Source organism: Schistocerca americana, chromosome 2 (genome assembly GCF_021461395.2).
Source record: "Schistocerca americana isolate TAMUIC-IGC-003095 chromosome 2, iqSchAmer2.1, whole genome shotgun sequence".
Lineage (NCBI taxonomy): Eukaryota > Metazoa > Arthropoda > Insecta > Orthoptera > Acrididae > Schistocerca > Schistocerca americana.
Window position 1 is genome coordinate 54,389,386 of NC_060120.1, and position 288,358 is coordinate 54,677,743.

Genomic DNA, 288,358 nt, shown 5'->3' on the forward strand with positions numbered 1-288,358 from the left:
TCGGGCCTTTGGGATGCAGAATGGCACACTCTTTCTTCGGCGAACAAGCTCAGGGCGATTAAGGATTCTACAACTCTGTGGCGGTCCTCCTTACGGGTCTCTCATAAGGCCTCTGTCATCCTATGCTGGCTCCGCATCGGCCATACTTGGCTGACTCACAGTTACCAATGTTGACTGTGGCTCACATCTTATTAGACTGACCCAAGTTAGCCGCCCTGCCACGGACTTGTAGCTTTCCAGACTCACTAGCCCTGGTGTTGGCTGGCACGGCCTCAGGGGCGGATCTCGTTTCACTTTTTATTAGTGATGGGGTTTTTATCGCTTTATTTAAGGGAGGGACCTTCCACCTTATTGGTGAGTGAATGGAATGGCAGGCCCTCTTGCTCTCCCCTTCACCCAGACTGGATTGGCTTCAACTGGACTCTGCCTTCCCACTCCTTACCTTATGGGGTCTGTTATGTCTTGAGCATCCCTATTGTCTCCTGTGCTTCTTCCTTCATGCCCCTGTCATTAGCCACTTTCTTTCCCTCACCTCTTCTTCTGCCCTTTTCCTTCCTTCCCTGTCAATAGTTTATCATTTTATGGACATTGTAGTTCCCTCTTCTAATGTGGGATTTTATAGGTTTTAGTTAATCCAAGGTCGGAGGGACTAATGACCACATAGTTGGTCCCTTCTGCACCCAACCAACCATTCTCCAGTACCCTGGCAATCTTTGCCATCGGCGGCTCCCTTATGGGAGAAACGCCAGACCTTTGTTGTTCTCTTCTTCCTGGAGGTCCTCCTTCTTCTTCTTGCTCATTTTGAGAGCACGTCTCATCTGCGTTTCGGTATAGCCATTCTGCTGGAACGTTTTCTTCAGGTGCTGAATCTTAATAGATAAACTGTCCTTGTCGCATATGTTGTGAGCTCTGTGTACAAGGTTAGTGAGCACAGATTTCCGTTGTGATGGGAGATGGCAGCTGTTGGTGTTGAGGTACAGGTCTGGGGGACGGGGGGCAGGCAAGTTTTACCTACAGGTGGATAGAGTCACTATGCGATCTCACTGTCACCATGTATCGTAAATCTATACATGGAATATTTCTACATCTGCATCTACATGATTACTCTGCTATTCACAATAAAATGCCTGTGGAGGGTTCAGTTCTCGAACGGCGCACGGGACGAACAAGCACTTAAATTTTTCTGTGCGAGCCCTGATTTATCTTATTTTATCGTGATCATTTCTCCCTCTGCAGGTGGGTGCCAACAGAATGTTTTCGCAATCAAAGGAGAAAATTGGTGATTGAAATTTCATGAGAAGATCCCGTCGCAAAGAAAAACGCCTTTGTTTTAATGATTGCCACTCCAGTTCACGTATCATGTCTCTGGCACTATCTCCGCTATTTCGCGATAATACAAAACGAGCTGCCCTTCTTAGTACTTTTTTCACGCCATCCGTCAGTCCCCCCTGATGCGGATCCCACACCACACAGCAATACTCCAGAATAGGGCAGACAAGCATGGTGTAAGCAGTCTCTTTAGTAGACCTGTTGCACCTTCTAAGAGCTCTGCCAATGAATCGCAGTCTTCGGTTGGCTCAACCCACAACTTTATCTGAGTGATCGTTCCAATTTAGGGTATTTGTAATTGTAATCCCTAAGTATTTAGTTGAATTTACAGCCTTCAGATTTGTGCGACTTCCTGCGTAATCGAAATTTAGCGGATTTCCTTTAGTACTCATGTGAATAACTTCACACTTTTCTTTATTCAGGGCCAATTGCCACTTTTCGCACCATACGCATATCTAAATCATTTTGCAATTCGTTTTGGTCATCTTGATGACTTTACAAGACGGTAAATGACAGCATCATCTTCTAACAATCTAAGACGGCTACTCAGATTGTCTCCTATGTTGTTAATATAGATCAGGAAGAATAGAGGGCCTGTAGCACTTCCTTGAGGAACGGCGGATATTACTTCTGCTTTACTCGATGACTTTCTGTCTATTACTATGAACTGTGACCTTTCTGACAGGAAATCACGAATCCAGTTGCACAGCTGAGGCGATATTCCATGGGCACGCAGTTTGGTTAGAAGACGCTTGTGAGGAATGGTGTCGAAAGCCTTCTGGAAATCTAAAAATATGAAACCAATTTGACATCCCCTGTCGATAGCACTCATTACTTCATGAGTATGAAGAGCTAGATGTGTTTCACAAGAAGGATATTTTCTGAAGCCGTGTGACTATGTGTCAATAAATCGTTTTCTTCGAGGTACTTCATAATGTTCGAATACAGTATACGTTCCAAAATCCTACTGCAAATCGACGTTAGTGATATGGGCCTGTAATTCAACGGATTGTTCCTACTTCCCTTTTTGGGTATTGGTGTGACTTGAGCAATTTTCCAGTCTACAGGTATGGATCTTTCTGTGAGCGAGCGGTTGTATATAATTGCTAAATATGGAGGTTTTGTATCAGCATACTCTGAGAGGAACCTGACTGGTGTACATTCTGGACCGGAAGCCTTGTTTTTATTAAACTGATTTAAGCTGCTTTGAGAAACCGAGGATATCTATTTCTACATTTCTCATCTTGGCAGTTGTTTTTGATTGGAGTTCAGGAATATTTACTTCGTCGTCTTTGGTGAAGGAGTTTCGGAAAACCGTGTTTAATAACTCTGCTTTAGTGGCACTGCCATCAATGACTTCACCATTGTTATCACGCAGTGAAGGTATTGATTGCGTCTTGCCACTGGTGTGCTTTATGTATGAACAGACTATCTTTGGGTTTTCTGTCAGATTTCGACACAGAGTTTCGTTGTGGAAATTACTGAAAGCATCTCGCATTGAAGTACGCGCTGTATTTCGAACTTCTGCAAAACTTTGCCAGTCTTGGGGATTTTGCGTTCTTTAATTTTGGCATGCTTTTTTCGCTGCTTCTGGAACAGCGACCTGACCTGTTTTGTGGACCATCGGGGATCAGTACCATCACTTATTAATTTATGTAGTATACAGGGTGGTCCATTGATTGTGACCGGGCCAAATATCTCACGAAATAAGTGCCAACGAAAAACCTACAAAGAACAAAACCTGTCTAGCTTGAAGGGGAAAACCAGATGGTGCTATGGTTGGCCTGCTCAATGGCGTTGCCATAGCTCAAACAGATACCAACTGCTTTTTTTTAAAAGTAGGAACCCCCATTTTTTATTACATGTTCGTGTAGTACGTAAAGAAATATGGATGTATTAGTTGGACCACTTTTTTCGCTTTGTGATAGATGGCGCTGTAATAGTCACAAACATACAGCTCACAATTTTAGACGAACTGTTGGTAACAGGTACGTTTTTTGAATCAAAACACTTTATTTCTGTTGTTCCAATGTGATTCACGTACCTTTGTGAACTTATCATTTCTGAGAATGCATGCTGTTACTGCGTGATTACCTGTAAATAGGACATTAATGCAATAAATGATCAAAATGATGTAGGTCAGCCTCAGTGCATTTGGCAATACGTGTAACGACATTCCTCTCAACAGCGAGTAGTTCGTCTTCCATAATGTTCGCACATGCATTGACAATGCGCTGACGCATGTTGTCGGTGGATCACGATACCAAATATTCTTCAACTTTCCCCACAGAAAGCAATCCGGGGACGTCAGATTTGGTGAACGTGCGGGCCACGGTATGGTGCTTTGATGACCAATCCACCTGTCATGAAATATGCTATTCAGTACTGCTTCAACCGCACGCGAGCTATGTGCCGGACATCCATCATGTTGGAAGTACATCGCCATTCTGTCATGCTATGAAACATCTTGTAGTAACATCGGTAGAACATTACGTAGGAAATCAGCATACATTGCACCATTTAGGTTGCCATCGATAAAATGGAGGCCAATTACCCTTCTTCCCATAATGCTACACCATACATTAACCCGCCAAGTTCGCTGATGTTCCACTTGTCGCAGCCATCGTGGATTTTCCGTTGCCCAATAGTGCATATTATGCCGGTTTCGTTACCGCTGTTGGTGAATGACGCTTCGTCGCTAAATAGAACGCATGCAAAAAATCTGTCATCGTCCCGTAATTTCTCTTGTGCCCAGTGGCAGAACTGTACACGAAGTTCAAAGTCGTCGCCATGCAATTCCTGGTGCGTAGAAATATGGTACGGGTGCAGTCGATGTTGATGTAGCATTCTCAACACGGACATTTTTGAGATTCCCAATTCTCGCGCAGTTTGTCTGCTACTGATGTGCGGATTAGCCGCGACAGCAGCTAAAACACCTACTTGGGCATCATCATTTGTTGCAGGTCATGGTTGACGTTTCGCATGTGGGTGAACACTTCCTGTTTACTTAAATAACTATGCAGCGAACGGTCCGGACACTTGGACGATGTCGTCCAGGATACCGAGCAGCATACATAGCACACACCCGTTGGGCTTTTTGATCACAATTGCCATACATCAGCGTGATATCGACCTTTTCCGCTATTGGTAAACGGTCCATTTTAACACGGGTAATGTATCACGAAGCAAATACCTTCCGCACTGGCGGAATGTTACGTGATACCACGTACTCATGTGTTTGTGATTACTACAGCGCCATCTATCATAAAGCGAAAAATGTGGTCCAACGAAAACATTCATATTTCATACGTAATACATGAATATGTAATAAAAAATGGCAGCACCATCTAGTGGGCCAACCATAGCGCCATCTGGTTTCCCCCTTCAAGCTAGACGAGTTTCGTTCTTTTTAGTTTTTTCGTTTGATGCTTATTTCATGAGCTATTTGTCCCGGTCACTATCAATGGACACCCTGTATGTCTCTCAATTGCTTTTGATACTATCTCTTTGAAATCATTCCACAACTTTTCTATGCTTACTTGATCAGATCGGAATGAGTGCAGACTGTCTCTTAAAAAGGCGTTAAGAGCATTTTTATCAGCTTTTTAAAATAGATATACTGCGTGGTTTTTTTTGGTGATTCTAGGAGTTACGGTATTCAGCCTAGTAGCTACTGCCTTGTGGTCGCTAATCCCTGTATTTGTCACGATACTCACTATTTGTCCAGAATTATTTGTTGCTCAGAGGTCAAGTATGTTTTCGCAACCAACTACGCTTCGATTCGGCTCATGAACTAATTGTTCAAAATAATTTTCTGAGAAAGCATTCAGTAAAATTTCGGATGACAGTTTATGCCTGACGCCAGCCATAAACGTATAATTTTTCCAGCATGTCGAGGGTAGATTAAACTCACCACCGACTATAACTGTATGAGTGGGGTACCTATTTGAAATGACTCATGTTTTCTTTGAACTGTTCAGCAACTATATCTTCTGAGTCGGGGTCGGTAAAACGACCAAATTAATAGTTTAGTACGATTGTCAAGTATAACCTCTACCCATACTATTTTGCAGGAACTATCTACTTCAATTTCACTACAAGGCAAACTACCTCTGACAGCAATAAATACTCGACCACCAATTGTATTTAATCTATCGTTTCTGAACACTGTTAGATCGTTACAAAAAATTTCTGCTGAACTTATTTCCGGCTTTAGCCAGCTTTCTGTACCTGTAACTATTTGAGCCTCAGTGGTTTCTATTAGGGCTTGGAGCTCTGGTTCTTTCGCAACACATCTACGACAATTAGCAACTACAATACCGATCATTTCTACAACTAACTTACTGTGTTTTACCTGCCCCCTTTCAGAAGGACGCCCTTTCTGTGGTTCCCTGGGGCCCTCTAACCTAAAAAACCGCCAAGTCCCTTCCACACAGCCCCCACAACCCATGTAGCTGCTTCCTATGTGTAGTAGACTCCTGACCTACACTCCTGGCAATGGAAAAAAGAACACATTGACACCGGTGTGTCAGACCCACCATACTTGCTCCGGACACTGCGAGAGGGCTGTACAAGCAATGATCACACGCACGGCACAGCGGACACACCAGGAACCGCGGTGTTGGCCGTCGAATGGCGCTAGCTGCGCAGCATTTGTGCACCGCCGCCGTCAGTGTCAGCCAGTTTGCCGTGGCATACGGAGCTCCATCGCAGTCTTTAACACTGGTAGCATGCCGCGACAGCGTGGACGTGAACCGTATGTGCAGTTGACGGACTTTGAGCGAGGGCGTATAGTGGGCATGCGGGAGGCCGGGTGGACGTACCGCCGAATTGCTCAACACGTGGGGCGTGAGGTCTCCACAGTACATCGTTGTTGTCGCCAGTGGTCGGCGGAAGGTGCACGTGCCCGTCGACCTGGGACCAGACCGCAGCGACGCACGGATGCACGCCAAGACCGTAGGATCCTACGCAGTGCCGTAGGGGACCGCACCGCCACTTCCCAGCAAATTAGGGACACTGTTGCTCCTGGGGTATCGGCGAGGACCATTCGCAACCGTCTCCATGAAGCTGGGCTACGGTCCCGCACACCGTTAGGCCGTCTTCCGCTCACGCCCCAACATCGTGCAGCCCGCCTCCAGTGGTGTCGCGACAGGCGTGAATGGAGGGACGAATGGAGACGTGTCGTCTTCAGTGATGAGAGTCGCCTTGGTGCCAATGATGGTCGTATGCGTGTTTGGCGCCGTGCAGGTGAGCGCCACAATCAGGACTGCATACGACCGAGGCACACAGGGCCAACACCCGGCATCATGGTGTGGGGAGCGATCTCCTACACTGGCTGTACACCACTGGTGATCGTCGAGGGGACACTGAATAGTGCACGGTACATCCAAACCGTCATTGAACCCATCGTTCTACCATTCCTAGACCGGCAAGGGAACTTGGTGTTCCAACAGGACAATGCACGTGCGCATGTATCCCGTGCCACCCAACGTGCTCTAGAAGGTGTAAGTCAACTACCCTGGCCAGCAAGATCTCCGGATCTGTCCCCCATTGAGCATGTTTGGGACTGGATGAAGCGTCGTCTCACGCGGTCTGCACGTCCAGGACGAACGCTGGTCCAACTGAGGCGCCAGGTGGAAATGGCATGGCAAGCCGTTCCACAGGACTACATCCAGCATCTCTACGATCGTCTCCATGGGAGAATAGCAGCCTGCATTGCTGCGAAAGGTGGATATACACTGTACTAGTGCCGACATTGTGCATGCTCTGTTGCCTGTGTCTATGTGCCTGTGGTTCTGTCAGTGTGATCATGTGATGTATCTGACCCCAGGAATGTGTCAATAAAGTTTCCCCTTCCTGGGACAATGAATTCACGGTGTTCTTATTTCAATTTCCAGGAGTGTATTAAGCAGAACCTGGAAACCCACCAGCCAATGGCGCAAGTCAAGGAATCTGCAGCCTACATGGTGACAGAACCACCTGAATCTCTAATTCAAACCCTTCACTTTGCTCTTCACCAAGGAACCACAGTTGGTTCTATCAACGATGCTGCATATGGTGAGCTCCACTTAAATCTCACAAACAAGACTGGCAGTCTTGACCATTTCCGCTAGCTGCCCAAAACCAGAAAGAATCTCCTCTGATCCAAAATGACGTACGTCATTGGTACCAACATGAGCCACTACCTACAGTTGGCTGCACCCTGTACTGTACTCTTCATGGCATCCGGAAGCAGACTTTCCACACCTGGAATGTTCCCCCCCCCCCCCCCCCCCCACCGGTATGCACATGGAGTGGACACTGGCTTCCTTCCCGTCCTTGGCAGCCATGTTCCTAAGGAGCCCCATTACGTACCTAACATTGGAGCTCCCAACTACCAGCAAACCCACCCTCTGTGAACACCCAGACCTTGTGGGCCGAGACGCTTCCTCTGTAACAGGTTGGAGGACTGCATACGGCTCAGAGACATCGTCAGCGACAGATAACACCCGAAACCTGTTTGTCAAACAAACCAGGGAGGCCCTACGATCGGCCACTTGGGAAGTTTTGCGCTGTCTGCCAGACTTTGGAATTATCTCCCACTCGGCCATAGGTGAGGAGTCAACCTCAGTGCAGGCAGTCCCAGGGTGGCCACAGCACTGAACCAACCAGGGGACATGTGGCATGTACTCGACATGTCTTGCATCCCAGCAGCCGACCCCTAATCGTTGTGCCCCTTGGCAGCAGCCTCAAGCTATGTGACAGAAGCCAACACAGCCTGGAGCTGTGAGCGAAGGGTCGCCCACTCAGCTCACATCTGTACACAGCAGTCTCAGTTCCTATCCAATACTGCAATCATTCCCATTTGAAGCTCGTAAAAATATACAACAAACGAATGGTATACTCGGCTTATTAGCAGCAGGAATTTGAGGTGCTCTCTCACTAACGGTCTAAACAACACTGAGCTACACTAACAAAAAACAAACAAAAGCCTGTACGATTTGAGGGTCGATACAATGGTCGATAGCAACAGCTGTACAGTACACTACACTGTTGTTAAAATAAATGTTTCTGCGTAGTAAGCACACAAACACACAAGAAATTACAAAAATAATCTAGTAACTACACAAGTGTCTGTAAATAAGTAAGTCGCTCCTGCTGGAAGATCGTAAAAATATACAACAAATGAATGGTGTACTCGCTTCCTTAGCAGCAGGTGCTCTGTCACTGACGGTCTATCTGACTTCAAGGTTATCGCCTTGGAAACAGCACAACTTAAACCCAAGATCTTTTATAGGTACATCGACAATACTTTTGTGGTCTGGCCACCCACCAAGGACACTCTAATGGAATTTCTCGACCATGTGAACAGCATACACGAGAACATCAAGTTCACACTGGAATTAGAAGAAAATGGGTGCCTACCCTTCCTCGATGTCCTAATAAAGAAGGAAACGTACGGCACACTGGGACGCTCTGTCTACCAAAGGAAAACACACACACACACACACACACACAGAACTGTGTGTTGATAATCCTGGCCAGTTTGGGCATAGCCTTTTATTTTCGGCCATTGGAGTTATCCTGAATGGTTATCAGTTTATATAGGCATGTCAGCTTCTTTTAACGCCTACATAGATAAGTTTTCTCTCCTAACAAAGTTCTCACCGTCACCGCATAGCCCCATTGTTGTCAGTCAGCATCTGCACAATATTTAGCTTGCGAAGCATGTGCGTGCAGCACAACGTCTGTTATCGTCCCAGTCTGCGCTCACATGTTCAATACAAGGCCATATTGTCCGTGCATGCGTTTACAGTAGCTTTCACTGCACAGATTCGTGAAGCTTGTGTTTAGCGGCGTGATCCTTTGTGAAATCTTCGATGCGGTGGCAAACTGATTTACATATCAGCGTCCCAAGGAGATGTAAGAATGTTTTGTTCTTTGGCAGACAATACACTTCCTTGCCACCTGTAGAACTCTTCGTCTAAGGTTGGAGAAATAACAGTTTTTACCTATTTTGTCAGTGCACTTTCAGTTCATAATGGCGCCAACTATTGTGTGTGTACAAGATAAAATCTGGCAAACACGTGCACCATTGTTCTTGTTCAGGACTGTTCCTATGGAACAGAACATCTTTGTGAATAGTGAAAACCCTTTTAAACTTTTCATCACCGTTTTGCATAAATTTCGCTCTTACCTTACTCCAGCGTGTCTCTTCCTGCTGTATTTGCTCCTTCTGTTTACACTTGTGGACATACTATAGCCGGAGAGTTTTTTCTTTCATCAACACAGCTGTTTTCACCTTCCTGCTCTAAAAGATCGTTTAATTCCTCTATGTCTTGTGGTAATCGAGAAAGAGCATCAGCTATTAGGTTCTGGTTTCCTTTTATATACACTATTTCAAAATCGAATTCTTGAAGATAGATAAACCACTTAGCTATCTGTCGGTGTGGCAATTTACAAGTTAACAAAAACAATAGGGACTGATGGTCACGATAGGGACTGATGGGTACTTTTGTGTATTTGCCCCAAAGGAAATATTCAGACTTTTTAAAAGACCAAATTACAGCCAAACCCTCCTATTCCGTAACTGAGCCGGCCGATGTGGCCGAGCGGTTCTAGGCGCTACAGTCTGGAACCGTGCGACTGCTACAGTCGCAGGTTCGAATCCTGCCTCGGGCATGGATGTTTGTGATGTCCTTAGGTTAGTTAGGTTTAATTAGTTCTAAGTTCTAGGGACTGATGACAGAAGATAAGTCCCATAGTGCTCAGAGCCATTTGAACCATTTTGAGCCGTAACTGAATATGAACATTCAGATTCGGATAAGGTGCGGCTTGCAAAGCTAATTAATGAAACGTGGACACCAAGTGATACCTTCCAGGCACTAGATGCAAGGACAATACAAGATATGTATCCTGTGCTGAATTTGAAAGAATTTAACAGCTTGTTTTAAGCGAAGTGGATTGCGCAAACGCTTACATGAAAATTCCAGCAGCAGCAGAGGAGGTAGCGAACAGTGTCATATGCCTTTTGGTCTTTTTAAACATGGTCGCACGTCTTTTGGACTTAGAAAGAAATTATTGATAATTTTTTTTACGAGCTTCATTTCTGTTTTGTTTGCATTCACAATCTATTGATTTTTTGCGAAGCAGCAACTGAACATGCATCGAAATTGAGGCAAGTTTTCCAGCATCTCAGTGCCTATTGTGCAACCATCAATAATAAGAAGTGTTTGCTAGGACAAAAACTGAAAAGTGAAACTCCGTGCTACTTACGAAGAATTAAGAAGATTTTTGAAAACGGTAAATTTTTACTGTTGACACCTACCCAGGACAGAAGAACTACAAGAAGCTCTCACAGCAGCACTCACAGCCACCACGAATGATACGGACAAACACTATCTCATTTGGTCGCCATAAATGCAATAGGCTGTCAAGGCAGTGAAGGAAAGCATAGTCAATGAGACACTTTTAGCACATTCTGTTCCCTCAGCATCTTTGGCTAAATTGTGGTAGATGCCAGTCAGACAGCAATACGTGCAGTCTTGCAACAATATGTTAACTTTGCTGGGCACCCCTTGTATTCTTTCCAGGAAACTGAGTGCACAGTGGAAAGAAAAAAGGAGTGCATGTGAAAGAGTTTCTGGCAGTTGTCGAAGCTATCAGGCTCTTCTGGGCATGAGGCTAATGATTTCACTATACCCACTAACCATAAACCACTAATATTTGTTTTCAAGTAGTGCAGTGAATGCAATTCTTTGAGACAGCACAGGCAAATAAAATGTATAGCACAAATCATGATTGTCGTATGGCAGCCATCAGGTGCTGGTGGCGGTCATTGTTGAGTATTGTCGTTGCTGTGGAGCTGTGAAAAGTCTTTACCCAGTATAACTTGTTTCACCCTCATATTGTATTCATGTGAAATCATCGATGACTGCGTCTGAAGCCGTAATTTAAGTAACCTGAGCATCTGAAATATGCTGGCACGCATGAGAAACAAGAGGATTGATTCATGGAGAGGTCTTCACAGCTGGCATGGTGTCCTGCTGCCCAATCTTTCATGGTAAATTACTTGGCATAGTTGTTACTCTGGCGTCTTGGTGCATTGGTGGAGCAACGCTGCCTTTGCGGTGGTGGATTTGCCTTCAGCTGGAGGTGGTTATATGACTTTATGAATACTGCTATGTCGCTTAGTAAGAACATGAAATGGAAGTATTAATGGTGATTCCAGAACTGTACAGTGTGAACTCGATGATCGTGAACATTGTTGTTGGGTGTTCTGGTTGGAAGTTTGGTAGCTGAGGTTGAGAATGTGATTGTATACGTGCTGTACAGAAGTTCTGTTGATGATGTGTTGGAATGCTCAGTCTGAGATCAATGGTGGACAAAATTTCATGGACCATATACAGTCCAGATCGAAAACCAAGAATTTTCTCATGTGATGCAGCTGGCTGGGCCCTGCAAATGTCACTTTCGTCCTTCACACAAATTGTAGGTTGGTTTGGGTGAAAGAGAACATTTTGCAAGTCACTTTTTTAAAGTCACCATCCTGTCCAAATCGTGGAATGACTTCATTGTCAATGCTAATACTATATCAGACGGTATACTTGTTACTTTGAAATAGATGCTGCTGGTCGTTGTGGGATTACCACTGTAGGAATTCCATTGTGGGTTGTTTGTCGAATGAAGCAGTATACAATTGATTGAGGTTAACATGAATTTTATTGACGAGAAGGGCATGTACAGAATGATCAGATGTACACAGTATATGGTGATATACCTCCATGACCAGTAGAATCATTTACAGAAAACTCAGGAAGGCTGGAGTGACAAAGATATGGCCCACTGCAGGAGTGATAACTAATATCACTGCCAAAGTGTTATATTTGTGTGATACCTCACGTTAGTGATTTTTATGTGCCCATATATGTTATGAAGAGTGCTTTTGTAATTAATAAACTTTATTGTTGTTAGTTCCTCAGTTCCAATAGTATGTTACAACTTTTTGTATACAGATGGTATGTCATATCACTTTCACCATTTGGTACTGGGCTTAAGGGAATAGTTTGGTAAATAAACGAAACTTTTCCATATTTAATTAATTGGTCTCAAATTTTGAATGTACAATTTGTGCATATAACTACAGAGTTACTGGTTGGTATATCAAACAGTTTCTGAGAAATTATTATTTTATTTCATCTTTAAGGTTTTTCTGAAAATCTCTTTTGTGTAGTAAATTTACTTTAATGTGCTTCGAAAATTGAAGACTGTATTTAATAATATAGACAAACATTTTTGTGTAAGCTTTTTTGTATGTCTTTTATGATGATCTTAAAATCAATTTCAAAGTTCTGAATGATTTTATTGAAATAATCAAAACTTTCACGTATCAATGTTTTCTTTTCTAAATTATTTTTTCTAAATTATGCTCAAGAATGTTAATACTGATAGTAAGAGTTTTCTCTAAAAATTTCATCCAATTTAGTGAATTTTTACTATAATAACGTTGTATTTGGATGTCTAGTTTCACAAATTAGTGATAAATGCACCCAGTGATAGACAACACAATCACTCCCCAGCCCTTGCTCTGAAATCGACCTGGGCTGTAAGTTGTTTTTTCTACTCTGTTCTGAGCTTCTTTAGCTTGTGTGGCCATCAGTCTGGATGCATAGCTCTTCTTTTTTCAAATTCTGTGCACTGTTTGGCCTTTTACTTACTTCTTCACTTGTCTCCAACTTTGCCCCTTCACGTCCTTCTTGCTGATAGTGGAGTGGTCTTTGTTGTTCTTGTTGCTTCTGTCAGACAGCACCTTTGGTTGGTTGATTGATTTGTGGGAGGGAACCAGTCAGCTAGGCCATCAGTCCCATCGAATTAGGGAAGGATGGGGAAGGAAGTCGGCTATGCCCATTCAAAGGAACCGTCCCGGCATTTGCCTGAAGCTATTTAGGGAAATCATGGAAAACCTAAATCAGGATGGCTGGATGTGGATTTGAACCATCATTCTCCTGAATGTAGCAGCTTTGACTGAACTGTGAAACAGCTTCTGTTACAGTTGGTTCTAGTGTTCCTTTGAATACAATACATCCTATGGGCACTCTGATCAGGTTAACTGTTTAATCATTGATCTGCATTTTGAGTCTTTCCAGCGCTGCATATGGAGAGAAATGTATCAGATGCCATCCTCTGATAAAGAGAGATCATTCTAACAACAACAGATGGACTCGATGCAGAATGGATAGCAGTTTTATGTAATTCTGCTTGGCGTGTGCTTTCCCACTGAGAGTCACTTTCCTTCACCACACTTCTTAATCCTATCCCAAGCTGTTTCACAATGTGATTCACTCTCTCTTCCTTGACAATTTCTGCATTTCCATAGATATTCACTTGAACTACTTATATTTCTCTTTCGAATTTCACGAAGTCCTTTCGTATTATAACAATGCGTATACAAATAAACACAATTGAGAAAAAATACAAAAATTCAGTATTTTCTTACCGGAGCAGTCGCAGTGGCAAGAAGCAACATCTACAAAGCGGAGTTAAAAATCGAACAGTGCATACATTGATACATAAGCAGTAACAAATATATGTGAGTTCACAGCAAACCGTGCGACAAAGCTAAGTTCTGTTTTATATAAAACAAAAGCAAATAAGGTATCATTTACTCCACCTAGTATTGCGGCCGCTAGCAAAAATTTTAGCACAGTAGGAGCAACATATTTACAGTGCAATTCAAACAGTACAATACATATATGAATACCATGAACACAACCAGCATCTGTCTTAAACGAAACCTTAATAAATATGGAAGATTTTGAAGCACCAAATAAGGAACCGAGATGATGGATTGATAATCTGGAAATGCTCCAGTAGGCTTAGTAGTGAACCAAGGAAATGTATCCGGAAGTCCCGATATGAGTTTCACCCCCATGTTGGCTGTCGGTAGTATAACTTACGCGGTGAAGTTAGATATCTTTCTGTTTACATGAAGTGCAATGATTGTCCTGGACGCGGTTGTTGTGAAAATATAGTGTTTACGAAGTTCTTGCGAGTAGTAATGTGGTTTATTCATTAACCATTGTTGTTAATATTGTTGTTAGTACGGTTATGCTAATTATAGCCCAGTGACTTGCGCGCTGTAACAATGGTACTGTCAAGATGTTAGCGTGTTAACTTTTTTGTGTATTGAATGTTTGTTTCTTAGCATGACACAGTGTAATGAAATTATTACCATACTTCCTGATGTGATCGTCGCAGAGATGGATCTCAGAATTATTGTTGGTTGCATTTTCACTTTTTATATGCGCTTTTTGCTTTGAATAAATGTGTGCCATCATAGAGGAAGCATCCGCGTATTGTTAACCCAGTTAAATTTTGTTGCATTTGTGTAAGCAAGTGTAATAGTGACGAAGTAGCAAATATTTCTGTTTGTTTTGTTCATTTATTCATCCAGGGAAAGTGACAACGAAATAGCTTTTGTCATTTTGGCACCACAATACAGTGAAAATAAATTGCTAAAATGTGTTTCACATATATGAGTGTGTTTTCGCGGGGGTACGACAGGCTGTCGACCGAGTCCTTCAGTAAGGAAGTTTCCCAATATTCGCCTGAAATCATTTTAGGAGAACCACAAAACCGGGTTGCTGGGCACAGCGAGCAAAATCCTCCCGTGTATGACCTGTCTCATTTGGTTGGTGAGATTCCGAATAAGTGTGATGATTGTATTTCGTGTAATTTTACGTGTTTGTTAAAACAGGAGTTCATATTTTAGAGTTAAGTAAGCATTGTAATTGAATGATTGTTTGCTCAACCCTTACATATATGATAAGGATTGTATTTAATTAATTAGGTAGATAGCATATTTAATACCAAAAGAGGTCCGGAGAACGTTTTTAGTTGTGACGTTTTAAGTTCCTTGTTGATAATTGCATACCGCCAATTATGCCACTATGTGGCAGTTGTCTTTCTTGTGCCGTAGTAACCACAATTTTCTGTTTTACCGCCACCACCATTTGCCATGTACAGATGAGTAACGGTCTCTTTAGGCATTTTCATGGATTTTGCCCAGTTTGTTCAAGTGGCTCATTAAACAGTAATGTCGTTTCTGTGCAATTTTTGATACTAGTTAATAAGATTATACTTAATTTCTTGTCTGTCTCGTTTGTTGTTAAGTAGAATAATTTGTACATTGTTTCAGTTGGTGAAATTGTATCCATTTTCCTGCAGCTGTTATGTTTTCTATTGAAACCGAAAAATGTATAGGTTCCATTTTATGATTTTTACCATATCTCGAAAGGCTTGATGTGGCTCGTCGGATGTCAAGTTACTTCTAGGCTGTCATTACTTCCATTGTGTACTCCCTGTGTCTGTCATTCAGCTCTTTTGACCTCTACAAATAGTTTATAAAATCTTGGAAAGCTTGCACAATTTTCCTCATCTGCTGCCTTCTTGACTGGTGAAATGGGGTATCTGTACAACATAAACCCTCTCATGGTGTTTCTTATTTATTGGTTGCAACTCTCACTTTCTCTTTCTTCATACCTGGAACATGTTTTGGAATTTTCATAAATATTTTTGTTAAATAATAACACATATTTCTATTGCTAATATTGTTGATAAACAAAAAAATTAATATATTATATGAATCAAAAATTTTGCTGTATGTATGGATCTGAGAAATCTCTTACTTCTAGTATTGCTGCTGAATGATATTAGGTACTGGTAACGTGAAAACATTCGAAGCTTTCCATACAAGTTAATAAGGGAAAAAAGGGTTTCTATTTGATCCCATGTATCTGAAAGCTGTTCGGTGGGATGTTGATGAGCCCAGACAACCAATCTGTATCCCAGGTGACAGTATTACTATAGTAGATTTAAGCTAATGTGACAGGCTACATTAAGAAATATACAAAAACTTGAGGTTTGAAAAGTTATGAACAATTCAAATATGAAAAAGTAATTAAGTGCAGCCAATGGTACGGGGAAAAGTACAAAATGTTAACAGTTGTCGAATCAAGATTTATCTCTGATATTCTATATTTATTTAGTTTTAATTTTTTGAAGCATGACACTTTTTTCAAATGTCATGTTTAAGTGTACACTGTACATAAAGAACTAAATAATAAAAAATTACACTGTTTTACGAGGGTAGTGAATAATGTGATAACTGTGCTGATAGACCAATAGTCATTAACATGACAGAGATTTGAGCCCCAAGAAATAATTCTGAAGAAATAATCACCGGATGGTTTCACTAACAACACGAAACAGTTAACAAAGCAAAAACCAAAAAACTGAGATGACGTGACAGGTCTAATCAGAATAATGCTATTGCAACATTCTGTACACTTGCCATCTCACTTAGTATAGAGGGTAAGTTAAGCCACGTAGCCTAAACCAAAATCACCAGTAAAAAAAAAATTATTTTGTAAACCTAACAAAAGAAGGAGGTCTACAAGAGAAACATACAAATAAAAACATCGAAGACACCTTGTACATGACATATGAAGCCACATTTCAAGGAATATACTGTTGGCTTGTGTTATTCACTGGACGTGGTATGACAGTGTTGTTGGGTTTGTGTATTTAATGCAATGATGCTGGTGATAGTAGTAACTGATAATATAAAAGTTTTTTGGAGACTACTATAATGTTACCACCCCATGGACCTTGCCGTTGGTGGGGAGGCTTGCATGCCTCAGCAATACAGACAACCGTACTGTAGGTGCAACCACAACAGAGGGGTATCTGTTGAGAGGCCAGACAAACGTGTGGTTCCTGAAGAGGGGCAGCAGCCTTTTCAGTAGTTGTAGGGGCAACAGTCTGGATGATTGACTGATCCGGCCTGTAACACTGTCCAAAACGGCCTTGCTGTGCCGATAGTGCGAGTGGCTGAAAGCAATGGGAAACTACAGCCGTAATTTTTCCCGAGAGCATGCATCTTTACTGTATGGTTAGATGATGATGGCATCCTCCTGGGTAAAATATTCCAGAGGTAATATAGTCCTCTATTCGGATTTCCGAGCGGGGATTACTCAGGAGGACATTGTTACCAGGAGAACGAAAACTGGCATTCTACGGGTCGGAGCGCAGAATGTCGGATCCCTTAATCGGGCAGGTAGGTTAGAAAATTTAAAAAGGGTAATGTATAGATTAAAATTGGATATAGTGGAAGTTAGTGAAGTTCTGTGGCGGTAGGAACAAGACTTATGGTGAGGTGAATACAGGCTTATAAATACAAGAGCAAATAGGGGTAATGCAGGAGTGGGTTTAGTTATGAATAAAAAAATAGGAATGCGGGTAAGCTACTACACACAGTATAGTGAACGCATTATTGTGGCCAAGATAGATACGAAGCCCACACCTACCACAGTAGTAAAAGTTTATGTGCCAGCTAGCTCCGCAGATGATGAAGAGATTGATGAAATGTATGATGAGATAAAAGAAATTATTCAGATAGTGAACGGAGATGAAAATTTAATAGTCATGGGTGACTGGAATTATCTAGCAGGAAAAGGAAGAGAAGGAAACGTAGTAGGTGAATATGGACTGGGGGTAAGAAATGAAAGAGTAGGCCACCTGGTAGAATTTTGAACAGAGCATAACTTAATCATAGCTAACACTTGGTTCAAGAATTCATGAAAGATGGTTGTATGCATGGAAGAATCCTGGAGATACTGGAAGGTTTTACAGATAGATTATATAATGGTAAGACAGAGATTTAGGAACCAGGTTTTAAAATGTAAGACATTTCCAGGGGCAGACGTGGACTCTGACCACAATCTGTTGGCTATGAACTGTAGATTAAAACTGAACGAACTGCAAAAAAGTGGGATAAACTGACAAAACCAGAGCTGTAGAGAGTTTCAGGGAGAGCATTAGGGAATGATTGATATTAATGGGGGAAAGAAATACAGTAGAAGAAGAATGGGTAACTTTGAGAGATCAAAGCGTGAAGGCAGCAGAGGATAAAGTAAGTAAAAAGACGAGGGCTAATAGAAATCCTTGGGTAACACAAGAGATATTGAATTTATTTTATGAAAGGAGAAAATGCGGTAAATGAAGCAGGCAAAAAGGAATACAAATGTCTCAAAAATGAGATCGAGAGGAAGTGCAAAATAGCAAGCAGGGATGGCTAGAGGACAAATGTAATGATGTAGAGGAGTATATCCCTAGGGGTAAGATAGATACTGCCTACAGGAAAATTAAGGAGACCTTTGGAGAAAAGAGAACCACTTGCATGAATATCAGGAGCTCAGATGGAAACCCAGTTCAAAGCAAAGAAGGGAAAGCAGAAAGGTGGAAGGAGTACATAGAGGGTCTATACAAGGGTGATATTCTTCAGGACAATATTATGGAATTGGAAGAGGATGTAGATGAAGATGAAATGGGAGATATGATACTGCGTGAAGAGTTTGACAGAGCACTGAAAGACCTAAGTCGAAACTAGGCCCTGGGTGTAGACAACATTCCATTAGAACTACAGATAGCCTTGGGAGAGCCAGCCGTGATAAAACTCTACCGTCTGGTGAGCAAGATTTATGAGACAGGCTAAATACCCTCAGACTTCAAGAAGAATATAATAATTCCACTCCCAAGGAAACCAGGGGTTGACAGATGTGAAAAATACCGAACTATCAGTTTAATAATCCATGGCTGCAAAATACTAACACGAATTCTTTACAGAAGAATGGAAAAACTGGTAGAAGCCACCATTGGGGAAGATCAGTTTGGATTCCGTAGAAATGTTGGAACACGTGAGGCTATACTGACCCTATGACTTATCTTAGAAAATAGATTACTAAAGGCAAACCTATGTTTCTAGCATTTGTAGATGTAGAGAAAGCTTTTGCGAATGTTGACTGGAATACTAAATGATTAATGGAAAATCTCATATAAGATGTGAAACAAATACTAACAAAGAGATAGAGGGGCTGGCCAGTACTTACCTCAGCTCAGTACAGCCGATAGATACACATAAAACAGAACTGAAAATTTACATTCCTAGCTTTCGGAACTTTTTTCCTTCATCAGGGAGGAGAGAGGGGAAAAAAGGGAAGAAGGGAAAGTGGATTCAGTTACTCACAACCCAGGTTATGAAGCAACAGGGAAAGGTAAACAGGGAGGGTAGCAAGGATGGAGGCATGGTTGTCAGAGGGAAGCCAAAGATATTCTACTGTAAGTACTGTGCCAGCTTCAAACCAAAGAGGATGCATACAGAAGTAAAGAGGTATATAGTATAAAGATAAACACAACTATGTAGGATGAAAAGATGCGTGAATGGCTAAAGAGGAAAGGGAAAGAGGAGAAGACTGAAGAGTGAATGGGAGTGAGGTGGTTTAACGTAGGTTCAGTCCAGGGGGATGGCGGGATGAAAGGATGTGTTGGAGTGCAAGTTCCCATCTCCGCAGTTCAGAGGCACTGGTGTTGGGTGGGAGAAGCCAAATGGCACATACGGTGTAGCAGGTTCCTAGGTCCCTAGAATTATGCTGGAGGGCATGCTCCGCTACTGGGTATTGGGCATCTCCTAGGCGGACAGTTCGTCTGTGTCCGTTCATGCGCTCAGCCAGTTTGGTTGTTGTCATGCCGATGTAAAAGGCTGTGCAGTGCAGGCATGTCAGTTGATAAATGACATGTGTGGTTTCACACGTAGCCCTGCCTTGAATTGTGTATGTTTTACCAGTAGCGGGGCTGGAGTAGGTGGTTGTGGGGGGATGCATGGGGCAGGTTTTGCAGCGGGGTCGGTTACAGGGGTAGGAACCGCTGGGTAGAGAAGGTAGTCTGGGAATATTGTAGGTAACCCTACAATATTGTAGGTAACCCTACAATATTCCCAGACTACCTTCTCTACCCAGCGGTTCCTACCCCTGTAACCGACCCCGCTGCAAAACCTGCCCCATGCATCCCCCCACAACCACCTACTCCAGCCCCGCTACTGGTAAAACATACACAATTCAAGGCAGGGCTACGTGTGAAACCACACATGTCATTTATCAACTGACATGCCTGCACTGCACAGCCTTTTACATCGGCATGACAACAACCAAACTGGCTGAGCGCATGAACGGACACAGACGAACTGTCCGCCTAGGAGATGCCCAATACCCAGTAGCGGAGCATGCCCTCCAGCATAATTCTAGGGACCTAGGAACCTGCTACACCGTATGTGCCATTTGGCTTCTCCCACCCAACACCAGTGCCTCTGAACTGCGGAGATGGGAACTTGCACTCCAACACATCCTTTCATCCCGCCATCCCCCTGGACTGAACCTACGTTAAACCACCTCACTCCCATTCACTCTTCAGTCTTCTCCTCTTTCCCTTTCCTCTTTAGCCATTCACGCATCTTTTCATCCTACATAGTTGTGTTTATCTTTATACTATATACCTCTTTACTTCTGTATGCATCCTCTTTGGTTTGAAGCTGGCACAGTACTTACAGTAGAATATCTTTGGCTTCCCTCTGACAACCATGCCTCCATCCTTGCTACCCTCCCTGTTTACCTTTCCCTGTTGCTTCATAACCTGGGTTGTGAGTAACTGAATCCACTTTCCCTTCTTCCCTTTTTTCCCCTCTCTCCTCCCTGATGAAGGAAAAAAGTTCCGAAAGCTAGGAATGTAAATTTTCAGTTCTGTTTTATGTGTATCTATCGGCTGTACTGAGCTGAGGTAAGTACTGGCCAGCCCCTCTATCTCTTTGTTAGTATTTGACTGGAATACTCTCTTTCAAATTCTAAAGGTGGCAGGGGTAAAATACAGGGAGCGAAAGGCTATTTACAATTTGTAGAGAAACCAGATGGCAGTTGAAAGAGTCGAGGGGCATGACAGGGAAGCAGTGGTTGGGAAGGGAGTGAGATAGGGTTTAGCCTATCCTCGATGTTATTCAATCTGTATATTGAGCAAGGAGTAAAGGAAACAAAAGAAAAATTTGGAATAGGAATTAAAATCCATGGAGAAGAAATAAAAACTTTGAGGTTCACCGATGACATTGTAATTCTGCCAGAGACAGCAAAGGACCTGGAGAGCAGCTGAATGGAATGGTCAATGTCTTGATAGGAGGAAATAAGATGATCATCAACAAAAGCAAAATGAGCCTAATGGAATGTAGTTGAATTTAATCGCGTGATGCTGAGGGAATTAGATTAGGAAATGAGACGCTTAAAGTAGTAATTGAGTTTGCTATTTGGGGAGCAAAATAACTGATGATGGTCGAAGTAGAGAGGATATAAAATGTAGACTGGCAATGGCAAGGAAAGCGTTTCTGAAGAAGAGAAATTTGTTAATATCGAGTATTGATGTAGCCGTCGGGAATTTGTTTCTGAAAGTATTTGTATGGAGTGTAGCCGTTTATGGAAGTGAAACATGGGCGGTAAATAGTGTAGACAAGAAGAGAATAGAAGCTTTTGAAATACGGTGCTACAGAAGAATGCTGAAGATTAGATGGGTAGATCACTTAACTAATGAGGAGGTATTGACTAGAATTGGGGAGTAGAGAAATTTGTCGCACAACTTGACTAGAAGAAGGGATCGCTCGGTAGGACATATTCTGAGGCTTCAAGTTATCACCAATTTGGTATTGGAGGGCAGCATGGAGGGTAAAAATTGTAGAGGGAGACCGAGAGGTGAATACCCTGAACAGATTCAGAAGGATGTAGGTTGCAGTAAGTACTGGGAGATGAAGAAGCTTGCACAGGATAGAGTAGCATGGAGAGCTGCATCGAACCAGTCTCTGGACTGAAGACCACAACAACAACTATAATGTTAGTAATTATGAATGATTAGGGAATGAATTGACGGTCTTGCTGTTTAAAATTCAACAAACTAATGCAAACTGTTTTTTATGAGAAAGTAGGCCTATTTAAATTTTATGCTAGGTAAGTTTGATTCACGAGTTGTTATGGTGATGAGGAGCTTGTTAAGCTATATTTCACCATTCACACATGGACTTTGATCTTTTATTCTTAATTTAGCTATATTTCTGCTGTAGTTACCCTTACTTCTAATTTTGTTGTCATGAACATCATTAGGTATTGATGTTTTACAAATAGTTCATGGCAAAATTCTCTTTATTTTAATCCATGCATCAGTCCGCACTTCTTTGTGGTAACCTATTAGTAGTTTACTGAGGCATAAGTCACTATTAATTTCCATGTCTGTAAAGTTATTCAAATGGGTTTTTACTGTCTATGAGTCTGGGGCATACAATCAGACTTTCAGAACTATAGAATACACACAGTCCTAAAAATATAAGGGCAGGCAAGTGTGAGAATTATCACAGAATCAGTTTGAAAGCTCATGCATCCCAAGCTGCTGGTGAGGATAATATACGGATGGATGGAAAAGGAAATTGAGACTCTGTAAGATGGAAGCAAGATTTATGAAAAATCAAGATATATTCATTGGGTTTGTTGTCACAGAAAGTGTGTTTGACAATGTGAAATGATGTTAGATGTTTGAATTTTTCAGTTAAATAGATCTAACCTACCCCTAGTGAAAGTGAGCGAGAATTGCAGTAGCTATTACATCAAATGAACATTCTAATGAGAACACATTATGGAGTAAATCTGAGAAAGAAAAAAAGTAATGAGGATTGCAGAAATGAGATGGCCAATAATCTTAACATCAACATTGGGGACGTTGAACTGATGATGTGAAGTAATTCTGTTACCTTGTAAGGCAAGTAGCACAAGACAGAAGAAGCAAGGACATAAAAAGCAGGCACCACAAAGAATGTGCTCCTGGCCAAAAGAAGCCTACTAATATTAAACATCAATCTTAATTTGTTGAAGAAATTTCGAACAATGTTCATTTGAGTGCATTATTGTATGCAAGTGAGGCATGGACTGTCAGAAAACTGGAAAAGAAAAGAATCAAAACATTTTTATGATTTGACCTAATTTGACCTATAGAAAATTAGATAAAGTGATAAGTTAAGAAATGAGGAGGTTCTTTGTAGAGTTGGTGAGGAGAGGGACTTGGGGGAAACATTGACAAGAAGAAGGGGCAGCATGATAGGACATGTACCGGATGATCAAAAAGTCAGTATAAATTTGAAAACTGAATAAATCACAGAATAATGTAGATAGAGAAGTACAAATTAACACACATGCTTGGAATGACATGGTGTTTTATTAGAACCAAAAAAATACGTAAGTTCAAAAAATGTCCGACAGATGGCGCTTCATCTGATCAGAATAGCAATAATTAGCATAACAAAGTAAGAGAAAACAAAGATGAAGTTCTTTACAGGAAATACTCAATATGCCCACCATCATTCCTCAGCATTAGCTGTAGTCGAGGAATAATGTTGTGAACAGCACTGTAAAGCATGTCCGGAGTTATGGTGAGGCATTGGTGTCGGATGTTGTCTTTTAGCATCCCTAGAGATGTCGATCGATCACGATACACTTGCGACTTCAGGTAACCCCAAAGCCAATAATCGCACGGACTGAGATCTGGGGACCTGGGAGGCCAAGCATGACGAAAGTCGTGGCTAAGCACACAATCATCACCAAACGACGTGTGCAAGAGATCTTTCACGCGTCTGGCAATATGGGGTAGAGCTCCATCTTGCATAAACATCGTACGTTCCAGCAGGTGTTTATCAGCCAGGCTGGGGATGAACATATTGGCGTACCTCTCACCCGTCACGGTAGCAGTTACGAAACCAGAATAACGTATTTCTTCGAAGAAAAAAGGCTCGATAACTATAGATGTGGTTAATCCAACCCATAATGTGACTTTCTCGTCGTGCAATGGAGTTTCCACGGCAGTTCTAGGATTTTCGGTAGCCGAAATTCTGCAGTTGTGGGCGTTGACAGACCCTCAGAGTGTGTAATGAGCTTCGTCGGTCCACAACACATTACTCAACCAATCGTCATCTTCCGCCATCTTTTGAAATGCCCACACCGCAAATGCCCTCTGCTTCACTAAATCGTCAGGTAACAGTTCATGATGCCGATGGATTTTGTACGGATAGCATTGGAGAGTACGCCAAAGTGCCAAGCAAACAGTAGTGTATGGAATGCCGGTGCGACTGTGCGAGCGCTGACTTCCCCGTGCATAGACGAACCCACTACAGTCTCCATTTCTTCCTGAAATGTCTCAGCGGCATTACGCCTTGTGCTCGCTCGGCCACTACGGGGTCTATCGTCTAAACAACCCGTGGCTTCGAACTTCGAAATCATTCTCGCCACAGCTATATTTGCCAACGGACCTGTACCCGTTCGAATCCCCTTCCTATGGCGATAGGATCGTAACGCTGAACTAGCACATTCCCCATTCTGATAATACAGCTTCACTAAAAGCGCCTCTTCAGGTAACGTCAACATGCTGTGACTGCTGGTGCATCTGATTCTCTCTCTCATTACAGCTCCTTTTATACACAATTTTCATGCGCAGTCACTGATGTTTTTCTGTCCAGCGCCATCTGTCTGACATTTTGTGAACTTTTTTTTTTTTCCTAAGAAAACCCCATGTCATTCCAAGCATGTGTGTCAATTTTTACCTCTCTATATACATTATTCCGTGGTTTATTAAGTTTTCAAATTTATACTGACTTTTTGATCACCCGGTATTAAGATATCAAGGAATAACTTCTGTGGTACTGTAGAGGGTAAATAAGATAGGCGAAGACAGAATGGAATATGTCCATCAAAGAATTGAGGATTTTCAACATAAAACTCGGAACACCCTGAGGTATAGTTTCTTATGCAAGCCGATACATATGGATCTGTACCCACAAGGGGACAACTGTCATCATCCTGTGCTGACCAATGATGCCTCAAATCTCAAAAAAGTTTTTCAGTATAAAGGCTATCCACCAAAGAAGGCCCGCAGGGCTTTGCGATTCAAACTGAAGATGAGTATTTCACCTGAAGAAACTGAAGAGAGAAGTTTCAAGCCTGTCACCTTCCTACTATTTGTAGGTTGTATGCTCGCAAAGCATAAAGTGAATGTTATTTTTCTGCGATCACCAAAGGTACGTAGCCACATTCGTTGGCTTTGTGAAGGATAGTTGACTCTACAGGTTGACTCTACAGAAGTCAGGCCCGTGTGAGATTCCTTGTCTTTGTGGCGTGTCATATAATGGACATACATCTGCATCTATCACAATTCACCTTGTGGTGTGTGGCAGAGGGTACTTTGTGTACCACTGTTACTTCCCCCTTTCCTGTTCCAGTCACGAATAGTGCGAAGGAGAATGGGTGTTGGCTTGAATCTCTCTAATTTTATCTTCATGACTTTTTCACAAGATGTAGGAGGAAGCAATATATTTTTTGACCCTTTTAGAAGTGTATGCTCTTGTAAGTTCAACAATTACACAACACTGTGATGCAGGAGCCCTCTCTTGCAGCGTCTGCCACTGGAATTGGTTGACCATCTCTGTAATTCTTTTGTGCTTACTAAATGAACCAGTAACAAAAGGTGCCACTCTTCTTTGGATCTTTTCTATTTCCTCTTTTCAGTCCTATCTGATTGGGATCCCATTCTGACACGCAGTATATTGGTTGAATGAGTAATTTGTAAGCTACTTCCTTTGTCGATAGACTTCATTTGCTGAGGATTCTCCTAATGAATCAGTCTGGCATCCACCTAACTCGTGATTAATTTTGTGTGGTTGTTCCCTTTCAAATCACTCTATATGCATACTCCTAGATATTTTATGGAAGTAACTGGTTCCAGTGATTGTTCTCCTTTTTTACAATAAAATAATTTTGGGTCTTTCTGTGTATGTATTTGCAGTATGTCTAATTTTTTTATGTTGAGGGTCAGTTTCCACATCCTGTAGCATGCACTGGTCCTCTGCATACTTTACATGCTGTTCGAGAATGTTCAGTGGAACATTAATGCTATAACTGCCTGCTACAGCCTGCTAAATATGCAGTGACTTAGAACAGCAGTCAGTGAAGCTACACTATTGGCTACGTGAATGTCCTCATTTTAACATTTGTTTCATCCCTTTGGGATCTGGTTGTCAGGGAAGCCATTGAAATATGTTTTGATGAGCAATTTAATTGTCAATGGTTTTAACCTCGAAAAATGTGGTATCTGGCATTGGCAATAGTTAGCATTCATAGACAATAGTACTGTTCATGTAGGCCAGACTGTGTAACACAGCACTGTTACCAGGAGGCGTTGTCAAAGCTAGTTGTGATATTTCTCCCATTATGATTATTCGTGTATGCTTGCACAATTAACTAGCCCTACCGGTATTTGAGGTGGGCTGCACTGCTTTACTGTCAGTCTTTACAGCTTGCTCTAGAGATGGTTTAATGATTTACAGCTGAGATACTAGCAGAAACAGTCTGGTTGTGAATGGAGTTTGCATATGGGTGAATTCCCATAATTCAAAGGACCATCTGATTTATGGCACTGTAATTAAATTCATAAGATTTAAGACCATGTTCTGTTATTTTCCACAAGTGTGGCAGAAACTCTGTTATCAATACTTGTAATATGTCATGTTTATTTCTAAGATTTTGCTGGTTTGAGTGGATCATCTCCAAACATTTGGTCTGCTCCCTTTTTTGTTTATTGCTGTGTGGCTGTTGCAGTTTACTGCTATAAGGGATACAACATCAGCTACTTCATGACTTCTCTCTTCTGGTTGTTCAACATTAAACAATATTCCAGATTGTTATAACCAGGTCCAACAGGTGTCTGGCTTCCTCAGTGTTTAAACTTTCCCTCCTTTACAAATTGTTTTATTTGGACAGCCTAACTTGTTAACATTGAATATAAATTTAAAAGTTAGAAAGTTTTTTTGAAAATATTGTTTGGAATTTGGTCTAATTGTAATTGTTGCTGCTGTTGTTGTCTTCATTACGAAGACTGGTTTCAAACAGCTCTCCACACTAATCTGTCCAGTGAAAGTATTTTAACTCCGCATAACTACTCCAGCCTACATCCATATGAACCTGATTACTTATTTCGAGCCTTGGTCTTCACCTACAATTTTTACCCATCAGAATTCATTCCATTACCAAACTGACTACATCTTGATGCCTAACCTAACCTAACCTAATGATGTATTATATGAACCTCTCCATTCTTTTCATCAAATAGTGTCATAAATTTCTTTTTCCCGTAATTCAGTTAAGTGCAATGTCATTTGTTATTTAATCTACTCACCTGACTTTCAGCATTCATTCATAGCACATTTCAAAAGCTTTTGTTGCCTTAGCCATTTATTTCCTATGTTTAACTTCCTTACAAGGCTACTCTCCAGTCAAATACCTCAGAAAAGACCTTTTTTACATTTAAATTTATATTCATTGTTAACAGATTTCTCTTTTTGAGCAGTGCTCTTCTTGCTATTGCTAGTGTTATTTTATCTACATCTACATACTTACTACGCAAGTCACCATACAGTGCATGGCTGAGGGTACCCTGTGCCACTACTATTTGTTTCCTTTCGTGTCCCACTTACAGATAGAGTGATTGTCTGTATGCCTCCTAATGAGCCCTAAGCTCTCATATCTTATCTCTGTGGTCCTTAGATGAAATGTATGTTGGTGGCAGTATGATCGTTCTGTAGCCATTTTCAAATGTCTGTTCTCTAAATTTTCTCAGTACTAGTGATCCTTGAAAAGGATATTGTCTTTCCTCCGGAGATTTCCCTTTTCATTTCCTGAAGCAATTCCTGCATGTTGTTCAAACCTACTGGTAACAAATCTAGCAGCCCACCTCTGAATTTCTTCAATGTCTTACTGTAATCCAACCCAGTGTGGATCCTAAACGTTAGAGTGGTACTCAATAACAGGTTGCACTAATGTCCCATACGCAGTATCCTTTACAAATGTGCCACACTTTCCTAAAATTCACTCAATAAACGAAAGTCAAGCATTCACATTTCTTACCAAAATCCTCATATGCTCATATTCCACTTTATGTCGCTTTGCAGTGTTACACCCAGATATTTAAACTCCATGATTGTGTTGAGCAGGACACTACCAATGCTGTATCTGAACATTACAGGTTTGTTTGCTCTACTCATCCACATTAACTTACATTTTTCTACATTTTGAGCTATGTGCCATTCAACACATCAGTTAGAAATTTTGTCCAGGTCATCTTGTATCGTCCTACAATCACTTAATCGTTATAGGTACAGAAAGCTGGCTTAAGCCAGAGATAAATTCTGCCGAAATTTTTACAAAGGTACAGACGGTGTTTAGAAAGGATAGATTGCATGCAACCGGTGGTGGAGTGTTCATCGCTGTTAGTAGTAGTTTATCCTGTAGTGAAGTAGAAGTGGATAGTTCCTGTGAATTATTATGGGTGGAGGTTACACTAAACAACCGAACTAGGTTAATAATTGGCTCCTTTTACCGACCTCCCGACTCAGCAGCATTAGTGGCGGAACAACTGAGAGAAAATTTGGAATACATTTCACATAAATTTTCTCAGCATGTTCTAGTCTTAGGTGGAGATTTCAATTTACCAGATATAGACTGGGACACTCAGATGTTTAGGACGGGTGGTAGGGACAGAGCATCGAGTGACATTATACTGAGTGCACTATCCGAAAATTACCTCGAGCAATTAAACAGAGAACCGACTCGTGGAGATAACATATTGGACCTACTGATAACAAACAGACCCGAACTTTTCGAATCAGTATGTACAGAACAGGGAATCAGTGATCATAAGGCCGTTGCAGCATCCCTGAATATGGAAGTTAATAGGAATATAAAAAAAGGGAGGAAGGTTTATCTGTTTAGCAAGAGTAATAGAAGGCAGATTTCAGACTACCTAACAGATCAAAACGAAAATTTCTGTTCCGACACTGACAATGTTGAGTGTTTATGGAAAAAGTTCAAGGCAATCGTAAAATGCGTTTTAGACAGGTACGTGCCGAGTAAAACTGTGAGGGACGGGAAAAACCCACCGTGGTACAACAACAATGTTAGGAAACTACTGCGAAAGCAAAGAGAGCTCCACTCCAAGTTTAAACGCAGCCAAAACCTCTCAGACAAACAGAAGCTAAACGATGTCAAAGTTAGCGTAAGGAGGGCTATGCGTGAAGCGTTCATTGAATTCGAAAGTAAAATTCTATGTACCGACTTGACAGAAAATCCTAGGAAGTTCTGGTCGTACGTTAAATCAGTAAGTGGCTCGAAACAGCATATCCAGACACTACGGGATGATGATGGCATTGAAACAGAGGATGACACGCGTAAAGCTGAAATACTAAACACCTTTTTCCAAAGCTGTTTCACAGAGGAAGACCGCACTGCAGTTCCTTCTCTAAACCCTCGCACAAACGAAAAAATGGCTGACATCGAAATAAGTGTCCAAGGAATAGAAAAGCAACTGGAATCACTCAATAGAGGAAAGTCCACTGGACCTGACGGGATACCAATTCGATTCTACACAGAGTACGCGAAAGAACTTGCCCCCCTTCTAACAGCCGTGTACCGCAAGTCTCTAGAGGAACGGAGGGTTCCAAATGATTGGAAAAGAGCACAGATAGTCCCAGTCTTCAAGAAGGGTCGTCGAGCAGATGCGCAAAACTATAGACCTATATCTCTTACGTCAATCTCTTGTAGAATTTTAGAACATGTTTTTTGCTCGCGTATCATGTCATTTCTGGAAACCCAGAATCTACTATGTAGGAATCAACATGGATTCCGGAAACAGCGATCGTGTGAGACCCAACTCGCCTTATTTGTTCATGAGACCCAGAAAATATTAGATACAGGCTCCCAGGTAGATGCTATTTTTCTTGACTTCCGGAAGGCGTTCGATACAGTTCCGCACTGTCGCCTGATAAACAAAGTAAGAGCCTACGGAATATCAGACCAGCTGTGTGGCTGGATTGAAGAGTTTTTAGCAAACAGAACACAGCATGTTGTTATCAATGGAGAGACGTCTACAGACGTTAAAGTAACCTCTGGCGTGCCACAGGGGAGTGTTATGGGACCATTGCTTTTCACAATATATATAAATGACTTAGTAGATAGTGTCGGAAGTTCCATGCGGCTTTTCGCGGATGATGCTGTAGTATACAGAGAAGTTGCTGCATTAGAAAATTGTAGCGAAATACAGGAAGATCTGCAGCGGATAGGCACTTGGTGCAGGGAGTGGCAACTGACCCTTAACATAGACAAATGTAATGTATTGCGAATACATAGAAAGAAGGATCCTTTATTGTATGATTATATGATAGCGGAACAAACACTGGTAGCAGTTACTTCTGTAAAATATCTGGGAGTATGCGTACGGAACGATTTGAAGTGGAATGATCATATAAAACTAATTGTTGGTAAGGCGGGTACCAGGTTGAGATTCATTGGGAGAGTGCTTAGAAAATGTAGTCCATCAACAAAGGAGGTGGCTTACAAAACACTCGTTCGACCTATACTTGAGTATTGCTCATCAGTGTGGGATCCGTACCAGGTCGGGTTGACGGAGGAGATAGAGAAGATCCAAAGAAGAGCGGCGCGTTTCGTCACTGGGTTATTTGGTAACCGTGATAGCGTTACGGAGATGTTTAATAAACTCAAGTGGCAGACTCTGCAAGAGAGGCGCTCTGCATCGCGGTGTAGCTTGCTCGCCAGGTTTCGAGAGGGTGCGTTTCTGGATGAGGTATCGAATATATTGCTTCCCCCTACTTATACTTCCCGAGGAGATCACGAATGTAAAATTAGAGAGATTAGAGCGCGCACGGAGGCTTTCAGACAGTCGTTCTTCCCGCGAACCATACGCGACTGGAACAGGAAAGGGAGGTAATGACAGTGGCACGTAAAGTGCCCTCCGCCACACACCGTTGGGTGGCTTGCGGAGTATCAATGTAGATGTAGATGTAGATGTAGATCTTCAACACTTCCCCTTACACCACAGCATCATCAACAAACAACTGTGGACTGCTGCCCGCCCTGCCCACTAGATTATTTATGTATACAAAAAATAGTAGCGGTCCTATCACCCTTCCATTGGGCACTCCTGATGATACTCTTGTCTCTGATGAAAACTCATATCATGAAGGACAACATACTGTGTCCTGTTATGAAGTCTTCGAATCACTTACATATATGATAACCTATTTTGTATGCTCATAACTTTGTTAACAATCTGCAGTGTGGTATGGTGTCAAATGCTTTTCGGAAATCTGAAATGTGGAATCTGCCTGTTGCCCACCATCCATAGTTCAGAGTATATCACAAGAAGAAGGGCAAGCTGAGTTTCACACAAACAGTGCTTTCTAAAATTTTACTGATTCATAGATATAAGCATTTAGGGTAGATATTAGCATTTGGGGTATTCATAGATATAAGCATTTGGGTTTGGTCTCTAGGAAATTTATCATTTGAACTCAGAATAGAATTCTGTAGCAAACTGATGTTAAGGATGTTGGGCTGTAGTTTTGTGGGCCTGTTCTTCTAACCTTCTTATATACAAGAGTCACCGCCACTTATTTCCAGGTGCTTGGGACTTTGCATTGGGCGAGAGGGTCACAATAAATGCAAATTAGTAAGGAGTCAATGCTTTAGAATACTCTTTGTAAAACTGAATTGGGTTTCCATATGGACCTGGCGACTTATTTGTTTTCCGCTCTTTCAGATGTTTCTTCACACTATGAATGCTTATTACTATGTTGTCCATATGGGACTCTATGCATCAAACGACAGTATGTTTGTACAATTCTCCTGCCTGAACAACTTCTTAATTGTGGAATTAAAAACTTTAGCTTTCGTTTTGCTGTCTCAACTGTTACACCAGACTTGTCAATGAGTTACCGAGTGGAAACCTTAGACCCACAAAACAATTTTACGGACCAGAATTTTCTTGGATTCTCGGCCAGATCCTTTCCTATGGTATGGTGCTAGTTGTGTACTGTGTGCATAGATCTGTTCAGAGGCGTATGAATCTCTACTAACTTTTGCCTTTCATTATTTGTGCATTCTCTTTTGAACCAAGATTGCAACAGCCTTTGCTTCCTTATCATTTTCCGAATTTCGTTGCTAAACCACAGTGGGTCTTTTCTGTCGTTAATCTACAACTAGGCATACACTTGTCCAGAGCCTGATTTGCAGTCTATTTAAACTTTGCCCCTAATTCCTCTGTGTACATCATACTGGAACTAAATGATTGCAATTCACTGTTTAAGTGAGATGCTAACAACTGCTTACCTACTCTTTCTAGCAGAAAAACCCTCTCCTAGCCTTTTTGACTGATTTATCAACTTTGGAGCCATAATTGCTATGATACCTTGATCGCTAATCCCCATCTCTATACTAATGCCATCAATAAATACTAATGCCATCAATAAGGTCCTCTATATTTCGGCCATCATCATTTATTTTGCTATCCAAATAGCAGAAGTCTACTACTACTTTCATTGCCCCATTTCTTAATCTAGTTCCCTCAGCATCACCTGACGTAATTCCTTTGCCTTTGTTTTATGTTCATTGGTATTCATCTTGTAGAACTAACCTCTTTCCAAGACATTAGCCATTCCATTCCATTGCTGCAAATACTTTGCTGTCTCTGACAGAGTTACGTCATCAACAAACCTCAAAATTTTAAGATCTTCTCCCAGAACTTAAATTTACTTTCCGAATTTCTCGTTGGATTCCTTCACAGCTTACTCAGTATTCAGACTGAAGAACTTCTGGAATTGGCAATAATGATGTTTCACTCCGCTCTAAACTACTGCTTCCCCTTCTTGTTCTATGACACACAACTGCAATCTTGTTGCTGCTCAAGTTGTAGATAGCTTCTTGCTCCCTTGCTTTCTTTAATACTCCTATAGGCATCATCCATCTTTCCTGTAGTCATTCATGTTTCTACAGCTTTGCATTTGTCCTCTGGCCCTACACATTTAACCGTTTTGCACTTCCTTTTAATTTAGTTTTCAGATGTCTGTATTCCCTTTTGCCTGCTTCATTTTTATATTTGCTCCCTTGCTCAGCCAAATTCAGTACCTCATGTGTTATTCAGGGATTTCTTCGGGACCATGCTCTTTTTCTGCGATCCTTTACTGCCTTTGCTGTTTCATCTCTAAAAAATACCCATTTGTTTTCAGTCACATTTCTTTCTTCTTTTTCCATCAATCGTCGTATAATGCTTCCTTTGAAAGTCTGAACAACCCTTGATTTTTTTTTTGGCTAAGCAGGGATGGCTAGAGGACAACTTTCAGGATGTAGAGGCATATATCACTAGGGGTAAGATATATTCTGCCTACAGGAAGATTAAAGAGACCTTTGGAGAAATTCTGGGTGATGCGATTGTGACCCTTGTCAGAAAGACATCAAGAGAAGGGTTGAGGTATGGGTAAGAGGAGGTGTGATGTGTCCACAGTGGCATTGGGCAGAATTATGGTGAAATGTGGTGCCAACATGATAACATTAACCCACCTTCACCTGAAATGAGTTTCTGAACTGTGGCCTTTCTTTTTTTGCATGTGTCGACACTGCCTTATTGAAGCATCTCAGAACCTGAAGGTGACACAAGGTCTCATGCTTTTGCACCATTATAGAGGAAGGTTTTAGGAACTTTAAAAACCAAATTTTGAGCTTCTACATCACAATGGGAAAAATTGATGGGTTTCAAAAAAGTAACCCTTTAGTTTTGTTGCACAGTTTATTATGCTTATCATAATGTCAGATGGAAATAGATCCAGAGCATCTTGATTGATACGAGCTAATATTTTACTACTGTAGAACCATTGGAACTGTTTATGATAGTCAAGTTGATAAATATTGTGTTGAAAGCTGTGCCACAATAATGGATCACTATGTATTCAATCTTGTATTACTTGGCAGTTTACAAGCTACCAGGCAGTTTACAAGCTACAAGCAGAAATTATCTTAGGGTTCATAAAATAGCTAGGACCACTTGGAATAAAATTACATAGACTTAAATAGGAAATCATTTTGGAGACTGTAATGTTGAATTTCTGTCAGACAATAACGAGAAGAGCTGGAGTTGTTGATGTCCAGTTGTGGATCGTTTTCTACAGTGAAATTCCCTATGAGAAGGACATAGTGCAACAACCGTTCACAATTTGTACGATTTAGACGTGAAAGCAAACATTAAAAATAATGTATACCAAGCAGCCATGTTTAGATTACAGAAAAAAATATTGTATCACAGAATCATAAAAAATTAAAATTTAACTCTTTCTTGAACATATTTATATGTACAGGGTGGTGCACAAAATGTGTTACCATTTGAATATAAACTTTATTGTCAATACAATCTGAAAGGAACATATACTACAATGAAGAGCCGTCCATGGAGATTTCTTCTAACTCAGCACATGCTCAATATGTCCACCATTTCGTTTCCTAACTTCCTTCAACAAACACTGAAGTTGGTGATTACCCTAAGGCACATGTCTTCCGTAATTTCACTGCAAGCTTGAAGAATAAGTCTTCTGAGCTCCATTAAATCACGTGGATGTTTCGGGAAAATTTTTTCCTTTAGGTACCCCCAAACAAAAAAATCACATGGATTGAGGTCTGGACTATTGGGGGGCCAATTCTGTCCGTCATTGAAGCAACCTGGAAACCTGAGTGAAATGATCCGCATGTCGAAATGCTCGTGTAAAAACTCCAACACAGTGTTTGCAGTATGTGACCTTGCTCCATCTTGCATGAACCACTGCGTGTTGAAGGGCAAGGCAGTAGCAAGAAGCTGTGGAATGAAGCTATTGCGAAGCATGCTCAAATAACGCTCGCTGTTCGCAGTTTCTTCAGAGAAAAAGGGTCCAATAAGTCCGTGACTGGAAATTGCTGCCCACGCTGTAAGCCTCGGAGCATAATGTTGTCGTTCATGAAGCACTTGTGGGTTTTCAGTGGTCCAGATGTGTACATTTTGTTTGTTAACCACACCATCTAAATGAAAATGCGCCTCGTCTGAAAACCAAACGTTGTTCAGTGTTTCTTCCCTATCCTCCGCCCACTGAGCAAACAGCAGTCTCTGCTGCTTGTGTTCTTCAATGAGCTTCTGTGCACAGGTCATCTTGTATGGGTACATATGGAGGTCACTTTTAAGAATGCGTTGAACGGAGCGTCTGGATATTCCCAGTTGCACTGCTGCCTTTCTACACGATTTCCCGGGACTCCTCTGTACAGCGACTTGTACTGCTTCAGTATTCTTCAGCAAACAAACAGGCTTAGGCCGAGGTCGCTTCGCTTCCAATACTGTTCCTTCCTGTACAGATTTATTGTACAAACTGTGGATGGTCTTCTTGTAAGGGACCCGTTGTGTGTTAAACTGTTGTCGAAAATGCCTCTGAGTCACAACAAGGCTTTTCGTTTCACGTAACAGTTGCTGATCGTTGCTGTGTCGTCAGTCTTCCATTGTCAGCCATTGCTGCTTACTAGTCTCCTAGTGGCAGTATCTTGAATTACACGTCATTCGTAACTCATTTGTTTTTCCAAGCTCTGTTGATACTACTGTAGAAATCTCAGCAGGATATCTAATGTGCGCCATAAATTGTGAAAGAAACAATCGGTGACACATTTTGTGTGCCACCCTCTATTTTGTGTCTTGTTTTTCCCTAAAACAAATTTTTAAAAGTAGACAAGGAAGGACAGGGGATGAAGAACTCCTGAAATTAAGTATTTGTTCTAGGAAAAGAGAACTCTACTTAGTTCAGATGACAATCTGCAATCAAGAGTTGATACTCCAGTACCACAAACATTGTGAAATCCTCCAGTTTTTTTTTAAGGCAAAATGCATGTGCTGTACTCAAACAGCAAAAAACTTCTAAGAATAAAACAAAAACAAGTTGAAATTTTATTCTATCTGCTATATGGCAGGCTGAAGTGTTCATTATTGAGCTGTGTAACAAGTGGCATTACATCGTAAACAAGGCTCTGTTTTTACAAATGTAGATACAGTCAACTATTTTCTTTGAAAAATACAAATGTAATCAACTAAATACGTAGCTGTCAGTAGGAGATGAGCAGCAGCTATTTCATGTAACTAAGGAAGCACCAGCTCGTTTCAGAGCAGGAGTTTTCTTTCTGACTTGCTAGGTTAAATTTAGCTGGCATGAGCTCAAGTAGTACTAAGCAGTGTTGTAATAGTTTATTGTTAATGCAGTGTACAGTTAGGTTTCTAAGATATGCTTCCATGTAGCTCAATGAGCAGACAGTCACTGTTTCCTTTATCTTCCTTTTGTGATCAGTTATTTGTTGGATGTATTTCAGTCTTTGTCTTCCTTTAGAGTTTTTACCCTCTACAGCTCCCTCTAGTATCATGGAGCTTATTCCCTCCTGTCTCCACACATGTATCATCTGTCCCTCCTTCTTGACAGTGTTTTCCAGGTTTCCTTTCTTCGCTGATTCTGTGGAGAACCTCCTAATTCCTTATCTTATCAGCCCATATAATTTTCAACAATCTTATTTAGTACCACATTGCAAATGTTTCATTTCTCTTCTGTTCTCGTTTTTCTTGCGTCCACTATTCACTACTATACAACACTGTGCTCCTAATGTACATCCTCTGAAATTTCTTCCTCAAATTAACACCTATGTTTGATACTAGTTGACTTCTTTTGGCCAGGAACAGCCACTTCGCCTGTGGCGGTCTGCTTTTTATGTCCTCCTTGGTTTGTCCATCATGTGTTATTTTGCTTCCAAGATACCAGAATTCCTTAACTTTGTTTGTTTTGTGTTCATCAGTTTTGATGTTGACTTCCTTGCTCCTCTAATTTATGCTGCTTCTAATTACTTTTGCCTGTCTTTAATCTTGATCCATATTCTGTACTCATCACTTGTTCTTGCTGTAGTCCATTCAAAAGATCCTGTAATACTTCCTCATCTTCACTAAGTATAGAAATTCTATCAGTGAATCTTATCAGTGATTTCCATTCACCCTGAATTTTAATCCCTCTCTTTATCGTCCGCCCCTCCCCCACTCCTGCCCCTCCATTGAACAATCTGGATGAAAGAATGTGTATCTGCCTTGTATCCTTTTTAATCTGAGTACTCGGTCTCCCAGTCTTATTGGTCCCTCGTGACTCTTGTACATATTTTATGTTACTCATCTGTCACTATAGCTTACTTCCATTTTTCTCAGAATTTCAAACATCTTGCACTACTATTGTCAAATGCTTTTTACAGGTTGACAAATCCTGTGAACATGTCTTGATTTTTGATTTTTCATCAGTCTTGCTTCAATTACCAAGTGCAACATCAGGACTGCCTCTCTGGTGACATTATCTTTCCTTAAGCCACATTGACCATCATCTAACAGATCCTCAGTTTTCTTTGTCATGCTTCTGTATATTATTTTTTGCCAGCTACTTGGATGCATTAACTGTTAAGCTGGTAGTTCTCGTAATCACTTGTTCTTGCTGTCTTCTGAGTTCTGTGGATGATATTTTTCTGAAAGTCTGATTTTATGTTGCCAGTCTCGTAGATTCTACACAAAAGTTTGAATAGTCATTTGGTTGCCACTTCCCCTGATGATTTTAGAAATTCTGATGGAATGTTATCTATCCCTTCTGCCGTATTTGATCTCAAGTCTTCCAGAGCTCGTTTAATTCTATAGTGGATCCCCTATCACTTCCATATTGATCTGGTTTCTTCTTCTTGTCACATCATTACACAATTCCTTCCCCTCATAGTGGCCTTCAGTGTACTATTTCCATGTATCAGCTCTGCCTTCTGTGTTTAATAGTGGAATTCCCATTCTATTCTTAACGTTGCCACCCTTGTTTTTAATTTAACTGAAGGTTGTTTTGACTTTTTTATGTTCTGAGTTAGTCCTTCAGACAATTATTTCTTTTTCGATTTCTTCACATATTTCCTGCAACTGTTTGAGCTTGGCTTGCCTGCAATTTTTATTTATTTTGTTCCTTGTGATTTATGTCGCTGTATTCCTGTCTCTCCCTTAACATATTTGTACTCCCTTGTTTTGTCAGTCAGGTTTACTCGCAGTTACCTTTCTAGTATGTATGTTTGTGATTAACATCTGTGACTGCTCTTGTTAGAAATGTCCACTCTCTACAGCTGAACTGCTTGCCTCGATATTCCTTATCACAGTATGCACATCTTTAGCAAACTTCAAACATGTCTCATACTTCAATATCCCCCTTCTGTCCACACTGATTCTTCTGTACAATTCTCTTAAACTTCAGTCTATAATATATTGTTACTGAATTGTGATTTGAATTTATATCTGCTCTTGCATAAACCTTACAATCCAATATCTTATTTCAGAATCTCCGTCCGACTTTGATGTTATCCTTCTGGAATCTTCCCAAGCCTCAATGCCTTTTCCAATAAAACCACCTCCTCTTGCGATTCTTGAATGGAGTATTCCTATTACTAGGTGAAATTTATTGCAGAGATCTGTTAGTCTTTCTTCTCTCTCATTCCTGCTTCCAAGCCCATATTCTCCCATAACCCTTTTGTCTACTTCTTCCCTTACTATCATGATGATTATTAGATTTTCATTTTCCTTTGCGTACTGATTTGTCCTTGCACTATCCTTATATATTTTCTCTCTTCAGTTTCTGCTTGCTATGTTGCCGTGTATACCAGAGCTGTTGCTGCTGGTGTTGGTTTGCTGTTGATTCTGATGAGGAGAACTGTTCACACCAACCCACTCTCTGCCATGCCTTTCTATTCATAATGAATCCTTCTCCTGTTATACAATTTGTTTCCATTGTTGGTATTACCCTATATTTATCTGACCGCAAATCCGTGTATTCTTTCCAGTTCAGTTCACTGACCCCCCCCCCCCCCCCAATATCTAGAGCGACCCGTACCATTTCCCTTATTAGGTTTGCTAGCTCCCTATGGTGTTCAGACTTCTCACATTCCACTCGCCGATTCATAGAACATAATTCTTTTGTTGGTTATTTAAACTTTTTCTCAAGGTTACCTCTCCTATCGCAGTCCCCTCTTGGGAATTGGAATAGGGGGCTGATCTGGAGATTTGCCAATAGAGAGATCACTATGACACTTTTTCAGTTACTAGCCACATGTCCTGTGGGTAAACCTTAAGTGTCTTTAGTGCTGTGGTTTCCATTGATTTCTGCACCCTCATGGCATTGATCATTTCTGATTGCTCTATCTTTTAGGGGCAGAGTCCCACTTCAAGTGCAGGAGAGTGCCCTGAACCTCTGTCTGCTTCTCTGTCCTCTGATAAGGCCTTTGACAGAATGAGGGTAACTTCTTATGCTGGATGTCTTGGGCTGTCATTGCTGATGAGTTTTATTCAAAACTAGCTGACAAACCCAGCATTGTGTGGGTACTCGTTTTTCCAAATTTCTATTATAAACCAAACGTTATATGTACTCCTGCCGTAGATTCCGTGCGATATTATCCCTGACTCTTTCAGTACTCTGAGTGCAGCTGCTTTGGGTGTCTGCAACACGATCTTGTAAACGTCTCTATGGCAATGCCTCATCATAGCTCTACACATGGTAATTGGTTTTGGCCTACAGCTGTTTGCACTTCACAGTTGAAATCTATCAAAAGTGCTGCAAGGTGTCAGGGATTTCCTTGAGTTGACTTGACTGTACTAGTGACTTAGTATTAAAGAATGAATGTATGAAAACTTCATGCATGACGCAGCATTTTTTCATGCATCTCATTGTTTATGAAGACATAGCTCCTGAACTATGATAAATGGGTGCTTCTTACCCAGACAGTGATTTTTGCCTGACAGTTATGGATATTACACATTGAGTTTGGTTGAAAATGGCACTGTGGTTTAGGTGCAAATGTGACACGTATGTACATCCATCAATTTTCATAATAAGCATTGATTTAAGCAGTAGCTAGATTTGAACCCGGCACCTGGGATCTTTTGATTATTAACCAAAGACAGTATCCTGGACTACTTGGCTACTTATTAATGTACTGTCTTTGCCCTCCCACTTTCTCTCCTACACCTCCTCCTCCTCCCCCCCCCCCCCCCCCCCCCCCGCCCACTTTCCTCTTTGTCTCCCCTCACTGCCACAACAAGTGGGTCATCTCATCCCATAGTCTGAGAGACCTGCCCTTCCTTTTTAATCTTTCACAGTCTAACCTGCTATTAGTTCTGAAAGCTAGGGTTATGCATGTACTTTTATATGTATCTGTCTGCAGTGAAGATATTTCTTTTGAAGGAAAATAAAGGCCAGCAATTTTATCTTATAATTTTATAGTTATGTAAGTTTAATTTCCCTTTCGATATAATTGACACTATTTACTGTTGCATTATCTAAAAAAATATTCGTTGGTGCTAAGGTTGGTTTGAACACCTCTCACTAATTATGATACATTGGGTGATAGGTGGCCCTGATTCTCAACTGACTTGAGGAATAACTGACCCAGACAATTTAGTACAGATTCTTATTGATAATGCATTTTGTCATTTTTTTTTCCACATATAGGGAATTGTCAGAAGTAAAAGTGATGTTAAACCAGGAACTGAATCCCAAAACTTTGGATTTGTAGTTTGCCACTTTGTACATAAGTCATTAAAGCAGTACTACAGTATTAAACAGCTAACCCAGGGCATTGACTCCATTGCAGGTTCTCTCTCTAAAGGTTTCCAGATGCAACAAAAATTTGATTTTCAATATTTCATACAGTTATTGACTGAGTTTAAATATGTGAAACACTGTCGTAATCTGCCCAGTGAGAACTATAATCTCGTGTTAAACATCTAACACAGTTAGTGAAGTATTACAGTTAGAAACTGTGTATCTTTCTTAAGGCAGTGCAACTCACAGCACACAATTAGCTGGAATATATCTATCCAGCATTTGAGAATGAGAGTATTTAGTGACGTCCTTCAAACTTAACACATAATTTCAAACTGTGACAAAACTTTATCTCAATGACATTCCCCACTAAATGATGAAAGAAAAAAAAAAGTTTACCACTTACTACACTTTTGCTGTCCATGCAGTAAAACTGCAACATGAGGCTTGAAATTTTAATGTATTACTTCTTTACTACTAACTCAATCACACAATTTGAGAGATATCACATTGTGTTCATGGGAGTTCGATTCTTTAAAGAATCGGGGGTGGGAGGTTAATTACTTCTTATTAGTGCAGCATGGAGGAGCAATTTATCACAGTACTTTCTCCCACAAATGTGTTCCTGCACTTGTTGCGAATTACTCATTGTTCTCCTTAGTGCAATTTGCAATACATGACCCAGGATTAAATTAATGCAAAAGGGCTTCTAGATTGGGAACAACTGGATGTCCCTAGATGATACGAAGTCGGGCTTCCATTACATTTATTATTGGTTTAATTGCAGAGTACCGTGACTGAACCTGACCTAGAAGATATTGTAAACCCAAAGCTAGCACAATATTTGCGGGAGAAGAAGACAAGAAAACAAGTAGACTGTTCTGAGACAAAAACTGACATTGAAGAAACAGAGTCACAGGAGCCACTTTCTGAAGATGAAAATTTTATTCCAGAAGAAGAACATACGTGGTAAGCCAGTTTGCTTCAAAATTAAAATCAAACTTTCAGTTTGAGTATTATCTGTAATGACTAAAATTTTACAGTTGCCAGAAAATTCCATTGAAGGTATGCTTCCCAATGGACAGAACAGTTCAGAACACAATAAAATTGGTAAAACACCAAAGGAAAATTGAAGAAATGATAAGAGAGGTCAAAAAGGTAAGAAATGTTTATAATCTTGACAGTATGTGCTTTGTTCCTAACAAGAATGACCAGATCATTGTGCTGTATGACATTATGTATCACATGTGAAAGATGCACAATGAGTAATTAGTAGATATTGTATGTGGTCTTCTTCTGCTTCAGCGATCTCCCATTGAACGTTTTTAGATTGTATTGTGGAAATACGTTATATGATTTCACTAGGAAATTGAAAATTTTTATGACTGTATAATTTTCTGCTCATAGCCCCTCAGGAAGTCCACATTCTGCATAGCGGAGGTCAGTTTTTTTGTAATGTTAAATTTATGGTAATATTGTTACCAGATACTGATTGGTGGTTTATTAGACACACACGCGCACACACACACACACACACACACACACACACACACACACACACACACCTCCGTAAGCAACACTGTTAGTGGAATGATGTTCAAAGAGATTTTTGTCATAGGAGTTTGATTAGTAGAGAAGAGATGGTACCTTACAGTTCCTGATTGCTAAACTGTGCAAAACGTCATTGATTGAAACTCAAACATATTCTACAGCGTCTCATGAAGTAGGAGTAATTAACAACATTGATGGTGACCTTTAATTCTAATATACAATTAGTAGTGCCCGTGGTGCTATTCGAGACAAGATTACTATGTCCTGGTATTGATGTCACTCTGTCCACTGTCTTCTTTCTGTAATTGCTCCCCCCCCCCCCCCCCCGCCCCCCCCCCCCACACACACACACACACACACACACAAAAGGCGAAGTAGGGAGAGAGTACTGTGCATTGGGTTATGTGGCAGATGGTTTAAGGGCATGGGAACATGCCTACTAGCAGTGGCTGTATCATGCTTGAGTATGGAGTAGACAGCTGGGAATCGCATACTGAGTGTGGCGTGAAGTAGTACTATGGTGTTAGTTAATATTTATTGTGTGAGCACTGCTATGCTCCTCCAGCCATACCGTCGATGTTAGTTGCACCTATAGAAGGTTAACAATAATTTCATAAAGTCATTAACTAAAGTGAAAATGTAAATGAGAACACATCAACTTAGTCGTTATTGATGGCAGACAATGGACCAACCAGAAACACTCTGAATAAGAAGGTGTCAAACTGTTGCTGTAATTCACTAGGAGTCTTCTACCAGGTAGGAGTGAGGCAATGTGGTTCAGTATGATCAAGTGGAATATGAGACTGATAACTATTTATCGCAGTTAGTAGTGCCTCAGAAAACATTGTGCAACGCGCACTTTGGACAGTATAGTGTAACGAATTATTGAAAATCATTTGTCTCATTGAACAGTGCCTTGGTGAACGGTTATGTGAAGTTTTAACATCTTGTACTACTGTGAATTATTAGGTTGTGTCTTGTGGTGCTCTGATGTAGTTAGCTTCTGCGGAATATGATTTAATGAATGAACATAATCAGGCTTGTACTTGTGTTTCTTTATTACTGCTAAACACTAGTGAATAAAGATCAAGTGGAATCCTATGTTTTGATAACTTTATTTCATAGCACTGGATTTTTTCCCACACTGCCATTTCAATTTAGCACAGTTTGTCATTTGCATATCTAGCACAGTTTGTTGTTTCGATGTCAAATCCTGCACCTATATGGAGAAGAAGCCAGTCGGGATGAGATCTGTGAGACAGCTTTTTAAGATGTGAGGTAAGGAAACCAAAATCAGTGACGTTAGGAAAGTGAAAAAGACATACGCTCAGAAACTTTAGTATTTGATAGAACCAGTCATTTCCGCATTTTGTGAAATCCACTATTTAACAGATAGGTAGGTGAACATTATAATAGTAACCCACCCTTGCCATTATTGTGTGTGTGTGTGTGTGTGTGTGTGTGTGTGTGTGTGTGTGTGCGTCCAACCATTGCGCTTGGTATCCATAACGGGGAATGACCAGTAGACTGTGCTTAATGGGTGTGGCAGTAGTGCTAATGGACAGTGGACATTTTAAAATTTAAAATCATGTGTGACCTTTGCCAAACAGTGATGAAAGTGGGAGAAATTTAAACCAGTGCGTAAAAAGAACAGCGGCATTTAATGACGGTAAAATTTGAGGAACAGTGAGTATTTAGTGTTGGTAAGACTTTGAATAGTGGCAAGAAATATTTTTTGAACTGTCGTTATCGAAACAATGATGATTACTGGTCATTTTGAACATTTAGTTTTGATGACAAATGAACAGGGGAAATAGTGTAGAAATTGTTTGGTGAACTGGAGTGGCATTAGTTGATGTTTAGTTATACGGCATGTTAGAATTGTTATGCTGAAACAGTTGCCATTACAAACAGAACTGAAAGTATGAAGATGTGGACATTGACTGGCATATGCATTTTGAAGTATGGTGATCATGGAGGCATGATACCAATGGCTGACAACACAGATCGATGGTGGCATTGCTGTAATGTCAACTTCAGTGGTGTGCAGAGTGGCAGCTGAGACACCACATCTGACCATCAGTGGCAGTGGTTACCAGAGTCTGGCAGGTATCTCACAAGGGATGCTGTTTTCAGTGCGTGCGGACTCAACTGTGAGACGGCGCAGGGGTGGCAGGTGACTTTGCAGTTGTTAATGTAAGTTGTGCTTACATTATTATTAGAAAAAAGAGACTCTTATTATAATTTTATAAGGTAGTTTTGTAATTTAAAATTGTTTTGATTTGTGACTCAGTAAACATGGCTTCTGCTAATGTAAATGTGGATGATGAAGCAATCACTCAAGTGAATGTTAATAATAATGGAAAGAATAATAATGAATTAGTTAATGTCAGTGTGGGTGATGACACCAGGTGTTCATAGTGCTGAAAACAGTGACGAGTTATTCAGTAATGATGAAAGTAATTTACCACCATTGAGTAAATCTTGTGTCGTAGCGTATCATGAGACTGTTGGAGTAAATGGCAAACAAGAAATTGATGACAGTATAAGTCAAGTTGAAGCAACAGGATTATCAAGCAGTGATGGTGAGGTTAGTGTTGGAACATCAGAAGAGTGTAGTCTTTGGAATATTATATATACCTAAAGACAGCTTCAAAAACAAATCAAAGGAATAATGTGAGTTGACTACGAGATTTACTAAAATTGATGAGTGTAATAAAATTTTGTGTAGTAAAATTGACCAAACTAATAATGAACTAAAACGAACTAATGATAATTTGATTAAGGACATTAGACAAACTAATAATGAGTTAATATAATGGAAGGAAACATTCCACGTGGGAAAAATTATATATAAAAACAATGATGAGGTGACTTACCCAACAAAAGCGCTGGCAGGTCGATAGACACACAAACAATCACAAACATACACACAAAATTCAAGCTTTCGCAACAAACTGTTGCCTCATCAGGAAAGAGGGAAGGAGAGGGGAAGACGAAAGGAAGTGGGTTTTAAGGGAGAGGGTAAGGAGTCATTCCAATCCCGGGAGCGGAAAGACTTACCTTAGGGGGAAAAAAGGACAGGTATGCACTCGCACACACGCACATATCCATCCACACATACAGACACAAGCAGACATATTTGAAGACCAAATATGTCTGCTTGTGTCTGTATGTGTGGATGGATATGTGCGTGTGTGCGAGTGTATACCTGTCCTTTTTTCCCCCTAAGGTAAGTCTTTCCGCTCCCGGGATTGGAATGACTCCTTACCCTCTCCCTTAAAACCCACTTCCTTTCGTCTTCCCCTCTCCCTCCCTCTTTCCTGATGAGGCAACAGTTTATTGCGAAAGCTTGAATTTTGTGTGTATGTTTGTGTTTGTTTGTGTGTCTATCGACCTGCCAGCGCTTTTGTTTGGTAAGTCACCTCATCTTTGTTTTTATATATAATAATGAGTTAAGATGAACTGGAAAGGATCTAGCAAATAAAATTGAAGAGGAAATTGATTGGCTGACCAAAGCTTTTAAGGAATTAAAGAGGAAAGTTAGGGTTAAATTGTCTAAAATTAACGCTGAAATGAAAAGCATGAAGGAAATGTGTAGCATAGAAAATCAAAAGATGGACACCAGAATTGATCAGCTGAACAGTTTGTTGGAGAAAACAGAAGAGGAATTGTAAGCAAGGATTATCTCCAAAAATCAAGTAAAATGATAAGTTTAGCGAACTAACATATAGTGTTGATCAATTAAGGAAAAATAGGAGACAATATTGCTCAGTATTGTTGTAACAGTATAACACATTTCAATGCTGGAATTATCCAAATAAAGAAAAAAGTAGATGACAATATTGGTGAAATAATTTATATCTTAGTGTCATTATAGAAGAGGTGAAGCTATTAAAAAGACAAAAGAAATGGAAGAATCTGTAACTAAAAATATTGAGGTTAGTAAGCAGAAATTAAATCAATATGGTGCTCAAGTTGAAAATAGCATTAGAAAACTGTTAGAAGCTTGGTATTTGCAGGAAAGCAATCTGATTGGAATAGGAAGCTGTGATGCAGTTGATGACAGCTTTTTTGTGGGTATGTGAGTTCCATCAGTTTTCAACAAAGGTAAAGCATGGGATGACAAAGGAAAATGGCTGCGTCATTAGTAGGTTGGAAAGTCAAGCATTATCATGTGGAATGAGAATGGTTTCTTCCTGTAGAATATATGATGAATTTGCAAGTTCTGTCCTTTAACAGTATTGGTCAAACACTGTGCAAAGTAGCGTACACAGTGTCATTTTAATTGAAAGAAGTATTATTGAGAGTGGGTGTCAAAGTTATAAAGAATTCTTTCAAAATTATTGGTAGCGGACTTTACATTTCGGTGATCCTCTGAAGGAAAGGGATTCAATTTCTGTTGTGTGGGTCAACTAACCTAAGAAAAGAATATTAGAATTCTGAAACATTGTGTTTACGATATGTTGCATGCTCTTGAACAGCTGGTTTCATTGTCTGGCATAAGTCTATATGAAGGAGGGAGAGGTAATGGATGGAGATGGAATAACCAAGATAATAGACAAAGAGACTTCTGTAGGTAAAATTATAGGGACCCACCTGCTAGAGGCAGAGGTGGATGGAAACATGGAAGATTCCACAATAATAACAGACAATATCAAAGAGAGGCAAGAGATGGCATAGAAAGGATAAGGCCAGATTCGGAGAATGAAGTTTCTGTGATAAATGAAGAGCTGTATTTGAAGTTAATGGGGGAAGTGATATTCCAGAATTGCCAGTGAAAGGGATGAGAATTATTAGAGCCATTGGTGCTAAAAGTAAGTTAGTAAAGAGCCAAGTGATGTTTGCTAATTGAGATTAAAGGTAGGAGGATTAGTGTGAATGTAATGATCATCCCTGGATTGTGCGGCAAATTAATTTTGGGATAAATTGGTTAATGGAGACTTTTGCTGTGTTAGATTTAGCAAGAGGAATTGTTAAGATAGGTATAGGTAGAGAGGAAGATGAGTTGTTATTTATGGGATGAGGTTCGTATTAAAGAACTAAAAGTTAATGATTACTGTGAGGAAATTGGAAATGAAAAATAGAAGTTGTAGATGGCACAAATTGAGAAGCTGGGGAGGCAATGACTTGTACCCTGTTTAGTGAGGAAAAACTGTTGCAAAATAATATAGATGAGAATAGTGGACATGATGTTTGTAGGTTGATGAGATGTCTTAATGACGTCTTGAGAAAATATTGATGACATAATTAGTGACAGAGTAGTGCACGTGGAAAGTATGGGATTTGATAGAAGAGAATCACTAAGGAGGTTGTTGAGAAAACATGTAAAAATATTTTGAGATACTGGTCTAAGGAGGGACTATGTCGTCTGATTTAAAGTAAATAGCATAGTCCATTTAAATTGAGACCTATAGCAAAACAGGAAGTTATAGAAAAAGCACAAATTCAATATTTCAGCCCATTAGTTGTGGTCTTAAAGAAAGAATGATCTGTAAGAATAACCCTGGATGTGAAAGCATTAAACAAAACTCTTATTCCACAAATGAATAGTTTATAAATATTGGAGGAGCAGTTTCAAAGATCAAATAATATTTAGATTATTAGTAGTATTGATCTGATGGACAGTTTCTGGCAGATACTTTTGGCTGAAGATTGTTAAAATATACAGCTTTTGTTTACATGGCTCAGTGTTATGATTTTAATGTGGTGCCCTTTGGTCTAAATATTTCTGTATCAGCTTTTGTCAGAGTGTTAGATGGTGTACTATGAGAGGAATTACTGTCGAAGGTGACATGTTGCGTGGATGATGTACTGATTCCAGTGAATGGTTGGAAAGAACATAGTGGAGTTTGGGATCAGGTGTGGAGTAATAATATCAAAGTTAACATTAAAAAATTGGAATTTAGATGAAAAGAAATTAAATTTTTGGGACGTATCATTTCAGCAAATGGTATTAGGCTGAATTCTGAAAACATATAAGCAATTAAGAAGGTACTAGAACCCAGAAATAAAAAATAGGTTAAAACTTTTCCTTGGATTATGTAATTTTTATAGAAAATTTGCAAATAATCAGGCTACGAATGCACAGGCTTTCTATATCTACATCTACACTCTGCAAACCACCGTGAGTTGCATGGCGGAGGGTGCGTCCCGTTGTACCAGTTTTTAGGGTTTCTTCCTGTTCCATTCACATATGAAGTGCAGCAAGAATGATTGTTCGACGAGGTTTTGGTATTGCAGCTGGATCATGTTGACTTCTTACCACAATATTTTGGCTGGCAATCGTCAAGCCATCTTCAGGTAAATGTACGTCACTGGAGACTGCAAGTTTCCGGCAGTCTGCTTTGTAGCAAAAATTGGCCCAGAAACGCATGCGCATTGGCGACTGTCAAGGAGTGTCCTGTATCGAAATCCGTGCCCCCTGAAAATACTGTTCTATCTGTAGCGTGCAGGCACATGCGTAAAGGTGAAAACTGCATGTCCGTCCTGCTGGAATGCATGCTCGCGTCGCTAGAAACCAGACGTCAGATGTCACCAGGCATGTCATTATGAATAAACTGTCTTCTCTCAGAACAAGTTAGAGAGATCACCAGGTCCCAAGCCTCGTCCAGTTGAAAACTGCCGTCACAATTTATAAGATCCAGTGGATAAGGGGAATGACACAGTGCTGTTGCCACGTGAGGTTTATGAACAGAAGATTTATAACTTGCTGAGTGAACCAATGTGTTGGAAGATTGACAAAGACCCCACAGTGAAAGTGGAAAGGAAAATATCAGCACTGCTGAATTCTTCTTCTATTCCGCAAGAAGTGGCCAAAAGACTAAGACCTTGCCTCCCAGGTTATATGGTCTTCCGAAGATCCATAAAAAAGAGGTTCCGTCAGTAATATTGATGCCCACCGTATGATTTGGCGATGCGCTTCTACTTAGACCTTTTGTGAGGAAGTGTGTGCATCATGTTTGCAACTCAGCTGTCTTTATCAATAGACGGAAGTCACTTCGACTCGGTGAAACTGACTTTTTAGTGAGCTTCGATGTCATCTCACTTTTCACTAAGGTTCATCTTATGGACTCTTTGTCACTCATCAGCAGTAAATTCACAGCCGATATAACAGCACTTTTCCATGCTGTCCTTTCCTGAGCCTACTTTTTATTTAACGACGAATGTTTTGAGCAGACTGACAGTGTTGCCATGGGCAGTCCTCTCTCACCTTTGGTAGCAAACTTTTTTTATGGAAGACTTTGAGGAAAGAGCGCTTGACTCAGCAAACTTAAACTGAGAGTCTTCTGGCGATATGCAGATGACAATTTTATAGTGTGGTAAAGAAGAACTGTCATGTTTCTTGTAACATCTGAATGCAATCCACAAGAACATCCAGTTTACCATGGAAATAGAGAAGGATGGTTGCTTGCCGTTTTTGGACGTCTTGGTTACTAGGAGAGTGGATGTGTCATTAGGGCATTCTGCCTACTGTAAGCCTACACATACAGACCTTTCCCTGCAAGTGTCGAGTTTCCATCACCCTTCACAAACTACAGACGTCCTTAGAACGTTGGTCTACTGGGATCATGTTGTTTCTGATGGAGACAGCCTTACCGAGGAGCTAGAACATCTACAGTTGGTGTTCAGAGGTAATTGTTACTCTCCACATCAAATTATCACAGCACTAAGAAGGAAGAAACACGATCACCCACAATATCAAGGAAATAAGGAGCTATTCAAGTCAAGGGCGTTCCTTCCATACGTCGGCAACCTTTCTTCTAAAGTAGATGGGACCCTAAGAAAACATCAAGTTAAAGTAATGTTTCCGCTGCCGTTGAAGTCTAATTCCCTTCTCGGTTTGATAAAAGTTGATCTGGGTCTGTGGAAGGCTGGTTCAAAATGGTTCAAATGGCTCTGAGCACTATGGGACTTAACTTCTGAGGTCATCAGTCCCCTAGAACTTAAGAACTACTTAAACCTAACTAACCTAAGGACATCACACACATCCATGCCCGAGGCAGGATTCGAACCTGCGACCGTAGCGGTCGCGCAGTTCCAGACTGAAGTGCCTAGAACCGCTCGGCCACACCGGCTGACTGTGGAAGGCTGGGATCTACAAAATTCCTTGCCAGTGTGGCAAAGCTTACAGTGGTCAGGGGACACGCACAGTACATGAAAGTTGCGTTGAACCACACTCTCCTTTCGCAACCCAGTAAGTAGCTGAGCTTGTATTACCACAGGGCACGCTATGGATTTTTCTGCCACAAAAATCTTGGCCCCAGCGAGAACTTTTTGGCAGTAAGTAATTAAAGAATCTGTGCAAATACGCCTAGCACGAAATCTTATATATCGTGACGCCGGTTTTCAACTGGATGGGGCTTGGGACCAGGTGATCTCTCTAATTTTTTCTGAGAGAAGACAGTTTATTCATAATGAAACCTCTGGTGATATCTGACGTCAGGTTTTTAGTGATGTGAGCGTGCATTCTGACAGAGGGCAGAGATGTAGTTTTCGTCTTTATGCATGCACCTGCGCGCTATAGATAGAACAGTATTTGCAGAGGGCGCGAACTTTGATAGATGATGCTCCTATGACGGCTACCATTGCATATGTGTTTCCGCACAAATTTTTGCTAAAAACCGACACTGGGAACTTGCAGTCTCCGAAGATGGACACTCACCTGAAGATGGCTGGATGATTTGCCAGCTGAAAGATTGTGGCAAGAAGTCAGCATGATCCGGATGCAATCCCGAAACCTCATTGAACATCCAGTATGCCAGAATAACTTCAAGAATCACAGGAAGAATGATTGATTGAATGCCTTTGTGTGTGCAGTAATTATTCTAATCGTATCGCCACAATCCCTGTGTGAGCACTATGTAGGAGGTTGTAATTTATCCCTAGAGTAATCATTTAAAGCTGGTTCCTGAAACTTAGTTAATAGACTTTCTCGGGATAGTTTATGTCTGTCTTCAATAGTCTGGCATTTAATTTGCTTTATTATCTCTATGATATTTCCCCATTCATTAAACAAACATGACCATTCGTGCTACCCTTCTCTGTATACGTTCAATATCCCCTGTTAGTCTCATCTGGTATGGGTCCCAAGCACGTGAGCAATATTCTAGGATGGCTCATGTGAGTGATTTGTAAGCAATCTCTTTATTAGACTAATTACACTTCCCCAGTATTTTACCAATAAACCAAGTCTACCACCTGCACTACCCATGACTGAGCCTATGTGAGTATTCCTTTTCGTATCCGTACAGTGTGTTACACCCAGATATTTGTATGAGTTGACCAATTCCAATGATGACTCATTGGTATAGTCATAGGATACTGCATTTTTTCATTTTGTGAAGTGCAAAATTTTACATTTCTGAACATTTATAGGAAGTTTCCAATCTCTGCACCACGTTGAAATATTAGCAACATCTCACAACATTTAAGCAGCTTCTTTCAGATAGTACTTCATTATAGATAACTGCATCATCTGCAAAAAGCCTGACTTCACTATTAATATTGTCTGCAAGGTTATTAACCCTTAACTACTATCGACCGTCTCTCAGACCGCTACTAATTTATGTATTGAGATATTTCTCACACCCCTGCAAAGCCAAATTGACTCTTCCACGTACCTTCCTATTGGCTGTCAAGCTACACGTGCCAGCATCCTTGCATTGTTGCTGCTCTTTGTTTCGTAATAATTAGCCTTGAGAGGTCTCACAGATGTACCATAGTGTTTGCGTGCCGCGTTTTTATTGCATGCTACTGTTTCTCCATGGCGGGGAAAGCTGGGGCTTCTGTGCAACGTGTGTTATGTGAGACAGATGCCTTCACTTGCAAGTTGAGCCGAGCCTCAGACGCCGAAAGAAGAATTCGAAAATCGAAAAACGTGCACCTTTTGCCCTCCTCGTCTGAAGAGGAAAACAAGGTATCCATGTCAACAGCGTGGTGTTCCGATTTGTTTGGAGTGTTCCAGGAAGGTCTGCGTGAAGTGTTTGCAGGTGGAAACTGACTAATGTATGATTCAGTGGCACATGAGAACAAGTATGTAGTTTTTACTTGTAATTTTAGAAGTAAAGTGGTGGCAAAGTTTCTCCATTCATAGACTTATGGACTGAAATATTCGCTCTACATTGCAAAGTGAGTCGTAAACTGAAATCTGACTTCGCACACAATTTATCGTATGTCATGTCGGATTTTTCCACCTAGTTATTTTGCCAATTTGTAATATAATGCCTCTGATGAAAATCTGTGTGTGAGTAGAGAGCTAACTATTTGCTGTTACTTTCGTAACTCATAAAATAAAAATATACTGCAGATTTCGCTTTGTTTTAATTGTCGAAGTGTTTAAAATACCACAGTGTTAAAAAATTCTACAAAAGCCACCTCTAAGAAGTGTAATGAATGACTGGAATTCAAGAAACTATATATATTCAGCAAAATTCTGGTTTGATATATAAAATAGAAACATGCGGTCTGAGAGACCCCTCCATAGTAATTGTGTTCCTGTGAATGACCATCGTAGTTAAGGGTTAATATACAATATGAACAACAAGGGTCTCAACACACTTTCCTGGAGCCCATCTAGTGCGTATGATGAAATATCAACAAAGTTAATTAAAGAATGTGATTATGAGTTAAGTAACATATTAAGCTAACTGTGTAACCAGTCATTTCACAGTGGAATATTTCCTGAATGGTTGAAATATACTGAAGTTAAGCCACTGTTTAAGAAGGGAGATAAAGAAATAGCATCAAATTTCCGTCCAATTTCACTTTTGCCAGCATTCTCAAAAATTTTAGAAAAAGTAATGTACAATCGGCTTTATAACCATCTTATCTCAAATAACATACTGTCAAAGTCACAGTTCGGATTTCTAAAGGGTTCTGATATTGAGAAGGCTAGCTACACTTGAAAATGTGCTTAATCCATTTACAAAAAATTGCAGGCAACTGGTATATTTTGTGACCTGTCAAAGGCATTTGACTGTGTAAATCACAATATCCTTTTAAGTAAATTAGAATATTATAGTGTAACAGGAAACACTGCAAAATGGTTCAAATCTTACATCTATGGCAGGAAACAAAGGGTGTTATTAGGAAAGAGACATGTGTCAAGCTATCAGGCATCATCCAACTGGGAACTAATTACATGTGTGGTCCCACAAGGTTCCATTTTAGGGCCCTTACTTTTTCTGGTGTATATCAATGACCTTTCATCAGTAACATTACCAGAAGCCAAGTTCATTTTTTTTGCCAATGACAAAAGCATTGCAATAAATAGCAAATCAAGTGTAGTCTTAGAAAGGTCAGCTAATAAAATATTTGTGGACATTAATCACTGGTTCCTAGCCAATTCTTTGTCACTAAACTTTGAAAAAACGCACTACATGCAGTTTAGAACTTGTAATGGCTGTCACACAAGTATATGCCTAACATACGATGACAAACGGATAGAAGTAGTGGAGAGTGTTAAATTCTTGGGATTACAGCTTGATAATAAATTCAACTGGGAGGAGCACACCAGAGAACTGCTGAAGCGTCTTAGCAAATCCCTATTTGCAATGCGAGTTGTGTCGGACATAGGGGATATAAAAATGAAAAAGCTGGCATACTATGCTTACTTTCATTCCATAATGTCATATGGGATTATTTTTTGGGGCAATTGATCAAGCCAAGCTAAAGTTTTCTGGGCACAAAAACGTGCAGTGAGAGTTATATATGGTGTGAACTCAAGAACATCCTGCAGAAGCCTGTTTAGGTAACTAGGGATACTAACTACTGCTTCCCAATATATTTATTCCTTAATGAAATTTGTCATTAAAAATATATCACTTTTTCAAACCAACAGTTCAATTCATGGAATCAGTACTAAAAATAAGAATAATCTTCACAAGGATTTAAAGTCACTTAGTCTTGTACAAAAAAGGTGTGCATTATTCAGGAACACACATTTTCAATAACTTGCCAACAGCCATAAAAAGCTTATCAACCAATTAAGAGTAAGCCTAAAGGGTTTATTGGTAGCCAACTCCTTCTACTCCATTGATGAATTTCTCAGTAGAATCAACTGTGTGTGTGTGTGTGTGTGTGTGTGTGTGTTACAAAAAGGTACGGCCAAAATTTCAGGAAACATTCCTCACACACAAATAAAGAAAAGATGTTATGTGGACATGTGTCCGAAAACGCTTAATTTTCATGTTAGAGCTCATTTTAGTTTCGTCAGTATGTACTGTACTTCCTCGATTCACTGCCAGTTGGCCCAATTGAAGGAAGGTAATGTTGACTTCGGTGCTTGTGTCGACATGCGACTCATTGCTCTACAGTACTAGCATCAAGCACATCAGTACATAGCATCAACAGGTTAGTGTTCATTACGAATGTGGTTTTGCAGTCAGTGCAACAGATTTCCAGAACGAAGGTGTCCCGACAGGAAGACGTTCAAAGCAATTGATCGGCGTCTTAGGGAGCACGGAACATTCCAGCCTATGACTCGCAACTGAGGAAGACCTAGAACGACGCGGACACCTGCAATGGACGAGGCAATTCTTCGTGCAGTTGATGATAACCCTAATGTCCGTGTCAGAGAAGTTGCTGCTGTACAAGGTAACGTTGACCACGTCACTGTATGGAGAGTGCTACGGGAGAACCAGTTGTTTCTGTACCATGTACAGCATGTGCGGGCACTGTCAGCAGCTGATTGGCTTCCACGGGTACACTTCTGCGAATGGTTCATCCAACAATGTGTCAATCCTCATTTCAGTGCAAATGTTCTCTTTACGGATGAGGCTTCATTCCAACGTGATCAAATTGTAAATTTTCACAATCAACTTGTGTGGGCTGATGAGAATCCGCACGCAACTGTGCAATCATGTCATCAACACAGATTTTCTGTGAACGTTTGGGCAGGCATTGTTGGTGATGTCTTGATTGGGCCCCATGTTCTTCTACCTACACTCAATGGAGCACGTTATCATGATTTCATACGGGATACTCTACCTGTGCTGCTAGAACATGTGCCTTTACAAGTACAACACAACATGTGGTTCATGCACGATGGAGCTCCTGCACATTTCAGTCGAAGTGTTCCGTACGCTTCTCAACAACAGATTCGGTGACTGATGGATTGGTAGAGGCGGACCAATCCATGGCCTCCACGCTATCCTGACCTCAACCTTCTTGTCTTTCATTTATGGGGGCATTTGAAAGCTCTTGTCTACGCAACTCCGGTACCAAATGTAGAGACTCTTCGTGCTCGTATTGTGGATGGCTGTGATACAATACACCAATCTCCAGGGCTGCATCAGGGATTCCATGCGACAGAGGGTGGATGCATGTATCCTCGCTAACGGAGGACATTTTGAACATTTCCTGTAACAAAGTGTTTAAAGTCACGCTGGTACGTTCTGTTGATGTGTGTTTCCATTCCATGATTAATGTGATTTGAAGAGAAGTAATAAAATGAGCTCTAACATGGAAAGTAAGCGTTTCTGGATCCATGTCCACATAACCTATTTTCTTTCTTTGTGTGTGAGGAATGTTTCCTGAAAGTTTGGCCGTACCTTTTTGTAACACCCTGTATATAAGTACAATATAACTTCTCCACAATTTCAGTGCAGTAATGTGTTCATTGTAAATGAGTGTGTGTGTGTGTGTGTGTGTGTGTGTGTGTGTGTGTGTGTGTGTGAGTGAGTGAGTACAATCTAACTTCTGCACCAGTTCAGTGCAGTAATGTGTTCATTGTAAATAAGTATTTAGTAGTTGTATTACACGTTTATTACCTTATAAATAAATAAAAAACTTTTTTTATTTTAGATTCAGTGCACTAGTATTTGTAAAATGATTCTTTCATATAGCGTTCATTAAAAAATGACGACCATGCCACTTGGGACCTGTGGAATGGTACATTAGCTAATTTGTTTGAGTTGTAAATATTTTTCATGTATTGTTGTTTTTCTGACATTTTGTACATCCTGGAGGACCTCCGCACTACGGATCAATTGGAATGAAAGTAAATATAACCTAATCAAATTTAAGGGAACATGTATGTTTAATAGTATGGAAAAGAGTGTGAGGAAAGTATTGGAGAAATGTGAATTATGTCGGAAAACTAAAGATTCAAATCAACAGGTGAAATGTCTTATATTTAGTGTTATTCCAAGTTCTGTATTAGAAATAATTACTGCGGACTTGCGTGGATGTTTTCTGACAACAATGAGAGAACACAATTAAGGGTTAGTAGTGTTGGATGTTGTATCTAAGTATGTAAAACTGTATCCTTTGAGAAAGAGTACAGGGAAAGCCGTAGCAAGTTATGAGAAAGTAATACTCTAAAAATGTTGGAAAGATACAAAAGATCTTTAGTGATAATGGACCTCAATGTGTTTCAAAAATATGGCAGGATATGTTAGAGGGAGAACAGATAATGCACATATGTATGCCAGTTATCAAATATGACAGAGAGTGGTGAAGGAGATAGGTTATGGGATGAGAAGTCCCGCCTTATGCAAGACACCTTTTTTCTTTTGTTTCACCCATACATGTTTCAGCACTTTTGTGCTATTGTCAGTGGGTTCTGTTTTTATTTTTAACTTACAACAAGAAAACTGCACCACAAGATGAGATAGGTTATTTATCAGAGCTTATTGTGCTCTGACACAATCAAGCTGGAGAATATATGTAAAGGATTTCTAGCAAATGAGGAATGAACTGCCACATTTGACTACTGAACTATCACCTCATGAAGTCATGTTTGATGAAAGGTCATCAAGCACATTTGAACAAATCATTACATTTCTACCAAATAACACAAAGGTCATTATGTGATGAGACAGTTAGCTTTAAGTAGGTTAAATGCAAAAGCAGAGGAGAGACAGGAGAATTATAACAAGGGAAAAAGGCCAGAATCTTTAGGGAAGGAGATGATGTGTTGGTCAAGCAAATGGCAAAGTGTTCAAAAACAAATAACGAGATAAAGAAATATTATGAAATATACAAGCGGCTGTATAAAATTGATTGTGCAGCTCATCGTAATGTAATGGAACTAATGAATCTTGTAACAAATGTATTTGTAAATAGATCATTACTTGTTTTATTATTACAGTGGGAGATTGACTGAATCAGGAGTCAATATAAAAAAAAAAAAGGACAATAGGTAATGTATATAATGGAAAGCAATAATGTTAAGTTCATTTTTCAGTACTGAATTTATATAATATGATGTGATTCACACTTTGTATTTATCTTACGTTTAAGAATGAATGAAATGACTTAGTGTAAAAATGCAGCTTGGATTATCAAACTCAACCTAGCAGCTGATAGCAGTTCTGAGAAGCGCTTAATGTGCCTAGTGCCATTGAACTGGCAGCATGTTAACTGGTATAGCAATGCCATCTGTAGCACTGCTTAGTGTAATGTTGATGACACATCAATGTATGATGTACGTTGATTGGTAGGATGTTGTTATAACTTCAAGTTGAACACATATATTTCAAGGACGACACAATACATGAATGTCACAGATCAAGTTTACAGAGTAAGACGTGTGTCACTTTAACAGTCAAATCATAACTGAGCCCGAGTCTAGCGACCGCTGTCTGGCTGGCCGCTTAGGTGGCGCTGCTGCTGCACGGCTGGCACACAGCGCCACATGTAGAGGACGCACGTAACTGCACGGCGGCACTTTGAAAGATCGGCGAGTCACAACAGATGTCATTCAGTGTTGATAAACAAAATAACTGCCTGCCAGGAGGTCCAACTTCTGATGAAGTTTTGAAAGCCAGGTCCATCTAGGCAAGCTAGCACGGATTTAGTGAATACACTGAAAAGAACAGGAAGTGTTGCCTGTGAATACATTCTGGGAGAGCAGTAACATCACCAGAGGCCATAGATGCCATACAGAATGCTGACAAACACGGTCCAACTGCCTGAACACAATCCCTCAGAAGGGAGATAAATGTCCTGAAAACGAATGTGTGGTGGACACTGAGATTCATTTTGAATTTACTGTGCATACCTCATCCAGACTATGCACCAACTTGACCATGAAGACATGGCTGCTCACGTTGCAATGTGTACAGACCTGTGAAAAGTAATTGAGGATGAAAATCTACTGGAAAATGTTCTATTCAGTGATGAAATGTTGTATTCAGTGATGAACCCACATTTCACAAGTGTAGCAAGGTGAATAGGCACAACTGTTGCAGTTGGGCAAATGAACAACCAAATGCAGCTCAGGATTGGGAATGTGATACACCTAAAGTGAGTGTGTGGATGGGAGTGACCAAAGGTATATGGACCTTTAAGATTTGCTGAAAAGACAATAATGGAAACAATTTACCTAGACATGCTTCAACAGTATCTGGAACCACAACTGGAACAGGATGGTGTAAAAGGCAGTTGTTCTCCAACAAGATAGCACATCTCTGCACTTTGCAATCATTGTTCGGGATTACTTAGAGGAAACATTTTCTGTTAGGTGGATTGGCTGCCCATTACGTAGACGATGGGCTTGCCCTGCTGTCCTGACCTGACACCCTTGGACTTTTTTTTGAGTTCAGCAAGAGTGGTGGTGGAGGAGAGGATTCAACAATGTACGCAGAGAGAGAGATTGCCGTTTACCATAAAAATTACACATTAAGTTGCAGGCAGGCAGGCAAAATTAAATGACATTTCCACATAAGCTTTTGGCCGTAGCCTTCATCAGAAAAAGAAGAAGAAGAGAAACACACACAATTCATTCGCACAAGCAAGCACACCTCACCCACTCCGGCATCTTGGATCAGAATGCAGCTATTATGTGGAATGGAAGTGCCAATTTGGAGGAGGGGGGGGGGGACAGGAAAGAGGGAGGGATAGCAGTGTACAGATGAGAGGAGGGGAGGGGGGGAGGAGAGGCATGCTGTCTGACAGTGTGTGCAGGGATGAGAATACCAACAAGTGCAGCATAAGGAAGTTGTGGGGCAGGGAGGCGGGGAAAACAGAGCAAAAAACAAGGGGAGGAGTGTGGAAAAATGGGTGGGTGTGTTGGCAAAGGGTAGCAAACAGAGAGGGTGGAAGATGAGAATGGGGGGGGGGAGGTGATAGGACAGAGGTGGTGGAAACTGTTGAATGGAGGGTATGTGACAGTATGTTGCCATAGGTTGAGGGTAGGATAATTATGGGACCGGGGAATGAGTTGTAAGGATTACTCCAATCATCACGGTTCATGAAGGCTGGTGGTTAAGGATAAGATCCAGATGGCTCAGGTACTGTAACAACTATTGAAATCAAGCGTGTTATGTTCAGTTGTAAGTTGTGGCATAGGGTGGCCTACTTTGCTCTTGGCCACAGTTTGACATAGGCCGTTCATCCTGGTGGACAGTTGGTTGGTAGTCACACCAGTATAAAAAGCTGTGCAATAATTGCAGCAGAGCTTTTAAATGACATGGCTACTTTGACAGGTTGCCTGGCCCCTGATGGAGTAGGATAAACCTGTGGGAGAAGTGGAATAGCAAGTACTGGGTGGATGCAATGGGCAGGTCTTGCACCTGGGTGTTCCACAGGTATATGATCCTTGTGGTAAGGGGTTGAGATTGGGAGTGACATAAGGATGGACTAGGATGTTGTGGAGGTTGGGTGGGTGACAGAACACCTCTTTCCACTCATGGGGTCCACAACTCTCCTGTCGATATGTGCGTGGCGAGCATGGGACCCCGAGCTTGTACAGCTCTCTTTCCTTTCTGGGCAGCATACCTTCCCTTTCCAGTTCCCTCCCTGGGCTCCCTCCCCACCACCCTTTCCCTTCCCCTTCTCCCTCTCTTTGGGAGTATGTTTTGCACCTAGGTCCTGAGACGGACGCTTGTGAACAAAATAAAGTGGATGAAGTGGTTTCTCTTCCTTTCTCTCTACACTGTAAAGTATCTGTCCTTACTTTGTCCTTCTCTTTCCTTGATTCTTCTTATTACCTTCTTCTCCACTGCAGTTTTTGAGAATTTTTCTCCTTTCCTTTTCTTTGTTCCTCCTTTTTCCTTTCGTTCCTCGCTGGGCATGTCTGAAGGCCAACCCACCCGTAGCTGGTGACGGGGTAATGCGTAATTCCCCACCCTGGGTAGACAAGTAGGACACGTACGTACGGCCAGGTGCAGAGAGGGTTGATTACCCGAGCTGGTATCTTCCGAACATGCCGATTGGTCCCTCTGTCCATTTCTCGGGAGGTGTGACCTGAGGTGTGGATAATTATCTAAGGCGGGGGTGCCCTCAGAGAGGGCCCCCACTAGGAAGGAGTGCGCCATTGGAGATGCTGGTAATCATGGGGGATATTTTTGCAGTGGTTTCTTATTTCTACAGCTTCTGCCCGCAAGACAAAGATAGATGAGTCTCAGCCACGGAAAATTCTTCCTTCATTGCCAAAGTTCCTTGTTCTTTCTCGGTCTGACAAAGGTCAAGACTTCTCAACAGTAAAACCTTTCATTATTCAGAAAGGTGTCAATGCAATTGCAGGTCTTGTAAAGTCTTGTTCCAGGTTACGAAAAGGCACATTATTGTTAGGAACAGACAGTGCTCTCCAGGCACACACATTGTTTTGAACTAACACCTTCCCTGTCCGGGTGGAAGCACACTGTAATTTAAACTCATCACTTGGGGTGGTTTATACAAGATCACCTGACAGATTATCAAATGAGGGCATTCAAAATTACCTGTCTGATCAGGGAGTAATGGCCGTATATCGAGTAATGAAAAGGGTTGAAAAGGAATTGTTACCGACCCGCACTCTCTTCTTGATGTTTGACAGAGTTCAGTTTCCATCAAACATTAAAACAGGCTATGAGATAATTTCAGTTTGCCCTTACATCCCCAACCCTACGCATTGCTATCAGTGTCAGAGATTTAATCATACCTGCCAGTCGTGTTCCAGTCTGACCAAATGCGTTACTTGTGGCAGTGATGCCTATGAGGGTGATTGTCCTCCCCCATCCCCTCGTTGCATCAACTGTATGCGCGACCACATTGCTTCCTCTAAAGATTGCCCTATTTTTAAAGATGAATGAATTACTCAGGAAATCCGCATGAAGGAAAAGGTGTCTACCTTCACTGCTTGTAAGTTATTCACCAGTAGAAAGCCCACTGTGCTCCCAGGCAGGTAAATACAGCACTGTCCTCGCCTCTCCTCGACCTACTGAGAAGGTGGCCACGCAGACTTGCTGTCTCACCTTTAGCGCCACCGTCGTCAGATTGGCCAGCCCAAAGATCGCCCATTCAACCTCCCCACTTTCACCTGCTCACTCTAAGGCTCAACTTTCACCGGCTCCTGCTAAATCACAGGCCCAAAAATTGGATGCCCGGACTTCCAAAAGAGAGCCTACTCATGGAGATTTTTTACGCGACCAGACCTCACAACCCTCAACTCCTCCTTCACCTCAACGTCTTGCTTCCAAGAAAGCTCATAAGAAACCCAGTTCCTCTCCTTCTCCGCCATGGCGTGTCTCTTGTACAGCACCACCCAGCAGTAGCCGCCGTCTGCCGTGTTGCCAAGATGCACTGCTGGCAGCCAATCAACCAGCTGATCACTGGTGGCAGGTGCTGGCCCCAAACAACCTATGGTTCAGGTTCTTCTGCCTCTGGATGAATGCCATTCCACACTGTTGGCCACCCGCTCTCAGCAGTCACTGAGTTGACAGCAACCGTGGTGAGATTTTTCCCTTTTTTATCCACCCTATGTCAATTATTCATTGGAATATCTGCAGAATTCACTCCAATCAGGATGAGCTGTCGATCCTCTTAAGATTCTACTCCCCAGTCATCATTTGTCTTCAGGAAACAGAGCTACGTCCCCATGATCGCTTTGTCTTCCCTTATTTCCAGTCAGACTAGTTTGATACCCCCTCTGTTGATGGCGTTCTGGCACATGGGGGACTGAAGACTCTTCTTCATGATACTATCCATTGTCACCCAGACCCCTTATACAGTTCCTTTCAAGCTGTTGCTGTAGGTCTTTCCCTTTCTGGATACACCTCTCTTTGTACCATATACGTTCCGTCGTCCACACCAATGGCAAGAGCCGATCTCCTTCAGCACCTTGGTCATCTCCCACCCCTCTGTTTGCTGGTTGGGGACTCCAACACCCACCACTCGCTTTGGGGATATCCGAATTTTTGTCTGAGAGGCTCCCTATTGATTGACCTCTTCCACCAAGTGGATCGTGTTTGTCTCAGCACTGGGGAACCTACATTTTTGTCTGCCTCCATGTCAACCTACTCTCATTTGGACCTTTCGGTTGGTACTGTTCGGCTAGCTTGGCGCTTTGAGTGGTTCGCTCTTGCTGATACACACTTTAGTGACCATTTCCCGTGTGTCCTTCGGTTACAGCCTGCGGGCTTTCAAATAAAAACATGTGAGGTGGCCCTCAACTACGTTCCCTCAGACTCAGAGTTGAATTATTAAAGGTTTTGGATGGTTTCGTTGTCTGGGGGCTAGGATATGTAGTTGCCGCTTTACAAGCCAAATACTGCTGAGTCTACAGTATACAATATGAATGTATACATGAATCACAAGCCACAACTGCCATCTATGCGCCCAAGATGCTGGAAGTTTTCTCCTAGAGGATTGAACACTTTCCTCCTCTCTAGCAACATTTGATGACCGTCAATTTCCTAGCATCGATGATCAGGTCACTCAAGTTACAGAAGTTATTCTTACAGTCATGAAATGTTCCATACCTTGTACCTTCCCTTTGCCTCCCCCCCCTTTCCCTTTGGCCCCCCTCCCCCAAGTTCCTTGGTGGAACGAGGCGTGTCATGACGCAGTACGTAAGCGGAGCCGTGCTCTTCGTGCTTTCCACCATCATCCTTCGTTGGCCAATTGTATCCACTATAAGCAGTTATATGCGTGATGCCGTCGCGTTGTATGTGATAGCAAGAAGATAAGCTGGGATTTCTTTACCAGGTCCTTTAACACCTTCACCTCCTCATGTGTAGTTTGCAGTCGAATTCGACGGTTATCCAGCGTGTCTAGTTTTTCCCTGATCTCTGAGCTAACTGTCGCACAAGATACTGTAGTGGACCCAGTTGCAATTTCTAACTCATTGGGTCAACACTTGAGATTTTGAGCTGTTCAAATTACTCACCAGCCTTTCTCCTAAAGAAACAAGCAGCGGAAGTGTGACCTCTTGCTTTCTCCTCTCAAAATTGCGAAAACTATAATATCATTTTTTCTATGTGGGAATTCCAACATGCACTCTCTTCTTCTCGCTCTTCTGCCCTAGGATCAGATGGCATCCACTCCCAAGTGTTACTGCATTTATCATACCCTAGTCTGCGTTAACTTCTTCGTCTTTATAATCGAATTTTGAACCGACAGTACCTTTCCCAGAAGAAGCTGGGAAACTATTGTCATCCCTGTTTCGAAACCTGGAAAGGACAAACATGTTCCCTCTAGCTATCGCCCAATCTCTCTCATGAGTAGTGTATGTAAGGTTTTGGAGCATACAGTAAATTGCCGTTTAGGCTGGTGGCTGGAGTCCCGAAACCTTTTAACACCTGCCCAATGAGGTTTCCGAAAGCATTGTTCCGCAGTTGAGCATCTTGTTGCTCTCTCCACTTATACCATGAACAATTTTCTCAGGAAACTCCAAACAGTAGCTATATTTTTTGATATGGAGAGGGCCTACAATACCTATTCGAGGACAGGCATCCTCTACACACTGTTCTCATGGGGCTTTCGAGGTCGGCTACCTCTACTTTCTCCCAAGAAAATGGTGTGCCCCAGGGCTCCTTGCTCATTGTTGTACTGCCTGCTCATCTCACCCATGCCCCCTTTTTTTTTTACGTCTCCTTGGATTTAGGGTATGCAGACAGCCCTTCCTCTCTACTATCACTGGGAGTCCGCTTCCGTCAACTACTACATTCACTTTCCTTCCAATTTCCTAAAACTTGCTTGACAATGGGGGTTCAACGCCACCTTAGCTTCACCCCCGAACCTGCCTTCTCCATGATCTTTGTCAGATCCCTAAGGGTAGTACCCCCCCCCCCCCCCCCCCATAGTTTATTGTCAGGCATTTGTTGCTCTACATGCACAAATGGAGGATGCCACATTTATTTACACTGATGGCTCCAAGACCTTCTTTGGTGTCAGTAGTGCCTATATTATTGACAACAACCCTATTAGATTTTGGCTTCCCAACCAGTGTTCGGTTTTTTCTGTGGAGCTTTATGCTGTTCTCCAGGTTGCCCAATACATCCGTTGCCATTAGCGGATCCAGTATATTATATGCTTGGATTTGCTCAGCTCTCTTCTCAACCTGCAAGCTCTTTATACCATCCACCCTCTGGCCCACCGGATTCAGGACTGCCTCCACATGCTCCTCTTGGGGGGCATCTTTGTGGCATTCCTGTGGATCGCAGGGCATGTTGGTATATGTGGAAACAAGGCAGCAGATGTAGCAGCAGAGGCTACTGTATCTCTTCCTCAGCCCGTTGTTTGCATGGCTCCATTTGTTGATCTACAGAGCATTTTATTTTGTTGTGTTGCTCTTTTATGGCAAACACATTGGTCTCCCATTCTAATAGTTTCCGGGTATGCAGCCGGATCCCGTCGACATTCTGCCACGATATTTCGGCCCAGAGACCTCCGGCCATCATCAGGTGAGTACACAACTACTGAAGAGCCCAGGTGCAGTCGCGGCATTTATGCCGAATCTCGCGCATGCGAAATGTACTGGCATCCTACAGCGCATGCGTCAGGTGTTGACATGCGCAGCATAGCCGAGTTGTACGTGCTGCCCTCGGTGGTGAAAAGAAAAGGTTCATCTAGTCATTGAGTATCGAATGACACTGTCGATTCCGCTGTGATTGTATAATTTTAATAACAGGATTCCAATTTTTATCCAGCTGAAAGCCGTTGTCACGATTTATAAGATCATTGGCAATACGTATTTCCACTGATTCCTTGATTACGGAATCCTAAAAACAGGAAACCGGGGCTAAAATTTTTGTTCCATTGTATTCCATTGAATGTCCCAATGAAATACAGTGCTCTGGTACTGCCAATTTTGACGGTTGCCGCAGATGGGTGTATCTTTCATGTTCTATACATCGTTCATGGACAGTTCTTGTCGTCTGGCCAATATATGCAGAGCCACATTCACAGGGAATTTTTTAGACGCCTGCTTTCTTCAGTTGTAAATCGTCTTTCACGGATCCAGCCAGGGCCCGGTTCTTTGCTGGTGGACGGAAGATAACCTTGATTTTATTTTTCTTCAGTAATCGGCCTATTTTCGAAGACACATTCCCAGCGTATGGAAGGAACGCAGTTGATTTAAAGTCATCTGCGTCCTCAGTGCGTTGCTTCTTGTTATGATAGTTGCGCATGGCCTTCCTTATTTTGCGAGAAATGTAGCCATTCTCTTTGAAAACCTTCTCCAAGTGTTCTAATTCTGCGTGGAGGTTTTCATCATCCGATATTATATGCGCTCGATGAATTAAGGTACTGAGAACACCGGCTGTTTGTGCTGGGTGATGGCAGCTTGACGCCTGGAGATACAGATCTGTGTGAGTCGGTTTCCTGTACACAGAATGTCCTAATGACCCATCAATTTTACGGCGTACTAGCACGTCTAGAAATGGTCAAGTGCCCTCTTTTTCAATCTCCATCGTAAATTTGATGTTCTCATGTAATGAGTTTAAGTGATGAAGGAATTTCTCCAGTTCCTGTCTGCCATGAGGCCATACAGCAAAAGTATCATCTACGTACCGCCAGAAGACCGTCGGCTTTAAAACAGCAGACTCAAGTGCTTTCTCCTCAAAGTCCTCCATAAAGAGATTAGCTACCACAGGCGACAAAGGGCTCCCCATGGCGACGCCGTCTGTTTGTTCAAAGAATTCGTCATTGAATAAAAAGTACGTTGAGGAGAGTATATGTTCAAACAAGGCTGTCATTAGCTTGTATAATCAGTGCTATATTTGTGTTGTTTTATGTAATAGTTATTTTATGCTTGACTTGCTGGTATAGTGAAGATGCATTTGGTAAATATTTTATGAAATGAATGTTGAGATGACAATGACATGTACTGTAGTCTGTGGTCTAGGTTAGGCCAGTCTGTGGGCTAGGTTAGGTCGGAAGGTGACAGTTTAGTTGGAGATGAGATATCATAAAAGAATGTATCCTTCTGTGAACCGTAGGTATGTCTCACTGTTTCAGATCAGGTAAGTGTTTGTAGGATTTAAGCATGTGACTATGAATCACAAAGTGACTTTCAAGGACACCAAAATGTGTGCATTTACAAATGAATTGGTTGCCTTATATTGCTCCTCTCTATCACCTGTGTATCGGAAGAATGACTCGTGTATCCAGTGACAGATGGTCTGAAGCAGGGCCAGTACGTAGTTCTAACTTTCATCTGCTAGAGGACAGTAGGAGACAGGACTAAACAGAAAGAACTATAATGTAGTTAAGAATTTTGACCACCAGACTCCAGTAGTGCACAGAGACATTCAAGAAACAGGCCAAGAAAATGTTTTTGTGAATTATTTATTTCTTGAAGTTTTTTTTTGTTTATTTATGTTTGTACAGTTTTGTATATGCTTTTAGTAGTGTGAATGACCCGTGAATGTGGTCTAAAGTAAATGTGTTGATCATTGTCCTACTGATGAATGCTGTATGGACTAGTGTGAGAAAGTTTTAAGACAGTGTGAATGCAGCCAATGGGGAATTTTGTATCATAATATGTTAAGTAAGTTTATGGTAAAAGGAAAGCTAATTTGAGTGAAAATAAAAATAGTTGATAATGTAAAGTATAAACAAAATATCAGAATGTTAAATATTTATTTCGGGAAAAAGTACAGTTTGAAAGTGTGTTGTTTGTTGATTGGTTAGTCATGAAAAGCACGGACTAACATGAGAGAATGATGTTTTTCTATTGGCCTTAAAGAAAACTGACCAATCAGAACGGAGTATTCTTCGCGCATCTTTTCTTTTGGAGATATAGAATGCTTATAGCAGTCCAAGGGAGTCAGAGCGCAGCCTTTCAATGGTACGGTCGTGTGTAGTATGAGCTCCGAAGGAAGTTGTAAGTTGCCGGTTTTAGTTATGCTACATGTTTCAGAAGTGTTTAAAAGTGAAGGCATATTTATTCCGATGCGTTTTTTTTTTTTTTAGAAAGTACAGATTTTTTAAAGTAATTTTGTGAATGAGAAAAGACAGTAATCCCACGTGGCTTATTCAGCAGATCGGTGACTAAAAACTTGAGTGCGTGAGACACCAATAAACTTAATAGTATGGTGAGCATTTTCATTTAAGAACAATTTGTGCTTAGTATCTGTTACGATTTTTGGAAATACATTATCATAAACTAGCTAACATGAATGAAAGGGTTTGCGTACGACTGTGTTAAGATTAGCAAGGGCTTGGCAGTGAACGTGTACATCTCAAGATTCAGAATATACCAAGGTTTTGCCAGTATTTCCACCTTTCATTCAAAATTAAGACCTTTTTCTCGGTTCGTAGAATAGTTACGTTTTATGCAGCCTTGTGCAAGTTACACAATCTGCTGCAATGAGTTCACAGGTAGGTGCAGGTAATGGACGAACGAAACAGCGCCGCCGCTTAGTGAATATTAAAAGCGCAGTAGTGCGTGTTTATTCAATTTTAATTTTTTTGCTTTTTGGGACCGACATGGGCAGTTGCATCATTTCATGCTTAAGGAACGTTGTCCACCAGTTTGTGGAGGCGTAGCAGTGGCTGGCAAGTATGAGTTTCCAAGGTTAGTAAGTTAAAAGGGCAGTTGTCTGTGCAATGGCCCCTTTAACATGCGAGAGATGGCACGGTCGCGTGGCAGCATTGTCTGAATTGAGTTTGAGCAACAGCCATTCAATGAAATTCATGGTCACCGAGGCTCACGACTCTTCAATCGTAAAAGATTTTGCTCAGGGAAACTTGTGGTCAGCCTACTACATAAAACATAGAATTTCTGTGAAAATGTGGAAGAAGGCAAGATTTGTGCAGGTGAAATTTTCGATCTGGTATTTTTCTCATTTCATGTACAGATCTGACTCAAAAGCTGTTGTTGAAGCTCATGAATTCAGTTCAGAGGAAAAACACATCTTCATCCTCATCACGAAGACTCCCAGCGACCACATAATTTGTCTATCTACTAGTGCAGCATGCCTCACTGGTAAAATGTTGATAAACCCAAGAAAACTTAAAGATTAAAACACTCCTGGAGTACATCACCCAGAGGAAGCCAGAGAACTGTTTGAGGAAATCGCCTTCTGATGACCCACTTGAGATGGCCAACCATGTGAATACATTGATCAAACAACGATACTGTTTCTTGAATGGTTTTGTCTTGAGGTGTCTCTTTTACTTTTAAATGTATTTTTATTTAAGAAATATTTCATTTCACTTGAGAAATGTTGGTTTGTCATAAAAAATCCTTTGCTTTCTCATAATTCATCATAAAAACGAAAGACAATTGACTTGATTTCTACGTGGCATGTCAAAAGGACAGTAGTCCTCGACCTTTAAAAACATTTGTAAAATAGAGAGGTTGAGTTAAAATTATGTTTTCTCATCAAGTATCAATCTGATTGTTGATTCCACTGATATGTACTGCCCAATTGAAAAATTAGCCAATATTTTCAGAACGTGACAGTTTTGTTTGTTCTACTTAAAGTTGACCTCAGTGGACTACTGCGCCTTTAACATTTACTGATTCAGATTTATTGAAGGCACCCAGTCGCCAATAAGGAGATTGCTGCACCGTACTAGATAGTGTACAATTGTGTACAACAATTATTTGTTTGAGTATATGTGATGGGAATATGAAGTGAGAAGGGAGATTTGTTAATGCTCCTTATCAGATATGTGGCAACAATGTAAAGCTATAGCGTTATATATTTTCAATAACATCCTATTGTTATCATCATTTTTATGTTTTCTGACGAACGGAGAGAGCGCATCGCACGATCGCTACGATGTTGAGTCACTATGTAAATAGTCAACACACCAACTGGGATGTGTACTTGTAATTCATAACCAATGCATATAATAGTAAGGTACATACGTTGACAGGATTGTCGCCGTATGAAGTGGTGTATGGGCGGAAGATGCCATCACCTTATGACATGCTTCGTCCAAGGCTGGGAGCGCAAGGCGAGCATGTAAGGCAATTTGTGAAAACCATTAAGGAAGTATGGCAGAGAGTTAGACGAGCTAACACGAGAGGCAGTACATCACGCATTGCACGGGCAGGTGAATGTGACGTTGATGTCACCAGAAAAATTCAGATGGAGTCTGAAGCAGGTAGAGGGAGAGTTTCCAGAGGGGTAGAGCATGTAGTGGTGATAATTGAAGCGAGTATGTCACTTTTTTATCACATGTCTACGATTAAGGTAACAACGGATCTAGTTAAGATGTATATAGAGATCAGATTTCCAGTAACTAGTGTGGGGAGACAGTATCACTGTTACACAGTGCATCCTTATCCGGTCAGATGGGAGTGCATGGGAAAGGGCGTACAGTTCAGGACACAGGAGGTTTTATTAATTTCTAAGGAGGTTGATAGTCGTGCTACTATGTCGAGTTTAGAGTTGAGTAGATGTCTAACGTAGTCAGTTTCCATTTGTCCATCACGGGTTATTTTTACGGGCAAGAGGTCGTGTGGGATCCAGTTATTTAGGGCAGAAGCAGAAGCTCCGGAGTGTCTGAGAATAATAATGACGCCTACGCCACATTTTCAGCGAGTTAGGAGGCATTGGTTGTGTTCAGTATTCACTACGGAGAGGATATCAGCCAAGTGTTATGATAATGGGAATTGGACAGCAACCACGGAGATGGAATTACAGGACAGTGGTTTGCTAATCAACGAGACAAATTGTGATATAGTAGGGGATCGTTTCAGCTTACCAGCGACAGTCACGAGAGTCACCAAGGTTACAGATACTCATCTGATGTTGTACTGGCCAGATGCGTCATTCAGCATCACTCCAGGAGAAAATTTGAAGTATATTAACAACACCTTGGATGCTACACCATTGCAAACGATAGATAAACTAGTAGATTCGGAGAAAGGTCAAATTTCAATGCAGCAGTTATTAATGCATGTGGGGGAGTACGATACCAGGCGGAAACGTAGCATAGTGACCATTGGTATTTCAACCAGTACTATTACCGTGTTGATTGTATTTATCGGTGTGGTATATGTCTTATTAAAACGGAGGATTCAGCATGTTAACGTAAGACCGCTCCATGAGATTCCTGTAGAATGGATTACCAGTAGGGCATGAATCAGGGCAACCTGGATGTATATAGGCAAGAAGTAGAATATAGGATAGAACTAGAGTTAACATATAGGGTAAATTCAGGGACGAATTTAATTTTTAGGAGGAGGCAGTGTTGCGGCCACATGTAGTAAGCATTGCTTCACGCAGTGGAGAATGGCAAAACAGAGGCATGCCGGCGACCGAGCCGTTGCGAAGTAAGCAGGCACAGATATCCTTGCTGACAGCAGCAGTCTACAAACAGACTGACGCAAGGATGCACACAGACCGAGCGCCGAGCGAAGCCTGGAGAGTGCTGAGTAAGGGGAAGTGAGGCCAGCACGCTAAGTTACGCTGCAATATACTGCGGCAGTAATAACAAAAAGCTACCACTGAGGGTAAAAAACTTCCTCCTGCCTGATATAAATAGTGGAACGCAGGCAGCAACAGACAGAAGCCATTAGGAAGCAGTGTGGTTGGCACCATGGCTGACTAACTACAGCGAAAACTTCCAGCAGGACCGGCCGCAGTGCGGTCTTGGGCACAGGTGCCGCCAGGGACTGACGCCCGGACTCCACGGCAACCCGGCCCCACGGCGCGTGGTTCGTCCATGACGGGACCTTGCGGACATCGCGACTGACGGCTTCCCAGCTGCCGGTGCAGCAGGCGTCGGCAGCTGACCTCATGGCGACGCGGCTCCGTGGCGTGCTGTACTGGGATGCCGAGCGGCGACGAGTTCATCTCAACCATAGGGCATCCTGGCTTCAGCGGAGCACTGGTGGCCTGAGGCTCCCGAGTGCGATCAGCGGTATGCGTTGCACGCATTGTCGGAGAATCTACACAGCAGCAGCCAGGCGGAGGGATCTGCAGGGCTGGGCAACAACGATGAGGAAGAAATTGTAAAGAAAGTTCAATAAATAATTGTAAAACTCCATGCCGTCTCAGCCTTTGGCACAACCACTGTGTCTGCTGCTAACAAGTGGTGCAGAAGGCGTAACATAGCTCATCGATGTTCCCACTTTTTTATTCGTTATTAAACCTACTTCTGCATTACCCTTATTTGATTTTGTATTTATAACCCTGTAATCACCTGACCAGAAGTCCTGTCCCTCCTATCAACGAACTTTACTAATTTCCACTCTATCTAACTGTAACATATCCATTTCCCTTTTTAAGTTTTCTAACTTACCTGCGTGATTAAGGGATCTGACATTCCACGCTCCGATCTGTAGAACGCCAGTTTTCTTTCTCCAGATAATGACATGCTTCTGAGTAGTCCCTGCCCGAAGGTCTGAATGGTGGCTGTTTTACTTCTGGAATATTTTACCCAAGAGGACACCATCATCATTTAATCATAGAGCAAAGCTGCACGCCCTCTGGAAAAATTACAGCTGTAGTTTTCCCCTTGCTTTCAGCCTTTTGCAATACCAGCACAGCAGTGCTGTTTTGCTTGATGTTACATGGCTCATTCAATCAATCATCCAGACTGTTGCCCCTGCAACACAGCGACAATACAAAACAAAAATCATTAGCTTGCAATATCCCTAAACAAATCAGTTACAAACAGCAAATGGTGATGTGGTATAAAGGGTACCATAGCAAGGAAGTCAATTTTTCTAGTAGACAATGTAAAATATTTTGCATTGCTGAAAATCGTATTAGAAAGAAATCTCCAGCAGATTTGTTTTTCTTGAGGATGTTTACACTTTTTGGCCATTGAGTCCCACTGAATATTCTTTTGATGTGCACTATTCTAGATGATGTGATTTTAATTTGTGCAGCAAAACTGATGTGTAGCTTTGTTGTTTTGATGATGCCATCAGCAGTAGTCCAGAAGTAAGTAAAGTCCTTTTCATCCATTCTGAGTGTGTTTAATGGTAAAGATACATAACACTTTAACTACCATCTTGTGTTTTTCTGTCAAGACAAAATTTGTGCCACAAGATTGGAAACTGTGGTCTGAAACCAGATACTTACGTCATATGCAATCAGATAGGCCCCAGGGGCTCAGGACACTGTGAACACATACATGTAGGATGTGTGACCAAATAATAATGCAATCTTTTTAATTTTGCATACTTTGCACATCTGATTTTCAAACTTTATCTTGTTGGTACACTTGTTCATGATGTACATTTTCAGCAGTTTCGAATATTCAGTTTATTGTCAACAGCCGAAAAGGTTATAAGTGTTTTCGACTGCTCGGTGAATTTTTACTTTTGAAAAACATGGATCAAAGAATTTGCATTAAATTTTGTTTGAAAAGTGGAATAAAGTGCAGCACTTCATTAGAAATGTTGACTGGCTTTTGGTGCATCTCCTATGAGTAAGACTAGAGTTTACGAGTGGCATAAATGTATCAAAAAGGGTCGAGAAGATGTTGAAGACAATGATTGCCCTGGATGTCCTAGTACACCAATTACTGATGACAATGTGGGAGACATAAAGAAAATGGTTCTGGAAAATTGCCAGATCACCATCAGAGAGATTGCTGATGATGTTGGCATATCTGTCGGCTCATGCCAAGCAATTTTTTCAGATATTTTGGCATGAAATGTGTATCAGCAAAGTTTGGTCTGAAAGAGATCCATGAAAGGATGTTGTTTGGCCACCGTTGGTGAGACAGAATTGTTGAAGGAGCTGAACACCATAATGAAAAGTGAGTTCCAGAAAGGCTTGCAAGATCGGTAAAAGCACTGGCATAGGTGTGTAATATCTGAGAGGGATTACTTTGAAGGGGACAAAGTTGATGTTGAGAATAAATAAATATTCTTTAAGAAAAACAAAAATTTCCATTACATTTTGATCACACCTTGTGTATAAGTACGCAGTTTTTGTTTTGTCCGCAGCAGTTGTCACTCTAAATCACAAGTTTCCTTTTGTTACCAGATGCATTGACAGTATTTTTAGTGCAGTTCAGAACATGGAACAGACATGATACTAAGTTGATAAAGGTTTCTCAAGTCTCCAGCTGGGTGGTAGTGTTGCGAGATATCAACACTACCACCCATTTGGAGACCCGAGAAATCTTCATCAGTAGTTTACGCCGGGAAAGCCTACAGTCACATATGATACTAAGTTGTTGGTTCCACTGGCCCTTCTCCCTTATGCCACAATTACATTATTGCCTCACTGTTGTCATGAGCATGAACACAGAAGTTCTGATCTGAAAGCTGGTGTAAGACGAACATGACCTTGTGTGTAGGAGTAGGAACAAACAATACTTGTTGCAGATCAGCTGCTAATGTAGGCTATAAGTGTTACTTCCATAACATGACAAACTATGTGACAATTATTATGTTCACTTGTCAAACGGCTGTAATTCAATGCCGATTGCCAAGCACATTAAGAATGAAGGAGGCCGTGGAGCTGCCACCAGAGCTTTCTGTTTGTCATTATTATGATTCTTTGCCTTTGTCATATGATGAAACACTTTTAATATAATATACTCACATGATTGTAGCACCTTTAGAATGAATAAAATTGGTTTTGAAGAATATGGTACTTAGCACATTTAGAATGGTAGGTATTCATATAATGGCACGACCTGGTGGAAATTTACCTCAGTGCCACAGCTACCATGAGGAATAAAACATTGTCTTAATCAAGAAAATCAATTTAACCACAGAAAATTTTAATAATTGGGACATTTCAGGTGTGAAAGTTTACACTTTTTTGTGGTGTTTACATTTTCTGCCAGATTACTAAAGTTTAAGACCATGAGGCAATCTGCAAATTTTTGTTTCATATTAGGATGTGAATACTCAGCCTAAGGGGGAAAAAACTGGTCTCGCACCATGGTAGGCTCAGGTGCCTCAGTTGTAGAGGGGGCAAAATAGTGGGGGTGCACAGTTGCATAAACAGTAAACGTTGTTATTATTTTGTGGATGAACCACATGTTCTTCCATGAAGTGAATTCAGTCTCCAGTCCAACATATAAGAATTTATTACCTTTAGGCCCACCTTGTTGAAATCTTTTGCTTGGCGATAGGTAGGTGGTGTACAGATGTAATGTAGCAAATACTGTGTCAGTTTACCAAGTATCATCTTATTTATCTGTCATTTTAGGAAATTCGTGCACAGAAAGGAAGGAAAGCAGGAGTTGCAATGAGCATCAAAACTGAGAGCCTTCCAGGATCAGCAACTGCCCCAGAATTTCCACTTAATGAAGATTCTGATGATTCTTTATGGGTGGAAGCTGCAGAATATGGAGTTCAAGCAGTGTCTGATGCAGAAGAGTATGGAAATGAGGACCATGATGAAGATAACTCAGTAGATGAACTCACCTCAGAGGAGGATGAAAAAGCAAAGAGCAGAGACAGGAGTGTTACTGATGTGCATATGTGGCCACCATGTCCGCCACTCCCAAAGTTGAAGAAAGTTAAGATAAAGGCAAAGAGTTGTTACCCCTTTCAAGACGTTCCCAAATATGGAAGGTAGGTTAAACATAATTTTAGCAATGTGTGTGTGTGTGTGTGTGTGTGTGTGTGTGTGTGTGTGTGTGTGTGTGTGAAAGAAAAAAAAATTATCCAGTGGTCTTCTCACTAACAGGAAATATAAAAAAGATTGTCAATGTAAACTTAGCCTACAAATAACAGCTTCATCTTTGAGAAGTCCAGAAAGGTTGAACACATTGTTCTTGTCTGTTTTTGGTATTAGTTAAACAATGGGAACTCCAGGTAGGAGTATCAACATTGTAGGAAAAGACAGATTGCTACTTACTGTAAAGAAGGCTCATCAAGTTGCAGACAAGCAAATTAAAAGATACTTACATGAAGCCTTTGGCCACAGCCTTCATCAGTAAAAGAAAGTTTTCTTTCACTGATGAAGGCTGTGGCCAAAAGCTTTATGTAAGTGTCTTTTAATTGCGCCCGTCTGCAATGTGATGTGACTCCTTTACGGTAAGTAGCAATCTGTCTTTTCCTACCTTGTGGATTTTAGGATTATCTTTAACCTCTGAATTTTTCCCAAGTTCCAAAAAATATTGAACAGAGACACTAGTCTAAAAAGGGGCACCATCCTCTATGTTTTCAACACTGATTTCACCTGTTCCAGTTGCTTTATAGTTTTCAACATTGTGATCATCTGTAAGACTTCATCCATAGTGACTTGTTACGTTTACTGATGAGCCTAAACTACTAAGAATGTTGAGCATGTGTGAAATTATGAAAGCAGTGTAATATCAAGAAGAAATTAACCTTATGATGCTTAAGCCAACAGTGTCTTGTTGTTAGTTGCATTTCATAACATGAATTGATTTTTATGTTAGTGCATATCTTATATTGGCTATCTTGCTATTGTTACTGATGAGTCTTCTGGGCTGTATGACCTTGGTCAGAGAAACTTTTGAGTTCCGAATGTTTTGTCCAGAACTGCACTGGACTTCTTCAGAGGTGCTCCTGGCAACTCTTGAGTCTTCCGATTGATGAGTCGGACATCAGAGAGCAAAGTGGATGTGGTTGAGTTTACACATGATGAGCAGAGATAATCTCCATCAGAGATAAAACTTAACAATCAATTGTCACCTGTCAATAATAAAAACTTATCTATTGATTCTACAGAGCCACCGTCCATATAACATTGGGTTTCATGGCTTCTTCTTTTCTGTTACAGGTCTCTTTGTGCTTTATATATTTGGATGGCTTCTCTGTATAGTTATGGATAATAGTTTATAATAGTAGATAAAATTTTGGTTTTTGAAATCTTCACAAATTCCTGACTGGAGGTCATGCTCTGCTACTGCTGATTTTTCTGTTTTTCCTAGTCGACAAAAACTTTTATGTTCATTCAATCTTGTATTCACGATTCTCTTGGTAGTTCCAAAGTACACCTATCTTGTCATTGAGTCACTGAAGGGAAACATACCACACATTCCCCAGTCAAGAGAGTTCTGTGATATCAAATTTTGAAGAAAGATTTAAAACAGAAACTGGTTTCCCATTTGGAGCATGCTCCAGCATTAACAATTTGCAGGGGAGAATAGCTGAAGTATGTGGCATGAAGAGCATGAGACAAACAGCAAACAGGTAACATCACAAAATATTCTCTGCCTCTTGTTATGCAGAATTCATTAGGCACTCATCAAAATAAATGCACACTTTTATATTATGTTGAAGAATTCTGTGCTTTGCAAAGGATGAGTACAGTGGCGAGATGACGAGTTGCGCAAAACCCATCTTTGTAAATGACATCTCATATTTCCTGCTTGCTGTGCGTACAGGCAGTTGCCATTATTGTGCAGTCACTACACTTGGTGACAGTGTCTTGCTAGTACCTCCAATTTCAGAAATTCCATGTGGTACTTTTCTCAGGTTTGCAGCTGGCTCCTCAAGTCAAGTTGACACAGCATTTCAACAGTCCACTTGGCTCTAATCTTCAGGTGAGACACTACTGTTGCCAAGCTTTGTTGAGCTGACACCGTGCTGGAGCTGGCACCCCTATATAGGTCAGCAGAGAGTACGTATCGTGTCTGCCAAGTGTAGTGAATGCTGCCTCCTATGCAAAAAATAGTAGCAGTGTTGTTGGTGGTGAAGGCAAACAAAAATGAGATATCACTACTATAAGTAGTCATCACATTCTTCTGCCAACTGAGAATGTTGTATTTTAACGCAAATCAGCACAGTATGGTGTACTGGGATTCAATGCAAATGACTGCTCTAGGCTGTGACTTGGTTGTAACTGACTGCAGAGCCTGTTTATTGAATCACATAGGAAGGTATGTACAAAATTGCAAAATGCAAGGCAATTATACAATATTGCAGTACCTGTTAAAATTTTATGGTGCCGTTATTTTGATTAACTGTTGGCGCTATATCCTTTAAATTTATGTGACAGAATTGCTGCCAGTCTATAACTTCATGAGAAATGTCAGTACTGCCAATACACACACACAGTCCCATACATACACTGCTCTAGCTTTTGCAACTAACGGTCTCTTGGGCAGGAAAGGGTGGCTGATTGTAAGTAAATGCTCCCACTGACACCATGGTTAGTGTCCAGATACTCCTGGATGACACAAGAACTAAAAATTGAGTGTAGTAAACTGAAAGCAAAAATGCTGAACTCTATTTTGAAATGTTCCTTTACAAAGGAAGGTAGAAAGATACAGAAGTACTGCTTCAGTCTAATTTTCGCACCACTGTGAAGATGAGTGACATAGATGTTAGTGTCAATGGCTGAAATTACTAAAATTAATCAAGTCTGGAGGACTCAGTTGTCCCCGTGTCAGATTCAATACAGAATTTGCAGTAGAATTATCTCCCATTTTAACTATAATATATCATACATCCCTTGAATGGAAAACTGTGCCCAATGAGTGGAGAAAGCAGAAGTCACACCTGTTGACAATAATGGTAGCAGAAGTGATCTATAATACCGGGCGTATCAAAAAGAATCATCTGATTTGACACGTCTCGGCCACACAAACCGCAGTTGGTCTTTGGCCTCACCAATCAGCCTCCTCCAGCATCCTCGGTCCATGTGTACTTCTTCAGACAGCCCCAGTATACTAATATCCTCTCTGATGTGATCAATCCATTGGAGTTGTGGTCTTCCCCGTGGTCTTATACCTCTAATGTCTTCCTCCACTACCTGCCTGAGATCTGGCCTTCTCGACGCATTGTGTGTCCATACCACTTCAGTTTTCTTTCTTTGATCGCTGCCGTAATGTCCATCGACTTGTATAGCTCCTGCAATTCACAGTTCTTTCTTTTCTTCCATTCATCTCCATCCTTCACTGGTCCAAAAATCTGTCTGAGGATGGAATTCTCAAATGTCAGGAGTTTTCTTTCCATCTTTTGGGCGATGGCCCAGGTCCCTGCTCCGTATAAGACTGCAGGTCATATTATTGTCTTGTAGATCTTGGTATTTGAGGATCTCGATTGAAGCCGGGACTTAACGGCTTTCACAGAGCAAACCTTGACCTGTTTCCTGCTTGTATTCGTTCGGTAATTTCCTGGTCTATCTCGTTTCTTTCATTGAGTATAGCCCCAAGATATTCAAAGTCTTTTACCGTTTCAAAGACTTTGTCCTCCACCTTCAGGGGTCTGTCGTCATTTTCTCTGCTAACTACAAGGTATTTTGTCTTATCCATATTCAGCTTCAGGCCTCTCGTTTACTCTTCCATTAATGTTCTTGTCATCTGAACCAGGTATTGCTCTTTCTCTGCTATTAAAACTACATTATCCACAAGGGCCAGGGTGTTGATCCATCTTCCCAGCTGTATTCCTGTCTCCACACTTGCCACCTTTCTTATGGCTTGCTCCAGTACCAGGTTAAACAGAAGAGGGGAGAGGCAGTCTCCTTGTCGCACTCCAGTCCTCACCTTGAACTTCTTTGATATGTTTTCATTTACTTTCACCATGCATGTTGTCTCCTGGGCATACCTGTGTTGGTTTTATAAGTTTTCTGAGAACTTGAGCTCTTTCGAGTTTTTGCCATATTGCTTGTCTATTCACACTATCATTAAGGTTTTTGGAAATTCCACAAAAAGGTAGTGAACATTTTTGCAGAATTTCCAGCTCTTTGCTAGCACTTGCCATATTGTATGTAAATGGTCTACAGTCGCCTTTCCCCTTCTGAAACCGGCTTGTTGGAATCCCAGTACTTTCTCGACATGTGGTGTTAGTCACTTCAGTAACAACATACTCAGGATCTTATAAGTTGTACATAGTCAAGTGATTCCTCTATCGTTGCTACATCTCACTGGGTCTCCTTTCTTTAGTATAGGGCAGATGCAGACTCCTTCCATTCTTCTGGGATCCTTTCCTTCTTCCAAATTAAGCAGATTAAGTGGTACAGTCTCGCTTGTAGAGTAGCTCTTCCCTCCCTCAGCATCTCTGCAGGTATGCCATCTACTCCCAGTGCCTTCCCCCTCTTCAGCAGTTTTATGGTCGCTCTTACCTCTTCCATGCTTGGTAGTTCATACTTCCCCAGTGGTACAGTATCTCTGTTTTGTCTATATGATTCTTCTTCTTCATTTTCTGTTGTTGCACTTGTGGTGTTTATATCCACATTCAGGAGGTTTTCGATGTAATTTTTCCATTCCTCCATAGCTTTCATGTCATCTGTGATTATCTGTACTTCTTGATCCTTGATCACGTCAAGCCTTGGATTGTATTATTTCTTGAAGAACCTGACTGTCCTGTAAAAGTCTCTTGTATTTCCTACTGTCTGGTCTTCTTCTGCCAGTTTTATTTTACTGTTTATGAACGCTTGCTTTTCTGTTCGAAGGACTTGTCTTGTTTCTCTAACTGCTTCCATGTATCTCAACCTTGTTCTTTCATCCTGTTCGTTCGTCAGTAATAACAGTTTTGCTGCTTTTCTCTTGGTGACTGCATCTCTACACCCATCATTAAACCATCCTCTGCTCTTCCTTCTTTTTTCCATCGGTTTCAGCAACTCACATGCAGCATCTTTTAAACCTGTCTTGATTTTAGACCAAAACTTTGCAATATCATCTTCGTCTTCTTCTTCTATGGAAGCAAACCCGTTTCCAATTTCAAGTGCATATCTTTCCTTAGTGCGGTCCTCTTTCAGTAGGTCTGCATTTATTTTCTGGTCTGCTTCTCTTCTCCTGCTGTTACGGCTTTCTATCCTCTCCTGTATGGTTGTCACCACAAGGTAATGGTCTGATCCTATTTCTGCACCTCTTTGAGCTGTTACACTCTGGATAGCACTTCCATGTCTGGCATCCACAATATGTGGTCTATTTGGTTATGAATGTCTCGGTAAGGTGACTTGCATATTATCTTATGGTTGTCTTTGCGAGGAAGATTGACTAATCTCATTCCATTGTTGTTAGAGGGATCGTGCAGACTTTGAAGGCCAGCGTGTTGTTGTTGTTGTTGTTGTTGTCTTCAGTCCAGAGACTGGTTTGATGCAGCTCTCCATGCTACTCTATCCTGTGCAAGCATCTTCATCTCCCAGTACCTACTGCAACCTACATCCTTCTGAATCTGTTTAGTGAATTCATCTCTTGGTCTCCCTCTATGATTTTTACCCTCCGTGCTGCCCTCCAATACTAAATTGGTGATCCCTTGATGCCTCAGAACATGTCCTGCCAACTGATCCCTTCTTCTAGTCAAGTTGTGCCACAAATTTCTCTTCTCCCCTATTCTATTCAATACCTCCTCATTAGTTATGTGATCTACCCATCCAATCTTCAGCATTCTTCTGTAGCACCAAATTTCGAAAGCTTCTATTCTCTTTTTGTCTAAACTATTTATCGTCCATGTTTCACTTCCATACATGGCTACACTCCATACAAAGACTTTCAGAAACGACTTCCTGACACTTAAATCTATACTCGATGTTAACAAATTTCTCTTCTTCAGAAACGCATTCCTTGCCATTGCCAGTCTACATTTTATACCCTCTCTCCTTCAACCATCATCAGTTATTTTGCTCCCCAAATAGCAAAACTTATTTACTACTTTAAGCATCTCATTTCCAAATCTAATTTCCTTAGCATCACCCAATTTAATTCGACTACATTCCATTATCCTCGTTTTGCTTTTGTTGATGTTCATCTTATATCCTCCTTTCAAGACACTGTCCATTCCATTCAGCTGCTCTTCGAAGTCGTTTACTGTCTCTGACAGAATTACAATGTCATCGGCGAACCTCGAAGTTTTTATTTCTTCTCCATGGCTTTTAATTCCTACTCCGAATTTTTCTTTTGTTTCCTTTACTGCCTGCTCAATATACAGATTGAATAACATCGGGGATAGGCTACAACCCTGTCTCACTCCCTTCCCAACCACTGCTTCCCTTTCATGTCCCTCGACCCTTATAACTGCCATCTGGTTTCTGTACAAATTGTAAATAGCCTTTCACTCCCTGTATTTGACCCTTGCCAACTTCAGAATTTGAAAGAGAGTATTCCAGTCAACATTGTCAAAAGCTTTCTCTACGTCTACAAATGCTAGAAACGTAGATTTGCCTTTCCTTAATCTACCTTCTAAGATAAGTCGTAGGGTCAGTATTGCCTCATGTGTTCCAACGTTTCTACAGAATCCAAACTGATCTTCCCCTAGGTCGGCTTCTAACAGTTTTTCTATTCGTTTGTAAAGAATTCTTGTTGGCATTTTGCAGCCGTGGCTTATTAAACTTATAGTTCGGTAGTTTTCATATCTCCAACACCTGCTTTCTTTGGGATTGGAGTTATTATATTCTTTTTGAAGTCTGAGGGTATTTCACCTGTCTCATACATCTTGCTCACCAGATGGTAGAGTTTTGTCAGGACTGGCACTCCCAAGGCTATCAGTAGTTCTAATGGAATGTTGTCTACTCCCGGGGCCTTGTTTCGACTTACGTCATTCAGTGCTCTGTCAAACTCTTCACGCAGTATTATATTTCCCATTTCATCTTCATCTACATCCTCTTCCATTTCCATAATATTGTCCTCAAGTACATCACCCTTGTATAGACCCTCTGTATACTCTTTCCACCTTTCTGCTTTCTCTTCTGTGCTTAGAACTGGGTTTCCACCTGAGCTCCTGATATTCATACAAATGGTTCTCTTTTTTCCAAAGGTCGCTTTAATTTTCCTGTAGGCAGTATCTATCTTACCCCTCGTGAGATGAGCCTCTACATCCTTACATTTGTCCTCTAGCCATCCCTGCTTAGCCATTTTGCACTTCCTGTCGATCTCATTTTTGAGACGTTTGTATTCCTTTTTGCCTGCTTCATTTACTGCATTTTTATATTTTCTCCTTTCATCAATTAAATTCAATATATCTTCTGTTACCCAAGGATTTCTACTAGCCCTTGTCTTTTTACGTACTTGATCCTCTGCTGCCTTCACTACTCCATCCCTCAAAGCTACCCATTCTTCTTCTACTGTATTTCTTTCCCCCATTCTTGTCAATTATTCCCTAATGCTCTCTCTGAAACTGTCTACAACCTTGTTCTGTCAGTTTATCCAGGTCCCATTGCAACGGTACTTTCGCGTTCCCGTCAATAGTGTACCAGAACGTTTTAAGTTCTACCACTGTAAAGACGGAAGATTTGCGATTCGGAATGTCAGAACTGTGTAGTAAGTAGCGGTAGGAACACCACCACAAAATTACGCAGCACTGACACCTCAAAACCATCGACTCTCGGAGGGAGATTTTAATCGTGTTCAACTTAATGGTAAAGTACTGAACCACTTTTCTCCGAATCATACAGTTTGTGAGAAAAGCAGTGAGAATAATTACTTTTGGAAACCTTTTATCAGACAAAGTCTGTTATAACAATAAACTGTTTTGCTTCGTAAAAAGGCCGCCAGGCCAAATTGGGCACAGTGTCTACACAAAAAGATGAAGTCAGTTTTTGACACTGAATAAATAACTACTTTCACTTACTACGTAATTGAAACACAACCACTTAATTTTCATTTACTGCGGTCACTTGGCAGGAAGTACTATTAATCCCACTTTCTGTTACTTATGGAATTTATCACTATACTTCAGTAATTATTTAAAGAAGACACACACATGTTTCAACAAGTATATATATATATATATATATATATATATATATATATATATATATATATATATATATATATATATATATATATATATATATATATATATATATATATATATTTATTAAACTGATAGGTATCATTCATATGACCAAAACTATTATTTAACACGACTAAATTTCATTTCTTTACGACTGTTATTTGTTAATGTTTTACTAACACCAATATTTGTCTGGCTTTCTTTGACTTGGAGAAGCAACACGAAGAATTACTGTTAAGATTGTTGCAGTTAAACAATATATATATATATATATATATATTAAACTGATAGGTATCATTCATATGACCAAAACTATTATTTAACACGACTAAATTTCATTTCTTTACGACTGTTATTTGTTAATGTTTTACTAACACCAATATTTGTCTGGCTTTCTTTGACTTGGAGAAGCAACACGAAGAATTACTGTTAAGATTGTTGCAGTTAAACAATTATGTTACTTTACTTTCAGAAATGCTATTGAAAACTTATCCTCATGGTCATGTAAAGCGGTGGCTCTTAAACTGATTCGTGCAAACTTTAGTATTTAATAATGATTTTCAGAATTTACTACCAGAACAGTACTATTGCCAGTAATGTACTATTATTCAAGCTTCAATAAACATATGGATACTTGGAATAAATTCGTTTAGGAAAGGACCCTACTGAGGTAAATGAAATAGGAAAATTACAGTTAAACACAAAGGTACATTTAACACTTATATTCCACTGATTGAAGATGGATGGTTCATACTGTGATACACTTCTAAATAAAATACTTTGCCTGTTACTAATGTCGAAGGTGACGTGAGGCGGTGCTGCATAGTAACATTGCGCAGGTGGTGACAATAAAATTGCAAATTTCTGAGCTATTAATTTATTACCGTACTGCGCCAATCATGTAGAACACATCCGATGCCAAAACCCAGTCTTGCAAGTAAATTTGGGACCTCTAGTGCTTGACCAACGTAGTGCATGTTCACCACTTGCAGGGCAGCTGCCAACTGTGTTAGCCACTTGCGCGCCAATTTCACTCGCGCGCCGCACCACGTTTTCCATTCCACCACAGAACGGAGTTCCGTACTACCTATGATCCCTACATCTTTTCAATTTGCACTTCTGCTTACAAAAACGGTAAGTATGAACCATCTACAATTGCATGACAGCATATACATACAAAATTGACATAATTAATTATAGTTGTACTTGAAATATATGTAATTATTTACAAAATATGTTTTAATACATTTATTCCACCTACGTCAAAGAGGTTATTTTAAACAGATAAACTACACTTAACAAAAGCTTACTCTTGTTATAGTATTTGCTTAATTTTTCAAAATTATTATGGAACAAAAAAATTTTAAAATATACAGATTAATGGCAGTATTATATTTACAATAGCATTACATATGCCCCTGTTTTGGTAATGATTTCTATCAAGACAATCTTAGCAAAACATCTAAATGCTGTTGACTATAAAGGGGCCACTTCCTTAAAACTTATTACATTACATTTTATACATAAATATCTCAAAGCAATAGTGGACAAAATTATTTTTCTTCAGTTGCAATTAACGTTTTTCTTTTTTTTACACATTAAAAATTCTGATGTCCAACAGTAATGTTATAGAAAAATAATATTTACATGTGTACCAAGAAATCCTAAACCTCTACAAATTATTATACATACATTCCAACATAACAGCTACAAATGAAGTTTCATAACATAGCTTTACCACTAAATACACAAATTTCTACCTACAGCAACTTATCAGGTAATCGTTTTCCAAGAAATTTACTAACCTACTGTTTTTCTCGTAACTTGCAGTTATATACCAGATCTTTATGTATACCTTAGTTTCAGCTGTATTTCAGTAACCTTATTATATTTCATAAGAAAATTTGGCTGCAACATGAAAAAATTAAAGCAGTCCATTTACTATTCTCTTCATAAACAAATAACTACTTTACAAAATTTTCAACTTTATGCTGCACAGTGCAGTCCTTTTCAATTACACATACACAAGAAAAGCAAAACAATTTACTCTCAAAACCAATTACATTATACTGCGCAGTGCAGTCCACTTTCCATTACAAAGACACTTGGTACCACCTTTTCCTCCGCTTTGTGCAGTCTATTGGGTCCTTCACCATATGCATATTACTGCATTTAGTTACTTTGCTGCCTCTGGCAATCTTTGGTAGTCCATCCATATTTTACAATTCTGTGCTGTTTGTTTCATGTCATTAGGTCCAATTAGTAATGACTAATTCATTACATATTTAGCATTCAACCTGAAACTTATATACCAGTGTTAGAAATTTTGACATCATTAATTTTCTACACTAATATTTACAAAATCTAGATATCATATACTATTCATAGTAAGGATTACAGTCACATTAGGTTCTAGCCACATAGGGCTTATGGTCTACAATGTTTCTTAACCCTAATTGTCTTTTAGTTTCTGGGTACACCAGATAATAAGCATTGTTATGGCAAACATTTTCCACCAGAAAGGGACCGTGGTAAATGAACTTAAATTTGGCAATCTCATGATTAATTTCACAGGATTTTTCATGAGTTTTAACTATGACCAGGTCGCCTTTGTCAAATTTCACAAATTTAGCTTTTGCATTGTGCCTTTTGTTTCTGGCGTCCGCTTTCTTCCTCATTCTTTCTCTCACTAACTCTTTCTTTTCACCTATACTTAATTCATTGCCAGGAGGGTATTCTAACATCTCTTCTACCACACTCTTACTCTTTTTTACTGGAGCCTTCCTGCTCCTCCCACAACAGATCCTGTTCAACCATTAGGTCTTCCCAAGAAATGTTGCTTATTCGTTTTTGCTCAATATAGGGTGGTTTCTTCTCTGTGGGATTCGCAATGAATTTTGCGACGTGCCCCTGCACCTCTACTATATCAGGTGGTTCCTTGCTTTTACTGATCGCAAATTCCTTTGCGACCTGTTCATCACCTAATCTATCATGATTGAAATTGTCTTCCAATTCTTCTGTTTCGAAACCTGTTTCATTTTCAACATCTTTGTCTGACAATATAGCATCTGATTTATTTGCTTCAGCCAGGCTAGTTTCTTTCAAAGCTGTTTCTCTTACGTCATCCTCTGAATTACACGACCTATGAGCCTCTGCTTTCACTTCAAACTTTGTATAATCTTCCCTTATTTCGATGATCCGTATGTTCTCATTTTCTCCTGTTACATTATATGCATGAATTTCATTCACTTTCCGATCTTGAAGATATTGGGTGGCTTCCATATCGAGTTTAATCACGCTTAGCAAATTGTCATCTTCATCAAAAATATACTCAAATATCTCGTCTACCTTTTTCTTTTTATTTCTTTCCCTATCATTTATGTCGACTGCTCGCGATATTTGCACGGCAGCTATTATTTCCTCATTTATAACATTGTCTCCTTTTGGACGAAGTGCTTTTCGTCTTCCTTCTCTTCAACCTTCATTAACTCTTCCTTTGTCACCTCCTCGCATCCATATTGCTTTAATCCTGTGACTAAATTACTCATTTCTTCATGCCATTCCCATACCTGCTGATCGTGGAAACTATTCTGCGTATCTTTTGTTTCATATTTATTTGTTGTGCTGAGATGAGTACGATTTACTTGGTTGCAATTCTGTGTTGTTTTCACGCGTACCGGATCATTCCTGCTGGTTACGAGTTCATCGAACTCTCCTGTGTCGTCACGCACAGCTGTTAATTGCTCCGCCTCGTGACGCGGTATTGCGGTAGGTCGTTCTGTGACGTATCTCTGTACTGTTTCTCGCCCGGCCACTGTTGACAAGTGTCGGCTTGCCGGCCGAGTTCCACTGCCGGCGCCATATGGCGTATTGTGAGCGTTACATTGTATCGCTCTGCTCATCAGGCTGCGCTCTCCATTATTTTGTGTATGCAGCCTACCTAGCGGCTGAAACTTTTCTCTATCGGGTCTATATTGTCTTTCCATGTGGCGACGACCCTCCACCCACGCGGGTCTTAGTTTTCCTGTTCATTGAGTTCTTGTGTTCGCGGGCCATAATTTCTCCCGTGATCACTTTGTCCGCCCCGACCGCGACCTCTCCCATGCCCCCGCACTATGGCGTTGACACGGTACCGACCGTCGTGATCGTCCCTGTTATCATCGTCTACATTCCGATAATTCCTATTAGACTTATTCGGTCGATTGTCACAGTTATTTCTTCAGTGGCCATCGTTTTCAATGCACTCTAGGAAGACTGGACCGTGAAATTGCGATGGTTGCTTCCTATGTATCTTTTCGAGTCTTCTGGGAGCTTCTGCCAAAGCCCCCAGATAATTTCGGAGTAGGATTTGCGACCCGTTAAATGTATCAATTTCTTGTACCACGACTCACAGAAGTCTTTCATAGACATTCTGCCCCTGTTGTCATACATTTTAGCCATTATAAACTCACACCACAAGCAATCCTGCTTCTGTGCGGACCAGTATTCGTTGATGAATTGTTGTTTGAATTCGTCAAAAGACCTATGTTCAGTTTCTAGATTGAGACTCCATCTTTTGGCGTTGTAGCACTAATTACCAAATTTATTTTCTCCTGGTCACTCAGATTTCCGGAGAAAACTCTTTCACAAGTTTTCAGAAAGTCTAATGGGTGCCGTCCATTATGTTTCTTGGAAGGATCAAATTTTTCCTCCCCTTCCACTAAGTTATGATAGTCTACTCTAGTTACCACATGACTAGGTGTGACCTGTATTTTCTTTTCCGGCTCATTAATATGACCGAGAATATTGGAAGTGTTGCTATTACACTTCTGTTTACAATTGTCGACTTTCTCTGCTAGCAGCTTTTCAGACTTCCTGTGGTGTCACCGCCAGACACCACACTTGCTAGGTGGTAGCTTTAAATCGGCCGCGGTCCATTAGTACATGTCGGACCCGCGTGTCGCCACTGTCAGGGATCGCAGACCGAGCGCCACCACAAGGCAGGTCTCGAGATACGGACTAGCACTCGCCCCAGTTGTACGGACGACGTAGCTAGCGACTATACTGACGAAACCTCGCTCCTTTGCCGAGCCGATAGTTAGAATAGCCTTCAGCTAAGTCAATGGCTACGACCTAGCAAGGCGCCATTAGTAACATTGCATGTATGTAAAGAGTCCCACTTGTATCGCCACAATCTCCGGATGTACCAAAAGGATGGATTAAAGTTAAGTATTCCAGGAGCTACGTACTTTTCTTTATAGCATTCATTACGTATCCTGTTTCAGACCTCTCGCCATCCAGCTTTAGCTTAGCGCGTGCCTTTCGGCTTCCTCTCATTGTGTCTAGGCTGTCTTGTCTAGACACAACACTTCCAAACAGTTTCTCTCAAATTTGAGACTTCTGTTTGGCATTCGATATGTACTTCAGATTTAATTTCTTCAAACCGCTCGGTTATAGTCTCATTAATGAGGGGTTTTACATTCTCTTGAATCTGTTCAATTTCGAAGTCGAATCTTTCATTAATTCCCTTGACCTCACTTTCTACAGCTGTTACTCTATCCTCGACCCCTTGCATTCTGGTTTTCACTCCTTTAACTTCGCCTATAACTATATTTAATACTTCACCCATATCATCAATTCTCTTAATGATGTACTCTCCCTGTTTACTAATTTGGTTACTCTGTTCCTTAATTTGTTGATTTTGTGCTCTAATTTGTGTACCGATTTTCTTTTCTAGATTACTGATTTGTTGAATTAATATTCTCAATAAGTCGTGAATGTCCAGTACATTACTACTTTCAATTTTGGCTTTCTCAGTTACATAGCACGATTCTTCGACAGTTTGCTTGTCTACTCTTTCTTTCTGAATGGTGGTGGACTCCACATATCACAGAAGTCATCATCCCTTTCTTTGTCTCCTGCTATGTTTTTTTGTTGCTTTGTGTGTTTGTCTGTCTGCCTGTCCATTTAGGCCTACACCTCCCAGACTGCTGCAAAATCATGTCTCTGACCTTTGTTCTAGACTTTCGCCGCTTCAAAAGTCCTGTCACGTGGCGACATGTGGGACGGTACTAATGCGTTCCCGTCAATACGGTACCAGAACGTTTTAAGTTCTATCACTGTAAAGACGGAAGATCTGCGATTCGGAATGTCAGAACTGTGTAGTAAGTAGCGGTAGGAACACCACCACAAAATTATGCAGCACTGACACTCCAAAACCATCGACTTTCGGAAAGAGATTTTAACCGCGTTCAACCTAATGGTAAAGTATTGAACTATTTTTCTTCGAATCATACAGTTTGTGATAAAAGCAGTGAGAATAATTACTTTTGGAAACCTTTTATCAGGCAAAGCCTGTTATAACAATAAACTGTTTTGCTTAATAAAATGGCCGCCAGCCCAAATCGGGCAGTGTCTACACAAAAAGATGAAGTCAGTTTTCAACACTGAATAGATAACGACTTTCACTTACTATGTAATTGAAACACAACCACTTAATTTCCATTTACTGCAGTCACTTGGCAGGAAGTACTATTAATCCTACTTTCTGTTACTTATGGAATTTATCACTATACTTCAGTAATTATTTAAAGAAGACACACACGTTTCAACAAGGATACAAAATATATAAAACTTATAGGTATCATTCATATGACCAAAACTATTATTTAACACTACTAAATTTCATTTCTTTACGACTGTTATTTGTTAATGTTTTACTAACACCAATATTTGTCTGACTTTCTTTGACGTGGAGAAGCAACACGAAGAATTACTGTTAAGATTGTTGCAGTTACACAATTATGTTACTTTACTTTCAGAAATGCTATTGAAAACTTATCCTCATGGTCATGCAAAGCGGTGGCCCTTAAACTGATACATGCAAACTTTAGTATTCAATAACGATTTTCAGAATTTACTACCAGAACAGTACTATTGCCAGTAATTTACTATTATTCAAGCATCAATAAACATATGGATACTTGGAATAAATTCGTTTAGGAAAGGACCCTACTGAGGTAAATGAAATAGGAAAATTACAGTTAAACACAAAGGTACATTTAACACTTATATTCCACTGATTGAAGATAGATGGTTCATACTGTGATACACTTCTAAATAAAATACTTTGCCTGTTACTGATGTCGAAGGTGGCATGAGGCGGTGCTGCGTAGTAACATTGCGCAGGTATCGCTCTTAATGTACTTAGCTCTGTCTTCCGCTTGGTGGTGACGATAAAATTGCAAGTTTCTGAGCTATTAATTTATTGCCGTACTGCGCCAATCATGTAGAACACGTCTGAGGCCAAAACCAGTCTTGCAGGTAAATTCGGGACCTCTAGTGCTTGACCAACGTAATGCAAGTTCACCACTTGCAGGGCAGCTGCCAACTGTGTTAGCCACTTGCGCGCCAATTTCACTCGCGCGCCCCACCACCTTTTCCATTCCACCACAGAACGGAGTTCCGTTCTGCCAATGATCCCTACACCTTTTGAATTTACACTTCTGCTTACAAAAATGGTAAGTATGAACCATCTACAATTGCATGACAGCATATACATACAAAATTGACATAATTAATTATAGTTGTACTTGAAATATTACATAATTATTTACAAAATGTGTATCAATACATTTATTCCACCTACGTCAAAGAGGTTATTTTAAACAGATAAACTACACTTAACAAAAGCTTACTCTTGTTATAGTATTTGCTTAATTTTTCAAAATTATTATGGAACAAAAAAATTTTAAAATATACAGATTAATGGCAGTATTATATTTACAATATCATTACACCATCTCCTTAAATTCCCACCTTTTTGCAGTATCTTTAGTTTTAATCTACAGTTCATAACCAATAGATTGTGGTCAAAGTCCACGTCTGCCCCTGGAAATGTCATACAATTTAAAACCAGGTTCCTAAATCTCTGTCTTACCATTATATAATCTATCTGAAACCTGTCAGTATCTCCAGGCTTCTTCCATGTATACAACCTTCTTTTATGATTCTTGAACCAAGTGGTAGCTATGATTAAGTTATGCTCTGTGCAAAATTCTACCAGGCAGCTTCCTCTTTCATTCCTTACCCCCACTCCGTATTCAGCCAGTGTATGGTCCCAAAATATCTTCTCTTCCTAGTTTAGCATTGACATCACCAAGGAAAACCTTTGCATTGTATGATGGTGCTCCTTCATACACCGATTCTAGGTCTTTGTAGAAACTGTCTATCTCACTGTCATCTTTATCTTCTGCAGGTGCATGGAATGAAACCAGAGTTATGTTGTAGAATTTTCCTTTTATTCTTATCCAGCATATTCTTTCATTAACAGCCTTGAAGTCCATGATATTTCCCCTTACTCTGTTGGCTACTGCAAAGCCCACTCCAAACTGATGTTTACCTTCTTTATTTCTGCTGTGGAAGTAGCTATATAACTTTTCTTTATGCATTCCTTCTCCAGGCCATCTCATTCTTGCAGTGCCACTATGTCTAGCATGTATCTATTCAGTTCTTCATCAAGGACCTTCCCCTTTCCAGGTGAGAGTAGTGTTTTCATATTCCAAGTGCCACATTTCACTCTATGTTTGTTCCATGATCTCCTGGCATTAACCTTTAATTTCCTGGGGTCATTTCCATTGTTCCGGACCAAATCTGAGGCTATTTCTTGGTGCTTCATAACATTCATCTTTTTTACGGTGTGGGCATGTTGGCCCAACCTCTAACCTGGAGGACTGGGGTGTCCCATTTAGTCTGGATCATCACCTTTGACCTATCTGGCCACATACAATGAATTTTGTTTTTTGATGAACGGGAAAAGTAAAACGTTCTTTTTCATACCTTTTCATAGGTGTTCAGTATGCCCCCTATGAGATGCCCGGCATATGGCAATGCGGTATTTGGATTGTTCTCACTGTGCAGCAAGCATTCTTGAGTTACAGCTTCCACAGCTGCTGTTTTGCGATGTCTCAGTTCATTCACTGTTGTTGGTAATGGAGGCACATAAATAGTCTTTTATAAACCCTACAAGAAATAATCACATACCATCACGTCCGGTGACGCTGGAGGCCAGTAATGTAAGGCTGAATCATTTGTTCCAGTGTGATCGATCCATCATTCAGTAATCCTTTGATTTAAAAATTCCCGCACTTCCAGATGCCAGTGTGGCAGTGCCCCATCCTGTTGGCAAACAAAGGCATTTGACTCAGTCTCCAACTGTGAAAAAATAAAGTTATCAAGCATATCGAGATATGTGCTTCCTGTAACAGTGTTCTCGGCAAGGAAAAATACACCTTTTCCCATGAACCTGCACAAAACACATAGAATTTTGGAAAGTTCCTCTCATGTTGTACAACTTCATGTGGTTGTTCAGTATCCCATATTCTCACATTATGATGATTCACCTTTCTATTTAAATAGAATGTTGCCTTGTCACTAAACACTAAGCATGGAAGAAAACTGCCATCCTCCATGTTGCCAAAAACGAAATTGCAGAACTCAACATGTTGTTTATAATAATGGTGGAAGGTGAATAAATTAATTAAAATTTGTGCCGTGACCAGGACTTGAACCTAGGTCTCTTTGCTTACTAGGCAGGAATGCTAACCATTACATCACCGCAGCGCTATGGCTAACATTACTACATGGACTATGCAAGTCCAGTGCCCTGCAAAACACAAACTTCAATTCATATCCTCTGCTTATTTTCCCCCTAAATTGTCTCTATTACCAGGATGCTGTGGCATTGGAATAGCACCCCAGTGTTGGACGTAATGGGCAAATCCTGTACCTCAGGTGATCATATAGACTTATAATTAAATTTACTTGAGACATTATTTAGGGTTATGATTAAAAAAAAAAAAAACGGATGTGTCTTTTTGATATACTTTGTACTACCTCTGTTCTCACTGACATCTATCTGTTGTAGAATCATAGAACTGATTCTGAGCTCAAACATAATGTGGCGTCTCGAACAGAATGGGTCCCTCCATACCCACCAGCGAGGATTCTGGGGGAGGGGGGGACCCACCAGTCATGTGAACTCAAAACATGACGTTCTGAAAGCTGTGGATTTGATCTTGACTTCTGTACAGCATTTAAGTTGTTAAATGGCAACGTTTATTAACAAAGGTACGTTTGTGCTTTCAGTTGATAAAATAAAAAGTCAAACTGTTGCCAGGAGTTTACTTATTTAAAAATTGACCTAGGTTTTGATACTCTGTGCAAGTGCTGAAAAGTAATGATTCTGAAATTTTTATTCTGTTCTCAGTATCATTTGAGGTATTACATATCACGCTCATTACTCGGTCATCTTTCCCGTTTCACTGATGCAAGATGCAACCCTCTGCCACTAGAGGACTCCGAATTGTAGCTTGTAACATGATGGTGTGTAACATAACTACCAGGTGCGGAAGTGTGAAACTGGAATTTGGTTGCAATAACTACACATCTGTTGTTTGAAACTGATAAACAATATTTTATTCAAAACAATCTCCATTGCTATTTATACATTTCTCCCACCTCTCCGGCAGGCTGTGAATGCCAAGCCAAAAAAACAATTCTTCTTTTGAAGCGAACCAATCAATGAGCCATTTTTATACATTTTCAGCAAGAGCATGTACCAGTGATGCAAATAGATGATAATTGGATGTAGCCAAGTCTGGAGAATAAGCCACATTCCCAATTGAATGCCTCGATCATTTCCCTGATCCATTTTACTGTGTATGATGGGGTGTTATCATGGAGCAGTATAGATTAGTGTTGCCCTTATCCATATTCCAGTCATTTTTCATGTAATGCTCAATTTAAATTGATCATTTGCTGTAGGCAGCGATCAGTGTTAATGGTTTCATCAGGTTTTAGTAGCTCATAATGGATGACACTCCCCCATGAATCATGGACCTTGCCGTTGGTGGGGAGGCTTGCGTGCCTCAGCGATACAGGGGACTACTCAGGAGGATGTCATTATCAGGAGAAAAAAAACTGGCGGTCTACGGATCAGAGCATGGAATGTCAGATCCCTTAAGCGGGCAGGTAGGTTAGAAAATTTAAAAAGGGAAATGGATAGGTTAAAGTTAGATATAGTGGGAATTAGTGAAGTTCAGTGGCAGGAAAAACAAGACTTCTGGTCAGGTGAATACAGGGTTATAAATACAAAATCAAATAGGGGGGTAATGCATGAGTAGGCTTAATAATGAAAAAAAAAAAAAAAAAAATAGGAATGCGGATAAGCTACTACAAACAGCATAGTGAACGCATTATTGTAGCCAAGATAGATACGAAGCCCGCGCCTACCACAGTAGTACAAGTTTATATGCCAACTAGCTCTGCAGATGACGAAGAGATTGATGAAATGTATGATGGGATAAAAGAAATTATTCAGATAGTGAAGGGAGACGAAAATTTAATAGTCATGGGTGGCTGGAATTCGGTAGTAGGAAAAGGAAGAGAAGGAAATATAGGAGGTGAATATGAAACGGGGGTAAGGAATGAAAGAGGAAGCCGCCTAGTAGAATTTTGCACAGAGTGTAACTTAATCATAGCTAACACTTGGTTCAAGAATCATGAAAGAAGGTTGTATACATGGAAGAAGCCTGGAGATACTAAAAGGTATCAGACAGATTATGTAATGGTAAGACAGAGAATTAGGAACCAGGTTTTAAATTGTAAGACATTTCCAGGGGCAGATGTGGACTCTGACCACAATCTATTGGTCGTGAACTGCACATTAAAACTGAAGAAACTGCAAAAAGGTGGGAATTTACGGAGATAAGACCTGGTAAACTGACAGAACCAAAGGTTGTAGACAGTTTCAGAGAGAGCATTAGGGAACAATTGACAAGAATGGGGGCAAGAAATACAGTAGAAGAAGAATGGGAAGCTTTGAGGGGTGGAGTAGTGAAGGCAGCAGAGGATCAAGTACGTAAAAAGACAAGGGCTAGTAGAAATCCTTGGGTAACAGAAGATATATTGAATTTAATTGATGAAAGGAGAAAATATAAAAATGCAGTAAATGAAGCAGGCAAAAAGGAATACAAACGTCTCAAAAATGAGATCGACAGGAAGTGCAAAATGGCTAAGCAGGGATGGCTAGAGGACAAATGTAAGGATGTAGAGGCTCATCTCACGAGGGGTAAGATAGATACTGCCTACAGGAAAATTAAAGAGACCTTTGGAGAAAAGAGAACCACTTGCATGAATATCAAGAGCTCAGGTGAAAACCCAGTTCTAAGCAAAGACGGGAAAGCAGAAAGGTGGAAGGAGTATATAGAGGGTCTATACAAGGGCGATGTAATTGAGGACAATTATATGGAGATGGAAGAGAATGTATATGAAGATGAAATGGGAGATATGATACTGCGTGAAGAGTTTGACAGAGCACTGAAAGACCTAAGTCGAAACAAGGCCCCCCGAGTAGACAACATTCCATTAGAACTACTGATAGCCTTGGGAGAGCCAGGCCTGACAAAACTCTACAATCTCGTGAGCAAGATGTATGAGACAGGCGAAATACCCTCAGACTTCAAGAAGAATATAATAATTCCAATCCCAAAGAAAGCAGATGTTGACAGGTGTGACAATTATTGTACTATCAGTTTAATAAGTGATGGCTGCAAAATACTAACATGAATTCTTTACAGACGAATGGAAAAACTGGCAGAAGCCGACCTCGGGGAAGATCAGTTTGGATTCCGTAGAAATGTTGGAACGCATGAGGCAATACTGACCCTACGACTTATCTTAGAAGATAGATTAAGGAAAGGCAAACCTACATTTCTAGCATTTGTAGACATAGAGAAAGCTTTTGGGAATGTTGACTGGAATATTCTCTTTCAAATTCTGAATGTGGCAGGGATAAAATACAGGGATCTAAAGGCTATTTACAATTTGTACAGAAACCAGATGGCATTTATAAGGGTCGACGGTCATGAAAGGGAAGCAGTGGTTGGGAAGGGAGTGAGACAGGGTTGTAGCCTATCCCCGATGTTATTGAATCTGTGTATTGTGCTAGCAGTAAAGCAAACAAAAGAAAAATTTTGAGTTGGAATTAAAGTCCAGGGAGAAGAAATAAAAACCTTTAGTTTTGCCGATGACATTGTAATTCTGTCAGAGACAGCAAAGGACTTGGAAGAGCAGTTGAAAGGAATGGAAAGTTTCTTGAAAGGAGGATATAAGATGAACATCAACAAAAGCAAAATGAGGATAATTGAAAGTAGTTGAATTAAGTCGGGTGATGCTAAGGGAATTAGATTATAAAATTAGACACTTGAAGTAGTAAATGAGTTTTGCTATTTGGGGAGCAAAATAATTGATGATGGTCGAAGTAGAGAGGATATAAAATGTAGACTGGCAATGGCAAGGGAAGTGTTTCTGAAGAATATAAATATGTTAACATCGATTATAGATTTAAGTGTCAGGAAGTCATTTCTGAATGTATGTGTGTATGGAAGTGAAACATGGACAGTAATTAGTTTAGACAAGAAGAGAATAGAAGCTTTAGAAATGTGATGCTACGGAAGAATGCTGAAGATTAGATGGGTAGATCACATAACTAATGAGGAGGTATTGAATAGAATTAGGGAGAACAGAAATCTGTGGCACAACTTGACCAGAAGAGGGGATCGGTTGGTAGGACATGTTTTGAGGCATCAAGGGATCACCAATTTACCATTGGAGGACAGCGTGGAGGATAAAAATCGTAGAGGGAGACCAAGAGATGAATACACTAAGCAGATTCAGAAGGATGTAGGCTGCAGGAGGTACTGGGAGATGAAGAAGCTTGCATGGAGAACTGCATCAAACCAGTCTCTGGACTGAAGACCATAATAATAAAAGCAACAGTAAAGCAACAGTAGATGACACCTTTCTGATCCCATCAAACACAGGTAATTGTCTTCTTTCCAAAGCGATTAGGTCTTGCAGTGGATGTGAGTGGTTTGCCTGGATTCACCTATGATTTACGTGCCTAGGATTCTCAAAATATATCCATTTTTCATCACCTGTCACTATTCAACGGCGAAACGACTTTCATTTGTATTCGGCGAGCAGCATTTCACTAGTGATCTATCAAATTGCTCTCTGTCTTTCATTCAGTTCAGGCAGAACCCATTTTCCCACTTCCGGAACCTTTCCTGTAGCTTTCAACCGAAGAGAAACGGCTTTTATTTTATGTTATTTGCATGTCAAGGTCCGTAGGACCAAATTGAGGAGCAAATCTCCAAGGCCATGGAATATGTCAGTATGTGAAATTACAACATAAAAGTAATCACAGTGTACAGGATGGGCATATGGGCAGGCGGTGGGCATTATGGAATGAATAGGGTAATTTTTAGATAAAGTCCATTTGTTGGCAAAAGCATGTTGAAAGGGGTTACATAGACCAAGGGAGGTGAGGGTGAGCCAGAGCATAGAGTTCAGCGAGACATAGTTTGTGAAGCTAAAAAAAGTGGTTGTCTGCCAAAACTAAGTCCACAATGCCGCAGCACCGGGAGAAGCGGGAAGGTCTACACTGCTACATGGCGCGTGCATCCGACTCGCGGCTGAACAAGAATAGAAGAGAGCGGACCTGGCGATGGGCGGCCGGGTATATTTGATTCACCACGTGGCTTCCTCCTCCCTCATTGGTCAGGACCTAGCAAATCGTGCGGGCGGCATGGAACTTTCCAGAGCGTTGCCTGCTAAGCGACGCCTGGGGCGGCGTTACCTCGTAAGCACATGAGAGAGGCGCGTGGCCAATGTGCACTTTCTCGGTTCTGACTTCCTGTTACTAGACCATCGGACGAAAGAATTTACAGGCAGCTAACACTGCCGACCATGGCTTGGCCGCAATAAAAAAATGAAGTTACCATTTGAAAGCTCATATAATAAAGTAAAATCCCCTATTGTCTGGCTCACAGATAAAAATAAAATTTTTTATGAACCTGAAAAAAGTCCAGCCATAAGTTTAAGTAATCGCAATCAACAATATAACAAGAATCAGCTTAATTTTTCAAAGAACTCCTTGACAGAATAGAAGGAGTGACCTATGAGGAAACTCTTCAGTTTCATTTTGAAAGCGCGTGGATTACTGCTGATTTTTGAATTCTAGTGGTAGCTTATTGAAAATGGATGCAGCAGCATACTGCACACCTTTCTGCACAGGAGTTAAGGAAGTCCAATCCAAATGCAGGTTTGATTTCTGCCAAGTATTAACTTAGTGAAAGGTGCTTATTCTTGCGAATAAGCTAGTATTGTTAACAAGAAATGACAGTAAGGAATATATATATTGAGGGGACAATGTCAAAATACCCAGACTCATGAACAGGGGTCGACAAGAGGTTCGTGAACTCACACCAATTATTGCCTGAACCGCCTGTTTCTGAGCCAAAAATATCCTTTTGGAATGGGAAGAGTTACCCCAAAATATAAAACCATATGACATAAGTGAATGAAAATAAGCAAAGTAGACTAATTTTCGTGTCAAATGATCACTCACTTCAGATACTTTTCAAATAGTAAATATGGCAGCATTAAGTCTTTGAACAAGATCCTGATCATGGGCTTTCCATGACAGTTTACTATCTATCTGAACACCTAGAAATTTGAACTGTTCACTTTCACTAAACCTATACCCATTCTGTGAAATTAAAACATCGGGTTTTGTTGAACTGTGTGTTAGAAACTGCATAAAATGAATCTTACTGTGATTTAGCGTTATTTTATTTTCTACGAGCAGTGAACTTATGTCATGAACTGTACTATTTTAAACAGAGCCAGTGTAGTGTTGCACAGAGCGTCCTTTACTACCAAGATAGTGTCATCAGCAAACAGAAATATTTTAGAGTTACCTGTAATACTAGTGGGCATATCATTTATATAAATAAGGGCAGCAGTGGTCCCAACACTGATCGTTGCCGCCCCCCCCCCCCCCCCCCCCCCTTGACCGTACCCCACTCAGATTCCACATCACAGCCATTCTCAACATTGTGAGTAATGACCTTTTGCTGTCTGTTGCTAAAGTAAGAGGTGAACCAGTTGTGAGCTACTCCCCATATTGCGTAATGGTCCAACTTCTGAAGCAATATTTTGTGATCAACAGAATCAAATGCCTTAGTTAAATAAAAAAATGTGCCTAGCATTTGAAACCTTTTGCTTAACCCATCCAGTACCTCACAGAGAAAAGAGAATATAGCATTTTCATTTGTTAAACGACTTCTAAAGCCGAACTGTACATTTGATAGGAAATCGTGTGATATAAAAGGATCAATTATTCTTACATACATAGTCTTTTCAATAACTTTTGCAAACACTGTGGGCTTAGAAGTAGGTCTAAAATTGTATAAATTATCCTTTTCTCCCTTTTTATAAAGTGGCTTTACTTCTGAGTACTTTAATCGTTCAGGAAACTGATCATTCCCAAAGGAAAAATTACAAATATGTCTAAATACAGGGCTAACATGTATAGCACAGTACTTTAATATTCTGCTAGGAGCTCCATCATATCTTTGAGAGTCCTTAGTCTTCAGTGATTTAATTCTTGACTCAATCTCCCCCCCCCCCCCCCCCCCCCCCCTGTCTGTATCACAGAGTAGTATTTCAGATATAAATCTCAGAAAGGCTTTTGCCAAGAGAGTTATATGATTCCCTGTAGAAACTAAATTTTTAATTAATTCACCAGCAATACACAGAAAATGATTGTTAAATTCTGTACGTATATCTGATCTGTGAGCAACATAAATATTTCTACTATGAACGGACTTTATATTGTCGACCTGGTGCTGCTGATCAGACACTTCCTTCACAACTGACCATATAGTTTTAATTTTATCCTGCGAGTTAGCTATTCTATTTGCATACCACATACTCTTAGCCTTCCTAATAACATTTTAAGCACCTTACAGTAATGTTTGTACTGGGCTACTGTAGCTTGATTGTGACTACACTATGTGGTCAAAAGTATTCGGATACCTGCCTGAGAATGACTTACAAGTTCGTGGCGCCTTCCATTGGTAATGCTGGAATTCAATGTGGTGTTGACCCACCCTTAGCCTTGATGACAGCTTCCACTCTCGCTGGCATACATTCAATCAGATGCTGGAAGGGTTCTTGGGGAATGACAGCCCATTCTTCACAGAGTGCTGCACTAAGGAGAGGTATCGATGCCGAGGTGCTCCATCGTGTTGAAAGACGCAATCGCTATCCCCGAATTGCTCTTCAACAGTGGGATGCAAGAAGGTGCTTAAAACATCAATGTAGGCCTGTGCTGTGATAGTGCCATGCGAAACAACAATGGGTGCAAGTCCCCTCCATGAAAAACACGATCACACTACAACACCACCGCCTCCGAATTTTAGTGTTGGCACTACACACACTGTCAGATGACATTCACCGGGCATTCGCCGTACCCAGACCCTGCCATCGGATTGCCACATTGTGTATCATGATTCGTCACTCCACACAATGTTTTTCCACTGCTCAGTCATCCAATGATTATGCTCCTTACACCAAGCGAGACGTCATTTGGCATTTACTGGCATGATGTGTGGCTTATGAGCAGCTGCTTGACCATGAAATCCAAGTTTACTCACCTCCCACCTATCATAGTACTTGCAGTGGATCTTGACTCAGTTTGGAATTCCTGTGTGATGGTAGATGTCTGCCTATTACACTTTACGACACTCTTCGCAAGTGTCGGTGGTCTCTGTTAGTCAACAGATGAGGTCGCCCTGTACGCTTTTGTGCGTGTGGAAATCTCGTGTACAGACGTATGACACAAATGACACCCAATCACCTGATCGTGTTCGAAGTCCGTGAGTTCCACAGAGCACCCCATTCTGCTCTCTCACGATGTTTAATGACTACTGAGGTTGCTGATATGGAGTACCTGGCAGTAGTTGGCAGCACAATGCACCTAATACGAAAAACGTATGCTTTTGGGGGTGTCCGGATACTTTTGCCACATAGCGTATTTCTATCATTTTGATATAATTCCCACTTTGTTCTACATGATACCCTTCCCGCAAGTCAGCCACCCAGGCTGCATTTTACTGCTAGTGCCCTGTTTAGAACGTTCTAATGGAAAGCAACTCCCAAAGAGCATGAAAAATGTGTTAAGGGAAACATTATGTTCGTCATCTATGTTATTGGCAGTATAAACATCCTGCCACCTTGTTCCTTGTCGTTTGAGTACAAAAGCGATGCATTTGGAATAAGTATATCCATAATATAGTAGTGAGAAGGTATTGGAAAAGCTCCAAGTAGTGCACTTGTGTTAAGTACGAGTCATCCTTATAAGATGATTGCAATTGCTTTGTTTTATTTTTTGGTATTATTCTTTACATTAAGAAAGATCAAAGTTACTGTTAAAATGATCATGGTACAAATTCTGCAGATTGAAAAGACTTATGGGTTGCGAAAACCATGCAATGTGGAATTTTGCATTAGAAGCATATTCATGTTTGGACGACATACGGGATGTAGTGGATGGGACAATGAAATTCGCAGATCAGAATTATTCAAGTAAGGATAGGAAAGCAAAATCAAAGTTGATATTACAGAATGAATCAGTGAATTATGTTCACATTGAAAAAGCTGCGGCAGTGAAAGAAGTCTGGGACAAATTACAAGGTGCATTGGAGGATGGAGGTCTTACAAGGAAAGTAGGATTATTACGTGAGTTAATTACCAATCAGCTGGACAAATGCAAGAGCATAGACGAATACATCAACAAAATAAAAGCCACGTTGAACCGACTGAGAAACATTGGGTTTGAAATTGCTAACGAATAGATAGAGACACTACTATTGGCAAGACTGCCCGAAAGGTAAGCGCCTATGATTATGGGGCTGGAAAGCTCAGGTATAGCGGGTGACAGTGTTGAATTGAAAATCCTACAGGATGTAAAGAGTATTTCAAGCTGTCATGTATTGGAGTAGGTAGCTGCTCTTTATTCAAGAAACAAAAGGAGGAAATCAATGAGGTACTATAGATGTCAGAAGAAGGAGCATATTGCATCTCAGTGCAGAGGAAAAGTAAACCCAAGATCAGACACTCAGCAAATGAAGTATGTTGCAGGTAGCCCAGAGAGAGGGACTAATAGTAAAGATAAGGCATTCTCATGTTTTCATTCTTTTGGAGATGTGGCTAGTTGTCAACTGGAATGGATTTTAGTCTCGAGTGCATCTGTGCATATTGTTAATGACAAATCTTTTCTGTGTGATGTTAAAGATAAGACTTGTATGGGAATATCTACTACTGATGGCAGCAAGCTAGAATGTCATTTGGTTGGGGAAACTAGACGTAAATGTAAGTGTAAATGGTGAACCCGATATGGTTACAGCACATGATGTTCACTATGTAGAAAATGTTGCTACTAACCTATTGTCTGTAGTGGAAAATGTCAAGAAGGGAAATGCAGTCACTTTTATCATTGACAGAGCAAGAGTAATCAATAAAAATTGTGAAGTTATAACTACAGCAAGTAACAAAAGGAGTATTTTAAGTTGGATACCATTGACAGTAAACATAGACATGTTAGTCATTGAGTATACTCAGCGGAAGGTTTTTTATGGTACTGCAGACTTGGACATATAAATAGAAAGAGTATGTCTGTAATAAGGGATGTGATACAGGGAATACAGAATTATAGTGTATCCGAGGACCCTTGTGAGATATGCATAAAAGGAAAACAAACTAGGCTACCTTTTACGACTGTTGTAGTTGTTGTTGTTGTCTTCAGTCCTGAGACTGGTTTGATGCAGCTCTCCATGCTACTCTATCCTGTGCAAGCTTCTTCATCTCCCAGTACTTACTGCAACCTACATCCTTCAGAATCTGCTTAGTGTATTCATCTCTTGGTCTCCCTCTATGATTTTTATCCTCCACGCTGCCCTCCAATGCTAAATTTGTGATCCCCTGATGCCTCAGAACATGTCCTACCAACCGGTCCCTTTCTCTTGTCAAGTTGTGCCACAAACTCCTCCCAAATTCTGTTCAATACCTCCTCATTAGTTATGTGATCTACCCATCTAATCTTCAGCATTCTTCCGTAGCACCACATTTCGAAAGCTTCTATTCTCTTCTTGTCCTAACTATTTATTATCCATGTTTCACTCCCATACATGGCTAAACTCCATACAAATACTTTCAGAAAAGACTTCCTGACACTTAAATCTATACTCGATGTTAACAAACTTCTCTTCTTCAGAAATGCTTTTCTTGCCATTGCCAGTCTACGTTTTATATCCTCTCTACTTCGACCATAATAAGTTATTTTGCTCCTCAAATAGCAAAACTCCTTTACTACTTTAAGCATCTCATTTCCTAATCTAATTCCCTCAGCATCACCCGACTTTATTCGACTACGTTCCATTGTCCTTGTTTTGCTTTTGTTGATGTTCATCTTTTAAGACTAGTAAAAGTAAATCTGCAGAGGTCTTACAGATAATCCATACGGATGTATGTGACCTGATGGAGTGCAAATCCATAGGTGGGAGTTATTATTTGCTTACATTTATTGATGATTATTCACGTATACTGATGTTTATTTTTTTAGTTCCAAAGACCAAGGGAGTGACACTTTTGAGGAATACCATAATTAGTTGAAAGGTGGATGGGAAAGAAGATTAAGATTGTCAAGTCTGAAAACGGGAGAGAATATATTAATTAGAAATTGAAAACATTTCTGACAAAAATGGGTTTCAGGCATCAAATTACCACAAGGTACAGCTCATCTCAAAATAGGGTTGCTGAGAGGGCTAATAGGACCATTGTCGAAAAAGCAAGGATCATGATAACTGATGCTGGATTATCAAAAGATTTTTGGGCAGAGTTGGTATATATATTTGAACAATAAGTCACCTACAAAAGCTTTGAGGAATAGTCCCCCTATGAGATATGGGTAGGAAGGAAACCTGACCTAAGCAATATAAGGGTTTTTGGTGTGATGCAATGGTGCACATTCCAAAACAACTGAGAGGAAAATGGGACCCAAAAACTAAAGATTATATTTTTGTAGGCTAATGTGAGAATTCAAAGGGCTACCAATTAATGGATCCATTGAATAAAAGGATAGTTACAAGCAGAGATGTAGTTGTTGTTGTTGTGGTCTTCAGTCCTGAGACTGGTTTGATGTAGCTCTCCATGCTACTCTATCCTGTGCAAGCTTCTTCATCTCCCAGTACCTACTGCAACCTACATCCGTCTGAATCTGCTTAGTGTATTCATCTCTTGGTCTCCCCCTACGATTTTTACCCTCCACGCTGCCCTCCAATACTAAATTGATGATCCCTTGATGCCTCAGAATATGTACTACCAACCGATCCCTTCTTCTGGTCAAGTTGTGCCACAACCTTCTCTTCTCCCCAATCCTATTCAATACTTCCTCATTAGTTATGTGGTCTACCCATCTATTCTTCAGCATTCTTCTGTAGCACCACATTTCGAAAGCTTCTATTCTCTTCTTGTCCAAACTATTTACCGTCCATGTTTCACTTCCATACATGGCTACACTCCATACAAATACTTTCAGAAACGACTTCCTGACACTTAAATCTATACTCGATGTTAACAAATTTCTCTTCTTCAGAAACGCTTTCCTTGCCATTGCCGGGCTACATTTTATATCCTCTCTACTTCGGCCATAATAAGTTATTTTGCTCCTCAAATAGCAAAACTCCTTTACTACTTTAAGCATCTCATTTCCTAATCTAATTCCCTCAGCATCACCCGACTTAATTCGGCTACATTCCATTATCCTCATTTTGCTTTTGTTGATGTTCATCTTATATTCTCCCTTCAAGACACCATCCATTCCGTTCAACTGCTCTTCCAAGTCCTTTGCTGTCTCTGACAGAATTACAATGTCATCGGCGAACCTTAAAGTTTTTATTTCTTCTCCATGGATTTTAATACCTACTCCGAACTTTTCTTTTGTTTCCTTTATTGCTTGCTCAATATACAGATTGAATAACGTCGGGGATAGGCTACAACCCTGTCCCACTCCCTTCTCAACCACTGCTTCCCTTTCATGTCCCTCGACTCTTATAACTGCCATCTGCTTTCTGTACAAATTGTAAATAGCCTTTCGCTCCTTGTATTTTACCCCTGCCACCTTTAGAATTTGAAAGAGAGTATTCCAGTCAACATTGTCAAAAGCTTTCTCTAAGTCTACAAATGCTAGAAATGTAGGTTTGCCTTTCCTTAATCTTTCTTCTATGATAAGTCATAAGGTCAGTATTGCCTCAGGTGTTCCAGTATTTCTACGGCATCCAAACTGATCTTCCCCGAGGTCGGCTTCTACTAGTTTTTCCGTTCGTCTGTAAAGAATTCGTGTTAGTATTTTGCAGCTGTGGCTTGTTAAACTGATTGTTCGGTAATTTTCACATCTGTCAACACCTGCTTTCTTTGGGATTGGAATGATTATATTCTTCTTGAAGTCTGAGGGTATTTCGCCTGTTTCATACATCTTGCTCACCAGATGGTAGAGTTTTGTCAGGACTGGCTCTTCCAAGGCCGTCAGTAGTTCCAATGTAATGTTGTCTACTCGGGGGGCCTTGTTTCGACTCGGGTCTTCCAGTGCTCTGTCAAACTCTTCACGCAGTATCATATCTCCCATTTCATCTTCATCTACATCCTCTTCCATTTCCATAATATTATCCTCAAGTACATCGCCCTTGTATAGACCCTCTATATACTCCTTCCACCTTTCTGCTTTCCCGTCTTTGCTTAGAACTGGGTTTCCATCTGAGCTCTTGATGTTCATACAAGTGGTTCTCTTACCTCCAAAGGTCTCTTTAATTTTCCTGTAGGCAGTATCTATCTTACCCCTTGTGAGATAAGCCTCTACATCCTTACATTTGTCCTCTAGCCATCCCTGCTTAGGCATTTTGCACTTCCTGTCGATCTCATTTTTGAGACGTTTGTATTCCTTTTTGCCTGCTTCATTTACTGCATTTTTATATTTTCTCCTTTCATCAATTAAATTCAATATATCTTCTGTTACCCAAGGATTTCTACTAGCCCTCGTCTTTTTACCTACTTGATCCTCTGCTGCCTTCACTACTTCATCCCTCAAAGCTACCCATTCTTCTTCTACTGTATTTCTTTCCCCCATTCCTGCCATTTGTTCCCTTATGCTCTCCCTGAAACTCTGTACAACCTCTGGTTCTTTCAGTTTATCCAGGTCCCATCTCCTTAAATTCCCACCTTTTTGCAGTTTCTTCAGTTTTAATCTACAGGTCATAACCAATAGACTGTGGTCAGAGTCCACATCTGCCCCTGGAGATGTCTTACAATTTAAAACCTGGTTCCTAAATCTCTGTCTTACCATTATATAATCTATCTGATACCTTTTAGTATCTCCAGGGTTCTTCCATGTATACAACCTTCTATCATGATTCTTAAACCAAGTGTTAGCTATGATTAAGTTGTGCTCTGTGCAAAATTCTACAAGGCGGCCTCCTCTTTCATTTCTTAGCCCCAATCCATATTCACCTACTACGTTTCCTTCTCTCCCTTTTCGTACACTCGAATTCCAGTCACCCATGAGTATTAAATTTTCGTCTCCCTTCACTATCTGAATAATTTCTTTTATTTCATCATACATTTCTTCAATTTCTTCGTCATCTCCAGAGCTAGTTGACATATAAACTTGTACTACTGTAGTAGGTGTGAGCTTCGTATCTATCTTGGCCACAATAATGCGTTCACTATGCTGTTTGTAGTAGCTTACCCGCATTCCTATTTTCCTATTCATTATTAAACCTACTCCTGCATTACCCCTATTTGACTTTGTGTTTATAACCCTGTATTCACCTGACCAGAAGTCTTGTTCCTCCTGCCACCGAACTTCATTAATTCCCACTATATCTAACTTTAACCTATCCATTTCCCTTTTTAAATTTTCTAACCTACCTGCCCGATTACGGGGTCTGATATTCCACGCTCTGATCCGTAGAACGCCAGTTTTCTTTCTCCTGATAACGACATCTTCTTGAGTAGTCCCCGCCCGGAGATCCGAATGGGGGACTATTTTACCTCCGGAATATTTTACCCAAGAGGACGCCATCATCATTTAATGATACAATAAAGCTGCATGCCCTCGGGAAAAATTACGGCCGTAGTTTCCCCTTGCTTTCAGCCGTTCGCAGTACCGTCACAGCAAGGCCATTTTGGTTATTGTTACAAGGCCAGATCAGTCAATCATCCAGACTGTTGCCCTTCCAACTACTGAAAAGGCTGCTGCCCCTCTTCAGGAACCACACGTTTTTCTGGCCTCTCAAAGAGATGTAGTATTCTTTGGAAATAGAAAGGACTCTGAAGAGGGAAAGACTACTAAGTTAAATGTCCTTAGTTCCGAAAGTGAAACCGTATGTGAAGAAAGTGAAAGTGAAGAACAGAAAGAGGACAGTCAAATGCAAATGGAGACTATTTATGAGGACAGTGAGTTTGAAGACGAACAAAATGAAGAGAACAAAGTAAGGCATTCTTCTCGCATACCAAAACAGAAAGAATATCCGAATTTTGAGATGTATGCAGCCCAGTCTTTTAATGACGAACCAGCAACAGCAGAAGAAGCAATGAGCGGGCCGAACTCTCAAGAATGGAAAGAAGCAATGGAGAGGGAATTGGAATCTTTATCTGACAACGAAACCTTTGAATGGGTAAATACGCCTGCAGATATGAAACCATTTCAGGCAAGATGGGTATTCACTTTGAAGAAACCAGATCAGAAAGGAAAAAGGTTTGACGTTTGTGAAAAAAAAAGTTTGTTGCGAAAGCTTGAATTTTGTGTGTATGTTTGTGTTTGTTTGTGTGTCTATCGACCTGCCAGCGCTTTCGTTCGGTAAGTCACCTCATCTTTGTTTTTATATAGAAAAAAGTATTTATTGACTTAAACGGAGTGGACATTGCTGGAATCAATGTCTACATAAAACTAATAAATATGAAGTAATCTAAGGCAGATACCAGTATATAATATAAAAGGGGAAGAGAAGGGATGAGAATAATAATGGAAATATGGGTGGACAACTTCTTTAACTTGACTGAAAACTAAAGCCAAATGAGAATTTTTAAGAAACAGCTGCAGACCAAGTTTAAGGTGCATGATTTGGGAGAAGTATTTAAATATGTAGCCCACTAAGAATGAAGAGAGACAAGAATTGAGCATAAGTCAATCACCATATACAGAAAAAAATCTTAAAGAAATTTGGCATGAGTGATTGTAAACCCATAACTACTCCAATGGAAGTAGGAGTGAAGTTGAACATAAACGAGACAGATGTGGAATGTGATAAGAGTGTTCCATATTTAGAAGCAGTAGGGAGTCTGTTATATTTGTCTCAAACGTCATGACCTGACATTGCTTTTGTCACCAAGACAGTGAGCAGGTACTGCAGAGACCCAAAGGCAACGCACTGTAAAACTGTGAAAAGGATATTCCGATATTTAAGAGGAACTTCAGACCACGAATTAAGATACCATAGAGAAGGCAATGCAGAACTAGAAGGCTACAGTGATGCGGACTGGGGGAGTGAATTGGGAGATAGGCACTCTACTACTGACTGCTACTTTAAGTTAATGGGGGTTCTCATTTCATGGTCCTGTCAAAAAAAAAAAAAAAGTTGCATTGAGTACTGTATAAGCTGAGTATATAATGCTATCTTACACCACACAGAAAGCATTGTGGCTAAGAACATTAATATGTGAAATGGAACCCAATTTAATCATGGAACCTATAATGATCTTCTGTAACAGTGAAGCAGCCATTAACCTAGCTAGAAATGATGTCACTAGTCCTAGGACAAAACATAAGGCGCCGTTTTATTCAGGACCACATAGAGCGACAGAACATCGCTGTGGACTACCTGCGCACAGAAGACATGTTGGCTGACCTTCTCACAAAACAATATAGGAGCCATTAACCTAGCTAAAATGATGTCACTAGTGTTAGGACAAAACATATTGATATAAGGTGCCATTTTATTCGGGACCACATAGAGCGACAGAACATTGCCGTCGACTACCTGCGCACAGAAGACATGTTGGTTGACCTTTTCACAAAACCCTTGGACAAAGAGAAGTTTGAAAAGATTGTGGGGCTATTTGGTTTATCTTGTGAAGGCAAACCACAAAATATACAGGGTGGTTGGAAACTCCTGTTACAAACTTCTAGGACATGTAGAGGGTAGTGAGTACATAATATTTTGAATAGGAACCCATGTCCGGAATCGTATCGTTTCTGTTCTACGACAGTTTCAATTCAGATGTGTACCTTGTCAACGTCTGCTTAGGGCAAGTGAAATGTCTCAAGAGTTCCCTGTCCTGGTATGCAACAGGGTAGACACGAGGACATGTACTATGTCAAATGATCCACAGATGTCACTTATTGTGTGCTTTGCTGTGAGACCGAGTCAATACCTGTGCATCACTGATAGAGGTAACATGGTGCAGTACACGTTTGCGGAATACACAGACATGCTCCTTGTGTATGGCGAAGCTGGAGATAACAGAAGAGCTGCTAGTCGGCTGTATCACGAACGTTTGCCAAACCGTCCCACTCCATCACACAAACTGTTTGCCCAAGTTACACAATGGCTTCGAGAAATGGGTACCTTCACCGTGAGGAGGCAGGACTGTGGTGCTCCACAGCGATGCCGCACTCCCGAATTTGAAGGTGTACTGCGTTGCATTGAAGATAGTCCGTCAATGAGTTCGCGAACAATTGCATGTGCAATGGTTGTTAGTCACAGTACTGTCTTGGACGTTCTGCATGAGCAACAATTAACATCCGTACCACTTACAGAGGGTACGCACTATAGGTCCAGCAGACTTGCCACAATGCGTCACCTTCTGCACATGGTTCCTGCACCGTTGCATCGACATGCCCGTCTCCATGTCGAGTTCTCTTCACGGATGAATGTAGGTTCACAAGGGATTGTGTTCTGAATTCTCGAAATAGCCATGTCTGGGCGGACGAAAACCCTCATGCCACGAAAACCCTCATGCCATGCATGTTCAGGGATTTCAAGACAGGTTTGGAATTAATGTGTGGGTAGGTATTCTGGACGGTCATGTGATTGGATCATACCTCCTTCCATCCAAGCTCACGGGTCCTGCATACTTAGTCTTACTACGACACTTAATGGACCCATTCTTGGAAACTGTGCCATTGAATGTCCGTCAGGGAATGTGCTTTCAGCATGATGGAGCACCACCTCACTTTTCACTGGCTATCCGGAGACATCTCATCAGATGATATGGTGAAAGATGGATAGGCCATGGTGGTCAAACCGCGTGGCCGCCACGATTACCAGTTTTAACCCCTATGGACTACTTCTTGTGGGGTCGTATGAAGAGCCTAATTTATGAGACACCTGTAGAGACAGAGGAAGATCTGCTGGCATGAGTTCTGGCCGCTGCACAAGACACTGAAGAGACACTAGTTGGGATGGAGAGAGTGTGCCAGAACGTGCTTCGGAGGTACGATGTGTGTAACAACATTGGTGGTCGCCACATCGAGCCGCTGTTGTAATGCATCGGTACGTTGCGGCTGGTGCCGTAGATGCTGGGTTCTTGTTGTTGTCGACTAATGTAAGCTATAAGGTGTAAGTTGTAATGCAAATGCGTAAGTGATAATGGAACGAGTCAGTATTCTTTTCAAATGGATTGCAAAAATCGTACTGGGTTGCGCCTAAGTACATCCCTCATGTAGGTGTGGATGAGATAATCATCTGCATTGAAACTGTCGTATTCAAAATGTTATCTACTCATGACGCTCTACATGTCCTAGAAGTTTGTAACGGGAATTACCGACCCCCCTGTATGTTTAAAGGTGGGCGTTGGAATTGTGTGTACAATATATTTTGTGTGAGATGACAGCAAAGTGCATCATGTAAAATATAATAGACCTCTCTGGTGCTATTGTATGCTCTTGAGTTTTATGTGTGGTATATGATCCTTGGTTGTTGTGTTCGATGTATTTTACGTGGAAGTGCAAATATAGTTACTGGCACTAAATGTTTTTTACCCACTATTACTTATTCAACTGTGTCGACTCTAATATATACTATCAAAAACTATTTTCAAAGGAGAGAACATTGATTTCCAGCATACCTATGGCATATTTTGAAAAAATGTGGCTGAGATGTGTAAGTGGGTAGAATTAAGTGAGGCTTTTTGTTGTACTACCGTGATAATATTAGAATACACAACATTTACATTCTTTACATCTTTCTGGACAATCTGTATCATAGTACATGATGTGCATTGCTTAACATAGTATGTAACTAAATTTTCTTTTTTTCAGCCGGTTCTCGTTAGGAAGAGGCTACAAGTCCTTAAACTTGGGACATAAAAATGTAATAAAACTGTTAAGGAAAGGAATTGCAGTTCTGCTGTTGCATTATGGTTGGCATGGTAAGTTGGTTTTGCACTTCTGCTTGATTTCAAGTCACGTAACTGCCAAAGAGCTATGGAACAAGTTTGTGATCCAGAGCTTAAGGATTATTGCAAAAGATTAAAGATGTGTGACATATCAACATTTAGAAATGACAAAACATTTATGCTTAGTACTTGATGCAATGCACAGACGAAAGGTAATCCTGGAAGATTAAGGGAGCGTGGTACCTTGTGATTGGTTCCTTACAAGAGACAGTTGGTACCACATCTATGTAGAATAAATGATGATATTAGTAAATAATTGATATCCTGTGTCATTTCAATGGCTCCGATACAAAAGAAATCTATAGAGTGAGAGACTACCACCAAATAAAAATAGGAAAACGCTTCCGATTACTAAGTGGCAACCAAAAGCATTTTGATCCGTCGTTCCTACAACTGGAGGAAATACTTGGTTAGTGCATCCATAGGTTTAATAAATACAACAGATACACGTGATAGAGATTTTAGTCATCAGTAATATATTCTCCTACACTGTTCACAACGGCCTACCAACGCTGGGGCAACTTTTCGAATCCGCATCTGTAGAATCCATGTGGTTTTGAGGTGAAGAACTCATCGAGTCATGTTCGGAGAGCATTTTTGTTCGTTGAAGTTTGTTTGATTGTGGAAAAGGTGAAACTCTTTGAGAGCACAAGACCAGGTGAATAGGGGGGGTTATGGAATGTCTTCCCAACCCATCTCCTGTGTTGTGTTTTTTGTCAGTCTAGCAAAATGCGTGGGGAGGGGGTTAGGTATTATTGTGGAGTAGCATTGCTTCACGCAGTATTCCTGGTAATCATTCTGGGACTGTGTCTGCAAGACATCTCAGTTGCTGCCAGTAACTGTCAGCAGTGATGTTTATACCTCAGGGAAGAAATTTGTAGTGCAACACACCATTGCTGTTCCATCAGCTGTGTAACAATATCTTTTGTGGATGCGTGCATGTCTTTGTACATAGAGTTGATGCTGTACTTGGGCTCAACCATTCCTTTCTTTTTCTTATGTTAGCATGAAGACATCATTTCATGTCAACAGTACGTGTGATGTACTGAGATACCACATAAAAAGAGTTTGCGACAGTTGGTGCCAGAAGTACTATTGATGTCTGTGTGTAGCAGGAGCATCACTGTATACAAATCAGTTGTACTGCATGTGAGAAGCATGCTCCCTGGAGCAGCAGTGTCACCAGAAAGAGAGATATGTGCTTAAGTAATGATGCACAAGCAGAAGTTGTCAGTTGCAATGTTGTGAATTGGTCCAAGTCTTCCTAGGGAGTTCCTGCAAAACATTTTCTATGTCTTCAAGTCTTCTAGTCATCGAGTAAGATAGAAATAGTGGCTGACAAATAGACAGTTGTTCATCTACAGTAGAAACAGAACAGGAAATAGAATTCTCTGTGTATGGAGAGACAGCCTGCCTAGAGATTTAACTGAGCACTGTTTGTCTGGAACTGTTCTTCAAATAGTACAAGAAGACAGATGGTTAGTTTTCTTCTGACTTTAGTTCAGGGAATGTTATTTAGTTTACTTTCATGGAACTGTAGTCAATGCCGAGCAGATAGGCTAAACCTGCATTCTTCAATTGCTGTAACCAATTTTACAAAAGTTGAGTTATATGTTTTACTATTCATTATTCTGTATTACTTTAATTGTGTGTGTGCTGCACTAGAACCCAAACATCCGTTCCACTAGAACACCTTTAGTAGTCTTTTGCATCGCCAGTGAGATTTTCATCACAGTGGATGCCCCCAGTCTTCAACAGTAATGATAGAGGATAGGAATGGTCAGTGTTGTTCACGAGCCAGTTGATGATGATGACGAGCAAGCAGAATGCATACATGGCTACCCACTGATTTTAGTGGGTTTGGCTTAGAGCATGTGGTACCCGTACACCTGATTTTTGAACCATCCCCATTGCACACAAATGTCACACGATAGTGTCAGTTCTCGAGTACATTGACGTGGATCGTTGTGGATTAAAGCGTTTAAACGATCTTCATCAAACTCCGAAGGTCTTCCTGAACGTGAAGAGTCACTAATATCAAAACAGTCTTCCTTAAAACAGGAAAATCGTTTTCTTGCTGTGCTCTGTCCAATGGCATTATTTCCATGCATCTCACTGATGTTTTTGGCTGCCCCCACTATGTCGCCCTTCTGTTGAACTGAAACAGAAGAATATGTTTGAAATGTACTGATTTCTCCACTTGGCACTCATTTTCTAGCGTCTATAGCTCCACTCACTATCTCCAAATGATAATATGTAAACTCAAATAGTAGCAGTGAACTACAAATAAAAAATGAAACTCAGTCAATAAGCTCATAGCAACTGGAATACCAACATGCAAAACAAAAACAGTGATTAAGGAGGAAGATTCGTGAGTTTGCCTGTAGGAGACATAGCAAAAGAAGTGGTGTCTCTGTCAGCCTGTAATGTGTGTGAGCCAGATTACAGTTTATAATTGGCCGGTTGGGAGATCAAAGGTGCTAAACTGCATGGTTAACAATCTGCAGTTTAAAATAAAATTTTCTTCTCTGTACTTGGTTGTAAAACTGACATTTTATTGATACCAGTTTGCTAGAGATGTCACCCTTTACATCTCGTTGTTAATGGTTTATGGACATCATTTATATCTACGTAGATAATTCCAGAAGCCACCGTTAGATATCTCTGCAAGCCACCATGTGATGCGTGACGGAGTGTACCATGTACCACTGCTAGTCATCTTCTTACCTGTTCCACTCGCAAACGGAGTGAGGGAAAAGGACTGTCTATATGCCTCCATATGAGCCATTGTTTCTCGAATCTTATCTTTGTGGACCTTACATGCAGTGTGTGTTGGTGACAGTAGAATTGTTCGGCAGTCAGCTTCAAATTTTCACAATAGCTTTTCTCGAAAAAGAACGTTGTCTTCTCCCCAGGGATTCCAATTTGAGTTCCCAAAGTATCTCCATAACACTAATGTGGTGTTTGAACCTGCCAGCAACAAATTTAACAGCCTGCCTCTGAACTGCTTCGATTCTTCATTCAATCTGACGGGGTACGGATCCCAAACCCATGAGCAGTACTCCTTTACACGTGAACCACTCTTACCTAAAATTCTCCCAGTAAACCAAAATCACCATTCATTCGCCTTCCCTACCACGTTTCTCACATGCTTGTTCCATTTCATGTTGCTTTGGAATGTTACACCCAGATATTTAAATGACTTGACTGTTCAAACAGGAGACCAATAATACTGTAACCAAACACCGTAGGTTTGTTCTTTCTGCTCATCCACATTAACTTAGATTTTTCCACATTTAGAGCTAGCTGCCATTCATCACACCAACTAGAAATTTTATCTATGTCAACTAGTATCTTCCTACAGTCACTCAGTATCGACACCTTATCGTACACCACAGCATCATCAGAAAAGAAGCACAGATTGCTGCCCACCCTGTCCGCCAAATCATTTATGTATGTAGAGAACAACAGCGTTCCTATCACACTTCCTTGGGGCATTCCTGACAATAGCCTTGTCTCTGATGAACATTCCTGGTTGAGGCCAACATACTGGGTTCTGTTACTTAAGAAGTCTTCAAGCCACTCAATATCTGTGAACTTATTCCATACACTCACACCTTCATTAACAGCCTGCAATGGGGCACCATATCAAATGCTTTTCGGAAATTTAATGATATGGAATCTGGCTGTTGCATTCATCCATAATTTGCTGTGCATCATGTGAGAAAAGGGCAAGCTAAGTTTCTCATGAGCAGTGCTTTATAAAACTATGCTGATTCGTGGATATAAACCTCTCAGTCTCAAGAAAGTTTATTATATTCGAACTGAGAATACTGTATGTCCAAAGATTCTGCAGCAAACCAAAGTTAGGGATATTCATCTGCAATATTGTGGGAATCCCGTGGGAAACTTTGTATATGACTGACAGTGGCACATTACGATGCTGAAACATCCATAGTGCTCTCAGTAGTGAGCTACCTCAGGAAGCCTATTGTAACTGGGCCTGCTCTAGTGAGAACTTAAATAAAAATATATTGTAATCAACATTACATGTGCTGCTATTGAAATAATGAACAACAATTAAATGTCATGTTGTATGTTTACTGAATCACAAAAAATGACATTACTTTCAGTGACAAAACTGTTCCATATGACTGGCTGAACTGAAATGGAACTCAGCTTTCCTATATCTGCTTTCTGGGAGAACCTTTCTGTAGTTGGTTTGGCATAAATGTTGTCACAGAAGAAGCCGAGTAGCACAGTCGCTGTGGTATAGTGATTATGATACTAGACTGTTGCATGGAGGGTCGTGAGTTCAAAATTCACCTGTACTGTAAATTTTTAATGTCTATATTCGGTTCCAGTACATTCTAGAAGTATGTCAAGAATCATTCGACTGGAATGTTCTCTAACTGTATATATACCATAAGTGTTCTGGCCGGAGGCAGTTTGCTCCAGTTCTTGTATGTACAAGTGCTGAATAAACCTTCGTTAAGTGAAGTTAGTGTTCGTCATTCATCTAATTACACCTTCTTCTAGGTGACATTATTCTGGTGGAGGCGCTAGGTATTGGAACTTGTGATAGTGCACATTATCAACAATAGCGCACATTATCGACAACACAGTGGCTCCCATCAGGCCACGACAGAGCCGCCGTTTACGTGGTGAGAAATCTGAGTGCGAGCCATATTCAACAGATCGCAATCTATCGGAGACAGAAGAAGAGGAGGAGGTTACGATGACAGCAACCATGTGCCACCACATGAGACATCCTTCTGGGTTCTCTGGTGACGGTGGCCAAGATCCAAACAAGTGGCCGAAGGTATATGAGCGTATAGGCAAATTTAACAAATTGGTTATACCGTGTGTTTGGCTAACGTACTTTTGTACTTGGAGGGCACTGCCAAGCAATGGTATGAGAACAACGAGGAGAAGTTCTCAAGCTGAGAAGTATTCCAGGCAGAAGTGCACAGGTATTTCAGCAACACACAGCGACAGAAGAGCAAGGCTGAAGATAAATTAAAGTGCAGGGCACAGCATCCAGGAGAAAGTGCCGCATCCTACATTCAAGATGTCTTGGAACTGTGTAAAATAGTGGGTCCTAGAATGAAGGAGGAAGATAAGGTTGCACATCTCATGATGGGTGTTGCTGAGGACATGTATCAAGTCCTAGTCCCGAAGGAGGTTTCCACAGCAGACGACTTCATAAAATGGTTCCCGTATATCAAGACAATTCATCAAAAAAGAATTACATGCAAGATGTTTGAATGGCTTCCAAACGTCGTATTGATGTCTGTGATGGAGGAAGGAACTGATTTCACAAGTGTTCTTCGTCAGGTAGTTAGAGAGGAAGTTCAGAAGGCACTTGGATTGCAGGTGAGAAAAAAAACCGAGTCGCTTCAAGAAATCGTAAGGGAGGAAGAGGAACAGACATTGAACCTAACCTCTTGTCCTTCATTTCCCTTTAAAATGGTGAAAAAGATGAGACCCAGGCAAAGTTACATTCCTAAGATGCTGCATGAGGAACCTGTTTGGGCACTAAGGAAGACTGACGTCTGGTGGACTCAGGATAACCAACCAGTATGTTTCCACTGTGGACGACAGGGACATGTGGTATGCTATTGTCAAGAAAGGTGACGGATATTTGATGAGGCCTGTGCCAGAAGACAGCAGACCAGTCTTAGCCGATGCCAGCTCCAGGATTACGAAGATGAACAGGAAGATGTGGGTGCAGGATGATGTAGGTCACCATTGCTGCAAGCAAACCACTGGAGAGGACACTCCCAACATGCCGATCAAGGTCTCCATCACTGTTTAGAAGCTCTAGCCAATCACCTAGCCACCGCAACTTGGAAAACTAAAGGGTGTGGCCTTCCTTGGAGGTGAGGCCACCGAAGAGAAAAATCCTCCGCTGTCGATCACTACAAAAATGATAGGAAACTATGTCAATATCCTCATGGATGGCCAACCAACCCAAGCTCTTGTGTACTCTGGAGCATCATATTCAGTCATTTCAGAGAAGTACCGTTGCCAGTTGCAGAAAACCGTATTCGTCGACAACAAAGAAGAAAGGTGGCTAATGGGAAATATGTAAAACCTACAGGAAGATGTGTCATACATGTGGGTATAAGTGGCCATAGACAGCTCTTAGAATTCATCATCTTACAAGAGTGTAGTCATGACGTCATTCTTGGATGGGACTTTTTGAAAGCTTCTCAGGCAGTTATAGATTGTGGTCGCTCAAAGATTGTTGTTGTTGTTGTTGTGGTCTTCAGTCCTGAGACTGGTTTGATGCAGCTCTCCATGCTACTCTATCCTGTGCAAGCTTCTTCATCTCCCAATAGTTACTGCAACCTGCATCCTTCTGAATCTACTTAGTGTATTCATCTCTTGGTCTCCCTCTACGATTTTTACCCTCCACGCTGCCCTCCAATGCTAAATTTGTGATCCCTTGATGCCTCAAAACACGTCCTACCAACCCATCCCTTCTTCTAGTCAAGTTGTGCCACGAACTTCTCTTCTCCCCAATCCTATTCAATACCTCCTCATTAGTTACATGATCTACCCACCTTATCTTCAGCATTCTTCTGTAGCACCACATTTCGAAAGCTTCTATTCTCTTCTTGTCCAAACTGGTTATCGTCCATGTTTCACTTCCATACATGGCTACACTCCATACAAATACTTTCAGAAACGACTTCCTGACACTTAAATCTATACTCGATGTTAACAAATTTCTCTTCTTCAGAAACGATTTCCTTGCCATTGCCAGTCTACATTTTATATCCTCTCTACTTCGACAATCATCAGTTATTTTACTCCCTAAATAGCAAAACTCTTTTACTACTTTAAGCATCTCATTTCCTAATCTAATCCCCTCAGCATCACCCGATTTAATTTGACTACATTCCATTATCCTCGTTTTGCTTTTGTTGATGTTCATCTTATATCCTCCTTTCAAGACACTGTCCACTCCGTTCAACTGCTCTTCCAAGTCCTTTGCTGTCTCTGACAGAATTACAATGTCATCAGCAAACCTCAAAGTTTTTACTTCTTCTCCATGAATTTTAATACCTACTCCGAATTTTTCTTTTGTTTCCTTTACTGCTTGCTCAATATACAGATTGAATAACATCGGGGAGAGGCTACAACCCTGTCTCACTCCTTTCCCAACCACTGCTTCCCTTTCGTGCCCTTCGATTCTTATGACTGCCATCTGGTTTCTGTACAAATTGTAAATAGCCTTTCGCTCCCTGTATTTTACCCCTGCCACCTTCAGAATTTGAAAGAGAGTATTCCAGTTAACGTTGTCAAAAGCTTTCTCTAAGTCTACAAATGCTAGAAACATAGGTTTCCTTTTCTTAATCTTTCTTCTAAGATAAGTCGTAAGGTTAGTATTGCCTCACGTGTTCCAACATTTCTACGGAATCCAAACTGATCCTCCTCGAGGTCCGCTTCTACCAGTTTTTCCATTCGTCTGTAAAGAATTCGCGTTAGTATTTTGCAGCTGTGACTTATTAAACTGATAGTTCTGTAATTTTCACATCTGTCAACACCTGCTTTCTTTGGGATTGGAATTATTATATTCGTCTTGAAGTCTGTGAGTATTTTGCCTGTCTCATACATCTTGCTCACCAGATGGTAGAGTTTTGTCATGACTGGCTCTCCCAAGGCCATCAGTAGTTCTAATGGAATGTTGTCTACTCCCGGGGCCTTGTTTCGACTCGGGTCTTTCAGTGCTCTGTCAAACTCTTCACGCAGTATCTTATCTCCCATTTCATCTTCATCTACATCCTCTTCCATTTCCATAATATTGTCCTCAAGTACATCGCCCTTGTATAGACCCTGTATATACTCCTTCCACCTTTCTGCTTTCCCGTCTTTGCTTAGAACTGGGTTTCCATCTGAGCTCTTGATATTCAGACAAGTGGTTCTCTTCTCTCCAAAGGCCTCTTTAATTTTCCTGTAGGCAGTATCTATCTTACCCCTAGTGAGACAAGCCTCTACATCCTTACATTTGTACTCTAGCCATCCCTGCTTAGCCATTTTGCACTTCCTGTCAATCTCATTTTTGAGATTATACTAGACAAAATGAGATACTGTGGACAGGAAGATGCACATCCGAGTGTGTGGAGACTGTGTGCTGGATGAAGTGATCATTCCTGCAGTCAGCACTAGAAAGGCAACTGTCATGTGTCATGCCATGCATCAACCCAGATGTAGGAGAAGCATACCACTGAAGAATAACTTGGTCATCCCAGCCTCTGTCGTCTCGTTTAAGAACGGATTCTGTGGATTGTGGATAGTTAACTGTCACCGAGAACCGCAGATCCTTCCAAGACGCAAGTGCGTAGCAAACACTGAGCCGTTAATTGCCAAACAGCTGAGCTTTATAGAAATCTCCCATGCCGAGTCTCTGGGCAAAATTGGCGCTACCACTATGAGACAAGATCTTGTAGTTCGACTATCACTAGATCTCACTAAGGAACAACAGAAGAAGCTACTTGCCATTCTTCGAGAGTTCTGTGAATGCTTCAATCCTCAGCTTAAGAGTAAATTAGACAAGTAGATGGTGAAGCACCGGATTAGCACTGTAGACCATCAACCAATAAGCCAGAAAGCATGCCGTGTGTCAGCGACGAGGTAGAGAAAATGACGAAGAATGACATCATTCAGCCTTCGTAGAGCCCATGGTTGTCACCAGTGGTTCTCGTCAGGAAGAAGGATGGCAGTTGGCACTTTTGTGTTGATTACATGATGCTTAATAAGATAACTAAACAGGATGTTTACCCCCTTCCACGAATTGATGATATACTAGATTGTCTGAAGGGGGCTAAGTTTTTCTTAACCATAGACGTGTACTCGGGATACTGGCAAATTGAAGTAGATGAGGCTGATCGTGAGAAAACTGCATTCATCACCCCTGAGGGCCTGTATGAGGTGAGCAAGATGTATGGCAATGCGGTGTGGTTCGTGTAATGCACCAGCAACTTTTGAATGGATGATGGATAATCTTCTAAGTCACCTGAAGTGGATGATGTGTCTTTGTTATTTAGATGACATTATAGTGTTCTCAGAGACATTTGATGAGCACGTAAAAGGACTGAGGGCCATTCTTAAGTGTCCCCAACAAGGCGGACTGAAACTTAATCCAAGAAAGTGTATCTCTGGAGCAAAAGAAATCAAAATACTTTGACACCTTGTGTCAAATGAAGGTGTGCGGCCAGACCCAGAAAAGTCAAACAATGGAAAATCCAGGATGGAATGTAACAATACGAGAGAAGGAAAGTTGCTACTCACCATATAGCGGAGATGCTGAGCCACGATAGGTACAATAAAAAGATTCACACAATCATAGCTTTCGGCCATTAAGGCCTTTGTCAGCAGTAGACACACATACAAACACGCACACACACAGTCATGCAAGTGCAACTTGCACACACATCTGCAGTCTCAGAGAGCTGTCTCAGAGAGCTGAAACTGAAGTGTAGTTTCAGCTCTCTGAGCCTGCAGATGTGTGTGCAAGTTGTGCTTGCGCGTGTGTGTGTGTGTGTGTGTGTGTGTGTGTGTGTGTGTGTGCGTGCGTGCGTGCATGTATGTGTATCTACTGCTGACAAAGGCCTTATTGGCCGAAAGCTATGATTGTGTGAATCTTTTTATTGTGCCTATCACGGCTCAGCATCTCCGCTATATGGTGTGTAGCAACTTTCCTTCTCTCGTATTGTTACAGACCCAGAAAAGGTGAGATCTGTAATGGAATTTCCTATGCCTAAAAGTATTAGAGATGTGAGAAGCTTCCTCGGATTATGTTCTTATTACTGTCGTTTTATCTAAGACTTTTGTGTCAAAGCCAGGCCACTCCAAGAGTTGTTAAAAGCTGATGCTAAATTTATCTGGGATGGTGCTCAACAAGATTCTTTTGATGTGCTGTGACAAGCTCTGATGACTGACCCTGTACTTGGTCTGTATGATGAGAGAGCGCCTACAGAACTACACATAGATGCCAGTGGGTATGGGATCGGTGCTGTTCTGGTGCAAATTTCGGATGGAAAAGAGAGGGTTGTAGCCTATGCTTCTAAGACACTTACAAAATCCAAGAGAAACTACTCAACTACAGAAAGAGAATGTCTTGGTATGATCTGGGTCATGTGCAGATTTCGACAATGTCTCTATGGGGGGCCATTCACAGTTATTACAGACCATCATTCGCTTTATTGGTTGACAGGTCTTAAGGATCCAACAGGACGACTCGCCAGGTGGTCACTATGTCTTCAAGAGTATGACATTACCATAGTGTTCAAAAGTGGAAGAAAGCTGTAAGATGCTAACTGTCTCTCAAGAAACCCTGTACAAGACCATCAAGACTTTGATGAAGATAGTGACTGTCTCGCTGCACTCCAGGATCTCTCTGCTGAGCAGAAGAACGACGCCAAGATAGCTCAAATTATGCTTGCCTTAAATCGGTCAGAGGAAGTGAAAGGACAATTTAAGGTAGTTAATGGATTACTTTGCAAGAAAAACTTTGATCTGTTTGGAAAGAGGTGGTTACCAGTGATGCCTAAACACACGCGCTTAGATGATCTACAGAAATTCCATGACACACCTGAGGCTGGACATGTTGGATTTATTAAGACATACGATACGATCTGCAAGAGATTTTTCTGGGCAGTTTTATTTAGGAGTGTCCGTCACTATGTGTCGCACTGTCGAGAGTGCCAGGGAGAAAGGCAGTTCCTCAGAAACCACCTGGCCGACTCATACCAATTCCACCAGCCGAAACACCTTTCTAGCATGTTGGGATTGACCTCCTCGGACGATTTACAACATCTGCTAGTGGCAATAGATGGAATATTGTTTGCACTGATTATCTGACATGCTATGCCATTACAAAAGCTGTGAAAACAGCCAAAGCATTCGAGGTAGCCAAATTCATCGTGGAAGACATTGTATTAAAACACGGTGCCCCAGGGTTGTTAATTACGGATCAAGGGAAAGTTTTCCAATCGAATCTTGTGATAGAGATAAACCGTCAGTGCAACATTACTCATCACATGATGACTGCCTACCATCCGAAACCTTGGCCGACATGCTATCAATGTTCGTCAGTGTTGAGCAGAGCAACTGGGATGGGGTGCTACCTTTCATGACATTTGCTTACAACACTACCAAACAAGACACCACAGGATTTACATCATTTTTCCTGGTTCATGTGTGTGAGGCAATGACGACAGTGGATGCTATGTTTCCGTTACATCCTGATGACATGGACGACGACTACATCGGCCAGGTGTTAACCAGAGCTGAGGAAGCTCGGTAGTTAGTTAGCTCGATTCCGCATGCTGCAAGCTCAAGAAAACGATCACCGAAGGTATGACGCGAGCATCACCCCTGCTGTCTAGCAGCCTGGTAACCTCATCTGAATCTTCACTCCTGTTCGGAAGGTTGTTCTCTCTGAGAAGCTCCTCAGGTGCTACATTGGACCATACAAGGTTGTAAAACAGTTGTCTGATGTTACTTATGAAGTTGAAGATTTCGACCCTGACACAAGACGATGAAAGATCAGAGATACGGTCCATGTCCTTCGAATGAACCCCTATAAGGATCCTGCAACCCAGGGTAAATTTGAAGCTCCAGCGACAGGCAACAAGCGGAAAGGTGACGAAGAGCGAAGTGGCAAAAGCAGTTCTAAGGAGATCACCGCCAGGGCGAACATCAGTCATCGGGAGTCGGTGTATGCAGGACCCATGACTCGTTCGCGGACTAAGAGGACGTAACACTGTGACACTGTTGTCTTAAAAATGGAGCAATGTTGCAGAAGAAGTTGAGTAACACAGTCACCTTGGTATAGTGGTTATGATACTAGACTGTTGCGTGGAGGGTCGTGAGTTCAAAACTCACCTGTACTGTAAAATTTTAATGTCTGTATTCGGTTCGAGTACATTCTAGAAGTATCAGCAAATGTCAAGAATCGTTGGACTGGAATGTTCTGTAACTGTATATGTACCGTATGTGTTCTGGCCTGAGGCAGTGTGCTCCGCACTCTTGTATGTGCAAGTGCTGAATAAACCTTTGTTAAGTGAAGTTAGTGTTCGTCATTCATCTTACTATACCTTCTTCTATGTGACAATATATATGCTACCTTTATGTACACAAGAGAAGCTTTGGTCATGATGACTATCCATTAATTATTAATTTGTTTAAGTGATCTTAATTATTTAGTAATTTTGATAAAAAAATCATAGAATTAATTTAACCCATGAGAACTCACATCTTTATGTTACGCGATTGCTCGTGTTTTGAGCATTTCGCTCACGCTCAACAAGCAGTCTGTAATGTACCTAAAATATGTAAATTAGTATGTTTCTTGTTATTTTTTATAATAAAACACCCATATTTTAGTATTTAATGCATTTATTTGCGGTACACAACAATGAGTTTATCTGTATGGTTGGTAATAATCCTAGGACAGTTACAGTTGCCAGTCTTCTGAGGCACTTAAAAAAACCACACACACACACACACACACAAAGAAAACGAGTATTTCTTACTATTTAACTTTTGTAACTTAATCTTCATAATATATCTGAGCTTTGCATGTATCACATAATATTACAGCATGTTCATTACACAAAAATTTTTGACAATGGATACAAGCCTTTTTGTCTTTGGTTTTTGCATTTTCTACATATACCACTGGATTTTTCAGCATCTGAAACTTCAGTTTCATTAGTAAATCGTTATATAACTTGCTGTAGAGGATGAGATAGGTTTTGAATTGTACACGTACGCACAATTTGTGGCCGTCTTAGCTCTAGAGCCAGTGTTTTCAAGTACTGTCTCCTAATAATAATCACATTTGTATTCTCTTTATGTATTATTTGACTGTTTATGCCAGTAATATTTAAAATTAAAAAAAAAATAATCTCAATGGTCACCTACATGCCAAGCCACAGAATATTCTTCTTTCAGTTGATCCACCACATCGACACCTCCTTTGTCCGATTATAATATGTGATGATTTCAGGTTTTGCATGTTCCCCAGTTATTGGACCAGTATGATAACTTTCATGGAGTGTGCTTATCATAAGTACAACTTTTTTCTTTTTTTTCTTTGGTATGTAGGAAACAAGAACCTTGTTCTCATGAAAACTGAAGATACTGCTGAGTGTTGGTCTTATTATAGTATCGAGGAACAAAGGAGGGATTTCTTTTGTATTCTCCCTGAGAGCACCAACTAAAGTTGTTTGTTTTCTCATCAGTTCGTGAGCCAATGGAATTGAGGTGAAATAATTATCAGTTGTTATATTTCTACCAGTGTATATTATATCTTGTGATAAACGATTCCCGACAGCAGATGCAGTGTTATGGAATTTGTACGGGCAATTTGGCTGCTTGCCTGGGTAAATTTCTACTTTCTTGCATAAAAAGAATTTGAGTCACATAAAGCTTATACCTCAATTACATACTTGGCAAGTTTATTTTGCTATGTACATACGGAATTTACAGTGGCCTCGAAATGCTTCTAACACGTCAGTTGTTACATTTTCTCCTACCTGATAATTTGATTGACATTTTGCGACAAACGAATCAAATATTTCACGAATTGAGGCGATATTGTCATTCTTGGACATCTCTGAGCGGGTTTGAATATTGTCAAACCTTGCAGTTGTCATCAGAAAAAGAAATCTAGTACTGCTCATAACGGCTCGAAAAATATCAGGAGCTGTGCCGTCTTTGTTCCACATTTCCTGCACATTCAAATGATGCATTTTTTTTGTACCAGCCATGTATAAAATGCCAGTAAACGCTTTCAGCTCTATAACATTGGTCTCTTTATAATCCCTCTCTCTTGAAAATCGAACCTTGATTTTTTAAAATCTGAATATTAATTTACGTTACTATGTCAGTCAGCATTTCTTCACTTACAAAAAGAAGAAAACAGTCTACAGTATCTTTGGCGTCTTTTGCCACAGCTTTTATCTCTTGTCTACCAATAACAATATTATGAGATCTTGTCCTCACATTGGAATGTTCTGGATTGTAACTCCACTTCGTTTGTTTGTCTTTGCCTAAGTAAAATAACTGACCTTGTGCCTGGATGGATGACATTTTTACCTCATGACTGTTCTGTTTTGGTACGGTGGACGCTGTATACACTGTCTAGGTCACTTTGGTATTATTGGCTCTAACAGACGCTACTGCACATCTTCTAGGTCATCTTCTTCTAGCCACGCCAGAATTCTTTCTTATAGTCTATCCATCTATAAAAATACAAGACAGTGTTAGTTTACTCATTGCGTAGATACTTAGCTACAGTAAATAATAAAATAAAAACCACAATAAACAAAGAGCAATGCACATAAAATGATATTTTAAGAACTATGAGTAACAAAATATATATATTTAAAAACAAAGATGATGTGACTTACCATACGAAAGCGCTGGCGGGTCGATAGAAACACAAACAGACACATATATACACACAAAATTCAAGCTTTTGCAACAAACTGTTGCCTCATCAGGAAGAGGGAAGGAGAGGGAAAGACGAAAGGAAGTGGGTTTTAAGGGAGAGGGTAAGGAGTCATTCCAATCCCGGGAGCGGAAAGACTTGTGTGTATGTATGTGTCTGTTTGTGTTTCTATCGACCTGCCAGCGCTTTCGTATGGTAAGTCACATCATCTTTGTTTTTAAATATATTTTTCCCGCGTGGAATGTTTCCCTCTATTATATTAATAAAATATATACTTACATTGACACTCACACGATGAGGAAAATGCCGCATGGCGATGATTGGCCCAACCAAATGATAGCGAGTGACACCCATGTACTGGCGCTCTGACAACAGTTTGCACGGATCGGGGGATGTACAAAGCCCAGCTACTGAGCGAATGAGGACACTGAAGGCATTGTTGACAAAATGCCGATAGTTTTAAAATTTGTGTGAGCAAAATGCTGACAATGCAATTGCTTGTGGGTTAAACAAGATTCATTCTTGTAGCCAGTATGAGGTGATGACATTTTCTCTTGGGCTGAGCAAAGCATTTTCATTTTCTTGCTAAAAATGTGTACACCCCTTTTTTGTGCTGTCCTGGGCAAGTGGATTTGTGTAATTTCCTCGGCTGAGTCTACTGCCCATTGCCTGTGAATTTAGAGTAACAGGAGAATATAATCTCACTTGCTTCGTACTGTGCTGTAGCTAAGCTAAGATGCTAGCATTTGTAGCACATAACAGTGAAACATTGTTCTAAATGAAAATCCAATGAAATGGAGACACTAAACTCAGAATGAAATAACACAGCATTTGTACATAACTAGGAACTGTTATGAGTTCAAAGAATCTGTGGAAGGGCAGATTCAACATTGTGGAAGGGCAGATTCCACTCTGTAAAGTTTTGTGTGAGGGGAATTCAGTGCTTATGTATGACATTGGATATGTGGGCAGTAAGTTTCTCTTAAATACAGCAAGCTGTAAAGATCATAGATTGTTGAAGTTTATTACAATCTTTTGCCAGAAGATCTTCAGGCATATATTACACCTTTTGGCACATCCATTGGCCAGTTCTGCACACTTGACTGTGGTTTACTGGATTCCAAACCATGTATGGTGTAGTGAAACTAATAAAGAATATGAGACCACTTGTAAAATGAGAGTACACAGAAATAGGATTGTAGAAATAGAAAAGGGAGAGAAAAATGAGAGAAGCAGTAAATTAGTCTTGCTTTCAAATATAGAATTTATTGTGAATTTGTAATAATGGAGACAAAGAAAAATATGAGATGAGATGTAGGTGAATTAACAATTTGTGACTATTTTCTCTTGTAAGAATTGACAACTGTAGGTGAACCATTACTGATAATGCAACATGATTTTTTTAGAGACGTCTAGAGAAACACTGGATGTACTGACAGACTTTGCTGAGGAATTCTTTCTAAAGCTCACAAGGTTACTGCGAACAGCCGTAGATCATCAGTTGGAGACAGGGAGCACAGGATTTCCAGTAAGTATCACTATTCTCAAGTGAATGCTTTGTATCCAGGCAACTTTATAAACTATCTAAGTACTGAAACATCCCAAACATGCTTAAACTGAATCTTCATGTAAGGAATATTGTTGAAAGTGGTAATGCTTATTCTGTGATGTGCTAAGAAGCATTGCAGCCTGCTAAATAAACTGTAGCAGAAATTACTAATTAAGCATCGCAAACTAATATATGGGAATGAAGTTTTAAATTACACAACAATGTCAAGAATAGCACCTTAATAATAATAATAATAATAATAATAATATTTATTCAGCATCAAATAACCAGTGCTATCCGTAGAACAATACAATTTCTTCTGAATATGCCAAATAAGAGTATTGAAGTTTAGAATCTAAAAATTACAGTTTACCAAAGTAACTTACATATGCAGGTGTAATAATACAGTTTTGAGTCCTTCCCAAATCTGACTAGCTGTATACTGGGCTGGTAAATTGTGGTTACTTGTGATATTTTTAGATTGTTTGGGACACTACTTGACTCATTTTTACATCATTTACTGCTGTAGCCATGGCATTAAACATATTGTTTGTGCACTTTCTCAATGTGGTGGTGGAGAACTCATTATAGCCTGCTGATTTTGAGTCTTTCATGACCTGACTATGTATGCGGTGCTGTTAGTTGGGACCATACTTTTAACACATTTGAAGACCAAGCTGGAGCAAAGTTCGGGCAAAATTTTATGTTAAAAAGACTGCACTCGAGTATAGGTCGGGCCATGATTTTCTCGACGCACGAATCACCTATTGCTTGAAAACTGAACTCATATTGTATAAGAACAATGTGTGGATGTCCAATGACCTGCCCATTGACTGGTGCTGACTTCTCTTGTCAATTTCTAGAATTATTTTGAAGGAAACATTAGCAAATGTAACAGTTACAGTCGTGAAAGGCTGAGCCAATATGGTCGCTGTGACATAATTTCCTGCATGTACTCGTGAGTGCAGTTTGCTGTAAATCTGCTACAAATATGTCACATTTATTGAGTGAGCAAGAAATGTTGAAAGCTCAAGTGGAAGAAATTGCTTAATAACTCATCATGCACTTTTTTCTTGGGTGGACAGTAATAATTTCTGTCATCATTATTTTAAAATTTGTAATCTCTCGAAGAACTAAAATAAATATGAAAAATAAATCTTGAGGTTTGGCTCTTTTTTAGTATGGCTTACTCTTGAAGATATATCAAGTACATATGTGCCAGTAACATTTAAAATAAAATCATAAATTGCTAGTCTCCTAGGCTTAGTATACTTCTAAGTGGCCAGTCTCCAAAGTGTTAGCCGTAATGCCCTATTTCTATGCTTTCCAATAGACAGAAAATATGTGTTAAACACATTTGCATTCTGATGTCGGCATTTGATATTATTTCATTTAAGGGGTAATGTCAACTAGGTGATTAGTCCTTACAATCCTTAAATATATCAACAAAAATAAACAATTTTTGAAAATATAATGTTATTTCTTCAGTCTCGAGTTTCTTCACAGTAACTTCTTTTCTTCACTTCCTTTTAGTTTTTTGCTCTTTCATTTTCTGATCTGTCTAGTTTTCGCTGCCACCCTCCCACTTCTATCACATACAATGCACTTAGCTTTTTGCTATTATTAACATATGCATGATTGTTTGACAGTAAGCTCTGTCCTGTGTATTCCATCTTTGAGCTCTCAGGTCTTCAAAGCTCGTCGGGTGCAGTCTTCAACAATGAATCTTTACTTCTCATTCTGTCCAGTGAGTCTCCGACCCGGGGTTCTAGGTGACTTTTCCATACTCTACCCTTTTCCAAAACCTTACCAATCCTTTTCCTTCACCCCTATTTCTTCCCCTTCCATCCTTGTGCCAGAGGAGAAGCCACTGGCTCCAAAAACTTGCAGAACTTTAATACCTTTTATATATATGATATCCTACCACCACTTACAATACACAAATCTATTTATAATTTTCTGAACAGCTATGACACAGGTACTTGAATTTCTGAACATGGTGGCTGCATACTTTCTTCTGGTTTCTAACATTAGATCTTTGTTATAACCCTTTTGTGGACATTGGGGCTTAGCATCCAGCTTCCTTGACAGGCTAAGGGGGCATTGGTACTGTGCGCCTTGTTGTGGATGGCTTCCTCAAACTTATGTCCACTGTAGGCTTCGACCACTAATCACATGTTCCATGTGTGTGGAACCACTCTTCACTAATATTCTTTACAAGTCGGCACCATAGTATACAGTCACAGTGGTAGGAGATTTTGATAACCATGAAAGAGACATTCATATCTAATCTAAGCTTTCTGTTACAAGTTAATCCTGGGCTGAGAAAAAGTTAGTTTAGAAAAATGATAAGAGATTTTATGCTTGTGACTACAAAATTCTGTGACAAAAGCTCCGAACCAATACATTTCAAGATATAAGGTTTTAAAGTGAACAGTTCCTAGTGAAGACACCCAAAACTCTCACGATCTTGCTCCGTGTGGCAGCTAGTGTTGCTGAGAAACTGCATGTATTTTGCTACACAGTTTGTCTTTTGAAACATATGATGAATCAGTTCTGTATGATAATTCATTAGCTTCTAAGTTATATGTATGTTTTTTGTCATGTGTACTTTGTAGATTAGGAAATAAAATTACAGTTACTTGGCTTTGCTTGCCGTTCTTTGTTCCGCATGGCTGTTAGAGTTGTGGAGAAACTACAAGTATTTTGCTACACTGTTTGGCTTGTGAAACTTACGGCACTTCATTTGTGTAGGATAATTCTTGCCCTCCAGATTATATGCAGTGAAACCTCGCATATACACTTTTCAATGGACTTCTAAAAAATGGTGTAAAATAGAGGAAAATGTAAGACGTGGTAAATAATGTTTTAAGCTGTAAAAGTTATGTATAAGATACCCTCTTGCACTTTATGTGTGATATATGTAAAGCAACAAAATATTTGTGAGGGACTTGTTTATTATCAAATAAAAACCACTAAGGTAACTGGAACTGGTAACTGTCTGGGAAGTAGAAACATTTGACTCAATTCCATACATCAAAATGAATGTTTTTGGAGAGCCTGCAGCTGTCATTCATTACTTAAATAATGATTTAAATAATGAAAATCTTGTGTGTGTGTGTGTGTGTGTGTGTGTGTGTGTGTGTGTGTGTGTGTGCTTGGAAAAAATGAGCACTTGAATAATTCCGTATGAGCTCTGATGTCTCGTATTTTAGTATGGCAGTCATTTCTCCCTATATAGGTAGATGTAAGTAAAGTACTTTCGCATTTGGAGGAGAAAGTTGATGGTTGAAATTTGTCATTAAGTTTCTCTTTTCCGCTGAAGGCAGAGCAAAAGATCATAGAGAGTGACTGACTTCATTAATAAGCTCATTTATACACCAGTGTGTTGTTAATCTCTCCATTATTTATTTGGCCATTGTGCGTTTAAAGTTTTGTGAATAAATTTGGATTTAAGTTTGGAGTGATGGGTAATAATTGGAGGGATTACTTTGCCACATTGTCCAGCATTTTGCTACATTTTGATGATTATCACAAATGTTTAGGTTGTGAACATAGTTTGTGGTGTGTGTAGCTACAAGATTATGTCTTACAGTTTTCTGAATTAGGTATGTCTGTGGTATTTTTGTTTGCTGCAGAATTGTTTACATTGTCTTTGCCATTAATATTGACAGTATTAAGTGTGCTATTCTTATTTGCATTTTACCTTGGATGTACTTCATTTTTGTCTTTAAGTAATAAGTTCTTCTTAGTGATTGAACTTCATCAAATGTGACACTATTACAGGGAGTGACACTATTACAGGGAATAAATTGGTAGAACTGAGGGGTATTACAGAGCCAGTTGCTGTTTCACTCTTTGCAGTTTATAGTTAACAAGGTTACAAGGTTGTTTAAGTGAAACAAATTTCATGTGTAATGGTCTTTATAAAGTTTGGATGCATTATTTACTGCAAAAATGATGAATTTTGAACACAGTTTATAGATTTGTGGATTTATTAGTCATTTCTTTGTGGACACATGGCCAACTTTGGAAGATCATGTCTAAATGGCACGTCAACTACCTTTGGTACTATGCAATATCGTTTATTCTTTGGAATGTTTATTAGATGTTGCATGTTGTTGCAAGCTACATTGTTTATACCTTTTCAATTTTCACAATATCAGAAGTGCATGTTTTGGAAGTGGTGTTGTGAGTGTTTTTCAGCATAAAACTTGTGTTAGCTAAGGGTAAACATAATTTAAACATGTAATGTTTGTGCGTCTTCATTTCAAAAACAAGATAGATTTTGGCCCAGGTTGTTGCCCAGGATGATTGTACTGAACTGTCATCACATGACTTTGGTCTCCCTTAAAATTTCCTATCTCCTTCCATTTTGTTTTGGGACTTGGTGATGGACAACTTTGAGTTTCTGGGCTTTTCTTTGCATTGTTTGCAGGTGAATATAGGTTTTACTGATGGTAGATTTTACTGGTGATAGATACGGTTGCAATTTACCTTTTGATCTGCTGGTAATAAGAACATTATTACAAAACTTCTTTTTTGAAGCACAAGGGTCATGATTCTTGTTCACAATTGTGATTTTATTCACATTTCTAACTACATTCTAATCACTTGAACACAGTACTCTGATATTGTGTTGATCAGTTTTTGAGTCAGTTTTTTCTTCGCTAGTTCAAATCTCGTCGAGAATCTTCAAATTCGATATATTAATTTCTATTTTCTGAAATGTCAAAGATCCTTGTAATTGTTATCCAGTTTGTTCTTAACACATGTACCACATTACCACTGATCTTTTTCGTTAATATACTTAAGATTTATTTTCACACTATCATAATGCCAACACCAGCATCCTTTGCATAAAATTTCTCTTACGACCTTTCTTGAGTACATACTACATGTGAAACAGTCTCATAATAACACAATCGAGGGCCTTTCTTTTGCTGTCTTACTTAGTGACATCTTAATCAACTCCGTTGGCTTATTTGCACTACAATACTTTTCACTATACTCATAACATAGCATCCTAATAGTATGTCACAATGAGAATTTTTACAATTTCAAATGTGCGAAAGATTTGTCAGTGTAGAGGGCATCAAAAACGGGTCTCAGGAGTCTTTTATTCCTTTTTATAAAGAACATTTAGCAAAGTAACATTACTGGACACGAACCACACTACAAAAACTACACAATGTCTATTTTAAAAGCTGAAAATGGCCATTTCTTGAATGGCATCTTATTTAGCTAATTTACAAATTATTAAGTTGTTGGGAGAGTGTAGATTAACAGGAGAGAAGTCATAGAGACAAGAGTAACTGTGACCTTATTTACAAACACTGAGAGAAACTTTCCTTTAGCTCCTGAATTGGAAAATTTACATAGTCAAGGATTACACACATTGTGTGTCATGCCAACTGCAAACTGTATATTCACGTTACCTCCATCAGTGTAACAGAAAGAATGAACAGTCACAGATGAACTCTTTTATATTGTTCCCATCCAGTATTTGGTTTCTGAACAATGCGACAGAGTATCCCCAAGCTATTTGAATAATTTTTTCCAACATCAATGATGATCACATTTTTAGCATTCTGTAAGCTCTACATGCCTCGTGAGTGTTGGATGCTGGTGAAGATAAAAGTTCAGCAGCAGACAGACCATCTGTACGGAAATGTTTGGATAGAGAGAGATGTCATCAATGATCACTAGCAAAGTTTGTGTTGAGAATGGGAAAGGCACAGATTATTGCTCATCCAGGGAAAAGGTGGTGTCTTTAATATGAGAGGGAAGTTTTTGTTTAATGGGTTGCTGATGTTGAAACAACTATCATCTGTGGGGTGGCCAGCGTGGTTGTGTTTTTTAATCTTGGAAGAACGAGAAAGTATTTGTATGTAGTGTGAATGAAGTAAGAAGCTCTGTTGAGTCAGACATGAGTCCTTTGAAGAAGCCTAAGTTTTTAAGGAGAGAGTGTAGATCAATTTGAACCAGAAAGATGGAATCCTAATAGCAAATGTAGCAGTAGCAGGGATTTCCCCCTGACTAGTACCACAATGGTTCACCTCTTTGTCTACTTTGGAGGTAATGATGGAATCATTAGTTTTGGTTGAACAAAAAATCCGAGATTTAGCAGTGGATGGTTTAAGCCATCATAGCCTTACTATGTTGGTACTGTGAACAACTGCAACGAAGGGAAAAATACAGCTGCTATTTTCCTCAAGGGCATGCAGCTATAATTTATAGCCTAAGAATAATGGCATGCTCTACAGTAAGATATTCTGGAAGTAAAATAGTGCCCCATTTGGATCTCTGGGCTGGGGCTACTCAGGAGAGTGGAATTGTACATGTGGAAGTGTAGAATGTTAGGTCTTTACCAGATAGGTAGGTAAGAGAATTAAAAAAGTAAAGAAATGGGTGGTTGGAGTTAGGTCTAGTGGAAATTTGTGAAGTGTGAAGGCAGGGAGAATGGAATATCTGATCATGTGATGAAGGTTTGTAAATACAAAATCAAGTAGGAGTAATCCAGGAGTAGCTGTAATAATTTATAGTATTAAATGCATAATACAGTCACATAGTCTCAGATATAGATTTCCTGTCTAATAGCTTCCAGGGGCAAGTAATGTTTGATTTTCAGTATTTCATATGATTATTGATTGAATTAAAAATTTTAAATGCTCTCCTAATCTATTGATTAAAAGGTGTAATATTATGTTAAATGTTTAACACAATAAGTCAAGTATTAAAATTAAAAAACTGTGTACAGATCTTGAGGCAGTGTAACTCACGGCTACTAACTGTCCAAAGTATATTCATATAGTATTTGAGAATGAGACCACTTAATGACTTCCAATAAACTTAAGACACAGTTTCTAATCTTTTCGAAACTTTTTCTCACTAACATTCCCCTCAAAATAACAAAAGGGAAAAAAGTTTATTGCTTACTACATTTCCACAGTGTACGCAGTAAAATTTCATCAGGTATGATGTTCTTTCAGTTGACATAGTGAAATATTCCCACTTCAGCCCCTGTAATCTCATGAAAGTCTAACAGGTGGCAGCACTATATGTAGCCTTCAAAATGTCATGTGTAATGGAGGGGTATTCCAAGCAGAGGGCTGTCAGTGTGTTTCTCTTGGTGGCAAGCCAGAGCATCACAGATATTCATAGGTGCTTTTAGAATGTGTACGGAGACCTAGCAGTGAATAAAAGCACAGTGAGTCATTGGGCCAGGCATCTGTCATCATCACAACGAGGTCGTGCAGACCTGTCCTTCCTCCGATCTCCCACATGGTGGCTGGCCGCACACAGCTGTGACTCCTGCAGTGTTGGACTTCAGTGTGTTCATCACCACAAAAATGCAAATGAACTTGCACTTCTCCTTGACAATGGAAGGCCTCTAACAAGTCTGTGTGACTGGGAGGGGCTCAAAGAAATCGATTGGAATGTTCTTCCTCCTCTATCCTACCATTTCTGTGTTCCATCTGTGTGGCCCAGTGAAGAGCGAAGAACCACTACATGGATGATGGGCACATTATTTATGCAGCAAGACATTGGCTCTGATGTTGGCCCTACCAGTAAGGTGGTGTAAGGGCATTGCATTGGATGAAGATTATGTTCAAATGGGATTTTGTAGACCAAAGAGTGGGGAATAATATGGTGTATTGGAATCATTAATAAAAACATCCTGCTTTCAGAAAATAAAGTGTCGCATTACTTATTGAACGCCCTTCACATTAACTGTATTTGCATCAAATTTTGCAGACAGTATCTGCATATACTGATGAATATACCTGCAAAATTATATCATTTTATAACACACAGTTTCGGAGAGATGGCATCGTAGATATTGAGATCCATGAATAACTAGCATTTCTTAACCAGAGTGTAAGCTTTTCAGAAGAGAGTAAGTATTTCTCAGTTTCAGTTGTATGTTTATAGAATAATAATAAAAAAAAGTGGTGGAAGGTTCTTCTTGTATCGCTGTACCGTATACGACCTACGAGAAAGTAGCGTACAATGAGGTTTTCTAGACAGACCTGCAGGAAGTGGAAAAACTTATTTGTACAAAACTAATAAAACTAATTAATTTAGGTTTTGTGTTTTCAGCCATAAAATTTGACATGCTGAACATAAACTCACTCGTAATGTAATCAGACATTTGAAGATGTTTTTTACATGGCAGTTTGATTCCTTGAAGAATCAGCAGTGAGGAGGTTACTGATGAATAAGTATGAATGCGGATGAGCTACTACGAAGAACATAGCAAACATTATTGCAGCCAAGATAGACTGTAAGCAACACCCAGTAGTTGCAATAAAAGTTTATGTGCTTAATTAGCTCTTGGACAGTTCAGGAAGATGAAATGTGATGAGAGAACTGGAATTCAATAATTGGAAAAGGAAGAGAAGGAAAAGCAGTAGGGGAATGTGGATGGGCGGAAGGGGATGAAAGGGTAATATAGAGATTTTGAAATCAGATTTCAAACAGCAAATCATTTCCAGGGGTACTTGTGTACTCTGTTTGTAATTTATTGGTTTTGTACTGCAGATTAAAACTGAAGAAATTAAAGAGTGGTGGAAAATTAAGGAGATAGACCTATATAAATCAAAAGAACCAGAGGCGATTGTGCTTTTCAGAGGGAGCTTTAGACAATGATTGTCTGAACCGGGATGGAAAAAGTAGAAAGGAATACAATAGAAGACCAATGGCTTGCTTTGAGAGAGGGAATAGTGAAGGCAGCAGAATACCAAGTAGATGAAAAGACAAGACCTAGTAGAAATCCTTGTATAACACATGAGATATTGAATTTTATTGACAAAATGCGAAAATATAAATGTCAGCATGGCCAAGCTGATGGATGCAGGCCTGAATAGGGGAAACATAGATGCAGCCTAAAAGAAAATTAAATAGATCTTTGAAGAAAAGAAACAGTGTAAATACCGAAATCTCAGATGGCAAGCTAGTACCAAGCAACGTGGGAAAGTTGAAAGGTGGAAGGAATGTGTAGAAGGAAAGGAAACTTGAAGAAGACATATCATACTTGAAACAAGGTCCCTGGAGTAGATGAAATTCCCTCAGAATTATAGAGATTCTTGGGAGAGCCCATGACAAATTATTCCCTTGGTGTGCAAGGTACGCGAATCAGAGAAAATTCTCCTGGAGGAATATGTATAATGTGTCCTCACCTTCAATCCAGATAGCAAAGATGTCATCAATGAATTTGAACCAGGTGAGGGGTTTAGGATTCTGGGTTTTTAGGAAGGATTCATTTTTTTTATTGCGGCCAAGCCATGGCCGGCAGTGTTAGCTGCCTGTAAATTCTTTCGTCCGATGGTCTAGTAACAGGAAGTCAGAAGCGAGAAAGTGCACATTGGAGATTCCTCTAGATGGCCCATGAATAAGTTAGCATAGGATGGTGCAATGTGGGTGCCCATAGCCGCACCGCGGATTTGTTTGTAGGTAAAGCCTTCAAAGGAGAAGTAATTGTGGGTGAAGATATAGTTGGTCATGGAGACTAGGAAGGAGGTTGTTGGTTTGGAATCCATAGGGCGTCTGGAAAGGTAGTGTTCGATAGCAGTAAGGCCATGGGCCTTAGGAATGTTAGTGTACAGGGAGGTGGAATCAACAGTGACGAGCAGGGCACTGTGTGGTAAAGGGAATGGAACTGTGGAGAGTTGGTCGAGGAAATGGTTGGTATCTTTTATGTAGGAGGATAGGTTCCGGGTAATAGGTTGAAGGTGTTGGTCTAAGAGAGCAGAGATTCTCTCAGTGAGGGCACAGTAACCGGCCACAATGGAGCATCCTGGGTGGTTGGGTTTATGGACTTTAGGAAGCATGTAGAAGGTGGGAGTGCGGGGAGTGGTAGGGGTAAGTAGAGAGATGGACTCTGGGGAGAGGTTCTGGGATGGGCCTAAGGATTTGAGTAGTGACTGGAGATCCTGCTGGATTGCTGGGGAATGGGATCACTGTGGCATGGTTTGTAGGTGGAAGTATCTGACAGCTGACGGAGTCCTTCTGCCATGTAATCTTTGCGGTTCAAAACTACGGTGGTGGAGCCTTTGTCTGCAGGTATACAAATGTTAAGAGTGATTAAAATTAAACTTTTGCTGCTTGAGGCAGTGCAGACAGAAAACAATTTTAGATGAACGATGTTCAGACTGTGTGCTGCAGGATTTGCGTTGTGAGTAGTGTTAGTATCATGACTTGCTGTTAGGTGCCAGTTCTGGTACAGCAATGTAGAGTTGAAACACAAGCATCAGTGAAAATTACAATTGCAAACTGTTGATATGGGTCTGAACAATGTGGACAGGGCTTTACTCATAAAGCTGTTTTAACAAAATCAACAGCCACAGCGCAGTTGCTCTTCACAAGGACCAATGCATTAAAGGAATACTGGGGTTGAAGAACATAATGTGGAAGTTTGAATTAACTGGTGATTTGGGAACTAACTCTGGGAGAGGCCAATGGCCAGTTGCACCACAGATTGTTGAAGAAGTTACAGTGGCTATGGCTGAGAATGTTGGACACAGTGTGCGAGCTTCAACCAGTTCACTGTTCGAGAAGTGCTGTGAACAATTGCGAAATGGTATCTCTAGTGTGGTTCCAGTTTAACGTTGATGCAGGTGGTCATCACATTGGACAATGTTTGTAACCTGGAATGTTAACATGGTGTCCAGTAAACAAGTGGAAATTAAAATGTGTTTCTTGCAATCATTTATTCAATATTTCTCTTTCATGTGTCCTTATAAGTGTTTCAATGAAGTTTCATTGTTCTACGATCAATTGCTCTTCATGGGGTCCCTCTCAGTAGCAAAAGTTTAACTGTAACTACCCTGTAGTTTGTTGGATTCAATTTGACTTAATGTTCCACTGCTTGGTTCAAAACTTGTTCTCATCAATCATATGTGTATGTACTCAGAAACAAAATTCACCTCTAAAATTGAAATGACTAATTGGAATTCCACACACAGGCACAGGAATGCCTGTTTGAATTCCTTAAAGCTTGTTGCATCAACAGAGCAACTTTATTGAGCATTAAAGAACTCACTTCTGCTTTACAGTAGGGGACACACTTGAAACCTCACCTCCAATGCCACAGGCCCCATGACTCAGCTTTCCGTGAACTGCAGCTGTTCCATTAACTTGTTTTACAGCCACACCTTTAACCAATCAAACTTCAGGAGCAGAAGGCAGTTACTTTCTTTCATTGACCATTTCCTGCTCCCTTGACAGCACTCCTTGGCAAAATACAGCTTCCTGCTGTGACATTTTAAAAGTTTGTTACCAACAGGTGCTGTGGAAACACCAGCCATTTTGGAAATGCCACTGTCCCTTAAACCAGCACAGTGGCTGCCCACCACATCCCATTTAGAAGGATTACATAAAGATGGTCCCACCACCTCTAGGCTGAATGAAACCTCATTTCCCCATATACCGGAAACCAGCTGTAGCATCAACAATAGCCAAGAGGGCAAGCCTATGGGCACAGCCAGGAAAGATACCATACAAGAAAACAATAATTACTGGCCAAGCAATTTGGCAAATACTGTGAATTCCCCCCCCCCCCCCCCCCCTCCCCCATCTCATGTGTTTGCACACATGTGCTTTGACTCTCTCATGTCTCTCATGCAGAGCTGTTACAAACTGTAATGGATAATGGTCTTTTGTTGGGAAGGGGTTTTGTTGAGGGTTGTGTTGATATACTCATTTTACATTTTCAGGTCCAGTGGATCACATGCAGTGGCAAGGCTCCTCTCCACTGGATTCTGTTTCCTTCCTTTTGCTGCCAGTCACCCTCTGTGCCAATACGCAGCAGGTTCTTATGAATTCCATCTCTCCATCTTTTCTTTTGTCTGCCTAGTAGTCTACTTCCATAAGGAGTAAAATCCGGATTTCAATGTTCATCGGGGTTTATTGATCTGACTGGCTTACTCTCCCCATATGAGCTGCTCAGTTCCTATCAGTCCCACAATATTTGGTCTTTTGTAGACCTCATCCACCTTACAAGTATGCCAGATCCTTCATTCCCCAGTGATCTCAGAATGTACCAGATCATAGATCTTCCTCAAGAGTTTCTACTCAAAAACGAGAAGATTATTGAAGATTTTTTCCAGACTCCCATGTTTCACAACCAGGTAGCCCTATGGGTTGGATCAGTGTTTTGTATGGCTGAAGTTTGCAATTCCTTGAGAGGCTGTGTAATTTCAAAAGTGGTCTCAGACTGAAGTATGGTTCATTTTCAGCTTGGATCCTCAGTTTGATTTCTGCTTCACGTGAGGTTGCTCTGTAAATACTACCCCATATAGTTAAAATTATGAATCTTTTTGTCGGGTTCCAACTATCAATGGCTAGAGTGGATATTTTGTATAGGCTTGAGTCTTGCTCACTAGCAGAGTCATTCAAAAGGAGACTAACCTTGCTCTCTGCCACCTTCATGGTGTCGCTTATCTGCATAAATTCTTCCTCAGATTTGGACAACAGGTCCTTGTCATTAGCAAATAACAGGGCCATGTCATTGGCAGATGCGATGTGCCCAATTTGCCCATCTTCTACCTTGACCCCGTTGAAATCTTACGGAAATCTTTCCTTATTACCTCTTCAAAAACCAAGCTGGACAATGCGCGTGACTTGTGAGTGCCTTGTCTCAACCCTGTTTTTATGTTAATATCTTCAGTGACTTGGTACCTGATTTTCACTTTGCCTATTGAATCAATGTGACATACGAAAACTAGACTAACAAGTTTCGTAGGTATTCCAAACTAGTTAGGCAATTCATCAGGACCTCCTGGCACACCTTCACAGTGAGCTGTCGCAGTACATTAATGTTGTCCGCAGTTGATCGGCTCCCTCTGAAACCACCCTGATATACACCAATCACCTATTCTGTAGACGGCTGAATTGTATTCATATGCAGTTGGCCAAGATCTTATAGCAGACACTCAGGAGGGCAATTCCTCTGTAGTTTGTGCAGTCCATTTTGTCATATATCTTCTCTTTGCTCTTCTCAGAGTTGCTTGGGTGGTTTTCCATACCTCTTCTAACTGTGCTTTTTCCTTGTGCCTTGTGTCTCATAGCCAGCTGTCCGGTTTCTCTTCTCTTAGCTAATGCCTTAATGTGTTTGTGCATTGATGGTGATGTGCTTCTTGATGAAAGCATTTGTCACCTCATTTACAGCATTTTTGATTTCTTTTTGTACTTCTTGTGGGTTCTTTTGTGCATCCTCTTTCTGCCTAATTTAAAAGCAGTTGCTGAGCTAGAGCTGAAATTTGTCTTTCTTTCTTGTGTCTTTGAATGTATTGGTGTGGCAGTGTACTACTTTCTTAAGATCGTTTCTGACAGTGGAATTGGGTTGTGTATATATAGGGTGTCCCATTTTAATATGTACCAGTCGATATCTCTGAAATGGTACAATTCTGCAAAAAAAGTCTCTAGTAAAAGTTGTAAGGTTTGAAGGGGGTCATGGAATGGTTACCTTGAAATGACTTTGAACTCTGTTTTACAGGTCAAACCTTGTCACAAAGCAGTTGTGTTGGCAAAACATATGTAATTGGAATGAAAAGTAATTTAATTTTCAATATGAACGGAGATTTTGTTGAAGTATAAACATGAAAACACCTCTTCATAACTCCGGAATTGTGTGTCAGGCAGCTAATATAACTTTTTCTCTAATGAAAACCGTGTTGTACATCTAGGTGAAGGTATCAACGAGGGTTTTGTGTCATATTGGTATTGCAGCAACCCCGATAAAGTGTTTCCATCACTTTGATTTCTTAATGAAAGAACTCGCCGTATTCCTCACTTTCACCAAAATAGTCAGGGAATTAATCTTGAGGGTCATCAAGCAGCCTACCTACTTGAACTGTTCCAGCTTGTTGGGTATAACATAAATACTGTGTAAATACTTTTTTTTTTTTACCAAAGAACTTAGTAACAACCTCCTTGAATAATACCCAAGTCTCCCTCTCACTCGTCATCAGTTTTAATTCAGAACTGGAATCAAACATCATTTTTTGGGTGTCAGGTCCAACAAACATGACTTGTTTCAGTTTTACTTCTGATACATGACAAAATTTCTCTCAAGGATACTTGCAACATTATCCATTACACATTGGCTGTGCAGAGTTTATGGAAAAGGGCTAGTGTCTTAAAGCAATTGATATCAAATAAAAATTATGTGCATAAATCATACAGGAGAGCTTTGGTCATAGAAGGTGTTATGCCTTTATTCTTAGTTTTAGTTTTCTTGTGTTGGTTGTATTTTAAGTGCTACTTTAAAAGTAATTTCATTGTTGGAATGAATTCGATTGTTTTTGTATCTCTTTCAGGATGTGTTGGAGCGTGTACTTGTGGAAATGGGCCTAGGAGGCATAGAAGGAATTGTTCAAGATTATCAGCTACGAGTATTAAATTACAACAACTTCGTTCTTGGAAATTGTTTACGAGTAATGGAAGAATATAAAATGCTTACACAGACGAGGCAGAAGGACATAATTTCTGAACTGGTGTATGTAAATATTTTGATCTAGGACAAACATTTGTAGTAATTTGTCAAGATGCAATTGATCCACAAAAATATCTTGATAAAATTTTTTGTGTACAAAAGATGTACACAACTAACTCTTATTATTTATTTCCTGTTTCAATGTTCTTCTTATTATATAATTGGTTACTAATAACATATTCATCTTCTGTGTCTCCCTCAGAATTCTGTGTGGAATTTTAGACAGTATGAAAATACGGACCGTAAACATTCCTTTAATTAGAAAGATTTTCAGTCTCTTTTCCTTTCTTTTTTGTTTTTATTGTAGTCTTTTCTACAAACCAAATACACTCCTCTCTTTATCTGCCTCAATTGTTAGCCAGTCATTCAGCACATGTAAGTGAAAAGATAATACTTATAGAGTGGAAAGGGAAAGACAAAATACCCCTCAGTCCTATGTCAGTTAGAAAAAGGGCTGTGGTTGAAAAGGATTATATTTATTTATTTTTTCAAGCAGGAAACCAAACACATGAATGTAGAATGAAGGCTTTCACGACTGGGTGACATGGCTGTTGATATACTTTCCGGGATGTGAGGTCGTGGTCCAAGAACTTTTCTGCTCCTTACGTTTCGTCCAGGACTGCGCTGGACTTCCTCAGAGACACTGCTCCGCTGAGTCTTGCCGACCAGTCGGCTGTTATGCAGCGGAGCAGTGCCTCTGAGGAAGTCCAGCGCAGTCCTGGACGAAACGTAAGGAGCAGAAAAGTTCTTGGACCACGACCTCACATCCCGGAAAGTATACCAACAGCCAAACACATGAAGTTACAATATCTTAAAAATACACCCACAGATGGGAAAACATCAACTTTTATAAGTATTTCAATGTTTAAAATAAGCAGCAGATATAAGTCAGGAGTCTCAGCTCTTGGTCTGGCGGTAGCATTCTCACTTCCTGCGCACTGGGTCCCGGGTTTGATTCCCAGCGGGGTCAGGGATTTTCCCTGCCTCAAGATGACTGGGTGTTGTGTCGTTTTCATCATCATCATTCATCCGCATTATGGCTGGAGGAAGGCAATGGCAAACCACCTCCACTAAGACCTTGCCTAGTCAGCAGTGCTGGTCTACCGCATTGTCCCCTACACTCCTCTAAGTATGGGACCTCATCATCATCATCATCATCATCATCATCATCATAAGTCAGGAAATTGAGGAGTGTGTCTCATAGGCTATGTCTGTATAGGTTTCCTAGATAATTGAAACAAGTACTACACATTTCAAATATACTGCATAATTTGATGTTCTTATTGAAATAAATTTACATAAATATGCATACTATTGACCGGTAAAGTAAGAGAAAGACTACCACTCATCTATAGCGGATCAATGTGTCGAACACAGTAACACTTAACAGAAAACAGTATTCATACTAGCTTTTGAGCAGTAGCTCTTCCTCTAGCAATAGTACCTACGTTCATACGCACAACCACATAGACACCCAAACGCTTACTTCTATAGCCAAGGCATGGCATTGCCATAGGATTGTGCATTTGGGTTTCAGTTAGACACGGTGCTTCGCGCATTGATCCGGTAGAGATGAATGGTTGCCTTTCCCTTATTTTATGTACTGCTCCATCCAGTAATTTCCATTATTGTTATACAAATTATTGATAGGGTTGATGTAGATTTTGTGATTGGAATGTACACTTAAATTTCATACTTTCAGGTTCTTTGTAGAAATTACCGTTGTGTTGAGGCTGACTTTTACATTCTACATCTGCAACAAATATTGTAATACAATTGGCTGTCCTTTCTGTGGACCAGTACTTAATTGTTATCCAGCCATTTTATTCTGTTACATGTTAAACTTCATTATATTTGGTATTTCATTTTTGTAATACTGGGTTGCTCACTCTGGTACAAAAAGTGTATGTTCTGTTTAATTATAATAAGGCATTCCCCACTCTGCCCCCATCCAGACCCATACCCGTTGTTATGTATATTTTATGATGTCATATCTAATTCATTTGAACCATTACCACTGAATGTTATGCTTCAGTACTCAATAAACTGAAGGGTTATGTCTTACATCTTGCAAAGGAGAAAGTTCTGTTTCACCACAACACTGCACAGTGACTCATCTTCAGCATAAAATGCATGAACTTCAGTTCAAAGAGCCTTCACATCTGCTGTATTTACCAGTTTTGGCTCCTAGCTGTTTGCCCCAAACCCAAAGGAATACCTGAGTGTATGATGATGCACATCATAGTAAGGGATTGAACTTTGAGGTAATGTATTCAAGGTATCACGAAGTAAAAAATATGTTGGACTATGTGTATTGATTTACAAGAAAGCTATTTAGGGGGAGGGAATCCCCCCTCCCTCTCCTCCTTCGGTGTGAAATCTTGTTGTGTTTTGATACTAGCATGGCAGCTGTTATGCAGCTGAATATGTTTGCTTTTGCAAGATCTTTGGGGTAGTGAGAGGGATTGGGGAGGGGGGGGGGGATGATAGGGATGATATCAACACAGGCCAGGTTTTGCGTGAACTTATGATGGTGACACAGAGGAGGAAGTGATGTAGGCCATTAATGGAAGCTCAGATGAAAACAGCAACAAAGGAAGAAAATGATGGGCAGGCTATCCCTAGTGTATTGAGTAGCTCAGTATTTATCGTATTGAAGGAGGGATGTAAACTGGATTGTATATGGCATGTCAAAGTGCAGATAGCTACAGCAATATAATTCAACTTTATTATTTGCATAATGCTTGTGAAGCTCATTACTTAATGTAGAGTAAAGGATCTTGACAAATTTGTGGTGTACTCCGAAAGGAAATCAGCTATTGAAATATTAAAAGTATCTTGAAATGGGCTGCTTGCATTTGGCAATCTCTGGAAGACTGTGAGTTCAATATTGCATCAAAGTATTAAGTGACGTGAGTGAATAAAATAAGAGAATACATAATCAATGCCTGCAGTAAATTAATTGAGCCAGTGACCATTTTTGATAATTTTTATGTCCTGTACTATATATCTGTGTGACAGCTCCATTTCTAAAATGTGGAGCAGAGATAAATCCTTGTGTCATCAAATACTGTTTAACATAGGGGAATGTCACCAGAGTTTCGTTTCAACAGATCTAAAGATCTCTGAGCAATGTTCATTCATGCACACTTGCCCTTTCAAGATCATGCCAACATCTGATTTTTAACAAGGTTATTTTTTTCCCTGAACAGCCACATGTAAGGCCCCAGCGTTATGCAACAACTCATTCCATCATTCAAGAATGAACATTTTTAATTTACAAATTAAAAAAAAATAGTATTGTTATTGGTTTCAGACACATAATGTACTAATCTGTTGTTGGAAGTATTAATGACATCTCTAATACGTGTTAGTTGTGTTGGACCTGTTCCATTTTTATGAGAACAGATGAAAAAGGTAATACACGTAAATGTCAGTTGAAATTTTTCTTTGTTTCTAGTTTATTGTATTATTATGCTTGCAGGTGTAAAATTGAAGATGAAGATGGGGATGTGCCAGAAATACACTTTCCAGCACTCGGAGAAGGCTATGCAGTTGATGAATTACAGCCATCACTGGAACCTGGCTTTCAGATGCTTCACAGCCTGGAGCAGGAAGAACAGTAAGGCAGTATTTCAGTTTTCAGGTTGCCTGTGATTGTACTTTTATGTGCCTGAGACCGATGTGAGGAGAATTACTTACACAAACATTTACTGTGTGCGGATTGGGAAAAAGAGCAACGTCCTATTTGAATTGGTATTTGATTAAAGAGCACAGTGTAGCTAGGATGTACCTGCAGAGCGTGGACATTAACATTCTTCGTTTTGATATAATTTACACAGCTGCAGATGTTTAGTTACAGTTAATAACATGCATACTTCTGTAGTGCCACCTGTGCAGGAAGGGGTGGCTATGAGACAGGACTGTGTGAGCGGGCGGTGAAGGCTACATGGGAATGTAAGAGGTTCCAGAAAAAAGCAGCTGCAAAGATAACAAGTTGTTTATTGAAGACTCTGTGCTGTGTAATACACTAATTCAGTGGTTGGCTGGCTGCTGAATTCTGCTAGGCTGGCTGCATGCAAGCCCTGAGATGGTGAAGTGTTTTCTCCAACGAGCACCAGTGGTCTCATTATGCAAGCTGACCCTGTGGTTCCTGTGGCGGCAGTTTGTATTCTCAACAATGGAGTATCAACCACGGCTTTGGATGACACCTGGCTGCATCATGGCGGTGAGTGCCCACCGTGATGAGATGCCCATCTTGTGATGGAGTGCAGTGGCGGGTGCACACTGGTAGTGACCTGCTGCCCTCTGGGCTGGAGTCAGCCATGCTGCCAGTGTTGACCTGGGGTAGCCAGCTGCACTATGACACCAAGTCTGGGAGGACTCGTGTGTAGAGCTTTTGCCTCGCCATGGCCTCAAACCGGTGATTTCTACTGGCAGGTCCATGTAGCGACCTCATCCTGCACAGCCACATTGTGCCGATAGGGCTGTGAGATTAAGAATAATTTCATTACAAAATGTTCAGTATTTATACACTGAGGTGACAAAAGTCATGGTACAGTTCCTAATATTGTGTCGAACCTCCTTTTGTCTGGTGTAGTGCAGCAGCTCACCATGGCATGGACTCAACAAGTTGTTGGAAGTCCGCTGCAGAAATGTTGAGTCATGCTATCTCTATAGCTGTCCATAATTCCATAATTGTGAAAGTGTTCCTGCTGCAGGATTTTGTACATGAACTGACCTCTCGATTGTGACCTATAGATGTTCCATGAGATTTATGTCGGGTGAACTGGGTGGCCAGATCATTCACTCAGATTGTCCAGAATGTTCTTCAAACCATCTGCGAACAACTGTGGCCTGGTGACAAGGCACATTGTCATCTATAAAAAGTCCATTGTTGTTTAGGAACATGATGTCCATGAATGGCTGCAAATGGTCTCCAAGTAGCTGAATAGCCAGAAGACCCAGTCAATTCCATATAAACACAGCCCATTATGGAGCCACCACCATCTTGCACAGTGTCTTGATGACAACTTGGGTCCATGACTTTGCAGGGTCTGCGCGTAAGCTCTAATCAGCTCAAATAAGGATTATGACCAGGCCATGGTTTTCCAGTCGCCTGGAGTCCAACAGATATGGTCACGAGCCCAGAGAGACACTGCAGGTGATGTCGTGCTGTTAGCAAAGGCTCTCGCATCAGTCATTTGCCGCCACAGCCCATTAACACCAAATTTCGCTGCACTGCCCTTAACGGTTACTTCATCATATGTCCCACATTGATTTCTGGAGTTATTTCTCAGTTTGTTAGTTAGTTATGTGTTTCATTGACCAATCTCACAGTAACCATTACGATTTGGAACATGTCAAGTGCATCAGAAATGCACACATGAATCAAGGTGTTTTTTAAAAAGCTTAAAATTTTTATTACCTACCCCATTCCCTTAAATGGGACAAAATGCATATATTATACCTATAGATTTATTTATTCCTGTTCAAGAATTCATGTGTGGTATAGAAGGAGTTGTCAAGGAGATATGATTTCAATTTATTTTTAAAACTATTGCTGTTGTCTGTTAGACATTTTATTTCATTTGGTAATTTATCGAAAAGTTTCAAAGCAGCATATTTTACCCCTTTCTGTGCCAAAGATAGGTTAAGTAGAGGATAGTGTAAGTCTTACTTTCTTCTGGCATTATAATCATTAATGTCACTGTTGTTTTTAAAATGGTCCATGTTGTTGATAACAAATTTTTTTACTGAGTAAATGTACTGTGACGATATTGTAAGAATTACTAACCTTTTAAGCAGATGCCTACACAATGTGTGACTATGAGCCCCACACATTATTCTAACCACTTTCTTTTGAGCAGTGAATACTTTTTGCCTAAGTGTTGAGTTACCCCAAATTATTATTCTTGCCAGTCTGTTAGCATTGACAATTCTTTGCAAACCTGCTGCTCTCGGTTGTTAAGTGAAGGCCAATGGCCACTGAGTTGTCTGTTGTGAGAGATAATGCCTGAATTGTGCTGTTCTTGGCGCTGTGGATCTCGGAGTATTGGATTCCTTAATGATTTCCGAAATGGAATGTCCCAGGTGTCGAGCACCAACTATTGCTCAGCATTCAGAGTCTGTTAATTCCCGTTGTGCTACCATAATCTTGTGGGAAACCTTTTCACATGAATCACCTGAATACAAATGACAGCTCTGCTAATCCACTGCCCTCTTATACCTTGTTTATGTGATACTACCGCCTTCTGTATATGTGTATAGTTGACTTTTGACACCTCACTGTTTAGTCAGCAGCATCACGCTTGGTGTGCACATGCACCACTACCAGTCACAAATCCTAAAAAATCACTGCCACTGTTAAGTGCAGAAACCTGCCTTGCCGCTTGGTGCACAAGTCTGTGTAGTACCACTGACAATTGGACCTGGCAGAATGTGCCCTGAAGTTTTTTATACAGTGCTGCTGCAATACACCATTCAGGCTCACACTAATGTGCCTATATTTGCCTATCCCCCCCCCCCCCCCCTCTCCCTTCCTCCTCTGTGAACAAGACCTGCTCTGTTGGGTCTACCTTAAAATCAGTTGCATATTATGCTTCATGTTTGTACAAAATACAGAGAAAATGATAGATAACGTAACTGGCAGCTTGCTCACTTGGGTAAGATACCACATCCAATCTTTGTTACTATGCTGCTTATTGCTATTTTACTTGCGAGTCTATTTATTACACCAATTGTTGGCTCTCTATCTCAAAAGAATTAAAGTTATGCACAGCAGAGTTAGTCACTGTGACACTTGGTATTGCGGCAACCAAAATCAATGTCATGTGTTGTCCTCTGAACTGTTCTGTGTGATGCATTAACTGGTTAGCAGAAATGTGCCCTTCCTGCATGGCAGTGAATTGACCAAGGGACTGGATTAGGTCAGGTTCTAAAGTTTGATTTACGAGTGTTGAACTCAGTGCTGGAAATAATTCCAAATTAGATCTGGCCAGTACACCTATGGTTGTGAGATGTTCACTTGCATAATTCTCACAATCGTGGCTAGTAGCTGGAAGGTTGTTCTTTTTATGTTGCACTTACTCCCATTGATTAATAACCCACTTCCCCTGAAGTTTAATCTGTCTGGTCTCCGTGAGCTTCACCTGCTCGTAGTAACTCACCATTATTGCCACGTCATCGTAGGTTCAGTCTGGGTTGCCCAGTATCACTCAGACGATCTAGTCCTTTCTGTCTGTCTGGAACAGTTGTATTGCACATGTGGTTATGCTGGTTTGCATTATCCTGGTCAGACACACTGTGACCTTCCCCCTTCAACAGTTTCGTAATTCCTCCTCTATCGTTATTGCATACCAGCTACCATCTTCCAAAATTAATTACCCCCCCCCCCCCCCCTTCCACCAATGCCCTTCCAGATCCTCATGTGCATGAATTTTTACAAGAACTCCCCACTTTATTGGATTCGTGTGAGTGGTGTAACAGTGAAACTCTCATGTTTTCCTGTTACTGGGAAACGAATTAGAATACGCAATCATACTTGTTCAATTTCTACTTTACTGATGCTATGAGCTAGTAGAAGGGTAGGTTTTGCCTACTGGGTTCCATAATCAGGCTTACCTCAGATAGTAACTCGCTCCATGCTTAACCTGGTGCAGGATACAAAACCCAATACTGGTATGACTCTCATTCCATCCTTTCTTGCCCTTGATGTATTGCAATCTGAAGACAAGGACCCCCCCCCCCCCCCCCCCCCCAAAAAAAAAAAAAAAAAATATATATATATATATATATATATATATATATATATATATATATATATATATATATATATATATATATATAGTGACTTACCGAACAAAAACGCTGGCAGGTCGATAGACACACAAACAAACACAAACATACACACAAAATTCAAGCTTTCGCAACAAATTGTTGCCTCATCAGGAAAGAGGGAAGGAGAGGGGAAGACGAAAGGAAGTGGGTTTTAAAGGAGAGGGTAAGGAGTCATTCCAATCCCGGGAGCGGAAAGACTTACCTTAGGGGGAAAAAAGGACAGGTATACACTCGCACACACGCACATATCCATCCACACATACAGACACAAGCAGACATATTTAAAGACAAAGAGTTTGGGCAGAGATGTCAGTTGAGGCAGAAGTGTAGAGGCAAAGAAGTTGTTGAAAGACAGGTGAGGTATGAGTGGCGGCAACTTGAAATTAGCGGAGATTGAGGCCTGGCGGATGACGAGAAGAGAGGATATACTGAAGGGCAAGTTCCCATCTCCGGAGTTCGGATAGGTTGGTGTTGGTGGGAAGTATCCAGATAACCCGGACGGTGTAACACTGTGCCAAGATGTGCTGGCCGTGCACCAAGGCATGTTTAGCCACAGGGTGATCCTCATTACCAACAAACACTGTCTGCCTGTGTCCATTCATGCGAATGGACAGTTTGTTGCTGGTCATTCCCACATAGAATGCGTCACAGTGTAGACAGGTCAGTTGGTAAATCACGTGGGTGTTTTCACACGTGGCTCTGCCTTTGATCGTGTACACCTTCCGGGTTACAGGACTGGAGTAGGTGGTGGTGGGAGGGTGCATGGGACAGGTTTTGCATCGGGGGCGTGGAATGTTTCCTTCCATTATATATATATATATATATAGAGGGAAACATTCCGCGTAGGAAAAATAAATCTAAAAACAAAGATGATGTGACTTACCAAATGAAAGTGCTGGCAGGTCGACAGACACACAAACAAACACAAACATACACACACAATTCAAGCTTTCGCAACACACGCACATATCCATCCACACATACAGACACAAGCAGAAATATGTCTGCTTGTGTCTGTATGTGTGGATGGATATGTGCGTGTGTGCGAGTGTATACCTGTCCTTTTTTCCCCCTAAGGTAAGTCTTTCCGCTCCCGGGATTGGAATGACTCCTTACCCTCTCCCTTAAAACCCACTTCCTTTCGTCTTCCCCTCTCCTCCCCTCTTTCCTGATGAGGCAACAGTTTGTTGCGAAAGCTTGAATTTTGTGTGTATGTTTGTGTTTGTTTGTGTGTCTATCGACCTGCCAGCGCTTTCGTTCGGTAAGTCACTTCATCTTTGTTTTTTATATATATATATAATTTTTCCCACGTGGAAAGTTTCCTTCTATTATATATATATATATATATATATATATATATATATATATATATATATATATATATATATATATATATATAAAAACAAAGATGAGGTGACTTACCGAACAAAAGCGCTGGCAGGTCGATAGACACACAAACAAACACAAACACACACACAAAATTCAAGCTTTCGCAACAAACTGTTGCCTCATCAGGAAAGAGGTAAGGAGAGGGGAAGACGAAAGGAAGTGGGTTTTAAAGGAGAGGGTAAGGAGTCATTCCAATCCCGGGAGCGGAAAGACTTACCTTAGGGGGAAAAAAGGACAGGTATACACTCGCACACACGCACATATCCATCCACACATACAGACACAAGCAGTGCTGCTTGTGTCTGTATGTGTGGATGGATATGTGCGTGTGTGCGAGTGTATACCTGTCCTTTTTTCCCCCTAAGGTAAGTCTTTCCGCTCCCGGGATTGGAATGACTCCTTACCCTCTCCTTTAAAACCCACTTCCTTTCGTCTTCCCCTCTCCTTACCTCTTTCCTGATGAGGCAACAGTTTGTTGCGAAAGCTTGAATTTTGTGTGTGTGTTTGTGTTTGTTTGTGTGTCTATCGACCTGCCAACGCTTTTGTTCGGTAAGTCACCTCATCTTTGTTTTTATATATAATTTTTCCCACGTGGAATGTTTCCTTCCATTATATATATATATATATATATATATATATATATATATATATATATATATATATATATATCCTTACACTAACCTAACTTATTCACTACAATCCCAAAAACACGCAAACATAAAAAAAGAAATCCTTGACAAATGATCCTCATCTTCTTGATCTTAACACTTACAGTGCTTTGTGCACAGGCTCAACTGCATCTTCTTTTCTGTTCCTCTGTTTCATTCTCTTCATGTTCTTCTCCAGCTCGCCCTTGAAATTCCTAGACTCAAGTCTAGACTACCTTCAAAAGGGTCTTAGATGTTCAACATGTTCTGAAGCATCACTTTGTGGCTGGTGAAGTACTATCCATCACGTGACAGGGTCCGTGACAACTTGTGATGAACTTCCTGTTTTTCCCTTTTGGTGTGTAGGGACTGGATAACATCAAACATTGTGCTACTTTATACTGTGGTAAACTTGCCGTATGTTTCAATAATTTTCCTGCTTCTTTAATCGCTTCTTATTCACCTTCTGTACTTGTCTCCTGCTATAGAAGAATGCTGAAGATTAGATGGGTACATTGCGTAACTTATGAGGAGGTACCGAATAGAATTGGGGACACAAGAAATTTGTGGCACAAAGTGGCTAAAAGGAGGGATCGGTTGATAGGATACATTCTGAGGCATCAAAGGATCGCTAATTTAGAAAGTGTGTATGTATGTAGGAGATGGGGATAAAAGTTGTAGAGGAAGACCAAGAAAAGAATACTGCAAGTATATTCAGAAGTTATTTGGAGCTGAATAGGCTTGCACAGGATAGAGTAGCATGGAGCACTCCATCAAACCAATCTACAATAACAACTCATTTCCATACTTCTCATACTGTTTTCTCAAATTCATATACAGGCTCTCCATCTTTACCTTTCTTTGCCTTTAAGGCAGTGGAGTTTGAGCTCTCTGAGACTGCAGACGTGTGTGCAAGTTGTGTGTGTGTGTGTGTGTGTGTGTGTGTGTGTGTGTGTGTCTACTGCTGAAAAAGGCCTTAATGGCCGAAAGCTATGATTGTGTGAATCTTTTTATTGTGCCTAATGCGACTCAGCATCTCCACTATATGGTGAGTAGCAACTTTCCTTCTCTCGTATTGTGACAATCCATCCTGGATTTTCTATTGTTTGATTTCTTTGCCTTTGTCAGACAGAACAGTGATGGCATTTTCTGACCATAGGTCACCTCATATGGGGACTACCCAGTATTCATGTATGCTTTTGAATTATACGTGGACACAGCATACCTTAGATTATATTCCTGCCACTATGCTGTATGTTCATATAGTATTTTAACATTCTCCCAGTTGTTCTTTGTACCCATTGGGCTGTGGATGAAGGGGACTAGTTCTTAACTTCTTCTCATACTGTAGCTGGCACAGCTCCTTTAATTAGTCGGATGTGAAATTCATATCGTGGTCTGTAGTTATCAAACCTGGCACCCTGAATTTCAATATGTGATTGTTAACCATCGCTTGTGGAAGTGTCAGTGCCTGCTGGTTTGGCATAGCAACCATCTGCACATATTGTCAAAAGTGATCTAATATTGTTAGAATACAAATCAGTTTGCTGCTGGTGTACAACTGAATGGTGCAAAAACATCAGTCTCAAGCATTTCAAATGGTTTTGACACTTCCAGCAGCCTCTGCGACAGCACTCGCCTACATTTCCAGTCATTTCGCTGTGAACTCCGGGTGCAATTTCTCACGTATTAATCCACACTTGCTTTCCTTCTTCTCCACCAATATCTCTCTGTCACTCTCTGGTTTGTTGCCTTTCATCCTCTTTCACCAGATAACACGTTAATATATGCTTCCTGTAGAATTTCCTCCTTAAACTTCGCTGGTGTTATTACCCATGACCCTGCACGGCAGTCCATCACATGTGCTAAACTGTGATTGCGTCCTATACTACAAGGTGTACAACTTTGCTTCCACTGCTTTTTCCCCAACATTTGAGGCTTTAATGAAACAAATTGGTTACACATGTATCATTCAAAGAATTTTCCGTCACTGGCCACCACTTTCTCCCATCTTGTGGGCAGTGTACGAATCCTGCGTCGAAAAAATTGTTCATCTTTCGAAGCGATCCACGAATCGATCCAATTTCTGACTTCTTCATGAGATCGGAAGTGTTGGTCAGCCAGGCCATGCCCCGTTGATCTAAACAGGTGATAGTCAGAGGGAGCAATGTCTGGAGAATATGGAGGGTGGGGTAGGACTTCCCATTTTAATGTTTCCAAGTACATTTTGACCTCTTTTGCAACGTGGGGTCGAGTGTTGTCGTGCTGTAACATCACTTTATCGTGCCTCTCGCTGTATTGCAGCTGTTTGTCTTTTAATGCTCTGCTCAAACGAATTAATTGCTTTCGATAATGAGCACCTGTGATTGTTTCACTTGGTTTTAACACCTTGTGGTACACGATGCTGAGCTGGTCCCACCAAATGCAGAGCATGATCTTGGAGCCATGAATATTCGGTTTGGCCGTCGACGTGGGGCATGGCTGGGATATCCCCATGATTTTTTGCGTTTAGGGTTATCGTAATGAAACCATTTTTCGTCCCTGGTCACAATGCGATGCAGAAATCCCTTCCGTTTTTGCCTCTGAAACAACGGTTCACAAACGCCGTTCAATGTCTCTTGGTTTCAGCTCACACGAGACACAACTTCCTTCTTCGTGAATCATGCCCATAGCATTGAGACGTTTTGAAATGGCTTGCTGTGTCACTCCCACTAATCGTGCCAGTTCTTCTTCAGCTTGACACAAGTCTTCACTCAGCAATCTCTCCAATTCTGCGTCTTCGAAAACATTCTCTCTTCCACCACTGTGCCAACCTACGACATCAAAATCACTGTTCTTGAAGTGTTGAAACCACTCATGACACATTCTTTCGTTAATAGTGTCCTTGCCATACGCACTTGGGGGCATTCAATGAGAATCAACCGCTGTTTTCTTCATATTGAAACAAAACAGTAACACCTCCCGCAAATGATGAGAATTAGGCTAGTAAACAGACATTTTCAATCAAGAACAACTTTATGATGCAGACACAAATCGACTACTGTTTGAATGAGGTTATGTTGACCAAGGTCCAAGCTAACTGCCTGACGTCTGCGATCTGTTTCTTTCAACTGCTACTTACCATTGTCATCACATGTCGGCAAACAGTGGAAGCAAAGTTGTACACCTTGTACTAATGGTCACTGTCAGCTCTCTGCACTGCCTGCCACTCTGCAAGATCATGACCCATAACTTCCAACACTGGTGCCTTCCTTCGTAATGTGTCTGCATTCCCGTGCTTCTTCGCTTGTTTGTATACTACTTTATACTTGACTTTGCTAAGTCTCAGGTCCCATCTTGCCTGCTGCTACATGAATCCTCCAGTGCCATTAATCACTTCATAGCAGTGTGGTCGGTCACTACTCAAAATTTTTTCTGTGAACATAACATCTAAAATATGTGACACCATAAATGAGGCCCAACATCTCTTTCCATGTCTTTGAATAGCTCTTCCCCACCACATTCAGCTGTCGACATGTGTAGGCCACAGGGTGCTCTTCACCGATAATATCCTGGTCTAGACAAATCCCAGAGATTGATTAGATGCAGGACATGAAAGGATAAACTCTGTCGGGAAGGTCTGGAAGTACTAGAACTGTGCTGGATGTCAGCTCTCTTTAATTCTTCAAATGCACCCTGACAATCATTTGCCCATATAGACCTCATGCTGTTCCTTGGCAACTGTGTAAGTGGTTGTGATACATCAGCAAACCTTTTCATGAATTTTCTGTAGTAAGTTGAGATCCCCGAAAAAGATTGCAGTTCCTTAATCAACTTAGGCACTGCGAACTCTCATACAGTGTGCACTGGCCTCTGGTCCGTCCTTATTACATTTTTACTAATTACACCACCTAAATACCCTACCTCTTGTAACACAAAATGCCAATTCTCTGTATTCGAAATGCCAGATGTGCAGTTCTACACTGGTAACAGCTTGCTCTAGCCGGAATGTCATCCTTGTCAATCCATCATCAAAATCCTGCCACTGATAACCTTCCATTCCCTCTATTTTACTGGGGCTGGCGATATTGCCTGTGTAAATACCCCTGCCATCCACACTTGTAACACTTAAATTTTGTGGGAAATAACCCACACCTACCTATCCTGTATTCCTGTTGAAATGTCAATTTCTTCACAGTCCATCGCTAACACAATAGCAGAATGCGGATCCTTTGGTGCACCTGTACACACCATTTTTAAAATGTCCTATGGCAATCCCCTCAGAAAAGTATCAAGCGCACTCTGCTCACTTTCCTGCGACAAAACTGCGTTTTTAATTTTTTAGATTTTCCCAATGATTCACTGTCGTCTCATAGAATCAGTTGTACTGCCAGTGGTCTGCATCTTTCCAACACGATATTACAGTGACTTGGTGTCTTCATCAGATGTTTTCTGAGAGTGGCAGCTTTGCTGATCGGGTCCCATGTTTATACCTGGATGGCGCCTGGTGTTCACTATGCCATCTGAGCCCATTGTGGCTGTCTGCTGCAATGACGGTCGTCCACTTGCAATCCGTATTAGGACTTACAGGCAAGTTGTTATTGCTATTGTGACACTATAGATGTTCCTCATGTTGTTCGCAATGGCTGTGGCTTTCTCTCATGTCCATGTTACTGTCCTGGCATTCTGAATTTGGTACGCACCTGTAAGGTGCAGTTCCTGCGGCATCAGGCTGCTGTTGTAGTTTGCATCTTATGTCCACCACGTTGCAGCAGACTCTCATGGCAGTAGCTGCTGTCTGCTCCCAGGTTATGTGGTGCCTAAGGTTTCAGGTGGTTGATGTTGCCTATCTTGTCCACGACAGTTGGAGGTAGTTGTCGCCTGGAGCTCCATGGGAAATCTAATGCTATTAATTACACCTCCAGCTGTCTGAGGTTCATTACTGCAGAAGGGAACTTTCTTCCTGTGTTTCTGTAGTAGTTCCAGAGCTGGGTTCTGTGCTGTACTGAGTTGGTATCCTGCTTCTTGGTTGATCAGATTCTTTACTATATTGTTTGCAGTAGATTTAACACAATTTAATCTGTGTTCAAGTTGCAGGCAATGTTCTGCTATTGCTGATTTAGTGGTCTGCCCTACCCTCCCTCCACCATGTCCCTGTATGCTCGCACAAGTAGCACTTTGGTTCCCCACCCCTAACCCAATATCCCTCCCCCTCCCTGCCTCCGCCTCGTCCTTACCTCCATCGCGCTCAGTTGCTCGCAGTCTGTCCTCGATGGCAAGAGATGGTAGTCATGTGTGTACGAGTTGTATTTGTGTTAATGTTAGTGTGTGTTGTCTACTTGAGAAGAAGATCTTTTAGCTGAAAGCTTATTCGGTTGGCAGTCTTTTTGTTGTTCCTGTCTGCAACTCAATATCTCCACTATATGGTGAGTAGCAATCTATTCTTTTCATAATACTGTCTCTTTATGTGTTATTTATTGTAATAAAACATAATGTATCATTATGGTATAACACTGTTTCTAGATCAGCCAACACTGATCTTGTTCTGAAAAATGCAAAGAAAACAAAACAGGAAAGCACTTGAGAAAGCAGTACAAAATTTGTTATTCGAAAGTAAGTAAGTGGGGGGACGGGGGGAAAGCTTTCAATGTGTAGTCACCCTACTCTGAAAATCCTAGCTCGTTTCTGGAGTCGTAAATGCCCTTTACTTTTTTGTTACTTTTAGTGTTATTTAAGCAGAGAGTTTATCCAGTATTATTTTTTAAAGAAGAACGTGTATATGCTTATTTCTTTCTTTTTGTAGAATATATTTTGTAACCCTTTAACAGCTTGTGATGTATATATATGTCACATTCTTGTGTGTGCCCTATGGTAATGACTTTCATGTGCAGTAGAACTTAAATGTGATGGTTGTGGTTGTGCAGATTTAAGTTATATATGTTCGTGAACTGATGTGGTGCTACAGACAAGTGCTGAAAATTAGGTAGACTGATAAGGTAAGGAATGAGGAGGTTCTGTGAAGAATCGGGGAGGAAATGAATATGTGGAAAATACCGACAAGGAGAAGGGACAGGATGATAGGACATCTGTTAAGACATCAGGGAATGACTTCCATGGTACTAGAGGGAGCTGTAGAGAACAAAAACTGTTGCGGAAGACATATATTGGAATACATCCAGCAAATAATTGAGGACATAAGTTGCAAGTGCTGCTCTGAGATGAAAAGGTTGCCACAGTAGAGGAATTCGTGGCAGGCCGTATCAAACCAGTCAGACGACTGAAGCTTAAAAAACATTGTTGAACAATGGAAACATGTTGACTCTATGTGTGAATAACATTTTTGCTACACTAGGTCGATGATCGTCTCCGAAAACACCATCATCGAGGTGAATGGTGGCTTGAAACGTCCAGAGCGTAACGGACACAGGCTGGAGGCAGCATTATTATGCAATGGGAGACATTCTTCTGCACTTGCATGGAGCCTGTGATACTAATCAAAGATATCCCGTCAGCTGTGAACCACCCGCATCGCTTCATGATTGATATCTTCCGCAACAATGATGTCATCTTTCAGCTGTATAATTGTCCTTGTCTTGGAGCCTGAATTGCGATACAATGGTTTGAGGAGCATTACAGTGACCTCATGTTCATGTCTCAGTGACCATATTTGCCTATATAAATCCTATGAAAATCATTTGGGTTGCTATCAGGAGCCATCACCGCACATGCGTATAAGCGGCCTGGTATTTACATGAATTACTTGACCTGTGTGTAGACATCGAATGTGACATGTCTCCACAAACCTCCCAACAAACTGCCAGATCCCTGATATGCAGAATCAGTGATGTACTTCGTTCCAAATATGGACAAAGAATCTGTTAAGCAGGTGGTCATAATGTTTTCGCTCATCAGTGAAGATGGTAAGAGTTACTTTCTTGTTTGCAAACCGCTTCTCTTTGTAGGATTACGCTGCAAGAACGTGTGAGGAACAAACAAAGATGTGCAAGTAGGAACATAGAGAGGTTAGTTATAAGTAATGACATAGAGGATGGCTATAATTTTCCTTACACAGATGCAATAACTGATGCGGTAATTAGTGAAGGTTACTTAGAAAAAATGAACAAAATAGTAACAACACTCGTGGAACTTTGTGTGGAAAGGGGACACACACTGTTAAGCTTATTTCACCTTAACAAAGCCCCTATCTTCAATGCTCTTCACTAAAACCACAAAACTAACTATCTATAAAACATTGATCAGACCAGTCTCTGAAACATGGGCTTTGACAGCAAAGGATGCTGAATCACTGAATGCATTTGAGAGAAGAATACTCAGGAGAATCATCGGTCCAATTTGCGAAAGGGAAAGATGGAGGAGGAGATATAACTATGAGTTGTGTGCTATGTACAAATATCAGCCTGTTAGAAGAATTGTAAAGTCATCTAGGTGAGGTCGGCTGAACACGTGGCATGGATGAATGATACAGAAATACTAAAAAGGATATTACAATGAAAGCCAGGTGGACAGAGTGGAATTGGTCGATCATAAACTAGATGGGAGGATGGAGTCATAGAAGACTTTTGGATGATGAGTTACAGGAACTGGAAAATACTAGCAAAGGGACTGGGATAAATGAAAGGAGATTGTTGAAGAGGCCAAGATTCATTATCCGTTGTAGAGCTGCAGAAGAAGAAGAAGAAGACGATGAAGAAGAAGACGACCACAGACACTGTATGTTGGCAACTGATAAAAGAAGTCTGCATCTCTTCCAATCTCTTCATGACATAAAAACTAATACATTAGGAACAGTTCGCATGAATAGAAAAAGTCAAATATTACAGAGATGAGAACTGTAAATCATTTCAATGAGAATGCTCATGACATTGAAATGGTGCAACATACGAGACTCGTACATGTTGTCCCCATTTTTGTAATTACTCTGAAATGACATCAACAAGAAAAACTGACTGCTAAAGTAACCTTGAAAAATTGAAAGCAATACACATGTCGGACTACAGTCGATCAGTATGAGCAATAAACAAGTATGACATAATACTAGGTGCATATAAAAGTGCAAAACAGAGTGTTAAAAGAAACATGAGATTGTGAAGGCAATTATTTCTCTATACAGTAGGACTTCTGAAGAGAAGTCAACCTGGAGATGATGTGCCATTGGCAATAATAAAACCAAGAGGAAGGAATTGCAGTATTGTTTGATTAGTCTGATATGGGAATATATTTTATTCCCTACTTTAAGCTATTGTATACCCTTCACTTAATGTTTTGTTATGTCAGCAACCAAATAAACTGATTTTGAGGATAATAATTTAATACAGCAGATGCGCTGTTCTGTGCAGTAGAAATTGCTGACACAGCACAGCTGGGACTGTCACGAGGTGAGGCACGTCCCACAGAGGTGATGTTCTGTTTGCACAAACCAACAGCAAAAGGATTAAAAAAAAAGGTAGTGTTTTAACCTACTATTTTGGCATTGTGTTGACATGTGTTGCATGTAGTATAATTTCGAAATATAGAAAGGTCTTGATCGCACAATTCCTTATTGAGCATTAACATTTCAAAATTTCATCATCGGAGAGAAGCTGTGGAATGAAGTGTACAAGAAAATTAACAGTAGCAACAGTAACAAATATGTACACAAGTATGCATCTGTTGCATTCCAATATACAGAAATTTCAATTAGTATCATACTTACATTAAACTCAAACTTCAGTGCAAAGCTCATGAAAGTGAGCATGTAGACTGAATGCAATACAAATCTTGTCTTGTGTAGGCATATTTGACAATGCTGTTGTATATTGGAGTAGAACCAGTGCTAAACTGTGTGTGGCAATTAAGCTATCAAAGAGGTAAATGAAGGCCAGTAGGTGGTGTTAGCATTCACCGTAGAAAGCAAGTCAAAGTGTAACCTTACAAACTTCTATCGATTCCGATTAAGTACATGTCATAACACGGTGAAAAACTTGACAAAATACTTTTATGCTACTTTTATGGAAAAGAAACTCATATACTAACAGCATGAAATGTGAGTCGTTGGGTAACATTGTGAACAATGTTACAGAGATAGTCTTTAGTCAGTAATCAGAACAGAAGATGATTGCAAACAGTAACTGGTGTGGTACAATATGCACATAAAACTGATGTAGGCAATAGGTAAAATAAAATCTGTGAAGGAATAAGTTTACAACCATCACTAAATAAAATGTTATATAAGTATCACCTAATGTAGTCACACTGCAGCAGATGAACGTGTATTAAATGACATACCAGGATCATTTAGGTGAACCCAAATTAGTGGCAACAACTTGAAAGAAAAAGAACTATTATACAATAAAAGGGGGATTTTTTTATATAGTTTTTTAAACTCATGTAGTTTTTTTAAACTCAGATCATATAACTGTCCAGGTACTATCAGTTTACAGCCATGACAAAAAGAAATGTTACATGAGTATGACCAACTGTAATCATTATACTACTCGAACAAACCATGGATGACATACATTATAGCCATTTAGGTAACCCTAAATGAGTGGAAGCAATTTGAAATAAAATTTTACAATTTTTTCCCATTGTTCTATATTAAAAAGGGTAAAGGTATAATGTCAGCAATGTGTGCAACTCAGTTGGAAGTAGGTGCGTGAGGACATCTGAAAATGTCTCAGCATATTGTGATTGAGGATGTAAAGTTAGGATAATTGATTGACAAAACACCGGTGCCTATGCAATTGTAATGTTGACATAGTGGTCATACTACTTCGAAATTATTGGATTTTGTTTGGACTTATACGGAATGCATTGCAAACATGTATAACAGTGACAAAAAACCGGTGCCTAAACAATTGTAATGTTGACATAGTGACTATTCCGGAATTAATGGATTTTGTTTGAACTTACATGGAATGCATTGCGAACACGTATAACAGTATAGAATTGTAGCTCTATATATAATAAAATAAGCTCATTGATTTGCTAGCGAAACCCAACCATTCATCTTTTGTAAGGTTAATCATGATGTAATATATGTGTATTTATATGATACGAGAAGTTAAATTTTATTGCACCCATAATGTGGAACGCACGATGAGGAAGCATGGGCGTGTTGCAGTAAAAATGTAAAGTAAGTCAAATGATTGGTGTGAAGTACTAATATTGGCAAAATGTAAAGTACAAATGGACTATGCATCGTCTTTAAGTAAAGAAGCTACACAGTGAGGCAGGTACAATATGGTGGCGCCTCTGAGAACAGTGGCTCAATCTCTTGGAGTTGAGTGAATCTATAGAGGAAGCATGGTAAGACAGCCACATCAGATCACCCATGAAATTGTGGTTAGCCTTACGGATGATGAACATTTGGGTTTTGCTAGCAATTCAATGAGCTTGTTTTGTTTTACGATACATATGGAAGCTGAATAAATGAATTAAAATTTGTGCCATGGCCGGGACTTGAACCCAGATCTCCTTGCTTACTAGGGGTGGGAATGCTAACCAATATACCACCGCAGTACTATGCTGCCGTACATTGCTGCACGGACTACCCAAGTCCAATACCCTCTCAAACACAAACTTCAATTCATGTCTTCAGCTTATTTTCCCGCTAAATTGCCACTATTGTCAGGGCTCTCTGGCATTGGAATAGCACCCCAACGTTGGATGTAATAGGGAAATCCTGTACGTCAGGTGATTAATAGATCTTATAATTAAATTTTCCTCAAGACATTGAGGTCTCATCTTTATGTATGACCACTGTTTTGACATTACAATTGCACAGGTGTAAGTTTTTTGTCAGCGAAATTATTCTAATTTTATATTCTCAACCACAATATGTGAAGGCATTTTCGGATGTCCTCATGCATGTACTTCCCAACTGAGTTGTCATACATTTATGATATTATACCTTGACTTTTTCCATATAAAGTAAAAGGAAAAAATGTTTAATATTTTATTTGAAATTGTTGCCACTCAGAAATGTCAGTCATCGTTTGTCTGACTAGTATAATGATTACAGTTCGTCATTTTCTTTTTGTGATAATTGTAAACTGAGAACCCCTGGACAGTTATACGATTTAGTACTGAGTTAAAAAATTATGTCAAAAAAAATCCCATTTTTATTGTATGATACTCTTTTTATTTCAAGTTGTTGTCACTAATCTGGGCTCACATAAATGATACTGTTATGTCGTTGTAGTGTGACAACATCTGATGATACTTGTGTAAAAGTTTATTTAGTGATGATTGTAAACTTATTCCTTCACAACCTATGTTTTACTTATTACCAATATCAGTTTTATGCTTATACTGTACCACACCAGTTACTGGTCGCAATAATCTTCTGTTCTGATTACTGACTAAAGACTATCTCTGTAGCATTGTTCACGATGTTATCTAATGATGCACAGTTCATGCTGTTAGTATATGAGGTTCTTTTCCATAAAGGTAGCATAAATATATTTTGTCAGTTTGTTCATGAGGTTCTGACATGTACTTAATCAGAATGCATAGGAGTTTGTAGTGAAGTTACACTTTACTTACTTTCTATGGTGAACACTAGTGCCACCTAGTGGCCTTCATTTACCTCTTTGATAGCTTAATTGCCACCCTCAGTTTAACACTGATTCTATTCGAATAGGCAGTGGCACTGTCAAATGTGCCTACACGAGGTGAGATTTGTATGGCATTCAGGATGTGTTCACTTTTGGGAACTTCGTATTGAAGTTTGATTTTAATGTAAGTACGATACTAGTTGAAATTTCTTTGTATTGGAATCCTTAGATGCATACTTACGTACATATTTGCTATTGTTAGTTTTCTTGTACACTTGATTCCAGTGCTTAAGTATGATGGAGAAATTTTTAAATGCATAACACTTAATAAGGAATTGTGTTATCAAGATATTTCTATATTTTGAAGTTGTGCCAAATCTGAATGGTTGCCTGGCTCTTCCATTGAGTATTTACCCATCAAGTACTGACATGTAATATAGTTTCAATTTAACTGTATTGTGATTTATTGTGTATGAAGTTGCAGCAATAGTAACCTTAGCAATTCCCTACTCACTTTCTTACAGACATAACTTATGTGCAATAAATTTGTTTCTTGAGCCCATTATGAGGTGATTAATGAGAAATGAAAGTGACAGTTAATTGAATAAAAACCTAAACTGTTGTATAATTTATTACAATAAAAAGTTATTATCAATAAAAATACCTTTTATTGTGGGAATCGTGTGGCTGATAGACAACATGATGTATTGAACACCTCAATGTGTGCCTTAGCATCTTTATTGGTTAAAGTGCAAATAAAGTTATTAAATAGCAAAGAAGTAAGGTTTTGTACCAACCTTGTGTTTGCTTGAATTGATGAGATGGAGAGAAGGGTGCCACTCAGAAAGGTAGTTTTATGATAACTGTGTGTAAAAGCATAAAAAAAAAAAACCAGTTCTTTTGTACATTGTTCTAAATGACAATCTTGTTACACTTTTCTGTAAATTGTTGGAGCTATAGGTTGTTTTTTAGTTTTTTATTTACACATTTATTCTGTATTTGGGACTTTTAAAAATTTCCCCCCAAATATTGCGTTTAGTGTCATGATTCAAAAGATACACAGCAGTTTTGTAAGCGAAAATCTGTGTTCAAGGATTATTCTCTTCAAAATGAATAAGTTCTGCCTTGTCAAAATGTGTTTAAAGCAAACACATTCATTTTCTTTTACAAATTAAGATGGTCTTTAACATCTTTCACTTGCTGCCCTTTAATGCCTACATAAGAGACTGGCAGTCTATGCAGCATAGTTATTGCAGACTTCAAGCTCTCAGCAATTGCAATTTGTTATTGAAATCAACAGTGTTTCATGAACAAATCTAGCGAGTGTTCGGGGGGATGGGGGAGGGGGGGGGGGATGGGGGAGGGGGGGGGGGGGATGGGTGGTATTGCAAGGAACAATCTGTAAAAGTTATACTGAGCTTCCCGTGGAATGGTTCGCGAGAAGAGGGGAAGAAGTGCACAGACTACCGACTATGGGGGGAAGGGGAAAGCAGTTACAGAGGTACTGCTAAGGTAAAAAATGTCACATGGAAGTATCATGAAACTCTGAGCAGTGATAACTTCTCAAAATGAGTGGAACAAACTATAAAAAATTGACTTACATAGCAATCAGTGTTTTGGACCAGAAGTCTATTTTGTGCTTTTCTCAGTTTTAATAACCATTTCAAAAACCACCTTCTTACCTAGACTGGCCTCTTTGGCTTCTATGAATGGACAATAAATCACACACTTTCCTATGATGTACTGCTTTATAAAGTAGAAGCTCCAACAATGACGTATTCATCTGTACTGGTCGCAACACATTTCATGCTCTGTTGTCATGTTTTGTACCACTGCTGCAGCCTCTATGGCATAGTCACATTTGTTTGCGACAAACGTTTCTGTATTTCAGTTGTGCCTGTCGATCCTTTTCCTTATGGTAACTGTTTACGAATTCCATTTCTGATTTGTTGTCATAATGACAGGCGTTACTGCAGCTCTGAAAATGGTATACCATTATCACAATAGGCAAGTGCTGAGGCCATACCATAATTAAAGCTGAGGGTACTACCTTCCTAATCCTAATTTTTCTACCTTCCTAATCCTGTTTTCTCCCATCCTTCCATCGCCGAAAGGTTTCTAGTGTGAGTGTGATGTTAAACCTTTAGCAAAATATAAAAATAAAAAGACATGAATAAACAACAACAAATCATCCACGTTACTTACAGTTATGGGAATTCTAATTCCATTCTTTGTTCCTTCTGCAAGGATTTCTTGATTACATCTTGGTAGAATTTGTATTTATCATTATTTCACAGCTTCTGTTTCTCAGTGGAGATGAGGCTTAGATTATCGATGCAATGTTACGTTTAATGTAGCATGATAGAATGTCTCTCTCTCTCTCTCTCTCTCTCTCTCTCTCTCACACACACACACACACACACACACACGTGACTGCAGCCTCTGTGTGGCTTCAGCTGCCAGAGGCTGCAGTCGCGTGTTTGTGCCGTCTATTTTCAGCAAAGACGTTGTTGGCCAAATGCTTGTATTGTGACAGTCTTTTTGTTGTCCCTATCAGTGACTCAGAATCTCCACTATATGGTGAGTAGCAACATTCCTTTCATAATATTGTTAAAATTCCATCCTGGATTTTCCATTGTTTGAGAATCTAATTTCTATTTGATTGCTAATATTATCAGTGATTTTGAAGAAAGTTCTCATGTAGCTGTCATTTCAGTCAAGTTGTTGAAATCTCCACTTTCACAGACATGTTCAAAAAATTATCAATGCTTCTCTATTGTTACCTGCTTATGGATAAGTCTCGAAGTAAAATTCTATTGGATATGAGGTATTGGTGGAAAGTTTCTGGACATGAAGACCAAAAGTTCATGCATTCTTTTAGGGAAACGAGAAAAGAAAGAAGGTAGAGATTTAAGACCACTGGAGAAGACTTTAAGCTGTTTGTTGACTCTAGAGACTGTTAAAGTACCAAATTAATAACATGAGGATAGCTGTGTGTGAGGAAGGCTTTAGGGTTCTTTTCTGATACTTTATTTTGTAAACTTAAACGTGGCCATTTATCCCTAACGCTCTATCGTATGTCTGGGCAATTAATTTGTCACCATATTTATGTCTGTCCATGATTGTGTTTACATGACAAATAGGGCTTCTGCAGCTCTAGTGGTGCTTACATCAGCAGATCCAATGAATCTTTCTGCGACATTTTTTTTGGATACAGAAAAGTATCACAACACAGTCAAGAGCTGAGACTCGTTACTGATATGTGATGTCTCAACAAGCATGATGGACAATGGCCACGAAGTCTGTTTTCTGAACTACATCGTAGATCTCATCTCTCAATACATCAGCAACTGAAGTTATTTAATAATTCTGAATACTTGCTGAGATTACACAGAAGATTGTAGATGTTGCTGAATGTTCTTTCAGTGTAGAATCATACTCAGCACTTTCAGTATAGAATCATACTCAGCACTTGCAGTAAGAAATTCATTTTCATTATGATCTTTGATTGCCATTTCCTGTTTCCCTAACTATCATACAGCATTAATTAGCCTTTGTAATATCTCTGTTTTGTTTCTCACTTTTTCTTTATGCAGCTCGATTCCAGCTCTTCGTTAGTGATCCAAAAAATTATCAATTTTAGTAGGAGACAAAGTAAATTTGTTAAATATGGAAAAAAACTATAAATATGTATCTCAGACTTGCTGTGTTTTTTTACTGATACAGATCGTCATATCCTTGATGACTACATACAGTTTTTTCATTTGAAAATAGTGAACATGTCCTGCAGTAAAATTTGTTCAGTACATCACACACAGAAAGCCATTCTGCAACTTCATGCAGTTCTGTATGGAAATGTCTTTCAAACCCTCCTCCCACACCTTGGACATGTGTAGATGTCCTGAGATTTAGGTATGGTTGGCCACTATCAATCACTTGTTTCTTTTCATTCTAAGAAAGTGATGAAAAACTGGTATTTAATAACTGTCTTACTATGCTTTCACTACCCATGTTAAATATTTGAACTTCCAACCTGATTGCATAAGCAATAATAGACTCGTGTGCAACTCAAAAACAACAATCAACACAAAAAGTGCTAGAAACTGAACCAACACCTGGGACAGGCAAGAGGACTGAGAGCACAAGCATGCATGCACTTTTCCAGGGAATGAAGATATTGAGTCGTTGGAAACAAATCTAACACCTTGGCGGCTGGCACAGCAGTAGCAGATGACTCTGAACAGTGGAGAGAGTATCTGTAGTATATGGAGCAATACAATGACTTATAAACACACTATAATGAAACATATATTCAAACAAATGAAATAAAATAATCTATTATTTTTCTTTCAATTTTATTTGGATGTTGACACGTAACTTGCACACCCTGAGAAAACGGCACTGACCAAAAGTAGGGTTACAAGTCTAACGCTCAGAGAATGTACTAGTATAGGAAACTTGTGAACTAAAAACTCATTCCTTTTGGTCACATAACACAAATGACTGAGACAGTGGACCGATCTGAAATTGAAGGTTTCCCTTTGATTTATAGAAAGAATGAAGGTTTATAAGTCTAGCTCTTGAAAATGTTGATGGTTTCATCAGCAATCTGCAGTTTTGAGCATTGAACCATACAGGATGAAACTTATGTCACAGTCATCAAATGAATTGTTGTCGACGGGAAAAATGTGCTGAATCAAAAGCTTGTATTTTATGTAATCCAAGAACAGCATTTGCCAGATTGTAATGTTTTTATATGGTCATCTACGTGAAGCAAAAAGCAGCACAACTTTTGATATTTCTTTGGAAGGTAAATAATGAGGTAAGAAATGGTTTAAAAGTGAGACAGCTGTGTTTGGCCTTTCTTGAAAACGTGTTCTGAATCTAATACAAGGAACTCTTGCTATTATTCAGGGCGCATACCCTCTAGGACAACCGGGAAAAACCTTCAAATTTTTTAGTCTGGGAGAAAACCCAGGAATTTTTTAGAATTCTGGTAATTTCTCATTGTTTTAGTTTTGAGTTAAATTTTTGTAATTTTGACTGGTAAAAACTGATACTCTAACAAAGAATTTTACTTTAGCCCACTACTGCAGAACAATACTGCAACAGTAAAACATAAATGAGAGAAAAACACCAATATAAAATGTAAGTTGCAAAGACAATGTGCCATTTGCAACAACAAAACACAGTGAGGACACAAGTGTCTGCTGACAGCAAAATGTGTCAAAGGGTTTAGGACGAAGACTATGCAATACTTCATAACAACAAACTGTTTTCGATGAGCATGGCATTACAATTGTTTGAATTAAGTTCGTTTGAGCAGTTGCCAGTGGGCAACTGCTTGCAGAGGGTTGAAGTCATGATGCGCAGCGCCTTCTTCCACTTCTTACTTGGAAGTGTGGCTGTTATATGTATAAGCAGTAGCTGCAAGCAGCCAGATGCTACCCAGAAAAATTTTTCTGGCACATCCGAGCTACCAGATTCACACATGCACGGATCAGTCGGGGTTGTAATGGGGTGTAGTCTCCTAGTGACCCGCATTTACATTTTGTGATTTTGCTGTTCTCTCTTTGTTTGCAGCTCTCACGTCAAATGAAAACAAAATGGATTTCTGTGGCTGGTAGCTATGAAATGAATTGATATAAACTAATTACGGAAGACTAAAATATGTTATTAATTCCAGTTTTCTGATTTTATTTTATTTCCTTGTTATTGGAAATTGAGCATTAATTGCTTTGCGGAGCAATGAAGTTATTTTTGTCGGTTTGCTAAAGAAATTTGGCTTGTATTAATCTTTTCCACAGAGGCAGTCAGTATATTTGAAAGGAAGTGTTTCAATCCTCACTATTAGCTAGTTTCAACTGTTCGCTGAATTTCAACTACATATTTCCATTTTCTGGCACAAATGGCATAGTGTCATAATAAAGAACCAAACACGAGGCAATACAGTAATGTTACTCCAAGAAAATTGGCTTCCCAAGACTCACACGGAACAGCTTTAGCAGAATTTTACATATCTGCCTTCCTTGAAAAACAATGTTTTTTGTTCACAAGAAATGTTTCAACACTTGTCTAGTACCTCCACAAGGCTTGACATTAGTTTTTAATTTGTGTTGTTTACGTCTTAAATTTACAGAACACCATTCTTCAATAATTTATAGACCAACAACACAACATGTTTTATCATTGTAACTCCCCACAAAGTTTTGTATTTACTCCTAGAGTAGAATATAAACTGCCAATGGCTTCACAAGTAACCTTGTTAATTTTTATACAGTTTGAAAAAGTCATAAAAAGGTTAATTTTCTTAGTTCTTGGCGCGTACAAGCAACCTTTTTATTATTATTATTATTATTATTATTATTATTATTATTATTTCTTTTTATTTTTGCGAAAAATTTCTATTCCGTGTTACTAGCTTTTTGCAGTGCCATTTAGATGTAAACTTCATTGGGAATGTTACATAATAGTATTGTAGAGTATAAATAAGTAAATAAAATCTAAGTTAAAGTCACCAAGTTGCAAAATACTAGGGCACTGTGAGTTGTAAAGTGTAGTTTTGAAACTAATATTGTAGCAAGTACTATATTCTAATTTTGCATTCCTTATCTTGATAGGATATGATAAAGCATTTGCCCTATGTATAGTAACTCCGTATGTCCCTTGTGGACAATATGCTGCATGTGGTCATGTGGTGCCCCACTATGCACAAAATTCCAAACAGAAATGCAAATTGCGCAGGTCACACCAGTGTTTAAGAAGGGTAGTAGGAGTAATCCATCTAACTACAGACCTATATCATTGACGTCGGTTTGCAGTAGGGTTTTGGAGCATATACTGTATTCAAACATTATGAATCACCTCGAAGGGAACGATCTATTGATACGTAATCAGCATGGTTTCAGAAAACATCGTTCTTGTGCAACCCAGCTAGCTCTTTATTCGCACGAAGTAATGGCCGCTATCGACAGGGGATCTCAAGTTGATTCCGTATTTCTAGATTTCCGGAAAGCTTTTGACACCGTTCCTCACAAGTGACTTCTAATCAAGCTGCTGGCCTATGGGGTATCGTCTCAGTTGTGCGACTGGATTCGTGATTTCCTGTCAGGAAGGTCGCAGTTCGTAGTAATAGATGGCAAATCATCGAGTAAAACTGAAGTGATATCAGGTGTTCCCCAGGGAAGTGTCCTGGGACCTCTGCTGTTCCTGATCTATATAAATGACCTGGGTGACAATCTGAGCAGTTCTCTTAGGTTGTTCGCAGTTGATGCTGTAATTTACCGTCTAGTAAGATCATCCGAAGACCAGTGTGGCAGGTGGCAGTTGACGCTAAATAACGAAAAGTGTGAGGTGATCCACATGAGTTCCAAAAGAAATCCGTTGGAATTCGATTACTCGATAAATAGTACAATTCTCAAGGCTGTCAATTCAACTGAGTACCTGGGTGTTAAAATTACGAACAAGTTCAGTTGGAAAGACCACATAGATAATATTGTGGGGAAGGCGAGCCAAAGGTTGCGTTTCATTGGCAGGACACTTAGAAGATGCAACAAGTCCACTAAAGAGACAGCTTACACTACACTCGTTCGTCCTCTGTTAGAATATTGCTGCGTGGTGTGGGATCCTTACCAGGTGGGATTGACGGAGGACATCGAAAGGGTGCAAAAAAAGGACAGCTCATTTTGTATTATCACGTTATAGGGGAGAGAGTGTGGCAGATATGATACGCGAATTGGGATGGAAGTCATTACAGCAAAGACGTTTTTCGTCGCGGCGAGACCTATTTACGAAATTTCAGTCACCAACTTTCTGTTCCGAATGCGAAAATATTTTGTTGAGCCCAGCCTACATAGGTAGGAATGATCATCAAAATAAAATAAGAGAAATCAGAGCTCGAACAGAAAGGTTTAGGTGTTCGGTTTTCCTGCGCGCTGTTCGGGAGTGGAATGATAGAGAGATACTATGATTGTGGTTCGATGAACCCTCTGCCAAGCACATAAATGTGAATTGCAGAGTAGTCATTTAGATGTAGATGTAGATGGTATAGGAGTAGAGACAGAAAGTGTATGAGTAGAGATAGATGGTGTATGGGTAGAACCGATACCAAGCACGGGCTTCCTACTGTAGTGATTCGAGAATTTCTGTGTAAATTCTAGAACCACTCAGCCTTTTACCGTCTCTAACACATGATATTCTAGATACGAGTGTGGGATGGTAAAATCCTACCTACTGTGCATCTCATGTTTGTGTGTGCAGGTTTAAAGTCAGTCGCAAGAAGAAAGTAGACGTAGCGGTCGAATGTTACCAACAAGTACTTGTGGGGCAATCCATAGATGTTTTAGGAAAACATGAAAAGATCTTTAGGAAAAAGGTAGTACAAAAAGATAAGAATGGAAAATAGATTACTCATGCATTATAAACACCCGAAGTTTTCGATTGAAAAAGAAAATAGAGAAAATAGAAAAAGTCCTCACGATTCCTAAATATTAGAAAAGCTGACAAAAACCTCGAGTGCAAGCTCATGTCGAGAAACAATAAGAGAAAGATTGTTGTTATAGAAAGGAGAGATGTATATAAAACTATGTAAAATAAAGTGTGTTGTTAAGATATGAAATGTTGTTATAAATGATATTACTTGCATAAAAATTATGTATAATGTCATAACGGCGACTGGAACGGTCGCGGGGTAGAAGTGACGGAAAGCACGGCGGGAACCACGGAGCGGCCCACGACAGCATCACAATGGGAGAGTACGGACACGACCAACGGAGGACAGAACAAACAACAACAAGATCGAAACAATGGAGTCACAAGAAAACCTAACAACCACGTCCACTCGTACACAGAACAAGAAAGTAAATAAGCTGTCTAAGGCGAGGCGATATGTCCAGAGACGTACGCAAGGTTAGACTGGCTGGCTGAGCGAGAGGCAGACGCTTAAGTACTCTATCGGGGGCGCCGCTATTGGCCACTGGAACCATGTGTTCCACTGTGGCGCCCTCACACTAAATGTGGGCCAGGAGGCGCGCACCGCCGTGACAAGTTCTTGTCGGGCAATCCATAGATGTTTTAGAGGAGGAACGATGGAGTTTTTATGCAGCTCTGTGCCTATTGTGTCATTGACCATTGTTATGTGAAAGAAGAACAGTTGAAAAAGTAATCGTAAAAACTCCTAATCCAGCCTTGGTAGAGGCAAGACCTATTTAATGATTCATGTGAAGTAGAGTCATGGTTATTAAGCCAGCTCTGTTATAAATGTAATTAAATTTGTTTCTGATGTTGGAAGGAGCAAGTGACTTACTGGATGTCATATATGTATGTGGAAAGTAAGAATTTTATTCTGTATGGAGTTCATATATACCGTTGGTTAACGAAATGTAAAATCCGTGTATCTCCTTATTTCACAAGTAGAGAGAGAGGCTTAAATATTCCCATACCCAGCATCATTCTACGGAGATGAAGTCAAGGGAGTTTTCCAGCAGCCAGCAAAGAAGATCGGCTATGAATCTCAAGTAAGTCACCTCGTGTAAAAGAAGTGGGAAGTTTGTACGTCTGTGTCACATTTTAAGTCGCGTCAAAAGCGTTAGAACATGGCAACCTGTGTGAAAGGACCCAAGAAAATGGGAATTTTAAGTCAAATACTAGAGAAGAAGTTGTTACATGTTGCCCCTAGCAACCAAACATAACACGACAAGGGATTTACTCTGACTTTGGAATGTGTTCAAGTATCTAATGAAGCAAAATTTGAATGAAAAATGATGAAAGACATGGAAAATTCACAACTATAAAACAGCAAGGAAGATTTCGACACATTTGTCTAAGAAGAAATATGCGTAGAACACTTCAACCGAGAAGATCCAGTGCGGGGAGTATACAGCTCTCACACACATTGCGGGGATGCAGACGCGGAAACCAACCTACGTCCGACGTCACTGGCACCAGCGAGACTTCTATGCCAGTTGAGCATGAAATAAAATTTCCTTACTTTAGCGTGAAGTGGGACATACTGTTGAGTGAACTTTTATTGTGTAATTATAGTATTTATAGTTAGTTTTAAATGCTTACTAGGGCTAAAGCATATAAAAGCATGGACAATATACATCAAATTGAGGACACTCAAGAACCAGCTATGGCTATGAAAGTGAGTAAAGAAGTGCCAGACTGGGCTGAGTTGAAAAATTTTAATTAAAGCTCAGAGTATGCAATCAAATGCTCAGAATGAGACTCTAAGGAAAGAATTAGGCTTGGTAAATTCTCAGCTAAGTACCCAGAGTGAAACTTTAAATGCTCATAGTCTTAAGTTAAACTCATTAGAACCGAAATTTAATACCCAGAGTGAAGTTTTGAATGCCCAAAGTGAAACTCTAAATAATCAAATGACAAATCTAGGTTTACTAAATGCCAAAGTAGACTCACAAAGCAAAGAATTTAGTAATCTACGTGAAGGCATGGGTGCTCTTAAGTCTGAATCTGACGCCTTAAATACAGGTAGTAGAGTAGAAGTATTGACTAATTCCTTGACCGTTCACGTAAATCAAATGTTTACTGACCTTAGTCAGAAACAGAATGACAATTTCAAGATTTATCAAGAAGGTTAGAATTTAAGATTGAGGAAAGATGTAATAATGTGGAATCTGAAATTAATGAAAAGTTAGGATCTTTTGAAAATGTGTGCAATGTTAAGTTAAATGCTGTAAAGCAGGGGTTGAATACTTTGAAAGAGAGTGTAGATAAGAATAATGAATCAATACTGATTATTCAGTCGCAAATTACAGGTGTCAGTACACGAGTAGATAAAGTAGAAAGAAATTTCAAAGAGAAAATAATGAACTCTGATATCATAAATGTAAGTAGTTTGGAGGAACAGTTTGAAGAAATTAAAGATCAAAAAGTTATTGAGAGAATTACCTCCAGAAACATATCACCTATTCTGTCTTCCGAACTTAGTGATACCAGGAAGGGCATAGATGAGTTGTGGAGAGAATTCATGCTGATCCAGCAGAAAGTAGAAAAAAAGGTAACGTCACCTAATGGGGTGTTAACTAGTGAAGCTGTGACTGATTTACAATGGGGGGGGGGGGGGGGCCTAATTCAGTGTTATCTAGACATTTCCTTAAATTTAAGCTGGACAGAGTTGTACAACTGACCCACTTCTTAAAAATGTTTAACCAAGCATTACCAAAAAATTGGGAAGATTCTAAGATGATAGAATTTGCTGGGGGGGAGGGGGGGTGTACCTTCTAGGGGAAACCTCAGAAGAGGGAACGGCAAATGTTGAGAATTTTTCCTCTTGGGAGGACTTTCAAAAGAAAGTATGCCAGTTCCCAAGAAAAGTTGATATCAGATCTATGGAACCCAAAATATTACAATGAAATGAAATGATCGTATGGCATTGTTGGCCGGGAGGCCCCATGCGTGGAAGTTCGGCAGCCGTATTGCAAGTCCTTTTCAGTTGACGCCACTTCGGCGACTTGCGAGTCACTGATGATGAAAGACACACAACACCCAGTCATCACGAGGCAGAGAAAATCTCTGACCCCGCTGGGAATCGAACCCGGGACCCCGTGTGCGGGAAGCGAAAACACTACCGCAAGACCACGAGCTGCGGATTACAATAATACTTGGGGGTACTATGAGGAAATATTTCGATTAGCATTTAACATGAGCAAAGTATTTAAATAAGCCGATGGAAGAAGAGGGATTGATATGTATTTTAATTAGACGATTGCCCATGTATGTGAGAAAAGACATCTTATGTAGGGGTTGGAAAATGATAGATGAGTTGTTGTCTCTTGTTGACGCACTCGATGCGATAAGTAAGGACCGCAGCGAAACTTTACACCAAGGTGAAAGTTCAAGCTATAAAAGAAATAGTGGGAATAACTTTAAAAAGCACGAGACAAACTTAGCAAAAGTACACCACTACAATAAGAGAAGTTGTAACGATAATTATCAAAAGAAACTCCCACATTCAAATTTAAATCCAGTAAATTCTCAAGAATTTATGCCGAGTAACCTAAGATCACAAAATGGGATTGTAGTACCTCGTTACAGTAACCAACCCGTAATTAGTAGTAATGATGGAAACATTCTTTGACCTGGATCCAGGGCCGGGGCCCAGGTCTTGGAAATACATTAGGAGGCCTTGTTCCATATAAGTATGTTAATTTTACACACAAAATACCCACAAAGGAATGGTTGCTACTTGAAGAACCAAGCTTAGCCACTAATAACCCACAGCCTATAATAGCAGGGACAGTGGAAATTTCCGAGGTTAACATATGAGGTATCACTCATCTCAAATGCATTTTTTAACTCACTGTAGAATAAACAGCACTTACTGTTATTGCCAGTGACTGGAGTGTACATAGTCGTTATAACAGGAACAAAAAGTAAACTTGTGAAATATGAAAGTGAACTGCAGTATTGGAAAAATATTATTTCATCAAACACTATTAATAGTTGAGAATATTAATATAGATGTATTGTTTGGTTTAGATTGGTTATTAGAGTTTAAAGTCATCTTAAACTTCGACGAAAAGCATCTTTGTTTTGGTAGCGGGGACAGTAGATGTTGGACACCATTTGTGACAGGTAATTACATTGGAAAACAAACAACTGAGTGTCAGAGTTTACAATTAACAGCTACAGCACAATTGTCACCAAAGGTCTATACTGTGGCTCAAGGAACGCATCGAACTGATATATTACACAAAGTTAATGAATCCCCGGTATTAACCGATCAACAAAGGCAAGATTTATATAAAATTTTAATGGAGTATGAAGTAGTGTTTTCTGACTGCCCAGGTAACATCAGCGACTATATCTGTAAGTTCAAAATCAAAGATGACACTCCATCCTTTTGCAAACTGTATCCAATACCGGTGAGTTTGAAGGAAGCAGTTCGGGATGAGATTAACATAACAAAATGATTGATAATAATATCATAGAACGAAGTTCCAGCTTAATGAATAATCCTCTGGTCATGGTAAAGAAAGCTACAGGTGGAGTACGGTTAGTTTTAGACACTCGTACATTGAATCGACCTATAGAGACAGAGAGAGGCCGACCAATTAACATTGACGAATTGTTATCCAAATTTGAAAAGGCAATGTTCTTTAGCATAATGGATTTGACTGCGGCATATTGGCAAATAGAATTACATCCAGAATCCTAAAACTATACAGCATTTTTGTTTCATGGGAAATCATATCATTTCAATGTATTGCCATTTGCACTTGATATCTCTGTGTCTGTATTTATACGTGCATTAGATGAAACACTAGGACTTTAGATCAAGGTGCAAATGATGCGTTTGAAAACGTTAAAAGAGCACTTGTTTAATCACCCATATTACATCAGTCAGTTATGGGCGAACCTTTTAAATTGTCGTTGAAAAAGTAATTGTGAAAACTCCTAATCCAGTCTTGGTAGAGGCAAGACCTATTTTATGATTCATGTGAAGTAGAGTCATGGTTATTAAGCCAGCTCTTTTATAAATGTAGTTAAATTTGTTTCTGATCTTGGACAGAACAAGTGACTTACTGGAAGTCATATATGTATGTGGAAAGTAAGAATTTTATTCTGTATGGAGTTCAAAAACAGCATTGGTTAACAAAATGTAAAGTTCGTGTACCTACTTATTTCACAAGTAGAGAGAGAGAGAGAGGGGGGGGGGGGCGCTTAAATATTCCCGTACCCAGCATCATTCTACAGAGATGAAGTCAAGGGAGTTTTGCAGCAGCCAGCCAGCCAGCAAAGATCAGCTTCGAATCTCTAGTAAGTCACCTCGTACAAAAGAAGTGGGTAGTTTGTACGTCTACTTCATGCTTTAAATCGGCATCAAAAACGTTAGACTATGTCACTGACGTAGCTTCACATGTGCAGTAATGCCTGTCTTCTGGTGCTCTGTGGCAAGTGCTCAAATGAACCTATTTCTAACAGGTTGTGGGCAAATATTGTGAATGGTGATTTCAGAAGTGTTACTTTCAAAGTACTTTTATGTGAGATGAAGTATGTTATGTGTGAGAATGTGTGAGGGATTTCTTAAATCACAGAGCATTGATTCTCATTCATAACTTAACACTTTGAGGAGTGATTTCCTATAAAAATTCTGGCCCCAGAAGACCAGACATTTAAAATTTTACTAGCTCATTTGTGTTTGATTTATCATAAAGGGTAATACATGCAAAAAGCACAGTCTTTACGTGAAAGATTGGCTTTTCTTGTAGCTACACTATATGTATATTAATTTAAACCATGAACTTTTCATGCTACTTGGCAGTGATGTTGCTCTTGGCTGACCACATCAGTTGTCCTATGCCATGAATATCTGCTGTCATTGGCTGGTGAGATAACGTGATGTGAGCTATGATTGGCTGACAAAATTACATCACAATCTGGATTTCAGTGCTTTGGAGACTAACATGCTATAATACAAAAATATGCAGGGTACATTTTATGTGGACCAAACATCTTTCCAAAATGGGTTATTACAAAAGTGCTGGGAAGTTCTTCATTGGTTTATAAAACTTTTACCATTCAAAGGATTGATAAGTTTTACAATTCTGAGCAAAAGTATACTGTCACGCAACACGGAGAAAGTGTATTTTCACCTGGGGAAAAAATGTGTACTTTTAACCAGGAAAATCTGGGGATTTTTTCCCCTCGTTCATATATATACCCTGTTATTGTGTATTAACAGATGAACTGTGATATGACTTCACACAGTCATATTGTAACTGTTTCTACTTTTTGTTTCCATAGTTCAAAAGCAGGTACCCTTTGAAGTCCTTTTTATAACAAGTTTTTTGCCTTTAAATGTGTAATAGACTCATTCAAGCTTTTGCTTAATACACAGCCCCATCCCTCCACACTTCCCATATGGGTCAGCTATTGCATCTTAAAAGTAAGCAAAAGCAGTATTCTTAAGAAAAGCAGTATTTAAAAGAACATTGCATGAAATCTGTTGGTGCTACAGTAATGCCATATCCACAGTACATGCAGCGGGTAGCAGAGGGGTGCATTGATGCAATTTACTGGAGGATGGTGTAACTTTATTTAGACTCTTTCTATCCATGTCATCGATTTATGTAACAATTGTCAGTGCTCTGTGTCCTGCATCTTTCCCCTATAGTTATAAATGTTTAACATTTTGTTTAGACTTGTGTGCTATTCTTCTAGGTTACAGAATTTGGAGGCAGAGGAGGAGATGACTATTGGCGACTCACTAAGTCAGGAATCACAGCTTAGCTCTTACAGTGCTTCAGGAGGTACTCCAAGAAGTAAGAAGAAAAGAAAAAAGTAATGGCATTAGCATTATATGATGCACTAAATAAGTAGCGGATTTGATATTTATTCAGCATTGAGAAAACACTTTGATGATATACTGTGAAATAAAGTGAAATAACCTTTTGGTTGTTACTTTTCATTGTAGCTGCCAGCTATTCATTGTAGCTGCCAGCTTACTTAATGTGGTAATTGTTTGTTTGTAGTTTAATTTTTTGCTGTTATGTAAGTGCAGTACATTGTAAGATATGCTAAAGATAAAGAAATTTATTTATTTTCTGCTGGTAACATGTGGTTTAATGTGTTTGGCAATATCAGCACTGTGCAGTTACAGCATTGTTTGGTCAAACACAATTTTTTTAAACTCTTATTGCACAGTAATTTAATTCATCATTTCATACGGCAGCAGTAGTTTTTATATGCAATTTAGCACTGCATTTATTGCTAGGACACAATAGTCACTGACATTATTCATGATAATTTCAAGTTGCAGTGGCATTTAAGGTTAAGCCACTGATTTAAGTCACCCTTTAAAAGTATTTCCAGTCAACATCTTCAGAATATTTGTAGCAGATTATGAAAAATTGCTCCTTTGACATGAGGTCATTTTGCTGTTAATGTTAATCTTCAGTTAACCATATGTAAATCTGTTTCACATCTCATATTCATGGTTATGAATTTGCATGTTCCTTTTTGTGATTAAGTGTGTTTTCACTAACTTAATAGTTTGTGGCGTATGCATGGTGTAAATAGTGAGAATATTAAAGTGAATAAATAGGTCTTTACCAGATGTTCATTGTTTCACTGCAGTTCCCAAGGCTCTCGTATGTATCATAAAACCATTTTCGTGTTAGTTTGGCAGATCCCACTCCACAGTACTATTCCATAAGGCAAGAAAGATTATACTAATCCAGAATTCACAGTCCATAGTGTTCTGGGATGGTAATAACCTTCTTAATACCTGTAGACTGGATGTTATTTTGTTGCAGACATGATCAACTTGCTGTTTGCTGGAAAGCCTGTTGTCTATACATAAACCCATAAACTTACACCCCACACTGGTCTTTAGCAGTATCTCATGATTCACAGTATTTTCACAATAGATGGCATACTATTGTGAGATATGACCCTACTGCATGTTTCTAGAAATATTTATTTTAACATCCTCAACTGTAAATTGTTACAATGTTTTTGTCTTCTTGAAACACTTGGTTTAAAGTGAGTAATATTAGTTTTTCTATGTAAACTTACATCACTTTCAAAGTGAACTCTTTCTTGCCTTTTGATAAAGGTGTTTTTTTACCTCTTCACTAGGACTGGGCCAACTGTTGGCAGACAGACACCTGACAAATCATTAGCATTTGTAGTAATCAAATGCTTACTATTTAGAGCACTTGAAAAATCATTGTTGACTATCTCCCGTAGCAGATGTGAGATGGAAAGCAAAAAAGGAGCTCCTGCTAGAGAAAATGTTCAGTACAAGCAAAGATATTCGATAATGTGTAAAATATCTATTTTTGTTCTTTTTATATTATAGTAATTTACTTCATCCTCTACATACTTGTATCAATTTGAAGAATCCAGCAGGAGTCAATAATATTAAAATCAATAGATTTCAGTCTGCTGACAGTGGACCTGTTTTCATTATGAAGAGATAACATTGCCCTGATAAGAGGCCCCCTTTATAAATCTCACAGATGTGTATGCAATGCTTCACAAAATAGTAGCGCCTAAATTTTATAGGCATTTTATGGAGCTCAGAATAGATTTATATCAAATAAGAATGCTTGTGTGATTACAGTAATACCAAACAAGACAAGTGGTCCATTTTTATATGTGAGTTAGAAATGCCTACAGATGCAAAGTTGCATTTGGCAGTCCTAAAACAACAACTGATTTTACTGTAGCAACAAAAGCGTGTTTATGCCTTTCTCAGTTTAAAATTTAAAATAATTGAACATAGAATTGTGACAGCAGTAAAGAATATGTGATGAAGCCTATCAAATATTTCGAGATTATTTGAGTGAGAGGTCACTGAGTAGTTATGAATTGAGTTGTGACGAACTGGAACCTCGGGGTGAGGAAACAGTTAACCTCTCTGATAATTCTTTGTTACTAGACATTCCAAATTTTGATGAAGCCTTGGCCAAAACGATAATTCTTTATTATTAGACATTCTGAAGTTTGATGAAGTCTTAGGCAAAATGATAATGTTATTGATAATGGTGAGGATGATAGTTTGGAAGACTTTGACCCTGTCATAACTGATTACTGCATAGATTTGATTGGCTCTTTTGATGCTGACTGTAACAATTTTATTCAGAATTTTTTAAAACATGTTGCAGATGTAGAATGAGATTTTCACTCTGCAGTGGAGTGTGCACTGACATGAAACTTCCTGGCAGATTAAAACTGTGTGCTGGGCCAAGTCTCGAACTTGGGACCTTTGCCTTTCGTGGGCAAGTGCTCCACCAACTGAGCTAACCAAACATGACTCACGATCTGCCATCACAGCGAAAGGCAAAGGTCCAGAGTTCGAGTCTCGGTCTGGCACACAGTTCTAATCTGCCAGGAAGTTTCACGTTGTGGATGCATTTAAGGATTTTGCAACAACTTTTCAGTTATTATTCTGAAATTGAGCATTATTAAAATACTATTAACACAGTAATTTTAGGATAACTGTGATGTGTAACTTCAGATTCTTCTTTGACTGCTTGTAAATATAAAGTACAGGTTGAGAGGAAACAACCACATCCTAAATATTTAGCAAAAGGTTCGCATATTTGCAAAACTAAAATGCCTAACAAAATTTTACAATGATGTAAGATTAATTGCAAAAGCACACAGCAATGCAAGAAAACTCTCTAAAAATGTGACTTCTTTTCCTGATTCCGAGTTTTGTAAGATTTTTACACAATTACAGAGAATAACATGTTACCAGGCGCCAGGTATAATGATATAATGCAAATTTAAAATTTCTACCCTTAAGTGATGATAACTCAAAAGTTTTGGAACTTATACGGGTTCCTTTACAAATGATGTACCCCTAAAACTTATATAAAGGAGAGCATTTTCTCAGGGTATTTGCCCAGAAGTAGTTGCCGGGAAGCTCAAATCAGATATTTGAACATTTTGCTAGGGGCATTTCATATCTGGAACTGCTATGGCTTTAGTGTCTGAAGAAACTAAAATTGAAACTATTATCTACAAATCATTGCAAAAGAGAGCGAGTTCTAAAGGGAACTACCAAAAAAGACTAAGGAAAATTTTGAAGATGATGATAAAAATTGTGACCATTACACATTGGCATGGCCCAGCAGGTTCACATACCCAGTAACATGTTATAGTCCAGACGTATTTATTTCTTGGTACTATTCAGAACTGTAACATTTGGGGTTAAGTATGAGACTGTGAACAAAAAAGAACTACCTACTTCCAGAAAGTCTAGGAGTAACAAAAGAGTCAAGTGTTGTTTATTAGTTGTTAACATAGGTTCTTGGAAAACCACAGTCATGGAGAAGACATGATGCTGACAGTTGTATAGGTCAGAACAAGAACACTATCGTACTAGGATATCTTACATGGAAAATTTATAATAACAAAAACCAGATAATTGTTTTGTCATTCGTGTCAGTAGGCCACATGAAATTTCCATGTGCCTGAGCATTTGGACTAAAGCAAAAGTTGAGGGCCACTTACATCTCTTCCATATGAGAATTCACGGACTGTGTTGAGAAATCTGCACGTATACCACGTTACCAGTTTTTTTTCCTCCCTCCAAGATCTGTTGCAAACAGAAAGACAAAGACGTTCTGTGTCCTGAAGTAGAACCAGAACCTGAACCAAAATTTCAAGTTGGTGACAATGAGGATCCTGAGGAAGAACCTGACCAACCATGTATCCCAGAACCAAAGAATATGAGGTGAAAACACTGTTTGTTAGTGACCTTGTAATCCTTCAAACTCAAGTTTTTGAAAGTAAAAAATCAAATCCTTTGACCCCTATAAGATATGGGATCTCAGGGTTTTGTGAATTCAAAATTTTTGGTGGTTCTGGGCCCATTAATGACTCCAAAATCAAAATGTGGTCCAAATGATACCATAACATAGAATAAAAATACCAATATTTGAACAAAAAAGCAATGCTGGGTTTGCTAATTTTTTGCAGTTTGGGCCAATTGATCTGGTTTTATGTACACAGTAATGTGCTACAGTTCTGAAGGGGGTAACTAGTTAATGTGTAAAGTGAACATAAAAAAGCTCTGTACCATTTGACAAAGGGCAATTTAATGGTAATATATTATATGCATAATGTTTTTCTTAAATATGTGAAATTAAACAATGGTAATAAAGTGAAACTTTAAATTGTGTTATCTCAAAACACCTCTTTTTCATCACAAATATTCAACCCTTCATAACTCACTCAGATTTAGAGATAGAAGTGTGCTTTTTACAGATTGTTTGAAATTTAGTACTGAATGTAAAAATTGCAATAACATGGAATCAAAAAAAATTGACAGTCTTTTTTTGTTTCCAGTCTCTCACACATAATTTCGGTACACTGTTGTTTACCTTTCAAATATGTGTGTAGTAATTGCATACGTTTTCCAGTGACACTACTCATTGAAAGTTCTGGTAGCAGTACACTGTGATGGGATCTGTTCAAAGTGTTGGAAAGCTCCAAGAATACTCCTGCAGCTAGGGACTTTCACTTATTTTTTCAAGTAGGTGATGGACTAGCTGCACTGATGCCAATATGGTATTTTCAATGCTTGTGTAATCGTTCTGGAAATCACTTAATATGTCAGCAAGGTATAGTATTCCAAGATGGTTTTTAAAATTAGTTTCCCAACCAGTTTGCTGAATGTTGAGAATAACCTGACTTCAACATGCTTTTTCCTTTTAATTGCAAAGCATTTGGCCATAGCAAGTTTCAATTTTGGAGACAATTCATATTTTTCAAGAAGTTTATTAGATGAACTAATGATTGTATCGGGATGCGTGTTTACATTTCATCAGTAGAAATGGGGAAATTTCATCATTAAATTTACTTCCATATAGCAGTACATACCAGACAAAATATTTATCAAATGCATTCTCTATCTTTTAAGCCCATGGATTTACTACCTGGTAATTGACTTTAAGTAATGAAAAGTGTGAAGTCATCCACATGAGTACCAAAAGGAATCCGCTAAATTTCAATTACACAAGAAATCACACAAATCTACTGCCAAATTTCCGTTACACGATAAATCACACAAATCTAAAGGCTGTAAATTCCACAAAATACTTAGGGGTTACAATTATGTATAACGTAAGTTGCAAGGATGACATAGATAATGTTGACAACAGTGAGCTTGTTGCATTGAGGTGCTTTTTTTTTTTACATGGCTTCATTTTCAGTTTTCGTGGTGTGAATGTGCCAGATATTTATGTATATTGTGTGTGCGGCCGCGTTCCATGACATTGAAAGATATTTATTTTTTTGTTATGATTATGGTGTAACTTTTGGTTGCAATAAAGAAAGGAGCAGTAAGTTATTTTTACTCCAATTTACCATATTTTGCTCTGTGGTATTGTGCCAAACCTAATTAAAGACTCAAGTTGTGGGCCCAGGCAAACGCATACATATGTTATCTGTTTCTGCTCGGTGAATTCATTGCTTTTGCTCAAGAGTTTTATTCGCGTCAACCTTGATGCACAAGTTCTGGAACAGTCATATTTCACTGGTCGAAATTGAACTGAGTATTATAAGTTTGACGTAACATGCAGCCTACACGAAGATGGATAAATTGAAAATGTACCTTATCCAGAAATTTGATGGTAAAAATTTCCAACTGTTTAAAAATCAGTTGCAAAGTATTTTTCGTGCTGAAAAAGTTCTCGATATCATCGAGGAGAAACAGAGGTCAAATGAAGCTGGTGAGAGTCAAACTGCTTGGGATGACTTAAATGTGAAGGCGATGCTCATTCTATCTACTGCAATGGAATTTGACCAATTGCAAACTGTTATAACATGCAAAAATTCAGAGGAAATGTGGGCTAGTCTAAAGACTATTCATGAACAGCGATCCACAGTTAATAAAATGGTCTTGAAGCAGAAATTTTTTGATTGTACAGTGTCACCAACAGACACAATCGCACAATACATCTGTCAAGTTGAGTCCTTGGTACAAGCATTAGCTGATGTTGGGGAACCTGTTACAGAAGTTGACAAAATGGCTAAAATTTTGGGAAGTCTGCCAGGTAAGTTTGCAGTGTTTTCAACTGCCTGGTACTCATGTGCTGAAGATCAACAAATGTTCGATAATTTGACTTTAAGGCTATTGAAAGAAGAACAAAAACTTTTACAATGTGATGAAAAGTCAGCATCCTGTGCAGCAGTTAATATGGACAAAACACGCAAGTTCAGTTCAAATACCGGTAACAACAGTGCTTCTAACGTGGTCAGTAGAAACTGTGTTGAATGTTGTTACTGTCACAAAAAGGGACATTTTAAATCTGAGTGCAGAAAACTTTTAGCAAAACTTAATACAAAAGCTGATACGTCTGAGCACCAAGCTTTGAGTGTAGAACATGTGTATGTTTTTGCTCCAGGTTGCAGAAACATTTGGTTAGCTGACAGTGCTGTGTCAAAACATATGACGACACACAAAGAGTGGTTCAATACATTTAAGCCAATTCAGCCGGATGACTCATTCGTTCAAATTGGAGACTTCTCAATCATAAAAACAGAAGGCATTGGATCAATTGAAGTATTGTCATTAGTTGAGGGCAAATGGCAACCTTGCACTTTGGAACACACATTATACAGGGTGTTACAAAAAGGTATGGCCAAACTTTCAGGGAACATTTCTCACACACAAAGAAAGAAAATATGTTATGTGGACATGTGTCCGGAAACGCTTACTTTCCATGTTAGAGCTCATTTTATTACTTCTCTTCAAATCACATTAATCATGGGATGGAAACACACAGCAACAGAACGTACCAGCGTGACTTCAAACACTTTGTTACAGGAAATGTTCAAAATGTCCTCCGTTAGCGAGGGTACATTCATCCACCCTCCGTCGCATGGAATCCCTGATGTGCTGATGCAGCTCTGGAGAATGGCGTATTGTATCACAGCCGTCCACAATACGAGCACGAAGAGTCTCTACATTTGGTACCGGGGTTGCGTAGACAAGAGTTTTCAAATGCCCCCATAAATGAAAGTGAAGAGGGTTGAGGTCAGGAGAGCGTGGAGGCCATGGAATTGGTCCGCCTCTACCAATCCATCGGTCACCGAATCTGTTGTTGAGAAGCGTACGAACACTTCAACTGAAATGTGCAGGAGCTCCATCGTGCATGAACCACATTTTGTGTCATACTTGTAAAGGCACATGTTCTAGCAGCACAGGTAGAGTATCCCGTATGAAATCATGATAACGTGCTCCATTGAGTGTAGGTGGAAGATCATGGGGCCCAATCAAGACATCACCAACAATGCCTGCCCAAACGTTCACAGAAAATCTGTGTTGATGACGTGATTGCACAATTGTGTGCGGATTCTCGTCAGCCCGCAAATGTTGATTGTGAAAATTTACAATTTGATCACGTCGGAATGAAGCCTCATCCGTAAAGAGAACATTTGCACTGAAATGAGGATTGACACATTGTTGGATGAACCATTCACAGAAGTGCACCCGTGGAGGCCAATCAGCTGCTGATAGTGCCTGCACACGCTGTACATGGTATGGAAACAACTGGTCCTCCCATAGCACTCTCCATACAGTGACATGTATAGCAGCAACTTCTCTGACGCTGACATTAGGGTTATCGTCAACTGCACGAAGAATTGCCTCGTCCATTGCAGGTGTCCTCGTCGTTCTAGGTCTTCCCCAGTTGCGAGTCATAGGCTGGAATGTTCTGCGCTCCCTAAGACGCCAATCAATTGCTTCGAACGTCTTCCTGTCGGGACACCTTCGTTCTGGAATTCTGTCTCAATACAAACATACCACGCCACGGCTATTGCCCCGTGCTAATCCATATATCAAATGGGCATCTGCCAACTCCGCATTTGTAAACATTGCACTGACTGCAAAACCACGTTCGTGATGAACACTAACCTGTTGATGCTACGTACTGATGTGCTTGATGCTAGTACCGTAGAGCAATGAGTCGCATGTCAACACAAGCACCGAAGTCAACATTACCTTCCTTCAATTGGGCCAACTGGTGGTGAATCGAGGAAGTACAGTACATACTGATGAAACTAAAATGAGCTCTAACATGGAAATCAAGTGTTTCCGGACACATGTCCACATAACATCTTTTCTTTATTTGTGTGTGAGGAATGTTTCCTGAAAGTTTGCCCTACCTTTTTGTAACACCCTGTATATTCCTCAGTTAAAGAAAAATTTATTTTCAGTGGGAGCAGTCACAAAAAGAGGAATGAAAGTTATTTTTGATGACACGAGAATGGAAGTTCACAGTTCAGGTCTAATTGCAGCAGGAATTAAGATGGACAATCAGTGTTATCAAATGTTTAAATGTCCAGATGTACAACAGGCAAATCCTGCTTCCCTGAATTGCACCATGATCTGGCATGAGAGACTTTGGCACATTCATTTCAGTGGTGTCAAGAATATGGATGATCTGAACTTAATACCTTGTTTCAGTATGAGGAAAGTTGAAAATCTTCCTTATGAGCCATATCAGTATGGCAAGATGAAAAGAAAATCTTTTAATTAAAATTTGGAATCAAGATCGAAAGTTCCTTGTGAATTTAGTCATGTAGATTTGAAAAGATTGATGAGAAAACTGTCTCTTTGAGGTGTACATTTGTACATAGTTTTCAAGGATGATTGCACTTCATATAGTTTCGTGTCTTTTCTTAAATGTAAGCATGATACTTTCCCTGTGTTTTGGAATTTCAGAGACTGATTGAAAGACAAACTGGAAACAAAATCGCAGTTCTGAGGAGTGACAATGGAACCGAATTCATAAATAAGCAATTTGAAGAATATTTCAAGCAAAATAATATAATACATGAGAAAATAGGTCCCTATACACCACAGCAGAATATCCGAATTGAACGAGAAAACAGGTCCATTGCTGAGTGTGCACGCAACAATGTTATTAAGCACTGACTTGTCTCACAAATTGTGGGCAGAAACAGTAAATTGTGCTGCATATATCTTAAATCACCGACCATGTAAAGCAAACGTCAATGTTATGCCATATGAAAAATGGTCTGGAAAACCTCCTTTTTTAGGACACATGAGGAAGTTTGGATCAGCAGCATATGTACATGTTCCTGATAAATTTAGATCAAAATGGGATAGTAAATCAAAGAAATTGATCATTGTTGGCTATGTTGGGTATAGTACCAATTATCGCCTCTACAATCCTGAGTCAGAGAAAATTACAATCTCCTGCAATGTCTCTTTCAATGAAGAACAAACCCATAGCTTAAACATAGAACAAAGATATACTGGATTTTACCTGGGAGACCATGCTGCAGAAGTTGTTCAAGAGGAATCTGAATAGGATGATACTGATGAACAAATGAAACAAAATCAAAAAATGAAAGAAAATCAAAGGATGAATCTAAGAGATCGGTCTAATCTGCGAGCATCTGCTCGTTTTCGAGACCAAGATGTAGCTTGTTCAGCCATTATCTTTGAACCTCAAACTTTTGAAGAAGCAATGGCATCAAAAGAGTCATCAAAGTGGAAACAAGCAATGGAAAAGTAAATGGCATCCTTGAAGAAGAACAAAACTTGGGATCTAGTACTATTACCACACAACCACAATGCAGTTGGATGTAAATGGATCTATCATGTGAAGCAGAATACTGAGAGAAAAACTGACCACTTTAAAGCTATATTATGTGCAGAAGGTTATTCACAATGAGAAGGCAATGATTATGAAGAGACATTCTCTCCTGCGGTCCGATATGATTCAATCAGAGTTTTATTAGCCATAGCAGCTTTATGAGATATGAAAATTAGGCAGTTTGATGTTAAGACTGCACTCCTGAATGAGGTTTGAAAGAAGAAGTTTACATGGAGCAACCAAAGGTTTTGTTGTAGAAGGCTCACATAATGTTTGCAAACTGACAAAGAGTCTATATGGACTCAAACAATCACCATGTTGTTGGAATCAAAAATTTGTGCAGTTTCTGATCATGTTTGGCTTTGTACAACTGAATGCAGACAAATGTGTTTTTCATGCTTTAACAGATGACACTGATGTTTATCGGGCATTGAGCTTATGCAAGGAAAGATAGTTTGGATAATCTGCCAACAGATTTGTTTACCTGACGAGAGTATAATTTACATTTTGAGAAGTCTCAACTGGCAGAAATTCAAGGAAGATCTTAATACATTTCTCTTAAATAATTTGAAGAACAGATATTTTTTGGTACTTAAATTTGTTATGATGATACATGTTACTTCATAAGCAGTCACAAATTGTTGCAAATATAAGGTTTCTTAGTTATCAACATGATGCTGTACTCTTATATATAAAAAACAAAGATGAGGTGACTTACCGAACAAAAGCGCTGGCAGGTCGATAGACACACAAACAAACACAAACACACACACAAAATTCAAGCTTTCGCAACAAACTGTTGCCTCATCAGGAAAGAGGGAAGGAGAGGGGAAGACGAAAGGAAGTGGGTTTTAAGGGAGAGGGTAAGGAGTCATTCCAATCCCGGGAGCGGAAAGACTTACCTTAGGGGGAAAAAAGGACAGGTATACACTCGCACACACGCACATATCCATCCACACATACAGACACAAGCAGACATATGTCTGCTTGTGTCTGTATGTGTGGATGGATATGTGCGTGTGTGCGAGTGTATACCTGTCCTTTTTTCCCCCTAAGGTAAGTCTTTCCGCTCCCGGGATTGGAATGACTCCTTACCCTCTCCCTTAAAACCCACTTCCTTTCGTCTTCCCCTCTCCTTCCCTCTTTCCTGATGAGGCAACAGTTTGTTGCGAAAGCTTGAATTTTGTGTGTGTGTTTGTGTTTGTTTGTGTGTCTATCGACCTGCCAGCGCTTTTGTTCGGTAAGTCACCTCATCTTTGTTTTTTATATATAATTTTTCCCACGTGGAATGTTTCCTTCCATTATATTGATGCTGTACTCTGTTATAGACAGAATGGATGAGGCTCCTACAATTCTTTTCAGTGCAGGTATAAATTTATTTTGGAAGTTTGGTGAGCAGTAATTATTGAAAACTACATAGTGGATACTCTGTCATTTGTGAGTACAGTACCCAAGCATCAACAAGGTTAACAAGAGCCTATTGCTCAAGATTGAGAAAACAATACATATACTGAAAACATAGCAAATCAGCACATAAATATGTTAAAGTATCATATACAGGAATTATCTCACATAAAATAGCCACACACCTTTCAGTTTTGCCAGCAGTAGACAACCTAGACCAACATGTAGCATGTGCTGTACTCCAGACCATACTCATTAAAGAGCACAATGTAGTCTTTAGTTTCAGATGAATTGATTGCTATTCATTTTATGTTGGGAAAATTTGATATGAAACACATTTATGGTCAGTCATCATGAAAAATCTGCAGTAGTCAACCACATACACAGAAGACACACAGAGTGGAGAAAAAAAATGGGATTTCTCAATATCCTGCATTCTCAAAACTATTGATGAATCTTAATCTTCCTAAGACAATAGAAATACAGTTACATAAAATAAAATGTGGTGACAATGTGTTCAACTAACTTTCACAGTCACAGTTATTCCAGCATTTTGTTTGAAATATTTTATCAGATGCCCTAACGTGTAGTTTCAGTAGTACATTGTTCTAAAATTTCAAGAAACACAATTTTTGTGTTGTAATTTCAGAATGTATATTCTACAGAAGGTGTTAAGTATATTTTCATGTTGCTATGTCATTTTTATTTATTTTATTCATTCATCTTGTCATGATAGGGCATATAAAACTGACATTGTTCATATTATGTCATTACTGGTGATATGCCATATATTACTGTAGGGCTTTCACTCCCATAAGCAATACAGTATTGTCTCAGATAGTAAAGTGTACAGCAGAGTGGCCTCTGTGTGAGCTCAACCTCTGACATGAATAGTCCAGTTGGGGTTATGTGTATATACAAGTGGTCTTAATGTTTTAACCGTCTGCCTCGTTAGTTGTGTGCTCAGTGTGTCTGATAGCCATGCAGCATATCTGGGTTCGATTCCTGGCTAGGTTGAAGATTTTCTCCACATGGGGACAGGGCGTCATGTTGTCCTCATCATCATTTCATCATTATTGACAGACAAGCCACTCAAAGTGGCCTCAGTTGAAAAGACTTGCAACTTGGGAGTCGAACTTCCGCAGGTGGCAATTCCCAGCCATCAGTGCCATTTCTTCATTTCATTTTAATATTTTAACTTGCATTTACCAGTATGTATTTTATGTCTGACTTAACATTTAGTAAGACACGCATGTTACCTTATTGTAATTGGTTCTTTACATGGTTTTGTAGCACTGAAGAAGGCCAAAGTCAGTGAAATCTAAATATACAATAAACATCATTTGCAACTGATTGTTGTACCCTTTACTACTTGAAATGAAGTTGTTGGGACCAACTGTTTCCCTATGGAATCAAACCTGATATGAAAGTAATTTGTGTTTATTACTTTCACCAGACTTAAGCCCGACACTTGAAAATTTGAGCTGGCACATTTTAGTGAGTAATCTGTCAAAGATGATGGTGTCTAATGCTGATATCTTATAATATTAATGCTGCTTTGTGATGGGTGTCTGCTGGTTATTTTTGGTTGTCAGGTACCTTAGTTTAGTGTATCATAGTATGGTATTTACGAAAACGGGATCAGTACTGTAACATAAATTGAATACTCAAGATTTTGACTTTTATTCTTGTATTTATAGAGAGTAGTATACTCTGATCTATGGCAGACTGTAAGTACTTGATTTTTCTCGTAACTTAAAAGTAGTTTCTTTGACCTACATCTTGTGGCCACAGACTTTGCAATGCATTGTGCGTAATAAATGTGACATAAGTGTGATTGAAGGTGAATTTCATAACAGAAAGGCCCTCACATTGTTTAAATGAAACTATCTAAGATGTGGTTTTTCAGTTGTAAAATAGTCTCTGACTGTAAAAATGGTGTTCATTTTCTTCACTGTGTGATCAGTTTCAGAACTATCAGTCCCATCTTCAGATGTTCCTTTTCACATAGCAACAGTTTGCAAAAATTACGTGACATCTGTGCATAACAACATAAAAGCATTAACGATATACTATATGCTGCAAGTTGTTAGACTTACCAGTTATAAACAGGGTGCTGATTATAAAACTGGTCCCGAGTACAGACCACCTGCCAATTATGGACTAACTGTTGCCTGTCACAGGCAGATACAACAACAGATAGGTAATCATGTAATAATTATATAATAAAGAAATACCAAATAAGCTAATGCAAGCACAAGCTTCAAAATAATAGACGAAAATTGGCGGATGACAGTGAGCAGTCAAGTATTCGGGGATGGTTTTTTTGTGCACCACCTTATATGTACTGAATGGTATTTTCTATTTGTGTGTCTTAGTGTCATTATGTATTGTTGGTAACCATTTAATATGTAAATTAACCATTCATCTAGCCAGTAGAGGGAGACTCCTGGTACCGTAAGTGCAGAGTAAAATAATTTTGCTTTAGCTAACTAATCTTGGGTAGTGTAAAGTATCATGAGGATACCATATATGTATCTGTCTCATACCAGTTAGTTTGTTATTACTTTTGAATGTGTCAGCCGCCAAATAGTCAATTTTTTTGGAATGCTCCCATTTTAAATAATGCCATTTCTCCACGATAACGTATGGTTGTAATTAAACTGACAGTGTTCCGAGTGCTGCAGGGCAGGCCGTATACATCGCAGGACACTGAAACAGCCAATGCATGTTCATTAATCTGTACACTTGTGGAGTATTCTGAAAAAAGTAAGTTTCATCAGGTGAAAATACGGCTCTATAAGCAGTCAGAATGTGGTGTGGTGTGGAGAGGAACTATCAATATCTTGATGACAGTGGTTCTGGCATGTTTATTAAAATACGGTCACAAGTTACAGCATGTGTTCGGTATGGTCTCCTGACTCAGCAATATGCTGCATCCATAACAGCATAGTTGAAAGTTGCTCGCAGCATATCCTGCATAAGCAGAGTGATACATTGTCATATGCTTTGCTTCACAATAGGAAGAGTCCAGATACATCCTTGATGGCCACGATCTTTCAGGTATCCCCACAATCAGAAGTCACATCGATTTAGGCTGGGGGATCTGGAAGGCCACACATCTTTAAAGTACATGGAGATGATGTGGACACTACCGAAAGTTCCTCGAAGCAAATCTTTCACCCGTCAAGCAAAATATGATGTCCCCCAATCTCGTATGAAAATAGTGGTGTGGACACAGTTGCATTCTTGCAAAGCTGGAATCACTTGTTGCAAAAGGAGTTCTTTACAATGTACAGATGACACTGTACACCCAACAGTCCTGCGATGTGCCATCCCCTCAGGAAGGAAAAAGGAAGGACCAAGAATGAAATCAAATAAGTTTTATGTAGTGGATGTTCCTGCACAACATGTTGCAGAACAGAACCCCATATATGACAGCTCTGTACTTTCAGAAACTTCATCAACAGCTGCCATAGGAATGGGCCACCTCCCTCTACGTGCTGCACAACCTAATCACCTGTTTCTTCAAATTTCTTGATCATATTATATAGCCCATTTATTGACGAGGGGCCGCTTCACAGTTGTTTCTGTCAGTAATTTTCTGACAATGCAGTGCTGCTACTGCTGCTATTGGGATAAAACAATTTTACGGTGGCAGAAATTGGAACTATTATTTTTCAGCATATGTCATGAGTGTACCATTTAATGAATATACTTTTGAAGTTTCAGCATAATGCAATGTATACAGCCCACACTGCAGCACTCAGAACACTGTCAGTTTAATTATAACCACCCGGTACGATGGAGAAATAGGGTAATTTAAAATGGGAGCAACCCATAAAAATCAACTGTTTGGCAGCTTATGCAATCAGAAGTAAGAGTGTCTTTCAATAATTAACGCCCCATATTTTTCTTCTCAGAACATATTTATTGTTGAGAGTCAAAATTTGGTGACCATATACATCAACATGTCTTGTCCATGTCCAGTTTTTCTACGTAATCTCCATCACATTCTATGGCGTACGCCAACATTGTGAAAGAGCATGTATTCCCCGTTGGTAAAAGCTCTTGTTCTGTAGGTGTAGCCATTTTTTTCACTGCATGACTGACACTCTCTTCATCTTCAAAGTGTGTTCCCCATAGAGAATCTTTAAGCGACCCAAAGAGATGGAAGTCCGAGGGTGCCAGGTCTGGGCTGTAGGGTGGATGAGGCAATGATGTCCAACTAAATTTGGCGATGTGTTTCCGGGTTCTCAGACTTGTGTGTCAGCGTGCATTATCGCGTTGGGGCAAGATTTCTGCTGGTTTCTTGTCTGATCAAACACACTGGAAATGGTTCTTGAGTTTATTCAGAGCCTTCACGTATGCCTCTGAACTGATGGTTGATCCTCTTAGCATCACATCCACAAGAATGACATCACCACAATCCCAGAAGATTGTCACCATGACTTTTCCGACAGAGGAAGTTGCCTTGAATTCCTTCTTTTGTGTTGAATGAGGATGATGCCACTCCATGGACTGCCTTTTTGTTTCTGGCGCTAAGTGGTGCAGCCAGCTTTCGTCCCCTGTAACGATCTGTGACAGAAAGGCTCTCTGTTGGTTTCAAAACATTCCAACAATTCAGATTCTTTGAATGTTGATGTGAGTATTCGTAGAACCCATCGTGAGCACTTCTTTGAATATCCGAAAGTCTCAATCATTGCAGACATAATTACAATGCTGACTGACAACTGTAGAGCCAATTGTCGAGTTGTGTTGCACCAGTCGGCATGAATAATGGCATCCGTGCAATTCAGCATGTCTGGGGCAGTGGCTGTGACAGGATGTCCCGAGTGTGGCTGATCATAGAGTTCTGTTTCTGCATTTTCTGAGGCTGTAACTTTCTTTACTTATCGCCCAACTGTACTCCTATCAACTGCAGGATTGCCATACACTGCACACAAATGTTTATGGATATTCACCACGGTTTCTTTTTTTGCATACAAGTATTCAATAACAGCATGCTGCTTGTAACGTGAGCCGTATGTAGACGCCGCTTTGACAATGTACAACTGCCATCTGCCAGAATGAATCGAAACTTCACCACCGCACAGAACAAACATTAAATATGAAGCACCAACAAGGATGTTTGTCTATCTATATTAATGGCTTTAAAAAAATGTGGGGCATTTCTTATTGAACAACCCTCATAATACCAAAGTAACCAATGAGAAAATAGAATTTGAAACTTTTACACATGCTCATATACTTCATATGCTTGCTAGTACTTGAGGAGCCCACAGCCGAGTGAGTAAGTGCTTAGTTTCAAAAGTGCAAGGTCTGTGGATCGAATCTCACTGCCGGTAATATGTTTCTTATTTCGTTTTTTGTTCCCACATAATTCTAACAACAGATATGCGTGGTATGCAATGAAACTGTGTACTGATGAACTGTTTATGAATGTAAACCAAGTTTGTTTTGCAATAGACACAGTGAAAAAACTATGCGCATACAAAAATTTGGCATTCAATACAAATGCTATATGTTGCAATAATTATAGGTTTCCATATTTCTATGATAAATGTCATCCTGATTTGAGGAGTGTTCCATAGGTTATACTTTATACTTGTCACAAGTATAGATACAGAAATATAAATAAATGAGTATCCTGATTTTGATGAAAAGTTCTTTAGTCTTTATTTTTATTTCCAGTCTCCTTACAATATTTTTTCTCTCTTTTTTGTTGGGATGAATATTATGAAAATAATAAAGGAATAATTAAATGCTAGTTCTGCATGGTTCGCAGGAGAGCTTCTGTAAAGTTTGGAAGGTAGGAGACGAGATACTGGCAGAAGTAAAGCTGTGAGTACCGGGCGTGAGTCGTGCTTCGGTAGCTCAGTTGGTAGAGCACTTGCCCGCGAAAGGAAAAGGTCACGAGTTCGAGTCTCGGTTGGGCACACAGTTTTAATCTGCCAGGAAGTTTCATATCAGCGCACACTCCGTTGCAGAGTGAAAATCTCATTCTGGAAACATCCCCCAGGCTGTGGCTAAGCCATGTCTCAGCTATATCCTTTCTTTCAGGAGTGCTAGTTCTGCATGGTTCGCAGGAGCGCTTCTGTAAAGTTTGGAAGGTAGGAGACGAGATACTGGCAGAAGTAAAGCTGTGAGTACCGTGCGTGAGTCGTGCTTTGGTAGCTCAGTTGGTAGAGCACTTGCCCGCAAAAGGCAAAGGTCCCGAGTTCGAGTCTCGGTCGGGCACACAGTTTTAATCTGCCAGGAAGTTTCATATCAGCACACACTCCGCTGCAGAGTGAAAATCTCATTCTGGAAACATCCCCCAGGCTGTGGCTAAGCCATGTCTCCGCTATATCCTTTCTTTCAGGAGTGCTAGTTCTGCATGGTTCGCAGGAGAGCTTCTGTAAAGTTTGGAAGGTAGGAGACGAGATACTGGCAGAAGTAAAGCTGTGAGTACCGGGCATGAGTCGTGCTTCGGTAGCTCAGTTGGTAGAGCACTTGCCCGCGAAAGGCAAAGGTCCCGAGTTCGAGTCTCGGTTGGGCACACAGTTTTAATCTGCCAGGAAGTTTCATATCAGCGCATACTCTGCTGCAGAGTGAAAATCTCATTCTGTAAGTATTAGTAATTTGCACAGTTATAATAACTTCTGTTGTTAGAATTACATGGGAATCGGAAAAAAAAGAAGTACCAGCAGGGAAATTCAATTGAAAAACCTTGTACATTTGAAACTAACCATTTACTCGCTTGGTTGTGGACTCTGTGGATAATAGTGACCATAGAAAGTATATAAGTATGCGTAAAAGTTTCAGACTCTATTTTCTCAAAAACAGGTAAGGTTTGCATTTTCTTTTTTACATATGTTGAATTCCTAGTTGTGCCCTACATATCCTGTCAATATGAATCAAATTAGTGAGGGAAGGTTTGTATGGGCCCCTTGTAGTGAAAAACAACCTATGATAGAATAGTTTCTATATTTGTTTGAAGTACCCCGTTAATTATTGTCCTATCCTATTATGTTCTTTCATTTACCTAATTTTGATCACATGATTATACAGCCCATAGGGCTCAGAATAGTATATTTCTATGTCCCAGTATCCTTCCAGAATAATGTTCACTAGGTTTTGTCATGGAGGGGTTTATGACTATAAACCAGTATTATATATAGTCTAACTTACCAACTGTAAATTTTCCAAATTTTACCGAAAATTGGTTGCAAACATTACATGATGACATTTAATACATATAAGGTAAAAAGAAACATTACCCGTGTGGTATTAAAATTTATCTATGATGTTTGAGTAATTGCACCATAGGTCAAACATGATAATTTCTGTTGAGTTTAGCAACTATTATTTTATCACATGATGATCTCACCAGGTGAACGTTTCTTTAATTTTAAAATGTGCCTGTGTTGCTCATGGGGCATAAAAATAGTACTTGGTTATACCTCATGTCCTTCCAAAATAATATTCACTTGTTTTAATCTTTGAGGTTTAATGCCATAAATGGCTGAGACTTGTAGAGTAATAGTATTCCTTAAGAATAATCATTCGACTGGATGGGGTAAAACACCCACTAGGGTAATTTAGAACAGATGCTAGTATAGTAGCAGGCCCTGTATCTAAAATGATTAACCAGTCATTTCAAGAAGGGCACTTCTCAGATGCTGTGAAGTACTTAGTAGTAAAGCCATTATAGAAGTCTTCTCCCAATATCCTCCAGAGTATTTGGAAAGGTTGTTGCGATCCATATCCAAAATTTCATAGCGAAATGTAATATTATCATATTAAATAAGTTCCAGCAAGGGAAGAATACAAAAAAAAAATTTGGGAAAATTTACTTATCTCTGTACACATCCCAAAAATTCACAGGTTCTGTACTCATTGAAAGTGAGACCACAGAACAAATTCCTCAAAGTGTTACAGACACCATAAATAGTTTAGAACATTCATTTGATGTAAATGGTTTAAAATTAAACTTGACGCAGACTCAACTGACACAGTTTAAAATTAAATAATCAGAATCACTTAACTTTCAAACTACCCATAAAAATCGAGAACTTAGGAAAGTACATTCTGTCAGATTCCTGGTGATGTTTCTATAAGAACAGTTATCCTTTTCTTCTCATATAAGCCACTTGGCAATCTAACTAAACAGTCTTGCATTTGTTATGACAATATTGTCATATGCAAGTGACGTGTGCACTAGGAAAGTTGTTTACCACAGCAAAATAGCTGTGTAGCCATGTATCCATTGTAAGAAAGGGAATAATCTTTTGTGGGACTGAAAGTAGTGTAAGTAGGATAGTATTACTTAATAAAACTTAATGTTAGCAATATGTGTAATATGACGCCTAGGGATTCATCATGACATTTATTCAAGGGTCTAAATATTTCAACTGTTCTGTGTACCGGGTGATCAAAAAGTCTGTATAAATTTGAAAACTTAATAAACCACAGAAAGCATCTCAGTTACATTATTTATATTGAGTCTCTTGTACATTAAATCAATGATTTGTGTACATATGTATATAATGAGCTAATAAAATTATGATTCTAAGAGTGGTATATGCACTCTCCCACTGAGAAATTGTTACTTTAAATGTCAAGTAGTTACCAACAATACAAAATAATACACATTCACATAAAGTAGGAAATGTTATACAGTAAATACTTGGTCTGTGTCTGTCTTAATTGCAACTTCATGTAGAATCAGACTTACTCACAAGAACATTAACTCTTCTAACTGGTAGGCCTGATAATTTGTAACATATAGTATATGAATAATGCTGTTATATTGTTATGCACTGCTATGTAATTTTTCCCATATATTGCTATATTAAAAGTGCATCTGAAGCAGGGACTTGCAGTCCCAAAATAGATCATGCATTGAAGAATATATAAACAAGTTTTGCAACCAGAGGCTATTTATTTACAATGCGAAATTGTCACAGTCGTGTTCCCACCATCCACTGTGATGGAAAATCAAAATATATCCTAGAAATAGTTTTCCTCATGACATCTGCTAATATTCTGCAGGCCCCTTCACAATACTTCTGTAAACAACATGATGATAAGACTAGTAACAGTGTGACCAAGGCACATAAGCAATTATTATTTACTGAGTGGAACAAGATGACACTCTAATGTGTGGGATAGTAAAAAATATCCTCTAACATGCACTTCATAATGATTTACACTGGATATATGTAAACTGTTTGAAAATGATTTGAATTGCTGAAGATTTGCATACTTGTAGTTTGCATCTCTTTCATAGAAAACCGCTTTTCAATATTTTTTTGACCACACAAAATAGCTATATGCAGCTGCCTATGTAATGGAACTGAAAGTGAACCTGTATTCTCAGTGGAGATCACTTGAGTGCTTTGTGCCTCCAGTCACAAATGGGACTATGTGCTTTGTGTGCACTGTCCAGTCTGTCAGTATGCCTTGAACGATCTCTAGCATAGGATGTGTGTGCATTGTCACTTTATGGAAGAAAGGTTATGAACGATGTCATTTGACTAGTCAACTACCATTTTGAGACACAAAACATTGAAGATCCATCTAAGGTTGCCCAATGGCATCAACACTGGATGATGACCTTTACCTGCAGATTATGGCTGGTAGATGTCTGCAGAGAATGAAACAGAACTGTGCACTGCCTCTTGAAAGCAACTGTCTCCAGATGATCTATTTGGCCTCTAGGTGTCCGTTACAAACAGCGTAACAATCTCTCAGCACCATAGTATGTGAAGAAAGCAGGTTAGAGAACATCTGGAATAGCACCTTAATCAGTGGCATCTAGTTCTCAAACAACTACTACATGACTATCTGATACCTGATGATCATTGTAGAAGTGCGGAGACGGCCATGTATCAATGCATGTGTCAGATACACAGTCCCACAGATTAAAGGCATCGTGTTTTGTGTCAGTATGTTGATGTCCCGTCACTGTCGAGGGTAAATAGAGGACATTACAGTACCAGGACAGGACCCATCCTACTGTCGGCATTGGATATGTCTTTTGAATCAGAAATGCAAAAGCACTTTGTACCACTTCATGAATACCTTCCCCCAGGATGTAAGAATCAACAAAATTGAATGACCTGTGGTTTATGCTGATGTGAACCAGACTGAGAATGTTTGGAAACAGTTGGTACATGCAGTGTGTTATTGCAGGAAACCACCTCACATTATGGATAACTGCTGAAGAGTTGGATGAGTTTTTACAGCGACATTTTGACCGTTCCATGGGCAACAGCAGCCACAGAGGATCTAAGCATGCTATGATACATGATTCTGAATTAATGTTATCCAGGAGCAATTTTTGGTTTTACATTGTGCAAATGAGGACAGTAGATAAAATATTAGTAACCCCCATGGACATCACACTAATACCATCTAAATTGTCCTCCAGCCCTGACAATGGCTTCAGTTCAGTGATGAAGAGAGCTCAAAATTTTCTTCAAGTATGGTATATCTAACGGAAGTCACTCATGGATGTTAGATTTTGTAGAACTACTGGCTCCTGATAGCCACATTGCACGTGCATTCCGACTACAGTGACAGGAAAAAAAAAAAAAATAAATAAAAAAAATCGCAACACCAAGAAGTTGTTGTGCGACATAAACAAATGTCGGTTGGCGTGTTTCTACATCAGGAAGAAGATGTCTATTAAAATTTCATGCCAGTCATGTAGGAGTGGCGATAGTAGCGCCACTATGAGGATGGAAATCAGGTTTGCCTTAAATATGCGCTCATACAGTCGTGAGTGTTAGTTACCTCTGAGACTAGATAAGGTGAGTAGATGTTAGTCAGGAATGCCTTTAAGGCGACAAAGACGCCGTTATGAACATATCATCGAGTTTCAATGATGTTGGGTAACAGGTCTACGAGAAGCTGGATGTTGTTTCTGTGGTATTGCAGAAAGACTTGACAGGACTGTAGCCACTGTACATGGTTGCTGGCAGCAGTGCTCATGAGACTGTATGGTCACAAGAAAACCAACCCTGGACGCCCATGTGGCGCACCCAGAGGGAAGACCATCATGTTCAGTTTATGGCTCTGATGCACCGTGCTCCATCTGCAACAGCAATTTGAGCAGCAGTTGGCAGCACTGTGACACTACGAACTGTTACAAATTGGGTACTTCAAAGACAGTTCTGAGCCAGATGCCCTGTAGCCTGCATTCCACTGACCCCAAACCACCACCATCTGGGTCTTCATTGGTGTCAAGCAAGAGCTTATTAGAGGACAGGGTGTTATCTGATGAAAGCTGGTTCTTTCTCGTGCCAGTGATGGCCATGTGTTGGTTAGGAGGATGCCATTTGAGGTCCTGCAACCAACCTCTCTGTGTGGTAAACATACTGGACTTACATTTGGAGTTATGATCTGGGTGCAATTTCGCATGACGGCAGGTGCACCCTCACAGTTACCACAAGTACCCTGCCTGCAAATTTGTATGTCAATCTGGTGATTCGACCTGCTGTGCTGCCATTTGTGAACAGCGTTCCAGGAGGTGTTTCCCAGCAGGATAAAGTTCACCCACATACCACTGTTGTAACCTAACGACTCTACAAATTGTCAAGATGTTGTCTTGGCCTGCTCAAGTCGAGCACATATGGCACACCATTGGACGACAACTCAAGTATCATCCACAAACGCTATGAACCTACTCTGTATTGACCAAGCAAGTGCAACAGGCATGGAACTCCATTCCACAAACTGGCACCCAGCACCTGTACAGCACAATGTATCATGTTTACATGCTTGCTTTCAACATTCTGGCACTTAACAGTGGTTACTAATGTACCATCATTTCACATTTGCAATGGCTTATCCCACACTTACATTAACCTGTGATCTTGCAATGTTAATTACTTACATATGTTATCTAGTCAAATGTATTCCAGAAATTTCATTACTCTACATCAATTATTTTTGGTGCTACAATTTTTATTGCCAGCAGAGTATTTCTACGGAATTAAGGTTGTGTGATTTATTTGGGCAGCTAGGTGCGGTAGGGTGTCTGAATATCCTACCCACATAGTTTCTGAGAACACCATTGTCGTCATTTTGGAAGAAGGGTGCACCCAATGCATACTGCTTGTAAAATTGTAGACTGTAGAAGAAAGGGCAAGATTTGTCACTAAGAATTTGGAAATAAACATACTGGTTTACAGTAACATGAGTGAGAGTAGGCCCGAGTCATGGTATGAAGACTTCCCCAAAACATTACAGAACCACTTCTGGACTACATCCTCCACACGCTGCACAATATGTGTAATTGGGTTGCTGACGAGCTCGACACATTGCCTTGAAACAGGCAACAAACAGAGGCCCATCGAATCACACTAGATGTCCCCTGTCAGCTACTGTCCCATTTCTGTGTTGCTTCACCCATCAAATATGTGCAGCTTCATGTGCCAGTATCAACAACAACCTTTTGCAAAGCACCTGACTCCAGATATTCATTGCATGCAGTTCCCTGCGCAATGTGTGCTTGGAAGTGGTTCACTGACAGCAGCTGTTCCTGTTTCTGGTCCCTGGCAATTAGATCCGGTTAGGACTGCTGTTCTAATGCCCACGTCTGCTGTTGGTACTGTATTCCTTGTGGAGACGATGGACAGTCCGCATTAATACATCAACAAATTGGAATACTTCATTCACTGTGTGATCATGGGCACACTTAAATGTGATAGCTCTGTTCTGCCATTTCGTCGGTTCCACGTCGAGCCATCTTACTGTGCTGATTCTGTGCAGTTTGTATAATCGAGTGAAGCATACACACTACTTCACTGTCTTGACTGACGTCAATGGTGCAAGGTCACATGACTGCACTCAGCTGGCGGCTACACGGGTAGCGGAGGCTGTGTGGCGTGGACTGGGCGGTTTTTAGGTTAGAAGGCCTCGGGAAAGTACAGGGTGGGCTGCGATCTCAAACGGTGCATGGCAAATACAGGACGTGCTTGGATCAAGGAACAGTCGGAGTTGTAGTTGTAAATTGTTGTAGTTGTGCTAGGAAAGCCCCTGAGCTTCAAGCGCTAATAGAAACCACAGAAGCTGAAATCGTTATAGGTACAGAAAGCTGGCTAAAGCCTGAAATAAGTTCTGCAGAAATTTTTACTAAGTCTCAGACGGTGTTCAGGAAAGATAGATTAGGCAGAATTGGTGGTGGAGTGTTTGTGTCTGTCAGTAGTGGTTTATCTTGTAGTGAAGTCGAAGTAGATACTCCGTGCAAATTGGTCTGGGTGGAGGTTATACTTAACAGCCGAACTAAGTTAATAATTGGCTCCTTCTACCGACCCCCAGACTCCGATGATATAGTTGCTGAACAGTTCAGAGAAAATTTGAGTCTCGTAACAAATAAATACCCCACTCTTACGGTTATAGTTGGTGGGGACTTCAACCTTCCCTCGATATGTTGGCAAAAATACTTGTTCAAAACCGGTGGTAGGCAGAAAACATCGTCCGAGACTGTCCCAAATGCTTTCTCCGAAAATTATTTCGAGCAGTTAGTCCACGAACCCCCGCGAATTGTAAATGGTTGCGAAAACACACTTGACCTCCTAGCCACAAACAATCCAGAGCTAATAGAGAGCATCATGACTGATACAGGGATTAGTGATCACAAGGTCGTTGTAGCTAGGCTCAATACCGTTTCTTCCAAATCCACCAGAAACAAACGCAAAATAATTTTATTTAAAAAAGCGGATAAAGTGTCACTAGAAGCCTTCCTAAGAGACAATCTCCATTCCTTCCGAACTGACTATGCAAATGTAGACGAGATGTGGCTCAAAATCAAAAATATAGTAGCAACAGCAATTGAGAGATTCATACCTCATAAATTGGTAAGAGATGGAACAGATCCCCCATGGTACACGAAACAGGTCCGAACGCTGTTGCAGAGGCAATGGAAAAGCATGCGAAGTTCAGAAGAACGCGGAATCCCGAAGATTGGCTAAAATTTACAGACGCGCGAAATTTGGCACGGACTTCAATGCGAGATGCCTTTAATAGGTTCCACAACGAAACATTGCCTCGAAATTTGGTAGAAAATCCGAAGAAATTCTGGTCGTATGTAAAGTACACAAGCGGTAAGATGCAGTCAATACCTTCGCTGCGCAGTGTCGATGGTACGTTACCGACGACTGTGCCGCTAAAGCGGAGTTATTGAACGCAGTTTTCCGAAATTCCTTCACCAGGGCCGGCTGCGGTGGCCGTGCGGTTCTGGCGCTGCAGTCCGGAACCGCGAGGCTGCTACGGTCGCAGGTTCGAATCCTGCCTCGGGCATGGGTGTGTGTGATGTCCTTAGGTTAGTTAGGTTTAAGTAGTTCTAAGTTCTAGGGGACTAATGACCTAAGATGTTGAGTCCCATAGTGCTCAGAGCCATTTGAACCATTTGAACCTTCACCAGGGAAGACGAATGGAATATTCCAGAATTTGAAACACGAACAGCTGCTAGCATGAGTTTCTTAGAAGTAGATACCTTAGGGGTTGCAAAGCAACTCAAATCGCTTGATACGGGCAAGTCTTCAGGTCCAGATTGTATACCGATTAGGTTCCTTTCAGATTACGCTGATACAATAGCTCCCTACTTAGCAATCATATGTAACCGCTCGCTCACCGATAGATCTGTACCTGCAGATTGGAAAATTACGCAGGTCGCACCGGTGTTTAAGAAGGGTAGTAGGAGTAATCCATCGAACTACAGACCTATATCATTGACGTCGGTTTGCAGTAGGGTTCTGGAGCATATACTGTATTCATGCATTATGAATCATCTCAAAGGCAACGATCTATTGATCCATAATCAGCATGGTTTCAGAAAACATCGTTCTTGTGCAACACAGCTAGCTCTTCATTCGCACGAAGTAATGGCCGCTATCGACAGGGGATCTCAAGTTGATTCCGTATTTCTAGCTTTCCGGAAAGCTTTTGACACCGTTCCTCACAAGCGACTTCTAATCAAGCTGCGGGTCTATGGGGTATCGTCTCAGTTGTGCGACTGGATTCGTGGTTTCCTATCAGGAAGGTCGCAGTTCGTAGTAATAGACGGCAAATCATCGAGCAAAACTGAAGTGATATCAGGTGTTCCCCAGGGAAGCGTCCTGGGACCTCTGCTGCTCCTGATTTATATAAATGACCTGGGTGACAATCTGAGCAGTTCTCTTAGGTTGTTCGCAGATGGTGCTGTAATTTACCGTCTAGTAAGGTCATCCGAAGACCAGTATCAGTTGCAAAGCGATTTAGAAAAGATTGCTGTATGGTGTGGCAGGTGGCAGTTGACGCTAAATAACGAAAAGTGTGAGGTGATCCACATGAGTTCCAAAAGAAATCCGTTGGAATTCGATTACTCGATAAATAGTACAATTCTCAAGGCTGTCAATTGAACTAAGTACCTGGGTGTTAAAATTACGAACAACTTCAGTTGGAAAGACCACATAGATAATACAGTGGGGAAGGCGAGCCAAAGGTTGCGTTTCATTGGCAGGACACTTAGAAGATGCAACAAGTCCACCAAAGAGACAGCTTACACTACACTCGTTCGTCCTCTGTTAGAATATTGCTGCACGGTGTGGGATCCTTACCAGGTGGGATTGACGGAGGACATCGAAAGGGTGCAAAAGAGGGCAGCTCGTTTTGTATTATCACGTAATAGGGGGGAGAGTGTGGCAGATATGATACGCGAATTGGGATGGAAGTCATTAAAGCAAAGACGTTTTTCGTCGCGGCGAGACCTATTTACGAAATTTCAGTCACCAACTTTCTGTTCCGAATCCGAAAATATTTTGTTGAGCCCAGCCTACGTAGGTTGGAATGATCATCAAAATAAAATAAGAGAAATCAGAGCTCGAACAGAAAGGTTTAGGTGTTCGTCTTTTCCACGCGCTGTTCGGGAGTGGAATGGTACTGAGATAGTATGATTGTGGTTCAATGAACCCTCTGCCAAACACTTAAATGTGAATTGCAGAGTAATCATGTAGATGTAGATGCATATTCTCAGCTCCACACTATCAACGATATTCCAAAGGAACCATTGTGGTCTCTTAATGGGTGACTTAATATTATATCTAGTGAATTTATGAACTCTTGCAACCATTTGGTTTATTATTTTGTTTTTATTTCACTAGAAACCAGTTTCTTTAAATTCGAAAAGGTTATGTTTTGACTCCCTTGTGAGATTTGAAGAATCTTGCAACGAATTTTTTAAGAAACTGGTAGGTGATAAAGCTATGTTAAAAAAAGATTACACAAGTTAGGTTAAATGCTTTTCGGTAATTGCTGTGTAAGATCTTGCCAATGATAAAATCAGACAGCAACCAATACAAGGCAGTACCAGCTGATGTCAGAGGTATTTAGCTATACAGTAGATTACATTTACATTTTCTTGATATAGGTATTACAGATGTCTGAAACAAGTATTTCAACAATTGTCCCACAAGTATGTAGAACTATAATACGTGTTCTCGATCATTTTTCTCCGGTAATATGGAAAATAGTGAACTTTCCAAATTATTGCATATATGCAAATCAGTTTCTGGTGAAGTTTTTTGTGCTCGCAGTGGAATGCTGTCTGTGAATGCTTCATTATTTCTTTGGTTGCAAAACCATACAACCCTATTTCTTGGCGATAGGTCAGAGCATATCCTTTCGTAATGTATTATCCTTCTAGTAACTAAATTTAATACTCCACAACTCACGTGCATTATGATAACCGTTAATAAATGCAGTCGTTTTCTCGGTCGTTCATTCCACGTCGCATGCGACTGGCCGCACGAGACGGAGAGGTGTCGATTGGCTTTTTTATAACCTCTTCAACCCCAGGTTTTATTGTTTTTCTCGGTCGGTTAAGCAATTGAGGCTTTCCTGGTCTGTTGTTTCATGCGCGATACACATCGCACTAGCTACAGCTCACTTGTTTATCCTTATGCGCACCACTGATTAACTTCGGATTCTGCAACTGCGCAGTATGTCTTGGCGAAATGAAGGTAAAGAAATACAAGTATTTTCACAAGCTATAATAACTTATTAAAGCTCTGCAGATATGCCTCTGTTACTATACCACGTGATCCAAAGTATCCGGACAGCCCAAAAACATACGTTTTTCGTATTACGTGCATTGCGCTGCCATCTACTGCAGGTTCTCCACATCAACTACCTCAGTATTCCTTAGACATCGTGAGAGAGCAGAATGCGGCGCTCCGAGGGAACTCACGGACTTCGAACGTGGTCAGGTGATTGCATGTCACTTGTGTCATACGTCTGTACGCGAGATTTCCACACTGCTAAACATCCCTAGGTCCACTATTTCCGATGCGATAGTGAAGTGGAAACGTGAAGGGACACGTACAGCACAAAAGCACAGAGACTGCCGACAGTTGAAGAGGGCTGTAATGTGTAATAGGCAGACATCTATCCAGACTATTACACAGGAATTCCAAACTGCAACTACTATGACAGTTAGGCGGGAGGTGAGAAAACTTGGATTTCGTGGTTGAGCGGGATCTCATAAGCCACACATCACGCCGGTAAATGCAAACGGTGCCTCCCTTGGTGTAAGGAGCGTTAACATTGGTCTATTGAACAGTGGAAAAACGTTGTGTGGAGTGACGAATGAAGGTACACAATCCGGCGATCTGATGGCAGGGTGTGGGTGTGGCGAATTCCCGGTGAACGTCATCTGCCAGCGTGTGTAGTGCCAACAGTAAAATTCGGAGGCGGTGGTGTTATGGTGTGGTCGTTTTTTTCATGGAGAGGGCTTGCACCCCTTGTTGTTTTGCTTGGCACTATCACAGCACAGGTCTACATTGATTTTTTAATCACCTTTTTGTTTCCCACTGGTGAAGAGCAATTCGTGGATGGCGATTGAGCACCTGTTAATAATGCACGACCTATGGCGGAGTGGTTCCCGACAATATCATCTCTGTAATGGACTGAGCTGCACAGAGTCCTAACCTGAATCCTATAGAACACATTTGGGATGTTTAGGAACGCCGACTTCGTGCCAGGACTCACCGATCGACATCGATACCGCTCCTTAGTCCAGCACTCCGTGAAGAATGGGGTGCCGTTCCCCAAGAAACCTTCCAGCACATGATTGAACGTACGCCTGCGAGAATGGAAGCTGTCATCAAGGCTAAGGGTGAGCCAACACCATGTTGAATTCCAGCATTACCGATGGTGGGTGCCACGAACTTGTAAGTCATTTTCAGCCAGGTGTACGGATCTTTTGGTCACAAAGTGTAGCTAACAATAAATCAGTGTTATAACTTTTGGGTATGATTTATATTGAAACACGTATGTATTCAATAGCAGCGATGGCGAGGCATGACAGAATCTCTGACAGAGAGTTATTTATCGTTGCTAGTCTGTGCTTGACCGCGCGAGAGTTCAGGTCAGTTGCGAGGCAGTTGTTGTACGTAGCGAGTCGCGAGAGCATGTAGTTCGTTCGTGCTAGTAGCGCGCGAGAGACAGTCGGAGCTGAGTGTGAGGAGTCGGCGGGCGTCGACATGGGTCCCTGGTCAAGGTTCGGAACGAAGTATATTTTTTAAATAAGGTAATGAAGCAGCATTGCGCACATCTGACAATGTAATTAATTTGTTCAAGAATTGCCCAAATAATAATTTTGTTCTCAAAACAATCCTTTTAAGAAAATAATCATTACAATTGAAACAATATTTCCATTGCTTTTCCTCCCAGAATCAATTTATCAGGTTGATCTTAACGTTAAGTTTGTGGGGACTTAACATTTTTTTTCACATTCTTATTATCATTGAGTGGGAAGCTAACGTTTGGCTCCAATTGCATTTTCATTCAATTCATATCATTTCAAAATTCTCCGGGGAGGTTACACTTAGCAGAATGAATATTCTCATTTAAAAATTATCTTTCATTTTTGCAGGAAGGTTACACATGGCTCTATTCCCATTAACATTTAATTATTATGTCTTTTCAAAATTCTCCGGGGACGTTACACTTGGCGACATCCGGTCCAGGATCGTATTTCTTTGAGAATCTTCTGAAAAGTAGTCAGATATTTGCTCTTATTTATTTAATATAATTAGCTTTTGGCGCAACGCTTTTACTAATTTTATGACTTTCTTTCCTCAGATCGTCGGCAATTCGTTGCTCTGTTGTATTTGTGTTTGTTGCTTTTTGCATTGTACTTATTTCATTTGTGAATAATTGTGACTATTGTAAAAATGCCGCGAAAGACTGTGAATAGTGTATCGCGAGGTATTATGAATGAAATTACCGACGTAAACAACTTCACCGATAGTACTTGTGACACGCAATATAATGATGAGATCCACCGTTTACTGAGAATCATCCTAGTGATGAACAGACGAATTCAATTGTGTCGTCTGTTAACTTAACGACAATTGATGATGCGGGGCGCTCTATTGTAATGAGCGCTGCCCAGCGTAACACACCCGGTTTGGAAAATTCAAGTAACGTACAGACAAATTTTTCTAATGAAAATGGACAGTGTACTGAAAGTACGACGGATCTATTTAATTCCGAAATAGTGTCTGACAGTGTACATCCGACTGATAAACCTTTTTGTAAATTACAGAATGACCAAATGGTCACGCAAAACGCGACAATTGCAAATACACCGTCAAACGGTACAGAGAATGGAGCACATAATGTTACATTGGGTCAAATTATGGCAATATTGCTACAAAATAGCGATGATAACAAACAATTTAAAGAGAATTTCAGACAACAGAGTGAAGATTCTAGACAGCTTAGTGAACAGATCAAACAGCTTAATGAAAAACATGACAGCCTTAATGAAAAATTATACAACAATTCCAGACAGCTTAGCGAGCAGATTACAGCCGTTGCCGCGCAGTGTCATGACACTAAGGAACAGTTACGCGAGGAAATTGAGGCTTGTTCAAGAAAAAGTAGCGAAGAAATTAGATCTGTTGCTCAAGAATTAAGGGAAATGCAAACAGCTACAACAGAAACACTTAGAGACGAAATTAGCGGAGTCGCTAAACAATGCTCTGAAAAGGCTACACAATTACTCGACGAGTTTAAACTAATGACAGCAGAACTTTCGCGCACAATGGATGCAAAGATAGACGCGAAATTCGACCAACAGAACACTCAGATTGACGAACGTTTTAATCACCACATACAAAACAGTGATACGCGTTTCCGCAAATTTATACAGGATCAAAATAAAGTAAAACGTCAAGTAATGGAAACAATCACAGCACAGAGACAGGAAGACAAACGTAAATTGTTCTCGAAAGCAAAAACATACGTAGACAACAATATTGCTACAGTCTCCGACAAAATACCATCGAACAGTTGAACATAGAATTACGTGATGAAATTTCCGATCTTAAATCAAAAACAGATATACACACAGCAGATATTCAGACAGTGACAGACAGATTTGAACAATTAGAACTAACACAGGATTGCGATGTCATCAAAGCTGACGTTAAAAAATTGAACGAAACCACACGTAAATTACAAAAACAGATTAATACTTCTGACACTAAAAACGATGATCAGGTAAAAATACTGACTGAAAAATGTAATGAATTGGCCAGTCGTATTGATGTTATTGAAAGTAATAATGAGAGCAAATCAGACGATACTGCACCGATTTTATTTAATCAAACACCTGAATTTCAAAATCTACAACAGACAATCAATGAGATCGATTCATCTAATAACACATTACGCAGAAAATTGTCAAGTTTACAGCAAGAGATAACAGAGATAAAAAATGTTTCAGCGTTTAACACATCACAGCAGACGCCACTTTGTGAACATTTGTCAGACTCACGCAGCGCGTATAATTTGGGTAACCTACAAAGAGTACGGGACTTAGATACCGAACAGACACAGACAAATAGATTCTCTTACAATACTGAACCTGTTCCATCATATAGAGGCGATAATTTTGATTACAAACATTTTCTGTCAGTGAGAAAATTTAAAGTGTTTAAAAATGACAGAACACAGATTCACCCACTGGACTGGATACAACAATTTAGCTTTGCTTTTCCATCCACTTGGCCCGTAACACACAAACTTGAATTCATTTGCAGTTTTTTGGAAGGCGAACCGGCAACTCGTATGAGACCGATCGCGAGACAATGCTATTTGGTAGAAGAGTTTCAGAATGCTTTTCTATCAGCGTATTGGTCGAAGACGACACAGTGTGGAATTAAAGATCAGTTAATTAGTTTACTGAATTATGAGAACACAAATTTTCCCAGTGTCACGCAGTTTTTTGAGCACATGGTCCAACAAAACCAGTACTTAAGTGAACCATATAGTGAATCTGCACTCATTCAATTATGCATTTCTAAATTGCCGCGATCATTAAGAGTGTCACTTTTAACGGGTCAGCAAAAAGAAAATATTTCGGCATTCAGGGATCTGTTGCAGCTTTTAGAAGTGCAGCAATCAGATTATTCCTTCGTAAACAAAAATTTTTCACATAACAACCAAGGCCAACAGACTTACAGCAATTACGATCAGCCACATAATTTCAATAGTAAAAGTAACAGGCGCTTTAGGAATGACAATCACCAAAACTTTAATAACAGACAAAATTCCAATTATCAATATCGTCAAAATTTTCAGCAACAGGAACCACATTTTAGTAACAATAGACGTTTTCCACCACAACAGCATGAAAGTCATCCGGTTAGCATACCTAACCAACAATGTAATGCACAAGGTCAACCAAGCTTTAATCTTTCGCCGCGTGCACGTATAGTCCAGGGTACAACAAATGGTAACGCACGGCAGCAAAGAAACAACTACGTACAGAAAACACAGTATTTCAATTCCTATCGCAATGCACCGTGTAGGAATGACTATCACGACAGATGTAAAAACAATGAACATAATTACCAACATACGTTTAATAACAATCGGCCCTACCAGCAGCAAAATGATCAGCAACAACATATTCTGATGAATGAACCAGACAGTAGGTATCATCCAGAGCGTAATACGTCAGGAAGAAGTAATAGCACAGTTCAAATAGTAGAAATGCCACAGAATCCTCCTGATAATAATAACACGTCAGATAGAATCTGACTAGATACTGTACAGGTCGCATCTTCCAATAACACAAGCACTACTTTAGACACGCAGAATGTTATTCACGAAAATGTAATTACTTTTGACGACATCAGAGACACTCTCTTGCAGGAAAGACCAGTTGTTCAGAAAACTATTTCACACCCTATCATCGAAATGAAAACTGGTTCATCGAAATTTTCAGCAGTAATCGATTCCAGATCACCTATGTCAGTAATAAATGAAGAAACTTTCAACAAGTGTAACAAAGAGAATACCTATCCTACATTACCATTAGGCAAAACGAAAGTAAAAGGAGCAGTATCGAGTAAAGGTCTAGACGTTAAATTACAGACGCAATTATCATTTTGTATTGCAGGTCACACTTTTCACTCAAGTTTTTGGATTGTCCCTTTATTGACAACAGACGTTATTCTAGGTACAAATTTTCTGGTACAACACGACGCAGCTATCGATTTTCAGAATTCTTATTTAATGTTAAAGGATGAAAATGTACAACTTGCCTTAGAATTTCAGCACTCATTATCTACGGAAGAACAAACAATTAACCGCACAGAGGTCATTTCCGCAACACGTAACATAGACTGTAATTCCACATTGTTCGCAGATACGTACGCACATAACTATAATACTCCAGACGAAGCTGACTACGACGTAATGCAGATGATTTCTGATAAAGTTAAACAAAGAAGTGCAAATACAAACGACGAACGCACGCAACTACACAAACTTCTTTTACAGCAAGCTCCAGTTTTCGACAACATTCCTGGTACTATGTCCGGTTTTATGTATGAATTTCAAGTCAAACAGCACGATACATTTAAAGCTAAACATTATCCCATTCCATATATCCACAGAGAACAAGTTAAAAAAGAGTTGCAGGATATGCTTGACCAAGGAATTATTGAACCAGCAGTTAGTCCGTACATAAACCCGCTACATATTGTTAAGAAAAAAGATGGCTCACTTCGCCTCGTACTCGATTCACGTCACATCAATGACATAATTATTAATGAAACAGATCGACCACAGACATTAGAGGAACTTCTACAGAAATTTCATGGTACTGCTATTTATTCTACATTAGATTTGAAATCGGGATTTTGGCAAATTCAGCTCCATCCGAATTGCAGAAAGTATACAGCATTTCTCTGTTTTGGTGACTGTTATCAATTTTGTAAATTACCATTCGGCTTAACTATTTCTTCTGCAGCTTTTATTCGCGGTTTGAACACAATACTTCCGACAGAACTTAAGGGCAGAATTACGACGTACGTAGATGACATTCTTATCGCAGAAGCTAACTGGACTGAGCACAATCTGATTCTTGAACGACTGTTGCAAACTTTTCATGCACAAGGACTCACAGTTAATCTTAGTAAATCGCACTTTGGCAAAACTTCTATAAAATTTCTTGGACACGTAATTTCAGCAGAAGGCATTGCGCCTGATCCGGAAAAACTTCAAGCTCTACGTGACATTACTGTTCCTACGACGAAGAAACAACTACGCAGTGTTTTGGGCTTAATTAACTTTTTTCGTAAATTTATTCATCACTCTGCTTTAGACACACCTAGATTATGCCAATTAACAGGTAAAAACACTATTTGGTCCTGGGATAAGCAAGCACATTCTGAATTCATGAACCTGAAACATGCTTTGTTGAATGCACCACTTTTATCGCACCCAGATCTTACCAGAAATTTTTCCATTGCCACCGACAGTTCCAACACCGCTTTAGGGGTACATATTTTTCAGGAAATTGAAGAAGATGGCTCTACAGTAATTAAAAACATCGCATTTGCAAGCCGCATTCTGTCACCAGCTGAACGAAATTATTCTGTTACAGAACTGGAAACGTTATGTGTTGTTTGGGCTTTTTCGAGATTCAGGCATTTTCTTTATGGCAGACATACCACCGTTTACACAGATCACAGAGCGATACAATTCTTACTTTCGGCTAAATTCACTCACGACAGATTAAGCAGATGGAAACTTTATTTACAGGAATTTAATTTTACAATTGTTCACATTCCCGGCACACAAAATATTATAGCAGACGCACTATCCCGTTCTCTCAGCAACAATCAGCAAGACTTCGCAACCAACTTCTGCAAAGCAAATTTCAGCGTGATGTACATCCAACAAGTTGCATTTGAAAATTTTATTTCGTCGTCATTACAGGACATAGCAAAAGAGCAAAATAAAGACAACGTGTGGAAAGAAATTAAACACCTTTGGCAAAATAAGAATAATGTTACGATTAGAAACCATTACACTGTACGCAATGACATTCTGTTTCGCCGCTCTCACCCTGACAGCAACAATTGGTTATTATACATTCCTAACGAACTGGTTAACAAATTAATCTGGTACACTCATTTAAGTTATGCACATTACGGAGCCAGAAAATGTTTTCTTATACTGAGACAGAACTGTTATTTTACCAACATGGAGAAACGTATACGACGAGTTTTAGCGTCATGTAAAATTTGCCAGAAAGCTAAATCAGACACGACTTCACATATTCCTCCATTATATCCCATTGTGCCTGTTAAATTGAGACATATGGCCGCTGTAGACATTTTTGGTCCGATTCCGAGAACTAATAGAGGTTTTTGCTACATCTTTGTCGCTGTTGAACTCACTTCAAAATTTGTTACTTTCACTCCGTTACGCAAAGCTACTGCCAAAACTGTTTCAAAAGCATTTGTAAAACATTTTCTATTTCATGTAGGGCATGTGATGAAAGTAATTTCTGACAACGGATCGCAATTTCGTTCTGCTATATGGACACGCATGTTACGAGCTAGAAACATTTCTCCGATCTATATATCCAAGTACCATGCTTCTTCGAACCCCTGTGAGCGATTAATGAAAGAAATTGGTAAACTATGTAGAATATACTGCCACAAAAGACATATTGATTGGGACACACACATATTCTCATTCCAAGATGTAATTAATTCCATTCCAAATGAATCCACTATGCTATCTCCGTCTGTTATACTGAAAAACGTTGAACCACCAAACAAAATCACAGAATTAGTAAATTTTCCTACATCTCGTCGATTACGACACCACGAAATAATTGACATTGCGCTGAACAACATCAAACGTGCCGCAGAGCGCCGGAGAAGACAGCAAAAACAGGTTTGTACACGCCGGGACTTTCACATTGGACAGAAGATATTAGTACGTACACACTATTTATCCAGCAGAATAAAAGGTAAGTGCAGTAAATTTGAACGTCTATACGCAGGTCCATATCGGATTCGCAGCATTCCTCACCCCAATGTAGTACATGTCGAAACTCTGAGAACCAGAAAAAGTAAAGGCAACCACCATGTCTTTAACATTAAACCGTTTATTGAATGAAGACACTTTATGATTTAACATGCTATGATGCCATTTACACATTTTATGACTATTTATGCAATTATATTTATGTGATTATTTAGTGACGATTATCGTATTTTTTCTTGGCAAGTGCCTGGCAAGGTAAGGTTAGCAGGTCGATCTTCTTGTCGTTATATATCAGACTGTGCACATTTTTTTTAGAGAAACTTATGTATCTTATGAATAATTATGCAATTGTATCTAGTGACATATTAATTTTATTAAATTCTCTCTCCATTAAAGTCTTTAATTCTCGCCTCTACTAACTACACAACATACAAGGTGAGCTCAAAGAAGGTCACATTTCTTGTCATTATTTTTTTTATGTATGTACGATTGTTTTCATATGCACTGTGAAATAGTTAAGATATAACACACACCAGTTGACTTTGACATTTTTTGCCCTATGACATCTCAGGATCGTGACTGTTTTACATTTTTTGCTGCTGCATTGTGATATTCTGTGTACACTTTTTGCCTCTGAACACTGCCTGTGTCTTTGCCGTATTACGTTTTCTGTCATGTTATGCTGTATGCTCAATTATGTTACCATAAACCAATCATTATTTAGTGAGTATATGATGTAAAAGCACGACATTAATCTTTGTTCATCATTATCAGAAAGAAATAACGTGTAAAGGAAATAAATTAAACAGAAATGGGAATTTCACCTACGGAATAAACGAAAGAAGATGCAAAAACCTTATGAGGAAGAGTAAATGGATCAGAATTAACAAGCATTAACAAGAATATACTATACACATCGTAGAATAGCAGTCTTAACTAATATTTTCTTTCAGAATACAAGGCGATTGATGCAGGCTGTCAGACAGAACTACACATCTTAGTTTTAGTGATGAAATATGCTAGAGATAAGGAATAGTTATGTAATGAAGTGATTTTTTTGCAGATGATAATGAATGATGATGAATAATGATGAAGAATATGCTACTATGGATAATGAAGTTTTTCTTTACAGGTGATGATAATAATGGAGTTATGATAATATAAGTAATGAAGTGATGGATAATGAAGTTTTTTTCTTTACAGATGAGGATATTGTTGAAGTTATGTATTTATGCTATGTAGTTATTTAAGTATATGTTGCAGTTCGCTTTGACAGCAGGTGTTATATTGCATAGTATAATGATGGAAGGTTTTGGAAAGGACAGCTATGGAACACATTTTTATATACATTTCACTACCTGTTAATTCGAAGTTCACTACTTTTCAGCATAAAATGCGCTTCTTCTTTCAGCTGAATAATCCATTTTTTTATATATTTTTGCAGGAGAAATTATTTATGAAATTAATGTGCTATAAGCAGTTGTTCATTAAATCTATGAATGTGATTACATATGCCTTACTTGTTTCATAATCTTGCCACAGCTTACTTATGACGAATGACGTTACACATTTTCATTTACACCAACAACCCAGAAGCAAATTTTTCTCTCTTGCTTTCCTCTATAATTACCCAACGCAATGCATTGCTAACAAAAAATGTATTACCAGTCCCAAATAATGATACCAGTTTAAGAGAGTTCTGAGTAGTGCTGATCAGCTATGAATAATATGTCCAATGTTTTGTAACTAGGAAAAGAATGCTACTAATTGTGCTTTGTAACTAGAAAATGAATGCTATTCATTATGCTTTGTAACTGGGAAAAGAATGCGATTATTTAATAATGCTTTGTAATTAGAAAAAGAAGGCTACTGATTATTACTATATTGAAATGACAAATGATTAATTAATACTGTTTTGTAACTGAAAAATGAATCCTACTAATTAATAATGCTTTGTAACTGAGAAATGATGACTGTATTGGGATGACCAATGATTGAGTATCAACATATTATTGACTACCTCCTGTTTTAAAGTAATGCCTTCTGATGATTTGTAATTAGAGAATAGGTGCAAATATTCTATGTAAAACAATTATCAGCATTATTATTGACTACCTCCTGTTTTAAAGTAATGACTTCTGATGATTTGTAATTAGAGAATAGGTGCAAATATTCTATGTAAAACAATTAATGAACATTTTTCTGTAATACTACATTCATGGTACAGAAATGTTCAATAACTGGGCTACGAATGCCGTAAAGTACTAATGTAATTCCTAATGAAGACTAGTATGTGACTTAATGTCCTTCACCTTCTGACCTCACTACCCTGAAGTACTGCAATATCCATTTGTCCTGTACATCCTCCTGATCATGGAGCACTATATTTGGTTTTTGCACTAATTCTACGTTGGTGTGCCTTGTAAGAGCGTGGTGTTGACACGAAATGCTGTCCACCACCGTGAGCGATGGAGACGTTATTATGGTCCCACTGTTTGGTGTACCTAATGTACTGCCAAAGTGAAAACTTGGAATATTACTACGACATTTCAGTGTCTTGGCTACGCTGATAAATACTTCTGGGAAAAGAACTTCAAATTGTCTCATTTGGTGATGTACTTCTGTGGAAAGATATGGACTTTCAGTGCAGCTGCGTGCAACCTAAAGTGCTACAACCATGATGCAATCCTTCCCTCTCCTATCCTAATTCTTGTAACATAATGAAAATCATTTTTTGCTAACATTATTTATATTCATGGCCTACACATTTTTTTTTCGATTTGCTGAACTGCAGCACATGTGCACTTATGTCACTTATCAACATGATTTTTTGCCATTATGTTTATTTGTTGTGAAAATGCTAAAGAGTTTTTCGGTGCATGTGCACTTATGTCATTTCTTTTGTACTCACATTTTGTCATTGTATAATATGTTTTGTACTTGTTGCATGTGCACCACATTTATTTCATGTTTTATACCTGTATATATGCTGTAATTGTAAAGTTAATTAGTTAAGAAAAAATTTGTTGCTTATGGCAAGTCCACATGACTCACCATCGCTGCCAAATTTTTGCCCCCCCCAGTGGAGGGTTATGAAACACGTATGTATTCAATAGCAGCGATGGCGAGGCATGACAGAATCTCTGACCAGAGAGTTATTTATCGTTGCTAGTCTGCGCTTGACCGCGCGAGAGTTCAGTTCAGTTGCGAGGCAGTTGTTGTACGTAGCGAGTCGTGAGAGCATGTAGTTCGTTCGTGCTAGTAGCGCGCGAGAGACAGTCGGAGTTGTGTGTGAGGAGTCGGCGGGCGTCGACATGGGTCTCTGCCAAGGTTCGGAACGAAGTATATTTTTTAAATAAGGTAATGAAGCAGCATTGTGCACATCCGATAATGTAATGTATGTTAACTGTAATTAATTTGTTCAAGAATTGCCCAAATAATAATTTTGTTCTCAAAACAATCCTTTTAAGAAAATAATCATTGCAATTGAAACAATATTTCCATTGTTTTTCCTCCCAGAATCAATTTATCAGGTTGATCGTAACGTTAATTTTGTGGGGACTTAACATTTTTTTTCACATTCTTATTATCATTGAGTTTTATTACTGTGGGAAGCTAACATTTGGCTCCAATTGCATTTTCATTCAATTCATATCATTTCAAAATTCTCCGGGGAGGTTACACTTAGCAGAATGAATATTCTCATTTAAAAATTATCTTTCATTTTTGCGGGAAGGTTACACATGGCTCTATTCCCATTAACATTTAATTACTATGTCTTTTCAAAATTCTCCGGGGAGGTTACAATATGCCGGGACTCGGTGGCAACTTTGCTTACGCCAGTGGAAGCGGGGTTATATTCTTTTTAGCTTGATTACCAGGCTTAACTTCCCTGTTCAGAAGAACAGGTCACAATGCCAGGCAGAAGGCTACAGAGGTCTTTTTTTTGTTCATTGCAAAGTGTTCCTTTGCTTCACTGCTGGCAGCAATTGCTTTACGCATTCCACAAAAAATAAAATGAAATTTGGACAATTAACGTTAACTTAATACTGATCCATGTGGTAACACCAGGAAAAGCAAACATTATTTGAAAAATTTTGCTATGGAAGTTTTGTTTAAGTAATTCGAACTGTTTACTAACAGTTGTTGAAAGTTTTGATGCCAAATGTGTATTTGGACCTATCTTGAAATCTACAGCAAATATGAAATATCAGGAATATGTTCAATGTATATGACTGTTCTTTTTTAATAAAGCAACGTGAAGGTGCAAAGTTGTATTGTGTATGAATGTCCAGCGAAAATCCTGAGGTATCGCATATGCTACTCTTTGTAAAAAATTCATTATTCGTTTAAAATATTTTTTAGGGTCGTTCATTGTTAGCTAGCATTAACACAAAGAAACTAACACTATAGTAGCCTTGCACTTTTTAATATGTGCTCAGGATTGAAGATAGACGGGTGACACACGCGCTTGCCGAAAATTTGCCATTGCAACACATTACAGCACTACCAGTGGCGTGTAGCTTTGTATAGACGCGACGTAGTTGTTCCTTGTAGAAGGTGGCACCACAGTCTAACAACGTAACAGTCGCGATACTTTGCCTCGATTTTGTTACCTACCGCGCCAGCAGCGCCCCAAGCGGCCAGTAAGTTAAACTGAGTTCGGCGCGATCGTGAAAGCGAATAGATGTTGTTTATTTTAATTTCTATAATGGTTTTTCAAGCGGGAGCATTTGTAGCGCAATAAATTGCAGCGACAACAGGTAGAAGACACCACAGCCGTCGTTTTTGGTTTCGTAAGGATCCTGAGAGGTATATACCATCATGTTACTAAACTGTATCGTCATTCACGTACAAACTACATGTGTATTAATGACTAATGTTTCGTTTTAGGAGCAGAAAATGGCTAGTTAATAGGAGACGAGAAGACCATATGAAAAAAGACCCAGTTTACCTGTATAATAATATTAGGTTTTGTTCGCTACGTTTCGAAAAAACCAGTCCATGAGCGCAGGCAATAATAAACTCTTGTGGAATGCAGTACCCAAACTGTTCGACATCCCAAATAAGCCACCCAAACTGACGATGAAGTGGAAACTGCCACAAAGATTCGTCAATCCATCTAAAGCTATAAAATAGTCCTATGACACAGAAGCAGCCAGTTCAACGCTCCATGTATCTCTACCAGATTCGTGTGAATCGTCAACACAGACCTGCTTTGACGATGAAGTGGTTAGATTAAGTGCAGTTATTCGTGTCTTACAAAAGCGTGTGAAGTGTCAGAATGTGCAGATCGTTAGACTTCGAGCAAAACTATTACAGGAAAAGGAAAGTGCCTACAGACAGCGACAGAAACTGTATCAGAAGGATCAAGTGAACAAGGACAAACGAATGTTGAAGTCTGTAGGTAAGTATTTCATTCACTTCTGTTGTTAATTACTTAATTTCCTTTGCTTCCTTCGTGTGATGACATTATTTTGTTAGCACCTTGGTCACTGACAGATTGTTTGAAAATTATTCAAATATTTGATTTTGCTTGAAATGTAATGTAATCAGCTCATTATAAAGTTTTCAACATATTTCTCCCGCTATTTGGCAGTTGCTTGTCCCACTTAGAATAATATAAAGACGAAGGTCGTACTTGTGGCAACAGGCGACGACAATCACAAACACAGAAGGCCTACAGAACGATAAATGAGCTGTCGATCGCTTTCGCATGTAGAGGTACATGTCTGTGCTTCTTACGTGTGAATCTGTGTGTTTATATTCTTCTGATATCAACGTGGTAAGTTGCAATTCTATCCAACGACACAAGTGCTTCTTCACGAATGTGTTATAGCTTGCCACTCGATTCATGGTTTTTGTTCATACTTGCGCTTATTTTAGAATCATTTTTAGAAACATGTATGCATTCTGATACTACAAAAAGCCTCGGAGGCAAGAAAATAACTCAAATATTTCGTAAATTACGTAGGAAATGTATGCAAAACAAACATTATGCTTACGACGTATCTGACGTTCACCTTACTCGCCGCTTGGAGCGCTAGTGTCGCTCCATCTGTCAAACGGTAACAACTTTTACAGCAGTGAGTGTCGCGACTGTTATGTTAGACTGTGGTGGCACTGCCACATCTCACACCCTAAGCCCACGCACGTTGACAGAAATTCAGGTGCTGCATCGGCTGCTGAGGACGCTACAGTATGGCGTCAGCCTGTTGCAACATTGTGAGTACATTTCCCTGTGTGGTTTTGCCGGATACTCATTTTCAACGTGGGTGTGTGACGGAAGAAATGCGTCGGTGGTGGTCTGGTCGACCGGCACGTCGTGGTCGTTGGGCGGTTCTCGCAGAGGACTGCGGATGATCCGCAGCGGCTGCCGAATCTCGCGGGAGCGCTCGCACATACGTAATGAGAGCGGGGCTGCGGCGCCTGTTTTATTAAGGAGTGGCGCATTGGAAGCGTTCAAGAGGAACGCTCCAGCCTCTTCTGACGACGGCCTCTCCAGATGGCGCTGCCGGCGTCAGACGTGTACAAATTCTTCCAGCTTCCCTGCCCCTAGCCGGCCGGTGTGGCCGAGTGGATCTAGGCTCTTCAGTCTGGAACCGTGCGACCACTACGGTCGCAGGTTCGAATCCTGCCTCGGGCATGGATGTGTGTGATGTCCTTAAGCCGTTGGCACACGGACCGTGCTGTCGAACGTTAACGTTGAGCGTGCCGAGTTCAACGTGCTGCTGAATGCTCAGGAACGATGCGGCTTGTGCATACGGTACGTGGGCCCCAACGTGGTGTACGCGATCGCAACGCACTCCAGCGGCAGTTGAGGGATGTTTCTAGTTCGTAAATCACGTTGTTTACTCACGGGCGCGCGTAAAATTCCCACATTAGCTCTATTAGAACGCACATTTTCTCCATCGTCCACGAAAAGGAAAGTACCATGTCCAATCAATAAGAACACAGGCTTATAAAAGTTCCATTACAAACAGTGCGGTACAAATTTGGAATACTTCTCCGCATAAGATAATATATTATTTCATCATTCCCACATTTTAGTAAAACCCCAAGATCAGTCTTACTTGATCAGTGTTCCTACCCAGTAGCAGAATCTTTGCAACATGTGAATTACGAAGCGTAAAAGAAAAAGGAGCAAGTCCCCGTTTAGGAGCCGTCTAAGTTCTATTGTCGGAATAGCACGAAAAACAAGTTGTACGAACACGTAATGGCGCCTAACTGGAGAATAAACGCGCGGTAACTGAATCTTTGATTCTGGCAGGGTTAGTGAAGTTAACCGGAGAATAAGTTTTGACAATGGCGGGAATAGTTACAGAATTATTGATGACAAGATTGTTTGTTAGAACGAGGAAGCAGAAGAAACGGGGACATTAAACAAATTATATGGAATAATATGACGATTCCAAATTTCTATAAAAATTTTACACTACTTCTTTTCGATCTCATGCTTGAGAAACTGGAGCGTATGAATTACATGTGAAACTATATCCTAACATACAATTTTTTGTTTGTAGTAGGCCTAGTAGGCATGTGATATTGGTACTTAGTGAATTATGTTCTGTCGTGTTATTTATGTAAATGGGGTACCGGTACATAAAAATAACCATTTGTGCCAATACCGCCTCGCTTACTTGGCGTTTGTTACAACTGCTGAGACATTAGAAAGGCCTATTTCCTTTTAGCTAGCAGACAGTGATAAAATAGACATAATCAAATGTAGAAACAGCACCAGTATCAGGTACTATTTGTATTAACAGCTTTTTCAGTATTAGACAGCGACATTTTGATTTTTCATGTAGCAAAACGTTTGACTAACTTTGATGAGGTAATAGATTCTTTCTCAGAATGAAAAGCACACCGTCTAAAGCTGTAGCAAGATTAGAGAGAAAGAAATGCTGGGACCTAAGGACCGAAGAAATGTGCATTGTCTTGCTTGTCTCTTGCATTTATTGCTTCTATGTTCCCTAAATTTAATTTCATGACGCACAAAAAGGAAAGTTATTAGTTAATAAGCAATCACTCAAGACACGATTTCCTCGGCGTTGTGACTTAGCGGATATGATTTTCCGCTTTCCCTGTTATGTGGTATAAATCATCGATATGGTTGACCCTACGACTTATCTTAGAAGCTAGATTAAGGAAAGGCAAAGCTACGTTTCTAGGATTTGTAGACTTAGAGAAAGCTTTTAACAATGTCGACTGGAATATTCTCTTTCAAATTCTGAAGGTGGCAGGGGTAAAATACAGGGAGCGAAAGGCTATGTACAATTTATACAGAAACCAGATGGCAGTTATAAGAGTCGAGGGACATGAAAGGGAAGCAGTGGTTGGGAAAGGAGTGAGACAGGGTTGTAGCCTATCCCCGATGTTATTGAATCTGTATATTGAGCATGCAGTAAAGGAAACAAAAGAAAAATTCGGAGTAAATATTAAAATCCATGGAGAAGAAATAAAAACTTTGAGGTTTGCCGATGACATTGTAATTCTGCCAGAGACTGCAAAGGACCTGGAAGAGTAGCTGAACGGAATGGACAGTGTCTTGAAAGGAGGATATAAGATGAACACCAACAAAAGCAAAACAAGGATAATGGAATGTAGTCGAATTAAATTGGGTGATGCTGCGGGAATTAGATTAGAAAATGAGAAGCTTAAAGTAGTAAAGGAGTTTTGCTATTTGGGGAGCAAAATAACTGATGGTGGTCGAAGTAGAGATGATATAAAATGTAGACTGGCAATGGCAAGGAAAGCGTTTCTGAAGAAGAGAAATTTGTTAACATCGAGTACAGATTTAAGTGTCAGGAAGTAGTTTCTGAGAGTATCTGTATGGAGTGTAGTGACAAGTGAAAAATGGACAGTAAATAGTTTAGACAAGAAGAAAATAGAAACTTACGAAATGTGGTGCTACGGAAGAATGCTGAATATTAGAGGAGGTATTGAATAGAATTGGAGAGAAGAGAAATTTGTGGCACAACTTGACTAGAAGAAGGGATCGGTTGGTAGGGCATACACTCCTGGAAATTGAAATAAGAACACCGTGAATTCATTGTCCCAGGAAGGGGAAACTTTATTGACACATTCCTGGGGTCAGATACATCAGATGATCACACTGACAGAACCACAGGCACATAGACACAGGCAACAGAGCATGCACAATGTCGGCACTAGTACAGTGTATATCCACCTTTCGCAGCAATGCAGGCTGCTATTCTCCCATGGAGACGATCGTAGAGATGCTGGATGTAGTCCTGTGGATCGGCTTGCCGTGCCATTTCCACCTGGCGCCTCAGTTGGACCAGCATTCGTGCTGGACGTGCAGACCGTGTGAGACGACGCTTCATCCAGTCCCAAACATGCTCAATGGGGGACAGATCCGGAGATCTTGCTGGCCAGGGTAGTTGACTTACACCTTCTAGAGCACGTTGGGTTGCACGGGATACATGCAGACGTGCATTGTCCTGTTGAAACAGCAAGTTCCCTTGCCGGTCTAGGAATGGTAGAACGATGGGTTCGATGACGGTTTGGATGTACCGTGCACTATTCAGTGTCCCCTCGACGATCACCAGTGGTGTACGGCCAGTGTAGGAGATCGCTCCCCACACCATGATGCCGGGTGTTGGCCCTGTGTGCCTCGGTCGTATGCAGTCCTGATTGTGGCGCTCACCTGCACGGCGCCAAACACACATACGACCATCATTGGCACCAAGGCAGAAGCGACTCTCATCGCTGAAGACGACACGTCTCCATTCGTCCCTCCATTCACGCCTGTCGCGACACCACTGGAGGCTGGCTGCACGATGTTGGGGCGTGAGCGGAAGACGGCCTAACGGTGTGCGGGACCGTAGCCCAGCTTCATGGAGACGGTTGCGAATGGTCCTCGCCGATACCCCAGGAGCAACAGTGTCCCTAATTTGCTGGGAAGTGGCGGTGCGGTCCCCTACGGCACTGCGTAGGATCCTACGGTCTTGGCGTGCATCCGTGCGTCGCTGCGGTCCGGTCCCAGGTCGACGGGCACGTGCACCTTCCGCCGACCACTGGCGACAACATCGATGTACTGTGGAGACCTCACGCCCCACGTGTTGAGCAATTCGGCGGTACGTCCACCCGGCCTCCCGCATGCCCACTATACGCCCTCGCTCAAAGTCCGTCAACTGCACATACGGTTCACGTCCACGCTGTCGCGGCATGCTACCAGTGTTAAAGATTGCGATGGAGCTCCGTATGCCACGGCAAACTGGCTGACACTGACGGCGGCGGTGCACAAATGCTGCGCAGCTAGCACCATTCGACGGCCAACACCGCGGTTCCTGGTGTGTCCGCTGTGCCGTGCGTGTGATCATTGCTTGTACAGCCCTCTCGCAGTGTCCAGAGCAAGTATGGTGGGTCTGACACACCGGTGTCAATGTGTTCTTTTTTCCATTTCCAGGAGTGTATTATGAGGCATCAAGGAATCACCAATTTAGTATTGGAGGGCAGCGTGGAGGGTAAAAATCGTAGAGGGAGACCAAGAGGTGAATACACTAAACAGATTCAGAAGGATGTAGGTTGCAGTAGGTACTGTGAGATGAGCAAGGTTGCACAGGATAGAGTAGCATGGAGAGCTGCATCAAACCAGTCTCTGGACTGAAGACCACAACAACAACAACAAGAACAAGCAATAAAGAGTGCAAATTTTCTGAAGAGTTCTTATTCTCCTGGTCATAAATAATCACACCCAGATTTAATTTGTGTTCTTTTAATGGATAAGAAGTCAGACTGACTGACTGGGCGCAGGAGAGAATAACATTCTTACGTTTCCCTGACCATACATGTTTTATATATCAACCCTTCAGAAAGATGTGTGCTACACAATGTACATACACTCGAAGCGGGGCGGAGGGGGGGGGGGGGGTGGAGGGCTGCCACCATAAGGTTTTTGTCCCGGTTCGGAAAAATCGTAGATCCTGGGCTGGAATCACAGTGGTTAAAGTAGGACATCTACATCTACATCTACATGATTACTCTGCAATTCACATTTAAGTGCTTGGCAGAGGGTTCATCGAACCACAATCATACTATCTCCCTACCATTCCACTCCCGAACAGCGCGCGGAAAAAACGAACACCTAAACCTTTCTGTTCGAGCTCTGATTTCTCTTATTTTATTTTGATGATCATTCCTACCTACGTAGGTTGGGCTCAACAAAATATTTTCGCATTCAGAAGAGAAAGTTGGTGACTGAAATTTCGTATATAGATCTCGCCGCGACGAAAAACGTCTTTTCTTTAATGACTTCCATCCCAACTCGCGTATCATATCTGCCCCACTCTCCCCCCTATTACGTGATAATACAAAACGAGCTGTCCTTTTTTGCACCCTTTCGATGTCCTCCGTCAATCCCACCTGGTAAGGATCCCACACCGCGCAGCAATATTCTAACAGAGGACGAACGAGTGTAGTGTAAGCTGTCTCTTTAGTGGACTTGTTGCATCTTCTAAGTGTCCTGCCAATGAAACGCAACCTTTGGCTCGCCTTCCCCAGAATATTATCTATGTGGTCTTTCCAACTGAAGTTGTTCGTAATTTTAACACCCAGGCACTTAGTCGAATTGACAGCCTTGAGAATTGTACTATTTATCGAGTAATCGAATTCCAACGGATTTCTTTTGGAACTCATGTGGATCACCTCACACTTTTCGTTATTTAGCGTCAACTGCCACCTGCCACACCATACAGCAATCTTTTCTAAATCGCTTTGCAACTGATACTGGTCTTCGGATGACCTTACTAGACGGTAAATTACAGCATCATCTGCGAACAACCTAAGAGAACTGCTCAGATTGTTTGGGTTTTCGCAGGATCCGTTCAGCCTGCTGCACCTGACAGCAGGTTGCGTTATAAATGCAACGTGACTAGCCAGGCATATGTTTGCGTAGGTACTTTCACTGCAGCTCATTTCTCATAACGGTGGGAGCAGCAAAATGAACAAACCATACTTAAAGGAGATTCAGGAGAAATTAAGAATTGGGGAATATACACCAGTTACGGAACAGAGTCCAAGTCCAGCATGGGGAAACGTTCGTGTGTTTATGCAGCAGCTTCAAAAAAATCGGTAGGTGTCTCGCAATGCAAATTGTGTAAAAAATTACTAAACACTCATGTAGGAACCGCGAATATGTTACGATATGGTTGTAAATTTGACCCACAGTTTCCTCATGCGAAAAGTATTCTGAAAGAGGATGAAGGCTTAGTGGCTGACAAGTGTGTGGAAATGGGTGTTAAGGACGAGGCTACTCAACAGAACATAGATTTTCTACATTTAGGGCATATATTGATTGAAACGGAGAAAGAAATGGCTCAATCGAAATTAAAAACCACATTCTGACGGTATGCAACATAGTGCAAAGAAAGCTTAGTATGGAAGAAAAGCTTCTTCTTTCAGGCATTTAGGTTTTAGACTGACGTAATGTCAAAGACGAACTTCGTGTTATGTAAGTCTGCAGGCTTTCGTGGCCGTTGTCACTGAAGTTAAAATCTTCTGGGTTATTAGGCCACGTCATGTTTTTCTAAAATGTTCGACGTTTCGACCCCTCTGCTGGGATCTTCCTCAGGATCTTTTGGTGTCCACTACTGCTAGAACACTGTCAGAGACGAGTGTCGCGTCCACTTATAAAGGGGGAATTTTCTGGCGTTCGTGCTGGAGAAGTGATAGTATTGGTTACAATTCATATGGCTACCATTGGTGGGCCATAGTCATAGGCTAATACAGAAGAAGGGGCGTTGGTAGCTATCTCCTATGGATACCATTGGCGGTCATCGTCATTGGATAGAAAGGCACTATTCCACACTATGCTGGAGAAGGGTTGTTGGTTGAAATGCCTGCTACCGCTATTGGTTGGTCGTCGTCAGTGGCTAGATTCGAAACGGACAGAGCAACTTCGTGTTGCTAAAATGCATTTGAGTAATTAAGAATGAACTGTTTTGGCCACTTAGAATGAATTCAGCGAACCCTGAATACACATCCTGAAAAAAATAATTACAGTTGATATAACTGGGGTCATATTTCACTGAAACACCCTAAGGTTATAGAAACTAGACTTCCAAAACCTTACGTTATTTGGCATTGCATTATAACAGATATCCTCAGTTTCTTAGATGCGAACTATTTCGATTTTCGGATATGGTTGTCCTTACTACAGAATGTATGTATTAGAGGTGACCTAACGATGGTTCGAACTGAGAATAGCTAGCTAGCACTTGCCGGAAGAGCATGAAGTTGCCGAGAAAATCGTTTGTATCCAAATAAATAAAAAAGCCTGAAATACGCAAAAAAGGAGAAAGCGACAAATAAAATCCACCATATTCTGGCCTACAGTAACCTAAAATAATATATATATACATCATTGAGTCTCGTCTTGTGATACTCGGATAGAAAAAAGAAAAAGACTTTTCATCAACATGCGAACCCTAGTCCTAACACTGCAATGAAAGCGTGCAGAATAATCTGTTACGCAGCGTAGCACAGCGGGAAGACGGGCAGGCAAGCAAGACTCCTTTAGCCTGCTTGGCCTGGGCAGAGCTTGGCATGGATGGGAGTAAAGCAGCCTACCCGTTCTGCTGATAACTTGCTGCGGCTTGACTGATTGGCTAACAGGCAAGCATGGGCAGGTTAAAAGCGGAATGCGTACACCTCTGGCTGGCATACCAGAGCCAGAGCGAAGTGGCGGAGGAACGCCGAGAGTGTAGAGGACCATCAACTATTTGAAAGATGCTAGCGTGGACAGTTAGGAACAGACTTTTGCCGTGGTCTTCAGTTCCAAGACTTCACGCTAGTCTGTCCTGTGCAGACACTTTCGTCTTTGCGTAACTACTGCAACCTTCATCCATTTGAACCAGCTAACTATAGTTCAAGCTTTGGTCTGCCTCTACAATCCCCTGCCCTTCTACACCTCAAGACCATTACCAAATTGACGATTTCTTGATGCCTCAGGATCTGTCTTGACGGTGGGTCACATATTTTATTCAGGTTGTACCATAAATTTCTTTTCTCCCCTGTATGATTCATACCTCTCATTAGCTGTTTGACGCACCCATCTAATTTACAATATCCTCCCTATATAATAACATTCTGTTCTGTTATGAAATATTTATGGTCCACGTTTCACTTCTGTACATGACAGCATTCCATATAAGTACCTCCAGAAAGAAGTTTCTTGCCGGCCGGTGTGGTCGAGCGGTTCTAGGCTCTTCAGTCTGGAACCGCGCGACCGCTATGGTCGCAGGTTAGAATCTTGCTTCGGGCGTGGATGTGTGTGATGTCCTTAGGTTAGTTAGGTGTAAGTAGCTCTAAGTTCTGGGGGACTGATGACCTCAGATGTTAAGTCCCATAGTGCTCAGAGCCATTTGAACCATTTGAGCCAAGAAGTTTCTAACAGTTAAATCAATACTCAATGGTAAAAAGTTTGTTAAGAGGAACGCTGCTTTTGCCAGTCTGCATTATTTCGTATCCTCTCTATTTCGGCCATTATCAGTTATTTTGCTGCGCAAATACAAAAACTCGTCTACTAACATTAGAATCTCATCTCCTAATCGTTAATACGACAACATTCCATTGCCCTTGTTTTCCTTTCTTGTATTCATTTTAGAACCTCTTTGCAAGCGCTATCAAATCTGGTCGACTGCTCTTTCATTTCTTTTGCCCTCTCTAACACAAATACAGTGTCATAGGCAAACATCAAAGTTTTTATTTATTCTCCTGGAACTTCAACTCTGTTTCATATGTCGGTGTTGGAGAAAACAATTCCTTTATTCCCACATATACACTCCTGGAAATGGAAAAAAGAACACATTGACACCGGTGTGTCAGACCCACCATACTTGCTCCGTACACTGCGAGAGGGCTGTACAAGCAATGATCACACGCACGGCACAGCGGACACACCAGGAACCGCGGTGTTGGCCGTCGAATGGCGCTAGCTGCGCAGCATTTGTGCACCGCCGCCGTCAGTGTCAGCCAGTTTGCTGTGGCATACGGAGCTCCATCGCAGTCTTTAACACTGGTAGCATGCCGCGACAGCGAGGACGCGAACCGTATCTGCAGCTGACGGACTTTGAGCGAGGGCGTATAGTGGGCATGCGGGAGGCCGGGTGGACGTACCGCCGAATTGCTCAACACGTGGGGCGTGAGGTCTCCATAGTACATCGATGTTGTCGCCAGTGGTCAGCGGAAGGTGCACGTGCCCGTCGACCTGGAACCGGACCGCAGCGATGCACGGATGCACGCCAAGACCGCAGGATCCTACGCAGTGCCGTAGGGGACCGCACCGCCACATCCCAGCAAATTAGGGACACTGTTGCTCCTGGGGTATCGGCGAGGACCATTCGCAACCGTCTCCATGAAGCTGGGCTACGGTCCCGCACACCGTTAGGCCGTCTTCCGCTCACGCCCCAACATCGTGCAGCCCGCCTCCAGTGGTGTCGCGACAGGCGTGAATGGAGGGACGAATGGAGACGTGTCGTCTTCAGCGATGAGAGTCGCTTCTGCCTTGGTGCCAATGATGGTCGTATGCGTGTTTGGCGCCGTGCAGGTGAGCGCCACAATCAGGACTGCATACGACTGAGGCACACAGGGCCAACACCCGGCATCATGGTGTGGGGAGCGATCTCCAACACTGGCCGTACACCACTGGTGATCGTCGAGGGGACACTGAATAGTGCACGGTACATCCAAACCGTCATCGAACCCATCGTTCTACCATTCCTAGACCGGCAAGGGAACTTGCTGTTCCAACAGGACAATGCACGTCCGCATGTATCCCGTGCCACCCAAGGTGCTCTAGAAGGTGTAAGTCAACTACCCTGGCCAGCAAGATCTCCGGATCTGTCCCCCATTGAGCATGTTTTGGACTGGATGAAGCGTCGTCTCACGCGGTCTGCACGTCCAGCACGAACGCTGGTCCAACTGAGGCGCCAGGTGGAAATGGCATGGCAAGCCGATCCACAGGACTACATCCAGCATCTCTACGATCGTCTCCATGGGAGAATAGCAGCCTGCATTGCTGAGAAAGGTGGATATACACTGTACTAGAGCCGACATTGTGCATGCTCTGTTGCCTGTGTCTATGTGCCTGTGGTTCTGTCAGTGTGATCATGTGATGTATCTGACCCCAGGAATGTGTCAATAAAGTTTCCCCTTCCTGGGACAATGAATTCACGGTGTTCTTATTTCAATTTCCAGGAGTGTATTTAGCAATAACTTAAGACTACACAAATGAATGAATTGTGTAGACATGAACAGCACGGAATAACTAACAAAAGCTAGGTCAAAGAATAACTATATCGCTGCACGTAAATTAACACTTCACGGAATGTTTATGAACCACTGTACACTTGTAGGGATCGATTGTCGGAATAGATTCACTGCTAATTTTTATCATGACTCCCCACTTTAATGCTTACGATACCGCAGATTAAATTTAACACGCAGTCCAGCTCTTGTAACTACTTCTTTCTTGAAACCGGGCGGTACGTCACGTGTGTCAGTGGTTGTGTCAGGTAGTGGTGTAGTAGTCCTCGACGTCGGTCTTGGTGTTGCAGTGACTGGTGCTCGCTGAGCGTTGTGGTGTTCATGGGGTACGGGAACATATCTTGTAGCTTCTCCTGTCTTCTCTGGTTTGTGTTCAGTGGTAGCTGTGGTGTCTGTTGTGTCCCGAAATGCAGGCTTGATACGGGCCACTGCAACTGTGGTGGGTGTACCGTTAATCATTATGCGGAAAGTATTGGTATCCCTACTGACTACCAGATAGGTAGCCTCGACGTTTAACGGCCGAAAAGCTAAAAGTGGTAAAGCAGGAATTTCGCAGCATGCTGTCACAAGGTATCTGCAGAGTTTCTAGTAGCAGTTGGGCATCCCCAATTCACATCGTGTCTAAAAAGAAGAATGGATGGCGCCCCTGCGGTGACTATCGCCAACTCAATGCAAGGACCATTCCAGACCGGTACCCAGTTCCACATATAGAAGACTTTTCTGCAAATCTTCACGGTAAGACTATATTTTCTACCACTGATCTAGTTCGAGCTTACTATCAGATCCCTATAGCTGCAGGTGACATTCCTAAAACAGCGGTGACAACACCATTCGGTCTCTTTGAATTGACCCGAATGCCATTCGGACTATGTAATGCCACCCAGACCTTCCAACGTTTTATGGATGAGGTTACAAGAGATTTAGATTTTTGCTATGTGTATATGGATGATTTATTGATGACGTCTGCATCGGAATGTTTATGAAGCACTGTACACTTGTAGGGATCGATTGTCAGAAATAGGTCACTACACATATTTCTGCTTCGTGTCCTCCATTGTGTACTTTAATGAAATTAAATTAAATGAAATAAATAGTTACTTTTTAAAATTGTTTTTTTGTTATTTTTTCTTTTGTTTTGTTTTAGTACGAACTTTGTTGTAGAACCCCTTATTTACGTGTGGTAATAAAAATTCATTTAGACAGAATTAAGCACATTACGTGAACTTAGTCAACCCTCTCATGCTGATAAATTCATATTAACTGATTAAGAATATTTAGTTGAAAATTAAATCTTTTACATAATTCGGCCTTGGCACACATTTTCTAAATGCAGTGGTTTTTTTTTTAAATATTTACTGAATTCTTTCCCGGCGTTAGCTATGGAACACAAGACTGTCTCTATTAGCAGAAAGTGGTTAAATATTGCCAAGCCGACGTTTAATTATCATTGATAAAACACACTTCACTATACATTTAAGTTATTTGAAAGAACCAACAAATTGTTAAATTTCAACGTTAACTATCCGCCTATGAATGCATAAATGTGAAACTACTAATAAATTCCGTCATTCTCAGGATCGCTGTAAAAGAAAAACATTTTCTTAATTCACTGCTAATTTTTATCTGCTCCCGATTTACTGGTTTGGTTAATTTTTCTTAGCGGAACAATTTTTTAGATGTGTCGCCGCTGCAAATCGTTCGGCACAGCCCAGCAATACCAGCGATAATTGCTAAAAATGCTGAAAATTCTTTAAAGAAATATTATAGATGACATGGGCAAGCTAATTTACATTAGTAATACACACTTTTGATAAATTATAATGTATTTAGACCACAACAATAATTCAACTTATATTAGTTTGTAATTTCTCCTCTAATGGCGGCTAAATCTAGATACAGACAAATGAAGTCTACCCATTCATAAAATGCTACGTCACAGGTTCCTCTCTCTCTCAGCTCTCGAGGAAGACGACAAAGAGTGCACATTATGTAGTCCTATTTATATCACTTTCAACCGTTAATGTCTCTTTGCAATCTGCGGCTGTATTTTACATTTTTGTTATCGCAGATATTGACACATTTCGTAATTACATTATGAGTATAGAAATATTACAATCATAAATACATCGAGAATATTACTATAGAAAATATTACAATAATAACGAATGTCCTTTATACAAAATTAAATAATATTTTTTGTTAAATAATTACAGTATATACAAATTGCTTCATAACGGTGTGTATAGTACAATTAAATTTTAGTTTATTAATAGTGTGAGTGTTGCCAGGGAACGTTACAGGACTCAGTGTTCAGACTGCATAACACCGGGATGAGGGAAACTTACATAAAGGCCAGAACAATTCAAGATCCGACGTTACTTGCGTATTTTAGGAAATACTGTAATATTTTAAGGAATGTCATCAGAATGTCGAGAAGTATGCACGTCCTGACACAAATAAATAATGCAGATAATAAGATTAAAGTTATATGTGATACTAGCTTACCGCCTGCTGCTTCGCTCGTGCAGACCATGTGGTCTGCACAGATTTTTGTTTTGTTTTTGTTTAATCAAATTTTTATGTTCTTCACGAACTGCTATACACAGATTTTTTTGGTTTTTCTTTTTGTTTAATCGAATTTCTATGTTATTCACAAACTGCAACACCTTCTAAACTTTTCACGCTAATTAAGGCCATAGAAGCATCGCCTTTTCCGAATGTACTTCAGACCATACAGCGATTCTGGTAGCTGGAGTCCAACTTTTTTTTGTTAGTCATGCCTTTCGCGTTCTTGTGTTGATATTCCTATAGGAACTGTCATCTTCTAACACATATTTCTTTAAGTCTAACCGAGAAGTGAAATACCAATATTCATAGATTCACCTTTAAATTTTTAGAATATAACGGAATAATTTCTTGAAAATTTTCATCTCCTATTTCGCCACCTTAGGGGCTGAATTTCCAAAAATAGTAAAATGCATATTTTTTAATTTATAGCAGAGAAACCAAGTACAAATTTTCTTAGATTTAACTTAAAAAATGCTCGCATGATGAAATATTTCCACAGAAACTTCACCCCTTTTTCGCCCTGTAGCGACCTATGCGATTCATAGAAGGGCATGTATCACTTACGTCAAACATAGAGCGTGATCGCAATTAGTATGTAAACGTCGGGTCATATACCGTGAGAAAGTATTACTCAACTGGTGTGGAGTGTACCTGCTTGAGAGCGTTTTTAATCTCCGTGTAGCAAGGAGGAATGAAGCAGCTCTGGTACCACGGAAGATCTCCAGCACCAAGGAAGACGAATATGATGTATATAAGTTATTGTTGTGATATACAGTAATTCACAGAATGTTAACGAGATGTCTTTGGGACATCACTTATTAGTAGGTTCTGGAAACAGTAACTCTGTGTAGCAGTTTATGACAGTTTGTAATAATATAGAGAGTTAATTGGAACGATTCTACACTTTATTTAAGTACAGAAGCAGTGTTGTGTTTTATAGCCACTTCACTTATAGAAATTAGCACGGAAGAAAGAAGTTCGATGCCGCCGAACAACAGGACTCAGATAGCTGGATCCTGAGATAAGTCACAAGAGTTGCAAGACTGAATCTCTACACCAATCTAATAAGGGAGTGTTAAGGGGGTGTAAATCATGGAATACTTCTAGATAAGCTCAAGTACTGTGGTATGAATGGGACAGTGCTCCAATGGTTTAAATCATACCTAACTGGAAGAGTGCAGAAAGTTGAAATAAGCAGTTCACATAATATGCAAAAAACTGTCGATTTCTCAAACTGGGGAACAATCAAGAATGGGGTGCCGCAAGGTTCGGTCTTGGGTCCCCTGCTGTTCTTAATGTATATTAGTAACTTGCCATTGTATATTCACGAAGATGCAAAGCTGGTACTTTTTGCTGATGATACAAGTATAGCTATCACACCCAATAGACAAGAATTAACTGGTGAAATTGTAAATGATGTTTTTCAGAAAATCATTAAGTGGTTCTCTGCAAATGGGCTCTCATTAAACTTTGACAAAACACAGTATATACAGTTCCACACAGTAAATGGAATGACACCATTAATAAATATATACTTCGATCAGAAACCTGTAGCTAAGGTAGAATATTCAAAATTTCTAGGTGTATGCGTTGATGAAGGGTTGAACTGGAAAAAACACACTGAGGATCTGCTGAAACGTTTGAGTTCAGCTACTTATGCTATTAGGGTCATTGCATCTGAGTAAATTAGCTTACCACGCCTATTTTCATTCTCTGCTTTCGTATGGCATCATATTCTGGGGTAACTCACCATTGAGTAAAAGAGTGTTCATTGCACAAAAGCGTGTAATCAGAATAATTGCTGGAGCTCATCCAAGATCATCCTACAGACACTTATTTAAAGAGCTAGAGATCTTCACTGTAGCCTCACAATATATGTATTCACTTATGAAATTTGTTATTAACAATCCGAACGAATTCAAAAGTAATAGCAGTGTACATGGCTACAACACTAGGAGAAAGGATGATCTTCACTACTCAAGGTTAAATCTAACTTTGGCTCAGAAGGGGGTAAATTATGCTGCCACGAAAGTCTTTGGTCACTTACCTAATAGCATCAAAAGTCTGACAGATAGGCATATAGCATTTAAAAGAAAATTAAAAGAATTTATTAATGGCAACTCCTTCTACCCATTAGATGAATTTTTGGATATAGTAAGTGGGTAATTTCCCCAACCCCCTCGCCAAAAAAAAAAAAAAAAAAAATTAAAAATATTGAGTGTCATGTAATATTTTGTGCAATGTAATATCTTGTATAGACACCTTTTATTAACCTGACACGTTCCACATCATTACGAAGTGTCGTATTCATGATCTAAGGAAGAAGTACTAATCTAATCTAAAGGCTGCGGTGTTGGTTGTAGCTGCTAGGAGTAATAGGTCTAGAACAGACGCTGCCCAAGCAGTCAAAACATTGCCACACAAGCTAAATACAGCAGTCCCCACTGTGGTGACTGTATGATTATAAATGGAAAGTGGCAGATAAAAAAAGAAAAAACAGATTGAAAGGAAAAAATCCACAATAAATGAGCATAGAGAAGATGTGTTGCCAAGGGCAACAGGGGTCATAAACAACAACATCGATGCGCCTTGGCTGAGAGCATCGGTCTAAACCGACGATGAACTGTCAAAAACGACCACGCACCCTGTGACGTCCCGCCATCACGCAGCCGCCGCCGACTGATGCGCCGCCAGCACGCAGTCTAAACCACTGCCTCGTCATCACGCAGTAGCGACGGCCTGGCCAGCTCCAGCACGCAGCACCACTACAGTGAGCTGCACCCATATTTCACTTCAAAATTGTTTTTATGGATGTAGTGCGACGAATCGGTAATATTGGTGAGTTTGTTTATGCCGGTGATAACAAGGAAAATGTCCACAGAGGTTAGTACGGAAAGGTTATTACAAAAACTCGGAAGACATAGGCCTACACAAACAGTTAAATGAAAAGTTTTCACACCTAGGAAACCAGATTAAAAAATGTGAGCAAATAATAGAAAACCAAAGCAGACTGCGACAGGAATTACAAGCTCTGATTAAAGACACTCATGAAGCGTTAGATGCGCGTTTGGACATAAGCTAGACCAAAGACTCAATGTCTTAATAGAAGAAATGCACACAGAGGGCTTGAAACAATGTGACTTAGTTCGGGAAGAGATACATGAACATATTAGAGATTTGCATACGGACGTAGATAGTGTGGTGTGCGTACTGTAAGACCTTCGGTACAAACACCATCATATTATTTGACTTGTCGCTCTAGCGAAGTAGGCGAGTGTCAGCAATATGTCTCGTGGTCTTATCGTGGCGTGTTTATCTTCTGCCGTTAGGTCAGACGATAGAATTGCCACTTTCACGCTTAGAGTAGCAGATTGACGGTGACCAACTTTAAACAGAACTTGATTAATTTTCACACACATTTATTAAAATAATAAAGAATATAGACATTACGTAACTTGATTCTGGATGCTGTTTACTACTGACAATCTGAAGTTCCTTTGGTCTTGGTACGTTAATCATATTCTCACATATCTCTGATACATGACAAAGTGTCTATTCATTTATCTTCATGGCTATGTACAGGAATATGATAATCTTATCAGGCGCAGACTGAAACTTGACTATAGACTGGTACAGACAAATACAGACTAATGCAGACTGGTGCAGACTAATGCAGACTGACCAGTCGGAGGTCTGTACACTCGTATTAAAGGAGAAGTTACCGCGTGCTCTAAAGGAGAAATTGTTTCACATTCCTGAAGACAACGTGGAACATTTTCTATCTGTACTGGACTCATTAGATTTGGTTATCGAAGAGGACAGACACCATTATGGGAATAATTCGTCGAATAATGGTAATGGTAATGGCAACTGGCGAAACCATAAGAACAATAGTAATAGAAACACCTACTGTGGGAATCAAAATCATTGGAAATGTCCGAATTATTCAGGATGGCAGAACCACAATGTGAACACAAATGGACAGTACAGTAATACACCGAATCACAATTATCATCCACAGAACAATAGCGGACAAAACAATAACGGAAACTTTTCAAAGAAACGGAAACGAGATTTTAGAGCTAACGCCAATTACAATAACGGTCATTTTTCAAATAATCAGCAAAACAAGCAACCACCACATAACTGGTCAACACAGAATTATGCACAACAGCAATGGCAGCAGCTTAGGCCACCTCAATATCACAACAACAATCATGTACAACACCCGTACAATACAAATATGTCAAATCACATGCAGCAGCATATGAATGCGCAGTCATGACAACCACCGAATCAAAATATCAAGATCATTGAGGTAAGTGAACCGCAACCATCAACCAGTACCAGTCAGTCAAACTAGATGCGACGACATTCTGCTCCCGTGTGTCAGTCGCAGGGTGTCTAGGGGGCACTTGCATGAATGATGTTAGTAATAACGAGCAACCAAACGTGCAGACAACCAGCTGTAGTAACAATGAGAATGTGTGTCGCATAGAATCAGCAGCGATCGGGTCGAACGACGCGAAAAATGCAGTGTGTAGGAATAATTCTGTTGATGTTGCTCAGCAACGTAGTTCAACTATGCGGATGTTAAGATATAATGACGGAGTCGATATACGAGAGGAATTATGTCGAGATTTTCGGAAGAAGTGTAATTTGTTTGAACGGGAAGTTGTACAAGCAGCTATAGTTTGTGATATTTATGGTATTCAAACTACGGTAATTTTAGATACTGGAGCATCTGTTTCTGTGCTGAATGAATCGTTCTTTCTTCACTTAGAGAAGATTAGAAAGATTCCGGTTTTTCCAGTCACTAATTGTCGAGTTACAGGAGCCATTAGTCAGAAAGCCCAACTAGTTCGGGAACAGACGCGGATTTGTATTAATTTTGGAATGGGAGCCAAAGAGTGCACCTTCCTTATTGTAAAGAATTTAGCCGTGAACTGTCTCCTCGGATTAGATATTTTGCGAGAGACGGAAACTATAATCGATCTGGCAAAGGGTGAATGCAGCATGTGTTTCGGTGACACGAGAGTCAAGTTAGACTTGGTAAAGACCAAAGAACTGCATGGCAAATATTGTCAAATTTTAAAGATAGAACCGATTCGCGCACATTTATGGCGGCTTCAAGATAGTTTCAATTGGAGTACATTCCCGGTCATGGAAGATGTAAAGGACGAGGAGAAGTTAGACTTGGTAAAGACCAAAGATCTGCATGGCAAATATTGTCAAATTTTAAAGATAGAACCGATTCGCGCACATTTATGGCGGCTTCAAGATAGTTTCAATTGCAGTACATTCCCCGCCATGGAAGATGTGAAGGACGAGGAGAATATCCACCTCTCTGAAATAGTAGAAAAAGTACAACAATCATCTGGTATTGACAGTCTGCAACAAAAGCAATTATTAGAGACACTAATTATCGTAAAGTATTTTTGAAAAAACCTGGAGTAACGAAAGGTTACGTGTACGACATGCAAGTGTTTCCCCATGAAATTTACTGTCATCAAACGTACTCAATACCCAGCGCGAAAAGGGAAGTAGTAACAAAAGAAATTAGACGAATGCTGGAATGGGGAATAATTGAGACCTCGTTATCACCATATAGTAACCCACTTTTACCGCTAATGAAATCCGATGGAAGCGTAAGGTTGGTTCTCGACGCTCGCCGGATTAATCAAATTATTATGCCTGTCAGGACGCGGCCTGAGAATCTAGAAGAACTATTACAGAAGTTGCATGGGATAAAGTATCCATCAAGCCTCGACCTCCGCGCGTCATACTGGCAGGTGGTCTTAACGCCAAGATCTAGGAAATGTACAGCATTTATTTATAGAAGAAGAAGCTATCAATTCAGAGTATTGCCATTCGGATTGTATGTCAGTGCCGGAGTCTTTATTAATGCGCTTGACACTGTCCTAGGCCCGGATTTGTTAGAGCAAGTTACTGTCTATGTGGACGATTTATTGATCGCTTCACCAACGTGGGACGAGCATATCAAACTAATTAACTTGGTGTTACACAAATTTGAACTTGCAGGTGTTATGGTTAACCTTAAGAAGTCCAAGTTTGGAAATATGGAGACAAAGTTTCTAGGACACATAGTATCATCAGAAGGAATCTTCCCAGATAGTACGAAACTCGAGGCTATCAGAAATTGTCCATATCCGGCCAACAAAAGACAATTAAAGACATATATGGGTCTTGTATCCTTTTTCCGAAAATTCGTGCCTAATCAATGGCTTAACAGCGAACATCTATTGGGGCTTCTGAAAAAGAATGTGCCGTGGGTGTGGACTGACCAGTGTCCACATGATTTCGACACGATCAAGCATTGCTTGTTAAATGCTGAAATCTTGCACCATCCAGATCTCAGTAAGGATTATTGCATAACCTCAGATGCTTCATGTACTGGGTTAGGTGCGTGTTTGTTTCAAACAGAATGATGTCGCTGCAGTATGCTGCCCTCACCGACACTTGTGCTCAGCGTCCCAACATACAGTTACATGAAATTCAAACAGCAGTATCAGTTCCTTAAATTAACATCTAAATTACATCATATTTCACGCACTCTTTCACTCAACAAGAAGAATGTGTTGTTTTTTTTTGTGAGGTGTTCGACTGTTTGTGAGTTTCTTTATCATGATGCAAGTTCATTCGTCCTTCCGACGTAACTGACTATCTGCAATTAAAGGTTCATGCAATTACGTTCCTACATTGATACAGTTTTGCAACGGGTTTAATGATATAGTCAGTAGCAGTTTCCAACACTGTTACGACTCACCACTGTTGCTGACTGATCGATAAAAACACTTGCTCTTGAGTTTTAGTTTGCCTGGAATGTTACGTCCACGCATGTGGTCCCAATAACACTCTGAATATTTGGCATTACTAAACACTCGTAGCACAAAATTTGAAAACGAAATCATGGTAACACAACGCACTCATTCAGCGTCCACTTTTGTGTTAAATTTCACTCTTTTGCCAGTGAAATAAAATTCGTACACGCAGAGGATAATGTTCATAGGAAGCCTTTGTTCATAGGTCATCTGTGACATGTTCACTCCACCACGCAGTCACTTGATCACAGTTATCAAGTCTTACAAGGTAAAGTCCTTGTGCTATCCATAAGAATGTCTTTACACAGTCTAGTTACATATTGATGAATAACTGAATGATTGTACGTATGAAATGAAGTACATAATTGTAGTCATTTACAATATAAAAGCAAATCCTACGTCATATGTTTTCTGGAAAAGGTGCTCCTGGACTTACAAAACAGGCACAATATTTCGGCGATCATACATGTCGCCATCATCAGGTGAACTGACGGACTGAGCTCCTGTGAACGTGCCGGCACGGAGATCCGTACGCTATGGCTGCTCAGAGGGAACTGGGTTCGGTCGCGCTGACGCTGCACAGGTGAGGGTTGACCCTCGGCTTGAGACGGAAGTTCTAGCGCCGGGGCGCTTCGCCTTCCTCATGGCGGTGTGGTGAGTGGAGTCGTGGCGGTAGAGAATGGCTTGGTGGTGTGCATGTTGCTTTTTTTTTTTTTTTTTTTTATAACCCAAAGAAGACAGGAGAGAGAGAGAGAGAGAGACAGTAGAAGTGGTGGAAATCGAAAGGCCTCATATGGCTGGCCTGGTGTGGTTTCTTTTTTTTTTTTTTTTTTTTTTAAGAGAAAAGGATAGTAGAAGGGACAGTAAGAGAAGCAGGAAGACGAAAGGCTCAATTGACAAGCCGGTCGTTGATGAGATGGAAGAGAAGAAGCAGAAGTGAGAATGACAGATGAAGATTATAAACATGAAGACCTGCAGAGCCGGTTGGCGACTCTGACGGTGAGGCAGACACTCGTAGATAGAGGGGTCGCAGGCAAGGAGCAGTTGGCAGGGAAGGGGCAGGAAGAAAGGAAGGGGACACAGGGAGTGAGGAGGGGTAGGGAAAAAAGGGGGGGCTACCAGTGATCAGGCGGCAAGGAGGTCAGGCCATCGGGTGGTGGCCAGACGGTGGAGGCGAGTACCGAGGGAAAGGATAAGAGGATTGGCAGACTGGCGGGAGTGGTGATAGAAGGAAATGGCAGAGGAGCAGATGCGTTCGTGAAGGAGGGGGATTCCAGCAAGAAAATGAAGTTCACGGGTGGGGAAACGGTAAGGGAGGCGGAGGGCAAGGCGGAGAGCACGGTTCTGTACCGTTTGGAGACGGTGGAGATGTGTAGGGGCGGCATTGCTCCACACAACGGAAGCATACTCAAGGATAGGGCGGATCAGGGATGTGTAGAGGAGGACGCCAAGATGCCGGGGAAGGGAGGAGGATGGGTTAATGAAGGGATAGAGCTGACCGAGACGCCCCAAGGCCTTGCGCCGTACGTCCTCGATGTGGGGACGCCAGGTGACGGCCCTGTCCAGGGTGACCCCCAGATATTTGGCGGTCCGAGCCCATGGGGCAGGGGTGCCAAGGACAGTGACGGGGGGATAGTTGATGGGCCAACGGCGCTGACACATGATGAGAGCCTGCGTTTTAGCAGGGTTAAATGCCAGGCGCCATTTTTTGGCATACTCCATGAGAGAGTCGATGGCTGATTGGAGATGCTGTCGGAGGAGGGCCTTGCTCCGGGAGCGAGCATAAACAGCCGTATCGTCAGCATACAGGGCGAGATGAACCCGCGGAGTGGTGGGCGTGTCGGCCGTGAAAAGGCTGTACAGGACAGGGCCGAGCACACTCCCTTGCGGTACGCCCGCCCTGATGCGCCGCCTGGTGGAGGTGCCACCCGGGATTCGAACATGGAAAGTGCGGCCTTCGAGATATGTGGCGATGAGACGGACATGGGAGGTGGAGAAGCCATGCTGAAAGAGCTTGTACAGCAGTCCCTCATGCCAGACTGAGTCGAAGGCCCGAGAGACGTCGAGGAAGATGGCCCCGAAGTACTCCTGACGCTCGATGGCGTCCAGTGCCTCCTCAACGAGGCGGAGGAGCTGGTGCCTGGTGGCATGGCCACGGCGGAAGCCAAATTGAACGTCGGGGAGCACGCGCTCCCGGGCGACATGTATTAGGACTCGCTTGAGGTACAACCGCTCAAACAGCTTGGAGAGGGCGGGAAGGAGGCTGATGGGACGATAGCTGGAAGGGGAGCGAGGGTCTTTACCAGGTTTAGGGATGGCAATCACCTCCGCATGTTTCCAAGCGGAAGGGAATTGCCCGGTGGAAAGGATGGAATTGAAGGTGGAGGTAAGGATGGGGACAGAGGGCGGGGGAAGCTGTTTGAGAAGCTGGTTGGTCAAGGTGTCAGGGCCGCCAGCTTTCCGAGGATGCAGGTACCGAAGCTCCCGGGCGACCTCCTCATCGGTGACGGGGGTGATGAAGTCGTCAGGGTCATGGGTGCCGAGGAACCGGTGGACATGAGCCGTGACCAGGCGGACGTGGGCGGGGTCGATGGGATCATCGACCGGTGTGAAGCTGCGCGCGAAAACGTCAGCCAAGGCGTTGGCCTTAGCGTCAGGATCGCACACAGCCTCAGCACCGACCAGGAGGGGGGGGAGACGGGGATGCGTCCGGAGGAACTGAGAGACCAAGCGCCAGGCAGATGCGTCTTGGAGATTGAGAGCAGAGAGCTTTGCTTCCCAGGCAGCATTGCGATGGGCCTGAATGGTGGCCCGTATCTCGCGCTGCATTCGGTTCACATGCCGCTTGGTGGCAGGGTTGTGAGTGCGTTGCCAGTCGCGGATGGCCCGGTTCTTAGTCGTGATAAGGGCACGGATGGCTGGGGGTAGAGGACGCAAGTGGGAGGGAGGATGAGGGGGATGGGGAGGGGTGGCAGCAACGGCAGCGGCTATGGCAGCATCCGTGAAGTGCGCGAGGGTGAGGTCAGCCCCCACCCTAGCGGCGTCGGGGATAGTGGGCAGAGCCGCCTCGACGCGCCGCCGATAGGAGTCCCAGTCTATGCCCCGCAAGTCCAAGGAGGCACGGGGTGGCTCCAGAGACCCGACAAGGTCGATGGAGTAGATGACAGGGATGTGGTCAGAGGCTAGGGCGGCTCGAGTGGTGGCGTCAATAGGGAGGGGGAGACCTTTGACGAGGGCGATGTCGAGGACATCCGGAGGGCCACGATGGGGGAAGATGGTGGGGTCAAATGGGCTGATGACGCGGGCACCATGGGCCTCGACCACACGAAGGAGGCGACGGCCATGGGTGTTGGTGAGGTGACTGTGCCAGGCAGTATGCTTGGCGTTGCAGTCGCCCCCAACGAAGAGATCGCCGCCTAAAGATAGGACTGTGGCGAAGTCAGGGGCATGGAGGAAGCCACGGGGCCGACGGTAAAGGGCCACAAATGTTATAGGGCCTCGCACAGTGTGCACGACGACGCCGGTGGCCTCAAGGGTGGCAAGGGCGGGGAGAGTAATCGGGTGGTGGCGGAGGGATGCGCGGACATACACTGCGGTTCCGCCAAAGGCGGTTAGTCGATCGGTCCGGTAGCAGCAGAAATTGGGGACCCGGACACTGACCCCCGGCTTAAGATGGGACTCAGTGAGGAGGCAGATATCGACCCCTTCATCAAGCAGAAACTGCCGGAATTCCCCTTGCTGGCGGTGGATGCCATTGGCATTCCAGACGAGGACGGTGAGGCCATGGAGTCTAACAGCCATGACGGGGGGTGGGGAGGGTGGCGGTGATGGGGGAGAGGGAGTGGGAAAGGGCGGCTGCAATTTGTTGGGGAATGGAATGTAGGAGGGCGTCAAGGGCTCCAGTGATCGCAGACGTCAAAGCGTCCACGACACTGGAGATAAGGTCTCCAAAGACCGTGGGGACAGGGGTGGAGGGGAGAGGGTGGGGGGAAGGACCAGGATGGGCACGGGGAAGGAGGGGAGGGGGCTGGGCGGGAGCTGGGGTGAATGAGGCTGGATGGGGGTAGGGGGAGTGGGGGGGGGAGGTCAGGAGGGGGAATGGGGGTGGCGAGGAGGGGTTGGGGAGGGACGGGAAGTGTGCGGGAGACGGCCGGGTGCGGGAGGGCGGGAGGGAAGATGGGCCAGGTGGACATGACCATGCAGTGGGACCTGCAGAGCCAACTCCGCGGCGCTCCACAAGGGAAGGAGGGGCCGCAGAGCGTCGCTGCTGGGCGCGAAACGACTTAATTTTGGGACAGCCCTGGTAGTTACCTGTGTGGGCGCCACCACAGCGAGCACAGGTGGGGGGGACTTCCCGAGGCTTAGAGCAGGAGGTGGATTCGTGTCCACTGGCGCACTTGACACACCGCACTGCACGAGTGCAATCACTCGCATAGTGCGCCAGGCCCTAGCACCGGTAGCAAATGAGAATGAGGCGCCGAGAACGCGGCTTCTCGATGGTGACCGAACAGCGGTCGATGGCAGGGAGAGTCAGGAGGACTCTATTTTCTGGTGTGTCGTCGGCAGAGACAAAGTAAAGGGGGGTGGGGAGTTTGGTGCGGGGAGAGACGACATGGGAGATGACAGCAGGGGTGATGTTGAGGGCAAGCAGCGCCTCCCGGAGGTCGTCGGCCTCATATTTAAAAGGGAGGCCGCGGACAACAACCCGGAGCCGTCTCGACCTCTGTGGGGAGATGGAGCAGCCGATGTTCTCTTCTCCAAGAGTATGAATTACCTTCTTGAGGTCGATGGGGGATTGGAGGTAGAGGCGGTAGAGGTCTTCGCCTGTCTGCTTCACACGGTAGTCAGAGGTAGTGACGTGGTCCAGGAGTTGGCAGAGAGTTATGTAAGGTTTTGGATATTCCACCAGAATGGGAGGGGGCGGCGGAGGTTTGGGGTGGCAGGGCTGGGAGGGAGGGGGGGAAGTGTCTGCCGTGCCGTCAGAAATCGGCGCGAACTGGTTGTGCACCGGGACTGTCGTCGGCACGGTAAGGTGGCGGCGAGGCGCCGTCTTGCGGGGGATGGTGAATCCCTCCGCGTCATATGCTGCCTTCTGCTTCTTTCCCCGGGCAGCGGCGGTGGGAGTGGCTTCAGAGTCGGAGGAGGCCTCAACAGGCTTCCTCTTGCGAGACTCCTGCTCGACCTGCATGACGTCGTCGGCATTGTCGGCGGCAGCGGCGTGGGGGTAGAGAAACCGCCGAGCTCCCAAAGCGGGGTCAAACGGGAACTCTTCCTCCTCGGCAGCGTCACGGAGAGCGATGAGGCGTTCCTCCATGCCCTCCGCGATGTCGCTGTCGTCCATGTCGCCGCAGTGCGAGTCGCAGTCCGAATGCTCGGACACATTGACAGCGTCGGAAATGTCCGGCATGTCGAGAGCGGACGAGGGACGAAGGGAAGTGGAAGCCTGCCTTTGCCTCGGCGCGCGCGGGCTGGTCCCACGTGAAGGGGGCCCTGACGCGCCATGTGCCCTATCTAACCGCCTAAGGGCGGCGGCATCGATTCCTGAATCGATGCCACATCGCCCAGAAGAATCAGCAGAAGAGGTCGGCGTCGGCGGCAAGCCGCCAGCGGATGAGGCAGCACTCTCAGGTGAAGGTGCAGAGTCCAAAGAACGAGCCATCGCAGAGTCCGGGTGAATGGGCCGGGTTGTCGTTGGTGGGGGGCCGGATGGGGCCGCTGACGAAGCTAGCTCCGCCAGGCGGCGATCCGCCACACCCTCAGCTTCAGAACACACAACAGTCGCAAGAGACATCGCAGCTCGGAATGGGGGTTCGGTCGCGGCGGCGGCCGATTTAAATACCCTCCGCACGCGGCGCGCTCCCTCCGCCGTCCGCGCCCCGCGCCACGGTCGCGCGGTGGAACAGATTGCGACGGCGTCTGAGATGACGTCGGTGTGATGGCTCTGTCCGCCGTGGTCGTCACAACTATACGTTTGCTAGATTTACTCTTGATTAACATAATCGCTGGTTCCCAAGCCTTGCTAAGATTATAGCCACAGTCACTGTTTATGAGGCACACTCGACTGATGTATCCGAGCAAGTCGGCGCTCGCTGAACATTGTTTGTCGGAATTCACGCCATGGAGTATGACCGCACGAGGATTCTGGTACAGACGTCGAGATACTGGGACAGCGTTGTTAGAGAGGCCATCGAAATTCGCACCAATGACGACCTCATAAACCGTGACTGTGGCTATAATCTTAGCAAGGCTTGGGAACCAGCGATTATGTTAATCAAGAGTAAATCTAGCAAACGTATAGTTGTGACGACCACGGCGGACAGAGCCATCACACCGACGTCATCTCAGACGCCGTCGCAATCTGTTCCACCGGGCGACCGTGGCGCGGGGCGCGGACGGCGGAGAGTGCGCGCCGCGTGCGGAGGGTATTTAAATCGGCCGCCGCCGCGACCGAACCCAGTTCCCTCTGAGCAGCCATAGCGTACGGATCTCCGTGCCGGCACGTTCACAGGAGCTCAGTCCGTCAGTTCACCTGATGATGGCGACATGTATGATCGCCGAAATATTGTGCCCGTTGGACACTATAGACCGGCAGCACACCCGTGGATATTTTGATTATCAAATACGCCGGGAGAAACTCAAGAATCACACAAGTCTGTAAATGTTTGTCTGTGTAATGATCTGTTCAGTCATGGACAACATCTTGTTCGACCTGGTTTATAGCTGATGCAAGTCCGAGCGCTAACTGACGGTGGAAAATTTGTTAAACCTATACGTAAATCGCGTAAACTTTGCATGTTGTAAGTGTATCCTGTACACAGTCTGAAAGAAAAAAAAAGAACATAACCTGCTCACCCTAGTGAGTTCAAAATAGTTAACAATCAACAAAATGAAACGTTTATTTTCTAAAGTCACTATATCCTACTGTTGTGTGAAATACGCAGTTCTGTTCACTGTTCGTAGTTTCACACGCATAAGTTCCTGAAAGTTTACTAAATCTCAACAAGTTTGTATTATGTTTGATTAAGTGTCGTAGGGTGGAATCATCTTGAAGCAATTCTTCTTCTCCTTGCTGCAGCTCGGCGTCCTCTTCTCCGTCGAACTGGACCTGAAATTTTCTTACAGCTAATTGGTATTCTGAGAGTCTCTCCCTCCAAGCAATACTGATGCTTCCAATGTTGTATGTTCCTATTCTCCCACACGCCACATCGCAGTGTGTCCATGAAATACTTATACACTAGTCCATTAATTAATAATTATCACTTAGCCTACTCGCACAGTACTTGAGTGTTTGATGTTTGACTTCACCTCATTACGACACACGTAGAAGGTCATCTACTGTACTTAAGATACATATCTTTTCAAGTCTTTGTGATTGTATAGTCCTCTCTGTCTATTTGAGTTGGGATAGACCAAGAAATAACTATTTTTATGTGGTGGACCTAAGATCACAAATGGTCTTTTGTTACTGATTCCCTTTTCACGCTGGGTATTGAGTACGTTTGATGACAGTAAATTTCATGGGGTAACACTTGCATGTCGTACACGTAACCTTTAATTAGCCCAGGTTTTTTCAAAAATACTTTACGATAATTAGTAATTGTTGCAGACTGTCAAGACCAGATGATTGTTGTACTTTTTCTACTATTTCAGAGAGGTGGATATTCTCCTCGTCCTTCACATCTTCCATGACCGGGAATGTACTGCAATTGAAACTATCTTGAAGCCGCCATAAATGTGCGCATATCGGTTCTATCTTTAAAATTTGACAATATTTGCCATGCAGTTCTTTGGTCTTTACCAAGTCTAACTTGACTCTCGTGTCATCGAAACACTTGCTGCATTCACCCTTTGCCAGATCGATTATAGTTTCCGTCTCTCGCAAAATATCTAATCCGAGGAGACAGTTCACGGCTAAATTCTTTACAATAAGGAAGGTGCACTCTTTGGCTCCCATTCCAAAATTAATACAAATCCGCGTCTGTTCCCGAACTAGTTGGGCTTTCTGACTAATGGCTCCTGTAACTCGACAATTAGTGACTGGAAAAACCGGAATCTTTCTAATCTTCTTCAAGTGAAGAAATAACGATTCATTCAGCACAGAAACAGATGCTCCAGTATCTAAAATCACCGTTGTGTGAATACCATAAGTATCACAAAAACTATAGCTGCTTGTATAACTTCCCGTTCAAACAAATTACACTTGTTCCGAAAATCTTGACATAATTCCTCTCGTATATCGACTCCGTCATTGTATCTTAACATATGCATAGTTGAACTACGTTGCTGAGCAACATCAACAGAATTATTCCTACACACTGCATTTTTCGCGTCGTTCGACCCGATCGCTTCTGATTCTATGCGACACACATTCTCATTGTTACTACAGCTGGTTGTCTGCACGTTTGGTTGCTCGTTATTACTAACATCATTCATGCAAGTGCCCCATAGACACCCTGCGACAGACACACGGGAGCAGAATGTCGACGCATCTAGTTTGACTGACTGGTACTGGTTGATGGTTGCGGTTCACTTACCTCAATGTTCTTGATATTTTGATTCGGTGGTTGTCATGGCTGCGCATTCATATGCTGCTGCAAGTGATTTGACATATTTGTATTGTACGGGGGTTGTAAATGATTGTTGTTGTGATATTGCGGCGGCCTAGGCTGCTGCCATTGCTGTTGTGCATAATTCTGTGTTGACCAGTTATGTGGTGGTTGCTTGTTTTGCTGATTATTTGAAAAATGACCGTTATTGTAATTGGCGTTAGCTCTAAAATCTCGTTTCCGTTTCTTTGAAAAGTTTCCGTTATTGTTTTGTCCGCTATTGTTCTGTGGATGATAATTGTGATCCGGTGCATTACCGTACTGTCCATTTGTGGTCACATTTTGGTTCTGCCGTCCTGAATAATTCGGATTATTCCAATGATTTTGATTCCCACAGTAGGTGTTTCTATTACTATTGTTCTTGTGGTTTCGCCCGTTGCCATTACCATTACCATTATTCGACGAATTATTCCCATAATGGTGTCTGTCCTCTTCGATAACCAAATCTAAAGAGTCCAGTACAGATAGAAAATGTTCCACGTTGTCTTCAGGATTGTGAAACAATTTCTCCTATAGATCACGCGGTAACTTCTCCTTTAATATCTTTAAAACATCACACTCAGGAATTGGTGTGGACAAATATTTCACTTTGTCCAGATACTTTTCGAAATATTTCTGCAAAGTACCGCCTTTTCTATTAAATGGCTCAGGACTATAAACTTCTTTTCTTAATTGTTCTTGTACCCCACGCGACCAATACTTGTTTAGAAAAGCTTGTTCAAATTCATCGAAGGATCTGCATTGTTCAGATTTCTGTGTCGCGAACAACGCTGGCTCACCTTGAATATGGGTAATGGTAAAGACAATTTTCTCCCTTTCGTTCCAACTTTTTGGCATTATTCCGCGGATCCCTTTTATAAACACAATTGGATGGGGTCCGTTCTTATCATTGGTAAACTTCTGAAACTGGAAATTCTTCACTAAAGCATCCTGAGTCACCAATGATTGTGTATGGTCCTGATAAACGGATGTTACTCCACGTGTTGGATTGAAATTATTGCCCGTCTGCCCCCTACTTTCAGTTAAAGGCGTTTCATAATGATCAGGGTGTGTTTCTGTGATACTAACACACCCCGGTGAACTGTTATGAGATGTTTGCATACGTGTTTCATTAAGCACTTTCTGCACGTTTTGTAATTCAGTCTGGAGTTCATGAATCTTTGTGTTGTTTTCATGTATCAGTTGTGTTCCTGCTCGTTGTAACATCACAGGTAGTTCCTTCTGTATAACAGTACTAATTTGTTTGTCTTTTGTCATTTAGCCATGTGTTGAATGTGGTCACAACGCGTTCTTCTTGTTCTTTGCATTTTTGTTCTATTACATTTTGATTATCAACCGTAAGGTTTTCTATACGTGTACTTATGTTGCGTATTTATGCTTCCAAAGAAGTGTGTGTGTGTTGTAATTTGTCCACATCCTGGGTTACTTGCTTTACATCCTGTGGTAAGTCATGGTATGTTTGTTGCATACTTGAAATGTTGTTCTGTATAGCAGACAACTGGGCATCAATTTACTGTCGCAGCTGGCGATCGTGCTCTTTTAAACGGTTTTCAAGCTTCTGATCTATCTCTTTTGAGAACTGTGAAAAGCTTAACTGCGTACGCTCGTCTAATTGACTGATGCGTTCATCCAAGGTCCTAATCCGTTCATCTACTCTGCTAATACGTTTATCTAAATTATTATTAATCTCAGTTGCAAGCTGTTTAGCAGTTTCTTGTTCACGCTGTATCTGTGATTGTTCCTGTATTTTAAACATTAGTTCCTGTGATTGTTCCTGTATTTTAAACATTTGTTCCATTTTCATCATTAAGAGAGAAAATGGATCCGTTACTGCTTGTGTTGGCTCTACCGGTGGTAAATCGACTGTAACTGGTGTTTCGTGTGGTTCTGCTTCAGCATGCGCTTGAACTACCGTCTGTATTCTGCCTGAGTGTTCTACAGCAGATGGATCACTGAGTTTAATATTAGTGTCCTGTTCTATATCCTCTGTCTGACCTGAAAAAATATTATCAATTTCTACATCACTAGTTAGTCCTTCCTCCTCTGAATGTTCTACAGTTACTTCCTACTGTGTAGCTTTTCTTACACGTCGCACTGTTCTCACCATGTTTGCAAATGTTTGGGTGCAAGTCTGATCGGGAAAAGTCACACGCAACACATCAATTATTCCGTCACACAAAACATAAAATAATTACTACACTGCACCAGATTGGAATCAGTACTATAAGTGTTCACTTTCGTTTGATTAAAATTCAGTTCCAATCTCGTTCAGTTAACCTCTACTGAAAACATTTGATGCCGTATTTTAGTGATCTTTCTCGCAGTTATTTAATTATAATTGACTCTTATAGCTTCCTAAGAGGACACTCACTCACTAAATGTAATTTTTTTGTTTTTTTAGTAAGATACAGCACCAGGTTGAAGAAGATGATGTGTTCTGCTGTCGCTGAGATGGAATGGTACAGCAAAACTATCGTGCTTAGGGTCGTCGTAGATTTCCGCTCATTACAGCATGAAACAAATAGATAACACACGTTTGCACACACATATAAGCGAATCCTGTCAATAGGTTGCCACTGAATTGCCACCTCTGTTTATTGATTGTATAGCCACTGAATTGCTATTTATTTATTTAATGGGATAATAATAATTATTAAAAGGTGGCAATTTTATTTAAGCATTGATTTTACTCTTTCGATTGTTGCGAGTCAGCGATAGTGCAATGCTGCTCGCTTTGGAAAATACACATTTTATAAGAATTATTCTGTCCAGGAAACACTTTTGCGATCACGGTTGCGATTTAGACGGTATTCGCGTAATTGTACTGATTAAAAGTTATCGTTTCCGAAAGACGCAGGTTCGATTAAAGCTGTGTGCACTTTTGCGCGTGAAATGAAAATATTCATAACACGTCGCGTAACAAAAAGAAACATGCGAATCACAACCGTGATCAAACGAAGAAAATATATGATAACATAAATGTTCTTCGCTGTTATTCAGGACAGGCTCAGATTAGACCTTGCAATTTTTAGTTATAGGAAATCACAAGACGTTACACTTAAGAGATACTTGTTTTAAATAACTTGTATTTACCTTCTCTCTCTCTCCTTTTTACAGCCTTTATACCTTCACATCGATTAAGGAACTTTTCCTTCTCTACCGACCAGTACGAGAACAAAATTCAGGCTCAACAAAATGTCTTACATCGAATTATTACCTGCTTAACCCTTAACAATCATATATAGTTTCGTAGTACAAAGAATGCTAATTTATTCCGTGCACTAGAAAGTCTTTGATACACTGAGCACAAAAATGAAAATAATAAAATTATAATTACATTTTTAATATCATGAATACTTCTTTCAATCATGAAAATAAGGTTTGACATCGTCGTAATATTAATTTTCATCGTTGCAGCACTACAATGGCTATGTACAGGAATATGATAATCTTATTAGGCGCAGACTGAAACTTGTCTATAGACTGGTACAGACAAATGCAGACTGGTGCAGACTAATGCAGGCTGACTAGTCGGAGGTCTGTACACTCGTTATAATACCTCGCGCGTTCATGTATCACTGCGCGAGTGTGATCCGCGAGGAGAAAAGGTTCTACGTTAGCAGCGATCTCATTGGCTGCGTTACATATTAATACGCGGATCGGCGGAAGCAGAATTTGGTCCGTCTCTATGACAGCGCCATCTCGTAGTGCGGAGACGGACGAGCGCTGCGCCTGCGCTGTTGTGCTTAGCGGGGCGCGCTTTAGTGGGAAAGTTGTGTACGCGTTGATTACGTGGAACTATGTACACAACAGATAGTTTAGGTAACTTTGCAGAAACAGAATGTAAATTGGTAAAAGATGAGATGTCAGATGAGCAGACGCGTATAGAAATTTTAGAACAGAGAAGCAAGAACGGAGATTCCGTATAATCGCACGAGATATGTTCAGATTTGCTGAAAAAAAAAATACAAGCATTGTTAGCAATTTCAGGACACATCACGCACTTTAGGAAATGGGCAGCTTTCGGGGGAGGAAACACCAATGAGTTTAACAGACTATGGGACGAATTGGAAAAAACTAGAAGGAAATCAACAGGGAATCATGTTAAAGGCAAATCATTGGATACAACAACACTATTAGAGGAATTGCAGTTGGGAAGCGGAATGAACTTTTATAAGCATTTTGCAAAGTTTAAACCAGATGAGGAAGTACATCGAACGTACTTCCTGCAAGTGTTTTCTAGGTCATTACCACAAAAGTGGGAAGGCTCTAGAAAGATAGATTTCGTTTTGAGATATTTGCTGGGGGACACAGCTGAGGGGAGAAACGCCCACTCGGAAGAGTTTACCTCATGGGACGATTTTCAGGAGAAATTCAAGCGTAAATATTTGTCTAAAACAATACAAGAGAAATTGACACTAGAATTTAGACCTGAAACATTTTAACAGTTCATGGGGTAGTTTCAAAAAGTATATTGGATGGAATCTAACAAGATCTAAATATCTAGATAACCCAGTAAACGAAGTACATCTAGCAAAGGTATCGGTAAGGTGTGTAACGTACTATTTAAGAAAGGAAATTTTATATAGAGGTTGTTCTACCGTGAATGAATTGCTGTCATTTCGTGAAAACCTAGATACGATGAATAATGAGCGCAATAGTCCCAGACATGAGGATACGTGCCAGGAAGGAGGAGAATTTAGGCCTAAATACTAGAAAAACGCGAGGTTAATTATTATCATGTGGGTGTCTTCATCTTAAATCATACAGGTCATGTCAACTTGTGATCATGAATTTCTCTGGAAAAATATATGTTAGACCTCTATATCATAAGTGTTAAGTAATTAAGTATTTTCGTATTAATTTTTGTAAAGACATGACCCTCTGAAAAATGTATATTTTGTAAATAACTCTTAAAACAGTAGAGAACAAAAAAATATAACTAATACACCAAAAGTACTGGAGACCTGTCAGGTGTTTTGCGTTAAAGTTCCCTCTTAGTGTGTTTAAATTTAGTTGACACCCACACACTTATGAGTTTCCTTTAACTTATAAATTTAAGATGAAAATACGAAATTTAAGTTAGTTTTTCCACTTAATTTTTTTTTCTAATTTGGAAAGTCACAGAACGCAATCTTTTCTGTCACATTACCGGATACTACTGGTGTAATTATAAACACTATCTTTCCTGCTCGAGCTATCTGTATTATGTAAATATTTATTACTAAAAATGTCAAAAATTGCATTTTTTACGCGTTTTTATGAATTATTTATTCGAAAACCCCATCCAAAAACTTTTGAGAATCACACAAAATGTTGTTTGGTTAATATGTTAGTAGTCTGTGCAATTAGAATGGGCAATGTTTTTCTGTGTAAAGTGTTAACAATTTTTCAACGTTCTGCTTACTTCGCATCACTGAATTTCTAGTGTAAAATTTGCATGTTGGCAACATTGTTTCCAGCGCCATTCTGATTGCAAAAAACGAGTGAGAACTTGTACATAAACCATTCTGCATCGATTTCTGTGTTTGGTCTGAAATTTTTGTTAGATGCAATGTAAGTGAGGAAACGCAGTAGCGAAAGAGTGAGGTATGTGGAATATGACAATAGACACAAGAAGGTGGTGTTTAAGAAAAGTGAGAAACACTTGGCAGTTGTTGGAAATCTGTCAGAGGTATTGCAGAAATATCTTTGTCCTCAAGTAACGATATTAGCATCACATCCATTGTGCAGAAATTGCTACACTCACTACGAGAAGAAATTTAGTGACAACCCACCTGAACCTACCACACCCGAATGTGGAACTGAAGAAGACAGTGAAGATTTTTCTATTCTTCGGTGTGAAGCTGTTGATGCGTCGAATGTTAGCATTTTTGTTGTATCCCTTACTATACCCCCCTTAAATGGCCCGGAAAGGTAAGAAGCACAAGAGTAAATCATTATGTAATAAGACATTGAAACAAGATTTATGCGAGCAACATCTTAAAAACTTTGTGAAATGTATAATGTAGATGCATTTGTTTTGGTGCAGAACCTGAAGATAGTGCTATGTGCACGAAATGTTATGTGTGGTTTCAAAACCTAAATACTGCTGTCTCACCAGCCACCAATACTGACAAGGTACAGTTACTGCCACTGAAACCACGTGGCTACTCTAAGCAGCAGATACAGAAGTACATACCAACTTCCTCATATTAATTGATGTTAAACACTCGTAAAATAAAGAATGAGAAAGGTATTTGGACATGCCCATATTCATACTGTGGGCATCAGTTGCAAGATGATATGCTTATTGTTGTTCTGGAATATTACCTAAGTGATGTCAAAGACTGCAGCAGGTGAAGTCTTAATCAGCCTGATGTTATTATGAATTGTTTTCCCACTCACTTATACCGTTGTAAAGTAATTATTTTGATTTAGAAATACCAGTTTTGCATGACACTTCCTTAAAATCAGTGATCCATTTAAATATTTAAGTGTCAATGATTTTTTTTGACCTTGAGAGTGGAGCTAGGTCTACCTAAAAAATTCCTGACTTTTTTACAGACAAGTATTGCCCACTCGGATTGTATATTCCCTAAGTACACTAGCCAACTAACGTACCATGAAATTTTTAGAACATTTCGGATAGGGGTTTTGCAGAAAATAATTCCTAAACAACCAAAAGATTTCAGACTCTTTCATCTCTATGTACAAATATTTTGACAGTTTAAGTATTTCATGCATTAATGTCATAGCTGACAGTTAGCGGTCCTTCCACTATATCTTTTTTCAAGACTGGTAACGCCCCATGACTATTCATATTTTTTCTGAACATAATTTTGAATTTTGGTAAAAGTTACAAATTTTTATAGTTTATTTTACAAAAAAGAAATGAAAAGAAGCTCAGTATTGTATATGTATTTATTGAAACTAAATTCAGATCTCTATCACCTTTGGTTTCTTTATTACAATTTTTCAATTTTCCCTTTTGTTAAGACATTTTCACAAATACTCTCATTTAGAGAGGTCTGTAGCGTTTTAACAAAGCATCAGAGGACAGCACAAACAGCCAGTCATCTCGAGGCAGGTGAAAATCCCTGACCCCGTCGGGAATCGAATCCGGGACCCTGTGCTCGGGAAGCGAGGTTTGTAGTTTTAGAGAGGTATTATGTGGAACTTCAACATGTATATCTTTTTAGCAAACTTTGAAATAGTGATGTGACACATTCACTCTTGACCTGTATGATTTGAGACGAAATCGCCCGGGTAAATAAAAGTCAGAATAGTAAATAAAAAACAACAAAGATGGGGAGTATGCAGCGTTGATACACAGACATTTACAAATAGTGACCTAAAGGAAGATGCTAGAATTGTGCAGCCTTTATCGACAAACTAAACATTAATAGTAACGGAAAACGATCCAAGTCCTGGTAAAGGGGTCATGATTCAGGACGTGTCCAACTAAGTGTAGCCCGTATGAAAAATTTGGTTGCTGTTAGTGAGGTAATACCACTATGAAGTTGGTTACTCGCTGAAGAAGACAAAGAAACAGGTTTCAAGTTTACTAAACCAGTAGTTTTGGGAACTACAGATAATCAGGAAGTGAGTGTGTACATAGATTTGGGAACTGAAATTCCTGTTGTGTCTGAGCCTTTGTTCGATGTATTAAAACATAAGAGACTGTATTCATACTCATGTTACTGATGTATGCATAAAAGGAATAACTGGATGTAAAGCAAGACAAATTAAGCATGAAGTGCAGTTACCGATAGCATTAAACAAGTTTGTGTTTATGCAGACATGCTTAGTAGTGCCTAAAGAAAATTTGCAGTTGTTACTAGGTACCAACTGGCTGATAAGATTTAAAGTAATACTCGATTTTTCAGCACAGAGATTAGTGTGTAATCATCAAGACCAAGTATTTGTAGTGCCATTTAGTGGGAAGATTACGGGTAATATCCAGACATGTATTTCCTTCCTTGTAGCAATGAGCACTGTGATGGATTTAGAGAACACTTTGGATACACAAAGTACACTGCAAGATCTAATTAGGACAAAAGCTTATGAATCTGATCTGTTAACTGAGTCACAGAAAAGAGATCTATACCATATACTGACGAAGAATAGTAAAGTTTTCTCAGATAAACCTGGATTACTTGTACTTGGTAACTATGTGGAGTAGTTTTAAGATCAGAGATGAATCGCCTTTTTTCTGTAAACTCTATCTGGTGCCATTAAGTATATGACCAGCCACACAAGAGGTGATTAATAAAATGTTAGAAGGAAAAATAATAGATAGGAGTTCTAGTGTATGCAGTAACCTGTTGTTATTAGTAGTGCATAAAGCGACAGGGACAGCATGTCTAAAGTGGGACGCACATGCTCTAAATAACCACATAGAACCTGAAAGAGATCGACCGGACAGTGTAGACGACATATTGACGAAGTTCGAGCAAGAAAAGTATTTTGGCTTGATAGTTCTCACGCATGGGTGCTGGCAACTCAAACTTGATGAGAATTCAAAGAACTTTACTGCTTTTTTTGTATGAGGGTAAGTCATACCGATTTAGAGTGTTACCCCTTGGATTAAACATCTCAGTGTCAGTTTTGATAAGAGCCTTGGATGCTGCGCTGGATAAGGAATTATTGAAAGAACTAATAATCTATGTAGATGGCATACTCCTTGTGTCCAAGACGTGGGAAGAACATTCTGATTTACTGGTTAGAGCATTAGAAAGGGTTTACGTTGAAGATAAGAGCGGCAAAGTCGATGCTGGGAGACAAGAACGTTTGGTCATTTGGTAAGCATAAATGGAATAAAAGCAGATCCAGACAGGATAAGAACCATAAAAGAATGCCCAGAACCTAACAGTACGAAGCAATCGAAAGCATTTCTGGGACTAGCAAGATTCTATAGGAAATATATTCGATGTCAACCTATGAATAACACTAAGTTATTAAATGCACTGAAAAAAAAAAAAAACTAAATGGTTTTGAGGTGATGAAGAGTCGAATGCCATTAATGAGAGTAAAGCAGCTCTAATCGAAGCACCTATTTCAAAACACCCACAGATGGACAAATCTTTTAATTTAGGTACTGACGCCCCAGTGACGTGTTTTAGAGAGAGTGGGATATTAGCATGGGAGAAAGTAATACACTAGCTTTTGCGAGCCGAGCTCTAACCGAACATGAGTTGAACTGCATAGCAACAGGGAAAGGGAAAGAATGGAGTGTCAAACAATTTCAAACTCTAATTTGGGGGATCTAAAATAACAGTCTATACTGATACCAAGCACCAGTATTCCTTATGGAAAGTCGACTACTACATAGCAAGAATATCAAATTAAAATTTCGGAAATAATTCCAACGATCGTTGAGTAAGGGTTTGTGCTAAAGCATTTGTGATATATTTACGATATCCAGAAAGCGTTTATCTACCGCCAGAGATGACCGTAATACACAAACAACGGAAGTTCAACATGAAACACCTAATGAAATTGATTATTCTGCTGAAAAGTCTCACGATGCAGAAATGTTAGGAAATGAAGACAGTAAATCTACTCCTTTTGTTGACCAAATAGGAAAAAGTGGCAAACAAAGATTAAAGTTTATCGATTTAGAAAGTCGCATATAAAACTATTTCCTTTGTACGAGAGTCATTACGCCAGGAAGAGATACGCACTGTGGAATGCGCCGACTTAACAAAATGAAGCTGGAAGGAATGGTTTTCAGAGTGTCGGGTATAATACATCCAGACTGATATGCGCAAGAAAATTTAATTAAGTGTCCAAGATGGTTCCTAGTGATACATGTAAGGTATGTGATGCATAGATATGCATACAACAGGATGTAATACTTTTGGATGTTCGCGTACAACAAACTAGAGCCACAGCTGCTTATAATCTTCTCAGCCGGTATCGAGTTGAATACAGAAAAGAAGAATCAGACTTTTGTTTAATAGATATTGATTTGCAGAAAGCTCTCTCTGAACGCTCAAGGTACCTACTGAAGTTGTGCTCTATTTGAGACAACTTTGGATGTACAACCTCGATGTATGTTTATATGACAATAACAGCGGTGTTATGTGTATGTGGTCTGAAAACATGGCTTCAAGAGTTGCTTTAGAAATCGCGTCTTGTTTGTTTAAATTTGTAAGTGCTCCAGAAAACACAATGAATAAGAGATATCTGCGTTTGTTTTCCGATTCCTCTTCAGGACAGAGCAAGAATGACACATTGTATCTGATGTACTATGCCCCTGTAATGGCCGCACTTTTTAATTCCGCAGAACATTATTACTTGGTTCCTGGACATACCTTTTTACTTTCTGACAAGACTCTTTGGTATCACTGAGGAAGAGATTAGTGAAACGGACTCGAAAGGGTCGAGTGAAGAACCCTTTCCGTGTGCGGAGGTTGACTAAAGAAGTTTTTCGAGATTTGCTGGCAGCAACTGCAAATACGGGAAGAAGATGAAACTTGGCGGTTTTTGTGTCATGGACATCGAAGCCGGAAAGTCTGGCTGTATGGAATTTGAAGAAAACTAGTCTCCATTGGCCTTTTGAGAGAAAGCTAAGTTTACGAACAAAACTACTGGGTGACCTCGGAAACACAGAACATCAACAGATTTCAATCCATTTACATCGTCTCATGTTTAAAAAATGTGGGGTGTTGTGTCCTGATGGCAAAAAGATTGCTCCTGCAAAGCACATACATACCTGAATACATACATACATTACATACCTGAAAACCTTCATGCAGAGTACCCTGCCCTTCCATTCATGGTGGAAACAGCGAAGAGGAAGAGGTTCAAATATGGTTCAAATGGCTCTGAGCACTATGGGACTCAACAGCTGAGGTCATCAGTCCCCTAGAACTAAGAACTACTTAAACCTAACTAACCTAAGGACATCACGCACATCCATGCCCGAGGCAGGATTCGAACCTGCGACCGTAGCAGTCGCGCGATTCCAGACTGAGCGCCTAGAACCACTCGGCCACCGCGGCCGGCGAAGAGGAAGAGGATCCAGACAATTGGGTAGTGAGTGTAGGTTTCGATAACAGACGTCTGCTTGGACTCCATGTGACTTGGATCCCAGACACTATTAGTAATGTTCGCAGCTCGTGGTCTCGCAGTCATGTTCTCGCTTCCCGAGCATGGAGTCCCGGATTCGATTCCCGACGGGTTCAAAAATGGTTCAAATGGCTCTGAGCACTATGGGACTCAACATCTTAGGTCATAAGTCCCCTAGAACTTAGAACTACTTAAAACTAACTAACCTAAGGACATCACACACTCCCATGCCCGAGGCAGGATTCGAACCTGCGACCGTAGCAGTCCCGCGGTTCCGGACTGCAGCGCCAGAACCGCACGGCCACCGCGGCCGGCCATTCCTGACGGGGTCAGGGATTTTCACCTGCCTCGAGATGACTGGCTGTTTGTGCTGTCCTCATCATTTCATCATCATCATGAAAGTGGCGAAATTGGGCTAAGCAAAGGTTCGGAATTTGTACGGGCGCTAATAACCGCGCAATTGAGCGCCCCACAAACCAAACATCATCATCATCATCATCACTATTAGTAATCCATAAATGTAAACACATTTTGAAATAAATCTGAACTCAACCGCATTGTAAAACAAGTAACAGATGAAAACTGGACTGTTGTAATTCTAACCCCTTTTTTAAATTTAATGTTTCAAGTTTGGTTATTTGCCGCTAAATTGGTCTGATAAGTAATGGGTATTACAAGATGATTTCGTTTATCCTGTATTTTTTTTGGCTATGAGTAGTTGCTTATGAACCAAAAAATTGACTGTTAATGTGCCCAGTTTCATGCAATAAAGACAAATGCAAAACTCAAAATATCTCGGTTCCACGTCTGGGTGGATTAGCTCCCTCTTACATTCAATAACACAAATTCGTAGCACACACATTAGCAAGTCGCTGTGTGTGTGATGGAAATAGGTGGGTATGCCAGTTCTATCCCCAGCAGTACATATCCCCCACAAGCATCCACAGTCACATCATGGATCTTTTCCGTCACTTTGGCGATTTCCCATCTGGACATCCATCTGAACTTTCCAAATGATAGATTCTGTTGCATCGCATACCCATAGAGGTTATTTGCATCCTGCAAACGGAATTCAGGAACCGGAGCGATGATTTTAACGCGATCCTCTTGGAAAAAGAAATGTACTTTTCAACGTCGTCGGGGATAACACTAACCGTATCATCCTTCAAGCCAAAATCAACGAAGTAGTGAGCGAGAAAGTGGGCATCATACCTGCCCAAATTGTGAAAGAAGACAGGTATATACCGTGGCGGTTGGTACTTCAAGTTGTATACATTGTAGCTGCACCACGGAACTTCACCATTAGATGACTGTTCTGTCATAACATCAAACGCCGGCATGTCAGCATGGAATGTAATTGCAGAGAAGGCTCTGAGATGATGTCAGCCAAAAGGACGCTGTGACCACACCATGACAGGAGTGGCTCTATCTGAAGAGAATATAAGCGCCGCTACAGCGAGCCTCGACGACCTTCACCCTCTCCTTTACTTTGAACACATCTGCACCCTGTATATCGTCCTCCACCTCGATCCCCCTCGCCCCCTGGTGTCTCCCTTCCTCTCCACCTCCAGCCTGTTGCTGCGCCTTTACCATTGTGTCTCACCCTCTCTCCATCTTCACACCCTCCACCTCCTTTCCCAACGCAGCTTCCAGCATCAACCCCTCCTGGATGATGAGTTTCACCCTTATGTCTACCCTTCCTACCACCTGCCTCCTGCCTCCTTCTCAGGGCTCCCTTTCCTCCCCCTCCCTTCTCCTGAGCAGCTTTCCCCCTCCTACACCCCCTCCCTCTCCTGTGCTCCCTTTCAGTGTCTTTGCACTCCCTCCTGCCTTGTCTTACCTCTTCATCTCCTGCCCCACACGTCTCCCATCTGTTGGTGCAGCCCCTGACGCCCCTACTCTCTTCATCCCGCTCCCTCCCCTGCTGCATCTTGCTCTCCCCTCCTTTTCCATCCTCTCAGGCCTCTCTCTCAGCAGGTCCCTCCTGGCAGTTTTATTCTTTGTTGTGTGTGCTTCATCTCTCCAAGTGGTTTTCAAGTGTCTTGTTCTGGAGTGTTTTTAATACTGTGACCAACTTTTAACCTGTGCATGTGACTTCAGTGCCCTTTTTGTGCTCTATGCATCGTCAACTGTGTTTTTTTAACTTTATATCGACTTTTTTCAATTGGCCCCCCATGAACATCTTCAAGTCAGTGTATTTTTACCTCCGTTATCTCCCCTTACTCTGATTTTATGTCCCCCTTTTTATCGTCTTTATATACATAATTTTCTTCTTTTATTAGCTGTCATGTCTCTCGGCTGAAGAGTGGCGGATTGTGCCGCTGACAGCCCTCCTCTGCCCATGTGGGGCAGGGATATGAAATCACAATAAAGAAAAAAAAAACAAGAAAAGAGCCTCGGTGGCCCTAGAAGAGCTGCACTAGAAGACGAGCTTTCATCCTAACTGTTTAGCTGAGACTTGTGCCATATATTAATTGCTTGCATGGAAATTGTATACAGTGAAGAACATTGATTATTTATGTGTCGACAATTGCTTGCGACATGTCATTGTAGGAACTCAAGTTAAGTATTGTCAATTCAATTACTGTAATAAACTCCAGTAATATGATTTGCTTGTAAGTTGTCTGGCTCTCCGAGAAAACAGCTTCCTAGGCACCCTATATTGCACAAGTGGGCAGGATCCCACAATGACAATGGTCTCTTTGTGGAGTTTCAAGTTCTCTAGACAATAGCAGCCCACAAATTTGACCTCAAGTGCCTGCTCATATAAGACATCATTCATTCTCCTGCGAGCTGGTTATGGGAAAGTCATTGCGATAAATCCCATAAACGTCCCACGCGTGTTTTTCGAGCTCAGAGAGCAACCATCTCACAGGCTTATTCCCTACATATGATTCGAATTTGTTGCAAGTTGACACACTGCCACATACGATATGGTGAGGTGCCTTTGTAGAATCTCTTTTTTGGTAAAAGTGTTGAGACATGTACTGCAAATATTTCTTCTACAGCGCTTTTTACAAGTAAGTGGGGCATGTTTTCGATCCACAAGTAGTATTTCTTATTACCCTTGGAGAATAACAACAAATCTATATGTCTGGGGTGTTGAGCAGCCAATTTTGAAAACCTTAGGGGTCTAACTACTTTATGCTTGACTTTTGTTCTGCATTGTGAGCTGATGGTTATCTTCTGCTTTGCTGTCATTATCAACAGCCAGGGTGTACACGTGAATTGAATAATCAGGACTCAGCACCTCGAGTCTTGGTTGGTCCTGGAGGTTTACGAGGAATGAGATGCCTTGGAAATTGTAATGCCCACAAACCATAGGTATATTTTAAGTACTGGGAAGCACAGCAGTGTAGGGTAACTTCTACAGCTAGCCAGAACTGACCATTCAATATTCCTCCCTCCCATCTAGATTATAGTCATTAATGCATGCCTTTTTGGTCACAATATCTGTCAGAAGAGGAAAGAAACTGGACACTCGATTACCTGGATCAAAAACACGTGAGTATATATCAAGGGGGGGGGGGGGTATGTGGGTAAGTACCTTAACTGACTCTCTTTCCCACATTTCAAAAATATAGTCGAGTATGGCACTTTTGACAAATGTTCTGAACAACTCTGTGATTGAATCACCCCGCAATATTACGCCAGTTCCCCCTTAAATCCCCTAAATTTGAACGAATATCCTTCCCTCACCATTAACACTGGCTTCTTTTTTTTTGGGTGGGGGTGGGGGGGGGGGGGTAAATGCGTGAGCTCACAGTATCGAGATGTGTTACAGTTAATGGCAGAACATTGTGGGTCGTTGACAGTTTCAGGGAAAACCCCTTCCAAAACACCTTGACAGGCAATGAGAAAAGTTTCTGGCTTTCGGGAGCCTGTGTTCAAACTGGAAACACTGGCTTGTGAGATCCTGTCCCCAAACGTGCTGGTAACCACACAGTAGTCCATCTGTACGAATAACTTGATGATCTATAGTAGAATGGACAGGGTAGTGCTGCTGTTATGCCCAGAATGATGTCGAAATAGTGCCAAACGCTGTGAAGTTCCATGTTGATTGAGAGATGTTGAAGGGCAAGGCCGCATCACAAGCGAGCTGGTGTAATCAGCCCATACCACGTTGGTGATGATAGACCTGGGTGTTGTGTTGTTACAGGGCTGGGGTGACGAATGGATTATAGTCGGGAGTAGTTGGAGGCGCAAGCCCACATCTGCTTATGTCCTCCAAAAAATCTTGCGAAGAAAGAAAAAAAATTGACAAGTATCACGCATAATTAAAAAAAATGATGTATGCAGACGTGTATAGTAGTTCTACTCACGTTCTAAATTAGCGGCATCCAAATAAGTCAACGAATCCCTCGTAACGTCGTTATTTGCAGTGATCACTTGTAATATCCTATCTTGTCAAAGCACTGCAATATTTATCTTCAAGAGGGCCAAGAAACGAAACTCATGGCGTTTGCGAGATGGTCCAGGGAACGAATACGATCGCGAAAGAGCAGGTGACATCAGGCATGGAGGACTAGGCTTTGGTGGTGTTTGCAGGTGCGACTGACCGTACTGCGGCAATGAACGCATCATCATCCTCTCCGGTCGTGAAGTAGTTGTTGCAGGCGCAACCCAGAGTATCCATACGTCCATTACATCAGCAACAGAAGAAGAAGAAGAAGAAGAAGAAGAAGAAGAAGAAAAATAAGTAATTAATCAGCAGAAAGCAGCTATAACGAACACATGCACAAATGCAAAACAAAACAAAAGAATCATCTTAAATACATCTATGTAGGATCACTTTGTTTACAATTTGTACAAGGACCAGATGGCAGTTATAAGAATTGAGGGGTATGAAAGGGAAGCAGCGGTTGGGGTTGTGGTCCATCCCCAATGTTATTCAATTTGTATATTGAGCAAGCAGTAAAGGAAACAAAAGAAAAATTTGGAGTAGGAATTAAAATCCATGGATTAGAAATAAAAACTTTGAGGTTGCCAATGACATTGTAATTCTGTCAGAGACAGCAAAGGACCTGGAAGAGCTGTTGGATGGAACGGACAGTGTCTTGAAATGCGGATATAAGATGAACAAGAACTAAAGCAAAACGAGGATGATGGAATGTAGTCTAATTAAATCAGGGAATTACACTCAAGCTCATAAATTAAGGATAATGCTGATACATGGTGAAACAACGCTCTGGTGGGCGGTTTACGGGTTTAAGTCACCTCAGGGTATGACCATGCGGTGCATTGGACCTGGCAGCAGTCCACATATGCAGAGGTGTGTTGGTGCATGTCAGAGTACAGTGCAGCGAGTAAGTGTGCAGACGTTTTCAGACATGCTAATGGTGACTGCGTGTTGACAATGGCTCAAAGAACACATATTGATGATGTTGCGAGGGGTAGAATACTAGGGTGACTGGAGGCTGGTCAAACACAGCAGGTCGTAGCACGGGCCCTCCGTGTGCCACGAAGTGTGGTCTCAAAATTATGGCAACGATTCCAGCAGACAGGAAACGTGTCCAGGCGCTACAGTACGGGACGTCCACAGTGTACAACACCACAAGAAGACCGATATCTCACCGTCAGTGCCTGCAGACGGCCACGGAGTACTGCAGGTAGCCTCGCTCGGCACCTTACTGAAGCCACTGGAACAATTTTCACCAGACAAACAATCTACAGACGACTGAACAGACACGGTTTATTCGCCTGGAGACCTACAAGGTGCATTCCACTGACCCCTGGTCACAGGAGAGTCCATAAAGCCTGGTGTCAAGAACACAGTACATGGTCATTGAAACAGTGGTCCTAGGTTATGTTCACGGACGAGTCCAGGTATAGTCTGAATAGTGATTCTCGCCGTGTTCTCATCTGGCGTGAACCAGGAACCAGATACCAACCCCTTAATGTCCTTGAAAGGGACCTGTATGGAGGTCGTGGTTTGATGGTGTGAGGTGGGATTATGATTGGTGCACAAACACCCCTGCATGTCTTTGACAGAGGAACTGTAACAGGTCAGGTGTATCAGGACGTCATTTTGCACCAGTATGTCTGCCTTCTCAGGGGTGCAGTGGGTCCCACCTTCCTCCTGATGGATGATAACGCACGCCAACGCACGCCCCCCCCCCCCCCCCCCCCCCGAGCAGCCATCATGGAGGAATACATTGAAACAGAAGATATCAGGCAAATGGAGTGGCCTGCCTTTTCTCCAGACCTAAATTCCATCGAGCACATCTGGGATGATCTCGATGTATCGCTGCACGCCTTCAAACCCCTAGGATACTTCAGGAGCTCCGACAGGCACTGGTGCAACAATGGGAGGCTATACCTCAGCAGCTACTCGACCACCCGCGCCAGAGTATGCCAACCCGTTGTGCTGCCTGAGTACCTGTGCATGGTGATCATAACCCATACTGATGTTGGGGTACATGTGCAGGAAACAGAGGCGTTTGGAAGCACATGTATTTCGGGACGGTTTTCTCAACTTATCATCAATACCATGGACTTACAGATCTGTGACGTATGTTGGGGTTGGGTTGTTTTGGGGGACGAGACCAAACTGCGAGGTCATCGGTCTCATCGGTTTAGGGAAGGACGGGAAAGGAAGTCGGCCGTGTCCTTTCAAAGGAACCATCCTGGCATTTGCCTGGAGCGATTTAGGAAAATCACGGAAAACCTAAATCAGGATGGCCGGACGCGGGATTGAACCGTCGTCCTCCCGAATGCGAGTCCAGTGTGCTAACCACTGCGCCAAATAGCTCTGAGCACCATGGGACTTAACATCTATGGTCATCAGTCCCCTAGAACTTAGAACTACTTAAACCGTAACTAACCTAAGGACATCACACAACACCCAGTCATCACGAGGCAGAGAAAATCCCTGACCCCGCCGGGAATCGAACCCGGGAAGCCGGGCGTGGGAAGCGAGAACGCTACCGCACGACCACGAGCTGCGGACCCACTGCGCCACCTCGCTCGGTGTGTCGTATGTGTTCCCTATGTGCCTATGCTATTAGCGCCAGTTGTAGCACCACATTCTGCAATTATCCTTAATTTATGAGCATGAGTGTAGATTAGGAAATGAGACAAAGTAGTAGATGAGTTCTGCTATTTCGGAGCAAAATAACTGATGATTGTCGAGTAGAGAGGATATAAAATGTAGACTATCAATGGCAAGAAAAACGTTTCTGAAGAAGAGAAATTTGTTAACATCGAGTACAGATTTAAGTGTCAGGAAGTCTTTTTTAAAAGAATTTGTATGGAGTGTAGCCATGTATGGATGTGAAACATGGACGATAAAAAGTTTGGACAAGAAGAGAATAGAAGCTTTCGAATGTGGTGCTACAGAAGAATGCTGAAGATTAGATGGGTTCATCATGTAACTAATGAGGAGGTAATGAACAGGATCGGGGAGAAGAGAAATTTGTGGCACAACTTGACTAAAAGAAAGGATCGGTTAGTAGGACACGTTCTGTGGCATCAAGGGATCACCAATTAAGTGATGGAGGGAAGCGTGGAGGATAAAAATCGTAGAGGGAGACCAAGAGATGAATACACCAAGCAGATTCAGAAGGATGTAGGTTGCAGAGTTACTCGGAGGTGAAGAAGCTTGCACAGGATAGAGTAGCATGGAGGGCTGTATCAAACCAGTCCCTGGAGTGAAGACCCCAGCAACAACAGGATCACTGGAGTCAAATCATGATCGCTTATTAACCCTTGGTGAATCATAATTTCCCTTACGACGTTACATCTCTACTGACGCTGTCTGCGTGGCTGCTAGCAAGTCTCAGACTGGAATGACTTCTCACACCGTAACGACTAGTACTTGTAGCCGAGATCCACGTTCCTTTGGTTATTTCAACCAATAGGAAAGGAGTACTCTTATCTCCAGTCATGTGGTTTTTAGGCTGGATGGCGCTTGCTCGCCGCCGTGATTATGCGACACTATCTTACACTGGTTCTGCAGGTGTTCTTACACATACGGTTATATTTCAGTACGGATGCGAGCGCAATGCATAACGGGAATGGAGCATCCGTTATTAAAAGAGAAGAATAATTTACCCGCGCTTTGAGACTTGCTGTGTGCTGCAGCCGGTATCTCCAGATTACTACCCATGCATCAGACGCCACTGTCAGCTCTATTCAAAGAATACCATACATATTACATTAATGCGCCTTTTACAGGCTTTAGCTAGCACGGAAGCTATTGATGTAAGCATCTGGCATTGCTGAAAGTCTAGTAGCTATCGTTTTATGCAGCATTTCCACAATAATAATAATAATAATAATAATTGTACCCCTTTCGCTGCTACAGAGACATGCTCCCCGAATTCCGCGGGGTGCGCGATTTTGTCATCACATGTGCCGGCATGTCGGCATGGAACGAAATGACAGAGAAGGCTGTGAGACTTCAGCCAATAGTACGCTAACTATAGTTCAATTCTTTTATCTTGGCGGTTCGCGCATGCCCGCCCAGACGCGAGAGATTGCTGTGTTGCCAGTTGCACGCTCCAAGAGAAACAGCACCATAGTATAGTATAGTTCGCGAACTTACGTTTAGGGGGGAGCGCGTAATTTATGAAGTAAAGCCACCACGGCCGCATTACCCCTTTCGCTGCTACAGAGACATGCTCCCCGCATTCCGCGCTGTGGGCGATTTTGTCATCACTGCACTGCTCCCCTGTGCAGACACATGGTGTTCCGACTGCTTTGACACACTTATCATTCGATTTCACAAAAACTATCTGGCCCAAAAATTTGATTTTTACACATCTTCTTGCCTTATACCTTCTCCCCGTAAATGACTTAATTTTGTTTCAATGTTCAACACAGTTATTGTGCAGCATTAAATGTACGAGTAGTAAACCATTGCATGAAATTTTGAAGAGTTTGCAGTGGTAAAAGTCCATAGCGTATACTTTCCGTATGGTCGATTTTGGTTGCCACTAGAAATTTGAAAAAAATTACATTCAAACGAATAAAATTCATGAATAAGACACTTCGATATTGTATTTAAATAAAGGAAATATTAAGCACTAAACAAGGTTTGAACTGTGAACCTTTCGATTAGCAGCCAAACACTTTCACCATTACGCTAACGGAGCTCATTGCTTAATAGACTTTCTGGAGGACTTTAAACTATGACGCAAAATACGGACAAACACTGTTGGTATGACTATGAATTACTCACGTTTCGTCGAAGTACAACAGGAAATAAACAATTACCGTTGTTCTTTATTGCGAAAAAGCAGTTAGTGAGAATGATACAAACACCTTTCCTTGGTATCGCCTGAATTAGGAGATTTATTGCTTGTTTTGTCTAATTAATTAATAGAATATGAAGTAATTGGTATAAAGAATGCTTTTTCCAAACTTTCTATAAAAGAAATTCTGCTATCAAGACATTGCTTTCGTTCAGTTACTTTATTTATGACTGAACGTTTCTAAAACTGAAGACACTCGTCCGTGCTCTGCACTGCAGTTGAGCTCTGGCAACGTCCTTCCCTGTTCATTGGCTGACTGTGTTTTGTGACGTCAGATGCGCAGAACGAACCTAAACTCGGCCGCCGTTGTAAATGACGCACACTTTAGGACCGCACCACGACAGAAGTGGCCTCTATCCGAAGAGAATATAAGCTCGGCCACAGCCAAACTTCGGCGGCACTAGAAGAGAGGCAGTAGAAGACGCACTAGGAGGCAAGCTTTCATCCTAACTGTTTAGTTGAAACTTGTGCCTTATATTAACGGCTTGCATGGAAACTGTATATAGCGAAGGGCATTATTTGCATGTCGCCAACTGCTTGCAACAGGTCATTGTAAAAATGCAAGTTCAGTATTATCAACTCAATTACTGAAAGAAACTCCATTAATATGATCTGCTTGTATGTCGTCTAGCTATCCAAGAAAACAGCTTCCTAGGCACCCTATATAACACGAATGGGCAGGATCCCACATTGGCGATGAGGATTCACAAACAAACCCCGCGCCTCGCAGCCACGAAATTTTCTTTTTTGTTTTACTGGTGCCTTAATTTTCTCTTGTCTTTACTGTGCAGGTGTGTTTACTTGCTTTAACAGTCTCTTATCAGTGTTTTCAAGTGGTCGTTGCAGAAATTTTCTTTGCTTTTATACTTATTTTTCTTGCTTGCCTTGTCTGTTTCTTGCACTTGTCTCTTCCAAAATGCCGACCCCACCTATCCTGCCCCCTGCTCAGGCGCCACAGCTGGAAGCATTGGATGCAACACAGCTCATGCAGATGTTTCAGTTCCAGACTCAGCAAATATCTACCCTGTTCAACACGGTGCAGCAGCTACTGGCCAACGCTGCGCGCCCGAAGGAGCAAGCACCACCTGCTGCAGCTGCTATACCGCCTTTCGCCAGTTTCGTGAACAAGAAGAGAAATGCCTCGAGTGGTTGTAACAGTTCGAAGCCCACATACTTGCTCACAATGCACCAGATACTATGAAACTTCTCCATCTATTATCCATGGTAGGAAGTGCAGCGTTCCAATTAACTCAGAAGTTGTTCCCTACAAGTGAATTCTTTACTTGTAAAAACGGTCAGAACAAACTTATCGCGAGTGGGTAACAGATTTGCCAAGGTATGACGAGAAAAATGCAAATTCAAATGTGCTTGTGGTGCCTTATATTCAGATGTTAAGTTGTGTGATGCGATCGTGTTCAATCTACCTGATGTCAAACTCAGAGAACAGATTCTGAAACAGTCCGATCCATCATTTCAGCAGGTAGTGCAAATACTAGATCAGTACTATTCAGGTGCCCTGTCAGCCGATAAATCTGAGCGGCAAGCTATTTGTCAGGTTCAGTCCCTCGTTTGTCATCAGCTCATTTGGTGGTGGCAGCTTGCGCTTGCCACGCCGAGTAAACAACGCTCCACGCCATGTAAGCAGCTCGCTAAACAGGCGAACAGAATTGAGTCTTGCCCTCGGTGTTATTCAAGGCACAAACGCCGAGACTGCCCCTCCCAACAAGCTCAGTGCTGCGCTTGTGGCAACGAAGGACATGTACAATCTGTATGTTTGCAACGGAACAATCATAAGAATTCGGCCCACTCACAAAAATCTAGTCGCAAGGTCCATGTCATTAATGCAGTATATTCAAAGTCTGCAACAGGCATTAGCAAAACTAGCAAGCGTGCAGTTTCTCCAGTGATACGCCAGTCCAACCAACGTTTTGTTCATTTGCTTCTTTGTGGGAAACGTGTGAAATTTCAGTTGGACACGAGTGCCTCTGTCACATTGCTAAATCGTCACACATATGAAATGTTAGGCTCCCCACGCCTGTCTAAAACTAGCATGCAATTGACGGCTTATAATGGCCAAGACATTCCCATTCTTGGAAAATGTACTTTGCCTGCCATGTATCACTTGCATACATGAACGGTGACTTTTACAGTGATTCAATCACGCGATTGTGAGAACATACATGGGCTTGATTCATTTGATTTGTTTGGCTTTAACATTCAGGATAATGTGTTGTCAGTGTCTGGATTCCGTGCAAAAGGCAGAACTCTTTTCTGACGGTTTAGGCAATGATACAAATTTTGTTGCAGATATTACTCTGAGAGACAATGCTCAGCCGAAATTTTGCCGGGCCATATCTGTTCCCATTGCATTTCGGGACAATGTCGCGGCTGAACTTAAAGAATTGCAAGATAGCGGAGCTATTGCGCCCATACAAGCTAGTCAATGGGCAAGTCCACTGGTTTTGCTTCGCAGACCTTCAGGTCGCATTCACCTCTGTATTGACTTTATGTCTACAGCCAACCCACGAACTGTGACTGATACTAAATCCACTGTCATGCCCAGAGGATCTCATGGACAGATTAGGCGGTGGACGCTACTTTTCAAAAATTGATTTGCGCGACGCGTATCTTCAATTACCTCTCGATGAAGAATCTCAAAAAGTGTGTGTCGTAAATACTCATTTGGGCTTGTTTAAATATTTGCGTTTGCCTATTGGCAATGACACTGCACCCGCCATTTTCCAAAGGTATTTCGAACAGCTGACTGCACTACTGAAAAACTGTTCACACTATTTGGACGATTGTGGGGTGTTATTACCGGCCACCAGGTTCCACCGTGACAGTTCTAGAGTCATTCAAAGGGAGTCTACATTCTGTATCACAGAAGTACCCAGATCATGCTATATTAATCGGAGGCGACTTCAACCTACCTAGTATAGACTGGGATGTCTATGGATTCATTACAGGTGGTACAGACAAGCCGTCATGTGATTTACGTTTGAACACATCATCCGAAAACTGTCTTGAGCAGCTAAATCGACAGCCAATGTGTAATGGAAATATTTTAGATCTGGTAGCCACGAACAGACCAGACCTCATCGACGGTGTCAGTGTTGAGACAGGGATTAGTGATCATGATGTTGTCATTACGACTATGGTTACGAAAGTTAAAAAGTCGGTCAAGAAGGCTAGGAGAGTATTCTTACTAGAAAGAGCAGATAAGCAGTTGTTAGCATCCCACTTAGTAAATAAATCGACTTCATTTACTTCCAGTACGATGGACGTGGAAGAATTATGGGCAAATTTTAAGCACATTTTAAATCACGCATTGGACAAGTATATGCCGAAAAAGTGGGTTACAGACGGAAAATACCCACCATGGTTTAACAGCGCAATTCGGAGAACGCTCAGGAAGCAAAGGCAGTTGCACTCACGGTAAAAGAAAGATAGGGAGAATTAGGAAAGGCAAAAGTTAGTAGAGATTCGTGCTGCTGTAAAAAGAGCGATGCGCGAAGCATTCAACCACTACCACCGTCATACCGTAGCAAAAGATATTGCTGAAAACCCAAGGAAATTCTGGTCTTATGTAAAATCGGTAAGCGGGTCGAAGGCTTCCATCCAGTCACTCACTGATCAGTCTGGCCTGGCAACGGAAGACAGCAAAACGAAAGCTGGAATTTTAAATTTAGCATGTGAGAAATCTTTCACGCAGGAGGATCATACAAACATACCGCCGTTTGAGTCTTGTAAAGATTCCCGTATGGAGGACATAGTGATAGACATCCCTGGGGTTGTGAAGCAGCTGAATGGGTTGAAAATAAATAAATCGCCAGGTCTTGATGGGATTCCAATTCGGTTTTACAGAGAGTGCTCTACTGCACTGGCTTCTTACTTTGTAAGATGGCAAGAACTATGCCCCTTACATGAAGCCATTAAAGATCACCTAACTCACGTTGAGCGAACAGTAGGGCTGAACAAAAATGACTGACAAGGCACAATGCATCTTGTAGAGGGTATAGTATGGACGTATTGGAATAATTAATGTTAGGTGATAATTTTAAAGTAATTCACACGACATGAAAACTTTGTGGAAACGCGTCGATTTACTGGAGGCTAGTTTATCCCAGGGAAGTATTCGAGTTGACCGTGGCCAGCTGGGGAGCGCCGATGGGAAGCGAAATAGGCAGCTTAGGGCGGCTAAAGCTCTGAGAAAGCGGTAACGGGGTGCGGCCTCCAGCTGCCTTAAGATGAGTGACAGTGAGTCGGTGGTTGACCCCATGCTCGTGTACCGGGACGCAGATGGAGAACTTGGATGCCTGTTGATAAATGTCCGTCGTCCCATTTTCAGTGAAACATGCGAGTAAGCCGTGCAAAGCTACGGTGGAGCGGTCAACAGAGGCCAAAATATGTGTGTTCGTGACTACAGCAACTTCAGGCTGAATTCATGGTCTGCAGAGTCTGAAGTAAATCTGGTGAGCAGCGACAGAATGAAATACGCCGGCATATATGGGCATGGGAACATATGACCAAGGAATTTGAAGTACTCTCCTGGGAGTCAGAATTCTGGAAAAATTGATGTTTTGTGCAGACGCTTACCTTGATGGGTGGGCTGGGAAGAGCTAAATAGCAGAAGTTGAGAGGAAGGGAGATTTTGTGAGAATTTGTTCACTTCCCGGAGCAGGCATTGGTCGGCACTGGGAAGCGACGCATAATTAACACAACTTTCGCTGCAATTGGCGTAAGTGATTTTGCTAGAGGGGAAACCGAGGCGGAGAGCAGACTGGGAGAAGTCCCCATAGGGGTCTTCCGTTCCCAGCTTGCCTAGAGTGCAGACGTGGCGTTCTTTACTCAGCTTGCCTGAGAAAGAGTGAGCATCTCTGCAGTTTAGGACTTAGCAAATGGAACGATTGAGCTTGGAGATAGGAAGTTTTGGTTCAGCTATGTGCTGAGCAAGATAGCTAGGAGTGAATAGATGAGCACAGCCTTGCAGGACCACGAGGTCAGCCGACGTCTGTGCAATGACGCCACTCCGCCACGCTGTATTCTGTGATATTGCGCCCGCTCCGGCCAGTGATTAATTTGTTGGATTACATCGGCAAAGTTTCCTCGAGGGTTTCATGGGCCGTGTATTGTAGAATTCTTCTCGCACTAAGCTGGGTCAGTCAATAGGAGTTACTTTTGAGTTATCGTGCTTTACTCCACGCAAATGCAATTTATTGCCACTGCCTGATAGGAGAGTCTTGTAACGTGATGATTGAAGGTTGGGAGTGAAAATAAATTTGTGCTAATCGACTGCATCTGTTTTCAATCAAGTGGTTGAAATCCCAGGTCACTTTCTTAATTAATTTTATGTTCAACATTTGCATCTGGTGTTCAATAGCTGAATATAATATCAATGTGCACCCCTATTCAATTAAAAGTGATCAGTTCTGAATCAATTAATGTCAACACTGCCACTGCAGTTCAATCAGGAGTCACAGGGCCTTATTACTTTTTTTTGCGTTATCCGATATTGCGGCAGTTTTGCACTCTCTGTTGATCTGTTAGTCAATTAGCTGGGGCGAACACACGCCAAGTGACGGTGGGGTGTTACAAACTAGCTTGCATTTATCGCGAATCTCTTGCCCAACGTAAAGTCCTGAGCGACTGGAAAAAAGCGCAGGAGACGCCTTTATCTAAGAAGGGTAGGAGGACAGATCCTCAAAATTACAAACCGATATCCTTAACATCGGTTTGTTGCAGGATTCTCGAATATATTCTCATTTCGAATATAATGAATTTCCCTGAGACAGAGAAGTTGCTGTCCATGCATCAGCACGGCTTTAGAAAACATCGCTCCGGTGAAACGCAACTCGCCCTTTTTTCACATGATATCTTGTGAACCATGGATGAAGGATATCAGACGGATACCATATTCCTTGACTTCCGGAAAGCGTTTGACACGGTGCCCCACTGCAGACTTCTAACTAAGGTTCGAGCATATGGGATTGGTTCCCAAGTATGTGTGTGGCTCGAAGACTTCTTAAGTAACAGAACCAAGTATGTTGTCCTCGATGGTGAGTGTTTATTGGAGGTGAGGGTATCATCTGGAGTGCCCCAGGGAAGTGTGGTAGGTCCGCTATTGTTTTCTATCTACATAAATGATCTTTTGGATAGGCTGGATAGCAATGTGCGGCTGTTTGCTGATGATGCTGCGGTGTACGGGAAGGTGTCGTCGTTGAGTGACTGTAGGAGAATACAAGATGACTTGGACAGGATTTGTGATTGGTGTAAAGAATGGCAGCTAACTCTAAATATAGATAAATGTAAATAAATGCCGATGAATAGGAAAAAGAATCCTGTAATATTTGAATACTCCATCAGTAGTGTAGCGCTTGACACAGTCACGTCTATTAAATATTTGGACGTAACATTGCAGAGCAATATGAAGTGGGACAAGCATGTAATGGCAGTTGTGGGGAAGGTGGATAGTCGTGTTCGGTTCATTAGTAGAATTTTGGGAAGATGTGGTTCATCTGTAAAGGAGACCGCTTATAAAACACTAATACGACCTATTCTTGAGTACTGCTCGAGCGTTTGGGATCCCTATGAGGTCGGATTGAGGGAGGACATAGAAGCAATTCAGAGGCGGGCTGTTAGATTTGTTACTGGTAGGTTTGATCATCACGCGAGTGTTACGGAAATGCTTCATGAACTCGGGTGGGAGCTTCTAGAGGAAAGGAGGCGTTCTTTTCGTGAATTGCTACTGAGGAAATTTAGAGAACCAGCATTTGAGGGTGACTGCAGTACAATTTTACTGCCGCCAACTTACATTTAACAGAAAGACCACAAAGATAAGATAAGAGAGATTAGGGCTCGTACAGAGGCATATAGGCAGTCATTTTTCCCTCGTTCTGTTTGGGAGTGGAACAGGGAGAGAAGATGCTAGTTGTGGTACGAGGTACCCTCCGCCACGCACCATATGGCGGATTGCGGAGTATGTATGTAGATGTAGATGTAAATATTTTCCTAGCAGGTCGTACACCTGAAGAACATATTGCAAATCTGCATGCTTTGTTTCGTGTGTTATCTGATGCAGGACTAAAGTGTAGACTGGACAAGTGTGATTTCTTTAAACCTGAGTTGCAGAATTTTGGTCATGTCATAAACAGTCAAGGTGTATATCCTCTTCAGTCGCATTTGCTAGCCATATGAGATCTGCCAGTTCCTCGCAATGTCCCAGGATTGCAGTCAGTCTTAGGGAATATGAAGTATTATATTCGATTCATACTCTATGCTGCACAAATCGCGCCTCCATTGCATCGCTTGCGTCGCAAGAATATCCCCTTTGTTTGGGCAGCTGAGTGCCAAGTAGCTTTTCACAAACTTAAAGACGCAGTGCTCAGTGATCGGTGCTTAGCTCACTTTGATCCTGACAAATTAGTATTCCAAGTTGACGCTCCCTCTTACGGAGTCGGTGTAGTCCTTTCGCAGAGAATTGGTGATAAAGACAGGTCTATTGCTTTCGCATTAAAAGTGTTGTCCAAAGCTCAGTGTAACTATTCACAAATTGAGAAAGAGGCTTTAGCTATTGTGTATGGTGTCACCAAATTCCATCACTATTTGTATGGCAGAAAATTCTACTTAGTAAGGGATCACAGGCCTTTGCAGTCCTTGTTTCATCCGACGAAACCGGTGCCAGTACGAACTGCCCAAAAACTGCAAAGATGGACTTTGTTGTTGTCTCCATACCAGTACGAGATTGTGTATCGTCCGACAGCTCAACATGGTAATGCGGACGCATTTTCACGTATTCCGATGGGCCCCGACACAGACTTTGACGCTTCTGCTGCATCTCGTCGTCGCATCGACGCTCAGAATTCCGTATTGCTTCAATTTTTTCCGCTGAACTGTAAGAAAATCGCAGAGGCCACGGAAGCTGAATCAGATTTGGAACATTTGGCTAAAATACATGGGCATATATTGGCCTCGTTCCTTACACAGCATAAAGAACTCTGTAGTGTGCCGATACTTTGCACGTCGGTATAGCCTTGCTACACAGAAAGGTTTGATTCTTGTTCAAAATGACAGTGGACAGTCAAGTGTGTTGATCCAAATGGTTCAAATGGCTCTGAGCACTATGGGACTTAACAGCTATGGTCCGCAGTCCCCTAGAACTTAGAACTACTTAAACCTTACTAACCTAAGGACATCACACAACACCCAGTCATCACGAGGCAGAGAAAATCCCTGACCCCGCCGGGAATCGAACCCGGGAACCCGGGCGTGGGAAGCGAGAACGCTACCGCACGACCACGAGCTGCGGACTGTGTTGATCCCTAAAGCTTTGCAAAAAGAAGTGTTGCGGTTACTTCACCAAGAACACTTGGGGATTTTTCGTAAAAAACAGTTATGGCGTCGACACTGTACTTGGCAGGGTATGGACGCCCAAATAGAACGGATTACGTCACTGTGTCACGCATGTGCGGAAAATCAGTCCGCTTTGCCACAAAAACTTTCTGCAACAACCGTGGCAACGTGTGCACATAGACGTTGGAGGACCTTTTTGGAACACTCGTTGGTTGATTGTGGTTGACTCGTATAGCAAGTTTCCTTTTGCTCTGCCAATGAACTTGACAACGTCACGTAGTACAATTCAAGATTTTTTCCTCTAGTTTTTGCCTCGAACGTTTACGTGAAGTCATAATGACAGACAACTGACCTCAGTTCACGTCAAATGAATTTGAAAGATTTTGTGAACGCAAAGACATACTGCGTCTAACTAGTGCACCGTTCCATCCACAGTCAAACGGCGAAGCGGAACGTCTTGTCAGAACCTTCAAGCAGCAGATGGCCAAGCTTCGCTCCGAAAACACCAGGGATCAAGCACTGCAACTGTTTCTCGCCTCCTGTCGTTCGCACCCACGAGATGGACCATCGCCGGTGGAATTGCTTCACAGCCACCGCCACCGGACACTGCTCCACCTGCTCCACCCTCCTCAGCGTCCGACGCCGAAGGAAGGCCGCAAGTAAGGCGTCGCGCCTCATGATATTGTCTTTTACAGGGTTTTTAGCAGCAGCAGATGGTGGGCGTGAGGCGAGATCGTCCGTCGACTTGGCTGTTGCATGTATCCCATTGCAGCTCCAGATGGGTTGCAGGGCCGACGACACAACCAGCTACGCCACTGTCATGTGCACGATGATCGTCCAGCGTCTCTTGCCCCTGATTCATGGATCACAGCAGGGCCACAACAGACGCCAGAGGGTGTCATCACGACACTGTGGGACGACCGCATGGAGACAGAGCCTTCGCCTCCTCTCGTCCTACCGATGGAGCTGGACCCGCCCACATCGCAGCAGCCGACACTGTCCACATCTGGTTATTGGCGTCCTGAGGTGGACATGTACCCTTCTGGTCGTTTTCCGGGGGACGTTTCCGCCAGAGCGAAGGTCGGATGGCGGGGTGCGACCGGAAGCTTGGCGTCCCCTGCAGCCACAGGCTTCCGGTCCAGCACCGCGTTCACCCTCCGGCCTCTCCCGACATCGTCGCACTCCCTACACGACGACGGTCTGTCGCTCTGGGGAGGGAGGAATGTTCCGGCGTGACATCAAGCGCCGGCACGTCGGCATGGAACGAAACAACAGAGAAGGCTGTGAGTTGAAGTCAGCCAGTAGTACGCTGACCAGGACCGCACCACGGCAGGAGCGGCCTCTATCTGAGGAGAATATCAGCGCCGCTACAGCCAAGCCTCGGCGGTACTAGAAGAGAGGCAGTACAAGGCACACTAGAAGATGAGCCGCCATCCTTAGTGATTAGCTGTGACTTGTACCTTATATCAATTGCTTTCATGGAAATTGTATATAGCGAAGGACATTGATTATTTGCATGTCGCCAGTTGCTTGCGACACTTCATTGTAGAAACGCAAGTTAGATATTGTCAACTCAGTTACTGAAATAAACTCCAGTAATATGATTTGCTTGTATGTCGTCCAGCTATCGGAGAAAACAGCTTCCTAGGCACCCTATGTAACCAAGTGGGTAGGATCCCATAATAATAATAATAATAATAATAATAATAATAATAATAATAATAAGACTAATAGTCTTCAAGAAACCGGATGGTTCACTAGAAACTAACACGAAGAGTAACTGCCAAATCCTCGCAGACTATTTCAACAAACTTCTCAACTGCGAAAGACCTACAGACGTCTACACCAAAACCCGACGCTAAACCACCAAACATCAACGAAATAGTAGAAATTATCAAGACACTGAAAAATAATAGAGCCTCAGGAGAAGATGGAATTATTGCAGAACTATGGAAACTAAATGATGAAAGACTAACAGGAATAATCCACAAAATCATATTAAACATTTGGGAAACAGCACAGATCCCTTCTGAATGGGAACGCGCACTCATCCATCCATTCCACAAAAAAGGGGACAAAACTGAACCAAATAATTACAGGGGTATCTCACTCGTGGCGGTCACATATAAAATTCTATCAAAAGTTGATGGTGTTAAGACAGGAACCAGCCACAAATTTACTTTCAGTTCCTTTATTCAAAGGGTAGCGTTACCGGTTTCGAATCGTTGTGATTCATCCTCAGACGGTTTACACGCTTTCTTTATGACATGTGGTGTGTTTTTTACAGATTAATTGTCGTGAAACGTCGGTTTGGAGTGTTTGTTTTCATAACATTCCTCCAACAGATATAAATACATTCCCACTGCATTCTTATAGTTGCATACGTAAATTGTTCTCACTGAACACTTTAGATTTGTCATAGAGAAGTTTTCTACCATGCACCACATGTTTTGATACATACAAACTAATATGGCTAACCCCCCTTTTAGTGTGATTACTTGGTTCAGGACAGAACTAAAGAAGCCTCGGACAAGCGCCGTCATGGTCGGAGACGACGTTTGAACCCTATGCGCGCCCACAATGGTAACGACACTGCTAGACAACTGGAAAATGATTTAAATCCAAATAGAGGTGTTGTGCAGAATATGCTTCCTGCAACCACCCTAGAAGGAAAACAAAGACAGAGGATGAGATGGTCAGATGAAGTTAATCGACACCTCATGTTCTGTTATTACCAAGCAACAAACCTAGGAACCAACACAACTGGATACAGATCACAAGTATACATAACATTTATTACCAGATACCCGGAATTAAAATTTTTAACAGAACAACGACTAGCTGATCAGATCCGTGTAATAATCAACAATAACAGGATACCCCAGTCAGAATTAGAAAACATCAAACAACAAGTACAACAAATACTGGAACAAAATAATGTGCAATCAGAAGAAGAAGAAAATACAGTAATGGACTCAAACATCCCAGAGCAAACAAACAAAGACCAACACGCATCAATTAAACAATCAGAGGAAAACGAAATCTTAAGACAGCCACCAGAACAAGCACAAATAGAACACGAAGTTACACACATGTTAGATATAGAAGAGAAATTTCAGCTGACATATATAGAATACAAAGACACAAATACAGGCATTAGACCATTCTTGCATATACCGCCAAATAACCCACAAGTCGAAACAACAATAAAAACTATTAACACAATCATACACAACAAAATAAATGAAAACACAACTATGGAAGAGTTACAACTACTGGTTTATATAGGAGCACGCACTACACTAAATATACACACTAGGCAGAGATCAGAACCAACCAACACACAGAAGAAACCCACAAAACCAGCCTGGCAACACAGGCTACAGATTAGAATAGAAAAACTGAGAAAAGACATCGGACAGCTAAGACAATTTATAAGAAATGGAATGTCAGGAAAAAACTAAAAAGGTTAGGTAAAATCTGAGCAATTAGATGAAAAGAAGCAGAAATTACAAGCATTGGCCAAACGACTTAGAAGATACAAAAAAAGTGAAAATAGAAGGAAACAAAACCAAACATTCAACACAAACCAAAAGAAATTTTACCAGACAATAGATAACACACACATTAAAATAGACAATCCACCAAGCATAACAGACATAGAACACTTCTGGAGCAACATATGGTCAAACCCGGTACAACATAACAGGCATGCACGGTGGATACAAGCAGAAACAGACACATACAAGATGATACCGTGGATGCCTGAAGTGATAATTTTGCAACATGAAGTCATCCAAGCAATTAATTCTACTCACAATTGGAAAGCCCCTGGAAAAGATAAAACACCAAATTTCTGGCTAAAGAAGTTCACCTCAACACATTCACATCTAACTAAATTATTTAACAGTTACATTACAGACCCATACACATTACCTGATACACTTACACATGGAATAACTTATCTGAAAAATAAAAATCAAGCAGACACAGCAAACCCAGCTAAATATCACCCCATAACATGCCTACCAACAATATACAAAATATTAACTTCAGTCATTACACAGAAATTAATAATGCATACAACACAGAACAAAATTATAAATGAAGAACAAAAAGGCTGTTGCAAAGGAGCACGAGGATGTAAAGAGCAACTGATAATAGATGCAGAAAAGACATATCAAGCTAAAACTAAACAAAGGTCGCTACACTATGCATACATTGATTACCAAAAAGCTTTTGATAGTGTACCCCACTCATGGTTACTACAAATATTGGAAATATACAAAGTAGATCCTAAATTGATACAGTTCCTAAACATAGTAATGAAAAATTGGAAAACCACACTTAATATCCAAACAAATTCAAATAATATCACATCACAGCCAATACAGATTAAGCGTGGAATATACCAAGGAGACTCATTAAGTCCTTTCTGGTTCTGCCTTGCTCTGAACCCACTATCCAACATGTTAAATAATACAAATTATGGATATAATACACTCCTGGAAATGGAAAAAAGAACATATTGACACCGGTGTGTCAGACCCACCATACTTGCTCCGGACACTGCGAGAGGGCTGTACAAGCAATGATCACACGCACGGCACAGTGGACACACCAGGAACCGCGGTGTTGGCCGTCGAATGGCGCTAGCTGCGCAGCATTTGTGCACCGCCGCCGTCAGTGTCAGCCAGTTTGCCGTGGCATACGGAGCTCCATCGCAGTCTTTAACACTGGTAGCATGCCGCGACAGCGTGGACGTGAACCGTATGTGCAGTTGACGGACTTTGAGCGAGGGCGTGTAGTGGGCATGCGGGAGGCCGGGTGCACGTACCGCCGAATTGCTCAACACGTGGGGCGTGAGGTCTCCACAGTACATCGATGTTGTCGCCAGTGGTCGGCGGAAAGTGCACGTGCCCGTCGACCTGGGACCGGACCGCAGCGACGCACGGATGCACGCCAAGACCGTAGGATCCTACGCAGTGCCGTAGGGGACCACACCGCCACTTCCCAGCAAATTAAGAACACTGTTGCTCCTGGGGTATCGGCGAGGACCATTCGCAACCGTCTCCATGAAGCTGGGCTACGGTCCCGCGCACCGTTAGGCCGTCTTCCGCTCACGCCCCAACATCGTGCAGCCCGCCTCCAGTGGTGTCGCGACAGGCGTGAATGGAGGGACGAATGGAGACGTGTCGTCTTCAGCGATGAGAGTCGCTTCTGCCTTGGTGCCAATGATGGTCGTATGCGTATTTGGCGGCGTGCAGGTGAGCGCCACAATCAGGACTGCATACGACCGAGGCACACAGGGCCAACACCCGGCATCATGGTGTGGGGAGCGATCTCCTACACTGGCCGTACACCACTGGTGATCGTCGAGGGGACACTGAATAGTGCACGGTACATCCAAACCGTCATCGAACCCATCGTTCTACCATTCCTAGACCGGCAAGGGAACTTGCTGTTCCAACAGGACAATGCACGTCCGCATGTATCCCGTGCCACCCAACGTGCTCTAGAAGGTGTAAGTCAACTACCCTGGCCAGCAAGATCTCCGGATCTGTCCCCCATTGAGCATGTTTGGGACTGGATGAAGCGTCGTCTCACGCGGTCTGCACGTCCAGCACGAACGCTGGTCCAACTGAGGCGCCAGGTGGAAATGGCATGGCAAGCCGTTCCACAGGACTACATCCAGCTTCTCTACGATCGTCTCCATGGGAGAATAGCAGCCTGCATTGCTGCGAAAGGTGGATATACACTGTACTAGTGCCGACATTGTGCATGCTCTGTTGCCTGTGTCTATGTGCCTGTGGTTCTGTCAGTGTGATCATGTGATGTATCTGACCCCAGGAATGTGTCAATAAAGTTTCCCCTTCCTGGGACAATGAATTCACGGTGTTCTTATTTCAATTTCCAGGAGTGTATTACTGGAACATACCCACACAAAATCACACATTTGCTATACATGGATGATCTAAAACTACTGGCAGCAACAAATCAACAACTCAACCAATTACTAAAGATAACAGAAGTATTCAGCGATGATATAAATATGGCTTTTGGAACAGACAAATGTAAGAAAAATAGCATAGTCAAGGGAAAACACACTAAACAAGAAGATTGCATATTGGAGAACCGCAGCGACTGCATAGAAGCGATGGAAAAAACAGGCGCCTATAAATATCTAGGATACGGACAAAAAATAGGAATAGATAATACAAATATTAAAGAAGAAGTAAAAGAAAAATATAGACAAAGACTAACGAAAATACTGAAAACAGAATTGACAGCAAGAAACAAGACAAAAGCTATAAATACTTATGCTATACCAATATTGACCTACTCATTTGGAGTAGTGAAATGGAGAAACACAGACCTAGAAGCACTCAAAACACTTACACGATCACAATGCCACAAATATAGAATACATCACATACATTCAACAACTGAAAGATTCACACTAAGCAGAAAAGAAGGAGGAAGGGGATTTATCGACATAAAAAACCTACATTATGGACAGGTAGACAATTTAAGAAAATTCTTTCTAGAACGAGCAGAAACTAGCAAAATACACAAAGCAATCACTCATTTAAACACATCGGCTACACCACTGCAATTTCATAACCACTTCTACAACCCTCTAGATCACCTAACATCAACAGATACGAAGAAAGTAAATTGGAAAAAGAAAACACTACATGGCAAGCACCTGTATCATCTAACACAGCCACACATCGATCAAGACGCATCCAACACATGGCTAAGAAAAGACAATATATACAGTGAGACGGAAGGATTCATGATAGCAATAGAGGATCAAACAATAAACACCAGATATTACAGCAAGCATATTACGAGTATTAAAGATCCCAATACCACAACAGACAAATGCAGACTTTGCAAACAACAAATAGAAACAGTAGATCACATTACAAGCAGATGTACAATACTAGCAAATACAGAATACTCCAGAAGACATGACAATGTAGCAAAAATAATACATCAACAGCTTGCCTTACAACATAAACTTATAAAACAACACGTTCCCAGATACAAGTATGCGCCACAAAAAGTACTGGAGAATGATGAATACAAATTATACTGGAACAGAAACTACAGAAATCCGTAATTATTGATACATGTTCAATCACCCGAAAGTTCCTAAATGCAATATAACATATACCGTACAGTTAAAAGGAAGTCACGCTTGATCAAGGTCCGCGTCACTTTCCATTTTTGACCAGACATAACATCTGAGAAAAGAAAGAAAGAAAGACTAATAGTTACCAGCAGATCTCCGGTCTTCCCCATGTGATCACCGGAAGTTAATAATTATTACAAATGTTTTCAGGAGATCGACTGACAATTTTCGTCGCACCGAGACTTCGAAATTGCTTCACTGCCTTATGGAATTTAAGTTAAGCTCAATTTAATCAGAATAGAACAGTATTGAACTGAGTGAATGTGATAAGCCTGCTTTGTGAATGAAAATTCCCTTAATATACGCATGTTTTTACTATCCCGATCAGTGAAGCTAAATCAGGCCGGTGTGAAAAAGGTTTTAAATTTTTTGAATACCACAATTGGCTTCACTGTGACAGGAAAACATTTTTGAGCATTACTTAAACATTGTGTGAATTTTATTTTGCATGTGCACGAGAGAAAAGAAGACGAGGCCTGTTCCAGAAGTCACAATTTCGCCACAACCTACGAGAACATCGTTCAGGCCAGACAATATACAATTAAATTTTTGTAGATAGAAATTTGGAATAACTATTTAAATGTCTATTGGTTTGAATCAGATTGATTGAGTGACCGTTGGGTTGAACTTTAGATAGGAAGTGTTTATTATAATGGAGTATTATGCAAAGTTTAGGTCAGTGACATTATTGACTCAGATGCGAGTGACTTTATATATTTGTTGTTCTGTGTATTAATGGTTCTTACTAGGGTGGCTTATAAAATGGCAATGCAACAGCAGAGCGAATCACAACAGCCCTCAGCTGTTTCTGAGGTTAATGAAATATTAGACGCTAGCTTAAATGAAGTAGTGCCTAGCGGCAGCATTAATCAGGCCCCACAACAAAGCTGAAGTGTTTCGATGTCATCTGAGCAGGACGAAATAAACCCATTGACTGTAAGTATGGAGCAGTTAACACTGTTAGCCAAAAATGTAACAGACTTAACGAAAACTCAAATAAAGACTAAAAGGGAAATGAATGAACAATTAGCAGCTAATCAAGTGAAAGTACAGGAGCAATTACTAGCTAATCAAACAAAGTTGAATGAGCAATTAGAAGCTAATCAAGTGGAAGTAAATAATAAATTAGTAGAGAGTTTTCAGAAACTTGATGACAAATTAAATAAAACTGCGGAAGAATTGAAAATTCAGAATGAAAAGACAGAATTAAAATTAGCTGCTCAAATTGAGCAAGTCACTCAGCAGTGTAATGAAAATGCGAAGAAGCTACGCCTAGAGCTAACCGAGTATGTTTCTACTAAGCTTGATACTATTAAAGAGCAGGTCGAGTCAATCCCACAGAGGTAATTCCGGTATTAGTTGAAGTTCAAGATGAATTAAAGCAACAAGTAAATGAGATGTCAGCAGATATGCAGGATTTGAGACAATCACAAGACAAGATTCCGAAGGACATCCAAAATTTGGATAAATCCGTAAATAACATAGAGGAGAGACAAGACGATGTTGATCATAAGGTAAACATTCTCGCGGGAAAATTCTCCCAGTTAAGTTTGGAAAGGCAAAGCATTTCTTCAGACAACATTAATAGAGGTTTGCGAGAAGCCAGAGAACAACTAGGCGAAGAACCTAAACAATGGAAAGAAAACATTGAGAGATGCTTAAACCTATCTCGAAAAGACTTATGACCGAGAGTTCTGAAGAAAATTTATTTAATAAAGGTTTGCGAGAAGCTAGAGAACAACTAGGCGAAGAACTTAAACAACAGAAAACAACTAGGTGAAGAACTTAAACAATGGAAAGAAAACATTGAGAGATCCTTAAACCTATCTCGAAAAGACTTATGACCGAGAGTTCTGAAGAAAATTTATTTAATAAAGGTTTGCGAGAAGCTAGAGAACAACTAGGCGAAGAACTTAAACAACAGAAAGAAAACATTGAGAGATCTTTAAACCTAACAACTGAAAGAAAACATTGAGAGATCTTTAAATCTATCTCGAGAAGATTTGTGTTCCACGCAAGGAAATGAACCCATAACAAGATCTATCAATGAAGCTACATTATTTAACTGATCAAGTACAGTAAGGGACATTAATGCACACGTTCGTTTTTGCAATCAACATCAACCACAACACTATGAGGGTAGTCATAATGACTGCAATTGTAAAAGCAATACTGAGGAGAAAATGCTGAAACAACGTCAATTCCAGATCTACAACCCAGACAAGAAAAATGTTCATCCCGTAGTGTTTATAAGAAGCTTTAGGGGATTATTGCCAAAAAATTGGAGTGAGTGGCAAAAGGTTAGTTTCGTGACAGGTTATATTCAGGGGTCAGGAGCTATATGGGCATCTGATATGATATCAAATTTGGACACATATGAAGATTTTGAAAGAGCATTTTTATCCAAATACTGATCCGAAGGAGTACAAGAACGTTTAAGGCAGGAGGTATTATACCCGGAACCTTTTTCCTTTTCACGTGGGTCTTTAAAGAAATACTTTGAGGGATATATAAACAAATCGCGGTATTGGGATAAGCCTATGCCTCTACAAGACGTGATTGGCATATTAAAATCTCGACTTCCGGCTAGCATCAGAAATATAATGCTGTATATTAATGAGCACGACCTTGACTCTTTCATGACTATGCTGGACACTATAGATATGATCGAGGAAGATGAACATCGGCCAAGACAACCGGTTATGCAGAGGAGAGCGATTGAGGCGCCAAACGCAAACCGGAACGGAAACGGATTTAATAATGATTATACTAGGAATAGTCAGAGATTCAACGGAAACAATTGCAACGGAAATGGAAATTTCAATAACAGTGCTGCGAGGGGCAGATTCAGAGACAATCGAACAGGCCGCAGATACAACCCAATGTTTGGAAATGCAAGAGATTATCAGAACCAGCAGTTTTCAAACAATAATAATGCGTACAGAAATTCTGACCCTCGATTTGAAGCAAATAACACAACCAGTCA

The 288,358-nt window shown here is 40.8% G+C and overlaps 1 protein-coding gene across 3 annotated transcripts; it reads left to right on the top strand.

The window, feature by feature from the left end:
• The first annotated feature begins 14,294 nt into the window (after nucleotides 1-14,294).
• On the top strand, nucleotides 14,295-179,404 carry LOC124595010. Of its 3 annotated transcripts, none has more exons than XM_047133559.1 (9): nucleotides 14,295-14,455; nucleotides 41,538-41,719; nucleotides 41,794-41,908; nucleotides 74,593-74,960; nucleotides 111,298-111,407; nucleotides 127,311-127,432; nucleotides 141,775-141,953; nucleotides 145,435-145,572; nucleotides 178,549-179,404. In XM_047133559.1, the coding sequence occupies exons 1-9, from the start codon at nucleotides 14,453-14,455 to the stop codon at nucleotides 178,670-178,672; spliced, it is 1,341 nt and encodes a 446-aa protein (XP_046989515.1). In that variant the 5' UTR covers nucleotides 14,295-14,452; the 3' UTR covers nucleotides 178,673-179,404. The 3 variants fall into 3 exon arrangements, with proteins under 3 accessions (XP_046989515.1, XP_046989513.1, XP_046989514.1); XM_047133557.1 differs by lacking the exon at nucleotides 14,295-14,455 and adding an exon at nucleotides 14,480-14,585; XM_047133558.1 differs by lacking the exon at nucleotides 14,295-14,455 and adding an exon at nucleotides 14,896-15,002.
• The last annotated feature ends 108,954 nt before the right edge of the window (nucleotides 179,405-288,358 follow it).

Bases quoted from the DNA above. Each gene is read 5' to 3' on its own strand.
- LOC124595010 (XM_047133557.1), top strand. From the start codon at position 14,514: ATGACACAGTGTAATGAAATTATTACCATACTTCCTGATGTGATCGTC. The intron at 41,720-41,793 runs GTAAGCCAGTTT...AAAATTTTACAG, and splicing joins CCAGAAGAAGAACATACGTG to TTGCCAGAAAATTCCATTGA. The intron at 111,408-127,310 runs GTAAGTTGGTTT...TGATTTTTTTAG, and splicing joins GTTGCATTATGGTTGGCATG to AGACGTCTAGAGAAACACTG.